This window comes from Macrotis lagotis, chromosome X (assembly GCF_037893015.1).
Source record: "Macrotis lagotis isolate mMagLag1 chromosome X, bilby.v1.9.chrom.fasta, whole genome shotgun sequence".
Lineage (NCBI taxonomy): Eukaryota > Metazoa > Chordata > Mammalia > Peramelemorphia > Peramelidae > Macrotis > Macrotis lagotis.
In genome coordinates, this window is record NC_133666.1 from 44,700,730 (window position 1) to 44,989,087 (window position 288,358).

At 42.2% G+C, this 288,358-nt stretch overlaps 2 protein-coding genes, 3 long non-coding RNA genes and 1 pseudogene across 24 annotated transcripts; 4 read left to right on the forward strand and 2 right to left on the reverse strand.

Moving 5' to 3' along the window:
* Positions 1-470: 470 nt before the first annotated feature.
* On the reverse strand, positions 471-28,831 carry LOC141500798 (uncharacterized). 11 transcript variants are annotated; one of them, XR_012472042.1, is made up of 6 exons: positions 26,593-28,604; positions 23,437-24,485; positions 20,832-22,430; positions 20,583-20,728; positions 17,062-17,214; positions 471-2,632 (listed from the first exon to the last, which is right to left on the reverse strand). It is a non-coding gene; the product is annotated as an uncharacterized LOC141500798 (long non-coding RNA). The 11 variants fall into 11 exon arrangements; XR_012472033.1 differs by lacking the exon at positions 471-2,632 and adding an exon at positions 28,674-28,831 and having other exon boundaries at positions 4,965-17,214; positions 26,593-26,738; XR_012472034.1 differs by lacking the exon at positions 471-2,632 and having other exon boundaries at positions 4,965-17,214; positions 26,593-26,738; positions 27,914-28,604.
* HMGB3 (high mobility group box 3) lies at positions 3,311-38,906 on the forward strand. Of its 4 annotated transcripts, none has more exons than XM_074204268.1 (5): positions 3,311-3,398; positions 6,264-6,421; positions 7,250-7,389; positions 8,613-8,787; positions 10,862-27,576. In XM_074204268.1, exons 2-5 carry the CDS (start codon positions 6,272-6,274, stop codon positions 11,000-11,002), a joined length of 606 nt encoding a protein of 201 aa, XP_074060369.1. In that variant the 5' UTR covers positions 3,311-3,398; positions 6,264-6,271; the 3' UTR covers positions 11,003-27,576. The 4 variants fall into 4 exon arrangements, with proteins under 4 accessions (XP_074060369.1, XP_074060371.1, XP_074060370.1 ...); XM_074204270.1 differs by lacking the exon at positions 3,311-3,398 and adding an exon at positions 3,629-3,675; XM_074204269.1 differs by lacking the exon at positions 3,311-3,398 and adding an exon at positions 5,023-5,221.
* On the forward strand, positions 38,838-192,632 carry GPR50 (G protein-coupled receptor 50). Of its 7 annotated transcripts, none has more exons than XM_074204261.1 (8): positions 38,838-38,926; positions 41,102-47,592; positions 47,678-47,763; positions 58,756-58,793; positions 144,248-144,315; positions 169,230-169,281; positions 173,856-174,053; positions 188,429-192,632. In XM_074204261.1, the coding sequence occupies exons 6-8, from the start codon at positions 169,245-169,247 to the stop codon at positions 189,289-189,291; spliced, it is 1,098 nt and encodes a 365-aa protein (XP_074060362.1). In that variant the 5' UTR covers positions 38,838-38,926; positions 41,102-47,592; positions 47,678-47,763; positions 58,756-58,793; positions 144,248-144,315; positions 169,230-169,244; the 3' UTR covers positions 189,292-192,632. The 7 variants fall into 7 exon arrangements, with proteins under 7 accessions (XP_074060362.1, XP_074060361.1, XP_074060365.1 ...); XM_074204260.1 differs by having other exon boundaries at positions 41,102-41,270; positions 47,498-47,763; XM_074204264.1 differs by lacking the exon at positions 169,230-169,281 and having other exon boundaries at positions 41,102-47,763.
* Positions 192,633-218,646: 26,014 nt separating this feature from the next.
* On the reverse strand, positions 218,647-218,744 carry LOC141503689 (U6 spliceosomal RNA; annotated as a pseudogene).
* A 20,783-nt stretch (positions 218,745-239,527) lies between these two features.
* LOC141500021 (uncharacterized) lies at positions 239,528-242,151 on the forward strand. Its single transcript, XR_012471824.1, has 3 exons — positions 239,528-240,244; positions 241,297-241,470; positions 241,734-242,151. It is a non-coding gene; the product is annotated as an uncharacterized LOC141500021 (long non-coding RNA).
* Positions 242,152-269,373: 27,222 nt separating this feature from the next.
* LOC141502121 (uncharacterized) lies at positions 269,374-278,954 on the forward strand. The gene is made up of 5 exons (XR_012472413.1): positions 269,374-269,611; positions 274,868-275,004; positions 275,174-275,264; positions 277,925-278,071; positions 278,897-278,954. It is a non-coding gene; the product is annotated as an uncharacterized LOC141502121 (long non-coding RNA).
* Positions 278,955-288,358: the final 9,404 nt, after the last annotated feature.

A 288,358-nucleotide genomic window follows, 5' to 3' on the forward strand; every position in this document is an offset into this window, starting at 1 on the left:
GAAAAACAAGCCCTGCTAACAAAGATGCCTAAGTCAAGTCAAACAAATTCCCAAAATGTAAGTTCCCTCCCTTCTGTATCTTAAATCTATCACCTGTCCGGAGGTGGGTTAAGTAGACTTCATTAATGAATCTTCTGGAATCAAGGTGGTTGTATGGAGTAGGGTTAAGTCTTTAAAAGTTGTCCACAAGGGTTTCTAAAGCTCTCTTGAACTCCATTCCTTTAGGAAGACTTGCCTCACTTTGTCCCTCTGCTAGAATCAGTTAACCCCATCCCTGACCCGGAACCAAACAATTTGGGAGCAGGGAAGATATAGGGGCTTTATATAATTTAGAAGATAGACAGAACTTGGGGACCATTTAGTGGATTCTTGCATTCTATCCTTGTTCCACTGGGTTCTTTCTTTGAATTCCCACTTAGTTGCTTAAGGATAGGATCCAGCACTGTTCTCCCCATCCACTCCTTTCAGAGATGGGAATCTTTCCCCAACCACAGCCTGGTTCTTCCCATCCACTCCTTCCAGGGATAGGAGTTTCCTCCCTGCCCACCCCACCAGTTTCCCTGGCTGTATTGTCTCTCAGGTCCCTTCCAAGCTACCAAGAACCCCTTGCTAGTTAGTTAAACTGAGGTCAGACACTTTCAATATTGCACCTCCCTCTTCTACCAGGAGATTGGGAGTGGGAGGGAAAAATCTCCCTATGGAGCCCATATAATCTTGTTTTAGCCTCTTTCTCATTTGGGTAGTCCGGGTTCCTGACCAGCAACCCATTGACTTGAGGGTATCCTCTAGGGAGAAAGGTATTGTAAATGTCTGGGTAATTGGTATTCCTGAACTTGATGTTGGGAAATCAAAAAAGGGAAGTTTAATCACTTTTTAAAAGTATTCTCTCGGGGCAGCTGGGTTGCAGTGGATAGAGCACTGGCCCTGGAGTCAGGAGCTGAGTTCAAATCTGACCTCAGACACTTAATTACCTAGTTGTGTGGCCTTGGGCAAGTTACTTAACCCCTTTTGCCTTGCAAAAACCTAAAAAAAATAAAAATAAATAAAAGTATTCTCTGCTACAGGTATAGGATTTCTGTAATTGCAGGACTCCTTCAGATTTGCTTAGAGATTAGATATCCCTTTCAGGATATCTGATATTGCATAAAGGGGACTACTCCTTTAGGAGTTTGAGAGTGTAGCCATCAGCAGTAACAGGAACTTGATGTCATTTCCCCTCAATCAGGGAAAGCCTAAAATTCAATTATGCCAAAATTTGGTTCCTCATAGAATGCAATTAGGCTCACCTTAACCTGGAAACTTCTACAAACAACATTTTTTTTTGGTTTTTATTCTATATGTTGTTTATTTGCAGTTTATTTCGAGCAAGATCCCTTTGTCTCCGAGGTACTGTTGGTATTCCCTTGGTATTCCCACTGGAGAAGCAAACTTGTTTCCCAGCCTGTTGTGTCTGTCAACTGTTAGTTCCCAAGCTGAATAATTTGGCAGAGATGCCTTAAAGTAGATGGACCTGAACACCTGCCTATGTTTCTGTGATGCCTCAAACTCGTAGCACTGAAGAGAATGGAAGGCCAGGAATCCTCTTAGTCAGGTCAACTGATCCTGGGGAAGACATCCCAAAGTAACACGGAAAGCCACTTGTAGTCCTCCAGAGGTTTAGATTTTTCTGGAGAGTGAGATGCGACAGGTAAACAGCTATGTGTTGGATAATTGGAAGAGGAGAAAACAAACACTAACAGATAATATCTTCTCTGGAGAAGGAATGTAAACTGACCCTTCAAAGGGAACAGAGATTCTCATAGGGTACCATAGGAAGGCATTCCCGGTCGGAGGGACAGATGGTGCAAAGTCGCAGAGGCAGGAGATTCAGGGCTGAATTGGGGGAACCCCCAACTAAGACTAAGTTGACTGGAAATCACTTTTGCTCTGAAATGAGGGAGATTTATGACCATGCTGAAGTCCCCATAGGGACTCTAACGAGAGGACCCCAAGCTCTGGCTCGGGGGAGTTGGGAGTCCCCAAGTGGCCTGCGGTGTCTCTTGGTTTGTTCCTGCTGATCGATGACTGTTCCTTCAGAACTGTGACTTTTCTTTGGGAGGCTGCTTAGATGGGGGAACAAGGGATCTCTGGGGCAGACCCAAGTGCAAACTTTTTCCTTTCTCTGGACGCTCTCTTGGGACACCCTAAACTCGGTCCTGGTTCCAGAATCGAGTATCTGGCAAGTTTTTCTGTGGCACTTCTTTCCACTGAGTGGATCTCCGAAGTAGCTGACTGTGCTATTGAAAAGGGATTTCTTTTGGGGGTGGGTAGGGGGAGAATAACCACTGCCCCTCGCCTCTCCTCATATTCGGCTCCACCACTGATCTGATGTGTTCTCTTTTACCAGTTTGCGAGAAATCTTACTTACTCTCTTCTCCCGGATCCAATGTGATTTTCGGTTTTGAAAACTCTGAAAATCAGTAGGAACCCGGTCATCAGTGCAGGCCCTGGTGGTTTAGGCAAGCGCGGGGTGCGGGGCCATGGGGGTCCCAAGACTGCGAGTCACGGATCTCGGGCGTCTCTCGTAGAGCTGTCAGACAGCTTGCGCATCTGATCTCACTGTCTCGTGCCCCTCAGTGGCGCCAGATCTGAACTGCCGCAAAGGTAAGAGAAGAGAAAGATGCATGTTGGGAATGGCAAGAAAACTTTTCGCTTAACAGTGGGCTGCAGCTGTTCGCTGTGGAGGGATGCAGAGGAGAGACGGAGCCCGGAGAGGATGGATGCTGTCGGGACACTGGACTGGGGGTCCGAGTGGACCAGGGTAGTGGCTGGCTGGGATGCCCGGATGAAAGAGACAAGGGGTGCTCGGTCAGAGCAGGGAACCCCCCCTTCACTTGGGTTCCAGTAAGGGTTTCCTGCTGCAACTTAGCATCAGCATCACCTCCTTCACCTCTGTCCCCCTCCCCGTCTCCCTCCCCATCTCCCTCCCCATCTCCTCCATCTTTTCCTCTCCCTCCTCATCTCCCCCATGTCCCCCATCTCCTCCATCTCTTCCTCTTCTTCTTCCTCCTCCTCCTCCTCCTCCTCATCTCCTCCATCTCCTCCATCTCCTGCATCATCATCTCCTCCTCCTCCTCCTCCTCCTCCTCCTCCTTCCCCTCCATCACTCCCCTCTCAGGCCTCCAGCCCCGGCGGGTTGTTCTTTTTGAATGAATGGCCCAAGGGAGCGGGGCCAATCAGCGGCCGGGCCTCATGCATATGCATGAGGGGGCCGGCCAATGGCCGGGCGAGGAGGCTGTTTTAAACGGCGGAGCCCGCTAGCCAATCAGGCGGCTCTCGTGGAGTCAGCTAGCGCGAGGTTGGGGGAGTGCTTAGCCGAGCGTCGTGCCCTGCGCTGCCCAGACTAGCGAACAATACAGGTAGGTTCTGCACAGCCCGCTCCCGCCGCCTGGCTCCGCGCCGCCCCGCGCCGCCTCGCTCCCCGCCGCCCGGCCCGCCCGGCCCGGCCCGCTCCGGCTCTCCGGCGCCGGCGGCCCGGCCCCGGCGCTCCTGCCCAACTTTGCTGCCGGCGCCGCCGCGATCCTCCCCCCTCCGCGCTCCTCCCCCCTTCCCCTTCCCCTTCCCTTCTCTTCTCTTCTCCTCTCCGGGTCCCTTTGCAGCCTTTCTTCTCGGACCGGCCCGGGAGCAGAGATCCAGGTGTTGAAACTTTTGCGCCTCTGCTTCCCGGGTCCCGGCTTGCTGCCCGCGGCCCCCTGCCTCGGCCGCTGCCCGGGCAGTCCGGGCCACGGGGCGGGAGAGCCAGCCCTCCCATCCAGCTGTTCTCCCCAGCTGGAGCAGCGGTTTTGCCCGGCGCCTCGGGCTCCGGGCTCCGCGCGGGCTGCTTGGCGGGGTGTTGGGTCTCGGGCCGGCCTTGGGGGGCGGCGGGGGTGCCGATGCGGTGTCCGCGCCGCCCCCACCCCTTCCCCTCTGCCCCCTGGTCTCTGCGGGCCAGAACAGCGCTCCGGAGGGGCTCTGCTGCCTGGAGGAACATGGCTGGTGCCGGCCCTCCCCCGCTGCTAACTCTTAGCATGCCTCCGGGGGAGTGGGGGGAACGAGTTGTTTGGCCAGGAGGTGCCCCGAGCCGGCTCGCCGGAGTCGGGGCGCAGTGCGGGCTCCCCAGGCGGGGCGGGCTGCCGGCCAGCGGAGCAAACTTAACTGTTCACTCCAGCCAGCCGAGCGCCGTGTCGGGGGCTTGGGGGGGCCGGAGCGGGGGGCCACGCTCCCCAGCCCTCGGCATGAACATGGCATCTGACAGGCTAAAGCTTGCGAGCTGTCGGGGCCGCTTGGGGTGGAGGGGGAACGGGGACAGCCGGGGGGGGGGGAGAGGAGGGGTACCCTCCTCCTGAGCCCGGATTCCTGTCCCGCTAAGGAGGGCTCCCCGAGGCACGCCCAGCGTCGCCTCCTCTTCCTCGCCTCTTCCCTCATCCTTCTGGTCGCGGGGGGAAGCCCTGATCCCCCGGTGGTGCCCCCAAAAGGTCCCCCCTCGCGCTCTCCTCTTGTGCTGTTGGACATTAACATGGCTGGCGTTGGGAGAAAGCAGGCAGCAGTCGGAGTGGGGGGGGCAGCGTAGTGGCTCGCTGGCTGTGGAGAGGTGTGCGGGGCCCGAGGGGGCCCCTCGCTTTTCTCTCCCCCCCCGGAAGCCCCTTCTCTGCCGCTCTGGAGTCCTTGGGGAGTGTTTGAGGGCCGATCGGGGGGCGATTTTCACTTTTTTTCTCCCTTCCCCCTGGCGCGGACGAGTGTAATGGCTGAACGGGAGTCTTTGTTAGAGAGTATTGCGCCAGGCAGGAGGGGAGGGGGGGCACTCTGCAAACCCGCGTCTGGCCCTGGAGCCCCTCATCCCCACTGCAGCAAACCCGCCCAGGGGGCTAGAGGGGCGCCTCCTCTGGGCTCCTGGCGCCCGGGGGGCCCGGGGGTGCTAGGGCTCCCAGGGACCGGCGCCCCGGAGCCGGCCCCCGGTGACTCGGGCTGCGTGCTTGTGGCTTTGTTAGGAATAGCAGCCTGTGCTGCCTCAGCCTGAGCTTGCCTAGGCAGAGAAGCCATTTTAGCGAATGGAGCTGGAGCCGCCGCTGCTACTGCTGCTGGGGCCAGAATAGCAGCTCCCACTTCTCTCCATTCCTCACCAGCACTGTGCCTCTGCTTCCTCACCGAGGCCATCGGGCCCCAGCTAGCACCCGGCTCCCACTTTCAGGCGCCTTTCCTTAGGGTAAGAACCCCTCAGTCGAGTGAGGGAAGGATTTCAGGGGGACTTTCTTTCATCAAGGAGCATTCCACAAAATGGAAGATGAATTATTGGTATCTTGGTGACCTGCCGCTTTTCTCCTTTCTTTTCCTCTCTTTTTTTCCCTTTCCCCCCTCCAAGGAAGAGCTGACTTTACTGGGTCGGGGTGTACCCAGCCAGGGGAGCAGGCAGCCCCCAGCTGTTCCGGGGGGGTCCCACACAGGGGCCCCCCATATTGTTGACTAATGGGAATTTTGAAAATTTTATATGATGACCTTGGGGGCTAGGGGAGGTAGTGGGAGGGAGGGGGGGCACCGCTTTTTTCAGGGAAAACTTTGGAGACGGGATGAACTTGAAAATGTGTCTATTTTACTAAATAGAGAGGTAGAATGCAGGGGGGAGGCTGTGCTCGGCAAACCAGCCTTTTAAATAACTTTTCTTCCTTTAAATCAAGTGACTAACTTGGAAGCTTCACTTAGGATATGAGGGATACTTGTCGGCTTTTGCAAATACTTCTCTTTGGAGAGAATCTTTAAAAATATGAACTACTTTTTGGCATTCATTTCAAAACTTGTTTTCCTCAACCGTTAAGAAGCAATGGGGGGGGCTATTTTTTTAGAAGTTTTATTTATTCATTCATTTTATTTAATTTTGGTCTAAAGCCCAAATGCCTGCTAATTTTGTCATAGCTGTTAATAAGCTGGCGAGGAAAATTTTAAAGTCCAGTCGGCTTGCCAAGGTGGACGATGCTACAAACACCCTCCCCTGTTTTTCTTAGGCACCAGCCTTTAGAAAGTTTGGGTCCGGAGTATGAGCTCTGATTATCATCAGTACTTTCCAGGTTCCCCATTCTAGCCCAGCCAGTCTAGTGGCTGGCTACTTGGGGTCATCCTATTTTCAGGATTGCTTTCCCTTGGAATATTTTTTTTTTTTGGCAACTGAAAGAACTGACTCACCTTTTTTGGGTGGGTGTCTGTATTTCTCCACCGGCAGCAATGACACATGTTATAAAACTTATCTTTTCCAGAGTTCACCATGGCTAAAGGTGACCCCAAGAAACCAAAGGGCAAGATGTCCGCTTATGCCTTCTTTGTGCAAACTTGCCGGGAAGAGCATAAGAAGAAGAATCCAGAGGTTCCCGTTAACTTTGCAGAGTTTTCTAAAAAGTGTTCCGAGAGGTGGAAGGTATCTTATTATGTTGTTTTTCTTTATGACATTTAAAAGAAAAAAAACTTTTAAGCCAGACCTTGTGTTATAGTATGTCTTCTAGGTATGGAAACTCCCTCCATGGATGCAGATAAGTTAACTTATCTGTCATTTTAGGAGGTGCCTCGGCCACTGAGTTTAATATTTTTATCTGGGGCACTCTGTTTTAGAGAGGCAGGGATTAAAAGGAGTCTTCAGAACCCCTAGGCTAGGCATACTTCATTGAGAGCAGCTTTTGTTAAGAATATATTGTATTGCTTTAATAAATATTTTTTGTCTGCCTGCCTAGGAGACTTAAAATTGACAGAGCCCCAGTGTGTAATAGAAACCATCAAGAAACTTTGTTGACATGGCCATTGGAATATTTAATCCACTCCCCCAGGTCTGTACTTCCCTTCTGCAGCTACTCCCTGGAAGGAAGAGGTTGGGTGCCATATAAAGGAGCACTAAATTTGAAGTCAGAGACTCTGGGTTCCAATCTTTCTTGCCTTTTTTTTTGTTTTTTAGAGTTATAGATGATCTTGGGCAAGTCATTTCTCTTCCTTCTCCTTCCCTCTCTATAAAATTTAGAATTGTAATTAAGACTTCTTTGAAGGGTCCTTCCAATTCAAAATCGGTGATTTCAGTTCCTTAATTTTTTTTTTGACCTGGTGCCACATTTAACCTCATCAATTCTGTCTTTCTTTGTGTTTTCAGTAATTAGCACGATTGTGGTATATAGTATATCCGTAATGAGGAGCAACTGACTGATTAATGGATGGATCTGCAATGACTGCCTAGTTTTGAACTTCTCTCATTTCTTCTTAGACTATGTCGGGGAAAGAGAAATCCAAGTTTGATGAGATGGCAAAAGCTGATAAGGTACGATATGATAGAGAAATGAAAGACTATGGACCAGCAAAAGGTGGCAAAAAGAAGAAGGATCCCAATGCACCTAAACGGCCACCGTAAGTCATTTTGCCCCTCTTCCTATATGTTTACCTGAATTCCTAGGGTGTTTTTTTTTTCTGCTTAAATTTCATTTTGTTAATGGATGATAAATGCTCACAGATTTATAGCCTGAGGGAACTTCAAAGGTCATTTACTCCCCGATCTACCTCCCCTCCCCTTTATAGAGGGTCCAACTCCCTCTCACAGTTGAGGAAAAAACTCAATTTGTTTGTGCTCACATAAGTTATTAAGTCTTAGAACCTGAACCCTGGTCTTCCTGATTCTAAATTCAGTGTTGTATTCATTATACAACACTGTTTACAATGAACTTTTGAAGACCTATTTGTTTTCTTCCTTTTCTTTTCTTATGCTTAAAAAGTAAGGCCTGACTTCAACTTTAGGGCCTGTAGTGGACTGCCTGAAGCCCAGGTGAGTAGCTCTGCATTTTGGTTTAATTGAAAGCCCTGGATTTGTAAATCTGGATGAGGTTGAGATAGCTCCTTGAAAAGAACTTTTTTCATGCACTCCCTTGCCACATAATAGACCCTCAAACTGTTATTAAATTTATTACTTGTGTAAATTTAGGCAAGTCATTTTCTGACCTTAATCTTTCCATCATTGAAATAAGGATATTGGACAGCTGATCTTCCCAACTTACAGAGATGGCTATCACTTGAGCCAAATCTTAACAGATTTTTATTGTTAGCTCTTTTACATTGCCTTGCTTGCTTTCCGCCCCAGATCTCCCCCCTCCCAGGGAACTAATTTTTATTTTAAAATAATGAAATCATATTAAAGAATCACGTTTTTTAATAGAGAGAAAAATTCAGTAAAGCTGAGGGACCCCTTTCTCCACCCCACCTCATTATAACCACTGAAATGTGGATGGGGGTATATGTCTTCCTATTTATGAGACAATTTTTTTTTTTTATATGAGCCAATTTTCAACGAAGTTGTATGTAGAACTAAGCCTTTTACAAAGTTACTAAAGTGAACTTTCTATGATGGGATTTCTGGGGAACAAATTGGAGAGAGCCTTTTGAATATTCTGGCGAAATTTAACTTACATATTTTGGTTTTTATGCACATTTCTTGCTGGACCCTCAGACTTTCAAGAATCCTTTGAATCAAAATGTGGGGATCCAACTACAGCTCTGCAACCCAGGACTTTTTTTTTTTAAAGCCTCAAGCTTTCATGAATACTCATCTAAACACTAAACATGCTGACTTTTCCTCCAAGGTCTGGCTTCTTCCTGTTCTGTTCAGAATTTCGTCCCAAGATCAAGTCTACAAACCCTGGCATATCCATTGGGGATGTGGCAAAGAAGCTTGGCGAAATGTGGAACAATCTGAGTGACAATGAGAAGCAACCTTATAATAATAAGGCAGCCAAACTGAAGGAAAAATATGAGAAGGTAAGAAGCTTGGGGTGTGGAGAAGGGCTGGTCTTAGAAGTTAGGAAGCTGTGGGTTCAAGTCCTGCCTGACACATTTGAGCTGGGTGACTCTTGGTCAGTCACCTGAACTCAGGGGGGCCACCAGGCAATTCTCTTGAGACTAGGACCTACAGGTAAGTTGCCAGTCTTCATCTATGGAAGTGCCCTGCCCCTGTGAGATCACAGGGCAGGGCCAAAAAAAGGAAAGAAAAATTCTGCCAAGAAACTTCGATGGAAGCTCCTTACATATATGAGAAGAAGTTCCTTGCTATAGCTTAACCTGTATACTGCCAGAGTCTTTATTGTGTAATTGGGGTTTTGTGTGTTTATGAGAGCATAGTTGAGGGTTGCAGCTTTTCTTTTTAAATTTAAAAAAAATACCTAAATGTTTTACTTAAAAAAAAATCACTGTCACTTCCCAGTGACTCTTTGCATCCCCTTCTCCAAACCTCATAGGATCTCCAACACATTGGGCAAGTCTGATAACGTATGCTGTATCCCCTAGCTCTCTGCTGATAGAAGGAAGCAATCTTATGATATAACTTTGGACAAAATTGGAGTGTTCTTGTTCTACCTTCGTAGTTTGGTTTTGGTGGATAGGGCACTGGACTTGGAGTCAAGAAGGCCTGAATCAAATTCAACCTCAGACACTTATTAGATGTGTAACCCTGGGCAAGTCAGTTAACCTCTCTGTGCCTTGGTTTCCTCATCTGGAAAATGAGGGGATTGGATTGTGGACCTTAAAGGTTCCTTCAACTCTTAAGTCTGTAATACTGTCTTTTGCCTTGTATCAAATAGTTCACTGAAGCCACAGTCACTACACAGTTGACCTCATAAGATCTTTAATGGAAACTTGTATTTAGATTTTGTGAGATTTTCTCCTCTTTTCTTTACCCCCTCCCTTCTTTTGTACATGCTGGATAGTCAGGGCTTTACTAGGTAGCCCACACCTGGTAGCAGCTTTGGTTTTGCTGAGTTCCTGCAAAAGATCACAAGTGTTCCTACAAGCTTCCTACAATTAAATTAGAAATCTGAGTAAATAAACAATTGGTAGGCTAAAACTAAATTCATAGCTATAGATAATGCTATGAACAGGCAGAGAGAAAGAGACCAGTTTAATATGGGGTGAGGGTTGGTGTGCTTATTTCCAGAGGTTGGTCATAGCAACTCATCTAGTCTTTTCACTAAAAAGGGGAAAAGGAAGGGAATATGCCCACTTGCTCTGCCCATGAAATCCTAGCTTCTTTTGAAATATTGGGAAATCACCTTTAACATCCTTACAAATTTGTTTTTTTTTATATTCTCTTCAATGAGAGACAGTATGTATGGTGTAGTAGTTGTAGTGGTAGAAGAGAAGTCCTGGGTTTAAGTTCTGTTCCTGATTCATGCTTATTGTGTGACCCTGACAAGCCTCTTGAACACCTGTGCCCCAGCTAGCTCTCTTAAGGATGAAAAACTGAAGAGGAGGCACTGATCTGCTTTGGTAGAGGGAATCTCTCTCCTGGGTTTTTTTTTTTTTTTAACCAATGAAGATATAGGTTCAGTTTCTATTCCTTTCCTTCTTACATTCCCAGAGAGACATCCCATTTTCCTCAAAGAATAAGAAGAAATGGGGATGGGGGTGGGGGAGAAGCCAGTACAGCTAAACTAAAGCATCAAGTATATGCAACGTTCTACACTCTAGTCTTTCTCCCTCCCTGCCCCGACTCTCCCACCTCTGCAAAGAAGGAAAGGAGGTACCCTTTTAACCAGCAAATCAGTTTGTTGTAGTGTTTGCCTTTTTTTCCCTCTATGGCTGTTGGGCCTAACTGTCATTTTTCTCCTACTCTGGTGTAGTGGAAAGTGTCCTGGACTGGAGCCTGAGACTCCAGCTCCATTGTGGACACACCCCTTAGCTCCTGTGAGCATGTGAGTTTGGGCTGGGGGTTGATCTGACCTCTATGGTCCCTGGCCTGCCACCTTGGACACTCCTTACCCACAGACTTGGATGAAAGTAAGACCACTGGTGGTGAGCTTGTCAATTTCAACGGCCCCCCCCTCTCTGCTCCTTCTAGGATGTCGCAGATTATAAGTCGAAAGGGAAGTTCGATGGGGCAAAGGGGGCGGCTAAAGCTGCCCGGAAAAAGGTAGAGGAGGAAGAAGAGGAGGACGAGGAAGAAGAGGAGGAGGAGGATGATGAAGAAGATGACGAATGAAACTGTACCATATTTTGTCTCCGTGTGAATACCATAGAGTAGGGGAAACACCTTGAAATGAAACACCTCTTGTGAGGGTGGTGAATGCCCTCATTAGGCTTAATTGGCTTCTGATCGCATAGCTTCGCAAAAGTGCTTCTAGATAGACATTGTAACTGGTTCATGTGAAGTGGCTATGGGTATCTCGGAGCACCTAGAAACTGTATCAAACTTGTACATATTTCCAAACATTTTTAAAAATGAAAAGGCGTTCTCGTGTTCTCCTCACTCTGTGCACTTTTGTTGTTGGTGTAAAACAAAAGCATTTACAAATGTTTTCAGGCATTTTTTTTTTAATTTGTAAGGTGGTGTTTAACTATATGGTTATTGGCTAGAAGATTCTGGGTTATAAACTGTACATATCTATAGTTTGTAAAAACAGCAAGAAACCCCACACCCCTAGGCAGATTCTTGGGGTCTAGGCTTGAAGGGGGCATGAGGCCTTTCCTAGGGGGTTGCCATCCAAAGCCTACACTGTGAGGGTAGATTGCAGTGGGTGTCCATTTAGCTTAAAAGTTGTCTTTCTGTATATATAGTGAAATAGGACCCAACTCCCGTTCTTAGTGTCACAAGGGGGGTGGGGGTGGGGCTGGCATGAGAAAAGTGTCTGGATTTTTGGTTTTTCTCTTTAGTTGAAGTGCAGTAGTTCTAAATTGAAACTTGTAGAGTTCTGTATCAGTCAAACAGAAAGCCAGGGCAGTGATACAAGGAAAAAAAAATCAAAAACAAGTCTGTTTTAAACATGATTTGGAACGTTTGGGGGTTTGGGTTTTTTTTTTTTGTATGTTTAGAATGCTGAAATGTCTTTTGAAGCAAAATAAACAGTATTACACTTTTAACAACCATTCAAAATTTCTGGGTTTCAAGCAGACAATACTTTGTAAGTCTTCCAGTACCCCAGGAGTCTGGTAGTGATAGATCAGTGAGGACAGTGGTCCTCACCCACCTACTTTTAAGCTACTCCATCGTTTAGATGGTTTTTGTGAGTAGCATTAAGATGGTATGAACTTTAATTTGGTGGGTTGGTGAAAAAGTGACCTCTCTTACCTGCAAGTTAACACCTTTCAAAAATAGAGAAAAGCTGATGGTGAGGTGACTTAATTCCACTTAACTTTGACCTCCCCCCCTTTATCTGGTTAAGTTGGGTATGCATTTGCTATATATAAAAATGTGCCTTTCTTTAAAACACTTGTTTGGGAGTCCTTCCCACCTCCCTTCAGTTCAAGCACTCAAGTTTTTGTCCAGAGAAAGAAAGGGGATTGTGGGACCTTTGGGGCTACTCAAGGCACTGAGACCCTGTAGCAATTCTGTTATTTTCTGTATTGGGTGTTTTTGAGGATGATAGACTGGAACTCTTGTGGTTTAGGGTGTATCAAATCATCTGTACAGAGGGAACCTTTCTCTCCTCTAAACAAAAGTTTTTACCTTACAAACTGAAAGGGGTTGTTTTCATCATTTCCTTTTTCACAAAGTTGAGTTATTTTGTTTTTTGCTGGGGCAATATTTCCTTATGTTCTCTGGCAAAGATTTAGGGTTGTTTTGTGGACATGAGCCATTTTGACCTCAACAATTAGAAAAGTCTTTTCTAATAGAGGCATATTTTTTCTCACTCTTCTCCCTGTTTTTTCCCTTTCTCACCAATCAGCACCCACCCCCCCCATTTCACTTTCCCTGGTCCAAGGTGCCCACATCTTGAAAGTGGGGCATGGGCACAAAAGGTGTGCCCAGGTGGGTGTTTGGATGTCTGGTTTCACATCTCAGTAGTAGCTGCTTTGAAGGCCTTGCCCTGTGATCGCTGAGTTTTGCCTAGGCATTGTTTATCAGTATGTTCTCTAGAACTGGGTGTTGGGACTGAGGCGTTGAATGGGATTACCTGACCCTTCACCTTCGATCCTGTTTTGACAGTTCCCTTGCCCTTGACAAGCAGGTTCATAACAGAAGATAAGAGTGCATCTAAATCCCAGTCCCAATTTTTTTTTAAAATAAAAGCTCATTATGTTTGAAGGCCAACAGAAATTTCAAAGAGAAGGCAGTGGCTGTTGGGATGGGAGTTTGGTAGATTTCTTCAAAACTGAACCAACTGATGGGGGGGGTTGTTTTTTTTACAATGCCAACCTGACTTCCCTAAATACTACTCTAATACTCTCGTCCGCTTTCTCCTTTTACTTTCCCCTCAAAAAGGTAAAAAAAAAATCGGTCTTAATGTAGCAACTGTTGTCAAAAATGTCTCCCATGTTTTTTTGTCAAAGTGTATCTAGGGACCTTTTTGAATGCATTCATTTTCTGTAATAAAGTTTATTAATCAGTCTTCCAAAAAAAAAAAGACATGTTGTGTACTAAGTAAAGTTTTTGAAAGCAAACAGTGAAGAACCCCCACACGCTTTCCTGATGCCACTGTCCGACCCCACGTCTTGTGTGAGAGTATGGGGACCTAACCAACGAGCAAGTTAGGAGAAAGGCTTGTCTAAGGCTGTTGACTGGGGACAAAAACTTTTGAGGAAGCTCACAGCTGTCATGTGGCCGGGAGTGGAATGGGTGGAATGGTTCATAGAAGATGCCCCAATTTCCAAGGTGTGTGGGGTTCCCCTCATATGGAAGGATGGTCAGGTCCAGGTGGCACTGTCTTTTTCTTGTGTGTCCTAGCTTGTCTATTTTCTTTTGTTCAAGTATCCTGCTTCAGTTTGGGAAAAGATCTGAGGAGTCTCCCAAATCCTGACACACCTTAGGGACATACAAGGATTCTGAATCCTTGAACAAAAAGGGCCTAATCAGGGAGGCACAAGACTTGTTTTCCCTGTGCACAGGGACATGGTTGAACTGCAATAGCTGTGGTTATCTCTGCCTCAGTCCCCTCATCTGTAAGAACTAGCTTATTAAAAAGTTCTGCATAGTAAGCTTTTAAAAATGAAAGCATGATGGAGGAAAAAAAATAAGAAAAATTTTCTTTAGAAGGAAAGGGATCTTTTTCTTGAATTCCTACTAGGAATTCGAGGTCTGATACTGGATTTGCTCCTAGGAGCAAATATTAAAAAGACTGGGAGCCATTGGAATCAACTAGTTATGTGATCAGAAACTGAAGGAAGGGTGAGATGAAGCCTACACCAGAAGGCATGAGATGAGGAAAAATGTGAGCCTGGGTGGGTACCTAGGATGGTGTTGCTCTCAGAGAAGTGAGTGGGGTTGCTTTCAGTTCAAAATTGTCCCTCTACCCAAATGGTAGTTCCTTGGGACTGAGGATGAGGGCACTAAATCACTGAAAAATCAGAATCAAGTGGTAGACGTTTGGATTCAAGAATTTTTACCAATGAAATTGCTGGTGGGCTTTGGATAAAGAATAAACATTTTAGATTCACTTTTTTAGACTTGTTGCTTTGTTTTTTCACAATTTGGCACTTGGTAGATTTACAGAGTTGGATCTTTGATTTATCACCCCAATTCTCAGTTCTTCCTCGTTTATTTGGCCTTGGATGACAAAGCACATTTCACTAGGAAAAAGAATAAATTTTCCAATCTTTTTTTAAGAAGACCTTGAAACATTCAGCGAAATAGTTTTAGGCCTGAAAAAAAAAGCTGCCTGTTTATCCTCTCATTGGCCTCTTTGTGACCTTTTCAGGTCTTTTTATATGGCAGTCTTCAAATCCCTTACTTCCTTCAAGTCTCAGTTCACCCTTTAAAAGGTGAACCTTTCCCACAGCTGCCCCAATCCAAGATTTTACCTTCAGTCAAATCTATTTAGATGTTACTCAGAAACATCACTTGTCAGGGCTAAACAAAACGTGGACTGCAGTGCTATTTTATGTGGCCCCCTGCGGGTTTACTAAATGCTTTAGTAAATGAAGCAGAGCTCTCACTAAAATGGCAAATGAAAATATATCATGTATCGCTCCTTCCAGCCCAGCCTCCATGCCTAAGTCTCATATTTTGCAGCCTGACTAGAGACCTAGTTTGTGCAGTATTCGCCATTCTAATGCCCAACAAGCAAGCTCTCATGGAACTGAGAAGTGACAAGTGGGGGCGTATACAACAAATCTTAGATGTTACTGTTTTGTCTGGGATTCCTTCAGGTCTAGTCATTTGGAACAATGTGTCATCTGGCACCTTTCCTCTGCCAGAGATGCTCAAGTTTGTTTCACTGTGGAGGTTTAGTGTAAAAGGCTTCAGATAAATGTGACCTAAAATCTCATGAGGAAACAGCCTGACAGGTCAATAGGCAAGACTTGAACTCAGATCTTCCTGACTCTTAAGGGTCAGCTTCTTCCAGTTCTGTCAAAAACTTGGGAGATTTCTTTTTGCAGCAGTCACCTACTCTCCCCATGTGCCCAATGTCCTCTTCCCCTCAACCTCAACCCATCCGTCTCTCTTTAACCTTTGATGGCACCCTGCTGGTTCCGGTGTGGGAGGCCAAAGGATGGGGGATGAGATAGCAGGTTCTAAAAGGGGGGGCTCTCCCAGGATCACCTGGGGATTCTTCTAGAGCTAGCAGGCCTTGGCCTTGAAGTAGATCATGTCCAGGCTAACACATATTACATTTTATGGAAGAGGAAAAAGAGGCCACAGAGAAGGAATAAGTGGTCCAAGGTTACAGGAGGGCCAGAGTCTACCACTATTCGTACATCTCCAAGCCTGGAGAGGAAGTCATAGCGTTAGCGTCTCAGTTTTGGTATAGCTGCACGGAAATCTTACCAAAAGAATGATACTTTCCCTTTGTAATCTATTCCCTGTAATCCATCTTTCCACATCCAGCTGTGGAAGTGCTAGGTCTGAACATCACTCACCTGTTTAAGAACTTTCCATGGCCTCTTATGCTCAAGCACTCAGTTGGAGCTTATAATCCATCCACAGCGACCCTTATCCATGCAACAACCCAATGCACTGGGGGGGGGGGGGGGGCTTCCTTAATTTTTCCCGACATCATGAGTACCAGTGAGCTAGGCAGTGTAGTTCATACACCTAGCTTCCATCTCAAGAATCAGAATATTCTTGCTGGCTGGTCCAACCTCCCTCCTACCTCATGGCAAATCCCTCCTCCCATTCCTGTTGATTATTCTTGTATCTAGCTTGTTTGGACATGGTTGTTTGTGGTGCTGACCTCCTTGAGGGCAGGGACTTTCTTTGCAGCCCTAGTACCTGGCTTCATTCCAGTTTGTCTATTACATGGCCTGGCACAAAAAAGGAGCTTAATAATATGAAGAGCAGCTTAACAAATGTTGGTTCAATTGAGCTAAACTGCAGCAGCTCCACTAGAGGGCTTGCCCCAGGCATCCCCCCTTTCTGTTCCCTGTAAGCTCTTGCTGCCCAAATAATTCCGAAGAAATCCTCCTGCTCCTGGTGAGATCTTCTCCCAGCACTGCCCCAAATAACCTTAGAGACTGCTGCTCCAGTCGCAGTAATCCTGGCTTAGTGACTTGGGCCAAACTACATGATCTTGGGCAAGTCCCTGCTTTGGCATGGGGCCCACTTTGCTTTGAAAAAGAGCAGGCTTCATTTGGAATTGGACACATGCAAAGTGCTAGGCAGACCTATGACACATTTCTGAATACTAAGGACTGGGGATGAACGGTGTTCAGTTGTTTCAGTCACATCTAACTCTTTGTGATCCTGATTGGGGTTTTCTTGGCAGAGATACTGGAATGGATTGTCAGTTCCTTCTCCAACTCATTTTACAGATGAAGAAACTGAGGCAAACAGGGTTAAATGACTTGCCCAGGGTCACACAGTTCTCATTTGAACTTAGGTCTTCCTGATGCCAAGCCACTTTACCACCTAGATGCCCCACTGGGGAGGGCAAGAAATCAGAGGAAATCTAATGAAAACTAAGGAGTGGGAGAAGAAAAATCCAAAGCAGTCCAAGAGTCTGAATTAAGTCAATGTGTGGGCTCTGAGTCAGGAAACATGGCCCTTTGGAAGACTCCTGCTCAGCTTAAGTGTGAGTGTGTGTGTGTGTGTGTGTGTGTGTGTGTGTGTGTGTGTGTGTGTGATTCCTCTGCCCCCAGCAGACCAGGATGTGATAGCATACTCACTCATGTGCTGCCTGCTCAGATGCCTGGGTGGTGCTTGTAGCATGGCAGCTGGTTCTTTCTTCTCTGGTTTACCACATCCACAGTAAGGGCATGAGACTTGGAATCCACAAATCTGGCATTTGTCAGCTGGCTTCCTGGGTATGAAGGGCCTTCCTGTAGGGGGAGGATGTGAGAACTGTTCTGTTTGGCCTTAGGTTGACCATGGAAGGAAGCAGCTGGTGTGGTACAGAGGAAAGAATGCTGATCTAATGGCAGAGCATCTGGGTTGATATTGAGGTCCACTAGTTTGGCAGTAGTTGTTACTACTTTGATAACCTCTGGGGGACTCAACTTCCTCATATAGAAAATGAAGGGGCTGAGCTAGATGGCATCCAAGTCCATTCCTCTAAACCCTGGAGGAGTGGGTTAGAGAAGGTGTAGCAAGGCTATTTCAGCTCGATAGGAGAATCTCTCTACCCATTTCACTAAAGAATACTGAGGCAAATATTTTATACAATTGTGGGGACAGGGATAGGGACTGGAATTGCGATTACACTGGTCTATGGAACTCCGAATGAGGAAACTACCAATGCGGTGCCTTCTCTGTAGTCTTATTCTCAACCATGTGAATAATATTGAAATTATCTGTTTTACAGAGGAGGCAATTGAGGCTCATAAGGTTAGTAAATATCAGACAAAATATGAACCCAGGTCTGACTCCAAGAGAACGCATTCTGTTCAACATGCTTCTAGACCAATGCAAAAACCAAAACATGGTTCACCATGGAGCAAGTTGGATTTCCTCCAGGAATGCTAAGAGGTTTCTGTTAGTAAAATAATTAGGACAATTAATCACATAAACAACAACCCCAAAAACAACACCACATGATTATATCAATAAAGAAAAGTCTGCAAAGGGATTCAGCAGACTTTAAAAAGCAGACACAAAAGGGTCCTGCTAAATTTAAACAGTATGTGAGCTCATTGAGAACAGAAACTATGTGACTTTTTTCTTTGTCGTCCCTCCACACTTACCAAGTGCCTGGCATATGGGTGCTTATTTAATCGTTCTTCTTCCCAGGGCAGCTCACTCCTCTCCTAGAAAGCAAGCTCCCACAGAGGAGCAGAATCGTGTGACCAGCATTTTTTTCAGGCCACAGCTAGTCAGAGAAGGTGGCTGGACCTCCTGCCCTGCCTTTCTCAGTGTCAGGCCAGAACTTAGTGCATATGGAAAGTATAAATTCACAGACAGGAGTGAGTTATTCAGAACTGCAAGGTTTTGTTCTCAAGAACAATTAAAATTGAAAATTACTTTTGCCAGGCAAATACACTGAGGGCATGATTAAAGGATCAGGGAGGACTGGGGTCCCAGTTGATACTAATCAACCCTTTTCACTTGACAGAAAAGGAAACACTCAGAGAACAGTGGGGCTTTTGCCCCAAATGCCCCAGACATCATGGGTTGGTAAACATCAAATTCCATCCCCAGGTACTGCTTATGGATTCCAACTTTTGCTTCTGCGGGTGGGGGAGCAGTTGGAATCTAGATGAAGGCCAGTGGCAGGCAGCCCAAAGTGAACCCTTTGAACAATGCAGTATGAGAACCTCCTTCAACCACTAAACCTCCAGTAAACACCGTTCTAGTGTAGAGGCTACAATGCAAGGCTTCCTTAGCATCCATCGAGGAGATAACATTCACCTTTTGAGGAAGTTAACAATATATACATGGGTAAATATACTCATGTTAATTTGAGAAGGGAGAGAGAATGGACAATTAAGATAGTCAGAAAAAGTTTCTAAAAGGAGACAGCACTATTACCTCCCACTCCTTTGCTGATGGGTGAAGAAAACTGTATATATTACCAGATTTTTTTTGATGTATTATGAGGCTTTTGCTTTTTTTTAAATTGTCTTAAGAAGGGGGATAATAGGTGGAAAGTTATGTGTTGTAAAAATAAAAGATGTCTATTAAAATTTCTTCTACTTGCTTTACGAATCTGAAGGATGAACTGGGGGAGGGAGACAGGAGGAGGGTGGTTAGATTATTATGAGTCTGACTGAATGAGGGTGGGGTGCAGACTACTTGAAAATGAGGAGGAAGAAATAGATGGAGAATACAGTAAAGCAATCACAAGCCTAGCATGGAAGCAGAGTGATGGCTAACTTGGGTTATAGTTTCACTGTAAGGATTATTTTCATGAGCAATGGAATAGAAGAGGAGAGAGACTGGAGACAGGAAGGTCAATTGAGGAGACTTTGCCAAAAGTTCAAAGTCAGCGATGGTGGGCAAAGCAAGGAATGGATCAGAGGCATGTTGAGGAGCTTGAACTGCAGGATTTGACAACTGACTGTGGGGGGTGGTGGTGTTGTGGCAGCAGCACAGAGACGTTGTAAAGGGTGTGAGTTCTCAATTTTGGATGACTGGAGGTTGATGGTACCATTATAGAGATGTGTGAAGGAAGGGAGGGTATATAAGGGAAAATGAGCAGCTTTGTTTTAGACAGATTGAATCTGAGATGCCTATTCAGGTTGATTTAACTGTGATCAAGGTGGATTTCCTTCAGGGATGCAAAAGAGTCAGAAAAATAATTAGCACAACTAATCATATTAAAAACCCCCACATCAATATAGAGAAAAGTATGCAAAGGAATGCAGTGCTGAGTCAGAAATTCTGAAGAGGAGTGATTAGAGCTTAATATGGAGATCTTGAGATTTGGGGGAAAGCAGCAGAGAGGTGAATAACTGAGCCTCTGAGTTCAGAAGAAATCATCAAGGGAAGGTAGAGACAGTGAAGAGCTCTCTGGGGTACCTGGGGTTAAGGCCATGTCTGGTAATGCTGGAAGAGGGCAAGGAGTGGCCATATTGGTAGGAAATGGACCAAGGGAAGAGAGAACAGGCAGGAGGAAGGGCTGCTCAAGAGGACTGAATGTGGCAGAGAAGTCAAAGGGTAGAAAGACAGAGAAAATGTCAGGGAATTTACCAATCAACAGAATGGTGGCTTCAAAACATGGTTTCTGACCCCTTCTGAGTCACCTCTACCTCTTAGCTCTTTTTGGAAGTTGCCCTCCAATGTTTTCAATCTGCTCCTCACCTTCATAATCCCCAATTCCCTTCAAAGAAGAGCCCAAGAGCCTGGCTAAGGAGAGGCCTTCCTCATCTCCTCAGTTATTATTGCTTCCCTCCCCAGGTTCCCCATTTGTTTCTGTTTTATAGTTACTTATCTCTACATTGTTTGCTCCAGGAGAAAGTAGAATGTGAGCTCTTGGCTGGGCAGGGACTGTTTGTCTCCCCACACTTAGTATAGTTTCTGGTGTGGATTAAATTGAATTGAGGAAATGGAGGCAGTGAAAGTAGACTACTCTTTCTAAGGTAGTAAAAGGGAGGAGGGGACAGCAGATTTTTTTAGGGACTGAACTTCTGTTGGGCAAAGGAAGGGAGAAGTCATTAGGAAGACCCTAAAGATGAGAGTGAGATCCATAGACACACATGCAAGCAATGAGAAAAAGAACCAGGAGGCTATGGGATCAGTGTAGGGTTTTTACCTTTACAAGGAGGGTCCCAGGTTGGAAGAAATAGCTTAGTCATTCTTCTTCAAATTCCGGGCCAAGCCTGAGGCTGAGTACTAATCTGTGAGAAGAGGGACCCAGAGAGAGCCCTTTTTTTTTCTTATTCTTGCATTTGCTTTGCACTGAAAAAGAGATAGTGGTAACTTGTTGTTAGGATGCTCTTTCCAAGGCCAAGCCAAACCAGTTTGAGAATGTGACTATGATCCTTGCATTCTATTTTCTCACCTTGTTTTCAAACTGGCTTAAAACCAATGTGAAAGTTTCAGCCAATGTGCCAAGCCCCTCCACTTTCACATACGCCTGCTCCTAATGCATGTAATCTGCACATGGAAATCCACCATATAGTGCAAATGAACTAGATTTTGAGTCTGAGGTGGGAGTGGAATTGAAGTCTTCCTCTAAGACTTTCTAGTCATTCACCTTGCTGAGCCTCAGGTGCTCCATCTGTAAAAGGCAGAGTATTATTACACCACCTGTAGCCAGAAGTTAATTGTGAGGATCAAATGAAATAATGGATGTAAAGTGCTTTGCAGACTTCACGGCAAAACATACATGTCTGTTACTACTTAAAGCACTCTGGTGGAAATTAGGTAAATCAGGAGAAGCTTCAGACACAAAAGATGATAATCAAATTAGAGGACCAAGAAAGAAATTATCTGAAAATAGTAAGTTCATTAATTCAAGTTCTTGCACAAACAAAACCAATGCAGTTAAAATTAGGAGGGGCGGCTAGGTGGTGCTGTGGATAGAGCACCCACCGGCCCTGGAGTCAGGAGTCCCTGAGTTCAAATCCAGTCTCAGACACTTAATAATTACCTAGCTGTGTGGCCTTGGGCAAGCCACTTAACCCCATTTGCCTTGCAAAAAAAAAAAAAGGCAAGCTTCAGTTGCTTCCTCTAAAATTAGAAGGAAACCGTAATCAGGGAGAAAAATCTTTGTAGCAAATTTCTCTGAAAAATTTCTCTTCATTTTCAGGAACTGATTCAAATTTATAAGAATAAATAAATAAACAACCTTCAACTGATAATGGTCAAAGAATATGAACTTTTCTTTTCAAAAAATTATTTAATTTTAGTTTTCCTTAGTAATATGTAAAAACAATTTAATGTTCCCTTTGAAAGCTGACTTCCAAATTCTCTTTCTTCCTCCTCCATTAAGAAAGCAATTTTATAGATTATACATGTGTAGTGATGCAAAACATTTCCATAATCATGCTGTGAAAGAAAACAGACCCTTCCCCCCCCCAAGAAACCCTAAGAAAAATAAAGAAAGTTAAAACAAAAAAGTATGCTTCAATCTGTATTCAGACACTGCCAGACACTTTCTCTGGGGATGGACAGCATTTTTCTAAGAAATTCAAATTACCAATAGCTATATTAAAAAATGTTTAAATCACTAATTAGAGAAATGCAAACTAAAACCTCTGACATACGTATCTGACAAACCCATCAGATCCACAAAGATGGCAAAAAAGGATATGGGGGGGGGGAAGGAAACAGTTCATCTGTCTCTTTCTGCCAGTCTTTCCTCATTATAATGGCAAACCACTGTTGTTATCCCCATTTTGCAAAGGAGCAATTTTTCCAATACAACTGAAACTGTAGTTTGGGTCCATAGATGAATGAGATTTTCAAGGTCTGAGCTGAAGTTATGCCAGTTTCTGACTATATGATCCTGAACAAATCACTTAAGTTTCTTCATCTGTAAAATGGGAATAATAATCACACTTACCTTACAGGCTAATCAAGATCCAAGTCAACAGTGGCTAAAAGAACTGGGTTGAGAAGATGTTTCTGGGCCAGTAATTGATTCTGGATCTAGAGTCTAGGCTCACCAGAGAACAATTTATCTATATTATTGTCTTTGTTTTAAGAGCTATAACCCCTCCCACTGGGACCACCTCACAGCAGCCTGAAGACCCAGAGCTTTCACCTCACTGGACCGGAAAAGGGACTTCAAGTCACTTTCTGGTCATTTCCAAGTCAAACCCCTAAACACAGGTTTTCCCTCCCCTCCTCACTCCCCCCATTCCCAAGCTCTCCTTTTTTTTTTTGGTTTCCTTTCTTTAGAAAGTAAGTCCCTCGAGGGCAGGAACTGTCTAGCTTATTCCAATTGTAAATTCAATTTAATTCAAATTTGTTTGAGGGAAAATAAAAGTAAAAGGCCTCAGTTCATAGTCGTCCCTCCCCCCCCACCCCTAGCAGAATCCCACCTGGGGTTCTTTTGTGATGCTCAGAGACCCAAAGAGAAACTGGGAGGACTCACAATTTGCTCTTAGTAAATTGAGGAGTAAAGGGAATATTTATCTACTAACTTGCACTTAACCTTTACTTCCAGTAAGGTAGGACTAACCTAGGGATAGTTTTCTAGAATGAGTGATTTTCCTCATGCATGCCCTCAGAGGGATTCCTAAATGCTGGGGAGTCAGGAGACCAGGAGGCCAGTCCTGGCTGTTTCACTTTGGATCAGAGGCTTGGAACTGGAAGCAACCAGAGAGGTTCTAATCCCCTTATTTTTAAAAATGGCCCAGAGAGAGAAAATCTCACATCACACAGCCAACATTTAAACTCAATCCTATGATCTTTCTATTAGCTTTCTGGTCTTAAATTTTCTCATCTGTAAAATGAGAAAGCCAATTCTCCTCCCTCCTGCCCTCATAAGATCAAGAACAGAAAAGCACTCTGGAAATTCTGAATTGCTCTGCCCAAGTGACATTATTTGCTTTTCTCCTTGACGAAGACCATAGCAGAGGTTCTCTTCCTGTTTGCTTCTAACCACGATCCAGGAATTGGAGTTTCTATACAAAGGCACAGCACTTGGTCAGTTGTACCTTCCTTTTCTCTTTGACCTCAGGCCCAAAGGTAGCCTCCAGAGTATGAAGTGAATCTGTGAAGCACAGGTGGGCCTTTATTCAGCAAGGGAAGGGTCACAGATATGCATTCCTTCTCCAGCTCCCCTTTCTGACTGTCCAACTTGTCAGACTCCCATATTTCGCCAGTGCCCCTCGAGGAAAGATAAGAATTGGGTTTGGGCTTTGGATTTCATTCAGATCCACAAAGATTCACAGTTGGAAGTCATCTTGTCTAACCTGTACCAGAGAAAGAACCAAGAAGTGGTTATTTGACCTCTATTTGAAGACCTCCATTGGGTGAGGATGTTTCCACTTAGAGATAGGTTCCAATGGTTAGAAAGTTTGCCTTATCCTATCCAAATTTGCCTCTGTAGCTTTCGCCTGTGGCTCCCCTTTTTACCCTATGGGGCCAAGCAAGACAAGTCTAGTCCTTTCCCACCCCATCCACAGATCCTTCAACTAACCAGACTTGAGAGTTTTTACCATTCTAGTTGTCCTCCTCTGGACACTATTTCTCATTGGACTTACCAAAAGGTGATCAGCTCAAAGACTTACTTAGTTGTCACATCCCATTGCTGACGCTTCCTGGAGGTATACACTTTGTGTTCTTGTCCTTTTCTCTTCTCTCCAGAATTTTAGGAAGGAGGTCAGTTATCTCTGGGAAAAAGTTGAGATATGAGCCTGTTCTTTTCCTGACTGTGCCCAGTTGGAAATTCTAACTTTAATTCCCTTTCCATCTTGGTCCCAAGTTGGAGCGGGTTAAAAATAAGACCCAGCCAGAAGACAGAAATTTGGGCGATTAGACAAAAACAAAAAAATAGAAATTTAGCTTGGAGAGTTCCTAGGATCACTGAATAGGGCAAGAGTTCATAATTTGAGGTTCATATTCCAGGGACTCCATGATCCTGGACATGAGAAAAATCATACCTTTGTTTTCATTAGCTGAAATGTAGCCATTTCTTTCCATGATCTGAAAACATCTTTCCGAGAAGGGGTCTATAGGCTTCATCAGACTGCTGCCAAAGGGTCTGCAACACAGATACATTAAGAACCTCAAATCATTGAGGTACTAATTTGTAACCATGCCTAAATTGTCCCTAAACTATGCATACCCTTTGACACAGTCAACCATTATTAGTCCTATACTCCAGAGATTGAAGAAAGAAGAAGACCCTATGTATTAAAATATTTATAGCAGTTCTTTTGGGGGTGGCAAAGAATTGGAAACTGAGGTGGTACCCATCAATTGGGGAATGGCCAAACATATTAAGATGATGGAATACTACTGTACCATAAGATATGACAAAATGGAATTTTAGATGAAACTGGACCAACCTCTATGAATTGATGAAGAGTGAAATGAGCAGAACCAGTAAAACAAATTTCAACAAAAAAAGCAACATGTAGAGAAAACAACCCAGAAAGCCTTGAGAACTCTGATCAATACCATGATAAAAACCATGAGCTAAGAGGATTGAAGATGAAGCACATCATTCACCTCTAGCCAGAGAGGCAAGGCAGAGAGAGATCTCTATTTCCAGTCCCCAGGGTATGAGAATCTGTTTTGTTGGGCTATGCACACTTATTTTAATAGGTTTTGTTTTCGTTTTTTGTTCAACTGGGAAGGGGCAGTGGGAGGGACAGATTCTAAATTTATTATAAAATAAATTCATTTTTAAAAAAGTCTGGAATCAGAGATTTCAAATTGGAAGTGTCCTTAAATGGTTGTATCATCCAACTCTCTCATATTATAGATGGGGAAACTGAGTCCCAACAAATGGCAATGGGTGTGCTTAATAAAGGCTAGTTGAATTGAATTAACCATGGAAATTGAGCATGACAAATTCATCCTGAAGAACACCAAAAAGATAATTTCAAGTGTAATTTATCAGACCACATACAGTGTGTCATGTCTAGCAGATGCAGTTTTCTCATTACTAAGATTTACTGTCTTCTGAGCTTATTAAAAGACAGAGACTTGAATCTTCCCTACCATGGCATGTGTGACTGGAGGGAAGGGGGAAGGTCGAAGAGATTAAAACAATGAGAGCTCCCAATCCTGGCAGTTTTCTGTCTGAGTCCCAGTGGAACAGCCCTTTCCCCCAGTCCTCATCCCCAGGGGTATGCTCTTTTGATGTCAGCACTTTATCCATGCAGCCAGGAACAATGTTCTGTGAAGTGACCCCCCACCCCCCTCAGGCAAAATTAACCTAGTTCCAGTTCCATGGTTAACCAACGAATGAGAAGAGAGAAGAGATGGTGCTTCTCTTGTCAGCTCTGCTTCCAATAACATAAATCCATTTAATAGGGTGGTATATTTTAAAATTCACTTAGTCTGTGTACAAAAATATCCCCAAATGAGCTCTCCCCACGATGTTTTAGAGTCACTAAAAAACAAAGGCAGAGCTCCCCCCCCCCCCCCCCCACCATCTTGGTCACACTCCAGCTAGTCAATGTCCTTTCTGAAATGACTTTCCCCAAACTGAACACACTGCTCTAGAGAAGTACTGGCTGCAGAAGGGAATTAGGAAATTGGACCTCAAATTACATCTCTTTTACTTGCCATGCAACCTTGTGGAAGTCATTTCCCCTATCCAAGTCTCAGTTTCTAACTTCAGCTATAAAAGTTGAGTGAGATGGCCTCGAAGTTAGTTCCCTTTTAGCTCTAAATCTATTGTTTTATGTAATTTGAAGAGAACAGAGAATCTCCCTTGTCTTGGACACAGACATGTTAATGTAATCTAAGATTGATATAGGGCATGCAGCCTTTTAAAGTCATCCTTCTTTAAAAACAAAGCAAATCAAAAACAAGTGAGGAAGTCACACCTTCCTCATCTAGTACAGTCTTCCTTTGAAACTCAAGGTGGTGTATAGTAAGTTCTAAAAAATGTTTGTTGATGCTATTTTGTTTTTAAAAATCTTCCAACAAGGAAAGAAAAATCCAGTCCTCCAAACATACATAGTCAAGCAAAACAAAATTGCCATGTTATCCACATCCAGCAATGGAGGTCTCACTCTGCTCCCTAAGTCCATCAATTTGGTCAGGTGTACTGATCAGAGTTCTAAAATTTTCCAGATCGTTTGTCTTTGCCATGTGGTTGTTACAGTATAAATCGAACTCCTAGAACTACTCACTTTACTCTGAATCGGTCTTTCCAGGTTTCTCTTGAAACAGTCTCTTTCATCATTTCTTACAGCAAAATAATATTGCCTTACACTCGACACACCATAATTTCTTCAGTTCTTCCCCAATTGATGGCCAACTGTTTCCATTTCTTTCGCTGCAACAAAATTGCTGCTATAAATATTTTGATACATATAGGACCTTTTCTTTTCTCTTTGATCTGTTTGGGGGCACAGGCCTAGTAGGGATATCAGTGGATCAAAGAGTATGTGCAGCTTAGTGGTTTTGGGGATTTAGTTACAAATCATTTTTCCTGAACCAATTCATAGATCCAACAACAATCTATCAATGTGCCCATTTTTTTTCAGGCCCTCTAACAACAGTCATTTTCCTCTTTTATCATCCTTGCCTAACTGGGAGGTCTATTTTCAAAATGGGAATTTCTCTTATTTTAGTGATTTAGAAAATTTTCCCATGTTGGCTGATAGCTTCTACTTTTTCTTGAAGGTTTGCCTGTTAAAGGTCCTCTCAACATTTCTATACTTCTCCTATAGTGGAATTAGTGCTTTATTTATCTTGGCTGTCAGACCTTTATTAGAGAAATTTGCAAAGAATTTTTTTTCACAATTAACTGTTTCACTTTTAATTTCAATTGCTTCATTTTTAAAATTTCATTTTTTATTCTGAATTTGAAAAACAGCAACTAAAATGAGCATTTCTATATACATAATAGAACAGAAAAAGTGGACGGTACCTGGAACTCTGATTATGTATATCATGTTTTTCTTTTTATGTATATAATAAATTCAACATATCAAAGTTGCCCTGTTTGCCATTCCTTCCTTCCATTTTCTTCTGTGTTAAAAAAAAAATACTCCAACAATCTTTTTTTCCTTTTCTTTTTGGGGGGGAGGGAGCAAATTTTTCCCTACTCCCTTTTCCCCTCCGTTTGAAAAAAAAATAAACTTCCACATTGGTCTGAAAATGTCTACTTCATCTTGATTCTATCACCTCTGTTAGGAGGTAAGCAGCACACCTCATTGAATCCTCATGGTCACTGCTTTGATCAGAGTTCTTAAATCTTTCAAAGTTGTTTGTTTTTATAATGCTGTTACCACTGTATAAAAATTTTCCTAGTTTGGTTCCCTTTACTCTGTATCAGTTTGTGCAAGTCTTCCCAGGTTCCTCTGAAATGTTCTGTGGTGTTCCATCATATATATCCACCATAACTTCCTTTAGTCATTTCCCTGTTGACAAGTACCCCCTTCTTAACCACCCCAAAAAGAATGGCTATAAACAACGTCTTTGTCCTCTGTCTTTGAGGATGCCTACCTTGTAGTATTGCTGAGTCGAAGGGTATGCACAGTTTAGTAAGTGGGGTGGTGGTGGGCATCATTCCAACTTGTTTTCCAAAATGACTGAACCAATTCCACACATGGTGCATCAGTGTGGTGTATTTCTTCAAGCCCTCCAACATCCTTTTTTGCTATCTTTGCCAATCTGATGGATGGATGGATGTAAGGTGGAACCTCAGAGTTCTTACAATTTGCATTTCCTGAATTACTGGTGATTTGGAACATTTTTTCCCCTGCATATGGTTGTTGATAGCCCAGATTTCGTCATTAGAAAACCGTCTGTTCATATCCTTTGACTTATTAGAGAATGTCTCATGTTCTTAGAAATTTGGATCAGTTCCTTATGTGACAGGGACTCCTGGCCCCTCCACTGCCAGAGAGCCAGGTTTATTACATGCCACTTGTTCCTTAGGCTTCTCTGCTATCCTGCAGAGGGTTAGGGCGGCATCTAGTCTCTCTGGCCCCAAATTTAGGGGTTCCCTCCATCCCGGGTCTATGGAACTACTTCAGTCATCTGACATAGCAGGCCTATAGAACTCGTCCCCGCACACCTAGAGGCTAGAAGCCTCGCTTCAGGCCACCTTGGCCTCCGGGGAAAGGAGGGGAATTAGGCTGGTAGCTTAATGAAGTCCCCTTGCAGCATCAGTTCCACCCGGTTCCGAGGCCGGGCCGGGCCGCGCCGCGCCGCCCCGCCCCCACCCCTTTGTGTCCAGCCACCCTGGCTTCTCGGGGTTTACCTGCTCTCCGGCCCGGGATCCGGCCCCTGGCGCTGCGCCGCTCCGGGGAGTGCACCTGGCGGCACCTAGACCTGAAAAAGGCTGAAGGCAACAGAACAAGGCCGGACTCTGGGGCCCCCGAGGCCTAGAGGAGTCGCTCTCGGCGCCTGGCGGGGCCGGTCATGGGGCCCGAAATGGAGGATCATGGGGCCCAGAAAGGAGGGTCACGTGCCCAGGCCGTGGCTGGATAGGCCCGTCCAGGCCGTCACCCCCTGGGCGCTGCCGCCGAGAGCGCGCGCCTGCATGTACGTGCAAGGGCGGCAGTCCGTTAGTGGGCCCGACGCAGGCGCGTCCGGCGAGGGGACCAATGGGGAGGGGCCCCGCCCAGTCACGTGCCAGGGGACTGGGGAATGGCCTCTCCTAGAAGCTGGGCGCAGGCATTTCGAACCAATCCGAGTGCCTCCATCTTGGGTGGTCTGTGTATTCTGGAACCCCCCCTGACACGCCTGTCTCTCTCATGTCTCTGTCTGCTAGACATGTAATACATGTGTACATGCGTGTGTGTATGCAGATCAAGGGTGGCCGCCTTTCTGTGAGCGCAGACCTTTATCACCGTAGCGTACGGCAAAGCGTTCCCCTAGCTCGGAGTTTCCTTCCCCCTTTTAAATGCACCGTTTCCGTTTGTGCCAAGCCTTTCGCACGTTCCGTTATCAAACGTGCCAGTTTGATGTTCCCTGGGGTTCTCTTTCCCCTGTCTGCTCACCAACTCTTTCCCGAGCCCTAGGCGTGCAAAATAACTTTCTGGTTCCTCTCCTTTGTTTATGATGGTGATTTAGGGGCCGAGGATTCCATCTGAATCGAACTTCTGCCAGACTGTTTCCCCGTTTGTCCAGCAGCTTTGGGTGAATAATGGGTCTGTCCCAGCATGTGGACATCGGGGTCTCCTTCCCATTCCCCCCCATTATTTCTTTTGAGAATCCTGACTCGCTCTCACCCCCATGAAATTTGCTAATATCTTCCACAAAGAATAGATACTTAATAAATACTTGAGAATTAATATTGGGATTAATTGCTCTTTGGAGGTTTGATAGAATTCTGGAGTTTTTTCCCTTTGGGAATTCATTTATTGTTTGTTCAATTGGTAAAAGATCGGTTTATTGAAATTCTCCATTTCCCCTGGGTTTTTTTTCGCTGAATCCTCCTTTCAAACTTTCATATTTCTGCTGAAAACACTGTCATCGAGCTTTCCAGTGTCTCGGGTTCATAATCTCACCATCACCCTGAATCCTCACTTTCCCTCCCTCCCAATATTCAATCACTTGCTTTTTCTACTTTTGCAGCAGTCCTTGCATTGAACACTTTCCTTCATTCACACAGCTAGCACTTTAGTTCGGGCCTTCATCGTCTGTATTCTTGAAACACCCATTAGTCTCTCTCTGCTTTCTCCACACTCCAGTTCATGACACCTGTAAGTTTAGAACACCCACTCTGGGTGTTCACATGGACTATTTGTGCCCAACCTGTGGAAAAGCATTCCAAGCTCCTGTTGGTCTGATCAGCCACAGTAGGAAGCACTGTGTCAGAAAAGATAAAAACCAACCAAATCTTACTGCTACCACAGTAAATTTCCTTTTTTTTTTTTTTTTTGCAAGGCAAATGGGGTTAAGTGGCTTGCCCAAGGCCACACAGCTAGGTAATTATTAAGTGTCTGAGACCGGATTTGAACCCAGGTACTCCTGACTCCAAGGCCGGTGCTTTATCCACTATGCCACCTAAGCCACCCCTAGTAAATTTCCTTAAGCACAGAGCTGACCATATGTCTCTTTCCCTTAACTGAACCAACCCTACTGGTCCCCTGTTGCCCCTAGGATAGATTATAAATTTGATTGTTTAACTTTTAAGGTCCTATGTAACCTGGCTTTCTCATTTTCTTGGATATTATTTCCCCACCTGCATACTGTGTGATCCAGTCAGATTGGCTCCTTTGTCTGCTCATCACCCTCGACACTCCATCATCTATTTCCTTGTCTTTGCCAGGACCATCCCTTCATGAATTCTCTTTTCCCCTCTGGTTTCATATGTCCCCATTTCCTCCTAACTTTAAGGTGAAGCTCTAACACCTTCTTTATGAAGTCTTTCTTAATCCTCCAGTTGCTAGTACTCTCCATTCTAAGCTACCTGATATTTACCTATTTGGTATATATTTTTTCCCATTATATTTATTTAAAGATATGTACCAACTCCTTGCAAGAAAGGTGTGCCTCATTTTTATACTTCTGTCCCCAGTGCCTAGCTGAACAACTGATACTTAATAAATACTTGATGATTAATATTGGAATTAATTGTTCTTTGAATGTTTGATAGAATTCTGGAGTTTTTTCTTTGGGAATTCATTTATATTTGTTCAATTTATAAAAAACTGGGTTCTTTAAATAATCCATTTCTTCCATTAATTTGTGTATTTTATATTTGAAAATATTTCATTTCATTTAAATTATCTGTTGTATTGGTATATAATCTGGAAATTCTTTCCTTTAGCATTTGGAGTGATTTCTTTTTTTCACTTTATTCACTCCAATGTCCATATTTTTCCTTTGAAAAAGTAGAATATCTAATTCTTTATCAATATTTTGCGTTGTTTTCTTTCTAAAGTCAGCTTCTCATTTTATATTAGTTCAATAGATTGGGGACTTTCAATTTGGTTAATCTCAGAATTTTTATTTTGGTGTTTAGTTGGGTGATTTAACTCTTTTATTAGTTTTCTAAGTCTTTTTAGTTGTATGCCCAATTCATTGATCTTTCTCTTGTTGAGAAATTGTTTTTCTCATCAAGACTGCTTTGGCTGTTTCCCAACAGTTTTTGGTATGTTGTCTTGTTGATTGAATTTTCTTTGATGAAATTTTCTATTGTTTCAGTGTTTTATTCTTTGACCTACCAATTCTTTAGAATTAACTCAGTCATAATTAATTTTTAATCCTTTCTTCAAAGGTCCTTTGTTGAATATAATTTTTATTGCATTGTGGTCAGTAAAGGATATATTTACTGTTTCTGCATTTGTCAGTTGAGATTTTATGCCCTAGTAGATGTTTCCCATCCTGTATTTTCACAATTGATTTTTTAAACTCAAGGGTAGGCCTTTATCTTCATGTCTATAAAGTTTCATCTGATTAGGGGAAGCTCTAGTAAGAGAACAATCATTTATTGAGGGTGTTTTTTGTGCCAGACGCTGGACAAAATGCTTTGACACATTTCATCTCATTTGAGCCTGACAACTCTCTGTGTTATTATTATAATACCCATTTTACAGTTGACAAAACTGAAACAGACAGAAGTGAAGTGATTTGTCCCCAGGGTCACACAACCAGTAAGCATCTGGGACAGGATTTGAATTTAGGTCTTCCCTATTCTAGGCCCAAAACTATATCCACTATACACCTCTGACTATATTACATCTATTATTATTAAATTTGACCAATCATTTTAGGCTGTTGAATTTTTTTTTTGGATCCCCAGTTCCACCATAATGGACCATAGGAGTTTTATGCTTCTAAGAAATTTGGCAAGCATACCACCTTTGCTTTCATCCAAGTCACTGTAGAGTCATTTCCTATCAGTCCATTAATTATTATTCTTTGGGGGCTCTCACTCATTCAACCATGTTACCCAACTGGACTAATATCCAACCTGACTTTGTCTAACCACTCCCTGAAGTCTAGCTAAAGTGCCTCTTCCTTATTTCCCTGCTCTGCCTTTATTGAAGGCTAGTGGCAAGAAAAACCCCTTGTGACCAGGACTCTCATTTTGATGTCCTCATTCACAAAGCATCCTTTTAAAGCTTAACACCAAGCTGAGTGACTGAAAGTTGGAGAATACCTCCCTCTTCTTTTTCAAAATTGAGAAAACATTGCCTATCTCCAGGCCTAAGGCAGCTTCCCACTCCCAGACATTTCAAAGTTCTCTGAAAGTTACCCCCTTTTTCTTGGTATGTGTGGGGGTTGGAAAGGGGGGAGGAGAGGGGCATCATGGAAGAGAAGAGGGGCAGGGAAAGAGTAAAACTAGGGCTGGAGGCTTCCCAGAAGTTATTCTCATGCTCCAGTTAGTAAGAAACAAGCTAAGGCCCAGTGATAGTTGAAGGCCATAGTTTCGTAAGGACTGGAAACAAATCTCTGAGGTTATTTGGTCCAGACTCTTCTTTTTTGCAGATGAGGAAATTGAAGGCCAAAAACTTCAAAGGAGAAGTGATTTTCCTAAGGTCACACAGCTAGAAAGTTTCTGAGGCAAGACCTAAGATCATAGATAGAAAGTTGGAAGGCATAAAAAATTACCATCTAACCCAATCCCTTTGTTTTATAGAGGTGGAAGCAGGACTAAGTGACTTTCTCCAGATCACACAGGTGAACCCAGGTCTTCTGACCCCAAGGCTAGGTGTTCCAGGCTGCCTTTCTGCTGGGCTTTGATCTGGGGCCTTTTTAAGGGAGTGTACCCACGTGGGCTAGTGCTCACTCTCCTCCAGGGAGGGTGCTGAGATGTGTATTGTGTCCCAGTCTACTGCTGCCAGCTCCATCCCAAAGAGCTGGTTGGGAAACTTTCAGGCTGAGCATTTCTACCTCAGAAATCAACAATTGCTACAAATTAGATCTCCTCTTATTGTTTTGTTGATTGGCATTGTCTAGACTTAAGAAAGTGTGCATAATGCAGATTAAAATGTACATGCATTATTCCTCCCTCCCTCCCCCCAGCCTCCTTGTTAAACCCTTGGGAAACACAGCCCTGTCTCCCCTAGTCTTATTGTGTGAGACCTTGCCTGAGTTCTGCAATAAAGCTCTAGAAGACTCAGGAACCCAAGTCAGCAGTAGCCCAGAGGCCTGGGGCCTGGAGGCTAATAACTGTAATGATCATTCTTGGCCTTTCCAGAGCTCTGTAAGGTTTGCAAAGTGCTTTTCCCCTTTGACTGGATTCCTGAGGTATCTCTGTTTCACCCTCTAGGAAAGGCAGAAGCGGCCTAACCTTTCAAGCCCTTCCCTGTCTTAGGTGGGCTCACATTGAATAGCAAATAGGTCAGACACCTTGTTTCTGAGAAACTAGGATTTAAAACCCTTTGAGATCATCCTGTCCGTTTGAAATTAAATCATGAAAAGTAGGTAGGAACCAGAGTGTGGAAAGTCCCCCACCCTCCTTGAACTCAGGGAGTTTATTGAGGGTGTTTTCTGTGCCAGATGTTGGACGAAATGCTTTGACAAATTTCATCTCATTTGAGCCTGAAAACTCTCTGTGTTATTATTATAATACCCATTTTACAGTCGACAAAACTGAAACAGAAGTGAAGTGATTTGTGGGGATGGGAATGGAGTACAAAGGGGCCACAGATAAAGAAATCCCAAATAATTTTAGATGAGGAAAGACTTCCTGCGGGCCTTGGTATCCAAGGGAAGCTGTAGTAGGAGCAGAACCTGTCCAGGAACTCAGAGATGAATGACTTACATAACTCTGTGAACCTATCTCCACTCAACTAAACCAAAAGATATGAACCCTTTGGAGATCCTCTAGTTCAGCCCCTCATTTTATAGATGAGAGGCCCAGATTGTAGAGATTGATCCAGGGTAATATAGACTAGCAGAGCATGGAACCAGAAGAGGTCTGTGATGCTCAGGTGAAGGGATCTACCAAAGCAAAGGGCTCAGCTACTGAGGTAGATCAGAGTCCTCTTTTGCTTTCAAAAAGCATCTTTAATGCCATCCCTGATGGGAAGGTGCTGGGAATCTGATTTTTTCATTATTTCTGAAGGTAACTTCACACTTCAAAGTTTGGGAAAGCTGGGATGAGGCCCTGCTGGAAAAAAATGTGGAGACCTCTTTGTAGCCTTTGACGATGTTCATCACCTTCTTCTTGATACTTTCTTTCTAGGTTTTCATGGTACTGCTCTCTCCTGGTCCTCCTCCTACCTGTCTGAATGCACTTCAACCCCCGTTGCTGGATCTTCATGTAGGTCAGGCCCTCAAGAGACTCCTCAAAACTCTATCTTGGACCCTTTTCTCTTCTCCCTCATCACCTCCCATGGATTCAATTCTCATCTCTCTGCAAATGCTTCTCAGATTTATTTGTCCAGCCCTAACCCCTACCCAGAGGTAGTATCTACAGTTTCCCATGTCAAACTGGATGGATGCCCTTCAATTTGCCATGTCCCAAACTGCATTTTGATTAGCTTCCTCCCCAACCCTCACTTCCTCACTGCATTCCAGTCCTCTAGGCTTACAAATGATGAGGGAGCAGGGAGGGAATATTTTGATTTCTCTCCTGGGACACAGCTGCTCCCCTAGTATAGGCCTCCCTAATTCTTCCCTGGCCTATTGCACTAGCCTACTGGTGGCTCTGTCTGCCTTAGGTATGGTCCTCTCCTTTGTCCCTGCACTAGGCTTACTCTGTCACCACCCTGCTCAGTAAATTCCACTGGATCCCTATGAGTTCCAGGAGAAAATAGAAAATTTTTTGACTTTTAAAACTCTTCATAACCTGGACATTTTTTTTTATTTACCATTCCAGGTCCTTTTTTTGTCTTATTCCCTCTACCCACTGAAAGATCCAGTGACACTAGTTTTATTGCTGTTTCTCATATAAGATACCATATTTTGAGCCAGAACTTTATTAAGAGGCAGCTAGGTATCCCTAGTGGTTATAGTGATGTATACAGAGTCATGAAGACCTGAATTCAAATGTGAAGTAAGATACTAGTTGTGTGACCCTGGACAAGTTACTTAAATGTTGTTTGTCTTGTTTGTCTTTTTTTCCTTTTTTTGGGTTTTTGCAAGGCAATGGGGTTAAGTGGCTTGCCCAAGGGCACACAGCTAGGTAATTATTAAGTGTCTGAGACCAGATTTGAACCCAGGTACTCCTGACTCCAGGGCCGGTACTCTATCCACTGTGCCACCTAGCTGCCCCCTGTGTTGTTTTTCTTAACTATAAAATGGAGATAAAAACAATACATACCTCCCAGGGTAGTTGTGAGGATCAGATAAGATCATATTTGGTTTTGTTTTTTTTTTTAGGTTTTTGCAAGGCAAATAGGGTTTAGTGACTTGCCCAAGGCCACACAGCTAGGTAATTATTAAGTGTCTGAGGTCAGATTTGAACCCAGGTACTCCTGACTCCAAGGCCAGTGCTCTATCCACTGCACCACCTAGCCGCCCCAAGATCGAGATCGTATTTGTAAAGCCCTTAGCATATAGAAATCTCTATATCAGTGCCTCTTCTTTTACCTTCCTTCTTGTCCAACTGATTGTTCCCCATCTCTGGGATGCTTTCCTTCCATTTCTACTTCATTTGTTCCCATTCCTGGTGTTCTTTAATCTCAGTATTGACCATTATATTATGGCTTGTCATGAGTCTGTGTGCCTGCCTACAGACCCCCAGTCTGTAAGCCTGTTTATATCCCCCCCTAGTCTTTGAGCCTGTCTATACCCCATAAAGTTTGTGAACATGTCTGTAAGCCTCCCCACTCTGAGTCTGTCTTCATCCATCCAAGAGACTGTGAGCCTGTTTAAACTTCTCCAAAAACCTGTGAGCCTGACTGCACCCCCCTTAACATGATTTTGGAAAAATAGACCCAGAAGTTTCAAGCACCTTGGAGGTCCTTTAGTTCATCCCCCTCATTTGATAGAGGAGAGGCCCAGAGAGTTGTGGTGTAGAACTAAGAGGAGCATGGTGATGTTCTGTGAAGGGACCTGCCCAAAGTCCTAGAAGGACTGGGGACTGAGATTACTAAGGGCACAGATCCCCATTTAGCTTCTGAAAAGCCCAGTGAAGGAAATGAGCTTGGCTAGCTAGCCCTGAGGAAAAGCTTGGCATGGTCCCTGGGACACAATAATATGCCAGTGGTCAGGGGACTCTTGCAGTGGGAAGGGCAAGACCTCAGCAGCTTCTCTGTGACTCAGAGAAGTCATCCTGGGATCACAGGAGAGACCATCTGGGTTTTGTGTCATGGGTTGGCTGCCTGTGGGCCCCTTCTTAGAGGCTGTGGTTTTCGGTGCACAAAGTAAAATACAGAGGATTCCAAAGAAAACCAATGGCATTAGAATAGTGACTGTCTCTCAGAGATTCATGGATTCTAGGTTAAAAACCTCTGATCAAATCCAGTTCCCTTATTTTACAGATGAAGAAACTGAGGTCCATAGTCCCCTGGGATTTGAACTTGGTCTTTTGACTCTAAACATAGCCCTCTGTCCAGGCTTTTAGGCTGGGCTCTGCCTGGTACAGCTGCTTTGGAGTGCTGGGCCCAGAGGACAAAGGGAAGGCAGGCCCCAGAGTTCTCCACATGCTTCCTTTTGCCTGTAGGCTTGAACCCTACCCCCCACCCCCCACAAGCCCCAGGCAGGGTTTGTGTGGAGGCCTCTGCCATTTGGTACTCTGCTTCCACCTGCTGGCCGTCTTTGTGCACTGCAGTTCTCCAGGCTCTATTCTGGGAGACTTTATTGGCCTCATCCAGAAACACACACACACACACACACACACACACACACACACACAGTCTCCCTCTCTTTCTCCCTCCCTCTTTTTTTCTTCCCTCTCTCCATACTTCTGACTCTGCCTCCAAGTTATCAAGTTAGGGGTGGAAGTCTTTGTGCCAGCTGTGCCAGCAGAGAATCCTCAGAGCTCACAGAAGGACAGAGCTAGCAGGCAGGCATGATCTCATCCAGTACCATTGCCTCATTTGACAGAGGAGGACATTGAGGACCAAAGAGGAGATGTGACCTGCCCTGTGATTACTACCCTTGGAACCTGCAGAACTGACTTATCTCCCAACTCTATATCCAGTACTGATACAGTGGCCTGGCACTCTCTCTCTCTTCTGGGCCTCATTTGTTTTATGTTACACTAAGTGACGTCTCTGCTAGCCTGGCAGGCCTAGGTTAGAAAACTGCCCGGTATAGTAAAGTTCCAGATCAGAAAGAGAAAATAAATAAATAAATAAACAAACAAATAAATAAATAAATATTTTTTTTTGCAAGGCAATGGGGTTAAGTGGCTTGCCCAAGGCCACACGGCTAGGTAATTATTAAGTGTCTGAGACCGGATTTGAACCCTAGGTACTCCTGACTCCAGGGCCGGTGCTTTATCCACTGCACCACCTAGCCGCTTCCCACTGCGCCACCTAGCCGCCCCCAAGAGAAAATATTAAAAAGCTAAATGATGTCCACAAGTTTCTCAGGCAAGTTTCCCTCAAAAGATGAAAGATTTCAAGCACCAGTATTCTTTGGCAAATAAACATATGAAGCCAGGTACATTATGTGTTATGGACTCTCTAGACTCTTTGCTTGTCAGGATGCACCTTGTTTTGACTTTGCCTATCACTCACAGTTCCAGGATAATTCTAACATCTACATATTAGTTCTAATTGTGCAGACTTATTTATTAGTTCCTAAAGCTCTCCCCCCACTTTCTCATCATAAACTCTAGGATGTAACATCTTTGTTTTCTCTCTCTCAGAATTAAGATATTTTCTTTGGGTCAAAGTCCTTGGGGGAGGTAGATTCCTGTGCAGAACTTTGGAACTTTGCCTCTGGCATCCACATGTGGGAATTTAATGAGGGGGAGGGCAGAGGAGAGGGCTTAGCACAAAATGGGGAAGACAGGGTGGTCACGTTGCCATTTCTTTCTTTCTTTTTTTTTTTTTTTAGTTTTTTTGCAAGGCAGATGGGGTTAAGTGGCTTGCCCAAGGCCACACAGCTAGGTAATTATTAAGTGTCTGAGACCAGATTTGAACCCAGGTCCTCCTGACTCCAAGGCCGGTGCTTTATCCACTGCGCCACCTAGCCGCCCCCCACGTTGCCATTTCTTGCAATTGAACTCCAGTGGTTCAGCTGAGAATTGGCTTTTGGACCAAGTGAAATGTCAGAAACACAGAATGATAGAGCAAGGCTCTTTTCAAGGGTCAATATTTTCATTTTTTATCTTTGTATTTTTAGTGCTTAGCTCAGTGTATAGCCTGTAAGAGGTGCTAAATGCATTTCTGTTGAAATTAAAGTATTCTATTCCACTCATTTGACAGATGAAGAAACTAGCCACGAGTGACTTGCCAATGCTTATAGAACAAGTTATTCCAAGAGCTGGAACCACAGTCTCAGTTGAATGTTTTTTCCTGTGAAGAGGAAAAAAGAATAGCCCAGAATGGGAGAATGGCTGCCTGCTGAGGGGAGACACTTGGCCCAGGGTCACCCAGACAAGAAAGAAGCAGTACTAGCTGGAAGGTACCCAAGGACCTGAAGGCTGAGCTCTCCCAGGTAAGAAGAGTCTCACAGGCCATCTGAAGCAGGGGCTATAAGGGAAAACTGGGAGTCCCCCAGAGGTGACCCCCAGGGCCCTTGTGGCTCAGGTGACTCACTAGGGGCTTGGATTAGTATCTGTTTTGGAAGAGACTCGTAGACAGCATCTTGTTCAACTTCACTTCATTTTTCAGATGAACAGATTGATCCCCAGGAATGGGAAGTGCATGCCTAAATTTTAAACAATCATCAAGCATTTTAAAGACATTTAAAAACAATTTTTTTATATGTCAATCACTGTGGTAAATGCTGGGGGATACAAAGAAAAAATAAAACCAATGCCTGTGCTCAAGGAGCTTCCATTCCAATGGGCAGTAAGAATATATTTCAGTCAAAAGATACAGGATAAACACAGATGGAAATAGATGGAAAATTATCTGCTGGGATGCCACTACTAGGTGGGAGGAACAGGAAAGTTTTTCTGGAAGAGGGGACACTTGAAATGAGTATTGAAGCAAAAATTCTAAGAAGCAGCAAGAGAGAGAGAGAGAGAGAGAGAGAGAGAGAGAGAGAGAGAGAGAGAGAGAGACAGAGCATGCCAGGCATGAGGAACAGCCAGTTGGAAGTCTTGGATATGGGAGATGGAGTGTCCTATGTGAGAAAAAGCAGGTAGGTCAGTGTAGCTGAATCAAAGAGAATGGAGGGAGATTTGGAAAATTTGGAGAGGGCCAAAGGTTGTGAAGAGCATGAATGACTAAGCAAAGGACTTTCTATGTATAGGAGTGGTATGGAGGTGGCTTCTCATATCCCCTGTCTAGGGCCATTTGAGGCCTGATTTGAATGCAGGTCCTCCTGACTCCAGGGTCAGTACTCTATCCACTGTGCCACCTAGCTGCCCCACAACTCTCACTCTTGATTTCATTGTGGTTGTTCTTTATGTTTACCTTCTTGTAATAATCATGTATGTTGTTTCCTTGGCTTTCTTTCCTTCTGCATCAGTTCATTTAGATCTTGCAAAGCTTTTCTGTAGTCACCATGTTGGTCATTTCTTACATCACAGTATCATACCATCACATTCATACAGCAGTATCAGTTTAGCCATCCACCAGTTGATGGGCTTCTGCTTTTCCCTCCAGTTTTTTGTTACTAAAACAAGAGCTGTTTAAAGGAATTTGGAGAACATGGGCACTTACATTGCATTTTTGTCCTCCTTGGAGTTTATGTCCAATTGTGGGATCTCTGGTTCCCAGGGGAGCAAGGGATTGAAGACTGGATGACAGTGGTAGGTTGAATCAGTTCAACAATCATTAGAGTTTCAATTCTGGATAGTTTTTGCTAGGTGCTCCTGTTTCCTTCATTGGAAACACTGGAGTTTTCAAGGTGAGGGCCCAGGAACCCTCACAGAGGCTTTCTTAGGATATTATATAGGTAAGGGAAAACGTTCCCTAGCCTAACCTGGAAATTGTGGGTCCTCTGCCCTTCCTTGTTATTCAGTTCAATTCAACAAACATGTATGTAGGACCTTCTATGCCTCAGACATTTTGCTAGACTTTGGAGATTCAGAGACTAAGTGGATGAATGAATGGATGAATGAATAAAAGAATGCCTGCCCTCAGTGAGCTTATATTCAATTTTGGTGAATCAAATTTTCTTCAGGTAAGTAAATACAAAGTAATTTTAGAGGGAGGTTAGAAACCCTAAAAAGGGAGTGGGGGGACCTTCTGTAGGAAGTTGTACTTGAGGGGAGAATTTGAGGGAGCTAAGGATTCCCAGAGAAAAAACCCAAATCCATGATGCAGATCCCCTTTCCCCAGTAGCTGAATGGCTTCCATTGATTTGCCATGATTCCGTGAGTCAGGATCTAACTTCAACCAGTGCATGGTACCATAAGCCCAGAAGTGTAAGGCCTTTTGGAGGTTTTCTAGTCCATCTCCTCATTTTCTAGATGAGAGGCCCAGAGAAGTATAATTGGTCCAGGATAACACAGGCTAGCAGTATGTAGAACCAGGAGAGGAGGGAGGTGGTGTTCTAATGAAGGGACCTGCCCAATGCCCCAGGGGGCCCAGTGATTAAGGTTTCTAAGGGCAGAGCCCCATTTAACTTCAGATAAGCATAGTTAATTAATGACTTCTGCCAATCCTGAGATGTTTGATGCTATTGATCACCCTCTTCTTGATACTCTCTTCTCTCTAGGTTTTCGTGACACTGCTTTCTCCTGGTTCTCCTCCTACCTATCTGACCACTCCTCCTCTGCCTTCGTTGCTGGATCTTCATTCAGGTTATGCTGATAGCTGTGGAAGTGTCCCCCAAGATCCTGTTCTGAGCCCTCTTCTCTCCTCCTTGTTCTGTTTCTTTATTTTTAGTAAGTTTTGTTGATGTCTTCTCTTTCTTACACCATGGTTATCCTCTTCATCCCTTCCCCTCCCAGAGAACTGTTCCATTAACAAATACTGTGTTTTTAAAAGAGAAAAAAATGAGCACAACCAACAGACACGTTGCCTAAAACAAGTATGGTGTGTGGGCTTTTTGCCTCTGTGGAGGGGTGGGCTGGGGGTTCTTCTGTCTCTTCATTTGAGTTGTTTTATTTTTATGATTTATTGACATTCATTTTTGATTTTTGGTGTGTGGTTGTTTCTTCCATTTCCACTGTTGTTGTCATTGTGTATTTTGTTTTGTTGGCACCGCTTATTTCACTCTGTTTTAGTTCATGTAGCTCTTTTCATGCTTCTCTGTATTCATCAGATTCATCATTTCTTGTAGCCAAGTAATATTTCATTTCATTCATGTATCACAGTTTGTTTGGCCATTTCACATTCTATGAGTCTCTATTTTATTTCCAATTATTTTTTTATCACCAAAAGTGTTACTGTAAAGATTTTGGGGGTATAGAAGGAATTTTCCTCATGTATGTACACACACACACACACACACACACACACACACACACACACACAGCTTCATTGGGGTACAATCCCAGTAATGAGTCTGATTCAAATGTTATGGACATTTTAAGCACTTTAGTTCCATAATTCCAAATTGTCTTTCAGAGCTGTTGTACCAGTTCACAGCTCCACCAACAATGTAGTGTGTCCGTGGCCTTCCGATATTTTTGGTCATCTTTGCTAATATTCAGGGTAGCATTTCGCTCGGTGAACTCAGCGCACAAGTCTTCAGTGATCATCTTTATGTAGATGATTCTCAGATTTAGTTGTTGAGCCCTACCTCCAGCCTCATGTCTCCAACTGTCTATCATACACCTCAAACCAACTGCCCCCTCCACCTTCAATTCAACCCATCCAATTAAGAATTTATTTTCTTCTGCCCCCCCCCCCAAAAAAAATACCTCTTCCCTTCCTAACTCTTCCATCATTGTTGAGTAAATCACCTTGCTCCCTGGAATCTGCCTTCCCAACCTAGATGTTATCCTCCTCACTCTCTTCCCCATCCATTATCTACTTTCACACCATCTTCTTTATAAATCTGCCCCACCACTCCACCAAGCTCTCCTTGATATGGCAATGATCCCATACAGACCTTTCTTGCCTCATCCCTGGATTATTACAGTAGGTTTCTGTTTGTTCTCCCTTCCTCTCTCTCTCTCTCTCTCTCTCTCTCTCTCTCTCTCCGAACTTCAAATTCATCTTCCACTCAGCTGTCAAGTTGATCTTCCTAAGTACAGGTCTGACCATGTAATGTGCCCCCCCCCCCAGTTCAGTAAATTTCTTTAGAATCCTATTACTATTTTTCCAGGATCAGATATAAAATTCCCTGGTTGGCATTGAAAGTCCTTCAGAACTGGCTTTTCTCCTACTCTTGCAGTACTCTGAGATCCAGTGACACCAGGCTCCTTGTTGCTCTTTACAGAAGACACTTCCAGTTCTGAAACAAAACTGGCCAGGCCCCATTCCTGGAACCCTCTTCCTCCTCATCTCAGCCTCTGGGCTTTCCTGGCCTCCTACAAGTCTCAGCTAAATTTGCATCTTCTGCCATAAACCTTTCCTGGTCCTTCTTAATTCTAGTGCCTTCTCTGTGGGACTACCCCCGTTTCCTCCTGTGTCTGTCTTATTTATGTCTGGTATCTTCCATTTGGAGCAGTGACTACTATTTGTCCTTCTTCCTGTCTGAGATGCTTGACCCTAAACAAATTCTTGAGAAATATTCCTTGACTGGCTGGGTGGGTGCTCCTCAGGTGCCAGAGAAAGGACACCAACTACTGCTGAGATAACCTAGAGAAGTTCTCCTAGAATTAGAGGTTCTCAAGTTGGAAAAGACTCTCTAGGCCAGGACTCGCCAGCCTCTGTTGTGTCATGGGCCTGGTCCACAGTTCCAGGAAGCCTGTAAGTCCCTTCTCAGAGGGTATGTTTTTCAATGCATAAAATAAAATACATCAGACTACAAAAGGAAGCCAATTATACTGCAATAGCTTTCTCCACATATATGTATATATAAAACAAATGCCCCTCAGACACTTTAAATTTGGTGTCTCATAGACCTCTTAAATTCAAAGCTGAACTCAATTCATTTAGTATTCATATATGGACGTGTTTATATATACATGTTATATATTTATATGTATACCTTCATGGACTCTAGGTTAAGAACCCCTGATCATCAAACTACCTTCTGTAGGGGGGAGGAGAAGGGAAATGAGGTTGGGGGAAAAAGTGTAAAATTCAAAACATTAAAAAAAAGAACCCCTGATCAAATCCAACTCCCTCATTTTATAGATGAGGAAACTGAGGCTCAAGGTCACCTAGGTAGTAAGTGGCAAAGCTGGGATTTGAACTTGATCCTTTGACTCTAAACACAACACTCTTTCCAGGTTTTGGACTGGGCTCTGCCTGGTGCAACTGCTGTTATGTGCTGGGGTGGGAGATCAAAGGGATGACAGGCCAGGGCTGCCTCATGGGCTTCCCTTTGCATGTGACCTGGAGCCCGGCTTTGGCCATTTAGCACTCTTCTGCCATCTGCTGATCATTCTTGCTCACTGCAATTCTCCCATTTATATTTCAAGAGGTCTGTTGTCCTATCTAGGAACACAGCCAGTCCTCTCTTTTTCTCTCCCTCTCTCTACCTGCTTCTATTTTTTTTCCTCCCCTCCTTCCCTTTCCCTTTTCTTCCTTTTCTCCCTGCCCCCCTCCCCACCTCCCAGTTATCTTTTGCAAGGCAAATGGGGTTAAGTGGCTTGCCCAAGGCCACACAGCTAGGTAATTATTAAGTATCTGAGACCAGATTTGAACCCAGGTACTCCTGACTCCAAGGCCAGTGCTTTATCCACTATGCCACCTAGCCGCCCCATTATAGGGTTTCATTCTTTGGCATTTCAAAAGGAGTTGTAAATCTTTTGATACATCTTTGGTTAGGATTAGTGTTGTTTAGGACTAATCCTTTCCTTAATCTGACTTCCCTTTAATTCCCTGAAGTTATAGTTCTCTTTGAGAAGGGAGGTCAAGCAACAAACTTGCACACCCTGATCTCATGAGATTGATTTCCCCTAACCTTCTTCTTTCTTCCTTTCACCTTTCTTTTCATCTTTTAAGATCAAGACCTATCATTCCCAGACTTTTGTCTAATTAGACTCCTGGGACCCTGATGACAAGATTCAGAGGGGACATAAATATCATCTTCTCCTATTTGAATAGAAGTCATTTATCTTCATTTAGTCCCTTAAGATAATTTCTTTGTTTTTTTTTATCTTATTATTTTAATTATTCCCTTCACTCCTGTGGTTGCACTTCAGAGTTTCTCTGTATCTGTTTTTTTTAAATCAGGAATGCTTGAAAGTTTAATATTGATTAAAGGTTCATTTTCTCTCCTGTAGGATTAAATTCAATTTTGCTTGAATAAATCATTCTTGGCTGTAAGTCTCCATCCTTTGCTTTGTAGAATATTGTATTCTAAGCTCTTTACTCCTTTATAGTAGTGACTGATAAATTGTTTGTGATCTTGCCTGGCTCCTTGGTACTTCAACTTTATTTTTGTCTGTTCCTAGTATTTTTAATTTGACCTTTGGAAAATTTTAGGTTTTGTCTATAGTGTTTCTGGGAGTTTTCATTTTTGGATTTCTTCCAGGAGGTGACCAGTGGATTCTATTCTTTCTATTTCCACTTTCCCTCCTGGCTCAAAGATATCTGGGTAGGTTTGTGTTTGGGTTTTTTTTCCCCAGGATATCTTGAAATTTTCTGTCTGGGTTTTTTGTTTGAAGGATACCTGAAAGTCATAACCAAAAACAATGATTTCTCCTTGACTGTTTTATGGGTCAATTTTTTTGTTTTTGCTATGATATGCCTCATTTTCTTCTATTTCTTCAGTCATTTGACTTTATTTTAACATTTCTTGTCATCTCATTGGCTTCTATTTAGTCTCTTCTAAATATCAGGTAGTTTATTGCTTAGGGAAGATTTTGTACCTCTTGGTCCAAGCTTTTATTTTCCTTTTCCAGTTCTCTCTTCTATAGCTCTCATTTCTTTGCCATTTTTTCCCTTTCAGTGCACTCATTTCATTTCAAAACAGTTTTTATCTTTTTCTTAAACTCTGTTTTATTTCTTCTAGGAATTCCAGTTGAATTTGTGTTGAAGCTGTGTTTTTCTTTGAGGCTTTGCTTGTAGATGTTTTGGAGCCATTCTCTTCTGGGTTTGTGTCTTGAACATCCCTATCTTTAAAATAACTTTTGATTGTGGAATTCTTTTCTTTTCTTTTTTGGTTGCTCTTTCTTCTAGCCTGCTTCCTGACTTTGAATTTGAAGTTGGGGCTGGGCTCTGTGTACTTTTCTGATTTACTCTTCATGCTGTTTTCTTGAGTTGTGGAGTGTTGTGTTAGTTTAGGATTTTAGGGACACCTTAATGTGGAGAACTCCAAGCTTTCAGTGCTTCTATAATGATCTTATCATAACTTAACTGGTGACCCTCTGGTTTGAGCTTTGCAAGTTCTTAGTATGGCTAGAAGCCAGAACTGAGACCTTGCGCTGCTCTTAGAGTAAGAGGATCTGAGCCACACAGGTACTGCTTGTTTCTGAATTTATTTCTCTCTTGTTACATAGCATAGGGCCTGTGATTGCTCCTTTCCCCAAAAATATTACTTCAGGCCATAGGTCCTCTTCTTAATCCACCCTGGATCCATGAGCTGGAACTGATTAATAAGCAGAAGAGATGACAATTGACACCTTTTCCTGCATCATACAAAGGTTTAAGCTCCTCTGTGCTGGATCTGGGACCCCTTCTTGCTCTGGTACAGTGACTTTCCCTTTCTTAGAGTGCTCCTTTTAGTATATTCCTGACCAGACTTGATTCTCAATGTTCACAGATCTCTTGTCTGTCTCCCTATGTTGACATTTGCTGGAAAAAATGACTCCCTAAGACTTTCTTCTTGAATTTCTCCATCAGGATTTGGTCTATTTTCTATATCTTTTGGGAAGAATTTTAGGAGGAAAGCTCTATATTTTCTCCTTCCTCTTTATACTTTTGGTTTTGCCTTCTCCAAAACTTCATATTTGTTAAGACTGTTGATATGAGTTATGACATAGATCAGTGCAAACTCTCTCAACCATAAACTTGATGCTGATTATCATATAAGTTGTCTATACCTATTTTGGAAAAGGCAAGTATAGTATAAGGTCAGCCAAGAGCTCATCACATTAAGTATCCCAATAGATTCAACCTCATCTACATGCCACAAGTAGCTCATTTGATTTGCTCATGGACTCACCAGAGCCACTGACAGCTTTTTGCTTAGATTTTGAGCTGGGTGAAACCTCAGGGACCATCTTGCCCAACCCTCCTCAAAGATGAGAAGTTTGACTGGGGTCATGAAGGAAGCCAATCAATCAATTTATATGCATTTTTTAGGGCATTTACAATAAATCAGACACTCTCCTTAAAGCTGGGTTTATAAAGAAAAGGCAAAGAATTTACATTCCAGTGAGGGAGAAAATATGTTCAAATCATATTATCTGATACAGATAGAAGACAATAACATGTCACATGAGAGGGATGCTACTACCAGATAAGAGGAACAGAAAAGCTTTCTTGAAAGAGATAGCACTCAAGTAAGATGATCAGAATCAGAAATTGGGAGGGAGAGCCTTTCAGGCATAGGGAACAACCAGTTCAAAGGCAAAAAGATGGGAGATGAAATGTTTTGTGAGGGGAACTATGGGGAGTCCTGTATGCCTGGATTGCATGGCAGATATAGATTGTTAAAAGTTTGGAAAAGAAGAAAGGGGCCTGGTTATCAAGAGCTTTGAGAGCTAAAGAAAAGACTCTGGCTCTGTACAGGAGTGATGTGGAACTATCTTCTCACATTCCTTCTCTGGGGTCATGTTTACTTTCTAATTTTGCAACTCTCTTGATTTCTTTGTGGTTGTTCTATGTATTTACCTTGTAGTCATTGTCTATGTTGTTTTCTTGGTTCTTCATCAGTTCATATAGATCCTTCCATGCTTTTCAGTAGTCATCATTTTCATCAGTAATTACAAAATAATATTCTATCACATTCACATATCCCAATTTGTATATCTATTCCCTAAGCATTGGGTATCTACTATTTGTTTTGTTGATGCTGTTTTTCTAGCTTTTTTTTTTTTTACTACAGAAAATGCTTCTATAAATATTTTGGAGTATATGGATCCTTTCTTCTCAGTGATCACCTTGGAGTATATGTTAACAGTGGAATTTCTGGGTTAAAGGGTATGGAAATTTTCATCACTTTTATTTGCATAATTCCAACTTTGAAAGGACACTTGGTTAAATGTTATCTTTTTTCTTGACTCAGCCCCAACTCTGGAAACTTGGAAGATGTTTGCCACAGTATGCTCCATTCTCCAAATGGAGCTAGTATCACCATTTGCATGTGTACAGGTCAGTTTATTCAAAAGAGGGGAGAATTAAAAGAGATACTTTTGTTTTGATCTCTTGCTAGACAAAGGCGTTAAGGACTCAGGATGGCTTCCACACCAGAGCTAGACCTGGAGTCAGGAAGATTTGAGTTCAAATCTAGCCTCAGACAGTTACTCATTTGAAATTCTTGGGCAAGTCACTTAACTTCTCTTTGCCTCAGTTTCCTCAACTGTAATACTCTAAAATAATCCCTACCCACCTCATGAGGATCAAATGAGAAAATATATTAAAGCACACATGGAATATGGTTTATTTTTTTACTCCTTCCCTTCCTTTTGCATGCCTCATTTTTGCTTTTTATTTTTTAAATAATATTTTATTTTTTCCCCAATTATAAGTCCAGATAATTTTCAGCATTCATTTTTTTAAAGCTTATTTTATTTTATTTTTTTAGGTTTTTGCAAGGCAAATGGGGTTAAGTGGCTTGCCCAAAGCCACACAGCTAGGTAATTATTAAGTGTCTGAGACCAGATTTGAACCCAGGTACTCCTGACTCCAAGGCTGGTGCTTTATCCACTACGCCACCTAGCCTCCCCAAACTTCGCCACCTAGCCACCCCTCAGCATTTTTATAAGATTTGAAGTTCCAAATTTTTCTCTCTCTCTTCCTCCTTCCTCTCTTCCTAAATTGGTAGGCACTTTGATGCAGGCTAGGCATGTGCTTTCATGTAAAACATACTTCCAGATTACTCATGGTTGTGAAAGAAGAAATGGATCAAAAGGGGGGAAAAAATCTCGAAAAAGAATAAAGTAAGTGAAAAAAGTCTGCTTGGATCTGCATGCAGAGTCCAGAATATTTTCCTTCCTGAGTCCTTTGTACTTGTCTCGGGTCACAGTGTTGCTCAGAAGAGCTGAGTCATCATAGTCAATTCTCATATAGTGTTATTGATACTATGTACATTGTTTTCCTGGTTCTGCTCATTTCATTTCTCATCAGTTCATGCACATCTTTCCAGGTATTTCTGAAACCTGCCAGTTCATTTCTTATAGCACAGTAGTACTCCATCATATACATATACTTTAACTTTAACAGTCATTCTCCAATTGATGGGCATTCCTTCAATTTCCAATATTTGTCACCATGAAGAGGGTTGCTCTAGATAGTTTTGTATATATGTGTCTTCTCCCCTTTTGCCTCACATTTTTAAAAAGTGTAAAATGGGGATGATAATAGTCCCTACCTCCCAGGACAATCAAATGAGATCATATTTGCAGAGTCCTTAGCACAATGCCTAGAAATACTTGTTTCCTCTCCTCTCTCTCTCTCTCCCTTAGCTTTGTGGCACAGTCCTCTCATTGGCCTTTAAAGGCAACGACAAGAGGTTATCTTCACAACTTTGGGTCACAAGATGATGGTGTGTGTGGAGCAATGTGGCACAGGGTTCCTAGGGCAGAGACCTAGGTTCACATCTTGGCCCTGGGAGACCTTGGATAGTCATTCAGCCTCACTAGGTTTTAGTTTCCTCATTTATAGAACCAGGAGGCAGTCCCCACAACCTCTCAAGTCCCTTCCAGCTCTCATAGGGTACTGATATGATGCCCTCCTGTGCAAGATGAAAATCCCAGCCATAGAGCTGTCTCTCTGTCTCTGAGTGCTACTGGTCAACAAAGGAAATGAGGCAAAATCCTCAGCAGAGAGGATGAGGATGGGTAGGGAGTGGTATAGCGGTCTGAGGAGAGAAGGAAAGATCAGGAATTGTTCCTGTGGTGAGGTGGACAAGGAATCCACTAGGTAGGAGTCTAATGATGGCCTGGTTGGGATGGGCTACCATCCATTTTTAGTAGAATCAGATCAGGTAGCATGGCTTTGAGGTTTCCCTAGTTCCATTCAACAGCATGTGGTGGGCAAGGGAGGAGGAATTCAGGCCTGTTTGGTAGTAGGTCAAGGGGAGCAAGGAACTGAAGAGTGGAGGATAATGTCAAGTTAAATTGATTTATCAATGGTTCCAGATGCAGGGGAATAGGGTCAGAAGGGGCTGCTTCTTATTATATCAAGCTGCCCACCATCTCTGAAAAAGCTTCAGCTCTGGATGGCTCCTGGCAGCTGCTCCTGTTTCCTTCACTGGAAACAGTGAAGTTTTCAAAATGAGGGCCCCAGGAACACCCACAGGCTTCCTTAGGCTAAAAGATGAGTGAGGAAGAGCCTCTGTCCTTTCTTGATATTTAATTCAGTTTTCCTGGCTTTGGGAGTTGTGAGACAAAGACAAAAACAACTCCAGTAGCTTAACCTCAAGGAGTTTATATTCTATCGAGGGGGAACAGCAGGTAAGTACATTTAAAGTAAGTTGAGGGGAAGTGAGAAACCTTATGTAATTGAGGTTGTTGAAAGGGGAGCTATGAAAGGAGCTTGGAAATCCTAAGGGTAGAGTCCTAGCCTAGGATGAATTACCTTTATTGGTTTGTCAAAAGTCTGTAGGTCTCGGGGCGGCTAGGTGGAGTAGTGGATAAAGCACCGGCCTTGGAGTCAGGAGTACCTGGGTTCAAATCTGGTCTCAGACACTTAATAATTTCCTAGCTGTGTGGCCTTGGGCAAGCCACTTAACTCCGTTTGCTTTGCAAAAAAAAACAAACCTAAAAAAAGTCTGTAGGTCTGCCTACACCTTCCCCCTCTCACCAACTCAATTCTGATAATATGGTGCTGGGGGGGTATAATGATCCTTAGAGGCCATCCACCTCATTTTATAGATGAGAGGCCCAGAAAGTTGTAGTGATGGGCCAGGGCAACATAGGCTAGCAGAGCATAGGGCTTGGGGGGGGGGGCCTGGAACTGAGAAAGAGCACAGATCCACATTTGGCTTCAGAAAAGCATAGGGAATTAAATTCCTTCTGCCAGTTCTGAGAAGCCTGGCACATAATAGCCAATGGTCAGGGGTTTCCTGCAGTGGGAGGGTAATACCCCAGCAACTTCCCTTTGATCCACAGAAGTCATCCTGGAGTCATAGCACTGAGCATTGGAAGGGCCTGGAGAGCCCATATGGGTTTTGTGTCATTGGTTGCCCCCCACCCCCACCCCGAGGCCATGATTTTCAACACACAAAGTAAAATACTGAGGATTACAAAGGAAAGCAATGGCATTGAAATAGTATCTGTCTGTGTCTCAGAGATTCATGAACCCTAGGTTAAAAGCTTCTGATCACAGTCCAACTCCTTCCTTCTACAGATGAGGAAACTGAGTCCCATTGGAGGGGAAAAGACTTACCCAAGGTTACCTAGATAGTAACTCTAATCTCTAAACACAACCTCTTTCCAAGATTTTAGGTCTGGACTCTCTCTGTTACAGCTGGGCTTGGAACACATAAGGGGGAAAGGATCAGGATTCCTTGCAGGCAGAACAATAAGTCCAGAAGCAGATAGTGAAGTTCAGGATGGGGAATGGGATGGTGAAGGAAGGCAGTGAAAAAGATAATGGAGAGGGGGAGAGGCATAAAGTCACAGGACCATGACTTAGAATTGACAGCATGAACCTTATGGGCTGGGAGATGGAGTTTAAGATCTCCTGTTTATAGGGTTTATCTGTGCCACCTTGGGCTTAGATCATCAACATCTAAATCATCTCAAAGTTAAAGTAAAACTTTAAAGCTTCATCTCCAAGTTATTAGCACCTTTTTGATGTTCTGATGGTCTGAATTGGTTTGAAATCTCCATCTCATAGGACAGAAAGGCCTGCACCTAGAGGACTTCTGCTGATTCCGCCCATATTACCAGGATGTGAATCTTCGTTACTATATGATACAATTGATAAATCATGTTCCTTTACTCTTTGAGTAGTTTGTAGGAGGGCTTCCAGGTTCCCCTTTGCAATCTTATTTCCTTCCGTTGCTACTTTATACTGGCTACTTATAAACTCATTGTACAGGCCAGAAGAGTGTTCAGGGGGACCAGAGCAAGATAGTTTTAACACAATTTATCTCATCCTGGCTTTCCTAGACCAAAGAGTTCCACAAACATTCTGCCACATTGTTACTAGTTAGGCCTATGCAAAACTCTTAGGCATTAAAGCCACCTTTCTTCCCATCATCATTCTCCAGGATTTAACACTTTGTTGTTTCTGTCCTAGAGTGACTATATTTCCATTGGATCATAGCCATTGGGAGAAGACAACCTGCAACAGATCTGAAGCAGGTGGTTGAAACTATGCCTCAGGCACCCACAGGAGGGAATTTCATGGGGATGGGGAAGAAGAGAGGCAGAAGAGAGGGCAGAGTATGGTCTTTGGCCTTGGCATTATGAGAGACAGGAGAGTCATGCACTAGCATAGCACTTCTGAGAAAGGAATCTTGGTGTCAGCAAAATACTAGAAGCACAGAACTCTAGGATATTGAATTCTTTCTCTTCTCCCCCTTCACCCCAATTATATGCAAAGATAGTTTTCAACAATCATTTTTTTTTGGTAAAGTTTTGAGTTTCACATTTTTCTCCCTCCCTTCCCTTCATTCCCCTTCCCCATGACAATCCAATACAGATTATACATGTATACATGTTAAACATATATCCATAGTAATCGTGTTGTGAAAGAAGAATCAGAACGAAAAGAAAAAAAACATGAGATAAAGAAAAAACATAAAACATAAAACAAATTTTAAAAACTGAATATTGTAAGCTTTGGTCTGCATTCAGACTCCATAATTCCTTCTCTGGATGTGGGTGATATTTTCCATCGTAAGTGGGACTTTGAATTCCTTAAGGCAGGAAGCTTCATTTTTGTATCCCCAAAGTGAATCTTGCCAGAACATTAAAAGGTGGTGTTCTACAAGGTCAGAGCCATTATGGTGTTGATGGAGAGAAGGGGATAGATGTGAGAGAGATATGCCATTAGAGGTGGTAAGACTTGGCAGCCTGAGGAGAAAGGGGAGGGAAAGGGAAGCATCAAGATGATGCTTCATGAACTTTGATGACTAGAAGGATGATAGTGCTCTAACTGATACTGGAACATTTGGATAAGGTCAGGTTTAGGAGGGAAGATGATATTTTGGACAAGATGGTTTTGTGATGCCTCTAGGCTATCTAGATGGAGATAGGTAGACAGCAGGCATTGGCAAAGCAATGCATGACTGGAGAATAGGAGAGAGACAAGGGCTGAGAGACATTTGAGCATCACCTATATAGAAATGATATGCATATTCATCGAAGTCTTGACATGAGCCATGAAACTTATCAGTGTAAACCCATTACCCAACTATCATCTTGACACCATTTACTCTCAAAGTTTGTTGTAAGCTGGGTACTCACAGAAGTCTAAGTTGGTGGTTGAATTCCTAGTAGGTCTTTTCCATTCTGATCCACTTAGGAGTGGGATCAGGGGCAGGATCAGCAATGGCCTGTGGCCCTGAACCCTTACAGAGCAGGAGGTAATGGTGGCAGAACAGCTGAATCGACTTGACCCATCTAGAGGCAAGGGGTCAAATGTAGAGCCTTCCAAGGTTAAAGGGACTGTACCAGAGGTAGGAGACATGTCCAGAAATCAGAAGTCTGAGTCTCCCTAGTGGGGGCACTGGCTTCTACAGGGTCAAAGAGGAAAGTAAGAATAGTAATAACAGACATTCATGTACTACTTTGTGAAGTTCTTTGATGCTCCCAATCTGTGAAATAGATGTTATTATTATCCCTGTTTTACAGATGAGGAGACTGAGGCAAAGAGCGGTTAAGTGACTTGTCCAGGATCTTCCAACTGGACCAAGTTTATTCTATTGACTGGGTCACCTAGCTGGTTGTGTGATCTAAGGACAAGGGTGGTCTAAAACGACAGCAGTTAGATTAAAATGAAACTGGGAAATGTGTAACAAAATAAGTATACAACATTGGTAATGCTAATTTGAGGTTTTCTAATTCAACCTGTCGCCCATAGTGATCTGTTTCTATTTGAATTTAGCATCACTGATCTATGGTCAGCCAAGAGTCACAGTCATCTGAGTATATCCAAATAGATTCAACATCATCCACATGCTGTATCCCTTATTTGATTTGTTCAGGGTCATGACAGAACCAGTGCCCACCTGTAGCTGGAAGGGACCTTAGACACCATCTAGCCCCACCTGCTAATTTTACAGATGAGAAAACTGACCCTTAGGGATGAAAGAAGACTTGCCTAGAGTCACAAAGGAAGCCAATCAATCAATCAATCCACAACAGTAGTTTTCACCAATCTTTTTTTCTTTTGTAAGATTTTGAGTTTTATATTTTTCTCCCTCCCTCCCTTCCTTCCCCCCTCCCCCCTTCCTTCCCCCTTCCCCTAACAGAAAGCAGTCTAATATAGGTTCCATATATATAAAACAATGCTAAACATAGATCCATATTAATCGTGTGGAAGAATCAAATTGAAACGGAAAAAATCATCAGAGAGGGAAAAAACATAAGACAACTTTTAAAAATTGAAGATAGTAAACTTTGATCTGCATTTAAACACTGTAGTTCCCTCTCTGGATATGGATGGTATTTTCCATTGAAAGTCATTTAGAATTGTCTTTGATTATTGTGCTGATGAAATGGACAAGTTCATCTAGTTTAACATCACCCAAATGTTGCCATTAGTGTGTATAATGTTCTTCTGGTTCTGCTCACCTCATTCAGTATCAGTTCTTGCAAGTCTTTCCATGCTATTCTAAAGTCCCATCCCTCCTGATTTCTTATAGAACAGTAGTGTTCCATCACATTCCTATACCCCAATTTTTCACAAACATTTTTAGAGCATTTCCAATGTGCCAGGCTCTGTTCTAATAGCTGAGGATACAAAGAAAGCAAAGCCAACCTCTACCATCAAGGAGCTTACATTCAAATGGCAGAGGGAAAAATGTATAAATCAGAAGGAATTATCAGAGGATAAATACAGAGGGACTTAGATGGAAAATCTACTGTTAGGATGTCACTATCAGATAGGAAGACCAGGAACCGTTACCTGGAAGAGGTGGCAGTTGAGTGACCATTAAAGGAAATTAGATTCTCAGAATCAGAGGTTGGGAGGGAGAGTATTCCAAGCATGGGGAACAGCTAGTGCAAAAGCCTGGAGGTGGGAGATGGAGGATGGAGGGTCATTTGTGAAGAACAGCAAGCAGGTCAGTGTGGCTGCAACATGGAGTATGTGGAGAACAGAATATAGGATAATGGTAAAGGACAAAAGAGGCAAACATAGCTTTAGATATATGGACAGTGTACATAGCGCCCCCTCCCAATACAGTCTGTCCTTACTCTTCCAAGCCACCCAGCCTCCGACAGCTCGGGTACCCAGAGTTTGGTTTCGTTTGAGAAATAACCCTAAAGGGCAATATGAGCTCGGGCCCTCTTTCTGGTTTGTTCACCCAGTATAGACTGAACTGAACCAGTTTGTCTCCTCATTTTATCACAACTCAATGGTTAGTAACCCATTTTCTATTTAATCAAGTGTTGTCTCAATATCATATCACTAAGCAATTAATATCAATTAATATCAAAAGGACATTTACTGAAAAGTGTAGCAAGAACCAGAGTACCCTCTTGCAGCAAAACACATTGTCCCTTCTGTGTCTTTACTCTGGATAAAAATGGTCTCAAACTTACAGTGATAGTTACTGACATTCCTCCCTTCATCAGATCTCTTCTAAGGTTGGCACAGCTCATGAACTTGTTGCTCCTTCCCTTACAGAATATGGTATCTTCATAGCCAGGCATTTTTGGCCTGGGTCAGGCAGGTTATGCTTCAATGACTTGAACTCTGACCTCCTGTAGCTCTCCTTACAGTGCCTTGTAGGGAAGGCCAGAAGAGCCAGGAGCTAGCCCCAGTTGTTAGCCTGACTTGCCTAAGCTATACCCCTCCTTAACTAGCCCCAGCCTTCTGGAGATCAGGGTCATCCTTAAACCTTCTGGACAACAGGAAGAAAAGAGAGATTAGGTCTGTTTGTGTCCTTTATAAGCATACTAAGTTCAGTTTAGCTTTGAGTATTACTTTTTTTTTGAAAGAGTGGCGTTAAGTGACTTGTTCAAGGTCATATAGCTAGGTAATGGGGCGGCTAGGTGGCGCAGTGGATAAAGCAATGGCCCTGGAGTCAGGAGTACCTGGGTTCAAATCCAATCTCAGACACTTAATAATTACCTAGCCGTGTGGCCTTGGGCAAGCCACTTAACCCCAGTGCCTTGCAAAAACCTAAAGACAAAACAAAAACATATAGCTAGGTAATTATTATGCATCTGAGGTTGGATTTGAACTCAAGTCCTCCTGACTTCAGGACTCGTACTCTATCCACTGTGCCACCTAGCTGTCCCCTCAGTTTAGCATTTAATAAATTCAGCTGGAAGGCTAATTAGAAGACTTTTCTTCGCTATGTAGTAATTCTATGGGAAATAGAGAATAGCAGGTATGTGTCCTAAATTGAGAATAGTACCACTTTCTGCATATCATCATGCTCTTCCTTGACCAGGTTCCCTGAGCATCCCTTGAGGTTGGCATCAGGGAGCAGAATATACATTCTTTTTTTTTTTTTAGGTTTTTGCAAGGCACTGGGGTTAAGTGGCTTGTCCAAGGCCACAGGGCTAGGTAATTATTAAGTATCTGAGGTCACATTTGAACTCAGGTCCTCCCGACTCCAGGACCGGTGCTCTATCCACTGTGCTACCTAGCTACTTCGCAGAATATACATTCTTGTAGATCTGGGCTTGTATTATGATCAGACTTCTGTTAAACATATTTGATGCTAAAGGTAATAGGAAGCCACTGGGATTCCTTGAGCAAGGTAGTAATGGGGTTAGACCAACAGTGTAGGAATATGACTTGGACAGTTGAATGGAGAATGGTTAGAGTGGGGAGAAACTTAGACAGGGTCACCAGTGAGAAGAAGGAGGCAATAGTCCAGCTGAGGGGTAATCAGAGCCTGAAGCCTAGTTGTGGCTGCAAAGGGGTCACATGTGAGAGATGTTGTAGAGCCCCAAATGTCAAGTCTTGGCAAATGACTGGATGTGAGGAAGAAGTAAGAAAGAGTCAAGAATGACATTAATGTCACTGAGAACCTGAGGGAATGAAAGGATGATGGTGATAAAAGGGAAATTCAGAAGAGAGGAAGGTTTGGGTACAGAGAAGAGTTCCAGGTCAACATGGTGAGTTTGAGATAGCTACTGGGCATGTAGTTAAGTTGTCCAACAGGTTGTTGGTGTTGTGGGAGTGGAGCCCAGGTAAGAGACCTGTGACTAAGTAAAAAAGATCCGGGAGTCCTGCATAGACAAGATAATAAGAGTACATGGGAGCTGAAGAGATCACCAAGGGACACCATGATGAGGAACAGAGCTTTGGGGGAGACCTACAGTGATTGAGTTGTGGGAAGATCTGGCCAAAGATATTGTGAGGTAGCAGTCATCCTAGATGGGGGGGGGGGGAAGAGAGACGGGGGGGAGGGGAAGATAAAGAGAGAGAAGAGAGAAATGCTGTTGATCATGCTCTGCTCAGTGGCACTTGATTCTCTGACCCCAGTTCAGCCTAGGCACAGCCAAGGTGACTTTGTCTCTTTCTCCCCTGGGCAAAGTCACACACAACATTGGGGGAAAGGTCAAAAGTAGAGAGTCTGATGGTGCACAGTGGTAAAGGAGCAATAACCCTGAAAGGCAGGGAAGCCTGAAGTTCACAACTGGCAAATCCACTCTCTTGGGACCTCTCTGGATAGAAGACAGAAGTCTTTGAATTTGTATCATAAGCCCTGGTTCAGAGACTCTTTTTTTTTTTTTTTTTTAGGTTTTTGCAAGGCAAACGGGGTTAAGTGGCTTACCCAAGGCCATACAGCTAGGTAATTATGAAGTGTCTGTGAACTGGATTTGAACCCAGGTACTCCTGACTGCCGGGCTGGTGCTTTATCCACTATGCCACCTAGCTGCCCATGGTTCAGAGACTCTTGACAGGAAGGCAGACTTTGTAGTTGGTTTTTAAATGTAGGCCTGTCTGCTTTTGTTTAGAAAATGCATTTTTATTGATATCTTCAGTTTTTTCATTGCCAGAATTTCTCCTAGTATCCCTTCCTTGTGTCAGAAAGTCATCCTATATAATCAATTATATTTCTAAAAGTAAAAGTAGAAAAAGAAATTGGTAAAAATCAATCAATACCTACATTTTAAATGTCTGCAATGATATGCACTCGTTAGTGATGGTGCCCCATTCCCATAATCCTGTTCCTGTGGAGGCTCGGGGTGGGAGGTCTTGTGAACTTGGGAGGTCAAAGGTAGAACACATGAGAGAGGGCAGTTGGTTACTTGGTACCTAATGAAGGGTGAACCTGTCCAAAGCAGAAAAAGAGGGCAGGGTAAAACCTAGGTTCTTCTTTGGTAAGGGAAGGTAGTAAGCACTTATTGAATGCCTGCTATAGGCCAAGTGCTTTGCTATGGGCTCTGTTGATGTTCACAACAACCTTGGGAGGTGGGTGCTGGTATGATCTCTATCTCATAGTGAAGAAACTGGGGCAAACAGAGATTAAGTGACTTGTCCAGGGTCACTGAGCTAGTAAATAAATATCTGAGGCTGGACTTGAACTCAGGTCTTCCTGTCTGGAGGTCCAGCATTCTCTCTTCTGAATGAGGCAGCTGCCATGCCATATTTGTTCTTTGTAATTCTTCCACCTTCATTTCTGAATGTTCTGTAGTGGCGGTTCTTAGCACATCCAGTACTGTAGCCATGGTATGTAGTCTCCCAGACCCTGCTCATGTCCCCCTGCATCTGATCATGTCTTCATCACATTGGTGGGTTCTCACAGCCTAGTAACGTTCTGTCATATTCGGGTGCCACAGTCTGTTTAGACAATGCCCAGGTCATGGGCACCTGCTTGTTTACAGGTCTTTGCTATGGCCAAAAGAAGCTGTTGTGCAAATGTGCTCATCGATGGCCCCTTGGGGCAGATGCCCAGTCCTGGACTCTCTGGGCTAAGGGATGGGCAGTTGAGTCTCTTTTTTTGCATAATTCCGAACTGAGAAGCAACCTGTGGTGAATGTCATTTCTTCTCTTGACTTTTAGGTCCAGAGAGAGGAAGGGACTTGCCCAAGGTCACACAGGTAGTGTCAGTGCTGGGATTTGAACTCAGAAACTGACAGTAAATCTTGCCTTCTTTCCAGGCTTCAGATGTGGGCTCTGCCTAGTGTGGTCGCTGCTGTTGGGGAGGGAGGGCCTGGAGGACCCAGGGGAAGCAGGGCCAGGCCGGGTCTGCCTTTGAATGGGGGCTGCAGGGGACCCTGTGCTTCCGTGCGCGGCCATGTTTGCTACGCTTCCGTGCGTGTCCCTGCGTGCTCCGCTTGTGTACGTGCTCACGCGTGCTCCGCTTGTTGGCAGGTTGCGCGCGCACGTGTGCGGGTGCGCGTGCTCAGTCCGCGGCTGGGAGTTTATGCCCTCTGCTTCCCCCTGCTGGCCAATATCGTGAATGACACCTCTTAGTATTCTCAGAGGCCTCTGGCTTCCCTACCCAGAGCCAGTCAGTCCTTCCCTGCCTTCCTCCCTCCTCTCCTCTTCTTCCCCTTTTCCTGGGGATAAATAGGGAGAGGAAGATGTAGTTTCTCCCTGCTTGTCTCCTTATCCAGCAGTCTGTTTCCATGATGGCAGTCAGAGAAGTCCAGGAGGCCAGAGCTGGTACCTTGGCCCTTCTCATCCCAGCATGGCCTTTGAGAAGAAGCTGAAGGCTTCAGAGGACAGAGGTCAGGCCCAAATTTTCAAAAGTTACTGGTGGCAGAACCAAGTCCAGGTTCCGTTTTCCCTGCTTTCCATACCCTTACAGACCCAGAGAGCTCTTGCCTGCTTCTGGAAATAGATGCCATTTAGGGTAGTGGGAAGGGTACCCATCACAGGTCCTGGGTCAGGAGTGTTCTAACCCTGAGGAGCCCCCAGTCACATCTATGGGTCTTGGTTTTCTCTTCTGTAAACCTGGATCATCATTCTAGCTTACTTACCAGGGGGATTTGGGGAAAGCAAGTTGATTGTTACGCCTGAGAGCACTCGATTTGGGAGCAGTGGAGCTGAGTTCAAATGTCATTCTTGGCCAGTTTCTCCCATGTGATCTCAGGTAGATTTCTTTCCCTTCTCTGGGTCATTTTATTTTCTGTATTTTGATTCAGTTCCCTACAGTGCATGGAGAGAAAAGCTTGAGCTAGATGTCTAAATATCAGATATTCTCCCAGCCAGCCCTTACACATCTGAGAATTCAGAAGATCAGAACTGGGAGGTACTTCAACCTCATCTAGTTCTATTCTTTCCTTTTATGTAGGAGCACACTGAGTTCTAGAAAGGGTTAGGGGCCTTCCCATGCTCACATACTTTAGAACATGAATTTACTTCCCTGTGTGTCCAGGTCTCCTTATTCCAAGTCCAGGGTCTTGTTGACTACACATTGCTCTGGTCCAGGGCCTTCTCAACTCTGGACCTCAGTCGCTCCATTTGAAAAACGATGTGTTAAATTGGATCATCTCCAAGGGCTCTTCCCATTATGGAATCCTGGCAGTGCCAAGATCCAGTCAAGGATGTCAAGGGGTGGAAACACAATTCAAAATAGCTTTAAGTCACTCAAAAGTCTCTTAATAAAGGTTCCCCAGTGGAACACATGGTGTCAAGGACCTATATCCTTGGAAGACAAGCATGGAAACTCAAGTACATTGTGTATTATGGACTATACAGAATTTCTCCTCATAGGTACACATCTCATCTTTGCTTCCATATCACTAAAGGTTCCAGAATATTCCTTCCATTGGTTACCAGTTAAGATGATGCAAAGCTTGCTTCTTAGCCATTCAAACCACTTCCCTCTACTGCCATGGCCTAGGATTCAACTCCCTTGTTTTTCTTCTCATACAGCATCCCAGAGATTTGACATGGAGTATCATGGTATGATGAGTTAGGATGAGTTAGAGTGCTTTCTTGATGCTCACAGCCATAGTCGGCAAGGAGAATATGAATGGCTGAGAAATACAGCTGAATGTGACCTCCCTGACCCTTCCTGTCTCATGGAGCAGCCTGCTAAGTGATGGAATATGCCCTTAGTTTGAAATTTACCTAGGGTTTTCACACAAAGGGCCTGTCACAACAGTTGTCACTTCACAGTTAGGGCAATGCAATTAAGAAACATGAACTAGTAGTAAAAGTAGAATTTCTAAAACAATCAGGATAAGAAAGGTAGAATTCCAACAGGACTGCATCAACAAACTTTCCAGAGCATTTCATTATCTACTTCTAACTAGAATTCAATATAAAGGGGCCATAGGCTTCTCTGGTTATTGACTTGGTGAATACTTTTCCATTGAACAGAGCCAATAGGGGAGGCAGACCTGAGACACAACAAGGTGGGGGAAGGAGGACTGAAGGTTTGGACTTTGCCTCAGGGATCCACATGAGTATATTTGATGAGGGGGAGAGACCCAAGAGAGAGAGAGAGAATCAGTGGGGTCCTTGGCCTTGGCATCATGAAGGGCATGTACTGCCATGTCAATTGAGCACAAGTGGCCCAGTCGCCAATTGTATGTTGGATCTAATGAAATGTCAGAAAGAAAGACGTCTAAGATATGGTGCTCCTTGAGAACCAGAGCTTCATTTTGGTTATTTTGCCTCTTTCGTACTGAAGGCAGAGCCTGTAAGAGGACTTTAATGCATTTTGGGTGAATTTAGAGTACTCCAGTCTTTTCAGATGACAAGATGATAAATCCTAGGACAAGTAACTTATCAAAGTTCATAGGGCAAGTTCTCACATTCTCAGTCGAGTCCTTTATTTCTTTAAACTACCAAAGGACCAAATGCTAACCTGGAGAAGGGGGAAATAGATGCCCAAAGAGGAGAAAGAGTCACACAGGTAAGAAAGCAGCTGTGCTAACAGGAAAGCACCCAGGACCTGAGGGCTAACTCTCCTAGGTAAGAAGAGTCACATAGGTTGGAAGGACCCCCCAGGGGTGGCATCAGATTCTTGTGATTGAGGCAGAATAGACAGGAAATAAGACCTGAAGGCAGGTCAATTCAGGGTTAGTCCTTGGAGAAGAGATAACTAGTACAGGAACCTTCCTTTTCTCATCATCCTAGTGTCATGATCATCATACTTCTGTTCTCCCTCTGGCCTTCACTCCCCCTTCCAGTATCATCAAAGGGTCTTGGGCCAGGACATCACAAAATGTCCAGAAAAAATATCCAGAGACCATTGCAAAGAAGAAGCCCCCATCCATTTGAGTACTTGAGGCAAAGCCTCACCCTTCTATACTCTGTTTTGTCTCAGGTCTGCCTCCCCTGCTAATTCTGACTCAATGGAAATATATTAATTGTGGTAGAAGAAAATCAGGAGTTTGAATCCTAGGTTGCATCAAAAGAGGGAAATGGTGTGAATGGCTTAAGAAAAGTGAGCTCTAGGGGCAGCTAGGTGGTGCAATGGATAGAGCACCGGCCCTGGAGTCAGGAGTACCTGAGTTCAAATCGAATTCAGACACTTTACAATTAGCAAGCTGTGTGGCCTTGGGCAAGCCACTTAACCCCATTGCTTTGCAAAAAAAAAAAAGAAAGAAAAGTGAGCTCTGCATAGCCATAACTGGTAACTCAGGGAAAGAATATTCTGTAACCCTTAATGATAAGGAAGCCAAGGTGAATCTTGACAAGGAAAGCTTCTGTCTAGTCTATACCACATAATGTATTTGAGTTCACATGTTTGTCTTCCAAAGGCTTTACAGGTCCTTGATACCTTTCATGCTATCAGAGAACCTTGACCAAGAGACCTGTGGGTACCAGGGGAACTGTCTTGCAAGGTCCTTGTGTCTCCCTCTCTGCCTCTCTCTCTCTATTTCTCTCTTTCTCTCTCTCTCCCTCCCTTCTTCTGTCTCTCTCTCTTTCTCTGGTTGTCACACACTGGGCAGTACTCTACCCTGGCATTGTCAGCATACTAGAATGGGAAAGGATCATAGAGATCATACAAGTTAATCCCCATCATTTTTCCTATGAAGAAACGGAGACTCAGAGGGGAGAAGGCCCTGGGTCATACCACAAAGTCAGCAAGACTTGGTGCAAGGAGCCCTGAGTTCTCAAGTCAGTTCTGCAGGTTCTGAGCTGTGTAACCTGGGCTTCTGGGCCTATATAAGGAAGGGGTTCAACTAGATGAATTGGAAGCTCTCATCTAGCCCTGATGCCCCGTGGTCTCCAACTGCACCGGGGTGGTGAGTGACAGAACTAGAATAAACAGGGAGATAGGGAGCTTCTGACCAACATGAGCAGAGGTCCTGGTCATTCTTCTCTCTATTGATTCCTTGAACCTACTGGGGAAAAAAAAGGGAGAGGGGAGAGGGGAGAGGGAGAAGTACAAGGCTAGGGCCAGAGGAGGAGGTGGTGCAATGGGGAGAGAAGACCAGCAGAGGGAGGCAGAAGAACACATTTGTGTAACTGCTATGGCCCACACCAGTCTGGGGCTTCAGGTCCCAAATCCTAGCCTTCCCTTTTTACTTTTCTGACCAACTTCATCATCCCTAGGCTTTTTTTTTTTTAACCCATGTGACTTTAATTTAGGGTTAGTCAAAACATAGCTGAGGCCACACCCCAGCCCAATGCCTGATTGGGGGAAGCCAATGAGCTAAAAATGTTTTTGGTTTGTTTTTTTTCTTTTTACATTTTAAAAGAAATTTATTTCAATCTAGTTTGATGTACAGAAAGAGACACCAGGCTGGATTTGGCCTGCTGACCCTATTGGTCACATCAACACTAAGGCACCAGGACCTCTCTCCCCTCCCTAAGCCTTATTAACTTTTCTAAAAAATTAGCCGACTCAAGCCTGAGGCTCAGTGCTCCTCTTCCATCTAGACTTTTGAACCTTTTTTCCTTAATTCTCATTTTTATTTTTATTTCTAATTACATGTAAAGTTAGTTTTCAACATTAATTTTTTAATTTTTAATTTTTTTAGGTTTTTGCAAGGCAATGGGGTTAAGTGGCTTGCCCAAGGCCACACAGCTAGGTAATTATTAAGTGTCTGAGGTCAGATTTAAACTCGGGTACTCCTGACTCCAGGACCGGTGTTCTATCCACTGCGCCACCTAGCTGCCCCTTTATTTTTCTTTTTAAAGAAAGATTTTATTTAATTTGAGTTTTACAATTCCCCCCCATTCTTGCTTCCCTCCTCCCACCTCCCACAGAAGGCATTCTGTTAGTGTTTATATTGGTTCCATGATAGACATTGATCTCAGCTGAATGTGATGACAGAGAAATCATATCCTTACAGAAGAAAAATAAAGTATGAGATAGTAAAATTACATAGTAATATAATGCTCTTTTCTTTTTCTAATTTGATTTTAATAGTTTTTGGTCTTTGTTCAAAGTCCATAATTCTTTCTCTGGACACAGATGCTATTCTCCATGTAGACAGCTCAAAATTGTCCCTGGTTTTAACATTTTTTTTTTTAGGTTTTTGCAAGGCAAATGGGGTTAAGTGGCTTGCCCAAGGCCACACAGCTAGGTAATTAGTAAGTGTCTGAGACCGGATTTGAACCCAGGTACTCCTGACTCCAGGGCCGGTGCTCTCTCCACTGCGCCACCTAGCCACCCCTCAACATTCATTTTTTGGTAAACTTTTGGGTTCCACATTTTTCTCCCTCTCTCCCCGTGACAGTGAATAATCTAATATAAGTTGTATATGTGCAATCACGCTAAACATATTTCTACATTAGTCATGTTTTAAAAGAAGTACAAGGGAAAAAACATGAGAAAGAAAAAAAATTAAAAATTTTTTAAAGTGAAAACAGTATCTTTTGGTCCACATTCAGACTCCATAGTTCTTTCTCTGGATTTGGATGGCATCACAAGTCCTTCAGAAATATCTTTGATTGGGGCGGCTAGGTGGCGCAGTGGATAGAGCACCGGCCCTGGAGTCAGGAGTACCTGGGTTCAAATCCGGTCTCAGACACTTAATAATTACGTAGCTGTGTGACCTTGGGCAAGTCCCTTAACCCCATTGCCTTGCAAAAACCTAAGGAAAAAAAAAGAAATATCTTTGATCATTGTACTTCTGAGAAGAGCTAAGTCCTTCATACTTGATCATCTCGCAATGTTGCTATTAGTGTGTACGGTACTTTCCTGGTTTCTGCTCACTTCACTCAACATCAGATCATACAAGTCTTTCCAGGCTTTCTAAAATCCAGCTGCTCATTATTTATTACAGAAAAATAGTATTGCATCACATTCATATACCATAACTTGTTCAACTATTCCTCAATTGATGGGCATTCCCTCATTTTCCAATTCTTTGCCACTACAAAAAAGAGCTGCTCTAAATATTTTTGTACATTTAGGTCTTTTCTCTTTTTTTAATGATCTCTTTGGGATACAGACCTAGTAGTAGTAATGCAGGATCAAAGGGTATGCATAATTTCATTGCCCTTTGGGCATAGTTCCAAATTGCTCTCCAGAATGGTTGGATTAATTCACAGCTCCACCAACAATGCATTAGTGTCCCAGTTTTCTCACATCCCTTCCAACATTGATCATTTCCCTTTTTTTGTCTTATTAGCCAATTTGATAGATTTGAAATAGTACCTCAGGGTTGTTCTAATTTTAGGCCTTTAAACCTTTATAAATTTAGTGGGTCACCTTCACCCTGAGGATTCAGTGTCCTTCTCCATTTTAAGGCCTATTTCCATAATTTTTTTTCATTGGTTACCTCAGTATCCTATTCAGAAGAGTAGGACATCTCTCCTCTAAGAAGAGGAAGCCTACACTAATGAAATCACAGGTGCAATCAACGCCCAAAAATATTAGCTTGGTAGCCTGATGGAAAGAGAATACTAGATGAGTCAGACAGAGCATCTGCATCCAAGTGTGACCTTTGCCCCTTCACTATGACCTGGGTGATCTTAAGCACAGTCTTTCACTTCTGTGGACCTCAATTACTTCATTTGTGTAATGACTGAGGATCTCTATGGTCCTTTCCAGCTCTGACTCTATTACCCATAGAGTCAGATGAGCAGTCAGCCAACAACATGTCAGGGGCTTCAGTTTACCAGGGACTAAGTGGTAAGTTGCTGGTGCCACTAAACAGAGCCAGACACAGGAAAGGCAGAAGTTCCTAGGCCCAAACTTCTCTCACTGGTCAACACAATTTATGACCTTTCTTCTGGAAAAGCCGTAACTGCTCTGGGGTGGGGGTGGGGGTGGAAGGAGAAGTTCAAGAGAGTTTCCAGAGGTCTCCTCCTCTTCTTTCTCCTTTTCTCCCTTTCCCCAAACCCGCTCAGCCCTTGGTGCTGTCACCAAAACTTGTCTCAGCCAGATGTTGATAGGAATGAAGCAGATGGTAAAGAAGTTAGACCCTCTGAAAGGGATACTTGATTTCCCAAAGAGGACTTTCTGAATCCAAGTGATAGTCCAGTTGGTGATTTTGAGTTTGTTTTGTAAAGCTTGGGCAGTCTAAGATCTTATATGAGCATTTCAAAGGAAAAAAAAGGTTAATAGAAATAAAGATGAAATTTTTTTCCCCAACTAAATTCACAGATCCCCTGAAATCTTATCCATGGAAGAACCCCCATACTCATTTGCACCATTGTGTTAGAGTACTTCACAGGCCTTCAAGTACAACATTCAGCAGCCCTTAGTGACATAAGGACTATTGGAACCTGAAAGTAGGGAGTCTGCATGTGTGGGAATGGGCTGCCCAGATACTACCACACTATTTTGCTTTTGATCATTCAATGACTTGTCCTTGTTTTCCATGTATTTCATGTTTGAGTCTTATTTCCTCAAGTAAATTATGATCTCTATTAGGGCAGGGGTTTCATTTTCTACTTCTTTTATAAAATAATTTCTTAGATGGGGCTCCAGAAAGTGAAAAGAATTTCTCAAAGTCTCATGGAAAGGAGAAATGGAGTCAGGCCTTACCATTGGTTATTGATTGCTTGTTTTTCTTTGTTGCGAGGCAATGAGTTTAAGTGGCTTGCCCAAGATCACACAGCTATGTAATTATTAAGTGTCTGAGGTTAGATTTGAACTCAGGTCCTCTGACTTCAGGGCTGGTGCTCTATCCATTTTGTCGCCTAGCCACCCCAATTTCTTGTTTTTCTATTCTCCCTTAGCCCAGAGCATGCATAAATAAGGTGTGAGGGGAACTCAGAAGTCCTTGGATCTAATCCTTCATTTTACAGAGCAGGAAATAAGAGGTTCGAAAATTGAAATGACTTATACAGGGTCACATAGCTAGTCAATGACTGAGTTAGGATTTGAACCTAGATCCTTTGACTCCAAATCCAGGTTGTAGTGACTGCTTATTGAACGAATGACCAAGTGAATGAGAAAGTAGTCCCTATCATCAAGGAACTGATAGCCCATACTGACAAAGGGTCAGAGACTTGGTTCTGGTTGCAATGAACAGTGAGTATTGATTGGGTGCCCTAATCTCCATTGTCCAAATCAGTGATATCTGCATGCTGAAAGTCTCCAGGGAAATGCCCTGATCTCATTGGCTGGAAATAGGGCATTATGTAGAAGATGGAGACATTTTGAACCCTTAGTGGCAGTATAAATAAATATTTTATTTTTCTCCAATTGCATGTAAAAACAATTTTAACATTCATTTTTTAAAATTTTCAGTTCCAAATTCTCTCCCACTCTCTCTCCTTCCCTCTTCTCCTCCTCCCTGAGATGGTAAGCAATTTGATATAGTTTTTACATGTGCAATCATACAAAACACATTTCCATCTTAGTCATGTTGGAAAAGAAAACACAGACCATAAAAAAAATTCACATAAAAAAAGTGGAAAATAGTATGCTTTGATTTCTCTCCAGATTCTGTTAGTTTTTTCCTCTGGAGTTGGAAAGCATTTTTTACTTTGAGTCCTTTGGAATTGTCTTGGATCATTGTATTGCTGGAAATAGCTAAATCATTCATAGTTGATCATCATACAGTTTTGCTGTGTTCTTCTGTTCTGTTCCCTTCATTTTGCATCAGTTCATGTAAGTCTTCCCAGGTTTTTCTGAAACCATACTGATCATCATTTCTTATAACACAATAATATTCCATTACAATCATATGCTACAACTTGCTTTTTTTTTTTGCAAGGCAAATGGGGTTAAGTGGCTTGCCCAAGGCCACACAACTAAGTAATTATTAAGTGTCTGAGGCCAGATTTGAACTCAGGTACTTCTGACTTCAGGCCCAGTGGTCTATCCACTGAGCCACCTAGCTGCCCATATACTACAACTTGTTTAGCCATCCTTTTAATTTCCAGTTCTTTGAGTGGCAGATTTTCTAAATGGAATAACTTTCTAATAAAAGGGAATCCACGAGTCTCAGAAGCTAAGAAGCAGATTCAACTCCATTATCTGGGGCTCTGCTTTAGCTCTCCAAGCGGTCCATGTGAGTGAGGTATCCATAATGTCCCAAAAGGTTTTACCACCTAAAACATTAAAGAAATTTTTCCACAATAGGAATGAAGTTTTCCTCATGGCTTTCTTCAGGCATAGGAATATCCTCTGTCCTAGCTACCTTCCATGTTGCTGGTATCTAGGTCCAGTGTTAGAACAGGAAGGCATCCATTTTTTGGGGGAGAAGAGATTTCTTAGGAGGAAAGGGAAATTCATTCTACAACTTTCTGGTTGAATCATTTCTAAAAGTGAAGTACAGGGCCCCAGTTTATAGATACACAATTGGAAGAGACCATGGAGGCCATCTCATCTATATCCCTCTCTGCCTGAGGAGACCCATGAGACCCAGGGGAATAGGAAGATTCAAAGTCATGTGACACAGTCAAGCAGAGGCTGAACTCTGGACTTGGAGGTGGAAGAGAACTAGAAGGGGGGAAAATTATATTATAGAAATAATGGAAGGATTTGTCTTTTGTGAATTTTGAGGTTAATATGTGCATTTCATTTGAAGAACTGAGAATATTTGGCCTAGATAGATATCTTCAAGTGCATGAATGGCTTTCTTAAGGAATAGGAGCTGGCTTATTCAATTGGGCTTCAGATGATAAAACCAGGAACAATAATTGAGAGAAGAGTATATAGGAAGGAGTAAGGTGTAAGAAGACTGGAAAGGTAGGAAGGGCTAAGGCTGGGAAGGTCTTTAGAAGCCAAGCAGAAGAATTTAGTTTTGATTCTGGTGGCAATAGGGAGTTATTGGGGGTTTATTGCAAAGGAGAGTGGCATAGTCAAACTTGTACTTTAGCAAGATCATTTTGGAAGCTTAATAGAAAATGGACAGAAGTCAGGAAAGGTTTGAGGCAGAGACACCAGCCGGCAAACTATTGCAACAGCCTTAGGTGATGAGAACTTAAACAGAGTGATGACAGTATCAGAGGAGAGAAGCTGAATTTGAGAGATGTTATATAGGTCAAAATAACAGGACCTGTCAACAGATCGGATATGTGGAATGGATGTTAGAGAGGAGTGGAAAATGACACCCTGATTGTGAGCCAGGAGATCTGAGAGGGTGGTGATGCCCTTTATAGAAGTATGGATGTTAGGTTATGGTCAAAGATAAATTTAGTTTTCAACAAGTTGAGTTTGAGATGCTTATGAGGCATCCAGATGGCAAAGAGATAGTCAGGGATTCAAGATTGGAGCTCAAGAGAGAAGTTAGGGCTGAATATAGAGATTTCCAAGCTATCTGCATAGTGATGATCATTGAACCCTAGGGTTGATGAGCTCACCAAACAAAAGTATACAGAGGGAGAAGAGACGATGGCTCAGGACAGAGCTTTGGGGATGCTCATAGGTAGTGGATATGGCCTGGATGAAGAACCAGCAGAGGAGATTGTGGAATCATCAGACATGGAGAAGGAGACCCAAGAGAGAACAGTTGCAAAGACCTAAAAGTGGAGCTTATGCAGGAGAAGATGATGGTCAAGAGTGCCAAGGCTTTAGTGAGATCTAGAAAGAGAGAATTGAGAAAAGACCACTAGAATCGTCAAATAAAAGATTACTGGAGATTTAGATCACTGGGGACAAATTCAGTCAAATTATGAATTCAGACTTAGGAAGGTTCAGAAGAAAATGAGAGGAAGGAAAATGGAGTCACCGATTGTAGGTGAACCTAGAAGGGGAGGACAGATACAGGATGATGCCTAGGAGGACTGGAAGGGTAAGACCAGAGCTTTTGAAGGTCACAACTGGCCTAGGGGACTAGAGTAAGGAAATACGGCTTATAAGTATTCCACTACTCTGGGCCAAGAGAGTTTTCTTTACTTACAGGCTGTTATCCTGTTGTATTATTTCTGAATTTGTATATTCTCTTGTCCCTTGTAAATCACTCCTAGGAAATTGTGCTCTGGAGTATGTGGACATACAGAGGAAAGAGGAAAGTAGGAGCTGGATGTGGACCCCAAGAAAAAGGGGAGCCTTGGAGTTAGGGAGAGGGTGCAGTGAGCCTTTGACCTGAAGCTGCCAAGGAGACTCAGGACCTAGATAAATCAGGAACTCCCATATTAGGAACTTTGCTGTGATCAGGGCAAACCCAGAAAGCAATATAAGGGAGAGTGTTTCTAAGACCTGATACATAGGACCCTTTGGATCATTCCCAAGTAGCATATGGCCCTCCTTGGGCCCAGAAATGGAGCTAGCAGAGTCTCTGTGACAAGGATGTTCCAGCTGAGGGTGGTGGTAGGGGGCGGGATTAAAGCAGTCTGTTCTCAGGACCCGGGATCATACAGGTCATGAAGGGCAGAGGCAGGATGCTATCCCAGGTTCTCTAGCTCCCTATCTAACCCTCCTCCATGGCACTATTTTAGGAAACCTCAAATGAAGGGAACAAAAAGGACAAAGGCTGAGATCCTCTTGAACCCTGAGATTCTGTGAAACTCAAATTCTGGAGCCTGATGGATAGGGTCATGAATGAGTAGGGGCCCACTCACCATTATAGTAGGAACCTGCCCTTCCTTTTCTTCCCTGTATCCCTTTCCATTCTTCCTAAAGGCAGGAGATGGAGCACTGGACCTGGAGTCATGAAGACCTGAGTTCATATTCACACTCAGACACTAGCTATGTGATCTTGGCCAGGTGACTTAATTTCCGTTTGCCTTAGTTTCTCCAACTGTAAAATGGGAATAAAAGCATCTACTTCACCCTGTTGGTGTGAGGAAGATTAAGTGAGATATTTGTAACATGCTTAGTACAGGGACTGCTATATAGCAGACCCTTTATTAAGTGCTTCCTTTCTTCCCCCTTCTCATCTTCTGAAGGAGTACACAGGGTAGAGTAGATATGAGGAGGAAGGGAAATGTTCCCCATTCCTCTAGGATTTCCCTCTCCTCTCCCACCTAATCCTCAATGAGAGGTGGGGGAGTTGAAAAGGAGCAAAAGGCTCACCCCCAGAAACAGACCTTTAATTACCAAGTCTATTTGGCTGGGGAATTGTGAGCAGGAGAGAAGGCTGGAAGCCGGAGGACTCAGAAGTTTCAGGCCAGATAGCTCAGTGAACAGTCCTGTGGGAGCCCCAGGAGGCAGAGGGGCTGCATGGCCACTTGGGGCACCACCCAGCCCATTTCAATGCTGCTGCACAGACTTGCAGGCTTCTCTAACCTGGGCCCACGGCTCTATTAGATGATGCTCTGGCCCCATGATCCAGTTCACCAGAGGCAGGGACAGAGGCTGCCAGGAAGACATTTTGACCCCATGCAGGCGCCATGGCTGGCAGGCTGACTGAGGAGAAGCTTGAGAAGAGAGGACTCTAGCTGCCTTGGCCTCTCCTGGCCTCCTTTGGCCCATCTCAGGGGCCTTGCTCCCCCAAAGTCCCTGTTTCCTGCTCCCCTCCAGGCAGCTCTTTGCTGGGAAGATGGTGTATCCTAATCAAACCAAGGCTGGAGGCCTGCCAGCCCCTCCCTCCTATGGTCCACAATCTCCCTTCACTGCCTGGGCCATCCAAGCATGTTATTTCCCCAAGAAGAAGGTTCACTTGCTAGAGTTTAATGAAATAATTAAGCTGTTCAAATGAGAAAGCTTCTACGTAATTACCCAAGCTCTAGTCCCAAGAAGGAAGGCACTACCCAAAGGGTGCTATGGAGAACAGCTTCCCCATCCCTGGGACTGCCAAGGACCCGTGTTTTCACTCAGGGCCCTTAGTGCTGGCCCACTGTGCTGCGGGCACTGCTCACTAACTGGCACCTGTGGACGGTTGATAAAAGTCTATGTGACCCCCTTTCTCTTGCCTCCCCACTGTAACCCCATGGCAGTGATTCATGGTTCTGGCAGAGTCCCCAGCCCTGTTCTACCCAGTTACTCTCTCAGGGCCCTCCCTGGTTCTTGGTCTTCCATACACTTTTCCTTGCCCAGTCTCTTTGCCGTGTGTATGTGTGTGTGTATGTGTGTGGGGTTGTTCCATGATATTTCCTCTCAGTGATGGACAAAACCCTAGCCGTATCCACCAGAACAGAGCCTTCCCTCCCCTGGATCTTTCCTATTACACAGGACAGTAAAGCTGGTAACAGCACTAAGACTTTGGGGACACTGTATATACTTGGAGGAATCTATAATTGCATCCATTGGGGTCCCTCCAAGGAAATGGTTTCCATGACACGTCCATGCCTGCCAATCTTGGACAATTTTTGCCCTTCTCCTTCCATCAGTCATCCCCCCTAAAGTCTACCCAACACAATGTTGTGGGGTGGGGAACTGGTGATGGGGTGCAGGGCCTCCCTCCGTGGGTTGGTTAGCATACTTCCTGGTTCCCTTCATCGTACACAGACTTTGAAAGTTTTAGTGTAACTCATTTGCTTTCATTAAATATGGTATCTATGGCCATTTTGACAATAAATCAGGTTTCAGAGTCATTAATCAGAATCCCAATCCCCCAAGGTGTCTCTATGAGAAAACCAGATTCAATATCCATCATTTGGAATTTCCAGGCTCATAACCCAGGAACACCTGCAAGCTGTACTAGGTGACTGGACAGTAAGGGGACAAGTAGCACCTACCAAGGCCAGAGCTCAGGCAAGAGGGATGGTTTCAGTTGGATCCCTCACCAGGCTACTCGAGCCCTAGGATGGAGGCACCCCTGGACCTTCTTGAGTTTCTGAGAGAATGGCAGCTCTGGGCAGCTCCCCAATACTGCTATGGCAGACTTGGACCCCCCAAAGTTGTCAACCTGCTCCTCCCTTGTGGCCCCCACCAGGGAGCTTCTGGGATCCAAACCCTAACCCTGGTCTTTGGTTAGAATGGACATTCAAGAGAGCTGAAATCAGGGGACTGCACCCCGTGCTTCTCTTCCCTTCCTGACAAAGTTGGGCTGCACAGTGAAAAGGAGGCACAGGAGAGAGGATCATAGAGATGGTTGGCTTAGAGCTGGAAAGGAAAAGAACTCACCGCCTCCAAATCCTTATTTAATGGAGGAAGAGGTCTTGGGGGAAGAACAGTGAGGTGGCATGCCACTGGGTCACTATGTGGCAGGGACTGAGTCTTAAGAGGACAGGAAAGGTAGAGAAAGAGGCCACTGAGGCTGAACTGGAGCCTCTGGTCAGCCAGGGAGTAAGGCAGGATTCAAAGCAGGTCCTCTGTCCATACTGCCATGCCATCATATTGTTGAAGGCTTGCCCACCCGCCCAGAAAGGTAATGGCCATACCCCATCCCTTGGTGCTAATAGACAACACGAGCCAGAGTCCCCTCCCTGAAGCACATGGCTCTGCCCAGAGGAAGGCCTCCTATTTGGGCTCAGGTTCCAATGTAGAACCTTAGAAGCTGAACCCAGAGGCTGCCAAGTGATTGATGGTGCCCAGCTCTGACCACTCACTCCCTCTCATCCTGCTGGGTCGGAGGAAAAATCAACCATACCCACATTCTGAGGTTCACTCCTTACCCTGTCATCCAGACAGGAAAGCTGGGTCCTGGCTTTGGTTCATCTAGAGGTCACAGTTTTATTGGGCATGTGGTTTGGTTTGTCTTTTCTGCTCTCCCCACCAGCCAGACTAGACTGGGCCCCCAACAGCTGCTCTGACCCCCCTCCTCACTTGGAGATCTGATTCTTTCTGGATCCTTGCTCACAGCTGCCAGCCCTTGGCTGCTCTGCCCCAGCAGACCCAATGGGCCTCTGTCCTGGTGGTAGACCCCACATCCCCACGCAGCCCCCATGTCATTGCCTGCCCAGGGGGGATTCTGCTTCCTGTCAGGCCCTTCCTTGCCTCTACTTGGTTGGAGGCCCTGAGCCCTGCCCTCAGCTGGCTTTCTCTGGCCTCCCTTTCTGCCCATCTGGCCCCTCCTGCTGATTTGAAGGGGTTGGAACTGGCCTGCTCCTTCTGGCTTTGTTGCCTTTCTTTTCTTTCCTGTGTGGCTGGGCTTCCTCATGCCAACCTTGGCCTGCTTCCTCTGCCCATGCTGCCCAGCTTGCCCCTTCTCTTGCCACAGAATTCCTGGACGGGAGCATCTGCCCACTGGACTTACAGTAGTACTTACATATCCTGTCCATCTTCTGCTTCCAATGGGCTGGGCGTCAGGCCCATCAACTCAACACACACACACACACACACACACAGATAGGGTTCTTTGACTACTATGCTTTCTAGCCTTGGCCCTGCCTGGCCCAGCCTGGCCTGCCCAGCCCTGACACTCCTGCCCAGGCAGGTGTCCTCCCAGGGGCTTAATCTCAAGGCTAGCCCTAAGGGGCAGGAGTCCCGGACTCTGCTTTGCCATGGAGTTGCCTGTCTCTTGCTCCAGCTGCTCTGAGACCAGCCTGGAGCCTCTCTGAAATCTCCCTGAACCCCCCCCCCCCAACCAAGGAGACAGTGTCCCACAGGGAGCCGTTGAAGCTGACATCTGTGGGTGCCACATTCTGCCCTGCACCCAAGGTTGGGCGAGTTGGTCTGGTGACTGGCCTGCTTCCTGTGGAGGTCCCTGGAGGAAAATACCCAGGCTGCCTCTCCCACTCCTCTCCATTCAGACTCCCCTGCAGGTCAAAGGTATTGACAGGCCACCAAGCAGCTTGGGGACATGCTGGCTGATATCAGCAGGGTATTTGCCTGGGGAGCTCACCCCACTTCTTTTCTATCCTTGGAGACCCGATGGAAACTCTCATTAATGAGTTGGCATCACAGGGATTTATCCATCCTTCTAAAGCACTGTCAGTCCTACCTGGAGGCCTGGTCACTAGGTACATTCATTCATTCATTCATTCAAGCCACAATTATTGGAACATGTCTTAAGAGGAAAAGCAAAAGGAAGGGAAAAATCACACCCCTATAGGGCAGGCCATATGCAGAGTGCTCTACACAGAGAATTTTGTTGGATCCTCACAACATGGAGAATTAGAAGCTGGTTGGTCTTTGTGATTCCTTTATCTCCTTGCTCCAGGTCCCCCTCCCCTCAATGGTCAGAGTGATCTTCCTAAAGCAGAGGATCGACCAGTTTACCCATGTGGCCACCCCATCCAGTGAACTGCAGGGGCTCCCTGGCTGATCTCTGAGATCCACCAGAGAAGCCCTTGTCTGGCTTGGACAACCTTAGCCCTGCCTCCTTGTCTGGGTTCCTTCCACCTTCTCTCATATTCCATCTCCTGACCCTGGGCCCTTTGCCCTGGCTGTCCCCCATGCCTAGAGGACTCTCCCTCCTCATCCCTGCTTCCTGGTGGCCCGCTTCCTACTGCCACAGCTAAAACCCCACCTTCTGTGAGACGCCTTTGCCAGTCTCTGGGGGCCATCTCCCATGTCTCCAGCCCCTGTGTCAATGTTCCCCTGGCTGTTTGCCTGTTACCTCCCTTTAGACTATGGACTCCACGAGGACAGGGCTTGTTGTCTGGTGTTAGACTTTGTGTCTCCCACATTTCCCATGACTCCTTGCATATAGCAAGGCTTCCTGGATGCTTGCTGAGCTGCCTTGACTCTGTCTCTCTCTGGCGCCATGGGGCTGAAAGACCACTCTGGGACCCCCTTCCCCCTCGTGACCCTGGCACCCTGCTCAACATTTGTTCTCTGGAATCAGACACTTGATACCTGTTGCTGGTCTTTGTTGGCAGTTACTGAATCTCTTATGGAAACTTGCCCCTCCCACTGGGTGCAAGGGCTGGTGTGGGCCCCTCACACTCACAGGGGTCTGCTGGGGACGATGGGAGCCTGTGTCCCTGATCTAGGGGATGTGAAGGGCTCCATTTAGCTTGGAATCACCTGCTCCCAATGCTTGGGATACTTGGTGAATGGAGAGAATGCATCTGTAAGCTGATCATTGAGTGATCTGTCAGCTGGACATGCCTGGGCCCTAGGGAATTCCAATGAGCTGAAAGCCTGTAATGGAGAAGGGGACCAGAACCCCAGGTCTAGGTCTAAATCCTCTTAGGGATTGACTGGGCAGACAGGGAGCTTGAGTACAACGAACCTCTTCCCTCCCCCCCCCCACCATGGTAGGAAGCTACCCTTAGCTCCCCCCACTCTGGCTTCCCTTCCTTTTATCAATGTTGGAAAAATGACTTCCCATGACTTCCCTTCTCTGGGGTTTAGCATCCTAGTCTGGGAGGGGACTGGGTTGAATTGGATGAACTGTAAAACTGATAGTCTTAGTTGAGTCCAGTAAGGTCCCTCCCTTAGACCACCTAGCTAGTAAGTCCCAAGAGCAGGAAAGAGAGCCCAGGGCCCTTATCCTGGCTGGTTAGCTCTTCCCAGGGGTCTGAGTTGGAAAACCACACTTCCTGAACCCAAGTCTAATCTGCGTAGAGCCCTCAGTGCTAGACAACTCTTGGACACTGGCTTTGATTATGCTGGTGAGGCCAAAATTGCAGCCCAGCTCCATCACCACACTCTGATATCTGTTGCTGGTCTTTGTTGGCATTTATTAAATCTTTCATGGAAACTTGCCCCTCCCACTGGGTGCAAGGGCCGGTGTGGGCCCTTTGCACTCACAGGGGTCTTCTGGGGATGACGGGAGCCTGTGTCCCTGATCTAGGGGATGTGAAGGCTTCATTTAGCATGGGATCATCTGCTCCCAATGCTTGGGATAATTGGTAAATGGAGAGAATTCATCTGTAAGCTGATCACTGAGTAATCTGTCAGCTGGACATGCCAGCCAATTCAATCCAACAAGTGTTGATGCCCATTGTTGGGGCTACACAGATCATAATCAAAGTAGTCCCCGCCCCTAAACAGGTGAGGTTCTCCTGGGGATGGATTGTGGAGACAGACAAATGAGGGATTCTGAGGGAGAGGAGCAGTGGGAGCAGGAATGATTGGGGAGGAGAGGGATGACTTCCCAGTCAAGGAGGCATCTGAGCTCAACAATGATTTGGCAGGCAGAGATGAGGTGCATTCTAGGCATGGCGTTGTTCCTTGGACAAATGGGTGGAGGCAGGGGATGACGTCGTGAGTTCTGGCAGTAGTTAGAAGGCTTCAGTGACTAGAACAGAGATGCTGTGAAGTCAAGTCTCGTGAACCAAAGCTGGGAAGGGCAATGGGTAATACCAACGCCTGTCATCGGAAAAAGAAACCAAAGCCCCACTGAAAGGAAAAAGTGAGGGCAATGGGAGTCAAAGGTTTTCAGGGCCAGGCTGGGGAGTGTGTACTTCCTCTCAGAGGCAACAGGAAGTCCTGAAGGTCTGGCTAGAAACTGCCATGGCCAGATGTGGGACTTAGCAAGAGGCTGTTGGCAGCATCATGGAAGATAGATTGGAATAAGGAGAGACTGGAAGCCAAGAGACCAATTAGGCAATTGGGAAATTGCAGATTTTTGAGAAGGAGAGGAAAGAGGTGGTCAGAAATGTCCTTTAAAGTTGAAACTGGCTTTGGCATGAAAGATGAATTGGAATGGGGAGAGATGGGATTGCAGGAGTCAAGGGGAGTGTGGAGGATGGACAGAAAGAAGACAGTTGTGGGCCAGAGGAAGGGAAAGGAGGCAGAATGGCCGGTGAGATATTGAGGGGGACAAGAGGACAAAACTGAACTTGTTGGGTGCTGGGGATGAATCCAGTTGGGGATGTGGTGAATGGAGGTGTTTGGGGGCTATCATGGTTGAGATGGACAAGTAAGCAGAAACAGAACATGGGAGAGACCAGAGCATGACAGAGACACAGAAAGATAGATTAGAGGTCATGGAGATGATTGAAAAGACCATGTGACCAAGGCTATTTGCAAGGGAGAGAGAGAGTGGGCCAAAAGCAAAGGAGAGGGGAGGCCTCTTGTGGCAAAGGGGTGGGAGGGGTGGGGCAGGAAGGGGAGGCAGAGAGAAGGTTCAAGAGAGCACCTGTCCACCAGGCAGGGGAGAGGAGAGATGCAAGAAGGACAGCAGAGCTCCAGAAAAGGGCAGAAAGAAAGCTGAAAATAGCCCCTTGGATTTGACTCCCAAGAGGTCATTGGTGACCTTTGCAAGAGATGTTTTAGCTACATGGCCTCAGAAGAATTTCTATTGGAGGGGAAATTGAGGGGCGAGGGGCCTGCCTGCAGTAATCTGATCAGTCTGAGTCTCCCAAAATAAGCACCAGATGAGGGTGACAGCCAAGGTGCTATTTCTCTTGAGAAGGGCTAACAGTTGTCTCTCTTGTCATGGGAGAAGGAGGCAGAGCAGACCATTTAGAAGGTCTTAGAAGCTCTCCTTTAGGGTCTCTGGGTCAAGCTGGCATGCTCTGCCCTTTCTCCCCATGATATAGAGCAGAACCCTTCAAATGAGGCAGCCAACCTCAAGAAAGGACTTGGTGTTTCACCCCAACCCAGTGACTTAGGGCCAAGAGTGTCTGATGGACAGAGGGAGGATCTGGTTTTGAAGCCAGGATCTGCAGCTTCCTCCCCATGTGATGGCCAACTCATTTCCCCTGTGTGGGCCACAGGGCCCTCATATGTCAAATGAGTAAATTGGCCTCCCTGACCTCCCAGGTCTCCTCCCTTTCATCTCTGTATCTCTCATGCCACTGTCGCACTCCAAATTGGAGAGAACTTGAGAGACCATCTTCTTCCAGCCCATATCATAACAGGAAGTCCCCTCTGCGCCATCTGTGCACCATCCGTATGGAGTAACCATCTAGTCAATGCTCAAAGTCCTTCAGGAATAAAAACTCACAACTTCCCACCTTAGGTCCCAGCCCTAATTTGTTCTCTTCTTCCTACCAAAATTGGAAGGTGTCCCTGAGCCTACAGATCCTGTCTCCCATTTCTCCTACTCATTTAGTCCAGTCTTTCTTTGGAGTCTTCCCTTACACCTCTGTGTATCTGGCCAGTATTAAAATTCAGTCATTGAAGAAAATGACTGATTTCCAACCAGTTTCCCAGTTGCTACTGAGGCTGGTTGTCCACTTGTCAGTCATGGGGGTGTTGGCATTTTCTTTGTGTTTAAAGCTTTACCCAGATGGCCACCAAGGTCCAGCCTAATTCTCCATCTCTGATTATGCAGTGTGGGTCATTTTTCCAGTGAACACAAGTCATTGGCAAGAGATGCCAATGCTCCCCAAAATTATGGGGACTTCCAAGTGATGATTCATCTGTTAGCCAAAGTCAGTGAAGACTGAGAAGCCCACAGTGAGGTGGCTTCTCTTGTACCTCGACCAACATTTGGGAAGTGGGGGATTTCCAGATGGAAGTTCAGTGATTGACCTCCATTTAATGAAATGGCACTGTCTGCCCCCAACCTTCATCTATGACATGTAAATTCTGAGACTGACTTTCCTCCCATGTAGAGAATCAACAACGTCTATACAACCCAAGAAATGTGACTTTGTGCCATTTACTGTAGGGGAGACTGGGGAGACAAAGGCACCACACTGAGAAGAGCTCTGGAGTCAAAGAGCCTGTGTTCTCAACCTGGTTCTACCTTTTACAACTTCTGGACCTTCTAGCACATTCCTTTATCTCCTGGGCCTCAGTTTCCTCATCTGTACAGTGAGAAGTTTGGACTAGGTGATCCCTCCTGCTGTAGCATGTGAATACTTTATGAGAAGCAGAACTTGCCAGGGTTGTAGCATAGAGAGACCATGGAATAGTGCAGTGTGGCCCCCATGCAGGCTACCTCAGAGAGATCTGCTGCAGGCCTGAAGGAGTTGGGTGATGGCCATGTGTATGTGAGTGGAAGGGATGCAAGAGAGAGAGGCCTAGGAGGCCTAGGGCAAGACCTTCACAGCCTGAACTGAGCAGGAAACCTTCTTCAAGTCAACCATATTTCTCATCAGGAGGATGGCCAACTCCTCATCTTCTGAGAAAAGCTGCGAGTTCCCTGCATCTCTGGGATAGGAGGAGTCTCCAGGAGTTATGGGACAGATGTATGACAAGGTTTTCCACAAGACAGCGAGGAAACTCATGTAATTGTAATGAGACTGGCCTTCATTGGGCTAGCACTCTGCAAAGCCATGGACACACACTGTTAGCTCATTTCATCCTCACTAAAGCCCAGGAGAGTCAGAAATATTGGTTTGAAATTCAAACTCTGTCCACTTCCAAGTTGTGTGTTCTTATATAAGTCCCTTTACTTCTATGAGTTTCTTTTTCCTCTACAAAACAAGTGGTGTTGACTAGGTCTGGAGTCTCCTGCAAATGCTAATAGTGTGTGAGAAGGAGATATTTTAACTCTTATTTATCCCCCATTTGAGATGCTCTAAGAGAGTGAATTGAGTAATTGTCTAAGGTAACACAATGGAGTGTGAGTGTTGACAACTTCACCCATGTCTTTGGACAGTCTATTTAGGTTTCCTTCCACCCATGCCTTACCCATGACACCCATGTACCATATAAGTGGTCAAAGGCTGACCCTAACTCCATCCATGCTGAACTGGGAGTCAGAAGACCTGAGCTCTTGTTCCTCTGATACTAACTCTATGCCTTAGTTTCCTATTTTGGCAAATGAGGTGGTTGGATGAGTTGATTTCTAAGCTTGATTCTAACTCTGCTGTTGTGTGAGCCTGGTCAAATTTGGACTCCATTTGGATCACTCTCAGATCAGATTCATTTCCAAGTAAGGGTTGAATAAGCTTTCTTCTAGTAACTTAGGCTATTCACTTTCCTCTCTGGGGCATTCATTTCACAGGGTCATAGGATCATAGTTTTTATGTCCTTAGATACCAACAGTTCAAACCTCAGTTTACAAATGAGGAAACTAAAGCACAGAAAATTTTATTGGTTTGTTCAGGGTCACACAGTTAGTTGGACTAGATCTAGGTTCTTAACCTGAGGTTCATAAAAACTCGATATGTAAAGGAAAAAGAATCTTTAGGAAAACTGTGGAATATGAGTTAGACGTTCTGGCAATCATTCTTGTTGGCTCACTGTATGATGAAAGGAGGGGCTCTTTAATTGGTTGTAGAGGCCTTTAAAGATTGAAGACAGGCCAAGAAAGAATAGGATTGAGCAAAGAGCATTAGATTTGGCAATTAAGAGAGCCTAGCTTTGGAGAGATCAGGTTGTTGATTGTACATAAGTTTACATTAGTAGGGTTTTTTAACATTAGTAGTTTTAAAGAAAAATGGTACTGGCAGAGAGGTGTTGGACTCTGTGTAGAATTATACCTATATCCCTTATCTCTACTCCTTTGTTATAAAGGAGGGTTTTATTGGAGTGTGGGAAGGGCACTGGGAAGTGACAGCATTGTTTTTAAAATCCAACATCTTTAGATTGTGCAACCCACCCCCTACCCCCTTATTATAAGGCATGACTCTCTGTGAGGAGGGAGGAAGAGGATATAATGGGAAAATTAGGTATTATAAAAATAGTGTCAACAAAAATAAAAAAGAGTATCAATACAATTTATTTTTTTAAAGAATGAAAATAGAGTTAGCCTAGTGTCCTTAGGGTCTTTCTCTTTTCTTGTCATGGAACATGAGTGCCACATAACTTGGTTGGCGAAATGATGTCCTTCCTGCCATCTCCTCACCATGCTGTCTCCACTCCATCCACCATCCTCATTTGCTTCCCCGGAACCTTAGGCTCTGACCCTAAGTGGGGACTTTTGCCTTATCTTTCTTGAAACCAGGTCTTTGCTTCCATATTATGAGGACCCTTCCCTGGCTTTTTCATATGTTGTCTTCTCCTATTATAATGTAAGCTTTTTGAAGACAGGGATAGTCTAGCTTGCTTGTCTTTGTGCCAGTTGCACTTTGCACAGTGTCTGAGAAAGAACACTTAATAAATGCTTTGCTAGCTAGTTAGAGGGTCTCTTTCCTTTCCTTGGTTATTTTTTTCATTGAAACATAAGGGACACCTCCTCTCAGACTTTACTAATGGAATAAATTGAGGGGATTAGTTGGGGACTCTTTCATCACTTTTCATCTGATAGCTCCTTGACTTCATCTGCTGCCATTTCTTGCTTTGCTCTAGTCTTTGATAAAAATGGAGCCTTTCTTCTGACCATGAGCAGCCCTGCTACTTCATCTCATCCCTTTCATCTTCTCCATCTTCACTCTCAGGCCATTTGGTTTTTTTGAATGTCATTTTATTTTTTCCAGTTACATGCAAAGAAAGTTTTCAGCATTCATCTTTTTGTAAGTTTTAAAGTTCCACATTATTCTACTTCCTTCCTTTCCCTCTTCTCTCCCCATGACAATGAGTAATCTGATACAGTGAACCCCCCAATTTGTAAAAAAACTCACTTAATCCTACTTCTTTGCCAAAAATCTGCTGATTGGGGAATGGCTGAATAAATTGTGCTATATGAGTATAATGTGATATTATTGACAAAAGAGAGTATTTCAGGGAATCCTGGGTACTATGAACTGATAGCAAATGAAATAAGCAGAACAGAACCAGGAAATTCTTTATCCAAGGATGGCAACATTGTAAAGACAAACAACTTTAAAAGACTCTAAATCCATGCAATGACCAGTCATGTCTCCAGAGGACCAATGATAAAGCATGTTAGCCACCTTCTAACATAGAGGCGATGGGTATAAGATGTAGAAAGAGATACACCTTTTCAGATGTGGAAAAAGCAAAGCCACATACCCATGATACTTCCCCTTCCTTGCATCAAACTCTTAACCCTCTCTATTCTGGCTTCCTATCTCAACCAAAACTGTTCTCTCCAAGGTTACTAAAGATTCTTCAATTAAAAAATCCAATGGCCTCTTCTCTATTTGTATATTCCTAGTCTCCTCTCTGATTTTCAACACTGTTAACCATCCTCTCCTCCTGAATATTCTCTCCTCTCTGGGTTTTCATGACAATGCTTTCTCCTGGTTCCCTTCCCTTCCTATGTCTCTGAGTTCTTCTCGGTCTTCTTTGCTGAATCTTCATCCATTTTCTAATCTCTTAACTGTGAATATCCCCTAAAACTCCATCTTGGGTCCTCTTCTCTTCTTTGCATTCTCGTGATTGCTGACTTAATGAGATTCCATGGATTCACTTGCCATCTCTTGTAGACAACTTCTAGATTTTTATTTCCAACACTAGTTTGTCTCCTGAGTTCCGGCCCCACATCACCCAGTAGATGTTTCCAATTGGAAGCCTCAGAAACATCTCAAATTTAACATATCCAAAAGTGGACTCATTGTCTTTCCCCCAAAGTCACCCCTCTTTCAAATTTCCTTTTTACTTTCTTTTTTTTTTTTTTGGCAAGGCAATGGGGTTAAGTGACTTACCCAAGGTCACACAGCTAGGTAATTATTAAGTGTCTGAGTCCAGATTTGACCTCAGGTCCTCCTGACTCTAGGGTTGGTGTTCTATCCACTGCACCACCTAGCTGCCCCTCCTTATTACTTTCTAGGGTACCACCATCCTCCCAATCACCTAGATTTGTTATCTTTACTTTCTTACTCTCATTTTCCATATTCAATCACTTGCCATTGCTATTTCCATCTTCACAACATTTTGACACTGTACCCCTACACCATTTACACAGCTACCATCCTAGTTCAAGGCCTCATCACCTTCTAGCTGGACTACTGTGATGGTCTTTTTTCACCTCAAACCTCTCTCCATTCCAATCTATCCTTCATATAGCTGCCATAGTCATTTTTCAAATGTAAAGGAAGGTTATAGATTTTGTCTGCTCTACAAACTCCAATGATTCCCTGTTGCCTCAAAGATATAAACTCATCTGGCATTTTAGACCCCTATTTATCTTTCCAGCCTTTTTTCAATGATATTCCCCTCCACAAATCCTGTGAACTGGCTGTCCTGTATTCAGCACCCCATCTGCTAGCCCTGTTACTTTGTCATGATTATACCTAGTACCTGGAATGCTTGCCATCCCCACTGCTGCCTTCCGGAATCTCTGATTTCCTTCAAGACTCCACTCAAATGATCCCTACCATATGAAGTCTTTTATGATTCCCCCTGACTGCCCAGGGTCCTCCCCCGTCCTGGGACCACCTTGTTTTAATTTTGTATATATTATGTACAGTGATAAATATTCATGTTGTCTCCCCATTAGAATGTAAGCTCTTTGAGGGCAGGCACTATTTCAATTTTGTCTTAGCATTTTTAGCACCTAGCATAATGCTTGGCTTAATAAATGTTTGTTGACTGACTGATTGAACTGTTTTCATTCCTTTCATGAAGCCTTAAATCAATAATAACTCTTTGGAAAGTGCTTTATACTCATTTATTTACATATTTTTCTCATTTGATTCTCTCAGAAATGATTTTCCCATTTTATAGATACGAAAATTAAGGTTCAGATGTTTAAGTGGCTTGACTTGGGTTACAAAGCTAGTAAATGTCTATGTCAAGATGAAGACCTAGGGCTATCTAGGACTTGCTCTTCATCCTTAACTCCAGGCTGCCTCTCAGAGAAACTGGTTCTTTAGTTTTTTGGCCCAAGGGGTATAGTCTTAGAACTGGTAACCTGGCTGAGAGTTTGAAGGTAGACAGTGATAGAAGCAGAAACAGGAGGAGTCTTCCCATATTCCTAGAAAGTTCTCAGTTTTCATGGGAAACAAGGAAATGTGATCCAATGGTATCAGATTTTGGGGGTTTTGTGAGTATTACAGAAGGTTTGTACCTCTCCCTCCCACTGCCTCTTCCCCATTTGGCATTTGGGCTCCAAGATAGCCCTGGAGGGAGCTAGAGGAAGGACTCCCTGATCTAGGTTCTACATCATCCCCAGGGGTTCTTTGCTGTTCCCCTTAAAGATCTTCAGTCTCCTGCCTGTGCCTTTGTATAGGCTATAAAAGACCTCCACAGCAGTCCTAGGATCTCTGGTTAAAAGACTTATGTGTCACTGGGTAATTTGGGCCAAGAGATAGTCTCATCCCATAATTTTTGAAATCCAACTCACAAGATTCTGAAGGACAGCGTAGATACAAAGTATTCCAAATACTGTTGTTTTTCTCATACTGAGAAATAATAGTCCTCTTTGTATCTTTCTTTTTTTGAAAATACAAGTTCCATGTTAAAGTCATTCAATACATTCTTGTAGTTTTTTTTTTGTCAAACAATTTAAATAAAATATTGGACATTCAAACTATGCAACTTCCATCCATATTAAAAATACCAATTAATGTAACTACTTTGTTATTAAAAAGTATTGTACACTTTCAGTTTCATTAAAGAAACATTCACATAGTTATCAGAAAGTCCTCTGAATGGGTGCATTCACAGGAAATATACTAAAAGCAATATTTGTAATGTTTCTTTTGAAAACCCTGACAACCTTTTAATTTTTTTGGGGGGACAACCTTTTTAACATAAAAGGTCCTTGTCATGTTTAATGCTTAAATGAAAACTCTTGCACATTTAAATTTCAGAAATAGTGACCAGGAGTCCCCACAATGGTTAATTTTAACACAAATCCCTAAAGGATGGTAGGTTTTGCTGTTTTTAACTTGAGGACCCTTGTTTAACCATGTCCATTTTGATTTATATATCTGGATAAGGAACTTGAAAGAGGATCTTAGGTGACAATGATGTTAAAATGTAAGCAAAAAGATCCTATCCTGCAAAACAGAGTAATTGTTTTGATGTAAAAATTGAATTTCACTAGCCAAAGATAGGATACTGACTTCACAAAAATATAACTGTCTACTGTATCTCTTGCCACATTTCAACAGCTTCCTTTCTCTCTTTACCATGTCATTGTCAAGTGTGTTTCTTTTTTTCATAAAATGTCAGAGTTGGAAGAAATCTTGGAGATGAGCTAGTCTAAGTCTCCAATTTTACAAATGGGGAAGTTGAGGTACAAGAAGATTAACTGACTTCTCTAAGGAAACTAAGATCCAGAGAAGGGAGTCACTTGTTAGGTTCACCCAGAGAGGGAGTGGGCAAGCCTCCAGATACACAAGGTTCTTTCTCTTCCCCCATAGTTTCCTCCAGTATCCTCTTATTGCTACTTATTACTAGTTTGTGGCATTGTCCTGAGATGTATGATTGAAGCACCAAAAGAATCACAGCATTTCAGAGGTGAGGGGCATCTGGAAAGGCACCAATCATACCAAGTGCCAGCCAACTTGGTCTAATTCTGTTCCCAATCTATGACTTTCTCACACACTCATACCCTTGCATAGGTGATCCCCTAGGCTCCAGCTTAAGGCTCCTTCCAGGCTCAGCTCAAGAGTCACCCCTGTCTACACAAGCCCTCCATCTAACTGATAGCACTTTGCACTGAGGCATTCTTGGTGGATCTTGGGAAAGGAATTGAGAATCTCACAAAGAAAGTCACTGGAATGCTCATACCCTGGGCAGGAGTATAGAAAGGAAAAAGTTTGCATTGTGGTGAGAGATTTGACATTTTCCCCACTTGGGACCCACTCTGCCGCCTCCTTCCCCCAGCTGCTAATGCTTCCTCCTCAAACTTTGTCTCCTAGAGTTTGTTCTGTAGATATCTTGCAGATGCAAAATTATTTATACATTCTCTCCCTCTTTTGAATGTAGGCTCTTTGTGGGTAGGGATGATCTTTTGCCTTTCTTGGACCCAGGGCCTAGCCCAGTGTTTGACATTTAGCAAATGATTTGTTTTTAGTAAGTGATTAATAATTACTGTCTTCTTTTCTTTTTCCTTTCTTCCTTTGTTCTCTCCTTTCTTCCTTCCTCCCTCCTGCCTTTCTCCCTCCTTCCTTCTTCCCTACATGTTTCCTTCTTCCTTGTCATTCTTACCTCCTTCCTTCCTTCCCTCCTTTTTTAAAAATTAATTTTTATTAAAGATACTATTTGAGTTTTACAATTCCCCCCCAATCTTACTCCCCCCCCCCCACGGAAAGCAATCTGTCAGGCTTTACTTTGTTTCCATGTTGTACCTTGATCCAAATTGAGTGTGATGAGAGAGAAATCCTATCCTTAAAGAAGAGACAAGAAGTCTAAGAGGTAACAAGATCAGACAACAAGATATGTTTTTTTTCTAAATTAAAGGGAATAGTCCTTGAACTTTGTTCAAACTCCACAGCCCCTTATCTGGATACAGATGGCACTCTCCTTTGCAGACAGCCCAAAATTGTTCCCAATTGTTGCACTGATGGAATGAGCGAGTCCTTCAAGGTTGAACATCACTTCCATGTTGCTGCTAGGGTATACAGTGTTCTTCTGGCTCTGCTCATCTCACTCAGCATCAGTTCATGCAAATCCCTCCAGGCTTCCCTGAAATCTCATCCCTCCTGGTTTCTAATAGAACAACAGTATTCCATGACATATATATACCACAGTTTGCTAAGCCATTCTCTAACTGAAGGGCATTTACTTGATTTCCAATTCTTTACCACCACAAACAGGGCTGCTATAAATAATTTTGTACAAGCGATGTTTTTACCCTTTTCCATGATCTCTTCAGGATATAGACCCAGTAGTGGTATTGCTGGGTCAAAGGGTATGCTCATTTTTTTTTGCCCTTTGGGCGTAGTTCCAAATAGCTCTCCAGAAGGGTTGGATGAGTTCACAGCTCCACTAACAATGTAATAGTGTCCCAGATTTCCCACATCCCTTCCAACAATGATCATTATCCTTTCTGGTCATATTGGCCAATCTGTCCTTCCCTTCTCTCTCTCTCTCTCTCCTTGTTTTTCTTCAAAAGTTCTTTTCATCCTTAAAACAAAATTCTCCTCCTGAGAAGAATAGAATCCTAACAAGCTCCCCTCTACTCTGGGAAATCTCCAGGCAGGAGTCTATTGTGGCTGTTTGCTAATTTAGACAAAGCAAATTACAATCCCATCGATTTTTTAATCTGACTTGCAAGATTAGGGGAAAAATTGTAAAAAATTCAAAAGAAAAAAAAAAGAAATATGAGCAGACCCTGGTTCTGCTCCTTTGCAGAGTTTGGGGTACAGAAAAAGAGAACATGACATTAAGTGTCAGATTTTTTTAATGTGTTGATTGATTTTGTGGATTGGATTTTCCCCTTGGCTTCCTTCTCCCCACCCTCCACCCCCAGCTGCTAATTCTTCTGTTTGAGAGGCCCTTAATTCCTCTGATAGTGTCTATGTCAGAAGTAAGATTTGAACCCAGGACTAAGTTCCAGAATCTAGATCTAGGCCACTTTCCACTATATATATTACTTTCCATATTGTCTCCTTCATTAGAGTGTAGGCTCCTTGAGGGCAGGAATGTTGTTTGGGCTGTTCTTTGTCTCCCCAGTGCTAGAAAGTACCTAATGATGCTTGGTGATGGCATGGCTGATTTCCTTCACTGAAAAATGTATCTGTCATAGGTAATAGCTCCCTGGAAAGGGAGAAGCTGGAGCATTGCCAGGGGGAACATGTGCCCTTAAAAACAAAAGATATCAAAACTGTTCACACTGCCTCCTCTGACACCCCCCCCCAACCTCCAATCCAGCAAATTAGTTTGATGAGGCAGAGGCAGTGTGGCCTGGTAGAATGTCTGGTGGGCCTGAAGTCTGGAGACACCTGGATTTGAATACTGGCTCTGAAACTTCCTTCTTTGAGCACTTGGGTAAGCCACTTTACTCTCCTGGGCCTCAGTTTTCCCAGCTAGGAAATGGGGCCAATAATGCTTGAAGTAAATGTGGTCAGAACTCCCCTACACACCCCAGTGAGGCTCTGGGACAGGACTTTGACAGGGGAGACCTCAGGAAGACTCACTCCTTGGAAGCCAAAGCCCAGGAATGAATTTCCCAACCTCCTGAGGTACTTACTTCTCATCACGTGGCAAGCCTTGGTACTGTGCGTATTTCAATTTTGCTAGACCTTCGATTCATTATTGTTTTATTAGCAGCCTGAGTTACAAGACCTCCATTACTGCCTAATTACCTGGGCTGATTTTCCCTGGTTTTCATATTAAAGACCAATTTATAGAAAGCATTCCAGTAGCTCAGCCACTGAAACACCATCATATGAGGCTATTTTCCCTCTTCTTCCATTTAGGCTACAAGGGAATGTCTTCAGGGAGAGGCAACCTGAGCTTATTCCTGCAATGATTACTTACTTCCTGAGATTAGTAATTAATTCCTGAGATGGCCCCCAGTCACTGCGGACATAGCCTGGGTCCCCACACCACCACATTCCAGCTCTTGAGAGAAAGCTGGCAGAGGGCAGAGATCCAAGCTCAGAGACCAGGGAAGATGGGGAGGCCCACACCTTGCCAGGCAGCCAGTCCACATTTATTAAGCTCTCACTGTATACCAGACACTAACCTAGACCCTAGGCAAGCCCAAAGAGAGTCCAAAGAAATCGCCCATTCCATCATCATACATCTGACCTCAAGAAGTTGGCACTTGAACCAGCCATTGGAGGGAGTGTTCTATAAAGGCAACATCGGACAAATGCTGGTGACTGACTGTTGTTAGAGAAGCCCCAGACCCTGGGGGGTCAGCCTTGACTTCTCCAGCTGCCATGCTAGGCTAGGGATGATCTATTTCCTCAACTCCTCATGTGGTTCCTCTTTCTATTAAGGTAGCCTGAAGGTCACCAGCTTGGGGTAGCCCTTCATCTTCCCTGCCTGGACTATTGTGATGATCTGCTCCCTGGCCTTCCTCCCTTCAGGGTCTCTCCCCTCTGCTTCAGGCCCTTGACCCCTCTGCTCAGACACCTTCTGTGCCTCCCAGGTGTCTATAGGCAAGAAGAGGCCTTAGACTAGCATGCAGGGGCCATCAGAGGCTCACTCCCCTTGCCCTTGTCCAGTCTTTTTTCTACATTCCCTCCCCTTCAGCATTCCAAGGAAACAGACAGTGGGAGGTTGAGTTGTTCCCCAGACTGAGACTCCCTTTATCTGGACCTCCAGTTCTCAGACTCCTCTCATTTCCCAGGGCACTTTGCCTGGAACTCTCACTTTCCTCCTTCCACTCAAACCTGTGCTTGTCACTTGTCTCCCCTCCAGTAATAAGAATAAGCAGTATTTGTTTAGAAAAATATTCCAAACCATTCCAGAAATTATTTCATTTGCTCAGTGAACCAACCCTAGGAAGGAGATCTGACAGAGAGCATCATCCTCATTTCATAGATGAGGACACTGAGATAAAATCAGCTTAAGTAATATGATCAAGGTCATACTACTAGTGTTAGGAGCAGAATGTGAATCCCGGTCTGAATGAACTCTTGATTCAGTTCTCTTTCTACTGCAACCAAATGGCAATGAACATAGATCCTTGTCTTCAGGCCATGTATCATTTGTTACAGTGTTTGCAGATAGACAGACACATGGAAAATGTTTTTTTTTTACATTTTATTTGCAAAAGTTCATGACCGAAAGGAACCCTTTGGAAAACGGGCTTTTTTTTACATTTTATTTGCAAAAGTTTATGACCGAAAGGAACCCTTTGTTAGGGGTTAATTTCATGAAAAGAGCCCTGAACTGGGAATGTCATTTGCTATGTGACCTTAGATAAATCATTTCTCTAGGTTTCAGTTTCCTCATCTGTGGGATGACTGGAGTCTACTAGATTAATTTCTTTTTTTAAATTAATTTTTATTAAAGATATTATTTGAGTTTTACAATTCCCCCCCCTCAGTCTTACTTCCCTCCCCCCACCCCTCCACGGTTAGCAACCTGTCAGTCTTTACTTTGTTTCCATGTTGTACCTTGATCAAAATTGAGCATGCTGAGAGAGAAATCATATCCTTAGAGAACAGAAAAGAAGTCTAAGAGGTAGCAAGATCACACAATAAAATATGTATGTTTTTCTAAATTGAAGGGAATAGTCATTGAACTTTGTTTAAACTCCACAGCTCCTTATCTGGATACAGATGGCACTCTCCTTTGCAGACAGCCCCAAATTGTGCCTGATTGTTGCACTGATGGGATGAGCAACTCCTTCAAGGTTGACCATCATTCCCATGTTGCTGTTAGGGTGTACAGTGTTTTTTCTGGTTCTGCTCATCTCACTCAGCATTAGATTAATTTCAAGTAGCAACTATGGAATATCCTTATGGTGGTGCCCAATATGGAACTGGAAGTACCCTGGGAATAAAAAGACAAAATATCAGTTCTTGCCTCCAAGTAACTGCTCTTCTATGTCTCTCTGATTTTGATACTTGGGTGCATCCAAGCTTCTAGTCTCAGCTCTACCATGTTTCCTGTGCATGGTTCTAGGCCAATTATTCAGTGTCTTTGGACCTCAGTTGACTTGTATGGTTCTTGTTCTCATTGTGGGAGCTGGTGACTGAGCAGTATAGGCATTTGGACTAGGGGTACAGATTGCAAAATTTGAACTCAGATCTTCCTGCCTCCAGGTCCAGCACTCTTATCTACTGCAGTACCACCTAACTGCCTGATTATTGACCACATCATCCCATAAATCCCCTCTATCTTTTAATATTTTTAGATCCTTTCATTTTGGGGGGATACCAAAGATACCCCAGGAATAGCTATGAGTTTCTCATAAACTCTTAAGAATCCTCTAAACTTTCATGGCTCTGTGTCCATCCATCCTGGAAACTTGAATTATTATATCTGCCTTGGAAACATGAGGAATAAATTTATTCAATGGGGGGAAAATCCATTTGAAGTGGAAGTGGGGGGGCAGTGGTAGTAGTGGAAAGAACATTGCCTAAGGGAGGGCATTGCCTATGTCTGATAAGAATTGCAGAAGGGCACAGGAAGTCAAATAAAGATCCAGTAGTCCAACTATACATTACTCTCCCTTCTCTTATCTCCCCACTGCCAATGATTGACTCCTGTTCAATCTCCCAGGGCCTTCCCCCACCTCAATTGCATTCATGTGGAGGCCTGAGGCAAAGTCCTGACCTTCTGTCCCTTAGTTAGGACTTAGGTCTGTCTCCCCCCCAATAGTTCTGGTATAATAGAAATGTTTTAATTTTAGGAGAGGGAAAACAAGGGTCTTTAATCTTAGGTCATGTGATGATAAAGTGTGTGGCTTTAATAGCTAACAAATGACATTTGCACAACCTTAATTGGCTCCTAATGGAAGGATTAGCCTAGAGGTCTTAGTGATATGGAAGTCATGATGAGAAGGGCCCTGACAAGGAAAGATTCATTATACTCCATAATACATAATGTACTTGGGTTCCCATGTTTGTGTTACAATAAGTACAGGTCCCTGATGCCTTTCATCTCATTGGGAAACACCTTGATTAAGAAATCTATGGGTGCATGGATCTGTTTTTGATGTCTCTTTCTAATCTCTGTTTTTCAGTCCTGCTCCCTGTAATAATCTAAACCGGGACTGCCAGGATATCAGCTAGAAAAGCTATTAGAAATTATCTAAGACTCCAATTGGTTAGATGGTACAGTCAGGGAGGCTTGATTCAAATCTGACATCAGACATTTACTAGATGTATGATCCTAGGCAAGTCACTTACCTCTGCCCCAATTTCTTCTTCTGTAAAATGAGTTGGAGAAGGAAATGGAAAACTATATTCCAGCATCTTTGCCAAGAAAATTGCAAATGGGGTCCGGAAGAGTTGGAAAGGACTGAATTCATTATCTAATGAGTACAGTTTTCATCATTTTAGTGATGAGGACACTAGGGCTCAAAGGGGAGAAAGCCCCAGGTCACAGTAGTGTGTTGCTAAGAGAGGGCTGGTTTTGGAGTTAGGAGAACTGGGCCATATGTAGGTTCTGCAGGGTCTGGCTGAGCTAACAGAGCTGTATGGCAGGGAGGGGAGGTTGCAGGTTGGAGAGAGGGCCAGCAGAGAGCAGCAGAGGCCCACTCAAGCCTTGCCACAGGCCCCACCTTGGCTGGAGTGAGCCCTAGCTCCATTATGGAGACCCCAACTACAGCCCATCCCCAGCCTGTAACATTATCCACCCCCCAGCTCCCCTCCATGCCCTTACCCTCCTTTAGTAAAAACTGGGAACCATGGAAAGAACCTGTCCCCCCAATCTCCCCAAGATCAGCATAAGTATCTGACCTGAACATTCTTGTTTTCTAATGGAGCTGATCAGTCACCTCCCTGCCTAGCACCCTCCTGTGTTTTCAACCTGTGTGACTCTAGTCGTTGCCTTGACACCTGAGGCTTTATATCCCCTCTGCCTCCCCAGACCTTTTATTGTTGTGACTTTGAGAAATCACCTGAAGTTTCAGTGCCTCTTTAGCTATGCCTGAAAGCAGGAGTTTCTGTCTTTTCATTTTCTCTCCTCTTCAGCAGTGAGTGGTGTGTTTCATCTTCAATTTTGTGAACTCATAGTAGCCTTTAATAGAATTCTAGAGTCTTTCAAATTTATTTTTCTCTATAATATTTTGTGTGTATATTTTCTCCTAATTTTGCTTACTTTTCTCTACATACATTTATAGAGGTCCTCTCAGCTTCCTCTGAAACTGCCTGCCCTTTTATCATTTCTTATGGAACAATAATATCCCATGACTTTCCTCTATCATCATTTTTTCACCTCCTTAGTTTTCAGTTTGGGCAATTATCAAAGATCTTCTGTAAACATAGTTCAATATGCAGGTTCTTTTCTTCTTTCTTTGATTTCTTTCAGTGGTATGGTCAAAAAGCATGACTTTTTTTGGGGGGATAGTTCTAAATTGTTTTCCAGAATGGCTAGATTAATTTTTTTTACCTAAAATATGGTGCTAATGTGTTTATTTTCCTGCAGCCCTTCTAATATTTAACGTTTTCCTCTTTTGACATCTTTGTTAGTCTGATGGGAGTGAGATAAAAGCTTAAATTTGTTTTAATTTTCATTTCTATAATTATTAGTGATTCAGGCAATTTTCTCTTGCCTATTCATAGCTTAGATTTCTTCCCTTGAAAACATCCTGTTTGTATCCTTTTTACCATTTATCTATTAGGGGATGTGTTATAGTCTTTTCTATTTTAATTTTTTCCCAATTACATGTAAAAACAAATTGTAACATTCATTATTTTTAAAATTTTGAGTTCCAAATTCTCTCCCTCCCTCCCACCCTTTTCCCCCCTTCTTTGAGAAAGCAGGTAATTTGATTTAGGTATACACGTGCAATCATGTGAAACATATTTTCCATTAATCATGCTGTGACAGAAAAAAAAAGACCAAAAAAAACCACTGAAAAAGTAAAATAAAAAATAGTATGCTTCTATATGCAATCAGACTCCATTAGTTCTTTCTCTAGTGGCAGAGAGAAATTTTCATTATGAGTCCTTTGGAATTGTCTTGGATCTTTGTACTGCTGAGAAGAATAGCTAAGTTGTATCCCTGTTAATACATACAATGTTTTCCTGGTTCTGCTCACTCACCTTTGTATCATTTCATGCAAGTCTTTCCAGGTTTTTCTGAGAACATCCAGCTCATAATTTCTTATAGAACAATAGTATTCCATCACCAATCTATACCATAACTTCTTCAGTCATCCCCAATTGTTGGTCAAGTCCTCAATTTTCAATTCTTTGCCATCACAAAAAGAATTGCTATAAATATTTTTGTATATATGGGTCTTTTTCCATTTCTAAAAATCTCTTTATCATATAGACCTAGTAGTGTTATTTCTGGGTCAAAGGATGTGTACAGTTTGATTGCCCTTTGGGCATAGTTCCAAACTGCTCTCCAGAATGGTTAGATCGGTTCACTACTCCACCAACAACGCATTGTGTCCCAATTTCCTCACATCCCCTTCAACGTTTGTCATTTTCCTTTACTGTCATTCAGCCAATTTGATAGGTATGAGGTGGTACCTCAGAGTTATTTTAGTTTACATTTTTCTATTTAATAGTGATTTACAGCATTTTTATATGACTGTAGATAACTTTGATTTCTTCATCTGAAAACTTCCTGTTTATATCCTTTGACCATTTATCAATTGAAGAATGATTCATTTTCTTATAAATTTGGCTCAGGTCTCTATATATTTGAAAAATGAAGCCTTTGTTAAAAATGCTTGTTGTGAAATTTTCACCTCAGATTTCTGCTTTTCTTCTAATTTTGGCTTCATTGGTTTTTGTTTATGCAAAATCTTTAACTTAATATAACAAAAGTATCAATTTTATATCTCATAATGCTCTGTCTCTTATTTGATCACAAATTCTTCCCTTAACCATAGATCTAGATGACTTATAGTCATATAAATTTTACTCAGTTCCTGATATATTTTGGATGTCAGAACTTTTATTTGAAAACCTTGCTACAAAGATTTTTCCCCCATTTCCCAATTACCCTTCTAATTTCATTAGATTTGTTTTGCAAAACCTTTTAAATTTTATATAATCAAAGCCATTCATTTTACTTTGTTCTATATCACTTGTTTAGGCATGAACTTTTCCCCTAGTCACTGATCTAAAAGATATTTTCTTCCTTGTTCCTGTAATTTATTTATGACTGTTTTTTAGCTAATGTATATATTTGTAGCTTATCTTTGTGTATTGTATGAACTGTTTACAAAAACCTGATATTTAATTTGTTTATGTGTTATTTTTTATGTCTAAGTCATGTATCAGCCTGGAATTTATCTTTATATAGGATGTGAATATTAGATCTATACTAATTTCTTCCAAATTGCTTTCCAGTTTTCCCAGCAGTTTTGATCAACAGTGAGTTTAGTAACCTTTATAACTGGGGTCTTTCAAACACTGTGTTTGTATCTAACCTGTCCCACAGGTTGATCTCTTTTTGTTCTTTTAATACCAAGTCCTTGCAATTATTACCAATTTGTAATATAGTTTGAGATCTGGTACTGACAGTCCTCCTTCTACTTTCCACCCCCCTGCTTTTTCATTATTACTTGGTTCTTGACCTTTTGTTATATGGAAGAACAAAAATTCCATTTCAGTTTTTCTCCTCTGATTTTCAACTTTTCTCTTTAGATCTTGCTTTGGGTTTGCTAATATATTTTCAGTTTTTAAAAAACTGAATCCTAAGTTCATTTATGTTCTATTTTGGTAATGTATTTTCATTTTTATTTTTTAAGCTCTATGTTTATAACCATGCTAAACATGAGGCAATATTGAACATGTTATGAAAGAAGAATCAGATCCAAATGGAAGAAAGAAAACATTAGAGAGAAAAAAGACATAATACATAAGACAGCTTTTAAAAATTGAAGATAATAAGCTTTGGTCTTCATTTAAACTCCACAGTTCCTTCTCTGGATATGTATGGTATTTTCCATCACAAGTCGTTTAAAATTGTCTTTGATTATTGTACTGCTGAAATGAACAAGGCCATCATGGTTGATCATCACCCCATGTTGTTGGTAATGTGTATAATCTTCTGGTTCTGCTCCCTTCATTCAGCACCAATTCATGTAAGTCTTTCCAGGGTTTTCTGAAATCCAGTACCTCATGATTTCTTATTCAACAATAGTATTCCATCACATACATGTATCACAATTTGTTTAGCCTTTCCTCAGTTGATGAATATCCCTTCAATTTGCAATTCGGTAATGTGTATTTTTAGAGAAAGACGTTTTCCTCTCAGGAATGCCTGCTTCAGCTTAGCTCCATTTTCCAGATGTGGAAACCAAATTTTAGGAGAGTCCTTTGATCTTGACTGTTTCACAGTTTGGGAGAAAATCAATACTGAACCTAAGTAACCTGATTTCTTTTTAAAAATAAGGCTAATTGGGCGGCTAGGTGGCGCAGTGGAGAAAGCACTGGCCTTAGAGTCAGGAGTACCTGGGTTCAAATCCAGTCTCAGACACTTAATAATCACCTAGCTGTGTGACCTTGGGCAAGCCGCTTAACCCCATTTGCCTTGCAAAAACCTAAAAAAAAAATAAGGCTAATTAATGTTTTTGAAAAAGTCACTTGTGGCTATTTCTCTCCCACACTTTGAACTTTACATTATTATAACAGCAACAAGAACAACAAACAAAGCAACAGGGAAAACCCAGGAGCAGAGTGCTCAAGTATGACAGTGTAGGTCATGTGACTTGGATACTCTGTCTACAAAAGCAAGGTTTTTCTAGTTCTGTGTCAGTCTTCTTATTCTGCCTTTATAGTTACACACTCCATGCCTTTAAGATATGTTGAAGCAAGCTGCCGTGAAATTGGCTCTGAAAAGATGAGAACTTTTGTTTAGAAATCAGCGACTTTCAAGGATATGGTTGTGCTTTTCAGGAGTGAAAAATAGCATCAATTTCACTCAGATCAGAGGTCTCTCTTTAGGGATGTGATGCTAGAGAATTATGGGAATGTGTTATCATTAGGTAAAGACTCTCGACCAAACCATCAGCGTGATCTGAATCTCTTTCTTGGTTTCCTCTTTTGTTATAAAAAACATAAAGAAGTAAAAATAAAAATGTCACTGTTGACTGGTAAAAGTAATTTTGAATAGGATGCCCCTAGCCCCCCCAGCAAGGCTAATAAGCCCAAATATTGGAAATTATCACTCTTTACTTTCCTAGTATCTTGCCAGATTGGCCCAGTTGGGGTTAAGTTTTCTCTATCCCTGTCCTTAATTTCTCACTCTTTGTTAAGTAATTTAGAAAATATTCTCATTTTATTGGCCTATAGATAAAGGGCTGTCTTTCACTGGAGTCAAATTGACTTTTTTTCTTTAAGATTCTATATAAGCTCATATACAGGGCTTCTATGTGGTCTTTTTTAAGTTTTTGCAAGGCAATGGGGTTAAGTGGCTTGCCCAAGGCCTCATAGCTAGGTAATTATTAAATGTCTGATACGGGATTTGAACTCAGGTACTCCTGACTCCAGGGCCAGTGCTTTATCCACTGCTGCCACCTAGCCGCCCCTCTATCTAGTCTTAAATCAGAGTATGAGAGTTGTTGCATGGCGCCATATCCAGAAATTACCCACCCCCACCATGAGCTGCCCTTGACTAGGGTCAGACATTGTAGGGGCTACTCATAATTTCCTGTTGGCATCCTGTTGGTTATCTTCCCTTGTTTTGGTACCTGCTATGCCAGAATGGTTCGGTTGCTCTTCATCTGAAGTCTTTATGGCCATCTTTATGGCCATCCATAGCCATGTTCCACCAAACCTTTAGTCTAGTATTTTGTCTTTGGATACTGATTTCAAGGGAGAAGTTTTAGAATAAATGCGATTACTCTCCATGAGGTAGACCTTTAGAAGTTATCTTCCACCTGGTACTAATTAGATGAAGAGACATTTAGTTCCCTTGTGAATATCATAATTATTCCCTCCGTTTATCTGGGTTTCATTGAATTTCTTCACTTGGACATTCAGAGCATTAGATTGTAAACTCCTTGAGAGTAGGGTCTATATTTTGCTCTTCTTGGTTTTCCCAGTGCCTAGCCCAGTACCTGGCTCACAAAAAGGCAATTAATAAATGTTTATTGACTGAATGACACTGTCCTGAATACTTCAAAATATCTAAGATTTATGCAATCTAAGTATGCCCTCTTCAAACTCATTTTGCTTCCTCCACATCTTGGTCATTCTCTAAGTTACTCTTAAAAACATCTTTTTAATTTCCTTCCTAGACTCAATTTAATTTTAGAGGGACCAAATTTGAATAAAGAGCATTTTGGACTATTCAGAAGTATTTATATTTCAATTGAGTTGTTACCATCTTTCTAGGAAGTCATCATCACTTTGTCCCTGTGTCAAACCATGGTAAGTCTACCTGCACTGCCCCATATGGCTTTAGCAACCATTAAAATGGAGGGCTTCTAATGACACTCTATTGGCTCAGTATTTTCCTTGTCTTTGTACTTTTTTTGTAAAAAAACAAAAACAAAACAATTGTTGTCTTGGTTCATTCATTTTTTTAATTGTCTGACTCTTAATGTTCCCATTTAGGTTTTTTTTTTTGGTAAGGGATTAAGTAATGGGATTAAGTGACTTGCCCAAAGGTCACACACCTAGGTCATTATTAAGTGTCTGAGGTTGGATTTGAACTCAGGTCCTCCTGCCTCCAGGGTTGATTCTGTATCCACCAGGCCATCTATCTACCCCTTGTTTTTTATTTTATTTATTTTCAGTTTTACAATTTTTCCTGTAATCTTCCCCCCCCCCCCCCAACAGAAGGCAGTTTGTTAGTCTTCACAATGTTTCCATGGTATACATTGATCTAAGTTGAATGTGATGAGAGAGAAATCATATCCTTAAGGAAGAAAAATAAAGTATAAGAGATAGTAGAATTATATAATAAGATAAATTAATTACCCTAAATTAAAGGGAATAGACTTTGGTCTTTGTTCAAACTCTACAATTCTTTCTCTGGATACAGATGGTATTCTCCATTGCAGATAACCCAAAATTGTCCCTGATTGTTGCACTGATGGAATGAGCAAGTCCATCAAGGTTGATCATCACTCCCATGTTGCTGTTAGGGTGTACAGTGTTTTTCTGGTTCTGCTCATCTCGTTCAGCATCACCTCATGCAAATCCCTCTAGGCTTCTCTGAATTCCCATCCCTCCTGGTTTTTAATAGAACATTAGTGTTCCATGATATACATATACCACAGTTTGCTAAGCCATTCCCCAATTGAAGGACATTTACTTGATTTCCAATTCTTTGCCACCACAAACAGGGCTGCTATGAATATTTTTGTACAAGTGATGTTTTTACCCTTTTTCATGATCTCTTCAGGGTATAGACCCAGTAGTGCTGGATCAAAGGGTATGCACATTTTGGTTGCCCTTTGGGTGTAATTCCAAATTCCAGAAAAGTTGGATGAGTTCACAGCTCCACCAACAATGTAATAGTGTCCCAGATTTCCCACATCCCCTCCAACATTGATCATTGTCCTTTCTGGTCCTATTGGCCAGTCTGAGAGGTGTCAGGTGGTATCTCAGAGATACTTTAATTTGCATTTCTTTAATAAGTAATGATTTTGAGCAATTTTTCATATGACTATGGATTGCTGTAATTTCCTCATCTGTAGATTGCCTTTGCATATCCTTTGACCTTTTGTCAATTGGGGAATGGCTTTTTTTTAAATTTGACTCAGTTCTCTGTATATTTTAGAAATGGGTCCTTTGTCAGAAATACTAGTTGTAAAGATTGTTTCCCAATTTACTACATTTCTTTTGATCTTGGTTACAGTAGTTTTGTCTGTGCAAAAGCTTTTTAATTTAATGTGATCAAAATTATCTAGTTTGTTTTGAATGATGTTCTCTATCTCTTCCTTGGTCATAAACTGCTTCCCTTTCCATAGATCTGACAGGTAAATTAGTCCTTGGTCTTCTAATTTGCTTATAGTATTGTTCTTTTATGTCTTAATCCTGTATCCATTTGGATCTTATCTTGGTATAGGGTGTGTGGTCTAATCTAAATTTCTTCCATACTAACAATTTTCCCAGCAGTTTTTATCAAAGAGAGAATTTTTATCCCAATAGCCAGACTCTTTGGGTTTATCAAACAGCAGATTATTATAATCATTTCCTCTAGCTGCCCATTATTTAGGGGTTTCTTGACAAAGCTAATGGAGTGGTTTGTCATTTTCTTCTCTAGCTCATTTTACACATGAAGGAACTGAGGCAAACAGAGTTAAGTGATTTACCCAGGGTCACAGCTAGCAAGTATCTGAGGTCAAATTTGAATTCAGATCCTTCTGATTCCAGGCATAGTACTTTAGCCATTGAGCCACCTAAGTATCTTAAATCAACAAAAGTCTGCTTCTCCCCTAACCTCCTCCCCCCATAATGAGGATGAAAGAAAAATAAAACCCCTGTTAGAATCATGTGGGGGAGTGGAGAGGGGAATGTTTCACCTATTACTTTCCTTGTATTATGCTAATGGATTTAACATTATTATCTCATTTGATCTTTACAACCTTGGGAGGTAGGTGCTGTTATTCTCCCCATTTTACAGTTGGGGAAACTGAGGAGCAGATTTGACCTCAGGTCTTTCTGACTCCTGGTCCTGGAGTCTATCCATTGCAAGTCACCTATCTGTCCAAGTAAAATGAGGAAGGGGAATTTATTAAGTGCTTACTCTTCTACAGAATATAAATGAAAAATAAACATAGGGTCTCGAGGGTAGGCAGTGTGCATGCATGTGTGTATATAGTAGTAGCAGTAGGAAGGCCTGTTTAGCTGAATATAGAATGCCTGAAGCAGGGGAGGGAGTGGGGAGGAAAAAAAATGTGTATTTATTTTGAGGCTGAAAGGGTAGATTGGAGACAGTATATCTTGTAAGTGTCAAGAAGTTTGTATTTGATCCTACAGGTAATGGAGAGTATTGGATTCATTTGTTTATTTTACAAGCATTTAGTATCTCTCCTTCATATCCCCCTTAATAAAAAAGAAATTTAGAAAACATATAACAAATCTGTATATTTAACAAAATGAATTCCCAAATTGACCATATCCAAAAATGTCTGTCTCATTTTTCATGTGAAGTCTATTTATCACCTCTCTGGCAAGAGATGGATGCTGTATGTCATCCTCACTTTTCTGGATTTGTAGAATATCATTGCATTGCTCAGAGTTCTCAAGTCTTTGAGCAATTGGATTTTATTGAGCAGGGAGCAACCTAGCCAGACTTGTGTTTTAGGAAAATCATTCTGGCAGCTGTAGGAGGGGGGGATGAATTAAAGAGGGGAGAAACTTAAAGGAAGGAAATCAGTTAAAAATGAGACATGATGAAGGCCTGAATTTGATTGTGTGAATGAAGAGAAAGAGAGAGATAAGAGCCATGTTAGAGAAGTGGAGTCAACAAGACTTGGTAACTAACAGCATGAGGAAGGACTATGAGACTATGAGTAGAGTAACTGGAAGGATGCCCTGAACAGAAATAGAGAAGATTGAGGAGATATAATGAGTTCAATTTTGGACCTGTTGAGTTTATGAGTCATGTAAAACACCCAATGGCAAATGTACAGTAGAAAATTAGTGACATGGGATTGGTGCTCAGGGCAGCATCAGTAGATATGGGAGTCATCTGTATAGAAGTGATGATTGAGCCCTCCTGCCCATGGGAACAGATAAGATAGGTCATTTTTGTTTATCATGTCTGACTATTCATAACCCCATTTGGCGTTTTACTGGCAAAGATACTGGAGTGGTCTTCCATTTCCTTCTTCAACTCATTTTTACCGATGAGGAAACTGAGGCAAACAGGGTTAAGTGACTTGCTCAGGGTCACACAGATAGTAAATATCTGAGACTGGGTTTGAACTCAGGTGCTCTTGACTCCAAACCTAGCACTCTGGGCCTGCTCCACCTAGCTGCCTCTAGAGGTGAAGGCCGGGATGGAGTCCTAGGGTACATGATATAGCATGATATAGGTGAAAAATCTAGCAATGGAAACTGGGAAGGAACAGTTAGCTAAGTAAGAGAATGTTTAATGAGCAATATCATGAAAACCCAGGTTGGAGAAAGTATCCATGAGAGGGTGGTCAGCAGTGTCCAGTGTTGCAAACAGATCAAGAACGATGAGGATTGAGAAAAGGTCAGCAGATTTATCCATTAAGGCAACATCTGTAAATTTAAAGTATGAAAGTAGTTTGAGTGATGAGTTGAGTGATGAGATCAGAAGTCATAAATGTGTGAGAGGAAAGGAAGCAGAGGCAAAGAAAACAGGCAGTTTTTTCCTAGGAAACGAGAGGATAAACACGAGGAGATGGCACAGTCAGGTTATTTAAGGATGAAATAGATCTGGACATGTTGGTAGGCATCAGGGAATGAGCAAGGAGACAGGGAGAGGCTGAAAAATGGGGGAAGAAGTGATTGTGGGAGCAGTCCACCAGAGGAGTCAGAAGTGATGGGATGAAAGGTAGACCTCTGATTCTTTTCTCCAGTCTCTGATTAACTTGATCAGAGATTGGAGAAAACGATCAGTGAAAGGGGAATGATGTAGAGATGGGGAAAGAGGAGCTCATGGTGAGTGGGTCCTGTTCTCTCAGTAAAGTATGAGGACATAATGTCTCCTGAGAGAAGATAGATGGTGAAGAGGACTTGGGAGGCTTGAGAAACGAGCTTGGGCTTATCAAGTTTTTATATGTAATGTCAAGGACATTTCCCTATTACTAAAACTATTTACATAAATACCTTACCTATGCACAAATTACTTCTATTAAAAATAAATAAAACTGTTGCTCAGTTCTCTTTACCCTTCCTTAAGTAATGACATGTTCCACTATCTCATCACTACAATTATGTGATCTGGAATACTTGGAGAATGAGAGAGAGAGAGAGAGAGAGAGAGAGAGAGAGAGAGAGAGAGAGAGAGAGAGAGAGAGAGAGCGAGAGCCCAATGAAGTGATTACTAGTTTGGCTAATAGTATACTGGAGGCAAGGCTAAAAAAACTAATTTCATTTAGCCCAAGTAAAGGCAACAGAGGAGACTTTCTTTATAACCTAAGTAGAGAAAACAGAGGAGCACTCTTCATACTTGTAGAAGAATGGGTACCATCTTCTCTTTATGGTTCTTTGGCAGCTAGATGTTATAGTGGGTAGGGCACTAGCCTTGAAGCCAAGAGGACCTGAGCTCAAATCTGGCCTCAGACACTTACTGGGTGAATTTGGACAAGTCTTGACCCTGACTGCCCACATCCTGGGCCATCCCCAGTCATCCTGATCCATATATGGCCACTGGACCTGGATGGCTCTGGAGGAGAAAGTGAGGCTGGTGTTTTAGCACAATCCCCAAATCCAATTCATGGGCTTATCATGGCATCACCTCTCTGGTGGCATGGTCTTTTTCCAAGAACAAAGGACAAACATAATCATCATCATCATCATCATCATCATCATCATCACTGTGTGCCAGACTCTGTGCTAAGTGCCATTTGCTCTTCTCATAACCCCGGTGAAGATATTGTTATTATCCCTACTTTAAAATTGAGGAAATTGAGGCAGAGGTTAAGTTACTTGTCTAGGGTCACAGAGCTAATAAGTATCTGAGTTTGACTTTGAACTTGTCTTCCTGACTCCAGGTCCAGCACTCTGTCCACTGCAGCGCCACCGAGCTGCTAAACATCCTGACAATTATTTTCCCTAAGTAATCTGTAGCTTCACTGGCCAAAGAGTTTTAGGGTAATTTTCAAAGCTGATTTGCATGTAATTCTTCCTCTAGGAAGGGTTCCAGGACTTTTGGAGGTATCTTTTGGTTTTATACGTATGGTTAACTGGTTACCTCCTACTGAAATAGGTTCCACAGAAACTTATTTTGAAAAGATAATAGGAAAGGGAAAGGAAAGTCATCATGTAAGGGATCAACTCTAGATGTTTGATATAAAATATTCTTCAATGAAATATGTCATTTCATGTGGTATGTTTTAATTTAATCTAGTGGTAACTAAAATGTAAAGTAAGAAAATGTTTTGAGATAAATATTTATCTCAATATTCTCAATATATCTCAATAGTCTCAAAAATATCTCAAAATAAAAATTATCCATTCTATCCCCAAAGAAAAGGCTGATAGACCATTAGCAAATTTAATCAAAAAAGAGAAAAGGAGAAACCACTTTGGAGGAGAAATAAGGCAAATAACCAGAAATGATTATACCCAACAAAACAGAAATTTTGCTGACAAATCCTACCCAATAAAATTGAGGAATAGCTATAAAGATGTAAAATATCTAAATTAACAAAAGAGACAGTTGAGAGTCTAAAAACAGCCAATCTTAGAAACAGAGTTTGAGAAAAAGCTATTCATGAACTCAAAAGGAAGAAATCTCTTATACAAGATTTAAAAGTGAGTTCTAATAAACATTTAGAGAACAAATCATTCCTGTACTACATAAATAAACTCAAAAAATAAAGATGGGGCAACTAAGTGGCACATTGGATAGAGAGAGCATCAGCCCTAAAGACAGGATGACCTGAGTTCAGATCCAACCTCAAACACTTGACACTTAATAGCTATGACTTTGGTCAAGTCACTTAACCCCAATTGTCTCACTAAAAAGATACAGTATCTCTACAACACTCCCTCCATTAAAAATGTATGGTCCCTATACCCAATCTTGGGAGGGGTTAAACTGAGAAAGAATTCTGTTATCATTAATTAATATCCTTACATTTTTAAAAATTATCAAAGAGACTAGTAATAGATTTAAAAAGATTCATATTTAAGTTATATTTATTCTTGGAATGCAAGTATAGGTAGGAAAGATATAAATCTAATGCATCATCTTAATAATAAATGGTAAAAATTACATGATTTTGTCAATGAATGCCAAAAAAGCCTTTGACAAAATATAGTATTTGTCTATGTTAAAAGCACTAGAAATGGGAAGAACTTTGCTTAAAATAACCAATTATCCAAACATAAGAACAATTTTTTTATAATGATATAAACCACTAGAAATGGCTCCAATAATTTTGAGATCAAGTAAACATATCCACAGTCTACACTAGTATTTTTAGCATTAGGAATGATTATACTATTAGACATTTGAGAGATGGTAGAACTTAAAATTGAGGTGGAAGGGGACTGGTCTTCGAGCCAGGAAGATTTGGGTTCAACTGTATGACCTTGGATAAATCACTTAACTTCTCAGTACTCTGGGGATCAATTTGAGACTGAAAGTCCCAGTTGGAGTTGGTAACCTATCAGTAGAGAGAGTATTTTCATCAGAGAGTTTTCCCTTTTTTTCATTTTTCAATGAAATCACAGGTCCAGTCCCTGATCCCTATTCTCTATATTTTGTAAGTATGTCTGTATATGCAGCTTTAGCAAAGTTGAATACAAAGTAATCCACTGAAATCCTCAGCAAGTCTATATTACTGAGAAGACTCTAGAAGAAGGATAGGAAAAAAACTTCATTTGAAAAGACATTAACTCTCTGGAAGTTAATTTACCCAGATGCTTCTTTTTTTTTAGGTTTTTGCAAGGCAATGGGGTTAAGTGGCTTGTCCAAGGCCACACAGCTAGGTCATTATTAAGTGTCTGAGGTCGGATTTGAACTCAGGTCCTCCTGACCCCAGGGCTGGTGTTCTATCCACTGCACCACCTACCCAGATGCTTCTTATGAGGTCTTTTAGAGAAACCATTATGAGATAATTTCTCCAGAAATAATGATTTCTTAACTGGGCCACACCAATATGGTAAAAATGACAACAATAACCAAGTCTCCCATCATTTGTTGTAAGGTTCTATTAATACCTCTTTGAAATTTTATTTTTTAAAACATGTCCATTTCTGAACACATTCTTACCCTCTCCCCTTCCCAGTGAACCATCCCTTGTAACAAAGCTTTTTTTTTCTAAAATATATTGCTTATTCTATATACTTTGAGTGCATTGTAGTCAGTAAAACATGTTTATTACTTATGCTTTTCTGCATGTGTCTGTAAAGTATTTTTGTGTCCTGATGCACAGCGAGTTTTTGTAACGGTGTTATAAACATTTTTTTAAAAAGATTTTTACCTTTTTTAATTATTTCTTTTGGAATACATTCAGAGTTGTGGGATTACAAACTTATAGGGTCTCTGCAATTGTTTTCTTAAAAAAATATTGTACTGGTGGGGCTAGGTGTGGATAGAGCACAGGCCCTGGAATCAGGAGGACCTGAGTTCAAATCCGACCTCAGACACTTAATAATGACCTAGCTGTGTGGCCTTGGGCAATCCACTTAACTCCATTGCCTTGCAAAAAAAACAAACAAACCTAAAAAATATTGAACCAAGGTGAGGTGCTACCAGAAACATTTGAGTTTATTACATTTTCAATATTTCACCCTTTCTTTGCTCGTTTTTAATGAGAAATTCTCTAATGTCTCTTCAGTGACTAGATTGTTAACAGAATTTCAAGTAGGCACTTTTTTTAAATCATGTTAAGGAAAAATTCTTCTATTACTTTTCTTTTGAAGATATTTTTGTTCATTTTTCAAAATCATGAATACATGCTGCTGTTTAGCAAATACTTCTGCCTATTTTTAGGATTCCATAATTTGAAACGTTTTTCTTATTGATATACTGTGTTATATTGATCACTGTTCTAATAGTGAACTATTCTTGCATTCCTGGGATAACACTTCTATGGTTGTGGTGAATAATTTTTGTCTGTTTTGTATTTTATTTGCTAATATTCCATTGAATATTTTTTCATTTATCTGTGAGCTTGGATCTGTCGTTGTTTTTTCAGTGCTATCTCTTGTTTAAAATATTTGGACCATATTTACCTCATTAAGATGAAATGGATATCATGTAATCACTTTCTGTGTTTAAAATCATTTTATGTAACATATCAATTGTTTGTTTTATTTTGTAAAGATTTGAAAAAATTTACTAATGAACCCAATTGGTCCAGATACTTTTTTACGCAACAGTTCACAAATGATGTATCTTATTTCTCCATCTGAAATTGATTTATTTAAGCTGCCTATTTCCTGTTCAGTCAACTTTAGTAATTTATGTTTTCATTCATTTCACTTAAGTAATCCCGCTTGTCGATGTGCTTCTTTGGTGCCTTCACAATCTTTTAGTCTCTTTTGCATTTATGGTCATCTCTTCTCTTTTTTTCTAATTTGTGTTTTATCTCTACATTTTTTTTTTAGTTTTTGCAAGGCAATGGGGTTAAGTGGCTTGCCCAAGGCCACACAGCTAGGTCATTCTTAAGTGTCTGAGACCGGATTTGAACCCAGGTACTCCTGACTCCAGGGCCGGTGCTTTATCCACTGCGCCACCTAGCTGCCCCTCCATTTCTTTTTAACAAGCATTTCTCTCTCTCCAACACCCTCTACCTCCTAATTGAATAATAATAATAATAATAATAATAATAATAATAATAATAAAACAAATCCAACTTCATAATAAAATCAAACACATTTCAACATTGTCCATGTCCAAAAACAGTCTCCCCTTTCTACCAGTTCTCTGGCAAGAGGTAGGTATCATGCCCCATGAATCCTAATTTGCCATTGCAATGATCAGAGTTCTATAGTCTTTTTTTTTTTTTTTTTTGGTTTTTACAAGGCAATGGGGTTAAGTGCCCCAAGGTCACACAGCTAGATAATTATCTAGTATCTGAGATCACATTTGAACTCAGGTTCTCCTAACTATAGGACTGGTGCTCTATCCACTGTGCCACCTAACTGCCCCTCTCTAGTTTTTCAAAGTTGTTTTTCTTTGTTGTCATTGTATAAAGATTTTAAAAGAATAAGGAAAAAAATTCAATCCAGCAAAATCAACTACCACATTGCCCATGTCTGACAGTGTTTTGTCATGTTCTGACATTATTCCATATCCAGTATCTTCTGCAGAGAGTGGAGGAAAGTTCGTTTTTTTCATCTATTTCCGAGGGTCAAACTTGATTATTAAGGATTCATTTCTTTTTTGTTCTCTTTGTTAACATTTTGTAGTCATTGTGTATAGTGCTTTTTATAGTACTGGTTCTCCTTACTTCCTTCTTCATCAGATCTTGTAAGTCTTTCCATGCTTCTTAGAATTCTTCATAGTCATTGCTTCTTACAATACAGTAGTATTTGTGGATCTTTACACTATCACTGCATCATTTTCCTGCATCATGGTTTGTTTAACATTTCCCCAACAGATGGACAGCTACTTGGTTTCCAGTTTTTTGTGACCATTAAAAATGCTGCTATGAATATTTTGGTATTTGTAGGACCTTCCTCTCTGTCCTTGATGTCCTTGTCTCCCATCCTATTTCATCAGATAATTAAAAGAAACCTGAACAACATCCTTCTATCAAAGGATACAAGCAGAGAACACAGCCATTTTATTTTGCGGATAATGTGAACAGCGGGGTTTCCAAGTTAATGGAAATCAGGTTCAGAATTCTCAGACATGGTGTCATTTAGTTCTTGAAGACTGACCCTGCCCAGACAGATCAAAATAATCAATGGACCATGGTATACCATACTCATTTTATTATGGATTCTGTAATATGAACCTTGCCTGTGACTCTCCATCTGTGAGAAAGACACACTGCAGTGACCGATAGAACACTGGTTGCATCTCAACAAGGAAAAATTCATATGAATGTCTTCTCTACTTCTCCATCACGTTGCTTTCAGGGAGTTGTGATCTTCCTTCCCTCCTTGCACTGGTATTTGAAGCCAGCACCATTCTACTCGAATTATGTCTGTGGGACATGCTCAGAGTTATCTTTTGGAATTGAACCCTATGTCTCAAGGGGCTTACTTAGCATGATGTTGAGGGACATTTAACAGGGGTCCTTCCTTTGGTACTAATTTGGGAGGATATGTTTTCTCTTTTGCTCTCTTTTCCCTACACATCCCCTCTATGTCTACACACTCACATATGCACATATATGTATGTATGGATCAGTACGAAAGTGAGAATTGGGGATAATGAAAGGGACCTATTGGGAATCTATTTGGCTTGAATGTTAGTGCTCTGGATCAAATTTTAGAGTTTTTCCAGAAGCCTTTGGCCATCACTGTGAATAGTAAATGGTTATCTGCAAAAATTGCTATGTCCCTTCATCCACACTAATGTAGCATCTGCCAGTCTCCTGGCAGATTGCAAATAGTAAACTGTTATTTGCAGGCATTGCTACATCTTTGAATATATGTAGGCAGCAGCCTTCATTTATACTTATGTAGCATCTGCCAGGCTCCTCTACTACTGCTGGGAACATCACTATCTACCATCTGAATCAGATATGGTGCTGCTTTGTATACATGGGTGTTGCTGATTCTGGGTACCAGAAGGCTGAAGTCTGTTTTTTCTTTTTTCTTTTTTTCCTGGTGAGTATCCTTGCCAATAAACAGCCTTGATCAACCAAGTGGTGAGGTTGGACTCTTTCCTTGGTTCAAACCCAAACTTGAAGCCAAAGACCTCCTGTGTGTAGCTGACACAGCACTTTTTTGATCCTTTCAGGTTTATATATTTGTGCTAGAAGTGTGGTTAACAGTTAATAGTCCCTTGGGATATCATAGCTTGGTAGCTGATCTGTTTCTCCTGGGTCATCTGGGGGAGGGGATGGTGATCCATGCTTTTTATGGATGGGGAAGGTCTAAGAGAGATGTGGATACAACTATAGAGGAGTAAGAGAAGCAGAGAAGAAGCAAGGGACAGGGGGATGAAGTAATTATACCAAAAATAGCTAACATTTATGTGGTGCTTCAAGGTTCACAAAGTGCTTTCTGTAGAAAATCTGCTCTGATTCTTATACCAACCCTACGGCGTAGGGACTATTAATTATGCCAACTTTATAGATGAGGAAATTGAGACTGAGAAGGGGTGAAGTGGTTTGTCAAGTACCCCACAGGTAGTAAGTGACTGACACAAGATTAGAGCTTAGGTCTTCCCGAACTCTAGTCCAGAACTCTACTGTTCACTGCATCTGCTGCTGCTGCTGTTTGTCCTTCATTTTCAAAGATCATATCATCAGGGAAGTGATGCCATAGCAAGTATATGAATTGGATTTGAGTGAGGGGAGTTGTGCTAAGTCACCAGCCTCACTTTCTCCTCCAGAGCCACCTGGGTCCAGATAGGAATCAGGATGACTGGAGATGGCCCTGGATGGGAGGCAGTCAAGGTTAAGTGACTTGCCCAAAGTCGCACAATTAGTAAGTGTCTCAGGCCGGATTTGCACTCCAGTCCTCCTGACTCCAAGGTCAGTGTTCTATCCAATGCACCACCTAGCTGCCCTTGCATCTGCTGAATCAGCAGATGAATCAGGTAGAATTTGATGCTGCCAGGGCAAGCAATCAAAATGTACCTGAGACTGTTCAGGTTGGGGGTCTACAGGAGATAGTGGATACACCCAGTGCTCTCTGGCCAGCAATTAGGGTGACTTTCAAACTCAAATTCAAATTCATTGGCCAACTTGGAGGCCTTCAGGATTTCAGTAGTGAAAAGTGCAGGCTTTCATGTGCATTCATATGGAGTGAGTCTAGTGGGATGGATGGGGACACCTGGAAGGGAATGACCTTGACTTGACTCCCTGCCCCAGATCCTCTCCCTTGAAGTTGTCATGGTCCCTCAGATTATGTCACTTGTCCTGTGGTTTGGACCAGAAGCTTCTAGCAAAATGTGGAAAGTCAGGCAGCAGCCTGGAAAACAAGAAATGATGACCCAAGTAAACTGCAGGGCTTGAGTCCTGTGAGTTTATGAATCAAGGTACAGGAAATCTGACTCTTGACAGCCCTGAAGCCATCGCCTCCCGGGCCCTCACCTTTCCCACAATTATATTGTGGGCTATGCTAAACTTAGCATTCTCCCTTATATATGATATAAAGATAAATAAACCTTTTATATAGGATAAAGGCTTTTTGTTGAGCTGACTGACTATTGGAAGGGGACCCTGAGCAGCCTGACTGATGAAGGCATACTGAAGGAGAGGGTATAGTGCTTAAGAGGCAGAGATGCCCAGGGGTCCCTTACCTTGCCATTGACATAATGATGTTTCTCAATCCTTAATCAGATTTCTGATACTAAAATTTCCCTTAATATCTGAAAAGCCTTTATTAAGGACTCCATAAGGAATATGAATACCTTGTTTTTACTAGCTATCAACACTACAATATAGCAAAGCTCCAAAAATTTTATACATATTCCATGAAAAAGATACTATTTTTGCAACACTGTTTGCTTGTTAGGACAGAATTTGGCATCATATTCCAAATCCAAGAGAATGAGAAACCATTTCCCCCACTTTTCAGCAGAGACAGAGTTAAGAATATCAATCTTGTTTTTCTATGCCTTCGGAAAACATGAGTATTTCCAGAAATTGAGTCACAAACCACATTCTATTCCAAAGATATGGTCTATCATAAATTGAAAAATGTACACACTCTTTAATTTTATGAATCTGTCCTTTTGCACAGAGAAAATCAATCTGTCCTACATGTGTCCGTGCCCAAGGAAAAATGTAAATTGGAGGGATGTTAAGCAGAAAAATCAGAGGTTTTTGAATCATCCCTTCACCCCATGGCCTAGTTCCCAAATTGACCAGGTGAAAGTAAAAATTTGGTATAGTTTAGGATAGGGTAAAAGAATTGGAAAGATAGTCAAGGACATGACCTAAGTAATGGCCACAAAAACGTCCTATAGGTCAGCACTGATTATTTTTCAGGAATTTGGGGGCGATCCTATTTTATTCAAGAAACAGTAATATTTTAATCCTAGTAAGCCCATTTAACTGCAAATCTATAATCTTGTTGTGTTTGCCCAAAATGTCAGAAGACTTGATATATTTTTTAAAAATCTACTTAAAGGGTATTGAATGACCTTCAGAGTTGGAGGCAGGTTTCACTTTATCCCTCAGTGGCCTCCTTGGGCTCTGAAGATGAGACCCGGGGGAAGAGTGACTCAGATCTGAGATATCCCTGGGTCTTAATTGGGTTTTCTCTTAAATAATCAAAAGTTTCACTGTTAGGCATGATGGGAAAATTTTGCAAGTAGTTTCCACACACATTCTGATTCAAATAATGTACTCTGGGAGATCATGTTGGTAGAATGAACTTTCACCATTCACATGAAGAACTCCTAATGGTTTTATATATTTGAACCTGAGAACAGACTGTATGGATTCTGCTCAGTTTCACTTTCTTGAAGCTGCCTTTAACCTTGCCACAGTCCTCCTGTCTGCAGGCCCATCTGTTTTGTTAGCAAGTGATCTAGGAGACTCCAAAAACAAGAGCCCATCCTTCTACTTCTGACAGCCTCAACTTTTCCATGAAATACCTTGGGTTGTCTTCAGACATATCTGGAGCCAGGCTGTAACTCAATCGTCCACACGGCCCACAGTCATGGGGTTGCCCATTTAATTAACATTGTTGTGGTCACATCAACCAGATTTACACAACAGCTGGGCTTCTTCTTCAACACACACTCCCCCTTATGTCTAGTTTCAGTTTTTTAAGATGGTATGTGCTTGCTGCTCATGTCTCATAAAACCAAGCCGCACAGTAAGAAAACCCATCCAAATCTCTCAATGTTAGGCCACTTTCAGACTTGGAGGGGGAGGGTGGGGAGAAGGTCAAGGGAGTGGGGGAAGGGCTTCCAAGATGGTTTCCTGAGTTGTCGTGGTTAAGGAGTGTGACCGAAATGAGGACAAAGGGAACGGAGTATAGCGAGACATTGCAAAAGGGAAGTTTAAGATTTTAAATCAATTTGAACATTAAAAGGAATTCAACAGCCTTTAAAAATTAATTCAGATCGTGATTTTTGAAAGAAACAGTAAAACTAGAACAACTGGAAAATTGTCATCCTTCCTTTCTAAGTTTACTTGCATTACTTTTGGTTAGAAAAAGGTCATTCCCGGCTTCAGCACCCTCCTTCCCTAGAACTTCCTGAGTGGCTCTGGCTGGTCACATCTGACCTCCTTATGTCTTTGAACCATTGCGACCTTAGATGTTTCTTTAACCTTTTGTCAGTTACAACACCCTTGAGCCATTTAAGGGATGAGATGACCCATTACAGTCATGCGGATTTAAAAAAAAAAGCTGACCCCTTGGTCCGGAGGCAACCAAATAGGCATCCCAAAGGTAAAAAGACCAAGAGAAAGAAAGGGACTGTAAAGTCTCAGGATTTCACTGGTGTTACAAAAATTTAAAAAAGGTCTGGGAAAGACTAAAGGTGGAGTTACTCCACCACAGACATATGTGTAAAAAAGACCTAGGGATGGAGAGGTCAGGGAAAACTCACCTAGGAGTAACCAATTGCAATCACACGTTTGTTCTGCTGCTTCCCTCTGCTGGCCAGTCTCTGACACTGCACCCCTCCCTCTCCTGCTCTCCCTCCTTCCTCTTTCCCTGATTCCCAGGTAATCAATAGTAAGACTGATGACCAGGCCTTCTGCTCATGATGGCCAGGAGCTGCCTGCCTCCCCCCCTTATTGCAGTTCTGTCACTAGCCAGCTCTTTGCAGTCAGAAATCACGGGTTCAGAGCTCCAAGATAACTTGAATAGCCTGCAGTGTCCTACCCTCCCCACCAACCTACTAGAGAAGGGCAGTGACTTGGCCAAGGTCACGTGGCAAGGTGATGCCAGAGCTAAGACAACATCCCCGGACCAGGACTCTTTCCATGACATTATTCATGGGAACTTGTGTCATTTATCTTGGGGAACATTGTTCAGGTGCCTACTCACTACAGTGTATTGGGCTGGGCAAGACAGCAAATGAAATGGAAAGAAGCCTAAATCTGGGTTCTGGAACTGAGTCCTGGGTTCAAAACTTACTTCTGACATTGACCCTATCAATGTATAAATCATGTCATCTGACTTTACCTCCGTGTCCCCATATGTAAAATGGGGGTGATGCTATCTGTCAGAACTCCCTCCCAAGATTGGTTCAGAAAGCAAAACAACTATTTTTCTAAATGAATACTGGCTATCCTTATTACTGAAGGAGAGACAAGTGACAAGCACAGGTTTGAGTGGAAGGAAGAAAGTGAGAGTTCCAGGCAAAGTGCCCTGGGAAATGAGAGGAGTCTGAGAACCGGAGGAGGGAGGCTCAGTCTGGGGAACAACTCAACCTCCCACTGTCTGTTTCCTTGGAATGCTGAAGGGGAGGGAATGTAGAAAAAAGACTGGACAAGGGCAAGGGGAGTGAGCCTCTGATGGCCCCTGCATGCTAGTCTAAGGCCTCTTCTTGCCTATAGACACCTGGGAGGCACAGAAGGTGTCTGAGCAGAGGGGTCAAGGGCCTGAAGCAGAGGGGAGAGACCCTGAAGGGAGGAAGGCCAGGGAGCAGATCATCACAATAGTCCAGGCAGGGAAGATGAAGGGCTACCCCAAGCTGGTGACCTTCAGGCTACCTTAATAGAAAGAGGAACCACATGAGGAGTTGAGGAAACAGATCATCCCCAGCCTGGAATGCAGCTGGAGAAGTCAAGGCTGACCCCCCAGGCTTTTGGGGCTTCTCTAACAACAGTCAGTCACCAGCACTTGTCCGATGATACCTTTATAGAACACTCCCTCCAATGGCTGGTTCAAGTGCCAACTTCTTGAGGTCAGATGTATGATGATGGAATGGCTGATTTCTTTGGACTCTCTTTGGGCTTGCCTAGGGTCTAGGTTAGTATCTGGTATACAGTGAGAGCTTAATAAATGTGGACTGGCTGCCTGGCAAGGTGTGGGCCTCCCCATCTTCCCTGGTCTCTGAGCTTGGATCTCTGCCCTCTGCCAGCTTTCTCTCAAGAGCTGGAATGTGGTGGTGTGGGGACCCAGGCTATGTCCGCAGTGACTGGGGGCCATCTCAGGAATTAATTACTAATCTCAGGAAGTAAGTAATCATTGCAGGAATAAGCTCAGGTTGCCTCTCCCTGCAGACATTCTCTTGTAGCCTAAATGGAAGAAGAGGGAAAATAGCCTCATATGATGGTGTTTCAGTGGCTGAGCTACTGGAATGCTTTCTATAAATTGGTCTTTAATATGAAAACCAGGGAAAATCAGCCCAGGTAATTAGGCAGTAATGGAGGTCTTGTAACTCAGGCTGCTAATAAAACAATAATGAATCGAAGGTCTAGCAAAATTGAAATACGCACAGTACCAAGGCTTGCCACGTGATGAGAAGTAAGTACCTCAGGAGGTTGGGAAATTCATTCCTGGGCTTTGGCTTCCAAGGAGTGAGTCTTCCTGAGGTCTCCCCTGTCAAAGTCCTGTCCCAGAGCCTCACTGGGGTGTGTAGGGGAGTTCTGACCACATTTACTGCAAGCATTATTGGCCCCATTTCCTAGATGGGAAAACTGAGGCCCAGGAGAGTAAAGTGGCTTACCCAAGTGCTCAAAGAAGGAAGTTTCAGAGCCAGTATTCAAATCCAGGTGTCTCCAGACTTCAGGCCCACCAGACATTCTACCAGGCCACACTGCCTCTGCCTCATCAAATTAATTTGCTGGATTGGTAGTTGGGGGCGGGGGGGTCAGAGGAGGCAGTGTGAACAGTTTTGATATCTTTTGTTTTTAAGGGCACATGTTCCCCCTGGCAATGCTCCAGCTTCTCCCTTTCCAGGGAGCTATTACCTATGACAGATACATTTTTCAGTGAAGGAAATCAGCCATGCCATCACCAAGCATCATTAGGTACTTTCTAGCACTGGGGAGACAAAGAACAGCCCAAACAACATTCCTGCCCTCAAGGAGCCTACACTCTAATGAAGGAGACAATATGGAAAGTAATATATATAGTGGAAAGTGGCCTAGATCTAGATTCTGGAACTTAGTCCTGGGTTCAAATCTTACTTCTGACATAGACACTATCAGAGGAATTAAGGGCCTCTCAAACAGAAGAATTAGCAGCTGGGGGTGGAGGGTGGGGAGAAGGAACCCAAGGGGAAAATTCAATCCACAAAATCAATCAACACATTAAAAAAATCTGACACTTAATGTCATGTTCTCCTTTTGTGTACCCCAAACTCTGCAAAGGAACAGAGTCAGGGTCTTCTCATATTTCTTCTCTGTGGCTAAGCTCATTCTTCCTAATTTCACAACATTCCTTTCTATGGGCTCTATTTCCCCAGGGCTGTCAGTAACTTCCTCAGACCTCAGTTTCTTCAACTGTAAAAGGAGAAGTTTGGCCTAGATGATTGATTACTAAGGTCTCTTATAGGAGTGTCTCCAAAGTTCAGATTTTTATGAATAAATGCAAAGAAAAAAAATGGGGCAGTGATTTGATAGGCTAAGGTAGGGAAATGTTGAAATGTCTCTGGGGGGAAAAGAGAAACAATAAAGATAGTTCTTTCTAGTTATTTATTGCAAGATGAACTTTATTTCAGCCTCAGAACAAAAGACAGTTAACCATTTTGTTTATTTTGTATATAATGTACTTGAATCTTCCAGGAAGCACATTTGAATCTATTGTCCTTCAGAATCTTGCAATTCAGATTAAAAAAATTGGTGGGATTGTGATTTGTTTTGTCTAAATTAGCAAATAGCCACAGTAGACTCCTGCCTGGAGATTTCCCAAACTTGAGGGGAGCTTGAAGGACTCTTACTCTTCTCAGGAAGAGAATTTTCCCTCTTAGAGCCTGTGGAGAGGCATGATTTTATAGAATATCAAGAGGAGGTTAAATGTTTTATAAGGCAAAACAACACTTGGTTTCAGAGTTAATACAGGACCCTGAAGAAGGACACCCCCCCTTCCTTGGCCCCCCATACCCCACCCAGGAGCCCAAGAACCATATGGAGGGAGGGGACAAAGTCCATACTCTGAAATACAAGAACTAAGAATGGAAATCAGATGGGGAAGCCAGCAGAGAGTTTGGCCCCATTTCCTTTTGCCCTCTGAGACATGATAACTTTCTATTACTTAAGAAGACTTCTCTTATTGTTTCCACTATTGCATGCCTTCAAATACTTAGCTTAGTTACCAGATCTAAGACTATACACTCCTTGGACCCAGAAACTAAAGAACCAGTATTTCAGGGGGGCCTCTTGGAGGAAGGGATGGGCAATAGAACTTTGAGTTAGGAAGACTCCCATTGCAGTTTTGACTTAGATACTTTCTAGCTATGTCACTCTGGCCAAGACATTGAAACTCTCTGAGCCTCAGCTTCTTTATCTATAAGATGTGATATCATTGACTTCATCAGTTGCTCAAGTTTGGGGTGGCGAGGTGGTGCAGTGGATAGAGCACTGACCCTGGAGTCAGGAGTACCTGAGTTCAAATCCAGCCTCAGACACTTAATAATTACCCAGCTGTGTGGCCTTGGGAAAGCCACTAAACCCCATTTGCCTTGTAAAAAAAATAAGTTGCTCAAGTTTTACGAGGTTGATCAAGTGAGATAATATATAAATATATAATGGGTCGAAAGCACTTTCCAAGGAGCTATTAATTTGAGGCTTCATGAAAGAACCAAAGAGTTCAGGTCAGCCTTTAATTTGGGCCAGCTTTGCCAGATGCTAGAGCTATGAAGAGAAAAGTAAATTTATGTCTAATGGGGAGACAAGAGACATAGTTGTAACTTTATCCACATTAACCCCAATACGTACAAAATGCTGTGCCTTAGTCAGAATAACCAGAAGGCCAGTATGATTTAGGTCACAGAGTTTAGAAAGAGGAATAATATGGTAGAAGACTGGAAAGGTAGAAAGTGGCTTGCTTGTAATGAGCCTGAAAAGCCAGATGAGCTTCTCTGTGATCCTTGAGGCAACAGGGAGACACTGGAGTTTGCTGAGCAAATGGATGACTTGGTGAAATCTGCACTTTCAAAAACCAACTTTGGCATTTATATGGAAAATGTCTGGGAATGGGGAGAGCTTTGAGGTGGGAGGCCCAGAATCACAAGAGGGGTTGTGTGAATGGTGTGGAGGTGTGTAATCAGTGTGGAAATGTGAAGAAAACAAAAAATAGCCAATAGTAACTAATTAGATATGGGAAGCAAGGGAGAGTGAGTTTCTGAGGATGAAAGGTTACATAGTCTGGAGGATGACTGAAGTTGAACCAGAAGGCTTAAAAGGAGCAGTTTGGGGCGGCCCAATAACCATTTTGATTTTGAACATAGTTAGTTTAAGACATCTCTTGGAACTCCCGTGTCAACATCTTAAGGATAGCTGGTAACAAGGAATTAGACTTCAGAAGAGAGACTAGTGATGGCTGCATAAACCCGGGAGTTATTTTCACAGAGCTGGTAAGTGAATCCATGGGATTTGATGAAATCAGCAAGTAAGAGAGCATAGACAGAAAATTCAAGCAGGGCCCAGGACAGAATCTTGGGGGGACACTCGCAGTTAGGGAGTGTGAGTTAAATTACAATGCATCAGCAAAGGAGACCAAAAGGGGCTGGTCAGAAATGTAGGAGAACCAGGAGAAAGCAGCATCCCCCCAAATCCAGGGAAGAGAAATTATTAACAGAGAGACAGCTATCGCTGGGGTTGGAAGTCTGAGGGTGGAGGTGACTGAACCCACTTATGTGAATATAGATACCTATAAAGGCAGGGGGTAGTGAAACCTCAGGAGCAAGGTAACAGATTACAACCTCCAAAGTTAAAGGATCTGAAGAGCAAGCAGGATATTCCAGTCTCAGGCTAGAGATTCCTGCCTCCTCTGAAAGGTAAGAAGGGTCAAGGAGGGAGGACATTGAAGCTTTAATACTGAGGTGTGACCCAAAAGAACCGTACAAGCAGGTTCCTCTCTGCCTCCTGCTGACACCCATCCTTCCCTCCCCCTCTTTCTGCTCATCTTGCTTTTGCTTCCCCTGATTCCCAGGTAATCAATAGAGAGATGAATGACTAGGTCTCCTGCTCATGATGGTCAGGGGTTGCCTGCCTCCCTCTTTATTGCAGCCCTGTGCAGTCAATCACAGGGGATCAGAGTTTCAAGGCAACTTGAATATCCCCCTCCAAGGCCCCGGACCTTCCTTCTAATGATTGGTTAAAGTGCCAGCTTCTTGAGGTTTAGCCTAGGGTCTGGTACACAGTAAGAGCTTAATAAATGTGGACTGGCTGCCTGGCAAGGTGTGGGCCTCCCCATCTTCCCTGGTCTCTGAACCTGGATCTCTGCCCTCTGCCAGCTTTCTCTCAAGAGCTGGAATGTGGTGGTGTGGGGACCCAGGCTATGTCCACAGTGACTGGGGGCAATCTCGGGAATTAATTACTAATCTCAGGAAGTAAGTAATCATTGCAGGAATAAGCTCAGGTTGCCTCTCCCTACAGACATTCTCTTGTAGCCTAAATGGAAGAAGAGGGAAAATAGCCTCATATGATGGTGTTTCAGTAGCTGAGCTACTGGAATGCTTTCTATAATTTGGTCTTTTATATGAAAACCAGGGAAAATCAGCCCAGGTAATTAGATAATAATGAAGGCCTTGTAATGATAATGAATGGAAGGTTTAGCAAAATGGCAATGCACAAAGTACCAAGGCTTGTCACATGATGAGAGGTACCTTGGGAGGTTGAGAAATTCACTTCCTGGGCTTTGACTTCCAGGGAGTGAGTCTTCCTGAGGTCTCCCCCCATCAAAGTTCTGTCCCAGAGCCTAACTGGAGTGTGTAGGGGAGTTCTGACTGTATTTACTATAAGCATTATTAGCCCCATTTTCTAGATGGGAAAAGTGAAGGCCAGAGGATGAAAGTGGTTTGCCTAGGGTCCTCAAAGGAGGAAGTTTCAGAACCAATATTCAGACTCTAGATCCAAATGTCATTCTACCAGACCACACTGCCTCTGCCTTATCAAACTAATTTGCTTGATGGAGGTGGGGGAACACTACTAGCAATATAAAAAATAAATTCTCATTTTAAGGGCACAAAGATTCAACCCCATTGCTTCCACTTCCTGCCCAAAGAATTACCTCATATAACAAAGAACCTTTTTTTTTTTTTTTGGTTTTTGCAAGGCAAATGGGGTTAAGTGGCTTGCTCAAGGCCACACAGCTAGGTAATTATTAAGTGTCTGAGATCCGATTTGAACCCAGGTACTCCTGACTCCAAGGCTGGTGCTTTATCCACTACGCCACCTAGCTGCCCCAAAAGAACCTTTTTTGAAAGAAATAAATTAGTAGATAATTATTCTTGAACACATCAAGAAAGGTAAAAGGCCAACCCTACCCACAAGGAGCCTATATATATATATATATATATATTTTTTTTTTTTAGGTTTTGCAAGGCATATGGAGTAAAAGTGGCTTGCCCAAGGTCACACAACTAGGCAATTATTAAGTGTCTGAAGCTGGATTTGAACTCAGGTCCTCCTGACTCCAGGGCCGGTGCTCTATCCACTGCGCCACCTAGTCACCCCAAGCAGCCTATATTCTAAAGAGGGAGACAATGTGTAAAGAATTTTCCATCTGCAAGATATATACTGAACAAACTGTAGGGAAAGCTTGGGGAGGAGGCATGGGGGAGGGAGTCCGAAGGGGGAAAAAAATCAGCCAAATCCTCCCCATAGTGCAAACTTCTGCCTTTCTCTATCCTGCCGTGGGCCCCTGCCTCTGCCCAGGAGTGTCTGGTGTCTTTTCCCATCTTCTCCTGGGGCCAAGCTTACTCTTTCTATAATTCTGATTACTGATCAGGGAGGGAGAGGAGGCTCTGGCTCTCCATCCTATTGCAGTCATCCTAATGATCATTTTCTTGCCTCTGCTTACTTCACTCTATATTGTGTGTCCATCTGTGTCCATGATGTTTGTCTTCTCCTACAACCAGCCAATCAACAAGACTTTATTAAGGCCCTACTGTGCAAAGTATTGTACTAAGCACTGGAAATTCAAAGAATATTCTGGGTCACATTCATGTCCCATAATTTGTTTAGCAATAGCTTCATCAATGGGTATTGAGTTTCTTTCTAATTCTTTGCTTCTACGCAAAATATTTTGGCTTATACAAATTCTTTCTTTTTGTCATTCACCTTCTTTGGAGTTTATGGCTGGCAAAGGTATCAGCATTCTAGTGACTTTCTTTGGGTGATTCTCAATTGCTTTCCCAAAGAAACATCAAGAATGCTTCAGTATTAGGAGCGGCTAGGTGGCGCAGTGGATAGAGCACGGGCCCTGGAGTCAGGAGGACCTGAGTTCAAATCCAGGCTCAGACATTTAATAATCACCTAACGGTGTGGCCTTGGGCAAGCCACTTAATCCCACTGTCTTGCAAAAAAAAAAAAAACAACAAAAAAATGAAGAATGCCTCAGTGCAAAGTGTTACCAGTTGGAAGGAGGGCTTGTGTAGACAGTGGTGACCCTTGAGTGAGTGAGCGAGCCTGGAAAGGAGCTGGGGGTGGCAAAGGAGAGTATTTCAGGCCCAGTGGATCACTTATGCAAGGTCATGATGGGGCACAGCAGTAGACCAAGTTGGCTGGCACTTGGTATGATTGGTGCCTTTCCAGATGCCCCTCACCTCTAAAATGCTGTGATTCTTTGGTGCTTTGATCATATATCTCAGGACAATGCCACAAACTAGCAATAAATAACAGTAAGAGGATACTGGAGGAAGCTGCGGCGGAAGTTGTGAGGGAAGAGAAAGAGACCTGTATATCTAATGCAAAAGATGGAGGGGATTATTGTTTCTCAGCCTAAGTATCAGAGAAAAGACAGTATTCTGCATACCCTGTATTTGTGAATCTTCCACATTCACATCTGAGTTTATTTTCCTTCAGATTTTGCAAATGAGATATCAAAAACTTAGATGAGAATATCTCTTGGCCCAAATTACCCAACAGGAAAAAAAATCTGACTACACTCTTGGCTAGGGCTACCCCAGGTTGAGGGGGAAAAGTTTAACAAACATAAAGGCATTCTTTTTAACAAAACTGCTAACACTTTTCAATGACTGTTCTTTTCCTACCCCTAATAGAACTTTCCCTTTGTGACCATGAATTACAGTTAAGCAAAACTAATGAAAAGATTGACCATTTCTGAGAACGTCACATTCTGTGTCTACAGCTCACTACCTCTCTGCCAGCATCATTTTCCCTTAAAGTATTTACAGTGAGGGCAGCTAGGTGGCACAGCAGATAGAGCACTAGCCCTGAAGTCAGGAGGACCTGAGTTCAAATTTGGCCTCAATCACTTCATAGTTGCCTAGCTGTGTGACCTTGGGCAAGTCCCTTAACCCTATTGTCAAAAAAAAATTCACAGTGCATTGGAATTGTGTATTGTAGCTATTTTTTTCATAGAAAATAGATGTTTTTCGCCCTCTGATTTACTGCAAAGTTTGTCCTATTTCCCTTTATATGGGGACTTTCTGTGTCTGCAGATCCCCTATGATTAGAGTTTATAACATCTCTCAATCTGTTTCCACTCTGGAAAGCACTGATCTGGATCATTCATGGCCAAGAAACTACTGAACTGAAACATCCAGATAACTGAGCATCTACAGGTGATCTGGAACTGACTCTTATTGAAAGCCTGTCGTAGGGACAGTTAGGTGGTGCAGCGAATAGAACACCAACCCTGGAGTCAGAAGGACCCGAGTTTAAGTTTGACCTCAGACACTTGACATTTACCAGTTGTGTGACCCTGGGCAAGTCACTTAACCCTGATTGCCTTGCCAAAAGAAAAAAAAGAAAATGTTAATACTACAGATTAAACTTGAAAGTATGTCCAATGTACATTTTTTTCTGGAGAGATAGTTGTTAAATATTTACCTGTACACTGTTAATTGAGCCTCAAGAGGCTTTTGTTCCCCTCCTCACCAAATTGAGTATTCTTTGTGAACTGATGTTGTTATTCAGTCATTTTTTCCAGTTGTATCTATTATCCCATTTTAGGGTTTTCTTGGCAAAGAAATTGGAGTGGTTTGCCATCTCCAGCTCATTTTACAGGTGAGAAAAATCAGGCAAACATGGGTTAAGTGACTTGCCCAGGGTCACATAACTAGTAACTGTCTGAGACTGGATTCTAAAGCATGAAGATAAGTCTCCCTGACTTCTGGCCCAAAGGGCTTTCCACTGCAGCGCCACCTAGCTGCTATTCCTTTCTTTTATCCTGTTGAGAAAGTGGCTATAGATGGCCAATCTAGAACCTAGACAAGGACTTACAACCAAAGAGCCTCCTATTCACCACCCAGTTAGCTAACTGGAGCCATTTCTAGTACATCTCCTTGTAGACCACAGTCTCCTCAAGGCAGTTCCCTTAGACACCTTTAGAAATCTCTTTCTTCTCTCTAAAGATTTATCCACACTGTTGTATTGGCTCCTGCGGTACAGAGGAAGGAATGTTTAGTCTGGAGGAGGTTCAGATTGTTTCTTTTGCTTATTAAGTGTAGGACTTTAGGGCAAGCCACTGAACTCCCCCAGACCTCAGTTTCCTCCTCTGACAAATGAGGAGGAGGGTTGGCATAGATGACCTCTGTAAGTCCTTCCAGTTTTCAATCCTCCACATCCATGAAACTGAAATTTCACATTCCAGCTTGCTCCCACCTGTTGGGAGAGAAAAGTTAGCCGGGTTCTGACTGCTCTCAGGCACCCATCTCCCATGTCGCTGCTTGAAGAGGATGAGAAGCTGTTGAGGTCATGGTAAAGTGTGACTTTCTAAGCATCTGGCCTTAAGTAGTGAGTGATGTTGGCAGGGTTCAAGGCCTGGGGAAAGCTGCCAGCACCTGTGTTTCATAAATTAGTCAGCTGTCACATAGCAGGTGGGAATGTGGAACCATGAGGCAGCTTTCCCTACAGGACTGCAAAGTGGGGTGAAGTCTTAGGCTCTGGCTAACATCAAAACCCCAACACAGTCTCAAGGCCCCTTTCTCTATGGCCATGTGGGGGATCCCCCAACCCTCAGAGTTTGGTGGGGACCGTCAGTCAGTGTCCCCCAAAAGGTCATTTGACCTCTGCTCAAGGGCCTCTAGGGTGGAGCCAAGGCCATTTGACTTTGGGACAGCTCCAATGGCCAAGGAGCTTTTCCTTACATGGAGCCCAAATCTGCCTCTCTGTACCTTCCAGCCATTCCTGGAGTTGGGCCCCCTGGGGCCAAGCTGCAGAATGCTAATCCCTTTTCCATATGACAGCCCTTCAAATACTTGAAGAGCCTTGTAATGCCCCCACTTGGGCATTTCTGTAGGCTAAGCGTGTAAGGGCCCTTCTGTCGATCCTTGTATGGTGTGATCCCTACTCCTCTCACCATCCTGCTCACCCTTCTCTTGTTGCTCTCAGCTCTTCAAGGTCCTTCCTCCAACGGAAGGCCCAAACTGGATGGAATAGTCCAACTTTGGTCTGCCCAGGGCAAAGATCCCTAATGGACCATTACAGTGAACTTAAGGGATATGGAGAATATATGGGTATATCACACATATATTTAATTAATATATTAAATGGCCTTACTAGGTCACACGGGTATTTTTTTGAAGCAATGGGGATTATGTGACTTGCCCATGGTCACACAGCTAGGCAATTATTAAGTGTCTGAGGCCGGGTTTGAACTTATGTCCTCTCAACTGGAGGGCTGGTGTTCACTGAGTTACCTAGGCAGTGGTAACTTTGCACCTCACTTAAATCGAACTTACTTGCATGCCATGGAATCACCCACATGATATCATGTTTTCTTCAAGAATGAAGGAAAAATATCAATCATATACATCAGGGCTTGCCAAAATGTGGTGATTTCATACACCTGTGGGTTTACTAAATGCTTTAATGGATGAAGCTGTGCTACCCCAGAGCTCTCATTAAAATGCCAAATCAAAATATATTGTTTATTATTTCAATAAAAACTTTTAAAAGTAAGGTTGGACAGCCCTTGTATATATACATACATATATATATATATATACACATATAATCATATAATTTTTAAGAGTCATAGATGCAGGACAACTCGGTGGTACAGTGGATAGAGCATCAGTCCTGGAGTCAGGAGAACCTGGGTTCAAAACCGGCCTCAGACACTTAATAATTGCCTAGCTGTGTGGCCTTGGGCCAGTCACTTAACCCCATTGCCTTAAATAAATAATTTTTTTCCAAGGCAAATGGGGTTAAGTGGCTTGCCCAAGGCCACACAGCTAGGTAATTATTATGTGTCTGAGTCCGGATTTGAACCCAGGTACTCCTGACTTCAGGGCTGGTGCTCTATCCACTGCGCCACCTAGCTGCCCTTATAAATAAAATTTCTTTAAAAAAAGAATCATAGAATCAATGAATCTCAGAGTTCCTAAAACACAGATCTCAGTGTCACTATTCTACTCAAACATCTTCAGTGACTCCCTCTTGCCACTAGAACAAACTTCAAACATTTCAAGCACTCAATACTTTGACTTCCACCTGTATTTCCAGTTTCATTTCATATTACCTGCCTTTATGTACTCTGCATTCCAATTAAGCAGGCCAGCTATCTGTTCCTTAAAGCACCATTTAATTTCCCACCTCCATTACTCTGCCCAAACTATCCTTTGTGCTCCACTATAAAGAATCCCTAGAATCCATCAACCCACAGTTTAGATGCCAAGCTCTCGTGAGGTTCCTTTGAACTCACTTCCCAGCAGTCTACCTTGTTTTCTGCCTCCAATCTCTCACCCTGGTAGCATTCCCAGTGCCTGGCGTGCTGCTCAGCATACACTAGTTGCTCACTAAATGCTTGATGAATTGAAAGGACATCCGAGGTCTTCCAGGCCAGTGTATGCCAACATCAAAGAGCGTTGTAGGTTCTCCCAAAACCCAACTCAATGTCTTCAGAAGAGACAGAAGCCTGGACGTGGGAAAAGTTTCGAACTCTGTTAGCCTGGCGATCCCTCCTCATCTCAGTGGAGGACCTTCCTGCAGACTAGTTTTGCATTGCATTCTTTCCATAGGATACCTCCTAGGGTACAAATAAGCCATATACAATGGAAATGGATGTACAAATAAGCTATATACATTGGAAAAACCAACAGAAGTAAAACATGAGAATAAAGAGGGGTCACACAGCTTGGAAGGAGGCAGAGTTTGAATATCAAACCAATTTCCATGACTCCCCTGGGCATTAGTGAGAACGAAATGAGCTAATACTGTGTGTCCATGGCTTTGCAGCATGCTAGCCAAATGAAGGACAACCTTGCTTCAATCACATGAGCTTCCTCCCTGTCTTGTGGAAATCTTGTCATACATCTGTCCCATAACTCCTGGAGACTCCTATCCCAGAGACCCAGGGAACTCTCAGCTTTTCTCAGAAGATGAGGAGTTGGCCATCATCCTGATGAGAAAGATGGCTGACTTAGAGAAGGTCTTCTCCTCAGCTCAGGCCCTGAGGGTCTGGTCTCCCTCTGTCCCAACTCTGGTAGGTTCCCCTTTGAATAAAGTGTTGGCATGCTAAAGAAGAAGGGATCACCTGGCTCAGTGTTCTCACTGTACAGATGAGGAAACTGAGGCCCAGGAAACGAAGGGATGTGTTAGAGTCCAGAAACTGTAAGAGGTGGAACCAGACTGAGGACCCAGGCTCTCTGACTCCAAATCCAGGTGCCTTTGTCTTCCCAATCCATACCTATGGTGACTGGCACAATCATATTTCTTGGCTTGTATGGATGATAACTCTCTGCATGGGAGGCAAGCCATGCTTGTAGATTGGAGGCAGAAAGCATCATCTTTTCTTTAAATGGTAGTGAGTCCCTGAGCTTCCAACTTGAAATCCCCCACCTCCCAATGCTGGTAAAAGGGAAACTGTCTCACTGTGGGCTTCTGGGCTGCCATTGACTTTGGCAAACAATTGAGTCATCACTTAGAAACCCCTATTAGCTTCGGGGAGAGCAGCAGTATCTCTTTGTTATTGATATTTCATTCTATTATTCCATTTACATGTCATGAAAGTTTTTCAACATTCATTCACTTGCATATTTAAAAATTTCACATTTTTCTACCACCCTCCCTTCCTACCCCCTTCCCCTCAGCAGTGAATAGTTCTGGTAAAGTTGTACATTTATGTTTAACATGTTTTCATAGTAGTCATTTTATGTATAAGGAATTACGACTAGGGGAAAAGAAAGAAAACCATGGGATAGGAAGGAAAAAACACAAAAGAGGTTTTAAAAAAGTAAACATAGTATGCATTCAGATTCAGTGTTTTTTTTGTTTTTTGCTTCCTCTGGATGTGGATGGCATTGTCCATAAGAGGTCTCCCAGGGTTGTGCTAGCTCTCAGAACTACTGAGAGGAGCTACAGCTTCATAGCTGACCAACTCATCATGTTGTTGTTAATGTGTACAGTGTTCTCTTGGTTCTGCTCCCTTCATTCAGCATCAGTTCCTGTAATTCTTTCCATGCTTCTCTAGAGTCCAACCATTCACGGTACTCCATAACATTCATATACCATAACTTGTTCAACCATTCCTCAATGGAAGGGCATCCCTTTGATTTCCAATTCTTTGCCACTGCAAAAAGAGCTTCTTTAAATATTTTTGAGCTTCTCACATTTTTTATGATTTATTTTGGATATTGGCCTAGATGGTATTGCTGGATCAGAGGGTATAATGAGGGCAGCCAGGTAGCACAATGAATAAAGCACTGACCCTGGAGTCAGGAGAACCTGAGTTCAAATCCAACCTCAGACACTTAGTAATTACCTAGTTATGTGACCTTGGCCCAAATCATTTAACCCCATTATCTTGCCAAAAAAAAGCCCAAAAGCTGAAAGGTTGATCAGTTTTATTGCTGTTTGCCTTCTAATCTTGGTTGCATTGTTTTTATTAGTGCAAACCTTTTTTTTTTAGGTTTTTGCAAGGCAAAATGGGGTTAAGTGGCTTGCCTAAGGCCACACAGCTAGGTAATTTTTAAGTGTTTGAGACCGGATTTGAACCCAGGTACTCCTGACTCCAGGGCCAGTGCTTTATCCACTGTACCACCTAGCCACCCCTAGTGTAAACCTTTTTAAATTTAATATAGTCAAAATCACCCATTTGCATCTCTTTCCAATGACCTATGATCACTGGAAAAAAGACTGCATAATCAGAACTGAAGAGTTGGGATGGACCTCAGTGGCCATCTGGACCAACCTGTACACAAAGGGAATGCCAAATCTCCTATGCCTGACAAGTGGACAGCCAACCACAGTGGTGGGTGGGAAACTGGGCAGAAATCAAGTTATTTTTCTCAATGACTGAATTTTAATACTGGTCAGACTTGAAGAGGACTGCCTAGATGAGAAGGAGAAATGGGAGACAGGATTCCTAGACTCAGGGTCACCTTCTCAGTTTTGATACTTCTGAAGAATTTGGACTGAGTCCTATTCCTGGAGGACTTTGAGCAATGAACTAGATGGTTGCTCCATGTGGATGATGCATGGTTGGCACAAAGAGGACTTCCTTGTTCTGATATCGGCTTGGGATCAGGGATACAGAGCCGAAAGGGAGAAGGAGACTAGAAATTCAGGGATACCTTTCCTCTTACTTGACATCTGAGGGCCCTGTGGCCCACACAGGGGAAATGAGTTGGCCATCACATGGGGAGGAAGCTGCAGATCCTGGCTTCAAAACCAGATCCTTCCTCTGTCCATCAGACACTCTTGGCTCTAAGTCACTGGGTTGGGATGAAACACCAAGTCCTTTCTTGAGGTGGGCTGCCTCCTTTGAAGGGTTCTGCTCTATATCATGGGGAGAAAGGGCAGAGCATGCCAGCTTAACCCAGAGACCCTAAAGGGGAGCTTCTAAGACCTTCTGAATGGTCTCCTCTGCCTCCTGCTCCCATGACAAGAGAGACAACTGTGAGCCTTTTTCAAGAGAACTAGCACCTTGGCTGTCACCCTCATCTTGTGCTTATTTTGGGAGCCTCAAACTGATCAGATTACTGCAGGCAGGCCCCTCGCCCCTCAATTTCCCCTCCAATAGAAATTCTTCTGAGGCCATGTAGCTAAAACATCTCTTGCAAAGGTCACCAATGACCTCTTGGGAGTCAAATCCAAGGGGCTATTTTCAGCTTTCTTTCTTCCTGCCCTTTTCTGGAGCTCTGCCGTCCTTCTTGCATCTCTCCTCTCCCCTGCCTGGTGGACAGGTGCTCTCTTGAACCTTCTCTCTGCCTCCCCTTCCTGCCCCACCCCTCCCACCCCTTTGCCACAAGAGGCCTCCCCTCTCCTTTGCTTTTGGCCCACTTCTCTCTCTCCCTTGCAAATAACCTTGGTCCCATGGTCTTTTTCAATCATCTCCATGGCCTCTAATCTATCTTTCTGTGTCTCTATCATGCTCTGGTCTCTCCCATGTTCTGTTTCTGCTTACTTGTCCATCTCAACCATGATAGCCCCCAAACACCTCACATTCACCACATTCCCAACTGGGTTTGTCCCCTGCCGCCAGCAAGCTCAGCTTTATCCTCTGGTCCCCCTCAATATCTCACTGGCCATTCTGCCTTCTTTTCCTTCCTTTGGCCAGCCATTGTTTCCTTTCTGCCTGTCCTCCACACTCCCCTTGACTCCTGCAATCCCATCTCTCCCCATTCCAATTCATCTTTCATGCCAAAGCCAGTTTCAACTTTAAAGCACATTTCTGACCACCTCTTTCCTCTCCTTCTCAAAAATCTGCAATTTCCCAATTGCCTAATTGGTCTCTTGGCTTCCAGTCTCTCATTATTCCAATCCATCTTCCATGATGCTGCCAACAGCCTCTTGCTAAGTCCCACATCTGGCCATGGCAGTTTCTAGCCCAGGCCTTTGGGTCTTCCTGTTGCCTCTGAGAGGAAGTACACACTCCCCAGCCTGGCCCTGAAGACCTTCGGCTCCCATTGCCCTCACTTTTTCCTTTCAGTGGGGCTTTGGTTTCTTTTTCTGATGACAAGCGTTTGTATTACCCATTGCCCTTTCCAGCCTTGGTTCCTGAGACTTGACTTCATAGCATCTCCGTTCTAGTCACTGAAGCCTTCTAACTACTGCCAGAACTCACGACGTCATCCCCTGCCTCCGCCCATTTGTCCAAGGAACAACGCCATGCCTAGAATGCACCTCATCTCTGCCTGCCAAATCATTGTTGAGCTCAGATGCCTCCTTGACTGGGAAGTCATCCCTCTCCTCCCCAATCATTCCTGCTCCCACTGCTCCTCTCCCTCAGAATCCCTCATTTGTCTGTCTCCACAATCCATCCCCAGGAGAACCTCACCTGTTTAGGTGCAGGGGCTACTTTGATTATGATCTGTGTAGCCCCAACAATGGGCATCAAGACTTCTTGGATTGAATTGAGAAAATACAGATGGGTTCAGGGTACAGAGGGTGGTGATGGAGCTGGGCTGCAATTTTGGCCTCACCAGCATAATCAAAGCCAATGTCCAAGAGTTGCCTAGCGTGAGGGCTCTAGGCAGATTAGATTTGGGTTTAGGAAGTGTGGTTTTTCCAACTCAAGCCCCTGGGAAGAGCTACCCAGCCACGGTCATGGCCCAGAGCTCTCTTTCCTGCTCTAGCTAGGTGGTCTAAGGGAGGGCCCTTACTGGACTCAACTAAGACCATCAGTTTTACAGCTCATCCAATTCAACCCAGTCCCCTCCCAGACTAGGATATTAAACCCCAGGGAAGGAAAGTCATGGAAGTCATTTTTCCAAGATTGATCAAAGAATGGGAAGCCAGAGGGGGGAGGCTAAGGGTAGCTTCCTACCATGGTGGGGGGAGGGAAGAGGCTCATTGTACTCCAGCTCCCTGTCTGCCCAGTCAATCCCTAAGAGGATTTAGACCTAGACCTGGGGTTCTGGTCCCCTTCTCCATTACAGGCTTTCAGCTTATTGGAATTCCCTAGGGCCCAGGCATGTCCAGCTGACAGATCACTCAATGATCAGCTTACAGATGCATTCTCTCTATTCACCAAGTATCCCAAGCATTGGGAGCAGGTGATTCCAAGCTAAATGGAGCCCTTCACATCCCCTAGATCAGGGACACAGGCTCCCATCGTCCCCAGCAGACCCCTGTGAGTGTGAGGGGCCCACACCAGCCCTTGCACCCAGTGGGAGGGGCAAGTTTCCATGAGAGATTCAGTAACTGCCAACAAAGACCAGCAACAGGTATCAAGTGTCTGATTCCAGAGAACAAATGTTGAGCAGGGTGCCAGGGTCACGAGGGGGAAGGGGGTCCCAGAGTGGTCTTTCAGCCCCATGGCGCCAGAGAGAGACAGAGTCAAGGCAGCTCAGCAAGCATCCAGGAAGCCTTGCTATATGCAAGGAGTCATGGGAAACGTGGGAGACACAAAGTCTAACACCAGACAACAAGCCCTGTCCTCGTGGAGTCCATAGTCTAAAGGGAGGTAACAGGCAAACAGCCAGGGGAACATTGACACAGGGGCTGGAGACATGGGAGATGGCCCCCAGAGACTGGCAAAGACATCTCACAGAAGGTGGGGTTTTAGCTGTGGCAGTAGGAAGCGGGCCACCAGGAAGCAGGGATGAGGAGGGAGAGTCCTCTAGGCATGGGGGACAGCCAGGGCAAAGGTCCCAGGGTCAGGAGATGGAATATGAGAGAAGGTGGAAGGAACCCAGACAAGGAGGCAGGGCTAAGGTTGTACAAGCCAGACAAGGGCTTCTCTGGTGGATCTCAGAGATCAGCCAGGGAGCCCCTGCAGTTCACTGGATGGGGTGGCCACATGGGTAAACTGGTCCATCCTCTGCTTTAGGAAGATCACTCTGACCATTGAGGGGAGGGGGACCTGGAGCAAGGAGATAAAGGAATCACAAAGACCAACCAGCTTCTAATTCTCCATGTTGTGAGGATCCAACAAAATTCTCTGTGTAGAGCACTCTGCATATGGCCTGCCCTATAGGGGTGTGATTTTTCCCTTCCTTTTGCTTTTCCTCTTAAGACATGTTCCAATAATTGTGGCTTGAATGAATGAATGAATGAATGTACCTAGTGACCAGGCCTCCAGGTAGGACTGACAGTGCTTTAGAAGGATGGATAAATCCCTGTGATGCCAACTCATTAATGAGAGTTTCCATCGGGTCTCCAAGGATAGAAAAGAAGTGGGGTGAGCTCCCCAGGCAAATACCCTGCTGATATCAGCCAGCATGTCCCCAAGCTGCTTGGTGGCCTGTCAATACCTTTGACCTGCAGGGGAGTCTGAATGGAGAGGAGTGGGAGAGGCAGCCTGGGTATTTTCCTCCAGGGACCTCCACAGGAAGCAGGCCAGTCACCAGACCAACTTGCCCAACCTTGGGTGCAGGGCAGAATGTGGCACCCACAGATGTCAGCTTCAACGGCTCCCTGTGGGACACTGTCTCCTTGGTTGGGGGGGGGGGTTCAGGGAGATTTCAGAGAGGCTCCAGGCTGGTCTCAGAGCAGCTGGAGCAAGAGACAGGCAACTCCATGGCAAAGCAGAGTCCGGGACTCCTGCCCCTTAGGGCTAGCCTTGAGATTAAGCCCCTGGGAGGACACCTGCCTGGGCAGGAGTGTCAGGGGCTGGGCAGGCCAGGCTGGGCCAGGCAGGGCCAAGGCTAGAAAGCATAGTAGTCAAAGAACCCTATCTGTGTGTGTGTGTGTGTGTGTGTTGAGTTGATGGGCCTGACACTCAGCCCATTGGAAGCAGAAGATGGACAGGATATGTAAGTACTACTGTAAGTCCAGTGGGCAGATGCTCCCGTCCAGGAATTCTGTGGCAAGAGAAGGGGCAAGCTGGGCAGCATGGGCAGAGGAAGCAGGCCAAGGTTGGCATGAGGAAGCCCAGCCACACAGGAAAGAAAAGAAAGGCAACAAAGCCAGAAGGAGCAGGCCAGTTCCAACCCCTTCAAATCAGCAGGAGGGGCCAGATGGGCAGAAAGGGAGGCCAGAGAAAGCCAGCTGAGGGCAGGGCTCAGGGCCTCCCAACCAAGTAGAGGCAAGGAAGGGCCTGACAGGAAGCAGAATCCCCCCTGGGCAGGCAATGACATGGGGGCTGCGTGGGGATGTGGGGTCTACCACCAGGACAGAGGCCCATTGGGTCTGCTGGGGCAGAGCAGCCAAGGGCTGGCAGCTGTGAGCAAGGATCCAGAAAGAATCGGATCTCCAAGTGAGGAGGGGGGTCAGAGCAGCTGTTGGGGGCCCAGTCTAGTCTGGCTGGTGGGGAGAGCAGAAAAGACAAACCAAACCACATGCCCAATAAAACTGTGACCTCTAGATGAACCAAAGCCAGGACCCAGCTTTCCTGTCTGGATGACAGGGTAAGGGGTGAACCTCAGAATGTGGGTATGGTTGATTTTTCCTCCGACCCAGCAGGATGAGAGGGAGTGAGTGGTCAGAGCTGGGCACCATCAATCACTTGGCAGCCTCTGGGTTCAGCTTCTAAGGTTCTGCATTGGAACCTGAGCCCAAATAGGAGGCCTTCCTCTGGGCAGAGCCGTGTGCTTCAGGGAGGGGACTCTGGCTCGTGTTGTCTATTAGCACCAAGGGATGGGGTATGGCCATTACCTTTCTGGGTGGGTGGGCAAGCCCTCAACAATATGATGGCATGGCAGTATGGACAGAGGACCTGCTTTGAATCCTGCCTTACTCCCTGGCTGACCAGAGGCTCCAGTTCAGCCTCAGTGGCCTCTTTCTCTACTTTTCCTGTCCTCTTAAGACTCAGTCCCTGCCACATAGTGACCCAGTGGCATGCCACCTCACTGTTCTTCCCCCAAGACCTCTTCCTCCATTAAATAAGGATTTGGAGGCGGTGAGTTCTTTTCCTTTCCAGCTCTAAGCCAACCATCTCTATGATCCTCTCTCCTGTGCCTCCTTTTCACTGTGCAGCCCAACTTTGTCAGGAAGGGAAGAGAAGCACGGGGTGCAGTCCCCTGATTTCAGCTCTCTTGAATGTCCATTCTAACCAAAGACCAGGGTTAGGGTTTGGATCCCAGAAGCTCCCTGGTGGGGGCCACAAGGGAGGAGCAGGTTGACAACTTTGGGGGGTCCAAGTCTGCCATAGCCGTATTGGGGAGCTGCCCAGAGCTGCCATTCTCTCAGAAACTCAAGAAGGTCCAGGGGCGCCTCCATCCTAGGGCTCGAGTAGCCTGGTGAGGGATCCAACTGAAACCATCCCTCTTGCCTGAGCTCTGGCCCATTGGTAGGTGCTACCTGTCCCCTTACTGTCCAGTCACCTAGTACAGCTTGCAGGTGTTCCTGGGTTATGAGCCTGGAAATTCCAAATGATGGATATTGAATCTGGTTTTCTCATAGAGACAACTTGGGGGATTGGGATTCGGATTAATGACTCTGAAACCTGATTTATTGTCAAAATGGCCATAGATACCATATTTAATGAAAGCAAATGAGTTACACTAAAACTTTCAAAGTCTGTGTACGATGAAGGGAACCAGGAAGTATGCTAACCAACCCACGGAGGGAGGCCCTGCACCCCATCACCAGTTCCCCACCCCACAACATTGTGTTGGGTAGACTTTAGGGGGGATGACTGATGGAAGGAGAAGGGCAAAAATTGTCCAAGATTGGCAGGCATGGACGTGTCATGGAAACCATTTCCTTGGAAGGACCCCAATGGATGCAATTATAGATTCCTCCAAGTATATACAGTGTCCCCAAAGTCTTAGTGCTGTTACCAGCTTTACTGTCCTGTGTAATAGGAAAGATCCAGGGGAGGGAAGGCTCTGTTCTGGTGGATACGGCTAGGGTTTTGTCCATCACTGAGAGGAAATATCATGGAACAACCCCCCCCACACACACACACACGGCAAAGAGACTGGGCAAGGAAAAGTGTATGGAAGACCAAGAACCAGGGAGAGCCCTGAGAGAGTAACTGGGTAGAACACGGCTGGGGACTGCCAGAACCATGAATCACTGCCATGGGGTTACAGTGGGGAGGCAAGAGAAAGGGGGTCACATAGACTTTTATCAACCGTCCACAGGTGCCAGTTAGTGAGCAGTGCCCGCAGCACAGTGGGCCAGCACTAAGGGCCCTGAGTGAAAACACGGGTCCTTGGCAGTCCCAGGGATGGGGAAGCTGTTCTCCATAGCACCCTTTGGGTAGTGCCTTCCTTCTTGGGAGTAGAGCTTGGGCAATTACGTAGAAGCTTTCTTATTTGAACAGCTTAATTATTTCATTAAACTCTAGCAAGTGAACCTTCTTCTTGGGGAAATAACATGCTTGGATGGCCCAGGCAGTGAAGGGAGATTGTGGACCATAGGAGGGAGGGGCTGGCAGGCCTCCAGCCTTGGTTTGATTAGGATACACCATCTTCCCAGCAAAGAGCTGCCTGGAGGGGAGCAGGAAACAGGGACTTTGATGGAGCAAGCCCCCTGAGATGGGCCAAAGGGGGCCAGGAGAGGCCAAGGCAGCTACTGAGTCCTCTCTTCTCAAACTTCTCCTGAGTTGGCCTGCCAGCCATGGCACCTGCATGGGGTCAAAATGTCTTCCTGGCAGCCTCTGTCCCTGCCTCTGGTGAACTGGATCATGGGGCCAGAGCATCATCTAATAGAGTCGTGGGCCCAGGTTAGATAAGCCTGCAAGTCTGTGCAGCAGCATTGGAATGGGCTGGGTGGTGCCCCAAGTGGTCATGCAGCCCCACCTGCCTCCTGGGGCTCCCACAGGACTGTTCACTGAGCTATATGGCCTGAAACTTCTGAGTCCTCGGGCTTCCAGCCTTCTCTCCTGCTCACAATTCCCCAGTCAAATCGACTTGGTAATTAAAGGTCTGTTTCTGGGGGTGAGCCTTTTGCTCCTTTTCAATTCCCCCACCTCTCATTGAGGGTTAGGTGGGAGAGGAGAGGGAAATCCTAGAGGAATGGTGAACATTTCCCTTCCTCCTCATATCTACTCTACCCTGTGTCCTCCTTCAGAACATGGGAACGGCGAAGAAAGGATTATCAAGTGACTTCTCTGAACTGAGGAAATCTCGTGATACCGTATCAAATAATGTTTTCAAATGCGTAGAATAAAATATGGAAGGAAATACAAAGGAAATCAATTACATTGAAAAGAATTCTCTCTATGTTTGTGTGTATATGTATAGATGTCTATCTATGTGTCCATCAGTACCTCTATCCATCCATCCATTAATCCATCCACCTGATTTCTGCTCCTGGGCCTTCTGACCACAGACAACATCCTGTGAAGGCCATAGGTAGCTCAGGGCCTCAGGAGGCTTCTATTTCCAACTGGCCCAGTAAGTAGTCTGGTTGCCTTGTCTATCCTTCTCCTGAAAGGCTAATGACTCTAGGGACCTTTTGCCTGGGGATACAGCTTGGTAAGGAGAGGGAGCTCCTTTCCCTCTGTGTCTACCCAGGCTGCTTCTCTTGCTCTTTCCTTTAGTGTTGGGCTGAAGTGCTTGCCCCACTGCAGTGCAAGCACTTGGGGGACTCCAATTTTTCTCATTGCCATCTTGCAGAATACCAGTTTCCTCCAATCTTCAAGTGATGGTCCTAACTCCTTCTGGCGTCCTTCCAATTCCTGCCCCTCTCTGCACTCCCAGCTGCCCCTGTGTCTCCCTTTAGATTGTTTTGTATTTATTTTCTACTTGAAAGCAGTAGAAGATAGAGAGCCTGGAAGACCTGGCTTTGAACTTCACCTCAAACTCATTCTATGTGATCCTGGCCAAGTCATTTCACTTCCTCTTTTCTTTAAAATTAGAAGTTACCAACTATGTTTCATATGAGGAAGTTCCTTGACTTCTAGTTTCCTCTGCCAGTGAAATCTGTCATCCTATCTCTTTTCCTATATATTTTTTGATATATTTTTTGATTTTTATTAAAGATATTGAGTTTTACAATTTTCCCCCAATCTTGCTTCCTTTCCCCCACCCCACCCCACAGATAGCACTCCGTCAGTCTTTACTTTGTTTCCATGTTGTACCTTGATCCAAATTGGGTGTGATGAGAGAGAAATCATATCCTGAAAGAGAACAGAATTCTTAGAGGTAACAAGATCAGACAATAAGATATCTGTTTTTTTCCCAAATTAAAGGGAATAGTCCTTGTACTTTGTTCAAACTCCACAGCCCCTTATCTGGATACAGATGGCAATCTCTGCAGACAGCCCAAAATTGTTCCCGATTGTTGCACTGATGGAATGAGTAAGTCCTTCAAGGTTGAACATCACTCCCATGTTGCTGTTAGGGTGTACAGTGTTTTTCTGGTTCTGCTCATCTCACTCAGCATCAGGTCATGCAAATCCCTCCAGGTTTCCCTGAAATCCCATCCCTCCTGGTTTCTAATAGAACAATAGTGTTCCATGATATTTATATGCCACAGTTTGCTAAGCCATTCCCCAATTGAAGGATATTTACTGCATTTCCAATCCTTTGCCACCACAAACAGGGCTGCTATAAATATTTTTGTACAAGTGATGTTTTTACTCTTTTTCCTCATCTCTTCAGGGTATAGACCCAGTAGTGGTATTGCTGGATCAAAGGGTATGCACATTTTTGTTGCCCATTGGGCATAGTTCCAAATAGCTCTCCAGAAGTGTTGGATGAGTTCACAGCTCCACCAACAGTGTAATAGTGTCCCAGATTTCCCACAACCCTTCCAACAATAATCATTATCCTTTCTGGTCATACTGGCCAATCTGAGAGGTGTGAGGTGGTACCTCAGAGAAGCTTTAATTTGCATTTCTCTAATAATGATTTAGAGCATTTTTTCATATGGCTATGGATTGCTTTGATCTCCTCATCTGTAAATTGCCTTTGCAAATCCTTTGACCATTTGTCAATTGGGGAATGGCTTTTTGTTTTAAAAATATGACTCAGTTCTCTGTATATTTTAGAAATGAGTCCTTTGTCAGAATCATTAGTTGTAAAGATTGTTTCCCAATTTACTACTTTTCTTTTGATCTTGATTACATTGGTTTTATCTGTGCAAAAGCTTTTTAATTTAATGTAATCGAAATCATCTAATTGGTTTTTAGTGATGTTCTCCAACTCTTCCTTAGTCATAAACTGCTCCCCTTTCCATATATCTGACAGGTAGACTAGTCCTTGATCTTCTAATTTGCTTATAGTATTGTTTTTTATGTCTATGTCCTGTAACCATTTGGATCTTATCTTGGTAAAGTGTGGGAGGTTTTGGTCTAATCTAAGTTTCTTCCATACTAACTTCCAATTATCCCAGCAGTTTTTATCAAAGAGGGAGTTTTTATCCCAATGGCTGGACTCTTTGGGTTTATCAAACAGCAGATTACTATAATCCTCTCCCGCTTTTGCACTGAGTCTATTCCAACGGTCCACCACTCTATTTCTTAGCCAGTACCAAACAGTTTTGATGACTGATGCTTTATAATATAATTTTAGTTCGGGTAGTGCTAAGCCACCTTTGTTTGCATTTTTTTTTCATTAAGCTCCTGGCAATTCTTGACTTTTTATTTCTCCATATGAATTTACTTACATTTTTTTCTAACTCATTAAAGTTCCTATATATTTTTTAATTTTATTACTTGTTATTCCCATGCTCCTGCCCCCATGTAAGCTCCCCGAGGTGAAGGACTGTTTCATTTTTGCATTTGTGCCTAGGTACCTAGCTGGTAGACCTGGGTAAGCTGAGCCCTTACTTGCCTGGGTAGGAAGGGGACCCCCTTCGTCATAGGCACAAAGCAATTACTGAAGTGAAAGAAACTGTTGCGCTGCTTGGAGAGTTAGTCCCCTGGCGTTATCCCCATTTTACAGGTGAGTTAATTGAGGATGAGAAAAGTGAAATGTCTTACCCAGAAGCACACAGCTAATTAACATGTGGGGCAGGATTTTAATTTAGGTCTTCCTGCGTGGAATATTCTATTGACCCTATCAGCTAGTATGAACATCTCAAACCTGATCTTTGAAATTTCCAAATTATTGCATTTGGAAGTACACTTTTTCCTTCTCTGTTACTTTGAGTCAGGGTGGGGGTGGGTGTAGGGGGTATGGGAACTAGAAATGGAGGCAGATTTCAATTCAATGTCTGGAGCTTTGGAGAGGTTTCTTGGTTTAGAAGAGCTGTGTGACCTTGGGCAAGTCCCTTAAACTCTCAGTCCCTTAAGCCAGGGTTCTCTCCAAACTATTTTGGCAATGTTCTCCTATAAGTAAAAAAAAAAAACCCAAACCTGCTTATTCACAAATGATGTGCATGTACTACTGTACTAATAGATTGCATTATGAAACACACACAAAAATAGACATTAAAAGGAGATAAAAGTGAAATAAACAACTTTAAACTATTTTATTTGATTTATTCATGGTACAAACCTCTTTGCTCTTACTAAAATATTAATTTTTTCATGAGAACAGTGTGAGTAATTATACTTTATTATTTTTAAAAAACTGCATTTGTCCTGGCTGATAGGGCAGACTTATAAATAATAAATGTTTTAGCAATTAATCATTCAGATAATTTCATTTATATAATTCACCAAGCATGGGAATTTTTTAGCTAATTTATTGAAAGATACTCGAGACAATAATCAATGATTGATCATAAGTTAGTGAATATTTAGGATAGGGATCCAAGGAATGAATTCATTGGTTTAAGGGAGGAAATCCCCCCACTAATGCTGGCTTTCATCTTCCCTGCAATTTATAGACCTAAAAAATTACCCAGAACGGAGAGAGGTTTGAATCGCTCAGGATCACATAGCATGTATGTATCAGAGTCAGGACTTCCTGACTTCTAAACCAGCCTTCTCTTTACAATGATACACACACACACACACACACACACACACACACACACACACACGCACGCACACACAAACACTCTGAACCTTTTTACTGCTTTTTAAATCTATTTTTTTGGTGAAATTATTTCATTCCATACTTTATTTGAAATAGTGTATCACTGTTATTGCATTTTGTTTGCATAGCTAGTCCTATCCAATTCTATTTCAGCCAGCTAGGACCAGGAGTTTTTCCTCCAAGTTTTCTTTGCTGGCTCTTGTCTCTGTGTTTCTCAAGTGTTGAAAGTTTTCCTTTCCCTCAAGGTTCAACAGAGGTGCTGATGAACCTGAATCTCTTAGTTCGAAGTTTGCTTTCACCTAAATTCTTCTTGAGCTCTGTTTTTGTTTTTTGTTTTTGCAAGGCAATGGGGTTAAGTGACCTGCCCAAGGTCACACAGCTAGGTAATTATGAAGTGTCTGAGGCTGGATTTGAACTCAGGTCCTCCTGACTCCAGGGTCAGTGCTCTATCCACTGTGCCACCTAGCTGCCCTAGTTCTTGAGCTCTGTTTGCATAAGTTACCCATCATTATCATTGTTTGCATACATGTCATAACTGGTAAACTCCATAAAGAATTGTATCTTTAAACTGAATCGTATTTTTTTTAAAAAGCTATTCCCCAATTGACAAATGGTCAAAGTATATGAAAAGGCAATTTACAGATGAGGAGATCAAAGCAATCCATAGTCATATGAAAAATTGCTCTAAATCATTAATTATTAGAGAAATACAAATTAAAGCTTCTTTGAGGTACCACCTCACACTTCTCAGACTGGCCAATATGACCAGAAAGGATAATGATCATTGTTGGAAGGGATGTGGGAAATCTGGGACACTATTACACTGTTGGTAGAGCTGTGAACTCATCCAACCTTTCTGGAGAGCTATTTGGAACTATGCCCAAAGGGCAACAAAAATGAGCATCCCCTTTGATCCAATAATACCACTACTGGGTCTATACCCTGAAGAGATGATGAAAAAGGGTAAAAATATCACTTGGACAAAAATATTCATAGCAGCCCTGTTTGTGGTGGCAAATAATTGGAAATTAAGTAAATGTCCTTCCATTGGGGAATGAGTTAGCAAACTGTGGTACATGTATGTCATGGAACACTATTGTTCTATTAGAAACCAGGAGGGATGGGAATTCAGGGAAGCCTAGAGGTATTTGCATGAACTGATGCTGAGTGACATGAGCAGAACCAGAAAAACATTGTACACTCTAACAGCAAGATGGGGGCAATGATCAATCTTGATTGATTAGTTCATTCAATCAGTGAAACAATCAGGGACAATTTGGGTCTGTCTGAGATGGAGAATACCATCTGTATCCAGATAAAGAACCGTGGAGTTTGAACACAGACCAAGGACTATTACCTTACATTTAGAAAAAAAAAACCCTGCTATCTTATTGTCTGATCTTGTTCTCTCTTATACTTTATGTTTTTTCCTTAAGGATGTGATTTCTCTCTCATCACACTCAATTTCTATTGTTGTATGCGTGGAAGCAATGTAAAGACTGACAAATTGCCGTCTGTGGGGGGTGGGGGGAGGTAGGTAGGATTAGGGGAAGAATTGCGAAGCTCAAAATAAGTAAAATATTTAATTTTTAAAAAATCAGAATTTATTAAAGGATAACAATTCCAAAAAAAGAGAATTGTATCTTTAGTGTCAGTGACTCATCAATAAGAATGTTTTAGGAGCCTATTCCTGCTAGAGAGAAGAAACAGAAAAGGAAAACCTTTTCCTCTATGAGTTCTCATTTTGTCGGTCATCTGTCCTCTTAGTGAAGGAAGGATGAAACAACAATTTATCCTTGCCCTCTATGAGTTTACATTCTTCGAGAATGAAGGACGAACAACAACATTTAATAGGGGAGGTAACATGTTCACAAGGTAATAGACAAAATACATACACATGATTTGAACTGGCTCTACCAACTGAGGGTACAATCGTGTTTAACATATTTTCATATTAGTCATGTTGTGAAAGAGAATTAGAACTAAGGGGAAAAACATGAAAGAATATAAACATAAAAATGAACATAGTATGCTTTGCTTTGCATTCAGAATCCATAGTTTTTTCCTCTGAATGTGAATGACATTTTCCTGAACAGGTATCTCAGGATTGTCCTTGAATACTGAATTGTTCTCTCTTTTTTTTTTTAGTTTTTTTTGCAAGGCAATGGGGCCAAGTGGCTTGCCCAAGTCCACACAGCTAGGTAATTATTAAGTGTCTGAGGCCGGATTTGAACTCAGGTACTCCTGACTCCAGGGCTGGTGCTCTGTCCACTATGCCACCTAGCAGCCCTTGAATACTGAATTATTAAGAAGAATGCATTCATTATGGTTGATCCTCTCACACTGTTGCTGTTGGTGTGTACAATGTTCTCCAGGTTCTGTTCACTTCACTCAGCATCAGTTCATGCAAATATTTCCAGGCATGAATTCTCACCTCTTATGATTTTTTTTCCTTTTAAAGATTTTATTTATTTTGAGTTTCACAATTTTTCCCTCTAATCTTGCTTCCTTCCCTCCACCCCCCCACAGAAGGCAATTTGCTGGTCTTTACATTGTTTCCATGGTATACATTGATCCAAATTGAATGTGATGAGAGAGACATCATATGCTTAAGGAAGAAACATAAAATATAAGAGATAACAAGATTACATAATAAGATAACATTTTTTTTCGAAATTGAAGGTAATCTCTCATGATTTCTTATAGAACATTAGTATGCCATCACATTCACATACCATAGCTTGTTCAGCCACTCTCCAACTGATGGACATCCCCTCAATTTCTAATTCTTTGCCCCTTCAAAAAGAGCCACTATAAATATTTATGTATAAGGGCGGTTAGGTGGCACAGTGGATAGAGCACCAGCCCTGGAGTCAGGAGTACCTGAGTTCAAATTCTGCCTCAGACACTTAATAATTACCTAGCTGTGTGACCCTGGGCAAGCCACTTAACTCCATTTGCCTTGCAAGAAACATAAAAATATTTATGTATATGTGGCTCTTTTCCTCTTTTTAGGATCTCTTTGGGATAATGCTGGATCAAAGAGTATTTTATTGCCTGTTGGGTATAGTTCCAAATTGCTCTCCAGAATGATTGGATCAGTTCACAACTCCACCAGTAGTGCAGCGCATTAGTGTCCCAGTTTTCCTATATCCTTTCTAACCTTGATCATTTTCCTTTTCTGTCATTTTAGTCAATCTGATAGGTGTTAGGTGATTACCTAAGAGTTGTTTTAATTTGCATTTCTCTAATCAGTAATGATTTGGGGCATTTTATATGCCTATTTATAGTTTTAATTTATCAATTGAAGAATGATTTGTATCTTATACATTTGACTCAGTTCTCTATTTTATTTTTTTATTTCTATTTCAGAAATGAATCCTTTAACAGAAACACTGAAAAGTGTTTCTCATCTTTCTGCATGCCTTTTAATCTTGGTTGCATTAGTTTTACTTGTGCAAAAATTTTTTAGTTTAATTTAGTCAACATTAAAAATATTGCAATTTATTTTGTTCTCTCTTCTTTGGTCATAAACTTCTCCCTTCTCCATAGATCTGACATCTAGATAGATTATTCTTTATTATCCTAATTGGCTTATGGTTTCATCATTTATGTCTAAATCAAGGACCCATTTCAACCTTATCTTAGTATAGGGTGTGAGATGTTGGTTTCTGCCAAGTTTCTGTCATATTATTTTCCAGTTTTCCCAGAACTTTTTGTCAAATAGGAGGTTTTTATCCCAGAAGCTGCAATCTTTGGCCTTATCAAACAGTAGATTACTAAAGTAATTTACTACTGTTGTTTTTGTACCTAATCTATTTCACTGTTCTGGGCCAGCTATATAGAGCCCTGGCCTTGGAGTCAGGAGGACAGGTGTTCAAATCCGTGCCTCAGACACTTGACACTTTATAGCTGTATGACCTTGGGGAAGTCACTTACCCCTGACAGGCTCCCATCCAGGACCATCTCCCCTTGTTTCAATACATATCTGGCCCCAATTGATGTGCTTGTCATGGCATCACCTCCCTGATATTATGATATTCCAGAGTGAAGGACAAACATCACCATCATCCACTTCACTACTTCTTAGCCAGTACCAGACAGTTTTGATGACTGCTGCTTTATAATAGTTTTAGATCTGTTACAATGAAGTCATCTTCCTCTGCATAATTTTTCATTAATTTCCTTAATATCCTTAACCTTTTGTTCCTCCAGGTGAATTTAGTTCCTATTTTTTTGAGCTCTGTAAAATATTTTTTAGTAGTTTGATTGGTATGGAATTGAATAAGTAATTTAATTTAGGTAGAATTGTCACTTTTATTATATTAGTTAAGCCTAACCATGAGCAATTGGCATTTTCCCAATTGTTTAAGTCTGATTTTATTTATCTGAAAAGTATTTTGTAATTGTTTTCATATAGTTTCTGGGTTTGTCTTGGGAGTTTGTTTGCAGTTACTTTAAATGGAATTTCTCTTTCTATCTCTTGCTGCTGGACTTTGTTGGTAATATGTATAGAAATGCTGATGATTTATGTGGATTTATTTTATATCCTGCAACTTTGCTAAAGTTGCTAATTATTTCAAGTAGTTTTTTTAGTTTATTTTCTAGGGTTCTCTAGGTATACCATATATCATATGCAAAAAGTGAGAATTTTGTTTTCTCATTGCCTATTTTAATTCCTTCAATTTCTTTTTATTTTCCTAGAAAAGACTTCTTAAAGGAGATAGCAACTCAGCTGAGATTTAAAGCAACTAAAGCCTGAAGAAGTAGAGGTAAGGAAGAAGAGAATTTCAGACATGGGTAGATATAAAGCCATAGAAAAAGATGGGATGTCATATATTACACTGCAGTTTGAGAATATAAATATTGACATTGGGAGCAGACTGTCTTATATTCTAAGCTGTTAACTGCTCTTGAAGTCCTGGGTTTGCAATTTAAAATCTGGACTATGTCCCTCATTGACTGCTTAAAAGATTTGCATGTTTTGACTAAATTCATAATAATTCACAAAATAAGTCACTATTTTTTCAAATTTGTTTTTAAAAATATATTGTAGTCATAAATCTTACATCAAAGTGGCTTCTGTTATGGATAGTTCCTGTATAGATCTGAATATTTTAATGTTGAATTTTTCATGTTAGAGTGTGTTTAAACTGCCATTTAGTATAACCTGCCATGGTATAATGTAATATTTAATATGAAAATATTGAGTTTTTAACATGAAAAATATTGTTATAGATTCTTAGCAACAATTAAGGGATAAGATACACTTGATTTCATTTTCTTCCATTATAATTTTGATATGTTTCATAAATGTAATACAAAGTGATTATTATTTAAGTTCAAAAAAAGATAATGACTGTTTCTGAGGTTTCAAAAACAATGTAAAAGCAATATCCAAATTTCCTTTGATATTTTATTTGTGTTGTATCACCACAACAAAAAATATTTAATAATATTTAAAAACAGCAATTTAAAGTTTAGTGTATAACAAAACAAAAATTATCTTTAAAACTGTCTGTTTCATAAAAATGAATAAAGTTATTAGGGCCCTACTATATGAAGGGCTTTTTTTTCAGGGAAATGTGCCAAATTAGAGTTCTGATCTATGATAATGTTTTTATTCACATAAACATGCCCTTGCAAAAAGGGTGATATTTTCTGTTTTTCTTGGAATGTGTTTTATCATGAAATGATAGTGGGTTGTTTGATGTATACTTCTGGGCATTATTTGGTGAATGGTGGTGAAAATACTTTCTGAAAATGAAGCTGTGGTATATTGAGCATAGGAGGGGAGAAGCTATCATAGTGAAATATCAGAAAAATATAGCCATTTTTCCATTGGTCAAGAGGACAGGTCTCAGAATTCACCCTCTGTCAGTGGTGGGCATGGAATTGGAACTCAATTGGCCTAGTATGAGAGTAATCTGAATTTAGACTCTCATTTTAGCTCTGTGTTCTAAATCACAATACTTCTTATGAAAAACTTAGGTCATAAGTTAATTATTCTAAATCTTCATCAATAAATCAGTATATCTTACATGGACTCATGAATCTTGGAATATATTTTTCAATCAAATCAGTTATATAGTCAAATGCTTGGCCAAAAACCAAATTTGTCTGAAACCCCCAAAACACTAGGGGGTCTCTAAAGGATCTAACACCTAAGAGAACTTGCTTTTAAAAATTCTTGTTTAATTGAATGAGTATAAGGCAACTTCCTTCTTACTGCTACCCCACCACAGACTCTAGTGAGAAAGGACACTCACATCAAGTCAACAAAAATTTCTTAAGTCACCTACTGTATGCTAAGCACTGTTCTGTATATATAAAGGCAAAACTAGATGATGGCTTTAAAGAGCTCCCAATCTAATGAATGAGAACCTAATATGTAAATGATGATGTGGTGATGATTTTGTCCAAGACCAAAATAACATCACTATGTTAGAGACAAGTTGTAGTGTGTCCCACTATGTTAGAGACAAGTTGTAGTGTGTCCCACTGTAGCTAATCAGACCCATACAAACTTAGAATGCTCTACTACAGGTCCAGCACAAATAGTTCATGTGAACACTTAGGTTGGTTACTCTAAACTTACTTAGGTCATGTTTCCTTTGAGCTGCTTCCTTGCTCTGCCTTGCTCATAGAACACAGCCCCCTTTCTAGAAAATGAGTGCATGCCATACTGGGAAGTCCGATGCCAGTGTCTCCCATTTGTACAATCAATTCCAATATTCTTTTACACACGCACACACACACACATGTGTGTGTGTGTGTGTGTGTGTGTGTGTGTGTGTATTAGGTTTTTGTAAGGCAAACGGGGTTAAGTGGCTTGTCCAAGGCACACAGCTAGGCAATTACTAAGCGTCTGAGACCAGATTTGAACCCAGGTACTCCTGACTCCAGGGCCAGTGCTTTATCCACTACACCACCTAGCTGCCCCAATTCCAATATTCTTAAGAGAGACCTTCAGGGTATCCCTGTATCGATTCTTCTGATTTCCCTATAAGCACTTGTCTTGTATGAATTCGCCATAAAATAGTCTTCTTGGCAAGGGTACAATCTGATGTCTGAAAACGACGATGTTTTGAAACAAACTGAAGAAAGGTTACATTGGAGACGATCAGTATTGAGGGGCATCATGAAAGGTTGATGTACATTTTCTTGGGGGGGTCACATTTACTCATTTCCCAACTTCCCTTCCAGCCCTATATCCTCTGATCCTCAGGAGGTGAGGCCAGGAACAGCCTCTTCAAGGTGTAAGAGAAAGCTTGAATGGGGCTGCCTCCCAAGAGGAGGAGGCAGAGGATGGGTAAGAGATTCCGGGAAATCTCTTCCAGTTTCCTCTCAAAGCAAAGCAGGGGCACTACTCCTCTGAAGGTTGTTTTGTTTTTATTTCTTTTTTCTTTTTCTTTTTTGGTTTTTGCAGGGCAATGGGGTTAAGTGACTTGCCCAAGGTTACACAGCTAGGTAATTATTAAGTGTCTGAGGACAGATTTGAACTCAGGTACTCCTGACTCCAGGGCCAGTGCTCTATCCATTGTGCCACCTGGCTGCCCCTGTTTTTATTTCTGATTGCTTTTTTCATGGAATCGGAGATCTGAAACCAAAAAGGGACCTCAGAGTTCACCAGGCTCCCCTCATTTGAGAGATGAGGAAACTGAGGTTCAAGGAAGTTGTCAGTCCCTCTCTCCCTCAGCACTTGTGTGCTTCTCCCCTTCTATTTGCTTTCTTCTTTGGGATTGACAAAAAAAAACCTTGGTAGGTTTTTCATGACTGGTTGTGTGTTTGCTTGGGACCAGTAGAAGGTGAGACTCTGTTTCTACTTTTGCAGTGGGAGCTGGGGGGATGGGGGTGAGGAACAACAGGTGGTGGCAGTCAGTCAAAAGACAGCAGGACAGCCAAGCTCGGGCTCTTTAGGAGAGAGCCAGAGGCTTCCGAGGGCCTGGCTAAGCTGATGGCATCTAGGATTAGCTGTGTCCAGGATTAGGCAGCAAACTCATCTTTCCCTGGAGGCCAGGGGCCTACAACAGGGACACTGATATTTCCAGGCACAGCAGACTGCCAACTCAGGCCTGGAAAGTGTCTTAGGGGATTTCCATGGACAGGGCCAGTCCCCTGCAGAAGATGGAAAGCTCTAGGTAGAGGTTAGAGAGGACCAGAAAGGGGGGATCTTGCTCTCTCAAGAGAGCCTGTCTTGAGATGCCCACCATGGCCTTGCTACCTCAAAACCAAAGATTGCTCAAATGAGCAATCAGCCTGCATAAGAGGAGAGAAGACCAATGGTCTAACCAAGTTCATTAATGTTTCCTTCTCTCCTTGACAACAATTAACCCACTGGAGACTATTCTCATCCAATTTGGTCTATAATCACCTACCCGAAAGTCTTGTTCAGATTCTGAAATTAGCAACTGATAATTATTTTTGCCTGGTTCTTGCTTATACTCAAGGCAGTCTGTGTCCATAATATTCCATCACAATGGGGAGCAAAGAATTGGTCTTAAATATAATGAATTAAGCACAATGGATGACAAGTGTTAGCCCAAGTGTGACATATCTTAATGACATCTCCCTGTTGGCAGGTGACCTTCAGCCCAACATATCTACTGAGGCGGTGAGGAGCAAATGTGTTGAAGCCCTGCAAAAGTAGGAACCTCCTGGAAGCCCCCAATGTGTCCCAGCAACCCAGTGAGCCTAGGGAAGTCGGAGATTGGAGTTAGAATGCAAGTTCCTTAAGGTCAGGGAATACTCCGTATTTGATGTCCCATGGCTCCCTAGTACCTGACCAGGGACTTTGACATACAGTACCCATAGAATGGCTGGAATGTTGAGCTAGGAGTCAGAAAGAGCTGAGATCGAATTCTGCCTCAGACACTTACTAGATGTGTTACCTTAAAAAAAAAACAACTGCTTAACCTCCCTGGGTTTCATTTCCCCATCTGTCAAATTAGGGAAGTGAACTCAATAGTCTAGAAAGTCTGTTTCATCCTTAAATTGAGGATCCTATGATCTGTAATCCTGTAATCCTATGCTTGTGTTGGCACAGGTAGAGGACTATGGAAAGCCTTGTCCTCCACAGGTTAGGAAGGACATCTAGAGGAGAGCTATTAGGATGTGGGAGGGGAAGGGCCTTAAGCTCAGCTGGGGATTGTAAATTGAAAGCTGGAAGGGACCTTAGGGGATCCCCTAGCCTAACCCCCTCATTTTACAGATGAGATATCTAAATCTCCTGGATGTTTCATGATTTATCCAGTCTCCCAGGGAGCTAGTTAAAGAGTCAGGATTCAAATTCGGACCCTCTGACTCAAAATTCACTGTTTTTTATCATCACCTAGGAGGTTCACTGGAAGGAACTGAGAAAGTTGAGCCTGGAAAAGAGAAGACTCCTGGTAGAAACAATAGTGTAGTCAAATGTTTAAAGAAGGGAAAGTAGACTCACACCCATTGTGCCCTTGAGGGCAGGCTGAGGAGCAACAATTAGAAGTCTCCCTGGGGAAGATGTAGGCACAACATAGGAAAAACCTTGACAATTAAGGTTGTCCCAAGTGGAATGGGCTGCTCTGGGAGGTTGTGAGCTCTCCCCCGAGAGAGGTTTTCAGGGAGAGACTAGATGACCACTGGCCTGGGATGTGGCAGGATGGCATCCTTGTTCAATCAATCAAACCAACTTTTATTAAGTACCTATTGTATGCTGGACATCAGGTAGGTGGACAAGCGCAAGAATTGGATTTGAGTGAGAGGTCGCTGTCCTAAGTCACCAGCCTCACTTTCAGCTCCAGAACTATCTGGGTCCATATATGAATCAGAACAACTGGAAATGGTCCTGGATGTGAGGCGATCAGGGTGAAGTGACTTGCCCAAGATCACACAGCCAGGAAGTGTCTGAGCCTGGATTGTATGCTAGCAAGAGGGGAATACAGAGAGAAAAAGTAAAAGTCTCTGCCCTCAAAATACAAAGATACAAAAGAAAAGATACTTTTGGGTGGGGATACTGTTGTTGTCTTTAGTTTGAAGAGGACCAATGACTTCATGGGTGACTTATTGATGAACTGGATTTCACTGAAGTAGAGTCAAGACAACTGGGGATGGCCCAGAATTCAGTGGGTGACTTTAGTGTCTTCAATGCCCGACAAAGCTCCAAGTGCTCCATAGTGGCCTCTTTAGCCACCCTCATGGCCATTAGAACAAATTATTCACATTCATCCACTCTGCTGGAGAAGCCTTCACCTTCTTGGAGTAGATTCAATGACAGGTTTGAGTTCTTTTGGTTACCCTCAACCTGGCTTAAGCCCATCCACTTGCTGAGGTGGTTTTACCAGGTGTGGCCACTGCATAGGCTCCACAGGTGAGAGTCAAGAGGTGAACAACAAAGGTGGAGAAGCATTCATGAAAAGGGCTCAGCAAGCCTTCACGCCAGAGTTGCTTAGTCCTCCCTGAATACCCCATGCACCCCTGAGGAGTACTAACATCTTGAACTGAACCTTAAAAGGACCTGAGAGTTCCAGGAGGCAGAGGCAAAGGGGGGCAGTATTCTAGGCATGGAATCCAGGACTATGTACAAAGGTGTTGAAGTGGGAAATGGATGTTGCATATAGTGAATCATAAGTAGATGCGTTTGTCCGATCATAGTTGTGAAAGGGCATAATGTTGTAGCCAACTTGGAAAGATAGGCTGGAGCCCAGTTGTGTATGGCTCTAAATGTAAAACAGAGGAATTTATATTTTATCCCAAAGGGAATGGGGAGCTATTGAAGCTTCTTGAGGAATTAGACCTACATTTTAGGAGTATCAGCTTGATAGTTGTGTGGAAAATAGATTGTAAACAGGAGAGGTTTGAGGCAGAGTGATCAATTATGGGGCTATGATGATAGTCCAAGTCAGAGGTACCCAAGACCTAAATGAGGGGGATGGCTCTCCTCTTGAGGAGGTGGCCCCTGCAAATGGAGAGCAAGGGACTAAAGTGAGATGATGAAGAGGCAGAAATAACAGGACTTGTAACTGACTAGCTATTGGGGGGGGGGGTTGTACAGGACAGGATGAGGTAGAGGGAAAAGGAGAGAATGATTCCAAGGTTGTAAAAGGAAATCTGAGATTCTCGAATTCTGATTTTGTGAATGGAATTGGATCCAGGTTCCTAACTCTGTTATTTTGACTGAATTATGTGCCACCTCTGGTCTGCTTCGCTTTCTTTCTGGTCCCTTCCAGTTCAACCAATCTGTGATTTATCTGCTAGGAGTCAGGGAAACAAATGAAAGTTGATCTGGAAACACATGAATGCAGAACTGATGGGTACCAGTCCTGAAAGGAGGGCCCTCCTAGGGCTCTCAAGGGAGTTTGAAGGTACCTCTCTGGCAGCCTCAAGAGTTCAGCAAGGAGGGGGCGGCTAGGTGGCGCAGTGGATAAAGCACCAGCCCTGGAGTCAGGAGTACCTGGGTTCAAATCCAAGCTCAGATACTTCATAATTACTTAGCTGTGTGGCCTTGGGCAAGCCACTTAACCCCATTTGCCTTGCAAAAAAAAAAAAGTTCAGCAAGGAAGAAGGCCTAGTCAGAAGCCCTTTCTGTACCCAAAAGTCCTGTTTGATGTTTCAAAATGTCCCATGATTGTTTTGAATGTTATTATCTTTCAGCTCACCATATCAGGAGCTGTCCTTCCTGGGGAGGAAGTAGGGAAAGAGTAGCTGATTTTAAACTCCATCTACTGGGTCAAAATCGATCCCCACACTTGGTGATCTTGGATGAAAGCGATATAAATGGTGGCCTTGAGGAATTTGATTAACTTCCTTCCTACCTTCCCACCCTATGAGGACAAGAAGAGTAATCTCAGAAATGCTTGGGACACTGGGCCCACCACTGTCCCAAGAACAACCATCCCTAAACTCTAGCAACTAGGGAGTCCATACCAAGGATTTCCATGAAGTACTATCAGAAGGACAGTTCTAAGGAGAGGGTGATTAGAAATATGTTCCATCCCTCAAAGGCAACTAGACCTGTGTCCCAGAGTGCTGGTAGGATCTCTTCCTTCTTCTGATGGTCCTGACTTTCCTTCAGAATTGCCTTCCTCTGCCATCATGGTTTTCTGCCTGTTGAATCCCCCCAACTCCTTTCTCCCATCAGCTGTGTCTTGAGGATTTGGGGTCCAGAATCTGGGAGAGACAGGCTGTTCCTTGTCCCAGAATGAGTGCATCCTATCAGGTGGAGGGAGTGGCAGAGCCTACCCCCAAATGATTTTGCTTCAGGTGCTGGAAGGCATCTTTATGACTCTACTTAATCTATCTAATGGTAGACACATCCCAGCATCTTAGGTATGGTTAAAAAGGACCTCCAGGACTAGCCAGCTCCTTTTTATTTATTTTTTTGGAAAGATTTTATTTTGTATTTTACAATTTCAGCTCCTTTTTATAGAGGAGGAAATGACTTGCCTAACATCACACAGGTAGTAGGCATCAGAGGCAGGATTGGATGCCAGGTTCATCAGGGCTTTTTTATTTTTCATTCTGCCTCCATGGAAAGGAAGACCCCTGATTTGACATGTGCTTGCCTGAGCTCATCTTCCCATGAGGCAACAGAAGAGGAGGCCTGTGGGGGTTCACCCCGATAGAATAAAGAGCATCCAGCCCTTGGAGGGGGAGCTCCTGCCCTCCCTGCCCCCCACATTGTCCCTCCTTTCATGGCCCCTCCCCCAGCCCAGGATGACACAAGTGGCCTCCTTCTAAGGACTTGCCCAGCTGGGGGCAGCAAAGCCTCACAGCAGAGTCTCACAACTGAGGTCTCTGCTTCCGGCTCTGCTGGGGAGGCTGCGCAAGGATTGCAGTCAGCTCCAGGCTTCTGTGTGGTCTCTGGAATCAGCTCTGATCTGGCTCTCCTTTCCCTATTAGGAAAGCTGCTTTTGCAGATAGATAAATGGGTATTTTAAGGAGGAATGCAGTTCGGAGCATTTCAACCTCTCAGAGAGACTTGGATGTCCTTGATGGTACCCAGATGATATCGAGCCCCTCTGACAGTCAGCCCATTCACTAGGCCCTCTAAGGCTTTCTGACGGAGTGATCTCCTTCATAGGGCTTGTATTTTAAGGCCTACAAAGCATTCCCCCAGCCTGTACAATGATTCCCACCCTACCCCACTCCTGGTCATTTGCGGCTTCCAGATCTTGCCCCTGTCCAACACATAATGCCCCTTAATAAACCATACGTGCCTAGCCCTTAATAGCTAACTGGATGGCCCATCCTTCTTGTAATTGTGTGCAACATTACCCTACTGCAGGAGTGTCTGATGCCTGGAAAAAGTCAGACACTTTTCCAAGCATAATCTGGATCATTCTTCATTCTACGCTATCAACAGAACAAATCAAGTCCCACATTGTAACGTTTGCCTATTTCCCAGGCCTATATGTGAATGCTGACAATTTACCTATGAGTTCTTTGAGTGTGTTGGTTCAAGTTGCTTCCGGCATACCCCTGCCTTACTGTTAATCAGAAAAGTAAGCCAACAATGCGTAAGGGTTTGGCCAGCTCCTATATGGTGGCATGGAAAGAGCACTAGTTGTCTGACCTTGGGCAAGAACCTCAGTTTCCTCATCTGTAAAATGAAGATGGATGGTTCAGGCAGCCTCTGAAATCCCTTCCAGCCCTAGCTCTCTCCAGTGTCCTCTTCTGAGAGGGTTGGACAAGCTGGCCTCTGAGGTCCCTGGCAGCCCTAATTCAGATCCCATGCTCCAGGAGGCAGAGGAGTTTGTTGTTAGCCCTATTGCCTCCTGCAACATGTCCACCACTGGGTCACCTCATTACCCCATCTAGCTTGCCGGAAGCCCTCAGCTGATTGCAGTCACAATTGGATCAATGATACATAAGCCTCATTCTCAAAATGGCTTAGAAATTTTTTTTTTTAATGGGAGGGAGAAAAGAGTGAGAAGAAGGAACCTAGTGATAGGTTGCCAACAAAAAAAGAAAGAAAAGAAAAGCAAGAAAATAAGGTAAAGAGGAAAAGAAAAGCAAGGAAATAAGGTAATGGAAGTATTTTTTAAAAGACAAAGAGAAGAAAAGGGAAGTCCAGAAAGAAACACAGATGAGCAGGACAGCTTTGAGAGTACCAAGTTGGGATGGCTAGGTGGTGTAGTGGATAAAACACCGGCCCTGGAGTCAGGAGTACCTGGGTTCAAATCTGAGCTCAGACACTTCATAATTACCTAGCTGTGTGGCCTTGGGCAAGTCACTTAATCCCATTTGCCTTGCAACAAACTATACATAATAGAGATTGATAGCTTCATATGCCCTTTTTGGTTCTGCTTTATATATGTAAATATTCCTTTTTTGGTTGAAGTACAGAATAAAAAATGTATTCTTTTAAGAGAAAAAAAGATATTTTCTTGAAATTTCCTTCCAACTTGGACTCAGAACAACTATGATTTCCCCTTCCTTGGTCATGCTTCCTTAAGAACACCTTAAGGGTTGCAAAGCACTTATCATCAGTCCCATTTGACACAGGAGAAAAATCAGGGGTCACGCAGCTAGTAAATGTCTGAGGCAGGATTGAAAGTCCAAGCCTCCCCTATTCTAGGTTCAGCATGATAGCCACTAGGCCACATTGGCTTTTTGCTCCTGACATCCACCCTGTGAATAACTTGCTTAAAAATTTAAGCACAGTACTCTTGTCACAAGGGAGAAATTGTGGCACTAGATATTCTCAGAGGCGTTCACTAATTATTATCGATTTCTCTTAGTGGCTCAAATGAGTCCATTTGTTAAAGTCAAGTTGAGTGATTGGCTTCTTACAGGAGTTCAGAGTTGGAAGAGACCTTGGGGATCATAAACACCAACCTTTTACCTGGTTTGGGAATCCTTTTTACACCATCCTCCTCTGAACTCTGCTCAAACACCTCCAGTGATGGGGAGCTCATTACCTATGTGGTAGCTAACTGTGGAGCTCATACTCATAGCTTTGGATTCTTGCAAGACCCATTTGAAGTCCCTTTCAGTGATTGATTTCTAGTGCACGGGATGCATCTGCTATTGGAATAGATTGAGGCTAAACTATAGTGGGAGAGGGAATAAGGGGAATGGAGAAGAGGCAGTGACGCTTTAGTCTGATTAAACTCTGTCCTTCAAACCTGAAAAATAAGGCTGATCGCCAACTCTGTGTCCGTGTGTGTGTGTGTGTGTGTGTGTGTGTGTGTGTGTGTGTGTGAGAGAGAGAGAGAGAGAGAGAGAGAGAGAGAGAGAGAGAGAGAGAGAGAGAAGGGGGGGAGAGGGAGAGAGAGAGAGTACAGTAGGTCATGGAACAAAAATGATGGAAAATAAAAATATTCTTCCCAAACATTACTCACCAAGAATTTCTTATCATCTGCAGGACAAAACAGAATGAAATGTGAGTGCTAGAAGGAACGTCGCAGGCTATCTAATCAAACTCCTTCACTTTTCAGACTAGGAAACTGAGGGCAAGGCAGAAAAGGCAATCTGGTGTTCGATCCAAATTCAGTTGGAGGGTGAGAGGGAGCACAAGGTACATGGACAGCAGCCCTGATGATAGGCAGAGAGAGATGCCAGCCCCCACAGTGTCCTGTGACTTCCTGGGAGCCAAAGGAGGACCAGGACTCTTAGGAAAAAATAGTGAAACATAGGCTGCTGGGACCTGGACTCCCAAAGGACTCCCTAGCACCAGATTAAAATGTCATTGGGAAATAACTCACAAAATAAATAACAATCCAATGAAACATTAAAACTAAGTCAATATGGTACCATGGGGATCCTTCTGGATGATTTAGTGGTCCCCTTTCTATTTAAGTTTGACACCACTGTCCGGGAATGGGAGTCACGGTGGCTCTGAACTAGGAAAGACACAACCCCCTCAGCCCAAATTGCTGATTGCTAACCCCCCCTAACCCCTCAGCTCTGGTTCCCACTGTGCTCTGGGGACAGGAAATGAAGTTATTCAAGGTCACACAATGAGCCAATATATCCACATTGAAAACAAATTGTTAATCCTTTAGCTGGAGAATAGTTTAGAACAGAAACCAACTGAAATTGATGATAAAGCAACTGTGATTCTACTTTGTTGTTCAGTCATTTTTCAGTAGTGCCTGAATGATCCCATTTGGGTTTTTTTGGACAGATACTGGAGTGGTTTGCCATTTCCTTCTTCAGCTCAGTATACAGATGAGGAAAGTCAGGTAAACAGGGTGAAGGGACTTGAGCAGGGTCATACAGTTAGGGTGTGTTTGAAGTCAGACTTGAACTTAACTAGTATGAGTCTTTCTGATGCCAGGCCTGGTATTTTATCCCCTGCAGTGCCATGAGGTTGCTCCATGGCTACACTACAAGAATGTCAAAGGCAATAAGAAAGTAGGAGCTTGGAAACGGAAATATGTATCAAGGCTCTAGAATCTGTGTTTTGGGTTAATCTTCCTTCCTCAAGTCTCTTTACTCCAATTCATCCTATACTTGGATGCCAGGGTTATCTGAGCACAGTGACCATATTACACCCCACTTCATTCTGTAAACTACTATGGATCCCTATTACCTCCAGAATCAAATATAAAGTGTTTCACCTGACTTTGAAGACATCTTTGCACTCTGAACTCTTTCTGCCTTTTCAGTTTTCTTAGACTTTGCCTCTTCTCCTCTCCTCATTGACCTTGTTTCTCAAGACACTCCGCCTCGTTTCCATGTCTCTACACTGTTAGTCAACAGCATTTATTGAGTGCCTACTGTGTGCAACACACTGTCTGTCTTGTTCTGGTCCTCCATCTCTGCCTTCCTGGATTCAGCTCAAGTCCCTGCCTCTCTAGAGGCGAGTCTCTGCTCCCCCACCACCATTATCACTAACATATCTTGTCTAGATTATATTAGTACCTAGCTGTTTGGATGTTGGTTCCTCCATCTGTCCGAGAGCAGGGATTTGCTTGTTGACTATTGAGTACAATATACTCATTGGGTTGGGCTGTGTTGATCCTGGGAGGATCAATCACTTTGCTTCCATTCAATCAGGGAAAGTTCAAAGAGGAAGTAGCATTGGAGGGAGACAGCAGAAGGCCTTGGTTTATCCAGTTGACAGCAGTATGGTAAAGGCCATGTACATATTTAAAGAAAATGGAAAGTGAGAGACATAATATGGTTAGCATGATCAGAGTAGAAGAAAAACTCAGGACAGATAAGCTCCGTCAGAAGCTTGGGATGGCCCTGTGTGATCCAGATTGTCTAGGAGGAATCCGAGAACACTAGAGTTTACAAGTCCTGCTAGACAATCTACCCTGCTCTTACTCATTTTCAAGAAGAGAACACAGAGAAGAAGCTCAGCATGGGTCAAGGGGCAACTCTCCCTTTCCCTCTGGGGGCCTCAGTTTCCTCATTTGTAAAATGGGGGTTAGGCAGGGTTGAACTAAATGAACCTCCAAGAGCCCTGCCAACCCTCAATCTACCAAGCTACAGATGCTATTGCTCATCCAAGGGTTTGATAGTAGCAGAGTCCTCTTCCTCCTAGGCAGAGCCTGTTCCTTTAGACTCAAGGGGTGGAATCCCCTTTCTGGAGGTCTGCACTGCACCACCAGGGAATCGGGCAAGGCAGCCCCAGCTGGCATGGCCCTCCCCAATTGCTCATCTCAGGTCTTCGCCCAGAGGACACTTTGCAGATTAACAAGCTCAGCCATTTGGCTCAGTCTCCCTAAAGGAACCTCAGCAAGCCAAGACACAGCAGTGCTTGCCCAAGTCGGCCCAAGGAGGCCAGGGACAAGACTTGGGAGCTAAGAGGCCAGGCTGCCGCAGAGTTCTGCAAGACAGCCTATGTTCTGCAATGTGCCCTTTGCCAGCTTCTAGGGGCACTGGGTTAGAATAAGGGGAAGGGAAGCTCCCCTGCCTCTAGTCCTAAGAATGCTCAGAACTGGGGCTCCTGGGTCTTGAGAGCCCAGCCAGGACCTCCTAAAGCCCCTACTTAGCAGTGCCTTGCCTACCTCCTACTGGATCTCTGGCTCTTTAAAAAAGGTCATTTGCTATAGTGGATACAATGCTGGCACTGATGTCAGGAAGACCTGAGTTCAAAATCTGCTCTTGTTACCTAGCCCTCCAAGCTGTCCGAGGTAAGAGGCAGGTTATATTAGCACCCACAGACCTCTGTAAACTCTCTCACACTCAGTTAGAGGTCAGTAGTCCAGGATAGGAATTCTAAAATTGGAGAACCTGACTCAAACTCATTCCTGCCACTTACTAAATCTATGACCCTGGGAAAGTCATTTCTTTTTTTTTTTTTACATTTGATTTTAATTTTATTTTTTCTCATTTACATATAAACACACATTTTCAGCATCCCTTTTTTAAGAAAGATTTTATTTTGAGTTTTACAATTTTCCCCTATTCTTGCTTCCCTCCCCCCTCACCCCCTCACAGAAGGCATTCTGTTAGTCTTTTACATTATGTCCATGGTATACATTGATCCAAATTGAGTGTGATGAGAGAGAAATCATATCCTTAAGGAAGAAAAATAAAGTATAAGAGATAGCAGGATCAGACAATAAGATATCAGTTTTTTCTAAATTAAAGCTAATAGTCCTTGGTCTTTGTTCAAACTCCACAGTTCTTTCTCTGGATACAGATGGTATTCTCCATCTCAGACAGCCCTAAATTGTCCCTGATTGTTGCCCTGATGGAATGAGCAAGTCCATCAAGGTTGATCATAGCCCCCATGTTGTTGTTAGGGTGTACAGTGTTCTGGTTCTGCTCATCTCACTCAGCATCAGTTCATGCAGATCCTTCCAGGCTTCCCTGAATTCCCATCCCTCCTGGTTTCTAATAGAACAGTAGTGTTCCATGACATACATATACCACAGTTTGCTAAGCCATTCCCCAATTGAAGGACATTTACTTCATTTCCAATTCTTTACCACCGCAAACAGGGCTGCTGTGAATATTTTTGTACAAGTGATGTTTTTACCCTTTTTCATGATCTCTTCAGGGTACAGAGCCAGTAGTGGTATTGCTGGATCAAACATTTTTGTTGCCCTTTGGGCATAATTACAAATTGCTTTCCAGAAAGGTTGGATGGGTTCACAGCTCCACCAACAATTCAGCATCCCGTTTTATAAAATTGGGTCCCCTAAAATAAAACAAAAATTAAAAAAAATTGAACCCTACAAGTCTAAGCCCTTTAAACTTCAATTTCCTCACCTGGAAAATGGGTAGAATAACAATAATAAACCCTGCAGAGCGGTGATGTCAAATGCAAATAGGAACTGGGACCACTATCTATTAAATCAGCATTCCTGCAGGCTGCGTATTGAGTCGGGATATTATTTCTGTTTTATTATATTTTTTCCTTTTGTTAAATATTTCCCAATGACATTTGAAGCTATAGTGGGGAATGGTGTGGGCACATGAAGTGTGTTTGATCTTTCTGCCTTAGAGAGTCACCAAAGGACATAATGGATGGAAGCCCTTTCGAAAGTGAATGTTCTCCAGATGGGAGCACTTGTTATAAAATGGGCCCAGCAACCAAGATCCACCATCCTCTCACTGCCTGCCCTTCTATCCAGAGGATCACTTTTTAATGGGGCCAGCCGCCTGGCTGATTACTTTAAAAAAAAAAAAAGACTGCTTTCCATACTCCGTGTCCATCAGGCTTCTGGGTAATCTAGGAGCACGTGTGATGTGAGAAAGCAAGAATAGTCCCAGTGAAACCTTGGGCTCACCATGTTACCCTATCCAACATCCCCCAGGGCAGAGTTCTTGTCACCAGCCAGGGCCATGTGGCTGATTAAATGCTCTTGGTTTTGTCCAGCATCAGCTCACCCATGAGCAGGCCAGCTGCCTTGGCTGGGCCCCACATCTCGTGTGTGCCATCTCCCAGGATCAGTGCCTGCCTAGGAGAGGAGGCCTGCTTTAGTTACAGCGATAACTCAAAACACCCCATTATGAAATAACTCAGTTTGTGGAGCCAAAAGGTGAACAAACTGCCCTGGGAGATTCTTCCTTTCGAGTCAAACCTGTCTGCTTTATTCTGGACAATGCCAATAACAGATCCCAATTCTCTTAGCATCGTAAGGTCTGCTGATGGCTTGTCTGACGTAAGCTGCTCAGGAGAAGTATTACCACCCGGATTTTACAGATCAGGAAATTGAGGTTTACAGAGGAAAGATTAAGTTGCTCAAAGTTGCTTATGTTACAGGTGGGATTCAAATCCAGGTGTCTTGGAGACAAGGTGTGAGGGTTGTTGTGGAGAATGTGTAAGGTCAGGAGAAGGCAGGGTGCCAGAGGCAAGCCAGGCAAAGGCATTTCTGAGGGCCAAAGTCAGCTTGAGGACCCAGGATTTATCCATTCCCCCAATTACCAACCAAATTGATAGGTTCATTTTTATTCTGCTTGCCCATACCAATATGGTGGCACCATGCAGTTTTTATTGACTGCATTTGAGGTTGTATGAGCTCCCAGATCAACAAAGTATCCTTTAGGTTGAACAGATCTCTTTATACCTCTTCATTCTTTGTACACTCTCCACGCTATTTGCTTTAATAACATTCTTGAACATGAAGGCTCATATGGACTGTATATCCTTTCTCAATTCATTTTCAAGCTGTTGTCTTGTTAATTTTCAAGTGCCTTGGTGCATTATGGGACAGGGAATGCCAATCAGCCTCTGCTCTTGACTGCTCATTATTTTTCTTAGTGTCAGGTTATCTCCTTTGTCTTCCAATCAACTAAAGCCTTTGAATCTCTTCTCATTAGACACTTCCCTCTTGGTGCCTGGCTTTCTCTAAGCTTGACTTGGTAACAACTCCACTATCTGCTGTAGGGAGTACCAATGACCTCCATGACCCACCCACTTCATCTTGGACAAATCTTCCTTACTTCCAAAGGGGTTGTATATTCTCAGCCTGTTATTAGCACTCTCTTAAGATGACTTTGCTTTAACTTGGGTATGTTTTCTAGACTCTTGAGAGGAAGCCTCTTAAGAGAAAGAATTTTTTTTCTGGTTTGTTTTTGTTTTTGCTTCAGCAAGACAATGGGGTTAAGTGACTTGCCCAAGGTCACACAGCTAGGTAATTATTGTGTTTGAGGCTGGATTTGAACTCAGGTACTCCTGACTCCAAGGCTGGCACTCTATCCACTGTGCCACCTAGCTGCCTAAGAGTAAGAATTATTGTGCTTTTCTTTATATCCCCAGTTACTCATACAACACCTAGCCCAGAGTGGATGCTGAACAAATGTTTGTCAAATGGGGCATCCTTTTCCTAACTGTCACTGAGGAGTCAGGTCCTGAAAGTTTGTCTATATCTCTAGCCAATTGTGAGGAGTAACCATCATCTATACAGTTTCCAAGTCATCTCTTCCAAATGGCTAGAATGGCAAATTCTCTCTGCCCTCAAAATTAATAATGATGGAAAATTCATCCAGTTTTGAGGCTTGGAGAATTCTCCAATAGACTCTGGAATATCTCTAGACATTTGCAGTGACTTACAGCAGCAGAAATCATGAAGTAGATGCTGATGTAGTCTTTGTAACTGATTTGGTTGGGTGCCCATGGGCCTGATATGGCCTCAATTGAGAATGTCACCTATCTAGGAACCTATTGGAGCAAGCACCTGGTCTATTTCTGGCTTGCCTTAATAGCAGTTTCTTTTTTGAAAAGGTGATAAGAAAAAATGGCAGTTCTGGATCTCATTCTGGGCTGCAAAGAGGAATTCAATGCTGAAAGGAAATGATGGGAAACTTGGGAAGAAGCAACCATCTTGCATTGCCAACTCGAAGTCTTTCATCCTGTGGGTGATACTAAGTAAATTGCCTTAGAAAATTGGGGGCAATAATAATCATAATCATAATAAACAATTATTGCAAGAGTCTAAAACCAAGTTAAAAAATGAGAAGGTTAAAACATATACACTCCAAAATCCTCTCCCACCTCTAAGTCCAAATGAGACAATGAATTAGAGCTGAAATGGGAGCTGGAGGATCTTGGACAAGTCATTCCTCTCAGTAGCACATCTGAGTCCTAAACTTTACTCTGCTCCTTACTTGTTGTATGTTCTTGGACAAATCAAATCACTTAACTTATCTGGTCTTCAGGATCTTCATCACTTAAATTAAAAAATGAATGAATGTCCTCAAAGATTCCTTCAAAGCCTAAAAATGGGACCTAGGGCACTATGTCTAAGGTGTTGACCAGCTCTGAAATACCAACCCTATGAACTCTAATTCATTAAATCACCTTAACTAATTTATGGTAATAAAAATAGTATCTTAGGGAAAAAAATATAAGGAGAGGATTGTACTGGGTAACCTCCAAGACTATCTGAGGCAGTGGCAAGACAACTAGCTCTGGGGGCATAGAAACTCTTCTGCAAAATTTTGTCCTTATGTAGTTGCTGTATGACCTTGGGTAAGTCACTGAACTTCTCTGGTTTTCCTTTTACTCTTCTACAAAATGAGAGGGTAGGACTAAATGACACATGAAGTTTCTTCTAGCTTTAAAAATATATCCTATGAACACCGGTCCGTTAGACCACCTTAGCTAATTTTATAGTAATAATAAAAAATACTTAAGCTAAAAATATTTCACCAAAAATCAAATTAGGTGAGTTTCCAAACCCCTTCCAGCTCCAAATTGTTTAGTGCATGGGAAGGCAGAGTGAATTGGAAACCAGACCCTCCAGGCTCAAAATGAACTTCTCTAATTACTTGCTGTGTGATTTTGGGCAAGGCCCTTAACTCTCTGGTCATTAATTAGTTTACTCATCTATAAAATGAATGAGTCAGAATTAGTGATGGATGAGGTCTCTAGATCTAAAGCTACAGCTTTACCTAATTAAAGAAATGGATCCAATTTATAGTAACAATATAAATATATAACATGTTAATTAGAATTATATAAATATAACATTTTAAAAATATAAAAATGCTAGAAAGAGTAGATTTAATGATCCAGTCTCCAAAATCCTTTCCACATGTGAGTCCAAAGTGGGCTGGGCCAGGAACCAGAGGACCCGGGCTACAATACCCTGCTCAGAAATTGGTTTGCTTTGTGATGTTGGCTAAGACACAACCACTCTGGCCCACAGTTTACTCTTTTACAACATGATTTCATTGAAGTTCAATGACAATACAGACCCCAACAAGATCAAAGCCTATGATCTCATGACTTGGTTTAATTCACTTATAGTAAGAATAAAAAATATAGGTTAAAAATGAGAAAAGTTAACAATGAGATTGCACCAGGGTAGGTGAAACCCCTTCCAGTTCCAAATCAGTCTCAGGGTCAAAATGGGCTTTTCTAATCTCTTGCTGTATGACCTTGGCCAATCACATAAGCTCTATGGTCTTCAATTTTCTCTTCTGCAAAGTGAGTTGGCCAGAATAGATAATATCTAAGGTCCCTCCCAGTCCCCAAGTTATGTGCCAATATATTTTGATTAATGAAACACCTTAATGAATTTCTGGAAATAATAAAAAGAAAACAAATTGTAAGGCTGTCAAAGCTATTTTATGAGAAGTGCCAAGTTATTGGTCTTTTTAGAGACTTCAAATCCAGGTAGATTCTTCCCTAAACTTTTAGATGATCTCCTAAAACCCTGATGACAGGTAGAGGGCCTAAGTTCCACATCATTGTTCTGACATTGACTTGCTGGGTGATCTCAAGCAAGTTGCCTAATCTCTCTGGTCCTTGGTTTCTTTGAACATAAAATGAGGGGATGGGACTAAATGATGGCTAAAATCTAGACTATCTCTAAAAATATTATCCAATTTAATAAATCTACAGTAATAAGAAAAAGAATTAGGAAAAAATCCACTTAAATTGAGGAAATTGAACTAAATAATTTTGAACATTCCTTTCAGTTTCAAAATCCTTTAGGGTATGGTAAAGAGAATGGGGCTAGCACCCAAAGGAGTTAGGCTCAAATCTGCTTTGCCATCCATTTGCTGTGTGATCTTAGACAATTCTCTAACCTCTCTGGTCTTCACTGTCCTCTGTTCAATGAAGGAATGGGACTAAAAGATATACATTATAAGGTCCCCTTCAGCTCAGAAAAGACAATGAATGCAAATTAATTTCTAGTAATAAAAAGATTTTTAACAAAATAAGCATTAATTTCTAGTAATAAGAAAATATTTTAGCAATATAAAGCCAACCTAAAACAAGGAGCTAGCTATGGGGCCAGAATACATTTTTTTGGCTCAGGTCTCTAAATACCTTTAAGGTTATGATCCCATGATATCTGGGTAATTAACTAATATTATTTAATTTGCAGATAAAATAAGTAAAAAACAAATTCAAATCTAACAAATACATCATACCATATGCCCTCCCAGGCTCCCTGGCACAGGGGCAAGATAGCTGGACTCTGAACCAGAGAATCTGACCCATGAACTTCTGCTCTGCTGTGTGATCTTGTAAAAGTTACCTAACCTCCGGGCGGCTAGGTGGTGTAGTGGATAAAGCACCGGCCTTGGAGTCAGGAATACCTGGGTTCAAATCCGGTCTCAGACACTTTATAATTACCTAGCTGTGTGGCCTTGGGCAAGCCACTTAACCCCATTTGCCTTGCAAAAAAAAAACCCTAAAAAAAGTTACCTAATCTCTCTGTTCCTTGGTTTCCTTGCTTGCACTAAATGATGGTAAGATCTCCACCAGTTCTAAAAATATGATCCAGAAGCCCTCTGGTATCAGCTTACTAATTTATAGTCATTAAAAATATTTTAGAAAAATAAAGAAACACCTAAAGACTAGATGATTTCAAGTCTAAATCATTAAGTACAGAGGAAAGAGAAGTAACTTGGGAGGCAAATCCCCTGCAATCAAAATCTGCCTTGTCACTTGATTGCTGTGTGATTTTGGCCAGTTCCTTAACCTCTCTGGTCCACAACATTTATTTCAAGAAAATGAGGAAGTTAAGTAAATGATGTACAAAGGCCCCTTTCAGCAAAAAAAAATGATGTTCCTATGAACAAAGAATAATTAAATCCCCTTAATTAATTTGTAGAAACAATAAAATCTTTTTTAAAGGAAATGAAACTAAAATAAAACTAGGGGCTGGCATCAGGTGATCTCCAAGACCCTGCAGGGCAGTAGCAAGAGAGCAGGACCCAGAGCTAAAGAATCTACTCTCCAAGCCTTTGTTCTGAAACCACTTTCTGTGTGATCTTGGGTTAGTCACCTACCCTCTCTGTGCTACAGTTCCCTCAAATATAAAACAGGATCTGTGTGACCTTGGGCAAGTCACTTAACCCCCACTGCCTTGCCAAAAAAACCCCATATAAAACAGGATTGGATTTAATGATTTCTGGGACTTCCTCTGACTCTAAAAATAAGATCCATGAATCCCAACTAATTAAATTACTTTATCTTGTTTATAGCCATAATAAAACTATTTTAGATAAACAACCCTCTATTGAAGATGTTGGACTAGAGAATCTGCAGGATATCTTGTACATCTAAGTCCAAAGGAGCAGCTGTTTCGGGAACCTGAAGATCCAGTCTAAAACATCCTGCTCTGAAATTTGCTTCTTTGTGCCCAACACTAGCGGAAACACTTGACCTATGTGGTTCTCAGTTTTTTCTTCTGCAAATTGATTTTGTTGAAATACATATTATCTCAGGCCCTTGTCACCTCTAAACCTAGAATCCCATGAAAGCTGGCTATTAATATTAATTTATAGACATAATAAAAATAGATTTAAAAAACACAACAAAATCTAATGAGAATATTGTACTAGATGCTCTTTCCACATAGAGTACAGAGGCAAGAGAGCGGGACCCCAAGCAAGAGAATCTGACTTTACATCCATTTACTTTACTGTATGATCTTGGGCAAATCACCTAATCTCTCTGACCATTGGTGCCTCAAATATAAAATAAGAAAGTTGGGCTAAATGACAGCTTAAATCTCCATCAGCTCTAAAAATATGATCCGAAGTCCTCTGGATACTGGATACTCCTAAACTAATTTATATTTATTAATATATATATATATATATATATATATACAATTAATTTATTTTAGCTCAAAAAAATCAACTTAAAATGAGGAGATTCACATATATAATTTCCAAGCCCCCTTTTCAGCTCTAAATTGTTCAGTTCATGGGAAAAGGAAACTGGAATGGGACCCACAGAAGCTGGACTCAAAAACTGCTTTGTCACTCATTTGCTGTGTGACCTGGAGGAGGTCACTCAACCTCTTTGATTCTCACCTTCAAAAAAAGTGAGCAAGTTGAACTAATTGATGACTGGGTACGACCCTTTTCAGCTTAGAAATGATGATGATGTGATGATCTAATTCATTCACTTTAATTATTTTTAATAATAAAACAATAAGTAAAACAACCCCCAAAATCAAGGAGATTGTATAGACCCTGAGAGACAGTGCCAAGAGAGATGGAGATGGAGCTGGAGCCAGAGAATCTGGTTTCAGAACCTCTGATCTGACACCACTTGCTGTGTGACCTTGGGCTAATCACTTAACCTCTCTGGTCCTTACGTTCCTCATTTGTAAAAAGAAAAGGGCTGAATGATATGACTTCTGAGGTCTCTCCAATTCAAAGACTATTATCCCAAGAAATCTAATTCATTAAAATCACCTTAAACTGTATTCGAGCAGTAGGAAAAAATTTTAGGCAAAAAAGTCTCCAATGAGAAGGTGGACAAGGGAATCTGTAGGACCCCTTTTCTAGGTAAGTGCAGAGGAACAGCTGGAAGAGAGCTAGTTCAAAAACCCTAAGATCCGGTCTTAAAAACCCTGCACAGAAATTTGCTTGCTGTGTGAAATTTGCCGAAACATGACCTCTCTGGTCTTTAGTTTCTTTTCTGGAAATGATTTTGTTGATGCAGAGATATATTTTGCATGACTTCACATGTACAATGGGTACAATGGCTATTTTTTTTAAACTGTTTTTTAGACAATGGGGTTAAGTGACTTGCTCGAGGTCACACAACTAGTTAATTAAGTGTATGAGCCTGGATTTGAACTCAGGTACTCCTGATTTCAGGGCCGGTGTTCTATCCACTGTGCCACCTAGCTGCCCCCTACAATGCCTATTGAATGTAATAGCTAATGTCTCAGGTCCCTACCTTTTTTATGCCTCTGCTTAATTAAATAAATAAAATTTATAGACTTAATTAAGATTAAAAAAACCCAACATCTAAGAAGAAGATTGCACCAGACTCCCTCCCCAGCCCATTGAGTACAGGGGCAAGAGGACTGGACCTTGAGAAAGAGAATTTGACCACAGAACCACTGCTCTGCCATTTATGTGCTGTGTGATCTTGAACAAGTTACCTAACCTCTCTGTTCTTTAGTTTTCTTGAAAGGAACACAAGGAGGTTGAATTAAATCATGTCTAAAATCTCAGTAAGCTTTAAAAAATATGGTTAAGGCCAGTCGCATCTGTCTCCTTAAATCCCCTTAACTAATTTATAGTCATCATTAAAATATTTTACCGAAAAATGCTATCTAAAAGGCATCTATACTGGTTGATTGACAAGAACCCTCCTGCCTCCAAATTGATTAGTGCATGAACTGACAATCTATATTGCCACTGTGATGTTAGCTTAGTTACCTAACCTCTCTGGTCCTATCTGTAAAATGAGAGGCTGGAGTAAATAATGAACAATATATAAGAACCTTTTCCCTTCAGAAATAATGATTTCATTAAATCTGACAATTTATAATCTTATATTAACATCATCATAATAAAATTGAATTAACTTTTAATTTAATTGAAAAATATGGGAGTTGAACTAAATAGTTTAAGAACCCTCTTAGACCCCCCAAATCCAATATTTTGAATTCTAATCAAATCATTTCATATGATTTTTGGTAATAAAAATGTTATATGCATATATGTGTATTTAGATACATATATGCATATTTATCTATGTATATGTATATGTATGAAATAGAGAAAGGAGAGAGAGAAAAACAGAGAAGTAGGGAGAGAGAGAGAAGAAGGAAGAGAAGAGTTGGAGTAATCTCCAAGATATCTTTCTCCATCTGGTCACAACAATCATACTCAGAAATTTTCAGTGTGATCTTGGAAGAGTCTCCTAAGCTCTATGAGGGAGTTTAATTTTTTTTTTTGGACTCAAAAACAAGAGAACTGGACTAAATGGTATTTTAGGTCTCCATCAGCTCCCAAGATCTTATTCTTTGCTTTCTGACTGATTAAATCCTCTTAGTGAATTGATAGTAATAATTAAAAGACTTTTAGGGAAAAAAGGAATCCACCTAAAATGAGGAGATTTGACCAGGTGATGCCAAATTCTTTGCCAATGCTGCTTTATCCAATACAAAAGAGTTGGGTATAGAATTTGTAGTTCCAGGCTCAGAGCATGTCATATCTTTTAGCTGCTGTATGGTCTTGGTCAAGTCACTTAACCCAGTCTCTCTGGTCCACAACTTCCTCTTGTGTAATAAGAAGCTGTGGAATCAATATTGTCTAGAGTCTCTTCTAGCTCCCAAACTGTGATTTTAGGAACTCTTGCTAATATGTGGCAATAACAAAAATTACTTAGCAAGACAGAAAAAAAAGAAAAAGAATTTCAATATTCCTGATTGCATGAGAGGTTCTTCCACAACAGTCTTGCTCTGATTCAGTGGGGAAAACTGGATTTGGAACCAAAGGGCCAGGGCTTAAAACTTTTGAGCTGCTTCTTAATTGCTGTGTGACCTTGATCAAGTTGCTCAACCTCTCTGTTCTTCAGGTTCCTTGCTTATAAAATAAGGGAGTCTAGCTAAATGTTTTCCAAGACATCCCCCCCCCCCCATTCAGCTCTAGAAGTATGATCCTTTGTAGTTTGGTCAATTCAATCTCCTTTGCAAATTGACATGAACATGTTTTAAATTAGCCATTTCATTAGTCACCAAGAAATCAGAATGGAATAGATGATTTAAGAAAGCAGAAAGAGGGGCGGCAAGGTGGCGCAGTGGATAAAGCAACGGCCCTGGAGTCAGGAGTACCTGAGTTCAAATGCGGTCTCAAACACTTAATAATTACCTAGCTGTGTGGCCTTGGGCAAGCCACTTAACCCCATTTGCCTTGCAAAGACAAAAAACCTAAAAAAAAAAAAAAAGAAAGCAGAAAGAGAACAGTTGCCAGAGATAGAGAATCTGATCTGACTGAAATATCCTCCTTTCCTCTTTATTTGCTGTGTGACACCTGCTCTCATCCTCAGTTTCCCCTTATGTCAAATGTAGGACTAAATGTTGCCTTAGATTTCTTCCAGCTCTTTACCCAGATTGTAAATACTGGCTGATGACATCACTTTATCTAATTTTTGATAATAAAATTTTTATTAAGTAAATAAAACAAAACAAAATGGATGGGGTTGGAGTAGGTTTAGCCTTAAGATACTTTGAAATTCTAAGGCCTGTGGTGCATTCAAGACTGATTTTGAGCCAGAAGTCCTGGGCTTAAAAACCGTGTTCTTCTATAATTTACTGTGTGATGTTGGCTTAGTCACCTAACCTCTCTGGTCCTCAGTTTCTCCACATTTAAAATATGGAGTTTGGATTAAATTTCTCTTGTGGTTTCTTATTGCTCTAAAACTATGACCCTATTAACTCTAGCTAATTAAATTGCCTTAGTTAATTTGTGTTGAAGCAAAATTATAAAGCAAAAGCAAAAAACACCCCCCCCCAACTCCTTCTTGTGGGGGTCAGGTTAGATGATCTCTCAGGAACCTTTTTAACTCTGTATTCTGGTTTTTTTTTTTTAGGTTTTTGCAAGGCAAATGGAGTTAAGTAGCTTGCCCGAGGCCACACAGCTAGGTAATTATTAAATGTCTCAGATCGGATTTGAACCCAGGTACTCCTGACTCCAGGGCCGGTGCTTTATCCACTGCGCCACCTAGCCACCCTAACTCTGTATTCTGTAAAAGAGAAGTGAACCTCTAGTCAGAGGATCGAATTTTAAAATTCTGCTCTGGCATGCTGTGTGATCTTGGGAAAAATCATTTAGCATCTCTGGTCCTCACTGTCATCATCTATAAAAGGAGTGGGGTAGGAATTAATGCTGCCTAATGGCTCTTTCGAGCTCTAAACCTAGGATCCCATGAATTCTGGTCAACTAATCTCACTAAATTTGCGATCACATTTAATTAAGCAAATCATAAAAGAGAATTGGATGTTATCTCTAAGATCCCCCCCCCCAAAATAAGGCCAAAACTTTTTCTTAATGACTTAGCTTGGTTTCTTTATTTATACAATTGTGAAGATGTAAAAAAAAGTTTTAGCATCAAAGCTAGCAAAGTTCCAATTGTTGGGGTACTTTGAGGCCACTCATTTTGGGGGGGTCTTTGCTCACTCAGGTGGTTGGGGCTTCTGTCTAGGAATGAAAAAGGACAAACAACTATTGGGTTAGGGTTTTTTCCATTCATGTAATGAGTTCCAAGGAAAAGTGAACATGATTTTCTGATTTTTCTGGACTTGAACCCCGCACCTCACCATGCTCCTTCTTGGAAATGGGCAGCAGAGCTTTCCCATTGGATGGAGGATGCTAGAGGCTTCCGGAAATGTAGGCTTCGGACTCCAGCTCTGGTTCCTACTGGCTGACAGCCAGACAATTGGCTTCCGGTTGTTTTAAAGCAGCTTGGAGACCTACACTCCAAAGTTAGGATTCAGGCGCTTTGGAAATCTATTGATTTCCACCCCCCCCCTCCATTTCTTAATACTTTGGTAAAACTTAAGGGGTGGGTGGGGTGGGTTTGCTGAACCATCAGGTGCTTCAAGGGACCACCCCCGGGTGGATGGGGGTGAATGAAAGCGAGGACAGCTACGTACTATCTTGGAGAGAATGAGGGGAAGCAGGAGTGCAGAGAGGGGGGACCCAGTGGGAAGCCTCAGGCTCCTCTGGGGAGGTGGGAATGGCTGGTGCGTGACCCTGGGGGTATGCTGCCTCCTCTCGAACCCTCCCGCAGACTTTGGATGTTTCCTTTGACCTTTTGCGAGCAAGACCTCCAGGAACACAGCAAGACTAGCTAAGAATTGCCGGGGTACATCAGCTCCCGAGCCCGGGATGACCCAGGCACCTATTTAAAGACCAAGCGCAGGCCTCCTGCTGTGAATAGCTCCGGAATGGGATAGGATTGCCTCTGGGACGTGGTGTCCGGGGAGGGGGGGCATTCCAGCCACTCTGCGGGCAGTCTTGCCAAGAGGGGGTGGCCAAAGGGTTCCCAAGGGGGGTTAAGTGCTTACAGGTGTCTGGGAGGTTGCCCCTGTCATTAATTTTGATGGCGTAGGTGTTACGTCGGAAGTCAGGTGGTAAAGTTTCTATAAAAGCCGGGACAACGCGGCCGGCTCAGTTCAGCGGCGATGTTCCTGCCCAACACATCGCGGCTGCTGGGGGACTTGCTGCCTGCGGTGACCGGCGCCGCGGGCCAGGAGGGGGCCGCCTCCGGGGATTACAGCCCCTATTGTAAGCTCCAGGGCACCGGGGGCTGGGGTAGGGGGCGCCAAGGGGCAGCGTCTCCAAGCCCCTAGCGGGGCTAGCCAAGCCACTTAACAGGCGCGGGGACTGCTAGCCCCCCGGCTGCGGCTTCTGAGAGGTCTGGGGTACGGGATGGGGGGGGGGAGAAGAAACTTAAATTTTGGGGCTGGTTTGTTTTTCTGCCCTATCCTCTTCACGGGGAGAAAGGGAAAGAGAAGTGGAGGGAGGAGAGACGTGCGGGGGTCCCCCGCAATCGGATCCGAGGCGAACCAGGAGTTTGGAGGATGGATAGGGAGGGAGCAAGGCAACGAAGTCGGCTCTCCTTGGACTTTAGGAGCTCCGCTGGGCTTCTGGGGTCGGTCCTGTTCTCTCGCCGGCATGGGACCTGCCGCAGCGATCCCCAGCAATGCTCCCGCTTTTTCTGCGGGGCGGCAGCTCCCTTTTGGGGACGTGGGAGTCCCAGCTGTGTCCCGGCACTTCATGCTAGACGGCAGTGCCCTTCCCAGGGACTCTGGAGTCCCGACCATGCCCCGCCGCTTTATACTCGGTGGCAACATCCCTCCCTGAGGCTGCGGAGTCTCGGCAGCGTCCCGACCCTTTCTGCGCTGCTGCACTGTCCCTCCCAGAGCCTGGGGAGCGGGACAATGGCTCTGGTATTTTTCGCGAGGTTGCATCGTCCATCCAGAGACTCAGGAGCCCGGACAATGCCCCAGCATTTTACCCGCGGCTTCACTGTCCACCCAGAGGCTCGGGAGCCCGGACAATGCCCCAGCATTTTACTCGCGGCTTCACTGTCCACCCAGAGGCTCGGGGGGCCCGGGACAATGCCCCAGCATTTTACGCGCGGCGTCACTGTCCATCCAGAGGCTCGGGAGCCCAGACAATGCCCCAGCATTTTACCCGCGGCTTCACTGTCCACCCAGAGGGTCGGGAGCCCAGACAATGTCCCAGCATTTCACCCGCGGCTTCACTGTCCACCCAGAGGGTCGGGAGCCCGGACAAATACCCCAGCATTTTACGCGGGGCTTCACTGTCCTCCCAGAGACTCGGGAGCCCGGACAATGCCCCAGCATTTTACCCGCGGCTTCACTGTCCACCCAGAGGCTCGGGAGCCCGGACAATGCCCCAGCATTTTACGCGCGGCTTCACTGTCCTCCCAGAGACTCGGGAGCCCGGACAATGCCCCAGCATTTTACTCGCGGCTTCACTGTCCACCCAGAGGCTCGGGAGCCCGGACAATGCCCCAGCATTTTACGCGCGGCTTCACGGTCCACCCAGAGGCTCGGGAGCCCGGACAATGCCCCAGCATTTTACGCGCGGCTTCACGGTCCACCCAGAGGCTCGGGAGCCCGGACAATGCCCCAGCATTTTACGCGCGGCTTCACTGTCCACCCAGAGGCTCGGGAGCCCGGACAATGCCCCAGCATTTTACGCGCGGCTTCACTGTCCACCCAGAGGCTCGGGAGCCCGGACAATGCCCCAGCATTTTACCCGCGGCTTCACTGTCCACCCAGAGGCTCGGGAGCCCGGACAATGCCCCAGCATTTTACGCGCGGCTTCACTGTCCACCCAGAGGCTCGGGAGCCCGGACAATGCCCCAGCATTTTACGCGCGGCTTCACGGTCCACCCAGAGGCTCGGGAGCCCGGACAATGCCCCAGCATTTTACGCGCGGCTTCACTGTCCACCCAGAGGCTCGGGAGCCCGGACAATGCCCCAGCATTTTACCCGCGGCTTCACTGTCCACCCAGAGGCTCGGGAGCCCGGACAATGCCCCAGCATTTTACGCGCGGCTTCACTGTCCACCCAGAGGCTCGGGAGCCCGGACAATGCCCCAGCATTTTACGCGCGGCTTCACTGTCCACCCAGAGGCTCGGGAGCCCGGACAATGCCCCAGTATTTCACGCGGGGCTTCACTGTCCACCCAGAGGCTCGGGAACTTGGACAATGCCCCAGCATTTTACGCGCAGCTTCATTGTCCGTCCAGAGGCTCGGGAGCCCGGACAATGGCCCTGGATTTTACATGCAACTGCATCGTCCATCTCAGAGGTTCTGAAGTCCCCGGCTCTTACTGAGCCGTGGCTGTGCCCTTCCCAGGAGCTCGGGAGCCTTGGCACTTTGTACAGAGTGGCAGCACCCTCCCATTGCTCTGGTCCCAGGTGCTCTGAGGCAGTGGCCATGCGGGTAGCCCTGAGAGGGCTCGAGCACTTTGTGTGAGGCGACAACCCCCTTCCTGGGACTCCCGGACCCCGACAGTGCCCTGGCATTGCACTGGCATGTTGCGCGCGCGGCTTTGACGCTGGCTTCGTGCACTGCCCTGGTGAGGCTATGTGCCAGGCGGCCCCGCCCTCTCTGAGGACTCCAGACCCCGACCCTGCCCTGGCGGGGCTTCGAGCTCTGCGCGAGGCGGCTGCGCTCCTCCTATGGGCTGAGGAGCCCGCACGCTCAGCAGGGGGAGGGCTTAGGCGCCCGCACTCTTAGCAGGCGGCGCTGCCAGTCTGAGGGGCTCAGGAATCCTCACTTAGTGTGCGGCGGCGGCAGTGGCGGGAGCCTCGTAGAGGGCTCGGGAAGCTCCAGTCGGGGGGCGCTGCCAGAGAGCCCCAGAGCTCTCGCTCCGCTCCTCTGACACTGACATGCCATTGGGCACCACGCCCTGGAGACCAACCCTTGGTGCCAGGGAAATTTGAGTGCTCCAGGGCTGAAGGCGGGAGCGCCTTCAAGCCGGCGGGTGGTGGGGAACAGGTAAAGACTAGGCAAAGTTCCCTCCCCAGGACGGACCCTTGGTGCCGCTCCTTCGGAGAGAACTTGGGGAGTCGGCAGGCGCTTAGCAGCTGTCCCCCGACTTGGGCAAGTCCGGGGGGTCTGGGGCTAGGGCTGGCGCTGGCAGCGGGGCTCTGACTGTCTCTTCTCTTTGCCAGCTCCCACCACCATGGAGGCAGCCCACAATGACACCACCACGGTCCCTGACTGGTGGCAGCCCAAGACCCCTCGGCCCCAGAATGTGTTCCTGACCAGCTTCTTGTCCTTGCTGCTTTGTTTCACCATCGTGATGGACCTCGTGGGCAACTCGTTTGTCATCGCTGCCGTGACCAAGAACGAGAGACTCCGCAACCTCGGTAAGCTACCGGCGCCCCGTTGCAGTCCTGGGTCCTGCGCCCCTACCCCGCTCCTGAGCCATCCGTGTCCCCCCATCCCCGTGGCGGTCCCGCTTCCCGAGCCCCAGCGACGGCAGCCGGGCAGAGCAACGCGGGGAGGAGGAGACCTTCCTGAGTTAGCGCCCACCTGCCCGCGCTCCCCACAGCCGGCAAGCCTGGGCGGGGGGCAGTCCAGGAGGGGCAGCCAGAGTAAAGGAATTCTCCCGGAGCCCCATTTCCGGAGGGGCCCACAGGAGGCAGGGGCTGGGGCCACCGGCTTTCCCGCAGCCTGCGGCGCCCCTGGGGCCGCATAGCAGCCAGAGCGTCTGGAGCTTGGATCCAGCCCCGAGTGCAGGGAGGTGGGAGGGGCGGCTGTCTGGGATCAAGAGAAGCGCTCCCCTAGACGAAATGTCGGGGTCTCTAAGCTCAGCTTTCTCGGGGTCTCTAAGCTCAGCTTTCCCGGGATCCCGCGCCGGGCTGGGGGATGTGGGGGGCGCGCGCGGGGGGGGGGGTGCCGTCCGTGAGCTTGGACAGAGGCAGAGAACCGAGGCAGGTAAGTGGTGAAGCTGCCCAGGGGCTTGGGAGCGGCTGGCTGCAAAGCTAGCCCCCAGGGGGCTTGGAAAAGCCTCCCCGTTCCTCGGGGTCCCCACACTGGTGCGGCTGGGGCTGGCCACGAAGAACCCTTCTCCTTGGCGTCCAGAGCCGGATCGAGCCCAGGTAAGTGTCCAGGCTGCGAATAAACACCGGGGAAAGGACAGGGATGTGTCTGTGTTTGATTGGGGTGGGGGGCGTTAAATCCTTAGAGGGTCCCAAGGCTGGGGCAGCCAAGAGAAGTTGTCTGCCTGGGGCTGCCAGAGCCAAACACCGCGGACGGAATTAATGAAGTGCAGGGCTTGGGGGAGCTGTGCAGAGCCAGGAAGTGGGGTGGGGGGGTCGCCAAGTCCCTACGGGGGGGCTGCGGCTTGGCCTTGGGAAGACATCTGGGAGACAGGCTCCCTCGACTAGGGCTAGGAAGAGCCCTTCCTCGGAAAAGCGGCTTTAAAAAGAACAAAAAGAAAAGAAAAGAACAAGAAAAGAAAGAAAAAGTGTGTGTTTGATTGGTGTGGTGCTGCAGAGGCAGCTCCCGCTCCTCCCTGTCTTCCCTGTCTTCCCGCCCCCCCCGACACCAAATTGGTGGGGGTTGGCTCTTGTGCCTGTTTCAACTCCCCAGCACTGCTGGGAAAAACTCCCGAGGGTCTGCTGGGCTGGACTGGGGTCTCTGAGTCTGGCATCGCCACCCCTGGGACTGCGAAATGGGCACCCTCACCCTCAGCCTCCTAGACTCGAGCAGGCAAAAACCGGGGAATCCAGCCCAAACCTGCAGAACCCGAAGACAGGGGGGCTCAGCAAACGTAGGGGCTACATAATTTGGGGAGGTGTCACTGTCCCCTACCGGTCAATTTCGAGAGAGACACTTATTGGCATGTAGAGCTGATCCTGCCCTAAGTCGGGTCTCCTCTGCAGCGAGCCCCTCAAATATTGGGGTGTCTAAGTTGGTAGGAGGTCCTTGCAGGCTCCCCTAGGGTTTGGAGAGATCCTGGCTGAAGCCACACTAAACATCCCCTCCTCTGCAGAGGGAGGAGGGCAGAGCTCCCCAAATATTGGGTGTTTAAATTGGTAAAATTCTTGTAGGCTACCCTTAGGCTTTGGAGAATCCGAGCTGAAGCCACACTAAAAATCTCCTCCTCTGCAGAGGGGGAGGGGCAAAGCCCCCTAAATAGCGGGGTGTTTAGGTTGGTAGAATTCTTGCAGACTACCCTTGGGGTTGGAAAGCTCAGTTGGATACAGTCTAAGTAGAAATTCTGCTGCCGAATGTGGGGTACAGGGAGACTTCCTTACACTCCCCCCCAGTTAAATGTCAAGGGGTCTAAGATGTTAGGGGGCCCCCAGGCTATTATTGAGGTTAAAGGAACCTAAGTATAGGCTCCTCTGTATTAGGGGGGTCAGAGAGACTTTATCCTCATAAATTTCTGAGTGCCTCTGGAGGTAGGGGGTCCTTCAGTGTCCTTACCTGGGCTTGGAGAGAGCACAGGTAAATGCAGACTTAAATCCATCTTAGCTATGAACCCCACCGCCAACTTGAGGGAAGAGGCTAGTGATCCTTCCCCCGAATAAACGTGGGGGTGCAGTTGGTTAGGTGTCCCTTGTGGAACCCCACTGCCCTCCTAAGATAGGCAAATGAGTGTCAGACTAACAGGGCTATATCTAGGGGCAACTGAGCCAGTATTTCCAAGCAGGGAAGTGGGGGGTGGGGGTGGAGGATGAATAGAGAGAGTGAGAGGCTATTTGTTCATTTATAGCAATCCCCTGTGGAACTAGGGCTTGTAAAGAGCAGGGTTTGAGCTAGGTTGGGCAGAGGTGTAGGAACTGGGGCAAGCTCAAAATAAGTGCCTGTTTTGGGGTTCCCAGCATTGCGTGTGTGTGTGGGGGGGGTGTCAGGCTGCAAATTTAATGACTTCTAAGGTCCTTTCCAGCTCTAACAGTAGTGATGATAATAACCTGATGATCTGGCAGAGCTGTGGGGCAAGGAGAGGCGAGCAGCTACAGCAATCGGTTCAGAGAGGACGAGTTGGCAAGAAAAAAGGGGGACCTAATGGCCATATGGAGGGAGCAAAGTGACTGGTTTTCCCTAGGGAGCCCAATGAGAGCCCTCAGCCAGTGTCCCAGAGCACGCACCTGGCTTTGATTGGCTACTCTCGGCACAGCTGGCAGAGATGGTGCCCTGGATGGGCACACCTTGGTGCAGTATCTGGCCATCTTGGGGAAATGAGTTATCCCCTTGCCCCCGGTAGCCATGGCAAAGTCACAGTGGCCAGGGTAGGGTAGAAAACCATGCCACCACAGACGTGGAGATGCCAGGAGCCAAGCAAAGGTTTGGGGGAGGAGGGGTGGAGCCTAGGAGGAGTCTGGGAGGAAGCGGGCATTTCTGGGTCTGGACGTGAGCTGAATACTGGACAGTGCTGCAGGTGGCAGGGTCACCCACCCATCTTACAGAGGAGAAAACTGAGACTCAGGTCATGTAAGACGGCAATGGGGCTGAGTCCCTCTCCCCTAGGTCACTTGTCTAAGTGGGCTCTCCTCTGCGAGGCTAAAATAGGGAAGGGAAGCTCTGCTCACTGTAGCCCCCAACTCCGAACACAGTGATAGTGCCACCCGATTAGTTCCAGGGATCCATGTCTAGGTGGAAGTGTGAGGAGTCCTAGTATAGATCCAGAGGTGTGGGGACCCCCCCCCCCCAACACGGCAATGCCCCAGAGCTGGGCTGAGCACCAGTCGTGAGTGGAGTTGTAAGGGGCAGAGGAACTGGCGATGCCAATTAGTGACGACTGCCCGTTAGGAGGAAGGCTGCTGGCCAATTCACAGCTGCCAACAAGCCTTGCCACCGAAATGAATGAACTTCGGAGCTGCCCAGACGGGGGCAGAATCTTCCCAGAAAAGAGGCCAGGCTCGCAGTTGCTCTAACTTCTGGGAAGATGGCAGATCGTAGCCTCGACCCCCCTTCTCTCTCTGCCCCCTCCCGGCTTCCCAGCCTCATGCTTCGGACCTTCTAATAGGACCAGCACCCTGAGCTGAGTCCAAAGCCAGCGTGGGGCTTGTTTTTCTTCTCCGTCTCTCTTTTCTGCATTGGTGAGAAATCCCCTAGAGGCAGCTGTTGTCCCTGCAAAACCACCGAACGGGCTTTCTACCCCAGCTCCCCAGGGGGGCCCCACGACCCTCCCCTTCAGTAGAAACAGCAGGAGTTCAGGGTCAGCCTGCTCCCACTGCTGATACCTCAATTAAAGGGCTGCTCCTATAGTCTGAGGCTGGCTGTTATCTTTCTCAGCTAGGGAAGTGAGGAGCGAGCTGCAAGGAAAAGCCATTCAAGTCCCGTTGTTAAAATTATCAGTAACTCAGAAATAGACACTGCAAAGAGACTTTCAGGAATGGACCGTCATCTTAAATATATTTTTTCCCCCCTCCTTGCCCCTTGATGATTCTAGTGGGCTTTTTTATTTACATAGAAGCCTGCAGCCTGCATCCTAGCCTCTCACTGTTTTTTTCACTCCCTCTTTTTCTGTCACCCCCAGATGATGGTACTATAGCCTATATGACTGCCTAGCAACAGTCCTGTGTGGAAATCATTGCAAATAATGGGAACAGTACTTAGGGAAAAGAGAAGGTGACAAGGGGGGAGGGAGTGATGCCTGCAGTGACTAACAGAAGATGCATTTTACTTGTTGATGGGAAGGTCTGAAACAAAACCCTGGCTGGCCTTTCAAGGGCTTGTGCTTTTTTTTGCCTTTGCAGCAGTAGGGGATGAGGGGCTTGGCATGCCTTGGGTTGGACTGGGAGATGCTACAGGACTGCTGGTGGCTTGCAGTTATTTGACCGGTTTGGGGATTAAAGCAGCCAAGACTGCAGGTTATAGGGATGTGGATGGAGAGTGGAAATAGTGGAAAATGTCCTAGGGTTTTCTTTCACCACCCCCTGCTGTGTCCTGTTTAGCAATCCACTCCCAGTCTCTGGCAATTGTACTTTGGAAGCTCTAGCTTTGGGGGGTGGGGGGCTGTTTTTAGGACTGGAGGAAGTGCACAGGGGCAGAGTGTACAAATTTCACAAATTTTATCATCATTTTTTTATACTCTGTGTGTGTGTGTGTGTGTGTGTGTGTGTGTGTGTGTGTGTGTATGTGTGTAAAAGACGATTTTTCTTGTCACCAGCCCAGGAGCAGTCCTTTCTAATGAATTAAAATATTCACCTAGGGAAAAAAAACCCCACCGCTATAACAAGTGGTTATGTATAAATGGCATTTCAATTAATTTTCAAATCAACACGAATTCAAGGGTTCTCAGCTTTCTTCTAAAATGAAAATCTGAGATCCTAAGACAATGGTTTTCAATCCCAGGTTTGTGCGATTGGTTTTTTGTTTCGGTTTTTGAAAAAATGTTTTGATAACTGTATTTCAATAGCTTTGGTTTCCTTTGCAATTTTATGTATTTTATTTTATGCATTTTAAAAGGTGATTTTTGAGAAAGGTTCTATAGGCTTTACCAGACCTCCCAAGTGCTCCATGATACAAAAAAAAAAGCTTAAGAACTCCTGCTATACCCAACTCCCTTGTTTTACAGAGAAGGAAACTGAGGCCTAGCTAGGTTAAGGGTGTTGCCCAAGGCCATTAAGCTAGTAAATGGCAGGGCTCAGATTCATACCTAGGTTCTCCAACTCCAAAATCAATTTTCTTTCCTTGACTTGTCTACCCCAAGTTCAACCCCCTCCAATATATTAAAATATTAAGGGAGAAAATAAGGCCTATGTGTCGAGCTGTTTAATATAGATTACACATCAGTGAATTTTAAATTTAAATATAAAATAAAAATGAGGTTTTTCATCCATGAAAAAGGACATTGTTTATGCCAAATGGAGCTTTGGGGCACCTCAGACCTCCTCTGTGGGGCCCCCTAAAGCCCACTGCCCCAGCCCCTCCTTGATTATAATCTGAAAGGGCTTTTCAGTCATTTGTTTTTTCTCCTAGCAAACAAATGAATTTCTTGGAGGGGGGGCTTATTATTATTTAAAAATCTTCTAAACTAAATGAGGTATGGAAAAAAGAAGTGTGTGTGTGTGGGGGTCACCTTTTGTAAGGTTCTGGAATATCATGGCCAATATCATTGTGTTTTGCTGAATTGCTGGAAAAGTTTTTAGCATTGGATTAGTATGGCTTGCTGTAGATGAGGAAAGGTGTCGATTCTGTCCCTGGCCTTTGGGGCCTAGGGGCGGGGAGGGGAGGAAGCGTGTGCTCAGTTGTGACTGATGTGTTTGAGAAGGAAGGCTTCAGCAAGATGGCCTGGTGTGTGGTGTGAGAGGCAAACCAGACCAGCCTCTGGGCACCAGGAAAGCTCGTGTAAAGGAGAGATGAATTGGAACTGATTTGGGTGCTTGCTTGCTTTCCTTTTTTCATTCTCTCATTCTCTTTCTTTCTCCCATTTTTTATTCTCTTTTTTTCTTTCTTTCTCATTCTGTCGCTCATTCTCTTTTTCTCATTCTCTTTTTCTTTTTCTCTTATTCTTTTTCTTTCTCTCTTTTTCTTTCTTTCTCTTATTCTCTCTTTCTTTCTCTCTCGTTTTCTCTTTCTCCCTGTTTTTCTTCTCCCTACATTGAGTGATAAGGACATCACCTCAATCCGTGTCATTAGCTGTGTGGCTTTGCTTCTTGGCTTCTTCTCAAACCTCAGGCTGTGCTGTGAAATTTCACTTGAGCAAAAGCTTCCCTAATCCACTTAATTGTTTTAGATGAAGTTGGCAGGCTGGGAGCGGAATGAATTGAGAAAATGCCTTCTAGGGAGGCAGCAACTCTCTTGCTAATGTATTGTATGGGAAACAAAGGCCATGTTTCTGTGAAGGCAGGTCACTGGAGCTGAGGCTGCTCACAGATTTAGAGCTAGAAGGAAGCTCAGAGGTCATCTAGTTCAATCCCCTCATTTTACAGATGAGGAAACTGATGCCCAGATAGGGCTCCAGGTCACATAGCTAATAAGTGGCAAAGCCAGAATTCCCCCCCCCCCCCCCATCTTCAGCTCCTCTTTGGTCCACAGTTCCGGGGCCTCCCTTCTCCTGGCCACCATGTTGTTGTAGTCTAAGTCTGTCCAAGTCTGGATGGCTCCATGCAAAAGAATCTGATGAAAATCTAACAAGGAACTAGTACAGAGGATTTCTTTTTAGTTCTTCAAGACTTGAAGACTATGGAGAACAGTTCATTCTAACCAAACCAGTTTGGGTTTTTGTAGTTCAGGGGATAAAATTAGACCCCGGTAGAAACCCATCCCCAATTTTAGGGAAGGTTGAGATTGCAATTGTAGAGCTGGCAACATTTATTTCCCCCACCCCTCCTCATTTGTGGAGTGGAGGAGTGAGTCTATCAACACTAGCTTTTATCCTATTGCTCCATTTGGCATCGGGGCCCAGGAAAAATAGTGTTGTTAGAAAGTCCTGTTTTGAGTTGAGGCAAATGTTTTCTCAAAGCAGGGAATTTTTTATTTTGAGCAGTTAGACAGAATTTAGGATTGCTGACCCGCTGTTCACTCCATTTTATTGGCTCCTTTTATGCTTTGCAACAGCTCCAAGAGGTAGTTGTTAACAAGAGCCTCCAGAGGCTAAGAAATTTGCCCACAGCTGCACAGGAAATGGGAAGGATTAGAACTCATTGCCCTTTCCTTTGAGTCAGCTGCTAATTCCACTGAGCCCTGCTGTGCTAGAGCCAGGGAAGACCAGCTTTTGTGACCTGAGCCAGAATGCTTTCCCCCTTTTTGTCTCTTTTCTTTTCCCTTTCTTTCTCTACCTTCTTTTCTTTCTTTCTCTCCATCTTTCCTTCTCTTCCCTCCACCTTCTCTTCTTCCTTCCTTTCTCTCCCTTCTGTTCTTTTCTTCCTTTTCTCTATTCCTTCCCTCTCTCCTTCCTTCTTCCCTCTTTCTTTCTCTCCCTTCTCCATTTCTTCCCTCTTCCCTCCCCTTCTTTCTTTCCTTTCTTCCCCCTTTCCATCCTTTCCTCTCTTCTCTCCCTCCACTTTCCTTCCTTTTTTCCTTTTCCATCTCTTCTCTTTCTTCCTCTCCTTCCCTCCCCTTCCTTCCTTCCTTCCCTTCCTTTCTCCCTCTCCTCTCCTCTCCTCTCCTCTCCTCTCCTCTCCTCTCCTCTCCTCTTCTCTTCTCTCTCTCTCTCTCTCCCTCTCTCCCTTTCCAATGCTACCTTTTGCAGTGGACTAGACGTCCAAAGACGGGTTTGAGTTCTGCCTTCAGTATTAATTTAGTAATTGATTTAGCACAGTTATGTGCCTGAGCACCAATGTCTTTACCTTTTTTAACACCTTCATCTCTAAAACGGACACAGTGCTTACTCTATGTAACTCACAGGTTTGTGAGGATAAGCAAGATCTGTATGTTATATATTTTGCAACAAGTTTCTTTTTTGTACTTCAGGAGTTTAAGACAGTCTTCAGACACCTATGGTGATACATATACTTTATGGTTGTGACCTTAAATAGACAGTTACAGGTTTTGCATTATTATCTAGGAGTCTAGTCTTTAGATCTGGAAGAGAACTCTTCGTTGTATTAGATAAGGAAATGAGGACCAGACAAGAGAAAAATTTCAATTTGATTTTTTAAATTGAAATTTAATTTTAGTTCAAATGGTGATAATCAAAATCAATGTCTTTCCCTTTATCCATTTCCCATTTTTCACAGTCAACAACAGCTTATTGAAATTGGTCAGGTTGGAGATGTTTGTAAGTGCATGCAGTACCTTCTTATCTTTGTCTTTCTTCTAATTTGGTATTGATTTTAAACATTCCTCTAACCAGTCATTGATCTGCCTGCACCCAGACAGATGATTCTGGAATGACTCCCCAGTAGGTAACCAATCATTTCCTGTCTGTTAAGATATATTCAATTTCATTTGTTGTGACATTGTTCAGCCCTTCCATTTCTTGGTGTTTTTGATCACAGCAGGAAAATAGTATATCACATTAGTGCATACTGGATAAAATCTCTTATTATGGGACTTAAAAGACTGGGTTCAGATTCAGATTCTACTACTTACTAACTGTTTGATGCTGCGCAAATTACTTAACTTCCATGGGTTCCAGTTTCGTCCTCCATTAAAAAGAGAGGGCTTGACTAGTTGGTCTCTGAGGTCCCTTCCAGCTCCAAATCCACTATCAATAGGATTAAAAATAAGAGAATCGAAACCTTGTCATTTTTAGGAGTTCCATCCTTTCACCATCTTTGGTGAAGCCTAAGTAGGAGGCACATGTGGGTCCATTTCCATACCAATAGGGCCTTGCCCCAGTGGAAGGGGCAAATGTCCTAGCAGAGGTTATCTCGACCACTTTGGTGGGCTAGAGGATCCCTGTGCAGCCTGGGTTGATCTCCATAGCTACTATAGTTCTTTCCAGTCCCGTGATCCCGTGGAACTGGTTGTCAACCTGTTGGGGAGGCCAGCCCAAGATTCCCTAATCATTTGTGGCTGATGGGAGACTTTGCAGTGACAATTTGTCCCATAACTTCTCAAATCCCCCATTAAATACATGGCCCTGTAGCCGCAATTTGCACCATCAATTGCTGTCATTTTTCTTTCTCACTGATTAATCTGCAGGAAAGATGCAAACCCGGGTTTTGCTTGGGTAAGCAGTAGCTGTGTAATTACTCCTTACAGCTTTACATCTGTTGTAGCGGTTTGTAAATTCTCAGCATGAAATTAAACCGCCTCTGAGAGCTTGGCTAGGAAATGTTTCTGGTTGGGAAGTACAAGAGCCAGCAGGCAACCTTGCAAACAAGTAATGGCAATTGAGCTGCTCTCCCAGAGTTACATCCAGTTTCCCTACCCTCTAGAGAAACCCAAATGAATCATTTCCGCATTTTTTGCTCTTCTTCTGCCTCAGGGACCACCAGACTGTTTTCAAGACAGGGTCCTCCATGGAGATCTCTTTTTTGCTGTAGGACAGTGTGGCATTCATTCATTCAACCAACATTTATTGGACACTTACTGTGCCCAAGTCCCTTTGCTAGCTACTCTTTTGTTCACCCTCATTATCTTTCCCTATTTTTCCTTTTCACTAATCTCATCAAATGAGCATCTTTTTCTTTTGAAACTTAGAGATACTGCTGTTAAAATTAAGCCAACCCAGCTTCTTGTCAGGGACACTTGTTTTTTTCAAAACTTATTTTCAAACACGGAGCGCAGTGTTAGCTGCCCCCCTCCTAAGTCTCATTCCAACGAACAGAAGCATTGCTTCCCACTCCCCCCCCCCCCAAAAAAAACCCCCTTTGAACAAAGGTCTTTAATTGAGCAAACTCCATCTTGCCAGGAATATTTTCAGAAATGTGTCCCGACACTAGAAATTACCCCATTAAATGGTCATAGCTTTTCCCCTTGGAATTTCTTTTAGCAGTGAACTGACAGCCACACTAGGGGCAAGTCACAAATTATGAAGCCTGAACATCCAGGACAAAGTAGAGTGTTTGTAATTAAATATACCTTCTGGTTATTTGTGTACGTGTCAACTCAAAGAATGTCAGAGCTGGAAGGGACTTGAGAGATCATCTAATCCAACCTTCCCGCCCATGCCTGCAGCCCCCACAGCCTCCCGCCCCCTCCCTCCCCCATTTTGCAGATGGAAGAAACAGATGAGGCCCAGAGAGGGGGAAGGGACTTGCTGGGACCAGCTAGTTAGTGTAGAACTGGGGCTAAAACTTGGGGTTGCTCTTTTTAAGCACATTTCCCTGTCCATCCTTCTCCCCTTCTCTTCCCCCCACCCAAAATGGGAGCTTCTTCAGGGCCGGGACATTTGTGTGTCCCACAGCCCAATCCAAATGCTGAGTTAAGGGTCTAAATGAAGAAAAACATAAAGCAAAATTAATATACCTATTTAATGATCTGCCTACTTCTTACTAAGTTGTAATTAGACATAAATGTTAAACAGTTTATGTCAATTTGTGCAGAACAAGTGGACATCATTTTCCCTGAGCTTTTATGGGCTCTTTTTGGGGGGAGGGGAGATGATACTGGGCAGCACAGGAAGCTATCCTGAGGTCCCTCAGATACCTGACTGGGGAGGACCTAGTCTTCCCTTCTAGAAGGGCTATCTAGCTGGGGGTGACAATCTCTGCTAGTCCTGAGGTGTAGTCCTCTTTCCTGCTAGAAGCAAGGTGTTATTTAGATACTAAAGCTTTCCCCTTACGGAAGGTAATAAAAGAAAGGCTTCCATGGTCCGGGATGCCCAAAGTCTGCCTTTCCCAGTCTTCAGTCCATCCCTCCATCATTTTGCAGAGGATCAATCCGAAACCCAGAGAGGAAAAGCAATTTGCCCAAGGTCCCACGGCCAGAATTCCCTTCTCAAATGCCAGGGTCTTTTGTTATCACTTGGTCCAATCTGCAAGATGCTTCAAAGAAAAAAATACTTTATCACTTTTAAAATAGTCGCTTTCCACTTTATCATCCTCACCCCTCATTGAGATAGGAATGGGGATGGGTGGGTAGGAGGCAGAATGTGTATGTGGTAGAAAAAAGTATGATCATAATGCAAGTTTAGAAATCAATCTAATCCTGAATCTGCCACTAGTTACTTTGGGTAAGACCCATCCCTTTCCTGGGCCTCAGTTTCCTCTTTTGTAAAACCAGTTTTGGCCCTTAATTTTCTCTATAAAATGAAGGGGAGAGTTTCAGATTAGACACCTGGTAAAATGCCTCTGTTCTATGGCTCTAATCTCATATGATGACCACTCCATGGGCTCCCCTCCAGCCCCAGTCTTCTTTAAAAAGCTATTTAAAAATTTTTTTATTTTCCTTTTGCTTAAGGCTAAAACTCAACACTTCATAGATTAAACCCTGGTTAGCAGGAAGATTTTTCCAAAAAAAATTTTTTCTGGACAAAATTAATACCCTTAATCTTCATATTCTTTGAAATGATTTAATTTTCTAAAATGGCAGCTTGCCTGAAGAGTTTTCGTCATACAAAGATGTGGGTGTTGAGCCCAGGGCCCCCTGCCCTCTCTCCTGGCAACCTGCAGTCTAGTCACTAGGATCATGTAGCCAGAGTGTTCTGAGTCAACCCAAGGCAAGGATCATGGCCACAAGTGGGAGGGGAGCTATGGTAGCTGAATGAAGACTTAGGCTCCAGAATCAAACTAGGCTGCCATAAATCCATCCAGACTTAGTTGGCAGATAATCTGGAGTGTGCTGGACTAGAGCACAGGCTAATGATAAACTTGAGGCTAATATTAATGGCTTTCCAAGAGCAAGAGTCCTGATATTTTTCTCCTCAATATTTCTTTTGTCTCTGACAAAATTAAATTTTTTTTTACTGGGACTACATTTCACAAGTTTTCTTCCCTTGTTATACCTCTATGCTAAAAGACTCTATGCTTTCTCTCCTCCTTGCCCAAGAGAATTATTTTTTCATTTTCACAGTATCGCCACAGTATTCTAGTTTTTCCTTTTGGCCTCCATTTCCTTTAATCCACAGAACCATTGCTAAAAAAGAATGGCCAACTACCACTTCTGTTTCTTGTTGATTACTTGTTGGGCAAATCAGCCTTCCTGAGTCTCAGTTTCTCCATCTGTAAAATCCAGGGGCTGGTCTACCTGATTCCTAACATCCTCTGAGTTCTGCCATCCTATGAATCCATAGATACATGGATAGATACATACATAAACAATCTAAGACTGAGAAAGACTCTGCTTATGATGTTTTCTGGGAAATGGAGAGTAGAGTTTATAGACATACAAAGATTATATAGTAAAAAATTCAGAACATCAAGATGGAGTGTTTTTAAATCAAACATCACCTTTTCAAACCCCAAAGCACAGCCCATGTAACCAAATAGCTGTTGCTTCCACTCTGGCTGATGATGGCATCAAAACAAACGGGCAAACTCCTGATAAATTACAAATTTTTCCAAATCAGTCTTCAAGTACTTTGCTCTCTTGCTATAGATTAAAATCCTGTTCAGAAGAGTGACTCTTAGAACAAGAGTTAGTGACCTTGATTTATACAACAGAGCTCTGGTGGCAGTCTGGGTGCTGGGAATTTATTTCCAATCACAGAAAAGGGTAATATGCAAAAGATCCCTTGGCCCTTGATCGATTACCAACATCAACCGATCTTTAATCATGCCATCGTTAGTCTGCATCCGAAGGCTGTACTGCTTCAGTGGATGTGCCAAAAGCAAATTGTCTTATTGGAAGGCTGAGCTTCACTTAACTGGTTATGCTAACCTTGCAGGCATTGCTCCAGACTAAGGAAGGTCAAAGGGAAAGACATGTCACTGCCTCTGAGCCAACTTTGGTGTGTTGTCTAACCATGACCTTGTTAATGGACTTAATTGCCCAGCCCAGCAAAAGGATTGTGAGCACAATTTTGATTCCTGAACAAAGAAAAATTGCTTTGTCACTTTCCTCTCAGATGTCTCCCCCCCCCTCCCAAGCAAAGGGAAAACGGCCATATTTAAATACATATAGAAGGGGAGGGAAGGCTGTGAAAATGAAAACAGTACTGTGAGGAAGGACACTTTTATGTGTTTCTTTGACTACTATTTCTGACTCCAAGCATCCTTAATAGGTTCAGCAAAGACCCCTAGTATCCTGAAGGAGTTAATAGACTTCTTTTAAATGTCTACCTTCATCCAAGGAAGTAGCATAGGAGCTCCATAGCCTGTAAGCCATTTCACCATAGTCTTTTCCTCTTTCCTATACTTCCGCCCATTTATATCTGATCCCATAAAAAAAGCTTTTTAAGAAAATGGCATCCCTAATGCTCTCTTTTGCAGCCATTTATCTCCAGTTATATTTTTGTCATTGTCTTAATGATAGTCCAGAGAAGAGCACAATCCTTCAGACTGCATGGTTGTGAATTTCATTAAGCCGCCTGGCCCTGGATTTGGAGCCCAGCCCTATGGCAGGGAGCATTCTTGATTTTCAAAAGAGACCTCACTTATTTCAAACTCGGCAAAGTAAATCTCTATTTGTAATGGGCAAAATTCTGAACGGTGGGATGTCTGCAATGGAAATGGAGCCATGCTACCAGGGTCTTGGGAAGTGGCAAGTTTGGCTTTAGCACCCTTCCTTTCTTCTTTGCCCTTCCCCTCCTCAATTGCCCATTTCCCTCAAGCTGCCCAGAGCACTGTACTTCAGTTTTCTGAAAATAGGGACACAATATAACCTTTAAAAAATTGGAACTTGTGGTTTCAGTATATGCATTTTTGGGGAAGCGCAGTTGTGGACGTATGTTTGATGTCTAGATAGGGCCCATAGCCCTCTCATTTATGGAAACTGTAATGCTTGCCTATTTCATGTTGGGCGAGGTGAAGCAGGGGTGGGGGACATTAAGATGCACAGGATATGTGATTATATGTACCAAGACTGTACAGCCTAAATGCTGATAAGTCTAATAAAGTGGAAAAGCTTTGAGGATAGCTTCCTACTTGGGATTGGGTATCTGTTCCCTGAGGACCAACCTAACTAAATATGGAGACAAGAAGCTCATCACTGGAGAGTTGGGCACCAGAGGATGGATTTTGAGAGGTCTAGTATTATGCTGCCAGATTTACTCTCAATAATTTCATTAGCTATGAACAAGTGTCTCTGTTTCTCTATAGTCCTGTCCATTCTGAATTTCATTGCTTTCAAATTTTTTTCTCTTAATATCCTTCAGGTCTTAATCTAATTCCAACTGACTTTTTCTGTTAAGTGTATAACTCAAATGAGATTTGAACATTCTGCAGTTGATACTTTTTCTTCCTTCTTCTCTTTTTTCCTTCTTTGTTTCTTTTTTTCTACCCTTTTTTTCCAGGAAACGTCTTTGTAATCAGTTTATCTGTGGCCGACATGCTTGTTGCTGTGTATCCTTACCCTATGACCTTGATTGCCATCTTGAACAACGGCTGGACCATGGGAAAACTCCACTGTCAACTGAGCGGCCTCCTTACAAGCATTAGCGCTGTCAGCTCCGTCTTTAATATCATGGTGATAGCCCTCAACCGCTATTGCTACATCTGCCATAGCCTCCTGTATGAGAAGATCTTCACTGGAAGGAATACCATCCTGATTCTTATCGTGACCTGGCTGATGACCATGCTGGCTCTCATCCCCAACTACTTCGTGGCCACTGTGCAATACAACCCCAACGTCTATACCTGCAGCTTTGTCCACACTTCAACTGCCTTCTACGCCTTTGGAGTGATGGCTCTCCACTTCCTCATCCCCCTGACGGTAGTGGCATTCTGCTACCTGAGGATCTGGATCTTGGTCATCCAAGTCAATCATCGGCTCAAGGTGACCAAGCCGAAGTTCATGCTGGTTGACGTCCGCAACTTCATGACGATGTTTCTGGTCTTCGTCCTGTTCGCTCTGTGCTGGGGGCCACTGAATTTCCTGAAGTTTGCCCGGGTCTTCGATCCTTTCGGTATTGGCCCGCGTGTCCCGGAGTGGGTATACATTGGGAGCTACTACCTGGCCTATTTCAACAGCTGCGTGAATGCCATGGTCTATGGCACTCTCAACCAGAATTTCCGCAAGGAGTACCAGCGCATCGTCCGCAACTCCAAGGAGACGGCCTATTACTTTGTCGTTGATCTGCACGAGCAAATCCGTGAGATGAGGATGAGACGCAAGCCGAGAGATGCCAGGCGCATTAAAGGCAATTCCTATCTGTGAAGACCAAGTCTCACGGAGTGTCCTTAGTGATGGCTAAGTGACAGGTCCCAGTTCTAAGTTTGCTCTGCATACTATACGCTTCAATTGCTTGATACACCATAGTACTTCTCCCTGCTCCAAAACACAGTCTACACACACACACACACACACACACACACACACACACACACGCACCCCCTATGTGCACATATGTACACACAAACACCCCATATGCACATGCATGCACACAAATATACTCAACACAAACCTACACACTACACATATCCCACCAGCAGGCTTTGAAGTACAAATTAGTGAGTGTGTTTTAGCTCATCGTGCAAGTGAACCTTATACTTTGCGTAATAGTAGCGTAATCTTTAAAAATACATAATAAAATGTTAGGAAACTCGAGTTCCCCAGTGTTTGCCATTCTAATTTCAAAGCTACTTAGCTTTCTTCCCGATTGATCTTCATTTGTCAATGGCTCCTCCCTCTAGTTTTCTCTTCCCCTTTTGTCATCCCTGCTCCCCCAGCCTCTTTGTTAAGTGGCTAGTTATCTCTAGATAACCAATTGATGTATTTGGGGGAGCTCACAAGGGAAGCTTGTAGTGAAGCCTTCTGTAAATGAAGTCTCTTTTGGTCGCATGAATATGCCAGCATAGTAATCTGTTTTGTGAGCGTGAATTTACACATATTTAAGCAGGCCCACCTGTGCTTCAAATGGCAGTCACAGAAGCCGGTGAGATAATCCAGTACTTTAAATGAATGGCATCTTTCCTAAATTTCAGCTGCAAAATGTTACTCTGATGTCTTATTGGATTCAATTTGGAAGCTCACCTCTGACTTAATTCTGATTCCAGGCAGTCAGTTGAACAGTGTCCTGAGGGGTTTGGAACACTTCCCCAGAGCCTAGGCCATCAGGCAAAATTCCCAAGGGCAGCCAGTACATTGCTGCTCCTTCCTCCTGCTGCTGTTCTCCAAATGTAGAAGTGTTCATTCCCCCACTGCTGGGGCGACTTTCTATCTAGAATCCCTGAATGTGGGGTGCCTGGATTTGAGCAAGTGCTGGCTTTCAGGTTGGAGGAGCTGCTTGGTGTTCTGGGAAAGTTAAGGTAGAGGACAATCCCAAGCAGAGTCTGCTATCCATCTGGAATTGAATCTTGCAACCACAAAGGGCCCCGTCCATCTTCTCTTTACCAGAGCAAGGATAAAAATAGAACAAATGAGATCATCACATTTCAGAAAGAGGTTTGGAGTAGAAGCCTAACTTCAGGAATGCTCCACTGGGTAGTTGTTGGAAGCATCCCTCTCAGTTCCTGTCACAGGGAGATATTAAGAGAGACAAACAGAGCCCATATCATCCAGGCCCATGCAGTCTCTTACCACAAACTCGGCAAATGGTAAAAATCGTATTGATGCATGTGGATTAAAAATGGACAAACAAAAGATAAGATTGCTGTCAATGGCCTTGTTCAGAGAGGAATAGAGCAGAGGTAGAAGGGGCCAAGTAATCCAGGGAGGGAAGGGGACAGGATTAGAAGGCCACTTTGGGGGTGAGTGATGAGTTCCTGGGCAGAAAACTGGTCTGTCTGATGACCTAGATGGGCTGACCAATTCACACCAAGGAGTGGTCAGAAGGTAGGGAAAAAAAAACCAGGAAAGTTTAGTTCACAGGAATGAAGTGACTTTTAAAATGAAGGCCGAATACATTGATTACTGCAGGAAAATAGTTCGGACAGCAGCATGGTAGGCAGGGCTCAGATACTGGCATTCAACCTGAGTGCTGCCCAACTGGCACTTTGCATAGTCCCAACGAAAGGCAATCAACCAAAAAAAAAACAAACCAAACCAAAACTGGAGCATAATCTCCTTTCTCCACAAAAAGACACACCTATTATTATTGTTGTTGTTATTATTATTATTTATTGCTAAAGAAATATTTAAGAAACAGATTCTCACATACATCTATTTATCTATTATTTATTGCTTAAGAAGCTTTAATATGGAAAGGGCATATATATCTTTCCTTTATTTATTACTAGTATCCCTATGTGATAAATTCTAATCTCTCTTTTGAACAAATCTTCAACTCAGACTCACACTGGGAAAAACCATCGAGTTGTGGCTCACTGTTTTTCCCAGATAGATTAAAAAAAGGTCTTATTAGTGGTTAAATTCATTTCTTTCATTCAGTAAGCATTTTAATGAACAACCACCACCACTGACATTCAGCAGATCTGTTTATTTCTCTTTGTGGTTAGGTAACTCTGTATGGTCGCTTTCTTTATTCAGAGAAAATTAAGGCTATCTCAATTACTAAGAGACTCTCCCTTCTAGCTGTGGCACTATTTGGGACCATGTCTCTTCTCATAGAGTTGGCCAGGAAGATTTAGTCTTGCTTAGGGCCACAACCCCAAAACTTTCACTCACTTAGGGCCACAACCCCATATCTTTCACTCACTTAGGGCCACAACCCCATATCTTTCACTCACTTAGGGCCACAACCCCATACTCACTCCCTCTTCCTTTATCCAATGACTCTCATCTGGACAAATGTGCAAATACACTCCTATCTTCTCTCTACTCCTGTGGATGTTTCCCAAAGGAAGATGGCACTTTAATTAAGGATTCATCACAATTCTATATGAAACACCCACATTAGAGTCAACTCAATGTGTCCTCCACCTGAGTCTGAGGAGTGTACAAAAAAGAAGACAAAGAAAAAAAATGAGATGATGGTCATACTGAATCAATGAAGCTCACCAGCCAGTAAAGACAGAGCCATGGATCCATCTGAAGAAGTGGAAGAGTGTGAGAGACTGAGACTTGAGTGCAACAAATGCTTGGTGGCTGGAGGTATCACACTTCCAGCCCAAGAGAAGCAGGAGAAAATGGGGGTCCTTCAGAAGTCTTGCCCCAGTCTGTTGCACTTTGAATTCCAGCCCTTCTCTAGGCTGTGAGGATGTGGGGTGCTAATCTTAGTATTTCCTAATGGTTTTCTTAGCTGTGGGGGTCCCCACTCTGACCTTTTTTCTCAGCTCTGCCACTCACTTTGCTGTCCCTGGGACACTGAATGGCAAGAATTTTGAATAGTTGAGATGATCAATGGACAGGATTGAGAGATCAGCACCATATTAAAACCTAGATAGTGATTCTTTCATAAAAGTCAGGAGAGAAGAATAAAAATTTAAATTTATTTAAAAGAATTCTATTAGAGTTGAATTTATTATATGAAATCATGCCTTAAAGCACTGGATTTTAATTATCTAACTGCCTTAAAAAGTGTGTGTTTAATGTAACAATAAAACGTATTTTCGTGGCATTAGAAAAAAGCAAAAAAGGTGTGATTGACTTCCTTGAAACACTTGGGATACTTGGAGGGTGGGGTGGGAAGGGCAGGGGTGGAGTCTGAGTCATAGACTAGGTGGATATGACCATTCATTCTTTGACTCCTTATCAAAGCTCCCATTTCCCTGGAGCCTTAGGGTTTACAAAAGTACTTTCCTTCTAGTAACCCTATGGAGTAGACCGGGAATGTATTGTCATCCTTACTTTACATCTGAAGAAAGTGAGGCTAGGAGAAGTGAAAAGATAATTGGCAGCCAAGAGAGCCATCTAATTCAAACCTTTACCTTAGAAGGAATCCCTGGGCCATCTCAACCAATCAATGGTCCTCTAGCTTTTTCTTGAAACCCAGAGAGGGATAACTCAATCTCCCATTCTATTTTGGGACAAAATTGACCATCAAAACCTTTACATAAATTTATTTCTCAAATAAGTTAGACTTTATGGGGCCCTGTGGGAATGGACTCTTGGGGGGATAGGGAAAGAAAGGATCTGGAGCATGGTGGCTGAGGGTGGATAGGTCATAAGTTCATAGAGCTACGAGGGACTTTAGGCATGATCTAGCTTTGGAGTTCTTAACCTTTTTTGTGTGTCATGGACCCTTCTGGGCAGTCTGTGGAAGCCTATGGACCCTTCCTCCAAATTTTTTTTTAATGCGTTAAAATACAGTGTATAGGATTACAAAAGAAACAAATTCTATTGAAAATCTATATATTTTTAAAAGTTTACAAACTCCAGGTTAAGAACTCCTGATCTCATCTAATTCTCTCATCTCACAGATGAGACCTCTCAATCTGGAAAGGACAGGCCAAAAATAGCTGAGAGGGAACCAAAATCCAAATTCTGCCAGTAGCAGAGGCCTGCCTTCAACAAGTCCAAGCCAGCACTAACTAACTAACTAACTAAGTAACTAACATCACTAACTTCCCCAAGATTGCACAGCCAGTTTTTGTCAGAACCAGGATGTGAAATAGGAGAAGCCCTGAACAGCCTGGGGACACCATCCATTTGACCATCCTTCTCTTCTCAATTTCCTCAAGGATCTTCTTAAGGCACATATTTCACCATGTTATCTCCCCTGCTCAAAAGTCTTTTGTGGGTCCCAATTGCCTCTGTTAGGACATCTGAACCCCGCTTTCTACACTATATTGTTTGACTAGACCATTCCCCCAGGCCAGTAATACTCCAAAATAATACCTCAAACCTAAGTTTAGACAGATTGGATTCAGTCTTGGGCAAAACCCTCAAGACAATAGCTATCTCTTGCTTTGTCCCACCTCAGAAGGTAACTTGAAAACCAATTTGTCCTCAGGTCTCCAAAGGTGTGGATAAAGGGGTGCTCCAATTCCATTACCACTCAAGCAGTGCAGGACAGCCTTTATTTCACCTCACAGAAAATGCAGAAAGACCCAGGATATAAGGGACACGCAGGGGCCCACAATGGACACAGCTCCGTCCCACCCCCATCCCTCCTTCTCATTCAGAGGCACACCCAGTCTAATCATACTACCGAGTCCTTGGGTTCCCCTTGGGGGGGAGGGGGAAACAAACTTGCAGCTGCTAATGAGATGACACCCCCCCACCCCCACCCCCGGCCTTCTGGTGAATCCTGCTTTTGCTCCAGAGATGAATACAGGTCTTCAGCTATATGGTACTACCCTGAGGGCTTGGACTGCCCTGGAAGTCACTAGAAAAGCATCCTTCCAACATTCTGGTGAGTCCCATTATCACCCCCCCCCCCTTCCCCCAGGAGACCAAACAAGTCAAACCGGAGCCAATTGTGACATTTTCAGTATAAACATTATTTACACCTCAGAAATGGCGAACATTACAAATCAAAACTAGATTTATTGTTTTGTTGATCATCTGACTTAATTAAGAGAGTGATGGACAAGATCTTAATATCACAGATTAAATTTAAAAGCAGATCAGGAGTACTTTTTTTTCATGGAGAGCTGATTGTTAATGAAACATTTACCAGCACAACCCACCCCTGCACAGGGATTTAGCCTTCTGGTACTTAATCTAAGGATTTTGTCTCCCAAAAAGAAATCAGAAAGGTTGCTGCAGAGGCAACCTCTTGCCCACCAGACCTATATTGTCTAAATAATTCATGATACTAAATAAAGGAGGACAAAGACCAGTCATTTGCTCACCAAATCTCATGGCTTTAGACCCTTGCTATTTCTCCCACCTGTAAAGGCCACAAAAGTAGTCCTTACTTCTCCCCAAGAGTGAGCCCTGCCAAGGATTCCTCTTCTATTTTCTGAAAGAGGCCTCCCCAAACTCATGAATTTAGGTGAGCAAGGCTGTTCTTTGTAACCTTAGGTTTAGGAGCCTTTGTCACTTAGAGCATGCCTCAGAGACTCAGAGCCAGAAGGGACACTGACTTGTCCAACCACACCTAAAAAGAGCCTCCTATTAAACTCAGAACCTGATTAAAGATGCCTGACCAGAAGGAAGACACTGTGGCCTGGGGAAGTGCAGTACCCCTTCCATTTGGTATGACACTAGCAGATCTCCTTAAGGCTTCCCCTAGGTTCTTTGTTATCATCTTTAACCAGTTCCCATATGGCGTAAATTTAAGACTCCTCAGCAGCCGGACTGCTTCTGTCCACAGTCTTTTCTAGGAGGCCAGAACTAACTACATTTCAGGGGTAGGGTGAGCTGGTCCTGGAGAGGAGTCATTGGTACTTCCATTTCCTAAGTCCTGGGCATAGAAACTCTATGAAACCCAAGATCTCACTCATGTGGCTCCCAGCTGCCTTCTGCTGAGTTTAGAAGTGACACCAATGGCTCTCTAAGGCTAGGGCTGTGAATGTGGGGTCCGGGAACTCCTTTCTCTCTAGGAGGTGTGGGTCAAAACACATAGAATTATTACATGGTTCTGCTTTAAAGCAGCCATTAGTGGTTCCTGGTGTGTGTGTGGGCAGGTTCATAACTGGATCCATCTGAAAAGGGGGGGAAAAGGCATAATGGGCAACAAAGGCAAAAAAAGACAAAGCCTGTGATGAAGGCTAGCACAAAGGGGTGCCTCTGACCACATAAATTAGTCCCAGAACAGTTCCAAACAACCAATTAATCCCCAATTGTTCCACACCAAATTTAGAAAGAGTCAATTGGGTTTGTGTAAACCCTTCTAAAATCCCAAGCAAGATCCCAAACCCTGTAAAGCTTCTCAAGTGAATCTGAGCTCCCCTGTCTCTCTTCCCCTCCCCCCCTAGTTCTTAACCCAGGGGGTCCTCAACTTTTAAATTGTTAAAACTGTTATATTTCAATACCAATGGTTTCCTTTGTAATATTATGTATTTTATTTTATGTATTTAAAAATATTATTCTGAAAATGGAACTTAGGTTTCACTAGACTATCCCAGAGGCCCACCCCACACAAAAGGTGAAGAACCCCTGCCCTACAGCCACGATGCCCAAGTTGTAAGTGTTTTCTTCTTTTATTTTGTTTTCATTTGTCTGTGTTGTCCATTCCCTGTCCCCCTTTGCCCCCTTACACATTTTGATTTAGGGATTCCATCTCCAAGCACAGGGTTTTGCTGGATTGGAGTGATCAATGAGGTCCTTTTGTGTTGGGGGGGGGCGTAGAAGGGAGCCTCAGCCTTGGGCATCTAGATGGCAGAAAGACTGGTCTTTGAAGATGTAGCTCTGAGCACTTTGACCACACCTTGTTCCTGTTGAGAGTGGGGGCTTCCAGGAAACTGCTATTTTAGCTGGTAAACATCTTGCTAATTGCTGACCTGCCTCCCCAGGTTACACAATGCTCCCCTTGTCCCCCACCCCCAGCCCAGCTGCCACCTGGGCATCCCAGGTACCGGATAAAGGCTGGTTGTCTTCATTCTCATTCATAGCTTTGGTCTTATTCATCGTTGTGAGGCCGTCTCTCCCCTCACTAGATAAGAGCCAGCTAGCTGCCTCTGCTTGCAGTAGCTCAGCTCCCAAGTAAGGCCCTGGCCCTCCCCTCCCTTCCTTCAGGACTGAAGCCCAGGCCCAGGCCTTGCCCTTGCCCTTGCCAGTCTGCTGAGCAACTAGAGTCCTGCTTCTCAATCGCAAGCCCTCTTGGAGGGTCCTCGGTGCCTGCTCCCAAAGCCTTTCCCTGTCCAGCCTCCTGGGCTCTGTGGTTTGGTGAAAGGGAGAAGAAGTGAGAGAAGAGCCCCTGGTGTGGAAGCTGGAGAAGAAGCCAACGACCAACTTGGAGGTGCTCAGGTAAGTCCCGTTCTCGGTCTCAGGGGCTTCACCCATAGGTGGTGGGGGGGAGGAGCAGCTCTCTGGCCATTCTGCAGGTCTTCTTCTATTTTAGCTATTCCCTAAGGTTCCCTGGTAGTTCTGGGCCTTGGCATAAGCCTATGGCTTCCACCACTCCTTATCTACAACTAAATACTCAAAATGCTCAACAGTTTTTCATTCTGTCAATAAATACTTAAGGGTGCTCTGTCTAGGCCAGTCATTGGGCTCTGTATGGAGAGACCCAAGATAGCTTCTGGCCTTATGGAACTCTGAAGGGGGGAGCCCCCCTCCCAATATCCCAGAGCTTCCTTGAGTTGACCCTTTCACCTTCTAGCAGCATCTTCAAGAAGCCAAAGACTACTTGAAATCCTCACTGGGATTCTTCAAGTGGTCCAAGATACTCCTAGCAATGACTCTTAGAATGTCCCCTCAGCCCCCATGAACCCCTAAGGTCGGCTTCCTGTCTGTGCAGTGAGCTTGTGGTCATGGCATCTCCTCTGGGTGCCCTAGCGCATTATGGCCCAGAGGGTTCAATCAGTCAGATCAAGGTGTCAAAAACTAATGAGGAAAGAAAGGGGTGAAAGAGTCCTTATGGAGGAGCCCTCTATCCAATGGGGGTGGGGGGAAGGACTATATTCAAACAGCTGTCGCCATAGTCCAAGATAAAATGGAGGCAACCGCATAGGGAAGCCACCAGGATGAAGAAGGACCGGGGAATGCTTCTTTAGTTGAGACTGGAAGGAATCCAAGAAGTCGGGAAGGAAAGGAGGAGGTAGAGTATTCCAGGTCTAGGGGAGGACCAGAGAAAGGTCAGAGGCTATACATGGAGAGTTCTGGATAGCTTAGAAAAGACTCATTCAGTTAGGAGGGGCTGTCTGATGACAGGCTTTCAAAGTTAGAGGATTTCGTATTTAATCCTAGAGGGAAGAGGAGGGGGCCACTGGAGTTTTTTAGTGGGGTGGGGTGGGGTGGGGTGGGATGTCACATGAGTCAGAGCTGCAATTTAGGGAGATCACTTGAGAGCTGAGTGGGGGGAGACTAGAGGCTGGGAGACCAACCAGCAGGCAAGAGGTGATGAGGGCCTGCAACAGGTGGTGGCTGTGTCAGAGGAGAGGAGCCATATAAAAGATGGTCCCAAGACACACTTGCCAGAACCAGAACTGTGGCAGCAGATTGACTGAGGGGAGTGAGAGCCAGAGAGGAGGCCCAGAGAGGAGGCCCAGGGAGGGTGGGAAAGAGGGGGGGCACTTGGGGGGGAGGGGGGACATAATGAGTAGTCAGTTAACCAGTCTTTATTGAACAATGAACTAAGACTTAGGTACTTTGCTAAGTGCTGGAGGGCTCTAGGGAGAAGGGAAAGCGCCAGCCCTCATCTCTGCTCTCCAGCAGATCCCAACGTAATGGCGCAGACAACTGGCAAGCAAGGTGCCGGCTGGATAAACCGGAGCTAGTCACCGGAGGCCAGGCACTAACTTAAGTAGCATCAGGAAAGGCTTTTAGGGGAAGGTGCGACTCCAAGGAAGCCAGGGAGACCAGGAGATGGAAAGCAGGAGGGGAGTGCATGCCAGGAATGGGGGACGGCTTCTGGAGGAGTGGCTTGGACACGCTGGAAAGAAGACTGGGAAGGTAGGAGGGGCTGTTTTAGGAGGCTTTCCAAGCCCAAGTGAGGATTTCAGACTTGAGCTGGGAGAGGGCTGGGGCCACTGAATGGGCTGGGGTGGGGTGGGGGTGGGGAGTCCCATGAGTCTGTCCGGCCTTGGATAGCTGAGGGCAGGGCTGCATTGGGGTGGGGAGGGCGAGCCTTGGGACAGGCAGACCTCCCTCCCAGCAGTCCACTTGCGAGAGAATGGCGGGGCATGTGATAGGAGGGGATGTTACAAGGGCAGCATCAACCGGACTTGGCTATGGGGGCCGGGGGGTGGTGATGGTGAGAGTGGTAGTGCCCTCCACTGTAACTGGAAAGTGAGGAAGAGGGCGGAGAGGGATTAAGGGGGAAAGAATATGACTTTGGATGTGGGCCCTGAGAGCTGGGGCCCAGAACAGGGGGGAAATAAAGCTCAGATCATCTTGGCCCACCAGCCTTAGGGGAGAAACCAAAGTTCATGGCTGACCCAAAAGTCAGCCAGAGTAAAAATAAAGAAGCCCAAATAAGTTTGGGCCCAGTTGAATTAGCTCCAAATGCAGTTTAGATAAGGGCCATGTCCTCCTGGCTTAATCAAAGGCAGAAAATGCCTCCCTGCTTCCTGTCTTCCCTCTCCTTCCCTATAATTGAGGAGTTTCCCACTAGACTCCAATAAGCCTTTGAGAGGCCCTGACAGGGAAAGGAAGCCATGTCTCCCCGATATCTGATCTGACCTTTCCCTTCCTCTGTCCTCCTTGGGCCTGGCCCCTCCGAACATTCAATTCAAATTCATTAAGCTTGCTTTAAATATCTACAAGTACTAAGTCCTCTGCTAAGTCCAGGGTAGCTTTAGGACTGAAGTGAAACCTTCCTGCCCCCTGGATCCTTGGAAGTCCATTCAGCTAGCTCAGGCTGCCCAGCCCTCCCCTAATCCCAAAGTCTCTTGCCTAAATCTGACACAGAACCTTATTCTGGGGGCCTCAGTCAGTCTCACCGAGACAGAATCCAAGCCCCACTTACCCTTCTGCCTGCTTCCCTGTAGTTTTACAGCATTCTCCCTCCATCCCCTCCAATTCTCTTCTAGGTCTCAAATGGGTGGGCTGGGTGGAGGGATCCCCCTGCCCCCACTCTTGGCCAGGGGAGCCAAGTTGGTAACTCTCCAGAAGCCAGTAGAATTAGATCATCCCCCAGCTCTGAGAAATCCAAGGAAGGCTTCAACTCCAATAGGGTTTGCTTTTCCAGCAGGTAAAGTATATGTGGGTCTGGCCTTGGCTGATGGGTTGATTCTCTAGGATCCCGGCCACCATGCTGGACCCTCACCCCCACCCCCATCTGCTCTAGGCCACCTCCCTCCCTCTACCAGCAAAGGGCTCACTTAGCAGAATTCCTGATAAAAACACTGATAAAAAGCATCTGAGATGGAGCCAGAGAAGGCTTGGTTATCCAATTTACAGATGACACAGAACTGGGAGGGATGGTTAATATGATGGCAGAATCAAGGTTCAAAATAATCTCAACAGGCTAGAAATGTGGGGTGGAAGACAGCAAGATGAAATTTCCCAGGGTTAAATGGAATGTCTTATGTCAGAGTTTATAAAAATCAGCTGTCTAAGTACATGATGGGGGCGACCAAGCTTGGCAGCTAAGGGGGTTGGGGTGGGCCTGAGCAGCCTGCAACAAATTAGAGACAAGGAAATATGCAGGAAAGGTAGTATCAGAGATACCAGAGCCTTGTAGGAGGAAAAGAGAAGCTGGGCTTGGACGCATGAACAGAGTAACCTTGAACCTGTGGGCAGTCACGGGCTTCCATTTGTATCCAAGAAGAGTCAGTTCATCTTGGGTGGCCCCCTAGTGAAGAATTTAGGGGAACTTCTGGGCAAGAATACATGGGGCAGGCTGCAGTCTACATTGCTGGAGGGAACACCCACACTAGTGAGGTCCCAGAGCTCCAGGGGTTGGGCCATACATGCTTTATAAGAAGTCACCGTATGGAAAATAACAATATAATATAAAATATAAATGTATCAGCTTCATTAGCTAGCTCTGTCAAGCTCAATTCACTTTCATTTTTCTGTCTGGAACATACCAGAAACACTGGGTTCAGTCCTGAGAAGCAGATTTTAAGTTGATGGACTTGGGTGTGTCCAGAAGAGGACAACCACTAAACAAGGATCAGTTCGAGGAACTAGCTTAGGGAAAACTGAGACTTGACCCCTTAGGACCGGGGCAGGTGTTGAAAATGGCCCATGGGGGGGTGACTAGGTGGCTCAGTGGATAAAGCACCGGCCCTGGAGTCAGGAGGACCTGGGTTCAAATCCGGTCTTAGACACTTACTAATTACCTAGCTGTGTGGCCCTGGGCAAGCCACTTAACCCCATTGCCTTGCAAAAACCTAAAAAAAAAAAAGAAAAAAAAAAGAAAAAAAAACAGAAAATGGCCCATGGGAACTGTATGGGTTGTGAGGATGGTTGAGAAAAGGCTCTCTGAGGATCGGAGGGGTGGGCTGTTTGACCCCAGAGAGCAGAACAAGGAGCCATAAATAGAAACTGAAGGAAGATAACTTTTCACTCAGAGCCACAAAAGGACTAAGACTCAAGGCTTCTCGATCATTATACCCTCCTGGGATCTAGCTGTCTCACTGTGGATGGAAAGCTGGTCTGAACTATCTCCCTTCCATTTCTAGGATACTATTGATTTTTTTTTTATTATACATTCTTCCCTTCCCCCCCCTTTCCTTTTCTTTTTAAGATCACCAAAACCTAAAAAAAGATAATTATCAGATGTCTCACTTGACTCCCCTCATAACCTTTGGTGCCATTATGGTTCTTACATTAGAATGAGGGTCTGCAGACTATAGCTTGAGGGCCAGATCCTTTTTGTCTACCCCCTTCCCCCCCCCTCCAGTCAAAATGGATTTTACATTTTAAAATAACAATCAAACTTTATTTTAACATGTAAAAAGCATTTTAAGCTGGGAGCTATTGAAAAGCTGCTACCCCCTGAGCTACATAAATGGTAGCTATTATTATTGATATTCTATGGATCTGGGCCCTTTTCTTTGGTTCTTTAAATTGTGATGTGGACCAGGCTTTTTTGTCTTGGCTTTCAAGGGCATCCTATGATTCTTTTTTTTTTTTTTTGGTTCTGTTTTGGTTTTTTTGCAAGGCCACACAGCTAGGGAATTATTAAGTGTCTGAGACCAGATTTGAACCCAGCTACTCCTGACTCCAGGGCCGGAGCTTTATCCACTGTGCCACCCAGCCGCCCTCATTTCATTTCTAATAGCATTTGAAGCTCATTTGCAAACTCTTGTCTTATTTCTTCGATGAATTCTCATTGATCTGGTGGCCGAATCTAGTCGATCCGTGTTATGTTGGAGGCTTTGCTTGCAGGTCATTTGCAGTTAGTCTCCATTTCGAATCTTACTTTCCCAATTGGGATTTGGTGTTAGGATGAAATTCTGCACTGGCCTTATTAAGAATCCTGGCCTATCTTATTTGGCATTCTGCCTCCTTACTTTTTGAAGATTGTGTGTTGTGTTCAAGGATCAACATAATTTACAAATTTCCTGTGAGCTCTAGGCAGTCAGGTCAAGGGCTCAATCTGATCACTGCCCTCCTGGGTGGTCCCAGTTAGAAGTTAGTTGTTAGGAGTTCGGAACTGCCTAAGTCCAGTCTAGGCTACATTAACAAGTCCCTGGGTGGTGCCAAGTCCAGGATCAACTCTAGTGGTCCTGGGCTGATGGCCCAGCCTTCTCCAGAACCCTGGGGCACAATCCTGATCCATTTTTCCCTATAGTTTCTACCCCAGTCACTTGCCACCTGGTAGAATTGGGTTAACTTAGGCTAGAAAGATGAGTTAGCAGTTTCCCTTTGGTTTTCTCCATGGGGCTCTTGTGAGAATTTGGGTGTAACTGTGGAGGGAGCTGAGATGTGCAGGTTTTTCCTATTGCACCGCCACTGTGGCTGGTCTTTCTGCTTTACTCCTAGCAATTTCTTTATACTCCCAGCTTCCACTTTGCTTGATGAATGTTTCAAGTACACATGATTTATTTTTCTTCCCCACTAGGCCAATGATTTCATTGGCAAAGGGAATTCCTTATGAGGAAACTTCCTTTACAGATATAGGAAGGCACTTGTTCTGCAACTCAGTGTCTTGGAAAGTAGCCTGAGGGGTCTAGGATGTTAAGTGAAAGCATTTATTAAGCCCTTCCCTTGTACCAAGCCACCAGAATGTGACTTGCCCAAGAGCACTTAAGCAAGTATGTAGTAGAAATGAGAGGTGTTGGATGTATTACCAGCCTCCAGCTGTGAAAGTTCTCTAAATGCTGGGGCTAGAAGACTACCAGGATTCTACCTGGCTTCTGTTCTGCAGACTTAACACCAAGTTAGCAAGGTGGCTCATTAGTTAAACTACAAAGCTCTCTTCCTTCCTTTCCCATTCTACTCCTTCCTCAGGCAGTAGCCTTCTAGTATCTAGAGACCTCTCTTTCCCCCACCATGGTTCCAAGCATCCAAGTTCTCTTTCTGTCCCCTATTAACTGACTTGAAAAAAGTTGATTGGAGGATGACCTTGGTTCTTACCCCACCTCCCTCTTGTGTTGGGCGAGGTGATTGATCTCTGGGCCCTTAGAACTAGCGTTTCATTTATTAACTACAGGTCTATGCCTGCCTCATGTACAGAACACAGAAAAGGGTGGGGTGAGGACAGCCAGGGAATAGGCCAGGCTTGGTTCAAGTAAAACGGGGCCACTATATAGTACATAAGGATCCCTGTGGGTCATCTGGGCAGCTAGGGGGCTTTGTAATGGATAAAGTTAGGCTGGAACTCATCATCCTGAGTTCAAATCTGGCCTCAGATACTTCTCAATAGTGATCTACTTGTCTAAATTCATGTGGCTGAACTTAGGTAGCATTTGAACCCAGGCCCTTTCTGTCTCCTCAGTGTCCCCTGGTGTAAAAACCATTGCTTTCTAGAATGGTAGAGCTGAGAAAGCCCTAGAGGCCATCTAGACAATTCACCCTCCCCTTTATGAATGGGGAAATTGAGGCACAGAGGGAAATCATACTGTGTCAGAGCTGTCAGTCTAGTGTTTTGCCTTCAAGTAACATCTTTTAAAATTCAATTGGACAAACATCAAGTCTGCTCTAGCAATGTGCAAACCCTGCTTTTGTTTTAATAACCTAACCCTACTTACCCCCCCTCCAAATAAAAGTCTTCCTAGGGCAGCTGAGCTTACTAAACTCCCCTCCGTAGTCTCAGCCTGACTTCTCCCCCAGACTGTGGCCCTGGGCCAGCATGCTACTCCCTTAGCATGGTTAGCCTGGCCCTCTTGCTGACCTTGATTTTCCCTTCCCCTGCTTCTGGGTATTTAGTGTGTTACCTTCTTCAAAAGAGAACTCATGGGGCAGCTAGGTGTGAATAGGGCACCAGCCCTGGAGTCAGGAGTACTGAGTTTAAATGCGGCCTCAGACACTGAATAATTACCTAGCTGTGGGGCCTTGGGCAAGGCACTTAACCCCATTGCCTTACAAAAAAACCTAAAGAAAAAAAAAGAACTCATTATCTTCTCCCACCCTCTCCCTTTTCCCTAAATCCCCCACTAGCAGGGTGCTTACTGGTAATTGTATTACCTACTGGCTCTTGGGGAAAATTCACACTTTCTACTTGAATCTACATTTTTCACATTTTCTCCTTCACTTTCGTAAGACCAGACAATTTACAAAACAAATCAAACCCTGGGACACTGTAATGTAACAACTGGCTGCAGCCAGCTTGAACTGACTCCAGTCAGGTGTCTTTCCGGTGTCTAGGGCTGGGCTGGTACCCTAGGCTCCCAATCTCTCTCTCTCTCTTTTTTTTTTGGCAAGGCAATGGGGTTAAGTGCCTTGCCCCAGGTCACACAGCTAGGTAATTAAGTGTGAGGTCGAATTTGAACTCAGGTCCTCCTCTTGACTCCAGGGCCAGTGCTCTAGCCACCTAGTTACCCCTTGGCTCCCAATCTTAATGTTGTCCTTGCCTCCTCCTCTCCCTTTGCCCGTGAATACAAGATCCCTCACCAATCTTGTCTTTTCTACCTTTACAGTATCTAGGTCCACTTCCACCTTAGTTGGGGGGGGCATTAACTTGTGTCTGCATAGTTGCAATGGTCTTCCATTGATTGGTCTCCTTACCTCATTATTTCCCCTTTCATCCCACGCAGCTGCCAAAGTGATTAAAGAAAAAATCTAGTTGGAACTTGTCATCCCTCCCTGCTGTGCTAAGCACCAGCTTACAAAGGACAGTCCCTGCCCTCAGAGAGTTGGAATAGGGCAGAAGCTATGTAACTAACTGTTTAAGTTCAAGTTACATACAGGTTCAATTGGAAATTATCCACTGAGGGAAGGCACTCCAATTAAATGGGATGGGGAAAAGGCTTCCTGTAGCAGATGGGATCTTAGCTGGGACTTGAAATAAGTCAGGAGGTGGAAATGAGGAGGAAGAGCATCCTGGGTATGGGGGACTGTCAGTGGAAATGACTGGAGTCTGGAGATGGAGTGACACATTTGACGAATAGCAAGGAGGGCTGTGTTTTGGGTCTCAGTGGGGTGGTGGTGGCAATGGTGGAGGAGGTAATGGAGAGGGGAGTAAGATGTAAGAAGACTGGAAAAGTAGGGAAGGGCAGGCTGTGATGGGCTTTAAAAACCAAACAGCATTTTATATTTGAATCTGGAGGTGATAGGGAGCCGTTTATTGTAGAGAGAGAGGGGTGACATGATCAGACTTGAGCACAGGAAAAATGGTGAGCATGGCTCTCTTTTTACCTCCAGGAGCCTCCTGTTTCACAGCCTGGACCCTTTCTGTTATTCCAGTTTTCTTATCTATTACTCCCCTCCACATACACTGTCCTTCATGCTATTCCTCCATCTTCAATCTATGGATTGCACTGACTGTTTCCATATCTGTTATATTCTTTCTTTCCATTTCTGCCTTCCTCCTCATGCTGATTCTTTATCCCCTCAAAGTTAGCTTGAACCCACTCTCTTTTCCAAATTAGATTCTTGTCGGCACAAATTGGGTTTTTGTCTTCCTTTATTTCTCTAGTGTTCTGCTCAGTTTGGGACATAGTTAAGTATTGAGATTTCAGTGGATTCAGACTTGGGATTGGGAAAGGCCATTTATTTAGTGGAGTGGAGAAAAAAATCTTTTCTAATGATGGTCAGCCATTCAACTGGCAATTGCTTGGCACTCTTCTAGTTCTGGAGGGTCTGTGATTTACCTGGGTTCCTATAGCCTCTGTGAGTCCTCAGGCTAGACTTGAACCCAAGACTTCCTGGCTGAAGTTAGTCCTCTTCTCTTCCTGCCTGGATGCTCCTTAGTCATGAGCTTCCTAAACTTACCATGATATAGGTAGTACAGATTATTGTCAGCTCCAATATGTGGATAAAGATCAGTCAAGTAATTTGCCCATGGTGACTCAACTAGTTTGTGTAGGAAGGTGAAAAGGGCACATTAGCAATAGGACTTGATTGAAAGGGAGACTAGTCTTTGTCTATGCAAGAGATCCTAAGATCTAAGGATGGCTAGGGGAATGGAAGAGAGACAGGGCAATGGAGATAGACAGGTAGTGAAGACGGGTAGATCACGGGTAGATCAGAGACAGGTTAAAAAGCAGAGTCCAGTATGAGCTTTCAAGACCAGGGACCAAGGAGTTTGTTTGTTTGTTTTTTTTTTTTTGCTTTTATATTTCAATTTAAATATTGTTCCTCCCCCCAAGCCTGAAGGTAGGGAGAGTGAGTCTTTCATGTTTCTATTTTCAGTGTTTATCACCAGTAGCACAATAATAGGCATTTCCTGCCTGTTTACTGAATGAACAAGAATGAATGGCTCACTGGCCAAATGAATGAATGAGACAGATAGTATGAGTACTACTCAGTCTGCACAATTTGCTCCATCTCTTTCCAATCCATTTAAAGCACAGTATGGGCCTTTTCGGCAGCTACCACTGAGCCGCTAACCTATCCCATTCAGCATCTAGGGCGGGCTGCAGGAGTCCACAACTGTAGTCAGCATTTAAGGAGAGCCAGGGCAGCCAGACAGTCAACGCTATCCTAGGCTGCGTTAAGGCAGGCACGAGAATAGTGAAGAGGACAAGAATCTTCATTATTGCCCTTCAACCTCACCTCTCCTCACCTCACCGGCATTCTGGGACTGATGAGGAAGCTGGATCCTGAAGACAGGAAGTTACCCTTCCTCTTAGTAGTTCCACTGTCCTCACTGGCCAGAGCCAATGAAAGGATTCTGAAGTTCATATCCAGACTAACAAACTAGAGATTGCTAAGGGTGGTGAAGGGGACGAGAGACCATCTTAGTAACTCCTCGTGTTTAGCTGAAGAAGGGCAGGCTGAGAGGAGACATGACACCTGTTTTCAGTTAAAAATATTTACTCTCTATTATGGACAAGATAGCGGGGATATAGACACAAAGCATATATCACATATACGTGGATATACGTGATTCGACTCTACCAAAAATGTTTCCATGGCAAAAATTTAATCTGCATTTTAAACATTTTACTACTGTTAAGTCTAGACAGTCAATAAAATCAAACCTTGTAATTTGCTGAAGTATACATGTTCATACTGAATATTTAACAATTAAGAACACACCTCTGTGTTTACACATCTATGTACACATCTATGGGTATTCTGGATTCTTACGTGTCTCATATTTTACTGGAGACAGTAGAGGAGGGGATACAACATATTCAGTGATAAAACAACCTAAGGTAATTTGAGGAGGGAGAAAGCTCTAAGGGTAGTGATCAGGGAAGGCCTCAAAGAGCAGAGGCTAGAGAGGTTAAATTCCATCTAACTGGGATGATTGCATGACCTCCATCCTTCTTTCTTACTCATAAAAAGAACACGGTGTCAGTGCTTTCAACCAGTCCTTATGGGGGATGTTCTTGAGGTCTTTTTACCATTCTGTTTGTCCTTGTCTGGAAGTTCCTCGATCTAGTGACACCCCTGTGGGCTGACCAGGGCAGAGGCTATTCTCATTTGCTTTGTTTTAGACATCTTGCTTCTCTTAGTACAACCCAATATCACATGATATATGAGCTGAATCATTTTGACCTTAAGTCCATTGATTCCACTCCCCCAACCCCCAAGTCTTGTGGTGAACTATGGCCCAGCCAAATATCTATCATCCTATATTTGTGCAGTTGGTTTTTTGAACCCAACTATATGACCGACATTTATCTTTGGTTTCTTCTAGAGTTCAGTCCATTATTTTGGACTGTTAGGATCTTATTTTATTTATTTTTTTTTAGGTTTTTGCAAGGCAGTGGGGTTAAGTGGCTTGCCCAAGGCCACACAGCTAGGTCATTATTAACTGTCTGCGACCGGATTTGAACCCAGGTCCTCCTAACTCCAGGGCTGGTGCTTTATCCACTACGCCACCTAGCCACCCCTGTTAGGATCTTTTAAATAAAATCTTATCATCCAGCATATTAGCTTTAGATCATTAGCATGCTACTAATCCTGCCTTTGCTATTCACTGCTTGTGTGATCATGGACAAATTCTTCCTTTGGGCCTCAGTTTCCTCATCTCTAAAATTAGAGTTTGGTGACACTCTCAAAGTCATTTTCAGTCATGTCTGACTCTGTGATCCCATACTGGAGTGGTTTGGCATTTCCTTCTTCATTCATTTTACAGATGAAGAAATTGAGGCATCTAAGAAACTCTAGTTCTAAATTCTATCATTTGACTCTTAATTGAGATGGCTTCCTTGGACTTGCCTATAATGGTGGTGGGGGGTGGGGGTCATCTTCAGTGCTGTTTGGGTTGGGGAGCAGGTTGTAAGGAGCTCTCCTATATACTTTCTGTATCATCTTGGGCAAATCACTTCCCTTCAGTAGGCCTCAGTTTCCTCCTATAAAATGGGGCATGTGGGCAAAATGGCTTGTAAGGTAGCTGTCTGCCCTCAATCTTTTGATTCAAATTATGACTGAGAAGGAGGGAGGTGGCTTCAAGGAAGAAGGCCAGAGTCACTAGCTCCTCCCTCTTCTTGCTTGAAACCCAGATCCAATTGAGTGGTGGGATTGCTTTTTTCTAGAAGAGCCCAGAAAGGTCCCCATTAATCATGTGGACCACGGGCCAGAAAAATGGGCAATGATGTAGCGGTTGGTGGTGGTTGGTGGCCTGCTTCTGGGCAAAGCGTTTAACCAAATGAAGTCTTGACAGCTCCCATTTAGATGAGCATTTTATCACTTGCATAATTGCAGCCGTAATTCATTTCTGTGGCTCCTCAAACAGAGCACTTGTGCCTGTCCTAGCCAATGGCTTTGGAGGCTTTGCTGCTGCTAAGGGCTGGCATCGATCGGCTTCATTTAATTACGATGTCTTTCGGATCCTCTGGCCTTCTCTCAGACTCAATTAGTTTAATAGGACTGAAGACCTCTCCTTTCTCTGGATTCCTGCTGCATTTTCTCTCTCTCTGCACCACACATTTGGCAGGGCGCCTATGCTGCAGCTCTCTGAGGGTCCACCTGCTATGGGGGATGTTTTGGCACTCTATAAGCCCTGGGTTCAAGTCCTGGATTGAACCCCACACTTGGATCTCTGGTTTTGAACCAGTCACTTCCTTTTTTCCTGGGCCTCCATTTTCCTGATCTGTAAAATGGGAATTATACCACTTCCTAGGATGGTTGTGAGGAAAAGACTTTGTAATCTCAAGGTGGGAAAGAAAGGAAAAAACTCACGCATTATTATGTAAAGGTTCTGTCTTCTCTACTGGGTCCTGGAAAGCACGGGCCCATGTCTTCTTTGACTTGGTATTGGTGAAGGTGCCCAGCTCAGTGCTTGTGGATGAAGGCAAGCTATTGCCAGTGATTGTATTTTGGAGATTCCTAGAAATGGGTTTTCTTGAAGTGCAATGGAAACATTGCTTCAGTGCTCTGGGTGTTGCAATAGTGAGTGCAAAGGGTCAGGCTTCTAAATTGTCAAGGCTTCAGGTTAAAACGAGACAGCACAGATAGTTTTTTTCAGGATGACTGTCTCACCAACTATAATTTCCTTAAATAACATTAGATCCTATTTCTATAATGCTTTGAAGATTTTCAAAGTGCTTTCTCCCACAAAGTATAAAAGGTATAAAATGTTAGACCCATTTTATAGGTAGGAAAACTGACATTCAGAGAGGTGACTTAAAATCTGACAGTGGTTGAGTCAAAATTTGAAACTGGGTCTCTCAACTCCTTAATTGGCATAGTTTCCACTGAGCCCTGCTATCTCCTCAGAATATCTGCTATTTATGTGTAGTGTCTTAGAGCTTGCAAAGCATTTTCCATGCATTCCCTCACTTGGTCCTCATCGGGACTTGGTGGAATAGGTAGTGTAAGTAACTGAGGCTACTGAGGTGCAGAGAATGAAAAGACTGGAAGTAGCAGAAGTAGGAGTCCCCCTAAAGCTCTTTCTCTAACACTGATTGCTGAACAACTCTAATGATGGGCTGAGAAAGCCTAGCTGGCGATTCCCCCTCCAGCTGGGAGCACTAATGGTCCCATAAAGGCAGCAGGGGGCTAGAAGGGATGGTGATGTGAAAATATCCCACAGATCAAACAATCAGCACTGCTTCAGACCAGGCCAGATGTTAGGAGGCAGCAAAAAAAGACTTTCAAAGTCTTGCTACAGACCCACTGTGTGGCCTTGGGCAAGTTACTTCCCTCCTTGGGTCTCAGTTTCTTGAGTTGCTTTTTTCTTGGCAAGTCAGTGGGGTTAAGTGACTTGTTCAAGATAGCACAGCTAGGTAATTATTAAGTATCTTAGTCTGAATTTGAACTCAGGTCCTCCTGACTCCAGGGCCAGTGCTCTATCCACTGTGCCACCTAGCTGGCCCCTGAGTGTTTTTAAAAAATTTGAACTGGAAGGAACTTTGGACGTCCAACTCCTTCATTTGACAAAGGATGAGGCTGAGACCCAGAGAAAAAGTGATTGGTCCAAGGTCACATAGCTAATGAACAGGGGAACCAGAATTTGAACCCAGATTCTCTACCAACAAGTTCTTTCCACTTCCCCCTTGCCAGCTGTAACCAGTTAAGGTTCTTTTGTAGTTAATTTCCTGAAGTTCACTGGAGCCCAGCTCTCATATTCTCCTTTGAGACCACACACACTTACAGGACTGTATTACGTGTTACAGTGTAGTCCCTCTGAACCTTCTAATAATAAATCCCTTTGGACAGGAGTCTAGACAGACTTGCCCTCTAGCATCCCCGCCTGATTGATCACTCTTGCACGGTGGTCACATCTCTCCCTTGCTCTCTTGCGCCAATGATAAAAGTCTACAATGCTTAGGAGTTTCAGACTTCCCTTATTTGTTCATTCACTCCCTCAGTGTGAATTTGATGAGCACCTACTACGTGCAGAGCAGTAGCTTCAGCAGCATGAGGAATAAAGTAACTGATAGACCACAGTTGTGATCTTGAAGGAACTTAAGAGTCTGGTCAGGGAAGTAAGACATACAACTTGATTTCCAGTATTGGGTTGGAGATGATTAATGGATGGAGCAGAGACGGTAAATGTTAGGGGAGTTCAGAGGATGGAAAGATCCGTCAGCATTTAATCAATATTTGCTGAATGACCAAATCATTGTGGGCTAGGATGATTAAGAAAGACTTCCTGGAGAAAGGAAGGAGAACATTCTGGGTGTAGGCACAGCATGAGCAAGAACACTGAGGTGGGAATGAGTGGAATCCTGGGGATGGGGTGGGGGGGGGAGAAAGGAGACTGACAGTATAGATCTTAAGGCTGGAAGGGTAAGGTGGGAGGGGGCAGGTTAGTGAAGTCCCCTGGATCTAGCTTATAGTAGCAGGTGAGATTCAAATCTGAGTTTTCATAGCACCATGTTACCTTCTGGAACGTGGATATCAGAAAGAGGAGCCTAGGCTTGATCCCAAAGCCCATCAATGGGGGAGTCATGGAAGGTTTCTGAGCAGGGGAGAGTTTGGATCAAATCTTGTGATAGTGTCAGAATGGCTAGGGAGATTGGAAACAGGGAGGTCAGTTAGAGGTCTTTGGCAAAAATTTAGGTTTGAGGCAGACTAGGATGCGGTCAGAATAGAGAGGAAGGTACAAATGTGTTTGACGTGGTTAGAGTAGATGAGAGCCAATTTAAAGGATGAGTTGGCAGGGTTAGGTGACCAATATATTGGGAATGACAGAGAGAAGAGGGTTCATTTCACATTATTCCACTTTGCCCCACTCTGTGATCCAGTCCAACCATCGTCCTTGCTGTTGTTCTTTGTAGGTAATATTTATTCCATATACCACCTCCCTACCTTTGCATGGATTGGTACACTTTCACTCCTCACCTGCCTCTTGGAATCACTAATGCCCTTCAAGGTTCGGTTTAAATTCTACCCTTTAAGAAACCTTTCCTTATTCTCTCAGATGTTGAATGACACTATCATTCATCTGTGGCCAAAAATGTTTTCCCTTCTAGTAGAATGTAAGCTCGTAAAGGCCAGAATGTTGGAAGTTTTTGCCTTTTGTTTTCGGTGCTTAATGTATAGTAGGAGCCTAGTAAATATTTGAACTGTGTTTATATGTCTCTCAAGTTTTTGCTGCCTGAACAATTGGAAGAATGGACAATGGACAGGAGAGTTTGGAAGAGATACCATGAGGGCAATTGAGATGGATTGGGGTTTGGCCTTGCCAAGGCCTACCCTATCCAGTCAATGTGGGTAGAGCACAAGTCTCTCCTCACCAGCCAGGCCAGCTTTTCTACCCCTCTACTCTCATGTGCCCCCAACTCAATCCTACCCTAGAGCGTCTGCTCTAGTTAAAATGCCTTAAGGACCCACTGAAACCAGTCTTTCTCCCCCCATACCTTCAGGAGCCTTTTTGGTGGTCTCTGATTCCTGCTGCTTCACTCTTCCCAATTCCCATATTACCCTATCATCAAGTCTTTTAACTCATGCCCACTTCCTCTTCTCAGGAGAGCCCTAATCTACCATTCTCTTTCTCTAATAAGATTATAGTGGGGCCCTGAATTATGCCATTTTCTCCCCTGGAGCCCAATGGAGAAGCTTTTTAATATTTGTTCGGGGAGCCTGGGCCAGGGGTACTCTCTCTTCTTCCCCAGAGCTTTTAAAATTTTCTCAGGGAAAGTACCCACGGGATTCTCTGGTGAGCCCATTGGAAATCTGGAGTCTCGAGTCTGCCTTCAAATCTCTATTTTATTTATTCTTTGAGATGGATTTGAAACTTACTTTGAAAGTAAAAATTCTCACCTTCACCCCATCACCTCTTTCCCAAATCATCCACTGATCAGCTAGAGCCAAGATCCAGAGAATATTAGGGTTAGACCTCAGAGGTTATTAATGCTCAGCTCAGGTAGACCTGGGTGGTTTGCATAGTCAGATGGGTACAGGGTTTGGTGACTGCCTGCCATAGGTTACCTGCCAGACTTGCAGTCCCTTAATCCACGTGGGCAGGAGCTTGAGTTAGCCTAACATCCTTAGGTTGTGGGGGACTAGAACCCTGGTGGACATTGATCCAATCCTTCTCCCCCGGCCCCCTGAGACCCAGAGACAGAAAGGGCCTTGCTCAAAGTGTCACTTTGTTCTCTGGTCTCAGCTCCTATCATCTCCTATAGAAAGACTTTTCTGTTTCCCCTTGCTTATTCTTCCTCTCTCCATTATATCCTTACCTGTTGTATCCTCATCTCTCCACCTGGAGAGTGTAAAGACTATTTAAAAATTTTGTCTTTCTGTCCTTTCAGTACCTAGGACAGTGTCTTGGATTGGTCATTTGGGGCTTTAGTGTTTCAGTAGATCATGATATCCTTTTGTGTTTGAACTCAGTTTACCTGCCCCTGATCTCTGCCCCTCATTTGACAGAGAAGGAAATTGAGGCCCAGAGACATGGCTTAGATCATACAATTAGAGCTGGTAGAAACCTTAGAGGCAATGGAGTCCAACACTCATTTCACAGATGAGGAAACTTGAGTTACAGAGAAGTTAAGTGAATTGCCCAAGGTCACACAGCTAGATAAGTGTCTGAGGCAATATCCTGAACTGACTCTGGCTTCATTATTTGTGCAAGGTCATAGAGAGAAACTGTAGCAGAGTCAGGAATAACACCCATGACACCCACATAGCTGAGGAGCATCACAGCCCCAGCTAATGAAAACAAGGTGGGAAGAATGGACCTACGGACCATCAGACAACAAAAGCACAGCTCAATTGACTGAGCTGTGAGCAGTTATTTAAGCTGATGAATTGACAAAGAATTCCAAGGACAATGGCATTTCTGCAATAATCGCCGCTTCCCTGGATTTTGACATTCATCTACAAGATGGTTCCGCATTCAAGTTAAGAGATGCAGAAAGCCAACAAGGGAGAGATTAGGGGAAGGACTGAGACAGACCTTGAAATGCTCCCTCTTTGAGTCCCATCTGTGCCCCATCCCTCTTCCTCCCCCCCCCTCCTCATTCCCATTCCAAGCTGCTTTTACAGCAGTCAAGATTCGTTCTTAGGAAAAATATCAAGGGCTGCTTGCTTTTATTTGGTGGAGATTGTTCTTTTAAAGATTTTTTAGAAAATTCTTTTAAATCAAAGGGGAAAAAAGGATGTTAATTAGTGCTGACGTAACATGGGGTCAAATGTAACCCCAATCCATACTGGCTGAGTTCCTTAACTTGACACTACACTAACATTGGTTTTATCCCAAATCAGGACCCCAAACACAGATCACCATGAAAATGCAGTTCAGGATGAGGGCAAAGGCATCACCAGTCTTCCTTCCTGCATCCTCCTGTGCTAAGCTCTCTGAGGGTTATCGGTGATGAGCACAGAAACATTGGGAAGTTGGTCTTACACTGAAGGGATTGATGGTCTAGTGACTTTTCTCACAGCCAGGATCACAAGTAGAAAGGGAACAGAGGCTGCACCGGTTATCTGGTCCAACAAGTAAGTAATAAAGGACAGAGCCAAGATTTGAATTTACAGACCTCTGACTCAGTGCAGTGCTTTCTTTCACTGTTGTGCTATCTTCCAGGCACAGGAGGCCTATTTTCAATTTCTATCTCTGCCTTTTAGAAGCTTCATATTCTTGGACAAGTCACTGAGCAGGTACTGAATAAAGTTGGTTCAATTAGAAGAGGGGAGGGGAACCTCCCCAAGCCCATATTGATGTGGTGTTGCCAAGGCGACCACTGGAAATTCAATCAATCTAGCAGGTTTTGGGATGAATTAATTAAACGTTTAACCAAATATAGCCTGTGAATGATGTTGAATATAAATATCCAAATGACCCTTGGCAGAAAAAAAGGTTTCCTACCCCTGAATTGGGAGATAGCATAGTATTCTAGAAGCCAAAGGAGCAAAGAATAGTTCTTTGAGGACAGGGATGACTGTGTCATCAACTCTGCACTTTCTGTAGTAGCTTTCTAATAAATCTCCCTTCATCTAGTCTCCCCTTTCCAATCTGTCCTTTACAAGCTACCAAAAGAAGTCTTCTTAAGGAATAGTTTTGACCACAGCATTCCCCTGCTGAAAAACCTTCAGTGGCTCCCTATTGCCTTTAGGATAATATATGAACTCCTCAGTCTGACACTTGTCTACAACCTGATTCCCACCTGCCTTTTCAGTCCTATTACTGTCCTTTATGCACATTATGCCCTGGCCAAAGTAGTCTTCTAAATAGTCTCTGAATTTGATATGCCCCCTCTCTCTGTGCCTTTGCCTGGACTTTGCTTCCCTCTTACAGTGGAATTCTTTCTTTCCGAATCTTTCTCTTTTGGAATCTGTTCTCTTTCAAGGCTCAAGTTCAGGAGTCACTTCCTCTGGAAACCTTCACTGACCTGTCTCCCCTTCCCAGTTGTTAGTGCTCTCTCCAGTAGATTGATGAGACTTTTGGTTTTTTGCCTCGTGCCCCCACTGTTTAGCAGTCTCTGGGCACTCTATAAATTCTTGGTGGATTGAACTGAATGAAAATAAAGCTGACTTGGCTCAGTTTGTATTTGGCTCAAAATGAGGTTTCTTTTGATTCAGGATCATAGACTTGGGACCATAGAAATCATCTGGTCCAACCCCCTTGTTTGACAGAGGTTAGGAAATTAAGTGACTTGCCCAAGGTCACTTAGCTAGTAAGAGGCAAGGGTAGTTGAAATAGAATTGAAAATGACAAGACATTTCCAAACAGCTAAATTGGCCACATGACACGAAACCTGATTGAGGAGTATGATTGCAAGCATTAGGTCAAAGGCATTGTTCATTGAAGGTTGCTACTGGGAGAATCTCTGCTTGATGACCAACTGGCAGCCCATGATGTCCTTGGGGTTTTGTACTGGGGGCCCAGGGGCCCTGTTAGGTACCTACAGCTGCAACCCCAAAGACAATTCAGAATCCCAACATGTCCAAGCAGTGGGAGTCCTTATTCTGAGCCACAGTTTTCTCCTTTATGAACTGATGAAGGATACCAGCTGATCTCTCAGCCCCCTTCCTAAAATTTTGAGTCCTTTGCCTAAGTCTCTGCCAAATAAAAGCATAGAAACTGAACCAAAAAAGATATACCAGGGGGTATTTACTTACAAAATAAAAGGTCTCTTTCCAGAAGATTCCCCTCAGTTTGGTCAGAAGTATGGGGGGGGGGCTAATGTTTTTAACACTGAAAAGGGTATGTGTGTGTGTGTGTGTGTGTGTGTGTGTGTGTGTTTGGAGGGGGGCAGGGACATGCCTTTTAGTTTTAAATAAATATGTAAAATGGGGTAGAGGGACTAAATATATATATATGTCTCAGGCCTTTTCCATTTTTAAGTCCATGACATATTTAAAAGGGACCTTAGATGTTGTCTAGGTCAACTCCCTCATTTTATAGTTGAGAAAATTGAGGCAGAGAAGGAAAGAGGTCTCTCTTTAGTGGATTGTTAACTTGTCAGAAGGGTCTATGCCTTCTACATGCAGTACTGGAGGCATACACATAGGAAACACTTAAGAAATACTTGTTGGAAAGCGGGGAGAGAATACATTCTATAGTTTTCTCTGCCCACTTGACCTTTGGCAGGGACTCTGTAGAGATGGAAGTTGGGGATAGCTAGGTGGTATAATGGATAGACTGCTGAGCCCCTGAACATTTCTCTTTATGAATTCAAATACAGCCAAAGATACTTCATAGCTGTGTGACCCTGGGCAAGTCACTTCACCCTGTCTGCCTCAGTTTCTTCAACTGTAAAATGAGCTGAAGAAGAAAATGCCCAAAGGGCTCATGGAGAGTCATACAAGACTGAAAAACAGCTGTGCAACAACTGAAGAGATGGGAAAAAAGGAAGGCAAGAAGAGCAAGGGAAGGTAGGACAATCTTGGGAAAGTTTGTGCTCCCTCTTGAATCCCGGGTGTCATTTGGGCTTCCCTCATTGCCCAGACTCTCTGGCTACCAACCCCCTCCCTCTGGGTCTCTCCACCTGACCCTTAGCCCTTTGACCCTGCTTGAACCGAAGGCCACTCTCTATTCTTGAAAGTCCTTGGCCCCTGCTCCCAAGGGTCCAGATCATGATATGGCAGTCTGCTGGCTCTTCCACTGCTCTAAGTAATGCTCCTGCATAACCATTTTTACTGGGTTGTCATGGGAATAGGTGTGGGGTTAAAGAAAAGATCTCCCGTGACTGACCTATGGGCCCCTCTTCCTCCTTCCCTCAATGAAGCAGATGTAGGTGAAAGGCACACGGATTACTGGAAACTGAGTTGAATTGTTCATAACAGAAAAGAACATGGATTGAAGCACTGTGCTCTGCAATAATTGAAAAGGGAATTAAAGAGATTTTTCACATTAACTTAGCTTTCAATAGGCTTTGGACGCAGGCCACGATGAATGTTCTCTTGTTGTTATGGGAGTTTCATATTCTCTTAGGACTTGTGGGCCTTTCAGCTCTCCCACCTTGAGTTGACATTGGCTCGAAACTGTCACTTAGAGTCAGCACCAGAAGAATAAAGCCATCTTGGAATCCAGAGGGATTTGGAACCCCTGAAGATGCTCCCCCCCAACCTCACTACTCATTGAGATTGGGAACCCCCAAAAGCAGAGTAGCATTTTGGATTTTTTTGGGAAAATGTTCTGTTGATGCTCAGGAAAACATCTGTCCCTTCCCCCAAACTGCCACCTTCTCCTTTCCTCCAACCCAACAGAAATGTACAGTTAAGCAAAACAAATGTATAGGTTAGCCATGTCTGACAACATGGGTCTTATTCTGTGTGCCAGGAGGTTCGGTCTATTAGAGGAACCAGAAGGATGCTAAGGGAAGGTAAGATGAGACCTGATATCTTCAGGCAAAGTTTTTTCTTCTGAAATTTTCCTACACTATTTTGTCTGGGTCATTGCTTTCACAATGTTCAATTCTTTCCATTGTACTTATCTAATTCTCTCAAACCCCACAAATAGAAAGCTCCCCAAGGGCAGGGGCTGATTCTCAAACAGAATAGTGACTTAATATTTGTTTAATGAAATGGGATTATTTAGAGCATTGAGGGGAACACATTGCATCTCATAATGTTGCCAATAATCCAATGTCCCAGCTCTGGTTAGGAACCTGCTGAGCACTTAGAGGGCTCTCAGTGTATTTGTCCTGTAGAACGGAGTAATCTTAGAGGAGACTAGGCTACTCCATTCTGTAGCCCTGCCTGATTCCATCTGCCCTTGTTCCCCAAAGTCTCCAAATTTCCTAGAGGAAAGGAATAGGGGAAACTGAACTTATATTTATATGAGGATGGACATGGACAGGTCCATCAAATAAGTTTGAGATCTGTAGGGGTGATACAGGGGAAAAACCAATTTTGAACTGGTTAGGCTCTAGGATTGGCCCTGCTCCTCATTAGCCTGATGACCCCTTTCAGTTTCTTTAAATGCAAAATGTGGTATTTGGGTAGGATGATAAGCCATAAGATCTGGATCTCATTAGCTGAAGGATTTGAACTTTCATTTTGCAACTCTTGAGTCACTAGTATCAAGTAGATGTTGAAGGAATGCTGGTTGGTGGGTTTGCCTAGGGTCAATTGACCAAGAAGTGTTTGTCGGGTTGTCATGGCATGTAGATTAGATGGAGAGCTTGGGCTTGGTTGTAGTCAGGAAGACCTGGATGTAAATCCAGCCTCTTGGCCTCTAGTACTATTGAGACCCTCCAAAGCTGTTGTTCAGTGTCTGACTATTTGTTTCATGAATTTGCATGTCATCCTTGTGCAGGGGCCATGCTAATCTTCTCTGTATCCAGTTTTAGTATATGTGCTGCCGAAGTGAGCACAATGTCTGACTATTTGTGACCCATTTGATTTTTTTTTTTTTGGCAAAGATATTGGAGTGGTATGTCATTTTCTTCAGCTTATTTTACAGATGAGGAAACTGAGACAAGCAGGTTAAGTGACTTGTACAGGGTCACAAGGCCAAGAAGTGTCCGAGTCTGAATTTGAATTCTTTGAGTCTTTCTGAATCCAGACCCAGCATTCCTAGCTGCTCCCTCCAAAGCTATATACCTTTCTGAATCTTAGTCTCTCTAGAGAATGGGGCTAATAATACCCATAGAACTCATTTCACATGAGGCTAAAATGAGATAAGTTATGAAGTGCTTTCAGAATTTGGAAGTACCATAGAAAAGCTACCTTTGATTATTATCCTTTATGAAGGCACATAATAGATTTGGCTTTGATATATCCCTGTTACAAAGTATCGAGAAAATAAATTTTTTTTGAAGAATGGTTTTGAAAATCAGACAGTGAAAGCTGTGATTAGACCCCTACCTCACACCACAGCATTTGGGACATGAGGATTTAGAAATGGAAAGGATGTTAGAAGTCATCTTGCCTAATGCCTTCATTTTTAAAATGAGGAAACTGAGGCCTACAGAGGGGAAATTTCATGCCCCAAATCCTCTGGGTTGTAAAGGAAAAGAGCTAGCATCTGCAAATTGAACTACCGTGCTCCACTGCCTCTTATATTACAATAAATTCCAGTTGGATCAATGTTTGCAAAAACAAGCCATTTAAAAAGAGAAGAAACAGGAATGATATGTTTACCTCAACTAGAGAGGGGGAGACACAATCTTCTTAAACTACTGCAAGAAGCTGTTGGAGACAGAATAAATTTGATTATATAGAAATAAGGGAGTTTGGTATAATGCAATTTGGAAGTTTTCAAAAGGAAACAAATTGGAGGGAATGGAGGAGGGGGGCGTCTTTGGCACCTAGATTCTATTTTATAAGAGTGAGGTCTGTTTTTTGGTGGATAAATGGTTAAATGTAATTCTTAAATTAGGTAACCTAAATTGCTAATGATTACTTGAAAATGGTCAAACTACTTAATAATCAGAGAAAAGCTAATGAGACCATCTTCAACCCATCAAAGTGACAAAGAGAGAGATTTAATCCTGTACTGGCCAGGTTGGGGGAAGGAACTACAGGCATTCTAATATACTCTTAATGAAACTGAATTCTTTGGAATTTAGAAAGCCAAAGTTTTGGTTTTAAATTAAAAAAATAAGACTTGTAAGACTCATCATACATACTCTTTATCTTCCTGACCCCCCTGCCAAGACTATACTGCTAGATGGTGCTGTGGATTGATTTGAGTCCTGGATCTGGAATATGGACAGACCTGGATTCAAATCCAGTCTCAAACACTTAAAACTGTGACCCTGGTCAAGTTAACCCCTGTCTGTTTTACTTCCTCAACTTTAAAATGAGAATGGTAATAGCCTCTCCTTTCTAGATTTGAAGATAAAATGAGACAATATTTGTAAAGTACTCTGCTAACTATATATGTAACTTTTTTTAGTTGGGGTTTTTTTTGGCAAGGCAATGGGGTTAAGTGACCTGCCCAAGGTCACACAGGTAATTATTAAGTATCTGAACTCAGGTCCTTCTGACTCCAGGACCAGTGCTCTATCCATTGCACCACCCAGCTTCTCCTCTGCTAGCTATATAAATGCTAATTATTATTATACTCTAAGGATGTTATCTAATTTAGTTTATTTAGTCCTAATGTGGAATCTCCCTCCACTAATGCAGGCTGACATCTTCTGGCCTTAGTGAGTTGCCCAGGGTGTTGAGGCTTTCTTTGCAAAGGATCAGAGATTTTGAGCTAGGAGGAATCCTTTAGGTCATTTAGTTTCCCACCCTTCTTCAACCCTTATCCATTTTACAGATGAGGCAGAGAGTAAGTGACTTACCCAGGGTCACACAACTAATAAGCATATGAGGCTAGAATTTTATTCCAAGAAAGAAGTCTGCTTACCAAGCCACACAGTCTTTCAAGGATGTTATTAAAAAAGGAAAAAAAAAGATCTACAGGTCACTGGGGCCCTTCACCTTCTGGTAAGATTAATGTGGTTTAGAGTAGCAGGCCTCTGCCATCTAGTGAACTTTAAACCTCTGGATAGATCCCCTTATACTGCTCAGAGGGAAGAGGATGATGTAGTTTGATAGAGTTGCCACATTCTAGGACAAAACAAAATGTTGAAGTTGGGGGGGGGGAACGACTCCCTCCCTCATGCACTCAGTCACATTCTGCTTACTGGGACCATCTTCGGGTTATATAGGAACAGCATGAAAGATTCTGTTTGGTAATTTGCCAATTGCCAAAATTGATTGGTGAAATGTAGGTACATCAGACTAAGATCATTCCCTTGACCTACTGGTTGAGTAAACTTACCAAAAAAAAGGAAATGAAGGAAATGAAGTTAGTCTGGTGTGACCTGTTCTTGATGATGGCCTGCTGGCCCTTTGGAAGCACCTCTTCCTGTTTCCTAGGCATTCATTATCCATTTCTTAGCTGGACCTCTTCTAGTACTGGGCAGATCTGTTATTGAGTTGTTGCATTCTGTTTTGGTTCAAGTCCTTCAGGCCTCAATAGACTCTTTAACCAATTAATGCACTTCCTCTTTGTAAACATCTCATTAACTCCTATGGTTTTCCCTCCTTCCAAGTGGATTACGAATTTTTTCTACACCTACTTTATTGCTTTTGATCATTGATTGAATAGAGAAGTGGTCTTATTTGATGAAAGTGTCTGTCATAGAGCATCCTCCTAGTTAGTTTCCTTGGGGTTATGATGATTCATTGCTTCATTCAATCTACTCTACCTCCCTTAGGAAAGTCAAACTCAGGGCTTATAGGTTGAAGAAACATTTTCTTATCTTAAAAAAGGGCCCCCTCTAAAATTGTTCCTAACCTTTTATTCTTTTTTATTGATATTTTATTTTTCCAAATAGATGGGAAAGTTTTTCAACTTTCATCCATATGTCTATGTATATTTTTAAGCTACAAAATTTCCTTTCACTCTCCCTTTCTACCCCCTTCACCTCAGCGGTGAACAGTCAGGTTAATATTGTACACACATATTTGTGTTAAACACATATTTACAGATGAGTCATTTTCACTATGAAGAATTAAGATTAAGGGAAAGAAATATGGGAGATATTTTTAAAAAAGTGAGTGTGGCGTTCATCAGATTCTGAAGGATGTTTCTTTGTTTTGTCTTGATTTTCTTCCTCCGGATGGGGAAAATATAGTCCCACAGCCGGTCTAATAGGGTTGTCCTAGCTCTCTGAACTGCTGAGAGCAGCTGCATCCATCAGGCCAAACTTCTATTCTCTTTTATCTTTCCAAGATCAATGACAATGGTTCAACAATCAAATCTCTTAGTTCTTTTTCCAGTACTTTGAGGATATAGTACACTTGTGCCTTATGACTCCAACTCATCAAGAGAAGCTAGTGGTTCTCTTATCATTTATCTTGAGTCTCAATTCCTTATTAGTCATATTCAGCTTGCCCTTTCCAGGCTCAAGATAATTCTTCTTGGCAGGGGAAAACTGGAGCAAAGGAAACTGAGACACACTGCATTTTATCTATCATCTATTGCCATAGTTCCATCTGTCCCAGCTGTGGTCCTCCCCTTTCTCTGAGGTTCTGCTTTTCCTTAATATAGTTGTTTTGAACTTTCTTTTCTTCAAGATTTAATCCTCTTTACAACATTCCTGTTTAGATTGGACTTTGATATTCATTGTCCCTTATTCAACCTTACTTCTATCTTCTATATGTGTCTCTAAAATCTAATACCTTATAGGGGGAGGTAAGGGACCCCTCCTCATCATTCCTTTGGGGCTCAGGGAATTGATCTTAAACCTTATGGCCAGTAGGAAGAAAAGAGTGGGAAATTCTTCCACTGGGGCATGTTGTATGCTCTCTTGTTTCTACTTAGCAGCCAACCAAAAGGATCATCTTCACCATGCAGTGAATGAATCAGAAGCAGTCACAGAAGGCTGGTACATGCTGTGAAATGAAGAGTCAGGCCCCTCCATTGCATCTCATCAAAAGCTCACAGAAATAGGTTCACCGAGCCTTCACCTGGGTCCCCTGCTTTACAGCTGCTCAGCTCTCCCCTCCCCCCATCCTCATTGACCAGCTCCTCTTACAACAGCAGATGAAGATGATGTTTCATAATTTCTAGGGCTAGACCCTGGATGATTATTACTTTTTGACTCGTCAAAGAAGGTGTTTTCTCATGAAGTCCTCTTAGAACAAACTACCAATTTAGGCTTACTCAGGACAGAATTAATGGAAAATGTATTCTCTTTCCTCTGTAGCTGTTGAATAAGGCAGATTTCATTCCAAAGCTGAATTGATATGCAAATTCAGCTCAATTAATTGACTTTCCCAGCTGTGGCCAGAGGCAGAGATGTCTTATTTATGAAGTGTTCTCTATCTGTGTTGCTATGAGAACTTAATTTAATAGCAATGAAACTTATAAACCAATAATGAGTGGAGAGGGCTCCAGGATCATTCACTGGATTTTCCTGGAAAGAACTGGACCTCAAACTTGTAAGTGAAATCTTTTGGGTACTACTGGGTTTTAAAGAATGGGAATAATTCCATCTCAGTCCTCTTAAAATCTTTACCTTGAGCATCATGGCCTTGGGTGTTTGGCATCGATGAGGGAATGGATAGGATAGCTCTGTGTCTAAAATCCATTGCCATTCCAAATATATTGAAACTATTCTTTTTTCAGTACCTAGGTTAATGCTGGCTTAATATAGTATTTCAGAATTTCTTTCCATAGCCCAGTCTTGGTGTATAAGGTCACCAGTTTACCTGCCCCAAAACGGTAGTGATCCCAAAGAGTAAAAGATTGACTCTATTTTAAATTCAATTTTATTTTTTTATTCAGAATTTTCCCTTCCCTTTATTCTCCCACAGCAAGGAGGAAAGAAAAACAAAACTATTACAAATTTGCATAGTATACAATAAATACCTCTATTAGATATATCCTCTCCAAAAAAAAATAAAGAAAAAGAAAAGAAAATCGGCTTTCTCTTTGGAGATTTAACATATTTCATTATATGTCCTCTGGAATTGTAGCTGGTTCACTGTTGCTAAGTCTTTCAAATTTGATTATCCTTTTTTTTTTTAAAGGTTTTTGCAAGGCAAACAGGGTTAAGTGGCTTGCCCAAGGCCACACAGCTAGGTAATTATTAAGTATCTGAGGCTGGATTTGAGCTCAGATACTCCTGACTCCAGGGTGGGTGCTCTATCCACTGTGGCACCTAGCCACCCCCATATATCCTAATTTATTCAGACATCCCCCAATTACGGGATGTACCACTCTCAGTTTGCAATTCTTTTCCTTAAAAAGCAGCTCTAAATATTTTCAAACATTTATGTCCTTTTCTTCTTTCTTTGATCTCTGGGAGGGTATGCACAATTTAATAGCTTTTTGTGCATAGTTCCAAATTTCTTTTCCAGAAATCATCAGGCTAGTTCATATCTCCACCAACAGTACATTACTGTACCTCTTTAGCCACATCCCTTTTGTCAGTATCCTTTTGTCATCTTAGCCAACTGGATGGGGGTGACATGGCTGATACTTTGAGTTATTTTTAATTTCTCATTATAAATGATTAGGAACATTTTTTCATATGATTATTGATAGCTTGAATTTCTTCCTCTAAACAATGTTTATTCATATTCTTAGACTATTTATCAATTAGAAAATATCTCTTGTAAATTATTATTATTATTTTTAGGTTTTTGCAAGGCAAATGGGGTTAAGTGGCTTGCCCAAGGCCACACAGCTAGGTCATTATTAAGTGTCTGAGACCAGATTTGAACCCAGGTACTCCTGACTCCAGGGCTGGTGCTTTATCCACTACGCCACCTAGCCGCCCCTATCTCTTGTAAATTAGATTCAATTCCCATATATGTGTGTGTGTTAGAAAAGAGATCTTTATTAGAGAAATTTGTTGTAAAAAATTCTCAGTTTCCTGAAAAGCATCAAAAAACCCTAACCTTAAATTCAGTTCATGCTACTAAAACTTTAAAAAAAACCCATTTTATTTTCTTAAATTCATCAAACACCAAATAAAATGAACATTTTTCATATACTTCATAGGGCAGAAAAATAGACGATGGGACACGGGGCTGTGTGCATATAATATATATGCATATAAAAACATAACCTGAATAGATTTTTCACCAAATTCCTAGTTTTCTAAGTTATCACAAAATGAGCAAATAATGATAGTTTTATATTTGTGCTGTCATATCTTTATGCCTTTAAATTCTTTTTTAATGTTATTGCTAGAATTTCTATGACTATATTAAATAATAATGGGGAGAATACACATTCTGTAGGAAAGTTTCTAGTGTTTATCCTTGTAGATAATGGTTTCTTTTAGGGTATGACTAAATGATCCCTCTATGATTGTATTTTAAAGGGATCTTATCCTAAATGAGTGTTGTACTTTGTCAAAATCTTTCTGCATATGTTGAAATAATTCTGTGTTCTTAGTTTTATTTTTAATAATATTCATAAATTAGTTTTCTTAATTTTGAACCATTTTTGCATTCCTGGTCTATTCAACTTGATCATAATAGATAAAATTCCTGGATAAATTGCTTTAGTCTGTTTGACAAGATTTTATTTTGTAATTCTAAACCAATATTAATGATTACGTTCTATAATTATCCTTGCTTGGTTTAGGTATTAAGACTAAATTTGTCTCAAAAGATATGTGCCTGAGTGCTTTCTTTTTGATTTTTGAGAATATTTCATACAGCATTGGTATCATTTAATCTTTAAAAGGTTGATAGAATTTTTCTCTACATTCATCAGAAACAGTACTCTTTTCTTTTGATAATAACTTGTTCTCTTTCCTTTTCTGAGTGGATTAAGATCTTTATTTGGTGTTCTGGTTGGTTTTGAGAATCTAATATTTTTGATATGGTGATTCTATATTTCTTTTTGTTGTTAGATTTGTTGGCATATAAATGTTATATAGTGGGTTTTTATTACTTTTTAAATTTCTGATTTTTGTTATTTTAACTTATTCATGTTCTTTTGTTCATTTTTCTGTCCTTTTTTATCAGTTTGGTTAAAAGTTTATAAATTTTGTTAGTCTTCAAAGAATCAGGCTTTAGTTTTGTTTTCAATTTCTATAGTATTTTTAAGTTTCTAACTGAATCAATTTCCGACATTTCCTTTTTTGTATTTGGGTTTTGATTATTTGTTTAATTTCTAAATTTTAAGAAGATGTATATTTAACTTTTCTATTTTGCTAATGCATGCTATTATGAATATATAGTATTTTTCCTTCAATGTATGTATCCCAGAAGTTTTGGCATATTGTATTATTATCGTTTTTTATATAGCTATTGTTATTATGATTTGTTCTTTGACCTACTAGTAAGACTGATTGTATTATGCTATGATTTATAAATAATATGGTTAATATTTAAGTCTTTTTACACTTAACCTGTAATGAATCTATATCCTAATATAAGGTTAATCATTGTAAAACTTTCATTTGGTGCTGAGACTATACTAAGTTCTTTTGCACCACCATGTAGAAGATGCCATAAATCTTTCAGCTTTAGTTTTACATAGATTTATTCAGTTCTATATTTTCTTTTTTGTTTACATTTCTGTTAGCTTTGTCCAATTCTGAGAGATGAACCTTAGCCTCCCGTGCATGTGTTACTGTTTTCTTGAATTCATTTTTTTTCTTTAGGAATTTACATACATTGCCTTTTAGAGTATCTAAGTTTATTACTGATTACTCCACTCTACCATTTTTCATGATTTTTTGAGATTTTTTTTAAGTAATGGATTGTGAGGTTTTGATTTCTTCTATAATCTGGGATTCTTTTTTCATTTTACTAGATTAATATGGAATATTTAATTTTAAAATTAAGAGAACTAGGTTTTTATTTCTTCCATGTGTGGTTCTAGTACTTTTTAAAACAGAATTTTTTTTGGGGGGGTTACCCTTTTTCTTTTAAGTTGTTACTTTGTCTCTATGTTTAATTTTGCTTAATCAACTTTATGGAACTTTTATTCCCATAGGCTCTCTTCTCTCAGCTCTGCCTTCTCTTTCCAATTATCTCCCCCCCCCCAGTTTTATATAATAGGAGGGTTTTTTTTGGGAGGGGGTAGGTTTCAAGGCAGTGGGGTTAAGTGACTTGCCCAAAGTCGCACAGCTAATTAATTGTCTTGAGATTTGAATTCAGGTCCTCCTGACTCCAGGGCCAGTGCTCTACCCACTGCTCCACCTAGCTGCCCCTCCCCCCTAGTTTTAGAATTTTACTTATTGATTTTTTTCTTTATTTTATTTTGTTTTCTAAGTCCTTTCTATTTTTCCCTCTCAAATAGCGGGTTAATTTAAAACCTTCCATCCCCTGCAATTTCTTTTGTCTGGTAGTACTTTCTTTTTCTGCACTTTTTTTCGTAGAAAAAATATCTTTACTTTTTCATTAATTCTATTCCTTTTCTATTTAAAACTCTGATTTGCACTCATTATATTTATTAATTTTCCCCTTTAGTCTTTTTGTGTTTATTATGGGATTAAATATTCAAAATTTGAGTTTCTTCTAACCAATTTATGCTTCTAATAGGTCTTGCCACCCTCACCCCTTTTCTCTTGTGGCTTATTCTTAGAAGTATCAATTCCTGAGGATAGTAATGAGGACAGAAGTTGCCTGAGGGTAAAAATTTCCCTGTGTCTTACATTGTCTAACCCAATTCTCAACCCTATCCTTACCATGATTAGTATTTTTCTCTATTTTCCATGCAATCTCTCTGGGACAATGCCATTCCAGTGTTCTTGATACCCACTTGTTCCCAGGAGCTCTGATTTCCCTTCTAAGCCAGGATGTTGTCTGTGGAGGTATAAAACACTCTCAGAAGATGTAGTCTCCTTTCTTTCCTTCTGCTTCAATCTCTCCTTGTGTCACCTCACCCATTCTCCTATAGTCAGTCCTTCTTGCTAAGAAACTATAGGAATTATCTTCTCTACTTTATTTATTATATATACATAGATTATTATTATCCATGGATTTGATTAAGATGAATCATACTGTCTTATCTTGTCCCTTCTCCCCTTTTATACACCTTCCAGTTCTGCAATTAAATCCCCTCAATGTGCTACTACCAGTTTTAATTAATTGACTCTAGGAGCAAAACCAAGAGATGTGCATTTCTCCTGACATAATTCTCTCCAGCTGCCCCACTTGTACCTGTTGTTATAGAATGTGTTAAACTCGGCATCTTGGGCAGTAGATTCACTGACAAAGAGCATTGTTGCCAGATGAGCAAGAGTATAGAGATGGTTGGAACTACCTTGAAAAACCCTTCATGATTGTTTTTCCAGATTTTGAGATAAACTTCCCCAAGGAGATGGAATAAAGGGCTTACAGACTCCCAAGTACATTTCATTCCCTTTGTGGTTAACTCTGATTTTTCTCAGATATGCTTGGAAAAGTGAGGGATGAACTGGTATACCTCTGAAGTTGCTTTTCTTTTTGACGTTGGAAATTGTCTACTGTTTTGAGTGGTGAATTGGATCTAAGAGCCAAAACTTCTGGGAGAAATTATAGGCCTGAATTCTCAAGACTATACTTTTCGTTTTTCAGCCAGCTTCATTCAAGACTTAGCAGTACTATGTACTGTGATTTGTTGACTCAGAAGAATAAGTATATAAAGCAGAAAAAAAGACCCTGCTATGATCCTGTCCAACCGCCCCATGTGGAAAAGGTCCTCCATTTTGTGGATTCTTCCAAAAAGAGGCCCTTGTCCATAGAGGCTGTTGTCAAAGAGTCTTCTATAGCCAAACAATCAGAAGTAAGGAGAAACTGTTGGAGAAGGCAATGACTCCTGCTACCATCTCTTCCTGCAGCCCTACGTGGATAAGGCATTCTATTTTGTGGATTTTGCCAAAATAATCACTTTATCCACGGAGGCTGTTGGCAAAGAACTTTCTTCCAGCCAAATGACCAGAAGTATGATGGGGTTGTTGAGACATCTGCTTCTGCAGCCCTACTTGGATAAGGCATGTGGTATTGTGGATTTTGTCAAAATAAGGATCTTATATCAAGGAATCTTTTAGACAAAAGATCAGAAGTATGGAGGGTCTCTTGGGACAAAGCAACAGAAGACTGCTATCATCTCTTCCTGCAGCCCTACGTGGATAAGGCATTCTATTTTGTGGATTTTGCCAAAATAATCACTTTATCCACGGAGGCTGCCGGTAAAGAATTTTTTAGTTAAATGACCAGAAGTATAGAGAAACTGTTGGGATAAGGCAACAGGAAGGCTACTCTCCAGCCACCATTTCTTCTTGCAGCCATACTTGTATGGGGCACTCTTATTTTGTCGATTCTGCCAAAATAAGAACCTTATCCATGGAGGTTGTTGGCAAAGAATTTTCCAGCCCAACAGCTGGAAATCTGGAATGCCTATTGGGACAAGGTGACACAAAGGCAATTCTCATACCACCATCCCTTCCCACTGCCTCAGCTGGATAAGGTACTCTATTGTACATGCTGTCAAAATGAGCACCTTATCCATAGAGGCTGTCGGCAAAGAACTTCAAAGCCAAACAACCAGGAGAATGGACTAATGGAGATTGCGCTTCAACAAAAGCCCTGATTGATTGTATATTCAGCCTCTGCTAGAAGACTCCAGGGAGGTAAGAGCAGAGCAAACTCATCTGCTCTCCAAAAAGTCACCCTATAGGATAATTCTTCTGGTTTGGATAACTTTCCTTATATTGAAATTTAATTTGACTCTAACACTGAGTTGAACATAATACCCTGATCATTCATTTCTGAGTTCTGTCAATTTACTTCCTTTTTGCTAGGGGAATGGAATAACTGACCCTCTGGTATCATTTTCTGTTCTGAGATTCTATGGAATACAATTTCTAAACTTCCATGTGGGATTGAACAAGATCTATTCTCAGAGTTCTTTTATTTAGCTCAATGATCCCAAGGTCCTATGCTTACTTTTTCAATGAGACTCATCAAATACATACCAGTGTATGTATGATTTCACACTTAGCTGCCTTTACAACTAGAGAAAAATGAAGAGATATCTTTCTTTCCTACCACCATGCCTTTCACTTATACTAGTTATACCTCATTTTACTTTTTGCACATAAAACTGGGGGGGGGCCTCTCCTTCTAGGTAGACAACCATGCATATAGAGATGATTAGGATAAGAAACACTATCCTCTAAAAATCCTGATGCTTGTTTGTCCAGACGTCTCTTGATGACTTCCAGTGAGATGGATGGCCCCTTGTTCATTTTCTCGGAGAACTTGAAAAAACTCTTATGGCTAACTCTGATGGGTAGCAGTTTACCTGACAGAAGGCCTAACTTTGCCACTAGAAATACCTGAAGAGAACTGCAATGCCAGAGGGCTAAAGATGACCTCCTCACTGACAGTTGCTGAACTAAAAATGTAGACAAAGTTGGGCATCATTGAACATAACAAGGGAAGGAATTTGCTTTGTTTAAATAAGTCTCTAGTCACAGTTTTCTTTATCTTTCTTTCTTTTTGTTTTTCAAGGCAAACGGGGTTAAGTGGCTTGCCCAAGGTCACACAGCTAGGTAATTATTAAGTGTCTGAGACCAGATTTGAACCCAGGTACTCCTGACTCCAGGGCCGGTGCTTTATCCACTATGCCACCTAGCTGCCCCTTCTTTATCTTTCTTAATGGTTGTCTTTGTTCATTGGAAATGGAGAAGTGGCAAGAAGGAAAAAAAATGCTTTTAAAACTAAATACAGAATTGAATTTAATTGACTTCAACTGACCTTTCTTCTAGAAATGTTATTTGTAGGTAAGCTTCTAACTCTAAGCAGGAGTATGGATTAGTTGACCTCTTAGATTCCTTCCTCTGAGACTGGAAATCAGATTGAATGAGGTTAAAAAAAAAACTCAGAAATTTCAGGCCTGTGATTCCATAATTGTTCTTTTAAAAATACTATTTTTTTCCAATTACATGCAAAAACAATTTTGAACATTTTTTTGCCTCTTTCCCTTTTCCCCTTTCTCTCTGGAGGTGGACATTATTATACATTTGCTCTTTCCATAACCATCATCTGCCTACTACAATTGGTTCAGAAGTATGAAGACATCTAACAGAAAAGTAACTATACCTGACGCTATCCTTTCCAGTCGCCTCCATTGTACAAGGTGTTCCATTTTGTGGTTTCCATTCAAAGGAATATCTTGTATAATGGAGGCTGTTGGCAAAGAACTCCGCAGCTAAACAACTGAGAACCCAGAGGGACTGTTTGGACCAGGATCACTACTCTACAAAATCTCCTTGGATTGGTGGTCATCTCTACTCTGCCTGAAGACCCTCAGTGGTAATGGGATACTACTGCCATCTTAGGAATCCAATCTTCTGTAGCATAGCTCTTGGGACTTGGATAGTTTCTTACTCATTAGTCTTTCATTTGTTCCTAACCAATATATGTGTGTGTGTGTTTTAACCACTATCTGTTGAATTGAATGTGTTATGTGTTGAGTCTAACTTTCTGAGGTTATATTCTAGATGTATTTCCTCCTCTGGTTAGGGGAATGGAAGAATTGTTATCTTATGTTACTTTTAGCTTAGAGATTCTGCAACATACTGCAGAGTCCACATACTAGGTGTGAGGTACCATAAGGTCAATTCTTGGGCATCTTTCAGTTTGGTGATCCCAGGATAATATTTCTTTGTTTAACCAGTTTTACTCAATACACACCAGTGCTAGCATTTGCTACTGGCTGACTCTCTGCAGTAGGAGTGTAACAGATGCCTAAATCCTGGCACTATACTCTCCATCTGCCCCAGTTGTACCAGTTGTTACCTTTTATAAATTGGAAAAAGGTACTTCCTGTGCAATAGCTGCATTTGGAGAAGCACATTTGTGCCAGATTACTAAGAGTTCAGAGACAGTTGTAACAACTGTAAAATCCATGGATGCCTCATTCAGACTTTGTTTAAAGACTTCAAGGTAGGTGGAAGTTCCCTTCTTTGGTATTTTCATTTGGCAATGTGAAAGTGGGGGAAAGGAGAGAAAAGTATTTTTAAAAATAAACGTAGAACTGAATTGAATAATTTTGACTTCTTTAGATGGTCTTCATTTTTTATGTAAGGGTGGAAAGAAAAAATTGCCTATCTACTGTACTCAAACCCACCATTGTCCTTCTGTCTTTTTTCAGTGAACTTCATCCAGCACTTAACCAGGCTTCCAAACTGCAATTGGATGAGTCAAAAGAATGGACATATGAAACAAAAAAGCAACTATCTTTACAGCCGCCTCAGTTGGTTAAGATTCTCTTTTTGTGGATTCTTATCAAAATGAGGATCCTAGCCATAGAGGCTGTTGACAAAGAACTTTGCAGTCAAGCAAATAAGAATGCATGATTTACTTTCCTACAAAACCCTTGATGATTGGTCCTGCAGATTTCCCCTGTGAAAATTTTCCAGGAAATTGGACTAACACATCCTGCCTCCAATTAAGCTCATATCTAACCTTAATTTGAACTCTGATGGACAGCAGTTTTTTTTTAATTGAGCCTCTCTCAAACTTGCCTTTCATTGATACGTGGAGAGAACCATAATTCAAAAGGAGCCAAGATGAAATTTATTATCCACCTTCTAACAGACATGATGAGGGTAAAGTGAGATGTAGACATTTGTCATAATGGTTCCATTTTTCTTCCCCCCCCCACTGTTGTTTTTCCAACTATTTTTTGACAAGGGTAATTCTAGAGAAAAATTAATTAAATAATACATGTCATTGATTTGAGTTGAATTCAGTCTACCATTCCAGAGTTATGTTGTAGATAACCTTCCTTCTTCCAGCAAGGAGGTGGACTGATTGACCTCTGAGGTCATTTTCATTTGTGAAATAGTGAAAGATAGAACATTCAAGTGTTCTGATGTCTGATTAGATTAGGTAAAACTCTTAGAGATCTTGTAGGCCTTGTAGGTTCCCACTGTTTTACTTGCATTATTTTCAACTTCGTCCACTACTCACTGGTTATATAAACTACAATTGATTGCCTCAGGAGAATAAGTATATCTAACAGAAAAAAATAATCCTACCACCATTCCTCCAGTCATTTCTTTGGATAATGTTCTTTAATTTGTAGATTTTACACAAAGAAGGTCCATAGAAGCTGCCGACAAAGCACTGCAAAGAACCAGGGACTATTTGGAGAAGAATCCCTTCCCTACAAATTCTCTGGTGTATCTGGATTCTTGTCTAGCAAGTTTCAGTGGGAGAGGTAGGTGCTATTGTTGTCATAGGTAACCTATTCAGCTTTAGGCCAGCTCTCATTATTTGTATATTTTCTCTTACATCCATCTGAAATTTGATTTTAATCAATATATGTTGGATTGAATGCAATTGCTTTAATTTTCTATTTTGAAGCTGTCTTCTAGATTTTTCTCCTTCCTCCATTGGAAGCAGGGGAACATCCCTCTGATGTAACCTACAACATAAAGGTAAACCCCCATTTTGAGTGAGAGGTTAGATAAGACCACCTCTCGAGAGGTATTGATAGGACTTTTGTCTTTTTTTAAAGCAGATTCATCAGTGACACCCTAGTGTGGCTGAGTATTGGCTCCAGAACAGAAGTTCAGTTAAGAGATGGTTGATTCTCCTGGTGTCTCCTTCTGCCTCAGTTGTACCAGGTGTTCCATTTCACTTATAATAAATGATACATCTAGTGCAACAGTGGCCGGTGGAGAAGAACTTCAGAGCCAGAGAACCCAGATTTCAGAGATGTCCAAACGAGGAACTCTTCTTCACAAACCCTGCTGCCTTGATTAGAGCACTTTCCTGTAAGATGGAGCCGATCTCCTTCATTCAGATCATTCTACCTGTGGATGGCTCTGAAACATATGTGGAGATCCTTTCCCAGAGGACCAAAGATGAGGCACAGTAACTATCACCAGCTGGTCATACCATCTGAAATAAATTGCATTGTCTATTTGTTGTCATGATTTTCTTTTGCTTTTCACTGTTAAATTAGAGGCATGAAAGTGGGGAGGGGAAAGAAATACTGTAAAAACTACATGCAGAATTGATTTCAATTTAATTTCATTGACTTCTTTGTTTCTAATCTTTGTTGTAGATGAATTTAAATTTTCAGGGTGGGGGATGGATTGATTGACCTCTGAGATCTCTCTCATCTCTGAGATTGGAAATCACAGAAGCTGTTGCTATAGCAGATTGGATGAGGTAAACAGGGCGAGGGAGCTTATAAGCTTAAGTACCTATGATTATATTTTTGCTCTTTCAACCAACTTCATCCAGCATTCACAAGAACAACAAATAACAATTTATTCACTCATAAATACGAGCAATTGGAACTGAAAAGCAACTCTGCTGCCTCCATTTGCAGCTGCCCTAGGTGGATAAGGTCTTCTCCTTTCATAGATTATACTGAAAAGCAGGACCTTATCCACAGTGGCTGCTGGCTAAGAACTTTGCAGGAAATGAAGAAGTTCAGAGTGTTTTCATACCATACTTGAAGATTGAGACACTATGACCATCTTAGGAAACCTATTCTGCTTTGGGATAGTTCTCTTTGTCTGGACATTTCCTTTATATCAAACTTAAATTTGACTCTTAACATAGATTCTCCTCTGTCTTTGTTGAATGGATTGGAAATGCTGATATCTGCTCAGGTTCTGACCAAATGACTTGGACTCTCATATTCGATGTGAGGAGGGAGAAGGTTCAACTTCCGGAGGTCTTTCAGCTAGGTGGTTTCAGGATACTATATTTGTTTATGAACATATCAAACAGTGTTGATTATAATTGACTGTCTTTGCAATTGAAACCTTAATGATACTCATCTGTTTTGACACCATGCCCTCTGTCTGCTCCACTTGTACCAGGTGATGAACTCTATAGATTGTAGTAAATAGTAGTACAGTTTTTGTGATGATGGTTGTTGATGAAGAACAATTCAACCAGACCTATCCAGGGTTCGGAGATAATTGGAATGTGGAGTTATATTCATAAAACTCTTGATGATTTCCTCCTCTACACTTTAACACTTGCAGGTACGTAGAGGTTCCTTCATAGTAATGTAGCTCATTCCACTCGCCCATTGCTCTGAACAGTGGGATGATTTTCCTGACATCAATTGTATTTTTTCTCTGTCTCAAATATATAGAGCCTCAATTCCAGAGAAATGAAGATGAAGTATATTACACGTTTGATAACTGAGATATTATGGGCTTAAAGTGCAGGTGATATTAATTTATAGACACGGTCAAAGAGGTAATTTGCTTTGCTTGAGTTATGTATATTTGTTATGACAGGTTTTTCTATTCCCTAGTCTTGTCCGGACAGAGATGTGTTAGGTTTAAACTTGTGTCAAATGAAATTTGTCTTTCTGCACTTTGCCAAATGAGGGTGTTTCCTTCCTTTGACTATGCATATTTAGCATTCAGATTATATTTTTTCTTTTTTTGATTGGAATTTTTATACTTTGGGGTATAGGAAACACAATTTAAAAATACTGAGTAATTGCATTGACTTGATCATTCATTGCTCATATTCAAAAATAGGAGCAATGGATGATCAAATTTTTTCTAGATGATCTTTATACTGGAAAAGAATGAATTGATTTGCAATGCCATTTTCACATTTGAGATTAGAAATCATAGAATGATGGACTGGGGGGTTAGATCAAATGAAAACTGAGGAATTTTACAAACCTGGGGTTCCAGAGTTGGACATTTATTTTTTAGCCAGTTTCATCCAGGACTGACCAATACTTCATGATATAGTTGATTGAAAGAAAAATAGAAACATCTATAATAGAAAGTTAACTATCTTGCTACCATCCCTTCCAACAGCCCCACTTGGATAAGGAACTTTATTTGGTGGTTTCTGTCATAGTAAGGACCTTATCCATAGAGACTGTTGTCAAGGAACTTTTCAGCCAAACAACCAGAAGTATAGAGGAGCAGTTGAGATGGGCAAGAGAAAGTCAATTATTCTACTCCAGCTACTACCTGCAGCCCCACTTGGATGAGGCGCACTATTTTGTGAATCCTGCCAAAATAATGACCTTATCCAAGGAGGTTGCTGGCAGAAGAACCAAACAACCAGAGATACTGAGACAGATGTCTGCCCAAGAAAAGTCCTTGATGATCGTATAACCAGACCCCGTTGGAAGAACTTTGAGGTAAGGAAAGCACTGCTGCCATATTAGGAAAATTCATTCTGCTTTGGGATAGCTCTTATTATCTGAATACTTTTCCATCCATTTCAACCTAAATTTGACTCTAAACCAAACACAGGGAATTATACATAACTGCATTCTATTTCTACACCATGTTCTAGATTTGACTCCTCAAGTTACTCAAATTTTTGAGATTATACAAATAAAAGTAGTTAGACATGTATCATCTGTCACTGGCTTCTTTCAGCTGTGTGATACCTGGCTATTTTGTTGTTTTTTTTCAACCAGTTCCATTCCACGTAGGCCACTGATACCAATTTCCACTAGTTGACTGATGTAAGGGCATAAGAAATACAAATCATACACCTTGCCTTCCATGTGCCTCCATTGTATCAGATGCTCCATTTTCTAGACTGTCTGAAACGTTGCATCTCATGCAATGGTGGCTGTTGGAGATGAACCTTCTAATACAATAACAAAGAGATGGTGGGGACAAGGGACAATGATTATCCTATCCCCACCATGACTGTTAGTTTGGAGTTTCCTTGAATACTTCCATAGAGGGTGTGTGTGTGTGTGTGTGTGTGTGTGTCCATACTACCTTCTCATGCCAACTAGCATACTTGTGCATGGTTCTGAACATTAGCAGAATATATCTCACATCAAACCTAAATTGGTCCCTCAGGAATACTTGGAGAATCAATATTCCAGAAAATCAACTATATGAAGTATTTTCATATAATGAGAAATGCTTTGGGGCAGGACTAATAAAGGAATTTAGTTCAATTGATTATTTATTACAAGGTATTTTCATTGTTATTGTTTTCAAATGGATGGGTGAGGGAAATGAAGTGGGAACAAGACAAAATAAATGCTTATAAAATATATGTAGAAATGCCCATTAATTTCTGACCTATCATGTAAAAGACCTTCCCCTTTGTTTAGGCAAGGGGGGTGGATTAATTGAATTCTTATGTCACTTTCAACTCTGAGTGGAAATCACAGAAACATCTGCTATTGATTGATGTATTAGATGATGTAAATTCTCTTGAAGTTTATAAGGTTTTGTTTCCCATGATTGTACTTTTGTTCTTGCAACCAACTTCATGCGGTACCACAAGCTAATATTGGTCATTCAGGAATATAAAGAGTATAAAAAGAGAAAAGCCCTTATCCTGCCTTCTTCCCTTCCAGCCGCCTCATTTGGACAAGGTGCTCTGTTTTGTGGATTCTCCCAAAAAGAGCATGTTGTCCGTAGAGGCTGTTGGCAAAGATCTTTGCAGGGAAATACTCAAGAGTTGAAGGTATCTCCTGGAGAAAAGCTTCCTACCAAAAACCAGATATTCTGGATTTTCCTTGAAGAAATCCAGAGATTTTTAGGATGGAGGAATCCTACGTTTTCCTAACACAACTCATGTTTGTGGATATTGTGGATTAACAGCACAGCTTTCCTGTTATTAATGGTAAATTTGCTGCTAACAAATACTGGTGGAGCACCAGGATTCTGGGGGACCAAAGAAGCATACCACTTACCTCTTGGACATGGGTATTTTGGGATATGGCCACTGAGGGTGTTTTGCTTCACTTTACTAGCTACATTTATAATATGCTGGTTGTGATTTCTTTTTTGGTTGTTGTTGTTTGTGTGTGTGTGTGTGTGTGTGTGTGTGTGTGTGTATTGGAGAAAAAATGCTTTTATAATGAACTAATTTTGTCGTTATGCTGTTGATGAGGTTGAGTCTTCAAGGAGGGGAATGAATTGCATTGTCCTCTGAGGTTACTTTTTTCTCTGGTTTCTGGAAATTATAGACCCAAGTCTGCTGTCTAATGAATTAGATGAAGCAAAAAAAACTCTTGGAGATCTTGTAGACCTGGGTTCTGCTTATTGTGTTGTTTCTTCCACCTTCATACAGTCTTCTGTGGCATGGCACCTGAATGGCTCAGTCGAATAAGCATATCTAACGGAAAAGCAAGGATCCTTTGACCCTTCATCTGCCTCATAGGGACAGTGTTCTTCAACTTAAAAATTTTGAGCAAAGAATAGAGTCCATACAAGTTGTTAGTAAAGTGTTTTGTAGCTTATCAAAAGTGCTGAAAGACTATTGAGACATGATCTGCTAGTCAACTAAGCATCCACTGAGAAATGTTTCTTTTTCTTCAGGCACTTACCAGCGCTACAGGCTACAACTGATTTATGAACATCAGAAACAGGTAAGTACTTTTCTTTCCTTTATTCTTTCTAGCCCCAACTCATTTGAGAAAGATGCTCCATGTCATGGATTCTGCCCACTGAATGTCTTGTTCAATGGAGACTGTTGGTACAGAACTTTGCAGTCAAAATACATGATTCCAGAGGATCTAGATATGACCTGATTCAACTCAAAATGCAGGAGATTTACTTCATTTTTCCTGTATAACTGGCATTTTGATTTTATTTTTCCCTTGTTTAAGTAGTCTTTTGTAATGGGGTTTGGGGAGTGAGAGCAAGAACAAGTAATCCATTTAAACTACTCATTAATTGGAATTGAATTGACCTGTGATTTCTAATCTCTTTTGCAGATGACATTCCTTCTTCACACTGGAGATGGATGAGTTGACCCGTGCAACACTTTCACATTTAAGATTGGAAATCATAGAATTGTGTACTTCCAGCATATGGGATTGCATCATGTCAAAGCTCTGAACAAAATTTTAAAAGCCAGCAATTGCATAATTTTGTTTTCCTCTTTTAGTCAACTTCATGTTACACTCACTATTGTTTAGGTTCCAATTACGTGGCCAAAATCTCAAAGTCAATTCTTCCTCTGCCATTCCTTCCTGCAGCCCGACTTGGATAAGGCACTCTATTTTGTTGGCTCTGTCAAAATAAGAACCTTATCCACAGAGGCTGTTGGGAAAGACCTTTGCAGCCAAACCCCCAGCAGTCCTGAGGGCCTGTTGGTACAAGGCAGCAGAAAGGTGATTATCTACCATGATCACCTCCAGCAGCCTCACTTGGATAAAGTGCTTTATTTTGTGAATAATGCCGAAATAAGGACTTTATCCATGGAAGCTGTTGGCAAGGACCATTCGGCCAAGCCACAGGAAGTATGGAGAGACCATTGAGACAAAGTTGGCTATTGAAGAAAACCACCTCCATGATTGTGCATCTGGACCCTGACCCTGGTTGAATACCTTCAACGGAGGTGAGGAAGGCACAACTGTGATCTTAGGGAACACTCTTCTTTAGAATAGCTCTCATTATTTGCAAAACTTTCTATCTATTCCAACTTTTTTTTCTAGCCCATTCATGTGCTATTGAATATAACTTTTTAACATGCATTTCCATAATATGTTCTAGACTGGCCTGTTCTCATACGGGAATTGAAGAGCTAATCTTTAAAGTTAGGTAATTTGGTTTGTGATTAGATGTGGGCAAATGTCAGGTCTTTCAGCTCTTAAGGACCACAACTAAAACATATCATTCATCCTGCCATCTTGTCCTCCATGTGCCCCAGCTGTACTGGATGCTACATTTTAGAGATTGTGTGAAATGTTGCATCTTGTGCACTTGTGGCTGTTGGAGAAAACCCTTCTAGTCTGAGAGCCATGAGTTAAGAGATGGTGGGGCCAAGGAATACTGATTTTCTTCTGTATTCTGTAATGATTGTTCAGACTTTTCCTTAAATACTTTCATAGAAGTTTTCTTCCTTTTCCTTCCTTCCTTTCCCTCCTTCCTTCTTCCTTTCTTTTCTTTCCTTCCTTCCTTCTCCTACTTGCTTGCTTCTTTTCTTTCTTCCCTTCTTTCACTCTCTGGGTTTTGGTGGTTCTTTCTTCACTCAAATATAGCTTTTTATATTTGTGTTTAGCTCTGGAGGTCCAGAAGGTTTTTCCTCACATGAAGCTTGAAACTTCTTCTCCTTAAAGATTAGGGGAGAACCAAAATTCCATAGATCCAAAGATGAAGTACATAATTCACCTACTGAAAAAGTGCTGCTAGGCTGACAATTCAGAATGAGATACATATTTTGAAGAGTAATAATGAAGGAATTTATTTCAACTGACTGTATATTTGTAGGTTTTTCCTTTGCTATTCAAAAAGGGGATAGAGTGGAAACGAGAGAATATGAGGACTTGTTAGATATGTAAGTTCACTGAAAAACTTCACTTCTTTTCTGACCAATGTTTCTTTTTTTCAGCAGCAAGATGGATTAATTGAATCCTGGGATCATCATAATCTGTGAATGATAATCAAAAGAAATACTTGCTTTATTGACTGGTGAATTAGATGAGGTAAGATCTTTGAGAAGTCTAACAGGCCTGACTTCAAATTATTGTACTTTTGCTCTTTCAACAAATTTTTTCCCATACTCGAGATTCCAATATGTCATTAAGGAATTTTGAGAACATTGTACATAAAAATAGTTTCTATCCTGCCTTCTAGACACCCCTTTTGGTCAAGGTGCTCCATTTTGTGCATCTTATCTATAGAGGTTGTTAGCAAAGAACTTTGCAGCAAAATACAGTGGAGTATCTGGGACAAGGATTGCTAAACTGGGAAACCCCAGATAATAGTAGTTTTGAATTGGTAGCAGTTTGCCAGGCATCAAAGCTAAAACTGCTGCTAGCAGTAGTGCTGGAGAAAGAGTATACTAGAACACCAAAGAAGAAGCATACCTCATTTCCTGGCACGAGATGGCTATTTTTAGATGTGGCCAAAGAGATTTACTTCAATTACTAAGGCACTTTTTTAATAAGATAAATTTCAACTTTTTTTAGATTTTTGCAAGGTAATTCGGGTTTAAATGGCCTGCTCAAGTCCACACGGCTAGGTAATTATTAAGTGTCTGAGGTCAGATTTGAACTCAGGTACTCCTGACTCCAGGGCCGGTGCGCTATCCATTGTACCACCTATCCACCCCTAAATTTCAATTGTTTTAAGTGTTGTATGTACGTGTGTGTACGTGTGTGTGTGTGTGTGTGTGTTTGAGAGACACACACATACACACACAGAACAAGTAAATGCTTTTAAAAATACTTAATGAATTGAATCGAATTGAATTGAATGGCCAATTTCTGCTCTATATAATTGATAAGCAAAGGATCGCATGACTTCTGAGGTCACTTCCATCTCTGATTCTGGAAATTACAGACCCACTAAGTGTGCAATCTGGTAAATCAGATGAGTTAAACACTCTTGGAGAGCTTGAACTTCATTTTCCCTGCTTGTACTTTTGTTTTCATTAACTTCACTTAATTCATACCAGGACTAAAAGTTATAAGTGAGTGGCTCAAGAAATAGTGTCACAAAAAGTAAAACCTTATCTTACCTCTATCATTTTCAGCTGCTCCATCTGGAAAACGGACTCCATTTTGTGCATTGTGCTCAAAGGGGGAAGTGTCTCTTGTATTGGAACTTTCTGGCATTGAATTTGTGTGGAGGCTGTTCTTGCTTCATACTGTCTAAAATTGCTTCTCACAAGTTAGTGAATTGGACCATGATTCTAGAAGACCAACGGGTTAGTATTCTACTCATTCACCTTAGAAAAGAGGGGTGATAGGTTTAAAACGTAGAATGTGATTTGCATTTTTATACCTGCCCAAATGAGAACATTTTCATGGTTTGGCCATGAATATTTACCATTTGTACTTTACTTTTTCTTTCCTTGTTTTAAATAATGGGATATGGGGGTGAGAGAGAAAGAGAGAGAGCAGAGACATTTATAAATATCTGTTGAATTGTATTTAATTGAATTCAATTCATTTCTGATCTTTCTTCTAGATGAGTTTTCTTTTTCACACCAGGAATAGATGGGTTGACTTGAGGTCACTTTTACAGTTGAGATTGGAAATCATAGAAAGATGTATATAGCAGAGAATTGGATCAGGTAAAAACCCCGAGGAATGTTGTAAGCCAGACAACACACAATTTTCCTATTGCTCTTTCAGCCAACTTCACTTATCAGTGCTTCAGGATACAATTGATTGGCAGAGAAGTGTGAGCAAATCTAAAAGAAAGTAAACTTCTCCTGCCACCATGCCTTATAGCAGGCTCAGGTGAATCCTATTTTGTGCATTCTTTAAGTAAGGACATTCTCCATAGATATTGTTGGGAAAGAACTTCATAGCCAAACTACCAGCAGTTTGGAGGGGCTGTTGGAACAAGGCAAACAAAAGTCAACTATTCTACCGCCATTGATTCCAACCGCCCCCCTTGGATAAGGCATTTTATTTTGTGAATATTGCCAAAATAAACACCTTTTATCCTCGGGAGCTGTTGGGAAAGAACTTCTCACAAACAACTGGAAGTATGAAGGCACTTTTGTGACAAGGATGACTACAAAAGAAAAACCCCCTGAAGATTGTCCATCCAGACCCTGCTGGAAAAACCACCAAGGATGTGAGGTACTGATGCTAACTTAGAAAACCTATTCTGTTTTAAGGTATATATTTAGTTGGACATCTTTCCATACATTCCGGCTTAACTTTGTTTCTACCCAGCCTATGTGGAATTGAACATAGTTATAATCATCATTCATTTCTTTGCTATGTTCTAGACTTGACTCCTTGTTCTGTCGAGGTAATGAAAGAGTTGATCTCAAAAACTAATCTTTTTTGTGATTCTGCAACAAAAAACGTATCTTCCATATTGGGTTTGAGTTTGGATATGGTCAATTGTCATAGATATCTTTCAGCTCCATGATCCCCAAGTATTGTGGGGTTTTCCCTCAGATAATGACTTCCAACTTATATCTTTAACTAATGAATTCAATTGATTGGTTCTAAATAAAGAGAATAAGACTTCATATTTTCCAGTTTTACTAGATACCCCATGTTTTGATTGTGTGAAATTGTATTTTGGGTAATAGTGGATTTTGGAGAAAACCCTACTAACTTGAGAAGGAAAAAAATCAGAAATGGTAGGGACTAGAAACACTAACTATTCTCTGATACCTTTCCCTGATGAATGTCCCAATGTCCATGTATGTCCCTAGTCACTCCTCATGCACCTTTTTATACTTGTGCATATATAGAGTTTCCTCACATCAAGTCTAAATTTGCCTTTCACAAATACTCGGGAGAACCACAATTTCAGACGACTGAATATATGAAGTACATTGTTGACTGATGGGGATCACAATTAAGAGTGAGGCAAATGTTTTAAAACAAGACCAATGAGGGAATTGATTTCATTTGATTATATATGTATTATAAGGCCTTTATTTCTCATTTTTGGTTGTCTTCAAATGTGATATAGAAGGATGGGATAGAATGTAATTGGAATGAAAGAAAAGACTTGTAAAATACATGAAGAACTGAATTTAAAAAATTGTATTAGCATTTCATTTCTGAACCGTGTTGTGAAAGACCTTTGCAATTGTTGGCAGGGGAACGAATTAGTTGAACTTTCAGGTTATTCTCTGAGTAGCATACTAATATCTGCTATATTGACTGATGAATTACACGAGATAAAATGTCTGTGAGATATAACTAGCTTCACTTCCCATGCCTGTACTTAATGCTATTTCAAATGAATTCCTCTGGGACTATAGACTTTTTTTTTTGACTATAGACTCTTAACTGCTCATTGAGGAACAAAATTCCTTTACTGCCTCCATCCCTTTTCCCTATCCCTTTGGTATCAGATGCTCCATTTTATTTTGCCAAAAGATCACCTTGTCCATACAAGCTGTTGGTAAATCTTTTGTTGTGAAAAAACCAGGGGTATAGTGGGACCTGTTGGACAAGAACTGCTCCACAGAAAATCCTACTGAATCCTCAGAGTTTTCCTTGAATATTTTATTTGTCTTTTTTTGCAAAGCAACAGGGTTAAGTGACTTGCTCAAGGTCACACAGCTAGATTAAATTATTAAGTGTTTGAGTTAGGATTTGAACTCTGGTCTTCCTGACTCCAGGGCCCATGCTCCATCCACTATGCCACCTAGCTGTCCCCCCTTGAATACTTTAAAAGTGGGGGAATTCTACTTTTTCCTTTTTCAGCTTAATATTATGATTATGGATAGCTTGAATTGATAAGTTTCCCAGACATTATGCCAAATTTGCTGCTAACTAGTAGTGTAGAGCAAAGAAACACACCACTTAGCACCTAATAGGAGATAAGGCATTTTGGAATGTGGTCAAGAGAAAGACAAATTAACTAGGTATATTTGATGATGATTTCTTTTTATTTTGTTGGTGATATGTGAGTTGGAGAAAAAGTTAATGCTTTTAAACATACTTGGTGAACTGAATTGAACTGATTTCAGTTGAACATTTCTGCTCCATGTTGTAGTTGAGCTTAGTTCTTCAGACAAAAGAAAGACTATTTGATCTCTGAGGTCACTTTTCTTCTGATTCTACGAATTGTTGACCTACCAGTTTTGCTGTCTGATGAATCAGGTGAGATAAATATAACAGTTTGGAGTTTCTGATTGCTTAGCCTTTTGTAGAAGGTCGATCTACAAATAAATGGCTGAGAAGAGTGAGCATAACTGAGTGGAAAAACCACACTCTTACCCAACTCCTTCTACCCTTTCTCCAACTGCCTCATGTGGACCATGTCCTTCAATTTGTAGATTTGGAGCAAAGAAGTATTTGGTCCATAGAGGTTGTTGGTAAAGTGCTCTGCAGCTTAATCACGAATTTGGAAGCACAGCTGGGATGTGGTTTGCCAACCAAGTAATCCCTTGGTTAGTGTCCATCCGGGCTGCTTTCCTGGACAATCATCAACTTGTGGTTGGTATACAAGTAAGATTATCACATGATAAACAGAAATGCCTGTAATCTGTCTCTATTCCTCCTAGCAGCCACCTTTGGACAACGGACTCCATTTTGTGAATTTTGCCCAAGCAAGTATCTTGCACATTTGAAACTCTTGGCACACAGAAGTTTATAGTTAAGCAATGGAGTTTTGGACGGATCAACATTCTCCCCTAAAAACGTCTTCAAGATTGGTGGTCCTTACTGATTTAAGTTGCCTCTCACAAATCCATGAGTCAGACCATGATTTAAGAAGACCATAGGTATTGTTTCTTATTCATCTCAAGAGAGGAGATGGTCTTAAAATACAGAGTGATATTTATATTTCTGCACATGACCAATGAGGGTCAATTGCTTAATTTTTCTGTGTATATCTGGCATTGGGATCATAATTTTCTTTCTCTGGGAAGTATCAGAGTGTGAGAAATGACAGCAAGACATAACATTTAAAAATGCCAATTGGATAGCATGTAATTGAATTCTATTGACCATTTTTTAGCTTTGTTGAAGATCAGCTTCCTTCTCATCAGGGATGATTTGTGAGATCATTTCCATCTTTGAGACTTGAAATCATAGAAAGATACTGTACAGAGTGGATCATTCTCTCAGTTTAAAAGCTCTGAGCAATCTTACAAATTGGAGAATGTGTGATTTTGCTTCTCTTTCAGGCAATTTCATCTATCACTCACCAGTGCTTTGGCATACAATTACTGAGCAGACAAATCTGTGGAAATCTAAAAGAAAATCAACACCCCTGGCACCATCTTTGCCATCAGGCTCCCTCGGATAAGGCACTTTATTTTATGGATTTTTCCAAAATAAATTGCCTTATCCTTGGAGGTTGTTGAGAAAGAACTTCCAAGCCAAATCATCAACAATATGGAGGCACAATTGGGAAAAGGCTACAGAAAGTCAACTACTGTACCTAGCAGCCCTGCTTGGATAAGGTCTTCTATTTTGTGGATTATGCCAAAATAAACACTTTATCCTTGAGGGTTGTTTGGAGAAACAGCCAAACTTGGGTCAAGACAATTGGAAGTCAACTATCCAGCCTAGTAACCCTGCTTGGATAAGGCCTTCTATTTTGTTAATATCATCAAAATAAACAGCTTATTCCCCAGGACTGCTGGGAGGAAAATTTCAGCCAAAAAACATCCAAATACAAAGCCATTGTTGGGATGAAGATGCCATCTTAGAAAGTCCCCTGATGTTTCTGCTGGAAGATTATCAAGGAGGTAAGAAAAGTACTATTGCATAGCTCTTTATTTGTGCATCCTTGCATCTAATCTAACTTAAAGTTGTTTCTACCCAATCTATGTAGAATGAGCATAATTCTATTTGCCTTCTGTTTCTATACAATGTTTTAGACTTGCTTCTTTGTTCCTGGAGAGAGTAGAGAGTAGAAAAGTTGACCTCAGTAATGACTTTCCTTTCTGTGAATATACATCAAAAAGGTTTCTCCTATACCAGGTTTGAGGTTGGATAAACTGTCAGAAACATCTTTTAGTTCTGTGATCCCTCGGCATTATGTTGCATTTTATTCAGTCAATGCCATTCAACACATACCTCTTTAAATACATTCAGCTGATTGACTCTGAACGATGAGCATAAGAAAGATAAATCATGTCTTTTTCTACTCTGCCCTCCATGGGCCCCAGTTGTACCAGATGCTCCATTTTCTAGATTTTAAGAAACGTTGCGTCTTGTACAATAGTGGCTATTGGAGAAAGCTATTTCAGAGATGGTTGGGCCAAGGAACACTAACTATTCTGTGAAACTTTCCCCAGAGGAATGTTTGTTCAGACATTCCTTCAACACTTTCATTGAGGGGTGTGTGTGTGTGTGTGTGTGTGTGTGTGTGTGGTCCCTATTTACTCAAGTAGTAGCATAGTTCAAGATGTCAAGAAAGTTTTTGTCACATCATGCCTAATTTTACCTTTTACAAATACCTGGGGAAGATTAACGATGAAGTACACAATTGACCTTCTATCCAAGAGATAATAGGCTTGCAATTCAGAATGAGATATATATTGATGGTCAGATTTAATGAAGGCACTTCATTTGATTATTACAAGGCATTTCTTTCTCATTTTTTGTTGTCTTCAAATGTAGGCTCAGAGGATTGAAGTGGGAACTAAATAAAATAAACCATTGTAAAAATACTGAAGAACTGAATTGAATTGAAATGAACTTGATTTAGCCATGTACTTCTGACCTAAGTTTTAAAAGACCTTTAATTTTTATCAGGGGAGTATATTAGTTGAGCTTTCTGATTATTTTCTAAGTAGCACCCTCGTATTTGCTGATACATTAGATGAGGTCTAATGTTCTTTCAAGCAACTTGATCAGTGCTATAGACTCACACTGCTCATTGAGAAGCATGTAAATATCATCCCCCAAAGTCCCTATCCTATCTTCATCTCTTTCAACCACTCCTTCTGGACAAGGTGCTCCATCTGGTAGATTTTCCCCAAAGAGACTCTTGTCCACACAGGGTGTTTGCAAAGATCTTGTTAGTCAAGCAATCATGATAGGGAGGGAACTTCAGGATGAGAATGGCTTCATATAAAACCCCAGAAAACAAATTTTTTAGATTTCCTTGTAGACTTTCAGAAATTTCTAAGAGGGAGAATTACTTCCTCCCCATTCAGTTCATGTCTATGGATAGTTTGAATTGATAGCACAGTGTCCCCGTCGTGCCAAATTTGCTGCTAACTAGTAGTGGGAGAGCACTGGATCCCTAGGGGAAACTAAAGAAAAGAAACATATGACTCATCATCTGTCAAGAGACAAGCATTTTGGGTTGTGAATAATGGGAAGGTATGCTTCACTTGACTAGGTACATTTGATGAGGTGATTTTCATTTTCTCATTTTGGTGTTGATTTGCACCATGTATGTCTGTCTGGATTTGTGTATGAATTGGAGAGTTACTTGATGAGTTAAACATGCTTGTTGAATTGATTTCAGTTGAACACTTTTGCTCTAGGTTGTAGATTTGTTTGGTTCTTCTGATAGAGGGAAGTATTGTTTGATCCCTTAAAATTTCTTTTCTGACTTAAAAAATTATCGACCTACCAGATACTGTCTGGTGAATCAGATGAGGTACTCTTGGAATTCTTTTAGACCTGAGTTACCCTGATTATGCTTTTGTTTGTTTTCACCAGCTTCATCTAGCCTTCTGGAGAAGACCAAGCTCCAAATGGGTGGCTCAGAAGAGTAAGCATATTCAAGAGGAAAACAACCCTAACCCTAATTCCTTCTACTTTTCCTCCATGTGCCTCATCTGGACTATGTTCTTCAATATGTTAATTTTAAACATAGAAGAATAAGGTCCATTGAGGCTGTTGGTGACATGCTTTGTAGTTAAAGAATTGTGAGTGTGGAAGAACTGATGGGAAGATGGTTTTTCAGCCCAATATGCCAACATCCTGATAAGTGCCTATCCAGGATCTTCTTCCTCAAGGTTAAAAGCATTTGGTCTCAGTAATATTGAGCCCCACAGAAGTCCTCGTTGGATAAAGCACCATTTTGCGACTCTTAAGAAAGGATATTATCTAGAGATTTTTGTTGGAGTAGAAACTTTTCTAGGTAACCACCATCAGTATGGAGGCACCCTTGGAATAAGGAAAGTGAAGGAAAATACTCTGCCTAGTAGCCCCCCTCCGATAAGGCATTCTATTTTCTGAGTATTTGCAAAATAGACACCTTATCCTAGGGGGCTGTTGGGAAAGAACTTCGATCCAAAGAAATGGACTTTCAAGGGCACTGCTGGGACAAGAATGTCTGACCCCTCTTTCGGCCCCTCCATAATTCTGCTGGAAGATCATCAAAGAGGTAAGAATGATACTATTGCCATATTAGGAAATCCATTCTGCTTTCTAATAAATAAATAAATAAATGTCTTCGTTTGCATATTTTTTCTATTCATTCCAAATTAAATTTGTCTCTTGCTAATCCACGTGAAATAGAACATAGCTGCATTTTCCACTGCTTCTTTGTTTCCTGAGAAGGAAAGAATTGGTTTCTGAAGTTACTTATTTTCTGAGAATCTTCAACAAAAAAGTATCTTCCATGTGGGATTTGAGGTTGGATATGATCCACTGTCAGAAATATTTTTTAGCTCTGTAATCTCTGGCTATTATTTTGTTTTTGTTTTTATTCTTGTTTTCAGCCAATGCCATCCTCATACCTCAGCAAACAAATTCAACTGGTGGGCTTTGCATAAGGAGAATAAGAAAGACAAAACATCATTCCCTCCATGTGCCCCAGTTGTACCAGATGCTCCATTTTCTAGATTTTATGAAACGTTGCATCTTGTACAACTGTGGCTATTGGAGAAATCTTCCAAACTGATAACCAAGAGATCAGAGATGGTGGGGCCGAGTTACACTATCTGTTCTGTGAAAGGTCTGATGATTAATTTGTTAAGACTTCCTTTGAACACTTCCATTGAAGTGTGTGTACGTGTGTGGTCCCTAGTTACTCATTATGTAGCTTATTATACTTGTGCATACATAGCTCAGGAGGTCAAGAGGGGCTTCCTCAGCATTAAGCCTTAATTTGCCCCTTACAATTACTTGGAACCAGAATTCTAGAGGATCAAAGAAGGACACTATTGACCTCTGACCCCTTGAGTTATAGGCTTACATCTTGGGGAGGGATAAATGCTTTTGGTCAGATCTAATAGAAGTATTTACTATATTTGATTATATATTTACTACAAGATAAAAATTTCTCTTTTTGTTGTCTTCAAATGTGGAGTGAGATGAAGTAGAGGAGAATGAAATAGAAACTAGAATTGATTTGAATTGAAAAAGCTATTCATTTATCACCTTTGTTGTGAAAGATCTTTTTTTTTTAATTAATCAGGGGAATGGATTAGTTGAACTTTCAGGTTATTTTCTGAGTACCACCCCAGTATCTATTATAACGATTGTTGCCTTAAATGAGGTAAAATATTTGAAGGTTAATATGTCTGACTTAGGCCTTCTCAAACAACTTCAACTGCTCAATGACGAGTATGAAAATATCATAAAAAAGTTCCTTTTCTGCCTCCATCCCTTCTGGATAAGGTGCTCCATTTTGTGGAATTTCTCCAAAAGGGCATCTTGTCCATAAGGGCTAGTGGCAATTCCCTTTGTAGGGAAACACTGGTGACTTGGATGAAAGGGGCCTCCTGGACTAGGATTGCTCCATAGAAAATGAAAATTGTTGCTTCATTTGACTAGGTACATTTGATGTGATTGTTTTTCTTTTCTTTTTTCATTAGGGATGTGTGGGGAGGGAGAGGGAGAGAGCTGGAGAGAAAGTTAATGCATATTTGCTGAATTAAAACTGAATTGATTTCAGTTAACATTTCTATTCTATGTTGTAGGTGAGCTTGTTTATTCAGGTCAGAAGAAGGACTGTTTGATATCTGAAGGTCACTCTCCTCTCTTGATTCTGGAAATGATAGACCCATGAATGTGGTGAATCAGATTGAGCTTAAAAAACTCTTGGAGAGCTCATTTGCCTTAATTCCCCCCAATTATGCTTTTGTTGTCTTCACCAGTTTCATTTAGACCTATAGGTAACATGCTACAAATGCATGGTTCTGGAAAATGGGTGTATTCAACAAAAAGGCAATAATCTAATTCTAATTCCTTTTGCCCTTCTCCAATGGTCTCATGTGGACCATGTTCCCTGAACAGAGAAGAATAAGATAAATGTAAACTACTGGTAAAGTGCCATAAGTTTAGAGGCACAGTTGGACCATGGCTTGCCAACTTACTAACCCCCTGGGTAGTGTCCATAAAGCTCTGCTTCTCCCAACATTTCCTAATACTATAGACTGTAAATGTTTGGTCCCAGAAATGTAAGCATCACCCCTATACCACTTCAACCCCCTTTCCAACCCCCTATTTTTTTCATTCTTTCCACCCCCCTATTTGGACAATGGACTCCATATTGTGGATATAGCCACACTGAGCATGGAAGGAATGTTGGGTAAAGGCTCACTCCTAAAATATCTACTGAGCAATCAATGGATGCATAGTCCCTTAAATTTGCCTCTCATAAATTCATGAAGAGAATTTTGATTATGGGAAGCAAAAGATGTAGCCCCTACTCAACTCAGAACAGGAAGGAGATGGATTTCAAGTACAGTATGAGATAGGCCTTTCTATACATGGGCAATGAGGCCATATCCTTCCCTTTGGCTATGTATATTTGACATTAGGATTTTATTTTTTTCCTTCTTTTGGCAAACTTTGTTCATTGGGATGGAGGAAGTAACAGTATAAAATAAATACATTTAAAAGTACTTGTATTGAATTTAATCACATTAAATTTGTCATTAATTTTTGATATTTTTTCTAGATTATTCATTCTTCACACTAGAGATGGATATGTTAACTTGCAGGCTCACTTTCACATTTGAGATGGGAAATAATAAAATGATGTACTTTACAGAATGGAGAACTGGATCAGGTAAATGCTCTTGAGGAATCTTACAAGCTAGAGATTACGTAATTTCCCTTTTGCTTCTTCAGTCAACTTCCTTTAGCACTCACCAGTGTTTAGGATATAATTGAGAATGTCTAAAAGAAAGGCAGCTCTCCTGCGACCATCCCTTCCATCAGGCTTACTTGGATAAGGCACTCTTATTTTGTGGATTCTACCAAAATAAATGCCTTGTCCTTGGGAGGCTGTTCGGAAAGAAGTTCCCAGTCAAACCACCAGCAATACAGAGATACTTTTGGATTGAAGAATAAAGGTCACAGTCCTACTACCATTCCTTCCAGTCGCCCCACTCGGATAAGGCACTCTATTTTGTGAATTCTATCAAAATAAATTCCCTTATCCTTGGAGGCTGTTGAGAAAGACTCTCTTTAGCCCAACGAATGGAAATACAAAGGCACTGCTGGGGCCAAGTTTCGCAACGAAAGAAAACTTTCTCTTGGAAGACCTTCAAGAAGGTAAGGAGAGTATACTATTGGCATCTCAGGAAACTCATTCTGTTTCAGAATCTCTATTTGGACATCTTTCCATAGCTTCCAACTTAAATTTGTTTCTAACACATATAGAATTGAATATAATTATATTCATATATACTTCTATGTTCTAGACTTGCCTTCTTGTTCTCTACAGAGATTGGAAGAGTTGAGTTTTGAAGTTTTTTTCCTTTTTGGTATTATGCAACAAAATGGTATCTCCCATATTGTGTTTGAAGTTGTTGGATATGGTCCACTGATGGAGATATTTTTTATCTCTCTGATCCTTGGGTATTATGATTTTCTTTTTAAACAATGCTATCTAACACTTTCTACTCCTACAAATTTATTTGCTTCTGCAGTAGGAGTAGAATTAAGGTAAACCATCCATTCTGCTTCCATGCCCTCCATGTGCCCCAGTTGTACCAGATGCTCCATTTTCTAGATTGTATGAAACGTTGCGTCTTGTGCAACAGTGGCTGTTGGAGAAAAACCTTCCAGCTGGGTATCCAGGTATTCCAACAAGGTGGGCACATGAAATATGACTATCCTTTTAAACCCCCTGATTATTTGTCTTTACTTGAACCCACCTTGTAGGACCCCTATACACACTTTTCATGTAGCTTATTCTTACAGCATTGTATGTCAAATGAATATTCCTCAGACCAAGCATAAGTGTCATAGAAGGCTTGGACAGAACTAAAATTTCTGGGAACCAAAGATAAAAGTGCAGTAATTTGCCTCCTGACCAAGAACTTCTGGGCTTACAACCCAGAATAAGATACATATTTTTGAACATAGTCAATGAGGGAAATTACTTCAATTGTGTGTGTAGAATATATATATTTAACAAGGGATTTCTTTTTTGAATCTAATTATGGAAAAGGAATGAACTCTGAACTTTAAGAAATGTTAACTTGTAGAAATCCTTACAGAATTAAGTAGAACTAATTCTTCATTTCTGACCTATTTTTTGCTTGTTTGGTTTTTGCAAGGCCATGGGGTTAAGTGATGTCCAGTTTCACAAAGCTAGGTTATTATTAAGTGTCTGAGTCCAAATTTGAATTCAGGTCCTCCTGATTCCTGTACCAGTATTCTATCCAGTGGGCCACCTAGCTGCCTCTGACCTATGTTTTTTTTAACTGATGTTTTATTTTATTTTTCTTATTACATGTTATGAAAGTATTTCAACATTCATCCACATACATATGCATATTTTTAACTTATATGATTTCCTTCCACCTTCCCTTCCCACCCCCCTCTCCTCAGTAGCAGTCAGATGAATATTGTACATACACATTTATGTTTACAGATTAGTCATTTTCGGTATGAGGAATTAGGATTAAGGGAAAAGAAAGAAATCCATGAGATAGGAAAGAAATACAGAAGAGAAAATTTTAAAAAGTGAGTGTAGTGTTCTTTTAGATTCTATAGGTTTTTTTCTGTTTTGTTTTTCTTCCTCTTTTTGAGGATAGTATTGTTCATAGCTGGTCTTCCAGGGTTGGCTGAGCTCTCTGAGATACTGAGAGGAGCTGCATCCATCAAGGTTGATGAACTCAACATGTTGTTGTTAATGTGTACAGTGTTCTCTTGGTTCTGCTCCCTTCGCTCAGCATCAATTCCTGTAATTCATTCCATGCTTCTCTAGAGTCTGACCATTCATGGTTTCTTACAGAATAATAGTATTCCATAACATTTATATACTATAACTTGTTCAGTCATTCCCCACTTTATGGGCATCCCCTCAATTTCCAATTCTTTTCCATTACAAAAGCTGCTATGAATATTTTGGTACATGTAAGACTTTTCCCATTTTTATAATTTCTTCTGGCTATAGGCCTATTATTGGCTAACTTATGTTTTTAAAGGACTTTCCCTATTTTGGCAAGAGGATGATTTGGTTGAATTTTGGGGTCACTCTAATCTGAGTGGCAATGAAGGTAATATCTTCCATATGACAGGCCTATATTATTAATATTATCTTTATTCATTCTCCTGACTTCCTTCAGGGTTACACTGGTTAGTTAAGAGGATGACAATGTCAAAACAGACAACCCTCTTTTCCTATCTTGCTTGCCATTCCTTCTAGTCACCCCATTTGGACACGGTGCTCTTATTTAATAGATCCTCTGCAGCAGGGTAACTTGTGCAAAGAGTATGCCAGAAAGACTTTTCCAGTGAAATATTTAAGTGTCCAGCAGGACCTCTAGATGAAGATCACTATCCTAGAAAACCCTAGATAATACTCCAGATTTTCCTTGGAGACTTCCAGAGATGTTGAGGTGGCAGAATCATTCCTTCTACTACAAACAGCCCATTGTGCTTATAAATCACTTTATTTTTTGTTTTTTGCAAGGCAATGGGGTTAAGTGACTTGTTCAAGGTCAAATATGAACTCAGGTCCTCTTGACTCCAGGGCCCTTGCTCTAGCACCTAGCTGCCCCTTATTAATAACTCTTAAGTGATAGTTTGGTTTTCCAGACATCAAAACTAAATTAATTTCCTGCTACCAAGTAGCATCAGGAGTGCAGGGCACCAAAGAGGAAGTTCAAAACTCACCTTCTAACAGAGATTTGATGAACTCGAAATGCAGAACCAGTTATCCATTTTAGAACATTACTAATGAGGTGAATTGGCTCATTGGATATAATAATTTTAATTTCTTTGTTTTTGTTAAAGAGGGCGTATGTATGTATGAGTTGGACAAAAAGGTAATAATTGTTGAATTTAATTGAATTCAGTTATACATTTCTGAAATGTTATATATGAACTGCCTTCTTCTGTCAGGTGTTTGGTTTTTTTTTGCTGAGATCTTTCAATTTTGGGATTAGAAATTGGGGTTCATTGTCTGGACTGTATTTTAGGAAAAATTGTTGGCTATCTAGTAGGCATGAATTCCTTTGATTATGTTTTTGATGTGTTCACCAGCTTCATCTAATCCTGTATATAGGAAGATAAGCTCAGAAGAGACTGACTTAGAAGAATGAGCATATCCAAGAGAAACATAATGATGTAACCCTACCCTCCAACCACCTTGTGTGGACCATGTCCTTCAATTTGTAGATTTGCAGCAAAGAAGAATTTGGTCCATAGAGGCTGTTGGTAAAGTGCTCTGCAGACCAACAACTGTGATGCAGGAAGCATGGTTCGACCATGATTTTTACCTACTGGCTGATGCCTTGGTGAGTATACAATCGAATTCTGCTTTCTGAACAAGTTAGAACTGGCTGGTCCCATATCTTGTCTTCATTCCTTCCAGCTGCCCCCATTTGGACAATAAGCTCCATTTTGTGCTTTCTGCCCAAGCTATTAATGTCTTGTGCAATAGAGATTGTTGGTACAGAATTTTTACAACAGTGCAGACTCAGTCCCCTAAAAAAACCTCCCGATGACTTGATTCAGTTGGCCTTGCCCCTTATGAAAACATGGAGAAGTTCATCATCCCAGAATACCAAAGATGTAGCCCTCTCCTCACTTTGGGATAGAATGGTGATGGGTTAAAATGTTGAATGAGATTTGCATTCCTATACATGCCCAGGGATGTCTTAGGCTAGAAATCCTAGCATGTTGTGCTGTTTTGATTAGTGAATTGGATCAGGTAAAAACTCTGGGGAATCTCCCAGGCTCGAGAGCCCATAATTCTACTTTGTTCTTTCTAACCACCTTTATCTAGCACTCACCAGGACTTAGGGCTTACAATTGGTTGGCAGAATAGTGTGTGTGTGTATATATATATATATATATAAATAACAGAAAGACCCCCTACCATTTGTCCCTTCTATCAGCTCCAGTTGGATAAGCACTCTATGTTTTGTGGATTCTGCCAAACAACTTTCAAGTCAAAACAGTAGGGAATATGGATGGACTGTTGGAACAGAATAGCTACCAAAGAAAAATTCCTTATGACAGTGCTGCCAGGGCCTGCTTAATAATTTCAATGAACTTGTAATGAGGTGAGAAGGCCATGTTGGGAAGCCCATTCTACTGTAAAAGAACTCTCTTTATTTGGACATCTTTCAATACATACCAACTTAGATTTGCCTCTTGCCAATCCATATGCAATTTTATTCTATTCACCTTTCATTTCTATTTTTTTTTGAATATTGAAATTTTTTTAATTAAAGATTTTACTTGAGTTTTACATTTCCCCCCCCATCTTACTCCCCCCCCCCCCGCTGGAAAGCAATTTGTCGGTCTTTACTTTGTTTCCATGTTGTACATTAATCCAAATTTGAGTGTGATGAGACAGAAATCGTATCCTTAATCACCTTTCATTTCTTTTTTTTTTTTTTTTTTGGTTTTTGCAAGGCAAATGAGGTTAAGTGGCTTGCCCAAAGCCACATAGCTAGGTAATTATTAAGTGTCTGAGACCAGATTTGAACCCAGGTACTCCTGACTCCAGGGCCACTGCTTTATCCACTGCGCCACCTAGCCTCCCCCACCCTTTGATTTCTATACTATTTCCTATATTTACATTCTTTTTCTTCTCTTTGGGAATTTGAAGTGTTGCCCCTGAAATTACATTCATCTCTTGAGATTCTACAAAAAAGGGCAATCCCATACTGGATTTAAGGTTGGGATAGGGTCCACTGCCAGAAAGATACTTTAGCTCTGTTACTCCCTGATGTTATTATGATAATAGCTTCCAGTATATGCATTTGTTACTGGTTTCAATTAAGGTGGGTTCATAATCAGAATCATAATTTTAAGTAAAGTAAAACAAACAAAACTATCCTGCTACTATTCCCTTCCTGAGCCCCTGTTGTATCAGATTCTAGATTTCATAGATTGTGTGAAACATTACATTTTCTACAACAGTGGCTGTCTTAGAAAACCCTTCTAGCTGGATAGTCAACAACTTAAGAGATTGCTTGGGACAAAGAACACTATTACATGAAATCCATGATTGTTTGTCCAGATTTTCCTTGAATACTTCCAACAAGGTGTAGACTTGGCATGGGTTTGTATGGGGAGTCCATACTACCTCCTCCTGCAGATTACCATATTTGTAAATAGCATGAGATATCAAGAGATTTTTTTCCTTACAACAACCTTAAACCTGCTTTTCTAAAATACTTGGGAGTTCCAAAATTCAGTATTTTCTTCACTTTCTAACTTAGACCTGATCATCTTATACAGTTCAGAATGAGATATGTTTTAGTATACATCCAGTGAGGGAACTTATACTTCATTCCAGTGTATACTTATTACAAACTTACATTTTTTGTTTTGAAATGAACAAGGGGTATTCAGAGGAAAGTGGAGGAAATAAATTCTTGTATAAACACAATTAGAACTGTATTGAATTGACTTCATTTGTGACTTATTTTGTAGAGGACTTCTGCTTTTAGACCTAGGTATGAATTAATTGAACTCTTCATTCACTGTCATTTCTAAGATTTGAAATCCTAGAAGCATTTGTATACTGATTGGTGCATTAAATGAAGTAAAGCCTCTTCAAGGGCTAATACGTGTGACTCATGATTGTATTTTTCTTCTTACAGGCTACAATTCATCTTTCAGAAATATGAACACATCAAGCAGAAAAGCACCTATTCTGCCTCCATCCTTTCCATCTGCCTCTTATGGACAAATGCTCTCTTTTGTGAATTAAAACAAAACGAGCTTCTTGTCCATAGGGGCTGTTGGCAAATAATGCTACAGACTAACATCTGATAATCTGGAACAATCTTTGGGACAAGGATTATTGCCCTTGGAAACCCTGAATCATTTCTCCAAAGTTTCCTTGAAGACTTCCATGGCTGCCAAGGTAGAAAAATTATACTTTATCCTAATATACCCCATTATACTTTATAGCTAACTTGAGTTGATATTGTACTTTTCCAGCCTAAATTTGCTTATATCAAGTATTGGTGAAGTGACAGAATTCTGGGGAACAAAAATGGAAGCAATCTAATTACCTTTTCCCAGAAGAAGTGATGAATTTAAAATATAAAAGATGATTGGGTACTTTTGACCAATGGCCAATGAGGGTCCTTGTCTCACTTAACCTTGTACTTTGAATTTGATGATTTTCTTATTCTTTTTCTTGTGTGTGTGTGTGTGTGTGTGTGTGAGTGGAAGAGAAAGTTAATGCTTTTAAACATACTGAAATGGATTTCATTGAATTCAGTTAACCATTTCTGAACTATGTTAGAGATGAGCTTCATTCTATCTTCCTTTTTGAGACAGGAAATCATGGCCTTGATGGCTATGTCTTATTTCGTACCACAAGTTACAACTGGATGACTCAGAATGAACATATCAAGTAGAAGAATGAGGGTCGCTCCACCATATCTCCAGCTGCATCATGTGGACCATGTTGCTCAATTTGTAAAATCTACACAAAAAATATGCATCATAGAGGTTAATAATAAAGTGATATGCATTTGTCAGCCTACTAACATCCTAACTTCCTTCCAGGCTCTACTTCCTTCTTTTCTTTTTTTTTTGTTTTGGTTTTTTCAAGGCAACGGAGTTCAGTGACTTGCCCAAGGTCACACAGCTAGGTAATTATTAAGTGTCCAAGGTTGGATTTGAACTCGTGTACTCCTGACTCCAGGGCTTTTGTTCTATCTACTGAACCACCTAGCCATGTGCCCCCCTCCGCCCCCTTTCTCCAGGACTCACCAGTAGGACACTTTCAAAGTAGTTGGTCTACAAGTAAAGCTATCACAAACAGGAAAGCCCACATCCAGCCCCTATTCCTTCCAGCCTCCCCATTTGGACAACAGGTTGCAATTTGTAGATTCTGCAAAGGCTATTTTGGTGCTAAAGGACTCTGCTGCCAAAGAAGCAAGAATATGGAGGTCCTGTTGGATTAAGAATCACTCCTTGATTGTTGGTTCAGACAGTCCTTGAAGACAACCAAATGTAGGGCCTTCTTTTCCCTCCAGATGGAACTCATTTTACTCTTATTGATAGCATACTTGTTTCTATGGTGAGCCTAAATACCCCCCCCCCACACACACACAAATACATACCAAGAACCAAAGATAGAGCTCCTTCCTCACTTTGAAATAGAATGATGGATTGAAAATAAAGAATGAGATTGACACATTTCTGCTCATGACCAGTGAAGGAAATTTTCTTTGACTATGTATACTTGGTACTAGGGTTTTATTTTCTCTTTGGGCTGTTTAATAAAATCATGGGCTGGGAAATGAGAGAAAGGGGAAATAAATGCATTTAACAGTATTTATTAAATTGAACTTAATTGAATTCAACTGGTCATTCATTTCTGTTCTTTATTGAAGATGATCTACCTTCTTCACCCCAGGGATGGCTGGATTGATTTATAAGGTAAAGCCACCTTCACATTTGAGATTGGAAATCATACAATCTTAAGTGCATGATATGGTAGACTGGATCACATGAGAACTCTTGATGAATCTTCTAGGTCTGACATACCATAACTGCCTTTTTTCTTTTAAACAGTTTAATTCAGCACCCACCAGTTCTCTGAGGAACAGTTGGTTGGCAGAAAAGCATGAGCATATATAACAGAAAGGCCACTGCCATCCCTCCCAACACCTCCCGTTCTATAAAGTGCTCTCTTTTATGTCTTTTGCCAAAATAAAGACTTTATGAATAAGGGCTATTCAAAGAACTTTCAAGACCAGCAGAAGGAAGTGTGGAGAGTCTGTTGGGACAAGGCAACAGAAAGATCCCAATGTTGCCACCATTTTTTTTAGGTTTTGCAAGGCAATGGGATTAAGTGGCTTGCCCAAGGCCACACAGCTAGGTAATTATGAAGTGTCTGAGGTCAAATTTGAACTCAGGTACTCCTGACTTCAGGGCCAGTGCTCTATCCACTGCACCACCTAGTTTCTTAAAGCCATCCCAGTTGGATAAGGCACTCTATTTTGTGGAGTCTGTCAAAATAAAGACCTTATCCATAGCCCAAAGAACTTTCTAGTCAAATGATTAGAACTATGAATAATCTGGTGGGCTAAGGGTAGTTGTAGAACAAAAGATGATTGTTCATCCAGACCCTGTTGGAAGACCTTTAAGTACTGGCTTTGTAGGAATCCCATTCTGCTGTAGAATGGCTCTCATTATTTGGACATCTTTCCATCTTCTCCAACTCAAGTTTATCTCTCAGCAATCCTTGTGGAATTGAATATAATTGCATTCATCACCTCTTACTGTGCTTTATACTTGGCTTGACTCTTCTCTTAGGAGAGTAGATTTGTCTCTGAAGTTACTTTGTTTTCTGAGGTTCTACAACAAAATGGTTTATCCAATACAGAGTTTGAAGACGAATGTGGTCCACTGTCAGAGGGATCTCTAAGCTCTGGGTTATTTTTTCCTCAGCCAATCCCATCTAACACACCTCTGCTATAGGTTTCAATTGATGAGCTCTGAATTAGGAGTATAAAACAAATCATGTAGCTCCTCCATGCGCCCCAGTTGTACAAGATGCTCCATTTTCTAGATTTTCTGAAATGTTGTATCTTGTATAATACTGGTTGCTGGAAAAGAACCCTTGTAGCTCACTAACCAAGAATATAGAAATGGTATGGATAAAAAACACTAAATATGCTCTGAAATCCTTAATTATGCTTTGTCCTGATATTGCTTGTACTCTAACAAGAAGATTGGAAGGAGAGTCTACTCTCTCTCCTATGTAAGTTCTGGATAGTAAGAGATATCAGTATCCCTGCCATCAGGCCTACATTTATCTCTTCTAGGTATTTTGAGACTGCCAATATTTGAAAACCAAAGAAGAATTATACCATTCTCCTCCCAATTCTGAGCTGATGGGCTTTCATTTCAGAATAAAGTTTTGATGCATGATCAGAGAGTAACTTTTCTTCAATTGACTGTATACTTTTTCTTGTTTTGAAATTTCGGAGAGGTTATAAAGTGAGAAGATGAGAAAATAAATGCTTGTAATAATTATGTAGAATTGAATTGAAATGACCATTTATTTCTGACCTATTTTGTAAAAGATCTTAATTTTTTCAGCAAGGAGATGGATTATTTGAACTCTTAGGTCACTTGTCATCTATGAGAATGGAAAAAATAGGAGCATCTGTTCTATTGATTGGTTCATTAGTTGAGTTAAGGCCTCTGCGAAGTCTAATATGCTTTTAGTTCCATGATTATACTTAATGCTTTTTCAACCAATTTGCTATTTGTCATTCAGAATGATGAGTGTATGCAAGAGAAAATCAGCTCTTTGTGTGGGGAAGTGTTGCTTCTAGGAAAATTATTTGGACAAGGTGCTTCATTTTGTGAATTCTCTTCAAAACAATGATCCTTCTACCCTTCTTCCAACTGCCCCACATGGACAATGTTCTGCAATTTGTGGTTTCTGGGCAAAAAAGAGCAAGGTCTATAGAAGCCATTGTAGTATTTTGCAGGTAAATAATGAAGCATTATGGAAGCACTATTGGCAAGGTTTGCTAACCTACTAATCTCTTGATGATTACGCATCCACACCATTCCTTTTGGCACTCATCAGTATTTAGGCTACAATTGTTTGGTCTTCATGTATGAATGTCACAAATTCTGTCTCTGTTCCTTTTGGCTGCCCCATTTAGCCACTTCCATTTTGTAGAGACTGTCAAAAGGCTATCCTGTAAGATGAAGGATGTTAGAGGAGAACTTTGTAAATTCCTAAGACCATGAAGGAACTGATGGAACAAGGAAGTATTTTTACTGTACAAAAACCCCTCATGATTGAGATCTGTTCTAACCTAAATTTTCTTCTCACCAATACTTGGAGAGGACCATGATTCCAGAGACTGAAAGATGTAATACCCTCCTCACTTCTGGGACTGACGTATGATGAGCTTAAAAAAGAATGAGACGGGCATTTCTACCAATGGCCAATGAGGTCAGTTGCTTTATTTTTCCTATGTATATTTGACATTAATATTTTATTTTTTCTTCATTTGGCAGCATTGTACAATGGGGTATGGAAAATGAGAAAGGAGGATAAGATAAATGTATTTTTACTTTTTTTTTAGTTTTTGCAAGGCAAATGGGGTTAAGTGGCTTGCCCAAGGCCACACAGCCAAGTAATTATTAAGTGTCTGAGGCTGGATTTGAACCCAGGTACTCCTGAATCCAGGGCCGGTGCTTTATCCACTGTGCTACCTAGCTGCCAGATAAATGCATTTTTAAAAAATTGTTGAATTGAATTTAAGTGGATTCAATTGACCATTTATTTCTGTTCTTTTTAGATGAACTTTTTTCTTCATGCTGGGGATCAATGTATTGACTTTTGAGGTTACTTTCACATTTGAGTTTGGAAATCATAGAAGGATACTGCATGGAGTGGAAGACTAGATCAGGTAAAAGTTCTGAGGAATCTTGCAAGTGGGAGATTGTATGATTTTGCTTCTCTTTCAGTCAACTTTATCCAGCACTTACCAATACTTCAGGGTACTAGTGGTACAAGAAAAGCATGAGTGTAAAGCCATTATCTTATACAATTTTTTTTATCTCTTATACTTTATTTTTTCCCTTAAGGATATGATTTCTCAGGGCGGCTAGGTGGCGTAGTGGATAAAGCACCGGCCCTGGAGTCAGGAATACCTGGGTTCAAATCCAGTCTCAGACACTTAATAATTACATAGCTGTGTGGCCTTGGGCAAGCCACTTAACCCCATTTGCCTTGCAAAAACCTAAAAAAAAAGGATATGATTTCTCTCTAATCACATTCAGCTGAGATCAATGTATTCCATGGAAACAATGTAAAGACTGGCAGACTACCTTCTGTGGGGGTGGGGGGAGGGTAAGCAAGATTGGGGGAAAAATTGTAAAACTCAAAATAAATCTACAAATACGAACTCTCCTGCCACCACCCCTTCTGGCAGCCCCAGTTGGATAAGGCACTTTATTTTGTGGATTCTGTCAAAGTAAGGGCCTTATCCATAGAGGCTGTTGGGAAAGAACTTTACAGGCAAACTTCTAGTAGTTTGGAGGGATGTGGGACTGAGGCAAAAAGAAGGCCCCAATGCAACCACCATTCCTTCTGATCACCCCTTTGGATAAAGCATTATATTTTGTGGAGCCTCTCAAAATAAGGACATTATCCATAGTGGTTGTTGCATAGAAGTTTACAAGCCAAAGAACAGGAAGTGCAGATGGTCTGTATGGAAAATGATGGCTACTTGAGCATAGTCCCTTGATGACTGTACATCAGGAAGGTTCCCCTTCTACCTTAGGAAACCTATTCTGCTTTAAAATAACTTTCACTATTTGTATAGCTTTCCATAAATTCAAACTAAATTTGCCTTTAGCCAATTCATGAGGAATTGAACACAAATACATTTACCATTAATTTTTATGCTTTGTTCTAGACTTTGCCTTCTGTTGGGATTCGAAGAATTGCCTCTGAGGTTACTGTTCTTTCTGTGATTCTCCAGTGAAAAGGTGTCACCTATACTGGATACGAGACTGGATATTGTCATCTATTAGATCTCTTTCACCAACATGATTCTTGAGTATTAGGGCTTTTTTTCCCCTGAGCCAGTACTATCCTCTAACACACATCTCTCTGCCTCAGGTCTCTGTTGGCCTCTGCAGTTGGAGCACAACTAAGGCAAACCAATTTACCTGTTTCCATGTGTTCCAGTTTTATCACATGCTATATGTTATAGATTTTGGTAGACATTGCATTTTATGTAATAGTGGCTGTTAGAGAAAACCCTTTAGCCTGAAAGTCAAGATTTCAGAGAGGGTTGCAACTCTGTGTGCTCTAAATCCACCATCCTTGTTTATTCAGATTATCCTTAAAGACTTCCCTTAAGATAAAAGGGACCTCCCTAGTATTCTCATTCAGCTTATTATCCTTTTGCATAACTCTGAATGTTAGGAAGGATTTTTTTGACATCAAGCCTAAATTTTCTTCTCACAAATAATTAGGGAGAACCAAAATTCAAAGGGACCAATATAAACTCCCCTCTTTACCTCGTGACTTAGTGTTGGTGAACTTATAATTCAGAATGACATATTTGTTTTGGAGCATGGCCAATCAGGGAATTTACTCTGAGTGTATGTTTCTTATGAGTGATCTATTATTTATTTTGTTATTTTTAAATTGGGGAGGAATGAAGTATCAGGGCAATATAATAAAGTTAAAAAAAAACAAATGTAGACATAAATTGACTTGATCATTTATTTTGAACTTATGTTGTAAAAGACCTTCCTGTTTTAGGGGATTCATTGGTTGAACTCTTCAGTCACTGTCATCTCTGAAACTAGATGTCGGAAGCATCTGCTATACTGATTGGTACATTAGATGAAATTAAACCTCTGAGATGTCTAACAAGGTTGATTTCCCGTCATTGTACCTTTGCTCTATCAATAGACTTTTTCCAGCACTGCAGCAGGCTCCAATTGGTCTTTCAGAAGCATGAGCAGATCTAACAGAAAAGCCCCTATCCTGCCTCTATCCTTTGCAGCTGCCACATTTGCACAAGGTGCTCTATTCTGTGAATTCCCTCCTGAAGAGCTCCTTGTTCATAGTGGCTGTTGGCAAAGATCTTGGCAGCAAAACACCTGAGAGTATGGAAGGACCTTTGGGACAAGGCTCGGCAACCTGAAAAACTGGATGGTTGTTCCTCTGGACTTTCCTTGAAGACTTCCAGAGATGTTGGGCTGAGGATTCCCTACTGCCTTCAAATACAGCTCATTATACTTAAGGAGAGCTCTGACTGAAACCACAGTTTTCCAGACATTACGCCTGAATTTTCTGCTAGCAAATACATGTAGAACACCAGGATTCCAGGGAACGCAAGATAAAGCACGCCATTCAACTCTTGATACAGAAGCCATAGAGTTAAAATGAAGGAGAAGGGTACTCTTGGACTTGGCCAATGAGATTTTCTTCAATTTACTATGTATTTGGTAAGATCTAATTATTTTTTCTTTTTATTTTTTGTGTGTTTGTGTGTTTGTGTGTTTTTGTGTGTGTGTGTGTGTTTTCTGGGAGAACAGGAGGGAAAATTTGCTAAGAAATGTAGGTGCTGAATTGAATGTAAAAACCTTCAACAGAATTTTAAAGAATTTAAATGAATTCAACATTGACTTCTGAGCTATGTTGTGGCTGAGCTTCACATTCTGCTGCAAAGCGGAATGAATTAGTTGACTTATGAGGTCACTCATCTCTTAGACTAAAAATCATAAAACCATCAATTTTACTTTAGGGTAGACTGGATAAGGTACAAACTCTTGGCGATCTTGTTGTTTCTGCCAACTTCTTCCAGCATTTTCCAGTCCTACGAGCAGCTCCCAAGAATAACTATATCAGAGCGGAAAGCAATCATCTTCCCATTTCTCCAGCGGCCTCATGTGGACACTAATCTTCATTTTGTAGATTCTACGCAAAGAAGGATAGTGTCCATAGAGGATGTTGGTAAAAAGCTTTGTAGCTAAACAATCAAGAACGTGGCAGGATTTTTGTGGAAAGGATTTCTCCCCTGCCAACTAGGACTGACTGATGTTTCTCTGAGAGGAGAGCGTGTAAAAATACTGTACCTCCATCTGTCTTAAAAAATAATTTCTGTTTAGGCTAGCTTTAATTATGTGAACTTTCTCCTACATGACACTCTAACTAATCGTGCTGAGTTGAATATGTTCCCCCATTCTTCCATGTCTTAGATATGATCTATATTTTCCTTCTTTGTCATTTAATTGAATGGAATAGCTGAGTTCTGAGGTCCCTTTCCAAACTTAGATTCAACAACATTAAGTTAACTCCCATCCCTCTTGTGAGAGTGGTAAGGTGAACTTTTTCAGCTTTTTGATTGCAATATAGTATGGGTTTTGTTTTTAAAGTCAGTTCGTAAACACTATTGCTATCATTTTCCTTTATTTGAAACCACAGTAGGATCTTTGCGCAAACCACTGCCACCGTTTTGTCAATGTGCCCTTATTTGCCTAGATGCTACAATTTATAGATTCTGTCAAATGTTATAGCTTATTCAATAGTAGCTGCTGAAGAACCTTCTAGATCGATCAAGCACCGAAAGTGTGGAGTTGGTTGGCACAAGGAGATCTGTTCTCTAAAACCCCTGATGATAAGTCATTTGGTTCAGATTTTTCTTGAATACTTTTAAGGATATGCCCGGGCTGGGGCTTTCTTTAATCACTCCAAATAATATTTGTTGTATATATGCATAAATCTAAATGTCAAGATGTTTTTTGTGACCATAAACTTGCATTCAGAGATATTAAATTCATATAGAGCAGTGGGATGTCACAACCCAATACAGATTAAAACATATTTGAAATATATTTAAGGGAATAAATTAAAAATACATTTAACATAGATAAATGTTGAAATGTGATTTTCTAGGTCACTATGCTCTGGTGGGTCTCCATATATATCGTTTAATGGTCCCCATTTCTAGTTAATAAAGAAGACCTGGATTCTGGATCAAAGTTGAAGAACGCCATTACAGTCCTCATGAAGAGAAGGGTGATGAGCAGAGAATTCAAAATGAGACGTGAAATTTGGAATTTAGAAAATGAGGAGATTGGTTTCCGGACACTATTCACATTTGTTACTTTTTTGTTATTGTTCTATAGTGTGTATGACTTAATTTGTGTGGCATGGTGGGGGTGGACATTTGGCAAGTATATAAGATAATGCTTTTTAAATGTAGATGCTGGATTGAATGGAATTAATTTGATATCCTACATTTCTGAGTTAGTAGATGAGCTTCATTCTTCAGGCGGTGAATGGGGTGCTCAATTCCTGAGATCACTTTCACCTCTGAGACTTGAATTCCTAGAGACACTAGTGTGTGGTGGATTAGCTAAGGTGCAAACTTAGAGCGTTGCTGATTGTCCTGTGGTTTTCACCAAATTCATTCAACTTTCATCAATACCTCCACTTTCAACTGCATGTTTAAGAAGAATGAGAAAATCAAAAAGAGAAGCCATCATGCTACCATTTCTACGGCTGCCTCATGTGGACAAAATTCTTCAATTTGTCAATTCTGAGCAAAGAAGGATAGTGTCCATAGAGGCTGCTGGCAAATAATTCTGCAACTAACCATCAAGAATATGGAGGCAGCGCTGGACTCAGATCACTGCTCTGTCAATCCAGTGCTGGTAATTGCCAAGGAGGAGAAGAAGTTCCTGAAGTGCTGCCATCTTAGGAAACCCATTGAATTTTAGGTTGCTTTAATTATTTGTCAATTTCCCCTACATTCGGCTTAGATTTGCCTTTAACTCCTATGTGCTAAATTGAACTAACATCTCTTTCTCACTTTGTACTAGGTTTTCCTTTTGCTTCACTTAGAGGAATGGAATGGCTGCACTCTGAGATCACTGTCCAAGCAGAGACTCAACGACAGAAAGCTGTTTCCCACCTTTACACATGAGAATGGATAAGGTCAGTACTTGGTTCTTTTTAGCTTCTTCGTCATAGGCTATATATCTATCTATCTACATACATCTAATTGTAAACAAGCCATCCAGCACACTATTACTATTTTATTCTATTATCTGGATATTTAGAAGGAGCTTAATAATAACTAAGGTCATCCTTCTTCTGAAGACCATGCTCTCATATGCTCCAGTTCTTGCATTTGATTGATTATGATAAAAGTCACAATATAGTGGCATTTGGAGAAAAACTTTCCAGGCATACACCTAGGAAAACAGTGATCTTTTCACTATCCCTCCAACTGCCTCACATGGCCCAAGGTTTTCATTTTGTAGATTCTATGCAAGGAAGATTGGTGTCCATAGAGAATGTTGGTAAACGTCTTTATATCTAAACAAACATGCATATGGAGAGAACTTGGCAGAAAAGATCTCTACCATGCCAAACCCCTGATGATTCTGGATCCATACTGACTTATGATCTCCTGTGAGAAGAGGGAGTATGTACTGTCATCTGAGAGACTCATTCTGTTTTAGGCTAGCTCTAATTATTTGGATATTTCCCTAACATATTGATGAATTTTGCTTGCCAACTATATAAATTGAATTGAATATCATTACATTAACCTATTTTTCCCCTCCTCTTGATTAGGGAAATTGAATACCTAACCATTCAAGTCACTTTGAATGCTGAGATTCAAAAATATGAAGTTATTGGTGGTCCTCAGTGTGAGACTGAATAAGATAAACCATTACAAATTATTCAGTTTGATGAACCCAGGATACCAGTTCCAAATGATGTTATTTAAACCACATCATTGCTATAATTTTCAAGAGACCAGCCCTGCAGAAGAAGCATCACTAAGACGACACCCTGTCTCCTGCCACCATGTCCTCCAAAGGCCCCAGTTGTACAGATGTCACATTTTATAATTTATGATAAAAGTCACGTCATGTACAACAGGGGCATTTGGTGAAGAACCTTCTTGCCAGACTACAAGGATTATAGAGATGCTTGGGACAAAAATATTGCCCTCTAAAATCTGGATGATTTAGGGTCCAGACTTTTCTTGGAAGTCTTCCATGGAAGTAGAGGAGGGAATTCTTACTGTCATCTAATGCAGGTAATTAAACTTTGTCCATAGCTTTGAATGTCAAGAGGGTTTCCCAATACCAGGTCTCAATGTGGCTCTCTTAAAAAAATGGGGCAATCTGAATTTCAGTGCATCAATTGGGAAGAATTCCACTCCCAATCCTGATTGAGGATGACCATAAAATGCAAAATGAATTGTACATTTTGGGATGTGGCCAATGAAGGGACTTGATTCACTTGACTTTGGGCATTTGTTAAACTGATTTTTTTTTAGATTTTTTTGCAAGGCAATGGGGTTAAGTGGTTTGCCCGAGGCCATACAGCTAGGTAATTATTAAGTGTCTGAGGCCGAATTTGAACTTGGGCCTTCCTGATTCCAGGGCCGGTGCTCTATCCACTGCACCACCTAGCCACCCTAAACTGATTTTTTAAAAATACTCCAATTTTCATTATTTGTTTCTTCAGTAGGAACATAAAAAGGAAAAATAACTGATTCTGCCACCATGCCCTCCATGTGCCTGGCTTGTGTCAGATATAGCTTTCACCATAATATATAAAATATTGTATCAGCTACAATAATAGCCCCTGCTGAAGAATCTTCTCTCTAAATAGCCAAGTCTAAAGATGAGTGAGACAAGGAATGCTCCACTTTTAACCCCTGATGATCCAGATTTCCTTGAATATTTCCACAATGGTATTTGAGGAACTCTTTACTGTCACCTAATAGAGTTCATCATTCTTTGGCAGTGATCTATCACATCAGACCTAAATTTGCTTCCATGAAATCCACAGAGGACAAAAATTGGAGAGGATAAATGTGGAGGCACGCCTCTCACTTCCTGATGGGAGAGGTGCAATGCATTTTTTGACATGCCCATGGGAGAGTTTGTTCCACTTGCACATTTGTTATGATGGCTTTCTTTTCCCCTTTTTAAAAATCATTGTACCAGGGGGTTGGGTAGGAATGAGTTGGGGAGATTAGATTTATCTATAATTTTAAAATTCTTTCCCATTCTTCTCATTTTCTAATTCAATGGATCATTTCTCAGCTTTGTTACAGATGAGCTTTATTCTTCAGGCAGGGTGATGGATTGGTTGATCTCCAGGGTGACTTTTTGCTTTTGAGATTAGAAATCATAGAATCCCTGTGTGGTAGATGAGATGATGTAAAAACTTTGGAGAGCTTGTTGGTCTCTATACCCATGATTGGACTTTTGATGTTTCCATTAATTTCAGCATTCACAAATACTGCCAGCTTCATTTGGGTGTCTCAGAAGAATGAGCATATCAGTGAGTACTAACCATCTCATGTGGACAATGCTTTTCATTTTGTAGATTCTGTGAAGAAGAATAGTGTTCACAGAGGATGATGGTGAAGTGTTTTGTAGCTAAGAGTGTGGAAGAAACTTTGTGGAAAGGTTCTCTACCCTGTCAGACCTGATGATTGTGAATGCAGACTGATGATCATCTCCCATATGAAGAAGGTATAAGTACTGATATCTTGGAAATCCCACTCCATTTTAGGCAAACTCCTAATTATTTGGACATTTTCTCTGAATGGAACTTAAATCCACTAACAGCTGAATTGAATGTTTTTATTTCTGACTTTGTTCAAGACTTTCCTCTTTCTAGGTCTCCATTTAGGGGAAGGGAATAGCTGACCTCTGAGGTCACTTTCAAAGTCAAGATTGGACAACATAAAGCTAATTCCTATCCTGGATTTTATATTGGATCAGCATCACTAACAAAATCTTTCAGTTAAGTTTCATGATCTCAAGATTTTATGGATCTTTTTTTTAGGTTTTTGCAAGGCAAATGGGGTTAAGTGGCTTGCCCAAGGCCACATAGCTAGGTAATAATTAAGTATCTGAGGCTGGAATTCAACTTAGGTCCTCCTGACTCCAGGGCTGGTGCTCTATCCACTGTGCCACCTAGCCACCCCTATGGATCTTTTTTTAAGCAACACCGTCCAAAGCACAACCTTGTGCCAATTTTCCATTACTTGGCTCTAGAAATAGCACAACAAAGAGAAATCATCTGTCTTGATACTATCCCCTCCATGTGCCTCTACTGTACCAGATACAACATTTTATAAAGGATAAAAGGCTGTATCATGTACAATCGAGACCCTTGGAGAAAGAGCCTTCTCATCAGATAACCAAAACTTCAAGATAATCTGGAAAATGATTCTGTCCTCTCAAACTCCTTGCTATTGTTGGTCCAGATCTTCCTCGAACATTTCCACCAGGGTGTTGGAGAGAATCTCTATTGCTGCCTAGAATAACTTAATATACCTGTGGATATCTCTGAATATGAAGAAATTTTTCTTTATCAAGCCTAAATCTGCCTCCAAGCTTAAATTAAACTGTTCGACATGAAATCCACACAAGTGAAAAGAATTCTAGAGAATAAAGCTTGAGATATACCCCTCATTTACTGATGGAGAGGTTATGGGAGTACCAGGCATAATAAGCTGGGAATTGTTATTGAGAGAATTTGGTCACTGAGAGTATTTGCTTCACTTGCCTTTTATATATTTGTTATGATAGTTTTTTCTTTTTAAAATCAACTTCTATTTTAAAAAATTCTCCTTGTGTGGGGTGGGGTGGGGTGGGGAGGGAGTGTAAGGGAGGAAGATTTGGAGAGAATAAAAGTTAATGCTTTTTAGACTTATTTTCTGGGATTAATTGTAACATCTACCTCAGGGTGGTTGTGTGGATGAAATGAGATAATATTTGTAAAAAATAACATAGCAGGATGCTTGACTTACACTTTGCAAACTCCAATTCTTTATTTCCTTTCCCTCCTTTCTTTCCCCTAATTCAGCTCAATTGATCATTTCTCAGCTAAGCTGTAGATGTGCTTCATTCTTCTGGCAGGGGAATGGATTGGTTGATCTCTAAGGTCTCTTAGATTGGAAATCATAGAACCTTACTGTGTGTTGGATTAGATAAGGTAAAAACTGTGGGAGATATAATAGGCTCGTGCTTGTATGATTGGACTTTTGTTGTTTCCATCAATTTCATGAAGCATTCACCAATACTGCAAGCTAGATTTAACTGGCTCAGAAGAATAAGGATACCAAAGAGAAAAGCAATTATCTTTCAGCCATTCCCCCAGTTTCCTCATATGAACAAAGTTTTTCATTTTAGAAATTCTATACAAAGAGGAGTGTACCCATAGAGGCTATTGGTCAGAACTCTGTAACTATGAAATCATGAAAATAGAGGCACTGTTGGCCACAGATCTCTACCCTATCAATTCCATGATAAGTGTAGACTGATATTCTGTGGGAGGAGAGCCTAAGAACTGCCATCTTGGGAACCCTGTTCTGTCTGAAACCAGCTCTAATTAGGTGGACATTTTCCCTCCATCTTAAATTTTCCTCTAATAAATGTTGAATTGAAAACCTTCCAGGTCACTGTCCATTTCTGAGCCATGTTCTGTATTTTTTTTTCTTCCTTATTTTAGGGGAATAAAATAACTGTCCTCTTGGAGCATTCTTTCAATGTTGAGATTCAACAATGTACAAAGCTAATTCTCATCCTGATTGTGAAATAATTCTCAGAGATCTTTGAGTCTTAACAATCACAAATATTAAGTGTTTTTTTCCAGTAACCCCATCCAATGCCCACCAAACCACTGCTTTGATTTTCAACTCTTGGCTTTTCAGTCGGAGGACAATGAAGCCAAGCATGTCTGCCTGTGATCACAACCTCCATCTGCTTCAGCTGTACAGATGTTACATTTTATAGACTATGATAAAAGTAACATCATGTGCAACAGAGGCATTTGAAGATTAATCTTCCAGTCAAAGAAACAGAATTTCATAGGTGTTTGGGACAAGGAGCTCTACCTGCCCTCTAAAATCTTGGCCCTAAGGGGATCTGATTCATTGACCATATAAATTTGTTATGATAGGTTTTGCTATTATTGGTTTCTTCTTATTGCTCACTGTATGTGCGTATATCTGAATTTGTTGGGACTGGGGAAATATTTGGGAAGTATGAAAGTTGCTGTTTTTATCCAATTGACCATTCATTTCTGAGCTATATATACACTATATTAGATAGTGACCTCTGAGGGTAATCTCATCTCTGAGACTAGACACCTCAGAGCCATAAGAGTATGGTGGATTAGATAAATTGAACTTAGCTGAAGATCATGAATGCCGACTTTCCAAGACTGGAATCCATCAACTTCATGATGCACTCACAATCATGAGAGATGGACCTGTGTGACCCAGAAGTATGAATTACCAAGGAAAGAAGCAATCACCTTTGGACAGTGTTCTTTACTTTGTAAATTCTGTAAGGAGAAAAAAGAGACTGTTGGTCAGGAACTTTTGAAACTAAAGAACCTTGAATATGGAAGTACTGTCAGAAATGAATCATGACTCTATTGATCCTATGAGGATTGGTTCCAGAATCGATGAGAGGAGAAGACGCTAAATAATGCCATCTAAGTAAACCCATTCTGTTTAATGCTACCTCTAATTATGTAGATATTTTCCCTATATCCAACTTAAATGTACCTCTAACCAATAGATGCTGATCTTTCATTTGTGAACTTTGTTCTAGATTTTCTTCCTTCTCCATTATCTTTGAGGGGAATGGGAGAGTTATTATCTAAGGTCATTCTACAGGCTGAAGTTAAAAACAATATAAAACTAACTCCAATCATGGACAGGAGGTTGTTTGAATGATTAGGTGGTTCAGCTTGATAATCAAAGCTTAAGGCTTTTTCTTCTCACCAATGCCATCCAAAGCATACCATAACATTTTCTATTATTTTAAAACTCTATAATAGAGGGATAATAATGAAAAACCATCTACCATGGCATCATGGCTTCCTCGTGCTGCTGTTGTATTGGATACAACATTTTATATATTGGCACTAAAAGTATTATGTATAATAGTTACTCTTGGAGAAGAACCTTCAGCCAGGTAGCCAAGAGTTCAGAGATGGTATGGACAAGGGACTCTCTCCTTTCAAGTCTCTGACAGCTCATTATACTTGTGAATGGCTCTGAATATTAGGAGGGTTTTCTTGATGTCAAGCCTGAACTTCCATGAAATCCACATAGAGGAGAGGGATACCAGAGGATAAAAGATTAATAAGCAAGTCTGTTTTCATGATGTAGAGGTGATAGGTGTACAATGCACAATGAACTCTGCATTTTTGGACATGCCAAAGAGGGGATTTACTTGAGATTTACTTGACAGTTTACATCTGTTATGATACTTTTTCTTTTTTAATAAAGTTAAACTATTCTTTTTATATACTTTATGAAATTAGTTTATAAGATTAATATTTATAAAAAGTGTTTGAGTTGACAATCTAGTTCTCTTTTCTTGCCTCCCTTTCATTGGTTCACTTGAGAGTTTATTCCCCAACTATATTCTCAATGAGAAACATCCTTGAGATAGGGGTATGGATTGATTGATAGGTCTGATGTCTCTGAAATTGGAAATCAGAACTACTACTGTGTGGTGGAATAGATGAGATAATAGCTGTTCGAGATCTTGCAGAAGACGTTGTTTTCCTCTGACTGTATCTTGCTTTACCAACTTCATCCGGCACTCTACAATGTTTCAAGCTATAGTTGGGTGACTCAAATTAAGGAACATATTAGAGAGAAAAAACATTCCTTCAACCATTCCTTCATCTACTATATGTGGATAATGTCCATACAAAGATGAATAGTGTAAGGGGGGCGGGCTGTTGGTCAAGTACGTGGTAGCTAGACCTCCCTGAATACAGAGCCATTGTTGGACATGGTGTACTACTCTATCATACCATTACTATCATTTTCCATTATTGGTTTCTGCAATGGGAGCCCAACAATGAAAAATCATCTGTCCTCCCACAATGCCCTCCAGGTGCCTCAGCTGTATCAGATACAACATTTTATATGTGACCAAAGTTGCACCTTGTACAACTGTAGCTCTTGGAGAAGAGCCTTTCTGCTATATAGCCAGGAGTTCAGTGCTGATTGAGACAAGGAAGCATGCCTTCTCAATTAAAACCCTGATGATTTTTTTTTGCAAGGCAAACAGGGTTAAGTGGCTTGCCCAAGGCCACAGAGCTAGGTAATTATTAAGTGTCTGAGACCGGATTTGAACCCAGGTACTCCTGACTCCAGGGCTGGTGCTTTAACCACTGCGCCACCTAACCGCCCCCCTGATGATTTTTGATCCAGATTTTCCTTGAACATTTCCATGGTGGAGTTGAGGGTATCTCTTTTGGCACCTAATTCACTTCATTGTCCTTATGCTTTGCTCTCGATGTCATTGAAGGTTTTCCTGGCATCAAGTCTAAGTTTGATTAATGACAGAGATGTATGTGAAGAGCATGAAATACAACATGAGTTAGGTATTTTTGAACATAGTCAATGCAGGGAGTTATTTCACTTGACCACACAAATGGTTTTCTTTTTGTTTGGTTGTATAGTGTGTGTTGGGAATGGTTTAGAGAGAGTGAAAATTAACATACTTCTGCATTGAGTCTAATGATGAGGAAGTAGCTTATACCTGGTGATATGGTTGTGAGAATCAAATGAAGTGAATATATAAAAAAATTGGCCTATCACAATGTCTGGGAAAATAGTAAGCAACAATGCTTTTATTTCTTAGCCCTATTGCTTCTTTTCCCTTAGTTCATTTCAGCTGATAATTCACTGCACACGTATGTTCCTCAATGAGAGTCACCTCACATGGACAAATTTCTTCATTTTGTAGATTCTGTACAGAGAAGAAGAGCATCCATGAAGAAAATGCTTTGTAGTTAAACAACCAAGAATACAGAAAGACTTTTGAAGAGCCCCAGATGACCATGGATGGAGATCCTAATTGGTGACTGCCTTTGAGTGGAGGATGTAAGTACTGCCCTCTTCGGAAACCCGTTATGTTTTAGGCTATCTAATTATTTGGATATTTTGCCAGTTTTGCTTCTAACCAATACACAGAATACATGTATTATAGCTTTGCATTGACTATTCATTTCTGATTTGATCAAGACTTTCCTCCTTTTCTTTTTTCGTTTAGGGGCTTCTAAAAAGTGACCTGAGGTATTATCGACAATGTGAAATTTATTTCCATGATAAGGTTGAAAAAGGACAACTCAGAGATCTTTCAGGTTAGTGATCCTAGATTATTATTTATAATTTTCAATCAACTTCATGCAAAGCACACCATTATTATCGTTTTCCATCATTCAATTCTGCATAGGAGCACAACAAGGAAAAATCATCTATCCTTCTACCATGCCCTCCATGTGCCTCAGTTGTACCAGATACAACATTTTATATGTTGTGATAAAAGTTGCATCTTGTACAGCCGTGGCTCTTGGAGAAGAACCTATCTGCCAGATAGCCAGTAGTTGAGTGCTGCTCCGGTCAGGACAAGGAATCCTTCCCTCACTTTGCCTTGATGATTTTTTTTTTTAGGTTTTTGCAAGGCAATGGGGTTAAGTGGCTTGCCCAAGGCCACACAGCTAGGTAATTGTTAAGTGTCTGAGGTCGAATTTGAACTCGGGTATGGTGCTCTATCCACTGCGCCACCTAGCTGCCCCTTGCCTTGATTTTTGTTCAAGATTTTCCTTCAATATTTCTATGGTAGTAATGAAGGGGGATCTCTATTACCACTCAATGAAGCTCATTATACTATTACATTGTTCTGCATGTCAAGATGCTTTTCTTGACATAAAACTTAAATATACTTCCATGAAATACCCAGAGAGGGCAAGATTTCCAGAGGATAAAAGTTGAAGCATGCCCCTCACTTCCTGATGGAGAAGTGATAGATGAAGAATGCACCATGAGTTGTGATGTTTTGGATAAGTCTGGTGAGGGAATTTGCTTCATTGAATTTTGTAAATTTGTTATGACCATTTTGTGTTTAATCATTATTTCTTTTTTCTTTTATCATTTGTTTTCCAGGAGTGGATGTGGTTAAGGGGGAAGGTTTTGAGGGAGGGAAAGTTAATGCTTTTCCACATGCTTCCTGAACTGAGTTTAATTAATAGTAGCATCTACCTTAGAAGTGAGGTTCAAGTGAGGCTTAACAGTTGGAAACCTATAATTGCTTGGTCCCTTCCTATGTTCTGCTTCCTTTGATTCAATTCAAAGGATAGGTTTTTTTCCCCTTAGCAGTCTTCTAGATGAACTCCTTTCTTGAGCCAGGGAGATGGGCTGGTTGATCTCAGAGGTCCCTTTTGGTATCCAATCATAACTACTATTGTGTGGTGGATTAATGATTTACAGATGAGGAAAACCATGTGGGAGATCTTGTAGGTCTATGTTCCCATGACTAGAATTTGTTTCCACCAACTTCACCCAGCCCTCTCTAGTATTACAAGCTACAATGGAGTAGTTCAGAAGAATAAGCATATCAAAGAGAAGAGCCATGATCTTTCAACCATTCCTTCAGCTTCTACATGTGGGTCATCCTTTTATTTCCTAAATTTTGCAAAGCAGCTCCATAGTGTGGAGCAAGGTTGTTCTGTTGGTCAAGAAATTTTGCCAATAAACATCTGTGAATATGAAGGTACTTCTAGACATAGATCACCAACTTGATAATGAAGTCTATGGTGACTATGGATACTGTGAGAAGAAAGACTTAAGTTCTGCCATGTTAGGAAATCCATTGTGTCTGAGGCTAGTTCTAATCATGTGGACATTTTCCCTCTATAACGCAGTCTGCATTATAAACATTCCAAGTAACCATCCATTTCTTTTATTTAAGAAACATTTCATTTATCTCTAATTTTGTAAATTTTCCCCTAATTTTGCTTCCCTCCCCCCACCCCCACAGAAGGAAATTTGCCGGTCTTTACATTGTTTCCATGGTATACATTGATCTAAGTTGAATGTGAGGAGAGAAAACATAGCCTTAAGGAAGAAAAATAAAGTATAAGAGATAGCAAGATTACATAATAAGATAAGTTTTTTTTAAAATTAAAGGTAATAGTCTTTTGGTGACCATCCATTTCTGAATTATATTCCAGACTTTTCCCCCTTCCTTCTTCTATAATCATTGTCCTCTGAGTTCATTCTCCATGCTGAGGTTAAGAAATATTTTTAAAGCTGATTCACAATGGATCTTTCAGCTTGGGATTCCAGGACATTATGACTTTGTTTTTCAACCATCACTATCCAAAGCACACCACTACTACCACTTTCCATTATTTGATTCTGCAGCAGGACAACAATGATAATTCATCTATCTTCCCACCATGCCCTCCAGGTGCCTCAGCTGTACTAGATACAACATTTTATGTGACAAAAGTTGCACCTTGTACAACTGTGGCTCTTGGAGAAGAGCCTTTCTGCTACATAACCAGGAATTCAGTGCTGATTGAGATAAGGAAGCAGCCTTCTCAATCAAGCCTCTGATAATTTCTGGTTCAGATTTTCTTTGAACATTTCCATGTTCCGTGTTGAAGGACATAAATTCTGTCACATGAAGCAGTTCATTGTCCTGATACGGTGCTCTGAATGCCGTGGAAGGTTTTCCTGACTTCAAGTCTAAGTCTAATTAATGACAGAGATGTGATAGACATGAAATACAAAATGAGTTGTGTTTTTGGACATAGGCAGTGCAGGGAGTTGTTTCACTTGCCCCTGCATATTTGTTATATTTTTTGTATGTCAAGAGAGGGTTGGGGTGATGAGGGGGATGATTTAGAGAATCAAAGTTAATTTTTAAAAAATTAATTTTAATTAACTAACTAAAAAAACTGAATTGAATGAAAACCTTCTAAGTGACCATCCATTTCTTTTTTTTTTTAAATTTAAGGCAATGGGGTTAAGTGACTTGCCCAAGGTCACACAGCTAGGCAATTATTAAGTGTCTGAGATGGGATTTGAATTCTGGCACTCCTGACTCCAGGGCCGGTGCTTTATCCACTGTGCCAGCTAACTGCCCTGACCATCCATTTCTAAGGTACGTTTTAGGTTTTCTTCCTCTTCATGACTATCCTCAGGATAGTTCTCTGAGGTCATTCTGCAGTTTGAAATTTGGTAACTAGTTCTTATCCTGAGATTAGGCGGGAAAAGGAAAATTCAGATCTTTCAGTTTGGTGGTCCCAGGCTATGTTGCATTTTTTTAAAATCGAGGTTATCTTCTAAAGCACACCATTGCTATAATTTTCAAGTGGTTGACTTTGCAATAGGAGCCTGACTATACTAACCCATCTATCCTGCCATCTTACCTTCCACCGCTTGCCCCTGTTGTTCAGATGTGACATTTTAGAGATTGTGATAATATTGTCACATCTTTTGCAACAGTGCTTTTTGGACATGAACCTTCCAGTCAGATCTGCAGAATTTCAGAGATGCTTGGGATAAGGAAGGTTACAATTGGGAGGCTCAGATTAATGAACATATCAAAGAAAAAAGCAATGATCTTTAAACTATTTCTATAGCTGCCTCATGTGGACAATGTTCTTCATTTCGTAATTCAGTACAAAGAGGAATGCTATTCATAGAAAGTGTTGGGCCAGAACTTTGCACTGAATAATTGTGACTATTCAAGCACTGTAAGTCAGGAATTATACTAGCAATTCCACGGTGACCATAGATTGATATACTGTGAGAAGAGAGCCTAAGTATTGCCATCTTTTGAAACTCATTCTGTTTGAGGTTTACTCTGATTATGTGGACATTTTCCCTCCATTCACCTTTAATTTTTCTCTAACCAATTCACGATGAATTGATGATCTTCCAAGTGACCATCCATTTCTGAGCCATGTTCTAAATTTTCTTTTAGGTTAATGGAAAGCTCTCCTCTGAGGTTACAGTCCAGGCTGAGATTCAACAACAGAAAGGTAATTCCCATTTTGGGAGAGAGATTAAGGACAACTCTCAAAAAATCTTTCAGTGTGGTGATCACAGCATATTATAGTTTTGTTTTTCAACTAAGGATACGCAAAGGAAACTATTACTACCATTTTACCTTATTTGCCTCTGTAGCAGATACATAACAAGATGTGAGGTTGAATAAGAACACTCAATTATCTTTCCGTTTGGTGATTCTAGAAAACATAAATATATATATATATATAGATATCGATATATACCTATATATTATACATATGCATATTAAGCAATGCCATCCAAAGCATACCACTGTGTTTTCACATTTCAAATGGTTGACTTCTGAAGGAGTATGACTAAGTCAGTCCATCTATTCTGCCATTATTTCCTCCATTTGCCCCTGTTGTACAGATGTTACATTTTGTGTATTATGATAAAATAGTCCCATCATGTGCAACAGTGGCATTCGGAGATGATTCTTCAACCTATCAGGATTTCCACATATTCCCCCCCCCAATAAAAAAATTCATCTAGCATTCTCTACTATTTTAAGTTGCCATTGGGTGGTTCAGAAGAATGAGCCTATGATGAGAAAAGGAATGTTCCTTCCACGGTTCCTTCGATCGTCTCATGTGGATAAAGTTCTTCATTTTTCAAATTCTGTAAAAAGAAGAATAGTATCCATAAAGGCTGTTGTTGGAAAAACTCTGCAGTTAAACATCCACCATCGGACAGAGATCGCTACCCTTATCATTCTTTTGGTTAAGTATTGCCATCTTGGGAAACTCATTCTATTTGCGGCTGCCTTTAATTATGTGGACAGTGGACTTTTTCCCTTCATTTATCTTAAATTTACTTCTAAGCCTCAGATGTTGCATTGAAAACTTTCGAAACGATTGTACATTTCTGAACTACATTCTAGATTTTTTTTCCTTCACCTTCTTTAAGATTGATGGAATAGCTGCCCTCTGAAGTCTGCATGCTGACCTTTGACAATGTCGAAACAAGTCCTATCCTTGGTGTGAGTTGGAAAAGGAAAATTCAGGTCTTGAAGCGTCTTGATTCTAGGTTATCGCATTGTTGTTTTTTTCTCAGCTACCACAATACAAACCACAGCAGTGCTACAATTTTGAAATGACTGGCTTTGTTGTAGGAATATGATTAAGACCACCCATTTCTTCTGCCACCATGACTCTCTCACTTGCCCCTATTGTACAAATGTGACATTTTATAAAATATAATAAAATAGTCACATAATGTGCAGCAGGGGCGTTTGGAGAAGAATCTTCCTGCCATACAACCAAGAATTCAGAATTGCTTGAAATGAGAAGCTCTTCCCTCTAAACCCAGGTTATTTTTGAGCCATATTTTCTTCCAAGTCTTATGGTGGTAGGTAGAGATCTCTACTGACACATGATACAGGTAAATATTCTTGTGAATAGATCTGACTATCCTGAGGGATTTTCTGATATCAAGTCTATCTTAAATACATGGAGATGACCCAGATGTCATAGGACTAATTATGAAAAAAGCTACTCTGACCTAAATGAAGATGTGATGAGTATCAAATTTAAAATGAGTCAAATGAGGAGACTTGCTTCATTTGATGGTGCACATTTCCTATGTTGATTTATAAAAATACAACTTTTACCACATATCTAGGCACAAATATTTCTATCAGAGGTGGGAGAGTGAAGAGAAATTTGGAGAGAAAGAATGAATATTTTTAGACATATTTCCTACTTTGAATCTAAATGATAGTAGCCTCTATTTAGCATGGTTCTTGTAAAGATCAAATAATTTAATAGGTGAAAAACCTATTGCCTGGAAATAGTAGTTGGTACAGAAATGCTTATGTATTCCCATCCCCTGCCCTTTCTCAGCTATGTTATCAATAAGCTTAATTTTTTTAGGTTTTTGCAAGGCAATGGGGTTAAGTGGCTTGCCCAAGGCCACACATCTAGGTCATTATTAAGTGTCTGAGGTCGGATTTGAACCCAGGTACTCCTGACTCCAAGGCCGGTGCTTTATCCACTGTGCCACCTAGCTGCCCCAATGAGCTTCATTTTTTTAGGCAGAGGAAAAGACAGGTTGCCCTAAGTGGTTTCTTTGGTCTCTGAGACTGGATATCCTAGCAGTCCTACTCTGTGGTAGATTCGAGGGGGTAATTACTCCTGGGGATTTAATAGGGTTCTGTTCCATGATTGTACTGTTGTGATATTCACCAACTTCATCCAGCATTACCCATTATAATTGTGGATCTCAGAAGAATGAGCATAGGGAAGTGTAAAGCAATGGTCTTCTTAGCTTTCTGCCAGGTGAATCATGTGGTCATTGTTCTTCATTTCATATAGAAGATTGAGTTACTGGTAAAGTTCTTTAGTTAAAAAACCATGAACACGGGGCGGCTAGGTGGCACAGTGGATAAAGCACCGGCCTTGGAGTCAGGAGTACCTGGGTTCAAATCCGGTCTCAGACACTTAATAATGACCTAGCTGTGTGACCTTGGGCAAGCCACTTAACCCCATTTGCCTTGCAAAAAAAAAAACCTAAAAAAAAAGAAAAAAAACCATGAACATGGAAAGACTTTTTGGTAGAAGGGTTTTCTACCATAAGAAACCCCCAGTGAAATTATATTGAAACTAATAATGACATCCCATGAGAGGAAAGTCTAAGACATTATTCAAATTCGTGATCCCAGAATATTATGGATTTTTTTTCAACTAAATCCATCTAAAGTATAATATTGCCACTATTTTTCTTCATTTAGTTCTGTACTAGGAACACACTGAAGAGGCAGGTATTCTGTTCCCATGTCCTCTATGTGCCTCATTTGTCCCAGATACAATATTTTATACTTTGTGATAAATGTCATATCATATACTATACTGGCCATTAGCCAAGAGATGTGTAAGACAACCCCTAATGATTCTTGGTCTAGATTTTCCTTGAACATTTCTATGTTTGTGTTGCCTACTGTTACTCGATTCAACTCATAGTATTGATGCATTGTTCTGAATGTCAAGAAAGTCTTCACAACATCAAGCCCAAATTTTCTCCATGAAATTCATCCACACATATGAGAGTTCCAAGGGGATCAAGGATTAAGCATGACCCTTTCTTCCTGTTGATGAGTTAACAGATGTACTATGCACAATGAGTTTTGAACACAGCCAATGAGTGGATTTCCTTCACTTTACCATCAAAATTTTTATGATGTTTTTCCTTTTTATGACTGAAAAATGTACATTTAATTCCCATCTTGAATTTTAGTTTGAATAAGTATAACTCTAAGAGATCTTTCAACTTGGTGATCCAAACATATTATGGATTTGCTTTGCAAACCAGGCCATCCATAACATTCCCTTATGACCCTTTCCAGTATCTGTTTCTGCATTAGGAGCATAACAGTGAAGAATCATCTTATTTTGCCACCATGCCCTCCAGGTGCCTCAGTTGTACCTGATACAACATTTTATACAATATGAAGAAAGTTGTATTATGTACAATAGTGGGTCTTGGAGAAAATCCTTCTAGTCTAATAGCCAGGACTTCAGAGATGGTTAGGACAAGGGACTAATGCCATTTCATTCCCTTAATAATTTTTTTTCAGATTTTTCTTGAAAATTTCCATGACAGTATGGTTAAGTCATTATATAAAGGCAGCTCATTATACTTTTGCATAACTCAGTGTCAAGAGGGTTATCTGTCACATCAAGTCTAAATATGTCTATGAAATCCAAAGAGAAGACAAATATTCTAGTGGATAAATGACGAAGCATGCCTCTTCTTGATAGAGAGCTGGTTGATGAGGCCAGTGAGTAGATTTCCTTTATTTGACCATGTGTGTTTGTTACGGTAATTTTTCTTTTTTTTTCCAAAATAATTGTATGGTGAGTATGTACCTGCATGTGCCTATATGTGTATGTATGTATGTGTGTGTGCATGTGTATTTCTGCTGAAGTGAGGGAGATAAGGCAGAAGATTTGGAAACAATGAAAGTTCATGCTTTTTAGACATACTTCTTGAATTGAGTCTAATTAATAGTAGCCTCATCCTTACAGGTATGAGGGATTAAATGAGATAATCTGTGTAAAATACACTTAACTTTGTGTCTGAAAAATGGCAGACCCTTTAAGAATTCTCATTTATTCCATTCTTTTAGCTCTTTTCTTCCCTAGCTATATTATAAATGAGCTTCATTTTTCAGACAAGAAAAATGGTTGACTTCTGTGGTCCTTGTGCTTATATGAAGTAGAAACTTTTGGGAAATCTTATAGGTCTGTTTTCTCATGATTGGATTTCTGTGTTGTCCACTAAATTCATTCAGCAGTCTAAGCTTACAGTTGAGTATCTCAAAAAGAATAAACAGGAGAAGAATAATCATCTCACTGCATTCTTCTGGTTGGCTTCATGTGAACACTGTTCCTTATTTTGTAGATTCTGTCCAAAGAAAATGAAGCACTTTGTAGCTGAAGAACAAAGAGTGTGAAAGAACTTTTGCCCAAATGATCTCTATCCTGTGAACCCCTTGATGATTTTGGATTCAGAATTTGAGGGAAGACCTCCAGTGAAAGGAGGCTTGTAAGTATTCTGGGAACCTCATTGGTTTTTTAGGCTAGTTGTAATTATTTGGATATTTTCACAGTATGTCATATAAATATGCCTTTAACCAATCCATGCATTTTTGAATTTTTTGTAAGGTTTTTACAAAGCAAATGGGGTTAAATGACTTGTCCAAGGCCACACAGCTAGGTAATTATTAAGTGTCTGAGGCTGGATTTGAACTCAGGTCCTCCTGACTCCAGGGCCGATGCCCTATCCACTGCGCCACCTAGCCACCCCCATTTTTGGATATTTTTACAATGACACAGTCCATTCCTGATTTTGATGTTTTTTTAATTCCTTCATCTAGGGGAATGGAATTGCTGGCCTCTGAAAGTCACTTTTCAGGAGATCATCAAAAATAAAAATAATTACCATCTTGGGTATGAGTATAGATAAGAAGTATGCTTAATATGGAAGTAGCTTTTGTGATGAACTTATCCTAAAGAATATGATCCACCCGTGACAGAGCTGGAGGGGTTGGAACACAGACTGAAGCACATTTATTATTATCATTATTATTATCATTATTATGACTTTTTTTGGGGGGGGTTGCCCGGGGCCACACAGCTGGGTGATTGTTGGGTGTCTGAGGCCAGATTTGGACCTGGGTGCTCCTGGCTCCAAGGCGGGTGCTCTGTCTGCTGCGCCACCTGGCCATCCTTACTATTACTATTTACTGTTATTATTATTATTATTATTATTGTGGTTGTTGTTTTGTAGGTCAGTGGGGTTGGGGTGGCTATTGTTATTAATTTTAATTTTTCTCTCTTTATGTTATTGCTCATGCGGGTCTATATTTTTTTGGGGGGAGGGGTATTATGTTTATTCTTAAACAAGAATATTTTACTAATGTATAAAAAGACATCATTGGTACAAAAAATAAGAATAAATATAAGTATGCTTAAAGAGTTTTTCAATTTGGTGGTAATAGCATATTATGGTTTTGTTGTCCAACTGTCACCATCCAAAATATATCATTACTTCCATCTTCTTTTCTTTTGTTTCTGCGGTAAGAGCATCACAATGAGAAATAATCCATTGTGCTTCCATGCCCTCCTTGTGCCTCAGTTGTACCTGATGCAATATTTTTTATTTTGCCATGAAAGTTGTATTATGTACAATAGTGGCTCTTGGGAGAAAAGCCTTCTTGCCAGATTGCTGTGAATTTAGACATTATTAGGAAAAAGAACTCTACCCTCTCCAACTTCTGATGAGCAATGATCTTAATTTGCCCTCGACATTTCCAGTATATTGTCGGAGGGCTTCCATATTGATACCTCATGCATATCACTAATTGTACATTGCTCGAATGTCAAGAAAGTTTTCATATCATCAAAGACAAATTTCCCTCCATGAAATCCATTATGGTATGAGGATTCAAGAGGCTAAAAGATGGTGGGCCCTTTTCTTTGCAATGCTGAGCTAATGGATGGACAATGCACAATAAGCTGATTTCTGGATGTAGTCACTTGACCATGCAGATTTCCTAGGAAGAGACTCCCTTTTGTTCAGGGTTGTACTGTGTGTTTGTAGGTGAGATGGATGTAGGTGAAGATGTAGAGAGTATGAATGTGAATTCTTACCTACATATTTTCTGAATTGAGTTTAATAGGATGCTCTACTTGGCAGGGTGGCTGCAAGAATTAAATGAGATAATTTGTGTAAATACAATTAGCACAGTGTCTGGCAAATAATAAATACTAGCTACACAAATATTTATTTCTTTCCCTTCCAACTTCTCTTCCCTTAGTGAAATTTAATTGACCACTCATTTCTCAGCTAACTTGTAAATGAGTTTCGTTCTTCAGGCATGAGAATGGATTAGTTGACCCTCTCTAGTCCATTTGATCTCAGAGATTGGGATCCCCCCATCTGGGGTTTTCTTGGCCAAGATAATTAGAGTGGCTTTTCCATTTCCTTCTCTGGCTCATTTTGCAGATGAAGAAACTGAAGCAAACAGGGTAAAGTGTAAATTCATACAGTTAGTAAATGTCAGAGATCAGATTTGAACTTGGGCCTTCCTAATTCCAGGCCTGGTGCTTTATCCACTGCATCACCTAGTTATCTAAGGAAATCACAGAACCCTTGTGTGTTGGCATTTACCAACTTCACCCAGCACTCCTTAGTACTGTCAATTCCAATCGTGGGTCTCAGAAGAATGAATATGTCAAAGAGAAAAGCAAGTATCTGTTCATCATTACTCCAGGTGCTTCATTTGAGCACCGTTCTTTTTGTAGATTCTGTCTAAAGCAGACTTGTATCTCCGGAGAATGTTGAGATAGTGCTAAATGCCTTTGACTGTGGAAGGACTTGGCAGAAAAGACATCCAGCCTACTAGAAACCGGATGATTTTAACTTCCAATTCTGACCTCTCATGAGAAGAGAACACAAGTTATGCCATCTTGGGGAACCCATTCTGCTTTAGGCTAACTAATTATTTGGATATTTTCCCAGCATGTACCAAATTTACCTCCAACCAATACATGAAGTGAATCCCTTTACAATGTCCATTTCTAGTGCTGACATTTTTCTCTTTCATTTAGGGGAATGCTGACCCATGAGGTTATCTGCCATATAACAACATAAAGCCCTACCCTGGCTATGAGACTGAATGACAATCCTCGGATTTTTTTGAAGGCAGTGAACCCAGCATATTAGAGTTGTGTTTTCTAACCAACGCCTTTGAAAGATACCATTACTATCATTTTCCCATTAGCTGATGCTACAGTAGGAGCATAAAAACAAAACAATCATCTCTTCTTCCATGATGCCCTCCATGTGCCTCATTTGTACCTAATACAACATTTTGTATAATGTAATGAAAGTTGTATTATGTACAAGAGTGGCTCCTGGAGAAGAACTTGCTTTCCTCTCAGCTATAGTTAGGACAAGGAACTGTGGCTGTTTTGACCCTCATGATTGTTGATGCAGACTTTCCTTTTGCATTTCTATATTGGCTTAGTAAGGAGTCCATGCTGCCTCCAAGTGCAGCTAATTATTCTTGTATATGATTTTGATTGTCAAAAAGGTCATTTTTCATATCAAGTCTATAAATTTGCCTCTATGTATTGCCCACAGAGACCCAGCATTCTAGAGGATAAAGCATTCCTGTTCATCTGTCTCCTGACAAGAGGGGATAGGTGGACGAGCTCCACGACTTGTGAATTTTTGGATAAAGTCAGCAAATGGCTTCACTTGCCATTTGTTATGATGGTTTGTTTACTTTTTCTTTTTTTTAAATTTTGGAACTGTGGATATTTGTGCACGGGCAGGTTGACAGGGAAGATTTAGAGTGAAAGTTAATTTTTTTTACACTATTTCCTCAACTGAGTTTAAGTAATTTTATGCTCTACTTGGCAGGTTGGCTGTGAGGATCAAATGAGATAAAATATATAAAACACTTATCATTGTGTCTGGAAAATAGTAGGAGCCATATAAATGTTTATTTGTTCCCCTTCCCTAACCCTTCTTTTCCCTAAATTCTGATGATCATTTCTCAGTTTTGTTTTCTATAAGCTTCATTCTTAATGCAGGGGAATGCATTGGTTGACATCTGAGGTCGCTTTAGTCTCAGAGATTGGAAATTATAGAAGCTTTACTTTGTGGGTGGTCTGTTCCCATGATTGTATTGTACTTTTCACCATTTTGAACTAACACTCAGGAGGGTTACCGGTTCTAATTGTGTCTCTGAAAAACGAGCATATCAAAGAAGAGAAGCAGTGATCTTTTAACTATTACGCCAGTAGTCTCATGGGGATTTTATTGTTCATTTTCTAGATTTTTATTCAAAGGAGACTAGGGTCCACAAAGCGCATTGGTAACATGTTTTTGCTGCTAAACCACCAAGAGTATGCAAAGAGTTTAGCCTTTGAAAATCCCTGGTGATTTGGATCCATTCTCTGACTGATCACCTCCTATGGGATTAGGGTGAAAGTACTGCCATCTTGGGAAACTCATTCTCCTTTAGGCTAGCTTCAATTATTAATATATTCCTATAGAATTACTACTCTAATTTGCCTCAATAGATGCCAAATTGTATAACTTTAATACTGACCATCCATTTCTGATTACTTCCTTCTCCTTCGTATAGGGGAATGGAATAGCTGACCTCTGAGGTCAGTTTCCAGACAAAGAATTGATAACATAAAGCTAATTCCCATCTTGTGTGAGATGGTATATCGACAATTTTCACAAATCTTTCCCCTTTTGAGCCCAGCATATTATGGCACTGTTTTTCAAATAATGTTATCCAAACCCCACCACTGGTAACATTTTCTCTTACTTAGTTCAACATTGTGAGTACAAGGAAATACCCTCTCTTCTGTGACCATGACCTCCATGTACCTCAGTTGTACTTGGTACCATATTTTATATTTAGATAAAAGTGGTGTCATGTACAACTGAGGTATTTGGAGAAGAGCCTTCTATTCTAGTAAGTTTGCCAAGACTTCAGAGATATCTGAGACAAGGAACCGTCCCTTTTCCCACCACTGATGATTACTGATCCTTGCTTTCTTTGATCATGGTGGTGCTGCTAGTGAAGATCTCTATTGCCAACTAATGAAACATTATTATTGTGCAATACTCTTATTAATGTCACAAAAGTTTTCATGCTATCTATACAGAATTTTTCTCCATGAAATCTAGAGGATAAAGGATGAAGTATGCCCCATGCTTCCTGAAGGAAAGGTGATAGGTGTGCAAAACACATCGAGTTAGGAAATTTTTGGACGTGGCCAGCGAGGGGATTTGCTTCATTTAACTATATGCATTTATTATGATGATTTACTTTTTCTTTTTTTAATCA

Coding starts and splice junctions, on each gene's coding strand:
- GPR50 (XM_074204261.1), top strand. CDS start 169,245: ATGGAGTTAAGTAGCTTGCCCGAGGCCACACAGCTAG. Junction 169,282..173,855: donor GCCCGAGGCCACACAGCTAG/GTAATTATTAAA, acceptor TCTCTTTGCCAG/CTCCCACCACCATGGAGGCA. Junction 174,054..188,428: donor CGAGAGACTCCGCAACCTCG/GTAAGCTACCGG, acceptor CTTTTTTTCCAG/GAAACGTCTTTGTAATCAGT.
- HMGB3 (XM_074204268.1), top strand. CDS start 6,272: ATGGCTAAAGGTGACCCCAAGAAACCAAAGGGCAAGATGTCCGCTTAT. Junction 6,422..7,249: donor AGTGTTCCGAGAGGTGGAAG/GTATCTTATTAT, acceptor ATTTCTTCTTAG/ACTATGTCGGGGAAAGAGAA. Junction 8,788..10,861: donor TGAAGGAAAAATATGAGAAG/GTAAGAAGCTTG, acceptor TGCTCCTTCTAG/GATGTCGCAGATTATAAGTC.